General features: G+C 46.4%; 1 protein-coding gene across 6 annotated transcripts; it reads left to right on the top strand.

Annotated features, from left to right (window-relative positions):
• Positions 1-67,230: 67,230 nt before the first annotated feature.
• Positions 67,231-222,529, top strand: CCDC85A (coiled-coil domain containing 85A). Of its 6 annotated transcripts, XM_083432686.1 has the most exons (5): positions 67,231-68,966; positions 80,959-81,892; positions 184,578-184,654; positions 207,593-207,703; positions 221,802-222,529. In XM_083432686.1, exons 1-5 carry the CDS (start codon positions 68,694-68,696, stop codon positions 221,889-221,891), a joined length of 1,485 nt encoding a protein of 494 aa, XP_083288812.1. In that variant the 5' UTR covers positions 67,231-68,693; the 3' UTR covers positions 221,892-222,529. The 6 variants fall into 6 exon arrangements, with proteins under 6 accessions (XP_083288812.1, XP_083288815.1, XP_083288816.1 ...); XM_083432689.1 differs by lacking the exons at positions 184,578-184,654; positions 207,593-207,703 and adding an exon at positions 101,529-101,608 and having other exon boundaries at positions 67,233-68,966; XM_083432690.1 differs by lacking the exons at positions 207,593-207,703; positions 221,802-222,529 and adding an exon at positions 101,529-101,608 and having other exon boundaries at positions 67,233-68,966; positions 184,578-184,637.
• The last annotated feature ends 45,025 nt before the right edge of the window (positions 222,530-267,554 follow it).

Here is a 267,554-nt window from a genome sequence, read left to right as displayed (position 1 = left end):
AAGATACACACATACACTATACGTTTGGGCTCGCACACACAGATGCACGCCAGCGTACGTACGTAACGCAAGATTCTGTTAATTCTACACCACCACCCTGGGCAAACAAACTCCCAACTCTGAAAAAATGGACAATTTGCACCACACACGTTTTTGAGAACGAAAGGAAACAATCAGCTTCAGGTATGAGCATGGCGGGATCAATCAGTCATCCCCCCCCCCTTCCAAAATGCAAAAGGTTAAAGAACACAATTTGGGTGCGATTGCAAGTCAGAAGCCTGAAATGTTTCAGCTGGGAAGCAAGAACTCAGTGGGGAGAGTTTAAACTTTGGGTTGTAATTAGACGTTCGCAGTGGCCGTGGCGCTGCCACTGAAAGCAGCAGGTCGGAGTCAGTCTTCTCATCTACAGCGTTTCTGAAATTCATCACGTGGCAGCATGTCGCCTCGCTGCGAGTTGCTCGGCCGGCAGCAACATTTGGAAGGTGGGGGAACTTTCCGCCTGACAAGGCCACGTTCTGAACTCAGTCTCACCGGTGGTTCTGAGTGGGAAAGAGGAAAGTGGCAGAACCATGAAAGGCTCAGCCCCTGAACTCTTTTGTCAAATGATCCCAGGCAGCAAATCTTGGCTCATGGGACAGCTGTGGTCAGATGGAGCCCCCATTGAACTCGACAAAGGGCTGTTTCTAGATATTATTGTGTGCAGATTCAGGAACCTCGGGTGGAATGCCTTGATTATGGGTAGGAAAACTAAGGCCCGGGGGCCGGATGCGGCCCAATCGCCTTCTAAATCTGGCTCGCGCACGGTCCAGGAATCAGCATGTTTTTACATGAGTAGAATGTGTCCTTTTATTTAAAATGCATCTCTGGGTTATTTGTGGGGCCTGGCTGGTGTTTTTACATGAGTAGAATGTGTGCTTTTATTAAAAATGCCTCTCTGGGTTATTTGTGGGGCATAGGAATTTGTTCACCCCCCCCCCAATATAGTCCAGCCCCCCACAAGGTCTGAGGGAAGGTGGACCGGCCCCCTGCTGAAAAAGTTTGCGGACCCCTGACCTTGATCTTCTGTTTTCTTCCATTTATATGCACAGACACTGCGCCCCTGACCTTCCCCGAGTGGTTACGAAAGATGGACACAGCAACTTAGATTGGACCAAATAAGGCCACAACTTTATTGACGTCAGATGTAAGGTTTTTGTCAGAGGCACTGGGCAACCACTAACTTCCAACCTGCCTGCCAGAAGTGACGCCAGGTGTCAACACCTGAGCATCTGGATGAAAGCAGCTGCTCCCGGATCCCTCTAAAGGGATACCCTACCTTTGGAGGGGCAGGCAAAGGCCACAACCTCCCCGCCAAGGCATACACAATGCCTATACCGACACTCGAGCCTAATTAGGCTCGCCGACTCAGGTGAAATTCCTTGATCTTTCCCTTCATCAGAAGATCACACAGAATTCTGCTTGGGCTGCGTTATCTATGACCTGTCTTGCCGTGTGAGGGGCCGTAGCTTGATGGTTGGAGTGCAGAAGGTCCTGGGTTCAATCCTAGCATCTTTAGTTAGTCCAGAGATGGGGGAACCTCAGCTTTGGGGGCCTACCAGGTTCCCCTGTTAGTATTTCATGCCTCCGATGCTGCAGTTGTGGTTGGTGTAAATCGCATGCCTGTCTGAGAAGAGTGTGGGAAACGGAAGACAGTCTTATCTCTTCCGCTGTATGTGCTTTGTAATGTACTTTCCCTTTTACTTGTGCCTGTTGTTCTCTCGGAGCTGGAGAGAATGTACGCCATTATGCTTTTGTCTGTACATAGTGTGTAAATAAATAGTAGATTAGCTCTGCGATGTCTCACGCTTCTTGCTGCATTATGCCAGAAGCTTAGTGTGCATATACCAGTTGGTATATGTGGCTAGAAGCGCACTAGAAGAGAAGGGAGATGCACCCCCAGGGCATTTTCCAACACCCTCTACTTGTGGGATTCCCCCCCAAGTCGCACCCCTGACACAGCCCTGCTCTGCACTCTCCCTGAGTGTTTTTGCCTGAAAAGACGCTTCGGGTTAAATCTTTTCAGGTTGCGTCCCGCGGTGACCTGGAAGAAAGGGTTACTTCCGAGTTTCGCCGCTCATGCATGTGCAGATGCTCAAAATGATGTCACGCGCATGCGCAGAAGTGGCAAATCGCGACCCGCACACACGGGTTGCGATCAATCGTGACCCGCAGACGCGCAGACACGGGTTGCGTTCTGCTCATGTTTCGAACGGGGCTCTGGAACAGATCCTGTTCACAACCAGAGGTACCACTGTACTGCCGTTCATCATAAGATCTCAGGGCGGTTCGCAGAATAAAATGCAAAGTAAAAACACAAGTAAACAATTAAAACAAAACAACAAAACAATAACCTCTCCCCTTCTCACAGACACATTTATAAGGCTGTAGAATATTAATCTGCCAAAGGTCTGGCTAAAGAGGAAAGTTCTCGCCTGGCGCCTAAAATATATATAATGAAGGCACCGGGTGAACCTCCCCTTTTGCATGCAAAGCTGATGCTCTACTCACTGAGCTGCACAGCCATTCCCTGGCATACATCATAGACATGCTGGGGACGAGCTTGTACTTCCTTCGGTAATGCTCCATGCTTTGGGGTGGCAGGTAAGCTCTCTCTCCCTTTCAGAACTATCATGAAGGTCATACCCCATTCAATTGTCATAAAACTGCACAGTAACTCAAATCAAGGGCATGCTTTTCTCCTTGTACCAGCAGTTTATAACTATTTGGTATTTTGTGTGTGTGTGTCACAAGTTGTGTAGTACAGGAGGACAGCTCCAGCATCCCCCCCCCAAGCAGGATCAATGATGTCATCTTCCAGAGCAATGGGATAATTCGTGAGTCCTCCTTGCTCTGGCAAACAAATGAGGTAATAATGAGGTTTACGGGTTTGCTTGTTATAGATTACCAGCGGAAGCCAGAGAAGAAGGAAAATAATTATCTAGAAGTTGGGTACGTCTTTTTCTTTCCTTTGATGGGGTTGCAACTTCATGCCTGCAGTTAAAATTGTAACACTTCTCTGCAAGGTGGTGTGGATTTCTAATTGAAAGCTAAATGTCAACCGGATGTAGATCTTCCGTTAAAGCTCCATGTGATTTGAAAGTTGAAGCTACGCTGTCAGAAGCACCACAGAGTTCAGTGGAGAGTAGATGTATAGGATTGCACTCAGGCTCATCTGAATAAATTGAGTATAATTGCTCTTTGGGGTGTGCCTGCACTTTTGTACTCTCCATGGGGTCATTGCAAAAGCCTTTCCTTGTGTGCATGGGGTTCCAGGTACTAATGAGGTCCTGCATTTCAAATATAAAGTACTACTAGTATAGGAGAAAAGCAGAGACATCACCTTGCCAACTTGCCATCACCTTGTCCATATAGTTAAAGCTATGGTTTTCCCAGTAGTCATGTACGGAAGTGAGAGCTGGACCATAAAGAAGGCTGATTGCCGAAGAATTGATGCTTTTGAATTATGGTGCTGGAGGAGACTCTTGAGAGTCCCATGAACTGCAAGAACAACAAACATGTCCATTCTTAAGGAAATCAGCCCTGAGTGCTCACTGGAAGGACAGATCGTGAAGCTGAGGCTCCAATACTTTGGCCACCTCATGAGAAGAGAAGACTCCCTGGAAAAGACCCTGATGTTGGGAAAGATGGAGGGCACAAGGAGAAGAGGAAGACAGAGGACAAGATGGTTGGATAGTGTTCTCAAAGCTACCAGCATAAGTTTGACCAAACTGCGGGAGGCAGTGGAAGACAGAAGTGCCTGGCGTGCCCTGGTCCATGGGGTCACGAAGAGTCAGACACGACTGAACGACTAAACAACAACAAAAGTATAGGAGAGTCTGAATTTCCTGAATTTGCTTCTTAAAGTGCTTCTGGAGGACCTCTTTTTTCCAGCATTCATCTGTACGTGTTTGGAACAAATTTGCAGGGACGGAAATGATACAATGTCCTGCTTATTGAGCCTTTATTCTGACTGGTTTGCTGGGAGGTTATATGACGTTGGATCAAGCAGTCCGTATCTCACACTTTTGAGTGCATCCCCCCTCACTTTCCTCACTGCAAACACAATCTGATTCAGCCCCCCCCCCGAAGTGGGCCTGTTGGGCAAGAGCACGAAATCCACTTTAATTGTGCAAACTGAATGTGCCAGTGTGCGAATGAATCTCATTGGTAGAGTAGTGACAATCTGGAAGTAGCTTTTAGCTTATGGAAGATTGCACATGTGAAAATGGGCAGCCAAGAAGTAGCCAATCACCTGCCCAATTTTCACCAATGTTATGAAAACATTTATGGGAGGTGCTGTAGCTTTTCATATAGAAGTGGCAAAGAAGTGTCTTAAATGCACAGCATGGATGTGACCTGTGTTTTATGGCAAACCAAGTTCAGTCTTCCTGACAATAGTATAGCACTCTGAACTACAACATCATACAGTCATACTTCAAGTTGAATGTGTTTCAGGTTGAGCTCGTTCGAGCTGTGCTACGCGGCAACCCGGAAGTAACGGAGCGTGTTACTTCCGGGTTTCGTTGCTCTTGCATGCGCAGATGCTCAAAATGACATCACACGTATGCGCAGAAGCAGCGAAACGCGACCTGCGCATGCGCAGACGTGCCGTCGCGTCTTGCGTTCCGTTCGGGATGCGAACGGGGCTCCGGAACAGATCCTGTTCACATCCCGAGGTACCATTGTACTAGGGACTCAGCTACATTAGTTAAAAAAAGGAAACAAAACATTATAAATGTGTTATAACACTGTGACACTAGATGGCTCTGTAGAGCTGAAATCGGAACCCTATGAAACTTTCCATTGTGAGCTTTAAAAATGGTTTTTTCCAGAGCATTTCCAGAGCGTTTTTTTATAGCTGTGTAGATGCAGCCTTGGTGGGAGGGTCACTGTCAAACTATCCAGCTCTCATGTACCTTCTGCGATGTTGCATTCACATCAGAGGGAATAGCATACCCTCCAACATTTCTCTGATGAAAATAGGGATGGTCCATTCAACAGCAACAACAGCAGCAGCAGCAATTTTATTATTTATACCCCACCCATCTGACTGGGTTGTCCCAGCAAATCTGGGTGTCTTCCCACATGTATAAAAACATAATAAAACATTAAACATTTTTTAAAAAACTTCCTTATACAGTGGTACCTCGGGTTACATATGCTTCAGATTACAGACTCCATTAACCCAGAAATAGTACCTTGGGTTAAGAACTTTGCTTCAGGATGAGAACAGAAATCGTTCTCTGGCGGCGCGGCAGCAGCAGGAGGCCCCATTAGCTAAAGTGGTGCTTTAGGTTAAGAACAGTTTCAGGTTAAGAACGGACCTCCGGAATGAATTAAGTACATAACCAGAGGTACCACTGTACAGGGCTGCCTGCAGATGTCTTCTAAAGGTGGCATAGTCACTTATTTCCTTGTCTTGGGGGTCACATAACTCCATACCCACCAACATTTCTCTGATGAAAATAGGGATGTCCTAAAGAAAGGCGGGACATTCTGGGATCAAATCAGAAACCAGGACAGCTTCTGTAAATCCAGGACACTTGGAAGGTTTGGAATAGCTGCCTCTTCTCTTATATCCATTTCAGCCATTCAAAGAAGGAAAGAAATAATAATAAAAAAGTACCATGTCACAGCACATGTTGGCATGCTCCTCCATCTCCAAAATTTGCTGCACATGGAAATCTAGCAAGTCAGGGAGGAGACTTCCAGAGCTGTCTTCTGCCTGATGTGCAGGAAGGCAATTTGTGTCACAAAGTATACACCCAGCCCACAGTCTAGGACTGTCTGGAGAACCCAGCGGCCTCCATGAATGCAGAACTTAGTCATCCCTGCGCTTTGCCATATTGGCTGGCATCTGTCAAACGTCTTGATCCGAAGCACGCATAAAACAACCGCAACTTGCACCGATTCTGCTGAGCTGAGAGCAGGATCCTAGAGATCTAAATATAGTGGGAGGAGGTGGGGGCAGGGAGATGGCTGAAGGGGAGTTCATAGCTGTGGCAGAGTGACCTCTGCAAGGCCGTCAAGGTTAGAGAGAGCTTCGGTGATGAGCTTAGTAAGCAGTTGTCACAAAGACATCTGGGACGTCTCTAACCAAAGCGCAGAATTTCCCCTAGACTTTGGGGGGAGGAATGACTTTGCCGCTGTTGATGTCTTCTGAAGCAATTGCTCTCGCTTCAGCTCACTCCCTTTGCAAACTCCTGTGCTTTCTCAAAGATGCAAACTCTCCCTTCATCGAGATCATCTCTAGAATCTGTTTTGCATGTTCTGCCTTTGAGCTGCAGTCGGCATTAGAGAGGGTGCCAGACGGGGCCTTCTCGGTCGTAGCATCCATTTTCTGGAACCGTCCTCAGTAAGAGAGAAGGCTGACCTGTCTGTATATAATATTTGATACCAACAATGACCATAAGGGGAATGAAGAGTAGGCCCACAATGTTGCCCCTGCCTCGTAGGTAATGCTCTCCGCTGGTGACTGAGTCTCACTTTTGGGTGTAGAGACAGAGTAGTAGTCGTTTTGCAGACAACCTACACATGCAAAAGTCGAAGGGGGAGCCTGCAAAGCACATGGCATTGCAATTATTATTATTATTATTATTATTATTATTAATACCACGCCCATCTGGCAGAGTCTCCCCAGCCACTCTGGGCAGCTTCCAACAAAATATTAAAATACTGTAATACATCAAACATTAAAAGCTTCCCTAAACAGGGCTGCCTTCAGATGTCTTCTAAAAGTCTGGTAGCTGTTGTTCTCTTGGACATCTGGTGAGAGGGCGTTCCACAGAGCGGGCGCCACTACCGAGAAGGCCCTCTGCCTGGTTCCCTGTAACTTGGCTTCTCGCAGTGAGGGAACCGCCAGAAGGCCCTCGGCGCTGGACCTCAGTGTCTGGGTAGAATGATGGGGGTGGAGACGCTCCTTCAGGTATACTGGACTGAGGCCCTTTAGGGCTTTAAAGGTCAGCACCAACACTTTGAATTGTGCTCGGAAACGTACTGGGAGCCAATGTAGGTCTTTCAAGACCGGTGTTATGTGGTCTCGGTGGCCGCTCCCAGTCACCAGTCTAGCTGCCACATTCTGGATTAATTGTAGTTTCTGGGTCATCTCCAAAGGTAGCCCCACGCAGAGCGCATTGCAGTAGTCCAAGCGGGAGATAACCAGAGCATGCACCACTCTGGTGAGACAGTCCACGGGCAGGTAGGGTCTCAGCCTATATACCAGATGGAGCTGGTAAACAGCTGCCCTGGACACAGAATTGACCTGCGCCTCCATGGACAGCTGTGAGTCCAAAATGACTCCCAGGCTGCACACCTGGTCCTTCAGGGGCACAGTTACCCCATTCAGGACCAGGGAGTCCTGCCTTGTTGCTTCAGTGGCTCCCGTGAGATCTTGGGATGGCCTGTTTGGGCCACCCCCAGAGATGCAATGCCCAAGAACGCAGGTGGGGAAGACCAGCGAGCTGCAATATCCATGGCAGAATGTTTTTTGCTCCAGGGTCTCAGCCTGCGTACCAGATGGAGCTGGTAAACAGCCGCCCTGCACACAGAATTGACCTGTGCCTACATGGATAGCAAGAATGGGCCCAGTGGCATTATCCTGCTGTCTGCTTCTCTATACATAACATATCCTCCAAGTGCCCTGTTTTAAGCAGGACATCATGGGTCACAGAAATCTATTCCAGCTTCTCCTTGGATCCCAGAATGTCCTGGTTTTTGTTCCAGCGCTCTGGCACGTGCCTTCTGATCCAATACCCAATACCCTGCCGAGAATTGTCAGAGCGTCTGGCCGGAAGGTGCATGTCCCTCCTAATGCCCCAATTTTGGAGATGAAAATATTAGAGGGTATGCACATAGGATCTATGCAAGGAGAATGACTGAAGACTGCTGAAGCAGATGAAGAAACCAAGCTAGAGATTTCAAGCATGCACTCAGCAAAGAATGGTCCAGGATGCAATCTGCTGATTGGAAGTAAATTGGAATAAATTGGAACACTGTAAAGGCAAACTCACTGCACTCTGACATTTATCCTGGCTGCAAAAGGAATCTAAACTTGGGTTTACCATGCAAAGAGCCGGTAATGGCAGGAGGGGGAAAGATTTATAGGGGAACACTAGAAGCTGCCTTAGTCTGAGCCAGACCATTGGCCCCACTTCCTCCGCAATGTCTACAACAGGGTTTCCCAGACTTGGATCCCCAGCTGCTTTTGGATTACAGTTCCCATCATCCCTGACCACTGGTCCTGCAAGCAGGGGATGATGGGAGTTGTAGTCCAGCAACAGCTGTAGACCCAAGTTTGGGAAACCCTGACTGGCAAAGGCTCTCCATAATTTCAATGCTACCTGGAGTCTGAAGCTGGGACGTTCTGCACGCAGAGCAGATTCTCCATTGCTGAGCTACGGAGATGTGGAGACAGGGAGGGGAGGCACTTAGACCTTTCCACACCCACTATTTCCCCCCTAAAGGTCTTTTCCTCCCATCACTAACTGTTAGAATTCCTGCTCCATGATTGCAGTCATGGGATTGTTGTCTATCACATGACGGTATATGTTTTGACTCCACAGAGTGCGAAATGACGGAGACAGGGTGTTTGTGTTACTGTGTTCCGTGAAGTGGGACTATTGTCCTTTGTCCTTTCTCTTTGCTGTCTGATGCTAAAGAGAGAGGGAGCCATGTTGCAGTGGTCCGTGTGTGTTTATATGTAAATAAAGTAGATTAGCCAAAATGCTGAGTTGCTGAGGTCTGTTACGCAACTGTGAAGACTCTGCACATCCTTAAGTGTGCCGATGTCTGTTGGCATTGGTTGCTGTGATGTTCGGGCTGAAGAAAGCTTTTGAAGCTCCCGAATGATCGACCAGGAGGGAGAGAACATGCCAGTTGGGCATGTGTCTCTACCAGGGTCCTACACGAGTGTAGGCTGAGCTCCTGACACTAACTTCCCCCGGGATACTTCTTAGAAGGATGGAAAGAACAGGTCTCAGGGTAATGAGCCAGGGAAGGATTAATTTACCTAATCTCAATCCCACTTTGCAACTGCTTTGCAAAAATTAGGAGAGTTGGAATCATGTGTTTGCTGGTGCCTGCAACATTCTTCCCATTGTGATGTTAGCAGCAAAATAAGTTGTTTTGCATTCTGTCCTGAAAGTCTTAAAAGGGCCATTGGAGTCAATACTTGTGCTGAAAGGGAGGAGGTTATTTTACTTGAATTGATCACTTAGCAACCAGGATCTCTACCTACGGAGGGTGCTGGTCCATGGGTTACCAAGGAACTGTGACAATTGCTAAACAGCTGCCCTGCTAATCTACATAGCCTTTAACCCCGGTCAGCTGAACGATGGGCTGATGACAGCCAACGAACAATGAAAACACACCCTAATATTTTATTTAAGAGCTCAGGGATGCCACAGCTGCAGGGATGATACAACCAGCCAGATTGAACTGTTTCAACTCAAGTGGTTTTGCTTTCAAGAAGAGGAAGAAAAAGCCTGGTTCTTCGCACAGCCGGAGAAGGTTGTGATAAATCACACATGAGTTGTTCCAAAACATCTTTGAATTCTCTCCCCCCCCCCCGCCCCCCAGTTTCTGCCCTCCTCTCCGCTTTTGCATGGCCTGATTAAATACAATCTATCAAAAAGCGTCTTAGCTCATGGCTGCGTTTTAAAACAGGGGTGCAAAGTGTCCATCTGTAAAAGCGCAGATCACTTGTAAGAAGGCAATTACGGATGTAGAGGAATACGTGAAATCTGCCCTTTTGAAGCCTATAACGTTTCGCAATCCCTCCCCTCTTTGCATTTACTGTCTGTCTCAGGAAAAACAACGACAATTGAAAGCGAAGCAGGAAAGGTGGCACAGAAGAGAAAAGAAATTAGCCTGGGTGATAAAAGAGTATACTAAGGAGGAGAAATTTGGGTGAAAGGAAGTGGAGGGAAAGGACAGTGGGATATATTACACTGTGGACCAATTCCCCAAGGGCGACGGAAGAGTCGCAACAGCTGCATTCATTTAAAATGGTGCAAGGCAAGAGCGGAGGCAATAAACAACAAATGTGTGCTGGTGTTTTGTGATGATGCAGGCGAAAAAAGGAGTGGGCACCTTATGCAAAGAGGGGGAAATAATAATAATAATAATTTTTATTTATATATATTTATACCCTGCCCTCCCCAGCCCAGGCTCAGGGTGGCTAACAAGCAATAATAAAAACAAGTTGAATGAATACAACTTTAAAACAAGATTAAAATGCAACATTAAAATACTGAAATATTAAAATATTAAAATGCAGCCTCATCACAGGAGGAGGAAGGAACAAGAAAAAAGAAAAAAGAAAGAGGGGGAGGGAATCAAATTGGCTCCAAGCCAAAGGCCAGGTGGAACAACTCTGTCTTACAGGCCCTGCGGAAAGAAATCAGATCCTGCAGGGCCCTGGTCTCATGAGGCAGAGCGTTCCACCAGGCCGGAGCCAGTGTTGAAAAGGCCCTGGATCTGGTTGAAGCTAATCTAACTTCCTTAGGGCCTGGGACCACTAGGGTGTTGCTGTTTATGGACCTTGAGGCTCTCCGTGGGGCATACCGGGAGAGGCGGTCCTGTAGGTACTAGGGTCCTAGGCTGTGAAGGGCTTTAAAGGTCAAAACCAGCACCTTAAATCTGACCCTGTACTCCACCGGGAGCCAGTGCAGCTTGAAAAGCACTGGGTGAATATGCTCCCATGGCAGAGACCCCGTGAGGAGCCTCGCTGCAACATTCTGCACCCTCTGGAGTTTCTGGGACAGCTTCAAGGGCAGCCCTGCGTAGAGCGAATTACAGTAGTCAAGCCTGAAGGTGACCGTCGCATGCATCACTGTGGCCAGGTCGGGGATGAGAAGAATGAGAGAATTAGCAAAAAACAAGACTCCTAAGATAAGAAGAGGAATTCAGCAGAGGGGGGAAAAGATGATGATAATAGTGTACATCTATGCACCTGTCTTATCTAAAAATCACAGAGCAGTTTACAGAAAGAGACCATAGAATACCACAGTACCTAAGCAATACTTTGGATATGGAATCTTCAGGTTATGACCATGGCAAACCCGGAAGTGTATACTTCTGGGTTTCACCGCGCGTGCATGCGCAGAAGTGCTCAATCGCACCGCATGCGTGCGCAGAAGCGTGCCTCTACTTACGTTATTTTCAGGGTGCGAACAGACTCCTGGAACTAATTATGTTCGTATCCGGAGGGTCCACTGTAATATCAGTTGACATTGTGTATTCAGACTTTCAAAAGGCTTTTGATGAAGTCTCTCATCAAATGCTCCTGAGTCAGCTTATCAGTGATTGGATAAGAAGAGAGGTCATGTTGTTGACCAGGAACTGGCTAAGAAACCAGACTAAATGGCCCAGTTGGTAGAGCATGAGACTGTTAATCTCGGGGTTGTGGGTTCAAGCATGCTGGGTGCTCCTCAACTCCTCAACTCTATGATCTCACAATGGATTGCTTGACTGATTATTTAATATCTATATCACTCAGTATATTAGAATCATAGAATCATAGAGTTGGAAGAGACCACAAGGGCCATCGAGTCCAACCCCCTGCCAAGCAGGAAACACCATCAGAGCACTCCTGACATATGGTTGTCAAGCCTCTGCTTAAAGACCTCCAAAGAAGGAGACTCCACCACACTCCTTGGCAGCAAATTCCACTGTCGAACAGCTCTAACTGTCAGGAAGTTCTTCCTAATGTTTAGGTGGAATCTTCTTTCTTGTAGTTTGGATCCATTGCTCCGTGTCCGCTTCTCTGGAGCAGCAGAAAACAACCTTTCTCCCTCCTCTATGTGACATCCTTTTATATATTTGAACATGGCTATCATATCACCCCTTAACCTCCTCTTCTCCAGGCTAAACATGCCCAGCTCCCTTAGCCGTTCCTCATAAGGCATCGTTTCCAGGCCTTTGACCATTTTGGTTGCCCTCCTCTGGACACGTTCCAGTTTGTCAGTGTCCTTCTTGAACTGTGGTGCCCAGAACTGGACACAGTACTCCAGGTGAGGTCTGACCAGAGCAGAATACAGTGGCACTATTACTTCCCTTGATCTAGATGCTATACTCCTATTGATGCAGCCCAGAATTGCATTGGCTTTTTTAGCTGCCGCGTCACACTGTTGGCTCAAGTCAAGTTGGTGGTCAACCAAGACTCCTAGATCCTTTTCACATGTACTGCTCTCAAGCCAGGTGTCACCCATCTCCAAGCGGTGTGCAGAAACTGAAGCAACAACACACAACTTTCTAACAAATGTTAGAAAAATACAGAGTACCTATAAAAATGTTAGGTTAAAACAAAGTTACTAATATATGTAAATCAATAGCAATTCATTTTCCTTCTGACACACCCTCCTTCTCACCTAGGGTTCAAACAAACTCTCAGCTCACCCACAAAAGTCTCACAACAAGAGGAGGTCCTGGAAAGAGCGGACATCTCCCTAGACTCTCACTCTTGTTGTTGTTTAGTCATTTAGTCGTGTCCGACTCTTTGTGCGAATAAAGTTTTATCTCTCCTATGACTTCCAGCCACTGGCATTCCGAAGCACAGCCATCATAGCTAGTTGCCATCAATAGTCCTCTCTTCCATGAATTTGTCCGGTCCTCTTCTTCTTCTTGTTGTTTAGTAGTTAAGTCGTGTCCGACTCTTTGTGACCCCATGGACCAGAGCACACCAGGCCCTCCTGTCTTCCACTGCCTTCCGCAGTTTGGTCAGACTCATGCTGGTAGCTTTGAGAACACTGTCCAACCATCTCATCCTCTGTCGTCCCCTTCTCCTTGTGCCCTCCATCTTTCCCAACATCAGGGTCTTTTCCAGGGAGTCTTCTCTTCTCATGAGGTGGCCAAAGTATTGGAGCCTCAGCTTCACGATCTGTCCTTCCGGTGTTGATTTCCTTCAGAATGGATAGGTTTGATCTTCTTGCAGTCCATGGGACTCTCAAGAGTCTCCTCCAGCACCGTAATTCAAAAGGATCAATTCTTTGGCGATCAGCCTTCTTTATGGTCCAGCTCTCACTTCCATACATCACTACTGGGAAAACCATATGGATTATTTGAAGAGCAACTGTAATCAACAAATTACGCTAGTAGGACTACAAGAAGTTTTGTAAGGGAAAATATATGAAACACTGCAAAGTACAGAAAGAATCTTATAAGATTTTAATGTAATAGTGGAAGTAAGAAATGTATATTAAGTGAATAGATTGGAAAATTTTCAGATGTGACGGATGGAAGTAAAAAAAATGGTATAAGATATGAAAGTACGTTTAACTACTGTTGAAAATGATATGTCAGAAAATTAATAAAAAATTATATTAAAAAGCAACAACAGGGCATTGAAAGTCTCGAAACACTTTAGGTTTTCATCTGTGTTTGTGCACAAACCTTATTCTAGTCTCACGTCTTATATTCTTAGGCTCTCCACCCTGAGAACTGTGGAACTGCCTTGCATTCAATAAACGATACTTTGGGCAAGAAAGCAAAATTCGACGGAAAGCAAAAAATTGCGCTGCTGCTAATATTAGCCCCTCCGCAGCCTGACAGCTGGTATTCTGACAGCACGTTTTGCTGCAAATGGGTGTTGACTTTTTTTGTTTTGTTTGAAAAGCTCTCAAGTGTTCAGCTGCCATCATGCAGTGACATTTATTTGAGTCTCAAGGTAATAACCACAGAAGCACCCTATATAGATTCTCTCCAGATGACCTTATATTCTCTCTGGAGCCAACCTTTATTATTGGTGGTATTCTTTGAGCTGTTTCAGTATCACGTGGAAAGGTGTTTTTTTTAAAAGGCATTTTATCAAAAGGTGATTTTTTTTGTGGCTGTGGCCCGGGAATATCTGGAAAAATGGATATTGTGGAATAGTTTTCTTGCATTTTAAGAGTGTATGAATGTAGGCATCAACAAGGCCTTCTTAATTTCAGTGCCAAACCTATGTATCAACTGTAGGAACATGGGGAGGAATTCAGTTCCGTTCACCTTTTAATGCAAATCTAGCTAATTCATGCTGCCCAAAATAATGTGCAAATTGAAAGGAAGCTTTTGAAATCCACACTTCTATTGAATTTTGGGCTGCAGTTCTCCAGCCAAATCACGTGTCCCCCAAATGTGTAAATTACAGGAGGCTGCACATAGAAATGTATATATTAGCTGAAAGAACATTAGAAAATATATGGGGAAATAGAATGACCGCGCCCCACATAAAACGGGGGATGCCCTTTGCGTGGACGCGCGCAGCCCCTGGATCTAGAGCGGCTCCATCAGCATAGGCTTGGCTCCGCCTTCCCCCAGGTGGGATACCTGGAGGTCTCCGCCTACCTCAGCCAGTTGCCCAATCCCGCCTGGGGGAAGCGTTGCCAAGGAGACCAGGCCAGGTGGGGGAGGGACTACCTGCCCACACAACAGAGGGAGGATCTTACCTGGGAATCCTCAGTTGGCCCCAGAGCTTCTCCCACCCTATCCACTCTCAGTTAAGTCTTATTTTGCAGGTTAACTTTTCTTACAGGTATGCGGGCGCTGCTACGTCAAGGTTGCTGTTGAAGGGCCGGAAAGGAATTCCCTTGCATTGGCAAGTTTTGCCTTTCCCGTAGCAAAATGTCACAACTTTGGCGGTATCGGGCCTTGGGCGGAATCCTTTAGTCTATCTTCCTCTTTGCAGTGGCGATACCAGGGTTCCCCGTTAAAAGGGTTTCTGAGAGGAGGCTTTGGCCGTACGCCGAGAGGTCGTCATTGCTCTCCCCTGCGACGGTGGCGTAACGGGGGCGGCTATCTCTGCTTGAACATATGTTCTCCAGAGCCAGCCCATCCCCCCCCCCAGGATAATCCTGATGTTCCCTAGGTCCCCGGCTGCGGAATGGGGAGGGATAACGCCCAATGCCTGAGCCAAGGTCTACCCACATCTGAAATATAATAAAGTTGTGGCCAATTTAATCCCTTAGCACATTGTCTTGAGTCGTTATTCCACATGACGGGGGGGCCGCCCGGGGTCTGGGGGACTCCGCCTGTCCACGCAATGTAATGTATTAGGCAAAATTGCGCACAAAAAAATGTATAGGGAAAAATGATCAATAAAATACCAATGAATTCTCTTGAGGACTTAAAAAAATAGATGTAGAAATGAATTTAAGATTGGAAAAATAAGAAACAGAGAGAGAAATAATAAACAGAGGTGTTTATTATGCATTTCAGTTTGTAAACAGATGGACATTTGGTGCCAGGCTATGTTTATTGCATATCATTCTATTTATTCTTTAAGAGAATACACTAATCAATAATGTCAAAATGCTTCCAGGTGGATGTTTATTGTGGGATAGGTGCTGCTGATTTGTCTTTTTTCCGCAAAGCGTGTTCTGTTTCATAGAGAGCACGTGTTGCGGTGGGGTCTGACAGGCCACCCCTCTGTTGCTGGGTGGGTTAGTATGGATGACCATCGGCAGTGATTGGGCGGTTGGGTTACTGGGCAAATTTTGGTGTTGCCATTTACCTCCCTGCCGCAGTGGTACCTATTTATCTACTTGCACTGGTGTGCTTTCAAACTGCCAGGTTGGCAGGAGCTGGGACAGAGCAACGGGAGCTCACTCCGTTGCAGGGATTTGAACCGCTGACCTTCTGATCGGCAAGCCCAAGAGGCTCAGTGGTTTAGACCACAGCGCCACCCCCTTCCTTGAGCATACCCAATGCATCTTTCTTTGGGCCATGAGATGTATACCATATGCCAGGGACAGCTAAATTCCAGATGCTGCTGCACTACAACTCCTATCATCCTTGACTGTTGACCATGTTGGATGGGACTGATGGGAAATGGAGTTGAACGATATCTGGACACCCACAGATTCACCATCCTGTCTGAACACTAAAATAACATGGAATATTTTCCTTGAATTGTTCACAGTGCCTGCCCCCCGGCCCCCTGTTTATAACAAAGAGAGCAACCTCAACCCAAGAGAAAACATGAAACCAATCCCTTCACTTCATATTAAGTTTGCAGGTATTGGTAATTAAAACTTTGTGACTCTTTATGCTCATCTTTGCACGGAATACGCTTTATGTGGGCCACATGTTCCTTTGCAAGCCCCCCCCCCCAGGTTTTTCCACTCTTTCTTTTTTAAAAAAATAATTTTTATTAATTTACAACAAAACAAAATAAAACATACATTAGTTTCACATTCTATTTTTTCCAAATCTTTCTTTTTGGACTTCCTTCAGCTTTTCCGTAAATCTTTCGTAGTCATTATTAAATTACGCATTTCCTTTTTTTAAATATTGTCATTATTTAAATCTTTTTTCCTCTGTTTCCTTTTAACAATATCTCTCACATTTTCACAGTGCTCTTTTAAAACCTTCTAGCGTTATTTGACCTTCACTTATGCTCTCCAGATATTCGACAAATTTTCCCCAGTCTTCTGTAAACTTTTGGTCTCTTAAATATCTAATCTTTCCAGTCATCTTATCCAATTCAGCATAGTCTAACAACTTTGATCTCCAGTCTTCTATTGTCGGTATTTCCTGTTGTTTCCATTTTTGTGCCAGTAGCACCCTTGCGGCCGTCACTGCATATTTTTCCACTCCTGATATTTTAACTCCTCCATTGTACAGCTTGGTGGAAGTAATTATTGTTCTGGGTGTCAGCCTGGATGAAAGCAACAGCCTTCACTCCTTTGATACGAAGGCTTCGTTTCCATGTCCCTATTCAAATCTTATCCTCCATACTTATTAGGCATTGTTCAATTGATCTCCAAGCTTGGCTCTTTATGAAACTATTAAGGATCTTTGGAAAAAGATATCACTCTGGTTACAGTGACAAATTAAGCAGGGAAACTAAATAAGGAAATGAAACTAGTGGTGCTTTATGGGAGATCTACCAAGTGCAGCAAGAAAACAGGCAAAAAAAGAGATGTTGAACACAGTATAATGTTGGAAGATTTGGAAAGGTTATGGAAGAAAGGGGTTAAGTTTACTGCATGTACTGTATTAAAAGAAAACATCATGAAAATGATGTATAGATGGTACTTAACCCCAGTAAAATTGGCAAAGATTTACCACGTGAATGATAATATATGTTGGAAATGTAGAGAAAAAGAAGGTACCTTTTTTCATATGTGGTGGATGTGTCCCAAGGTGAAAGACTTCTGGGAAAAGATTTATAATGAATTGAAAAAAATGTTGAAAAATACATTTACTAAGAAACCAGAGGCCTTTCTACTTGGAATAATAAGAACTGAATTGCCCAAAAATGATGTTAGACAATTTTTGTATGCCACCACAGTGGCAAGACTGCTGTTAGCCGAAAATTGGAAAAGAAAATCCAGCGGTGGAAGAATGGCAGATGAAGATGTTGGACTTTTTGGAGCTAGCCGACCTGACTGGAAGAATCCACGACCAGAAAGAAGAGGAATATCAAGAAGATCGGAAGAAATTTAAGGATTATTTAACTAAATATTGTAATATAAATAATTAGAAGTCACTTGAAAGTACCAAACAGGCCTAGGATTAAAATAAGATTCAATTGTAAGTAAGTCAGATTTAGAATATTAAGAAAAGAGAAGAAGATAGTTAATTGTTGGAAATAATTTTAGTCGAAGAATGATACTGGAGAGCTGTGATATCCAGATACAATGAAATTCAAAAGGGAGGGATTTGAGGAAGTCAATCAACAATGTAAGATAAATTGGGTTTTTCAAGTGATCTGTGTTTAAATTTTTTGTTTTTCTTTTAGTCTGTGTGTTTTCTTTTTGTCTGTTTTCTTTTCTTTTTTCTATGTAGTATTTGTTATAATTGTGAAAAACTTAATAAATTTTTTGGGGGGGGAAAGGCAAAAAAAGGGGGGGGGCTCCATGCAACTTAGTTAATATGCTTTGGCAATTGAAGAAGGTCCTCAATATTTATTAAGTTATTAGATTTCTTACCCACACTTTGCCATAAGGTCCCAAGCCGGGTTACAACAACAAGGCCAGCAGTCTTACCTGGCTGAATATGTGTTATTTCAGCTGTTTTCAATCAATGGCGATAAGTTCCTGGAGCGATTCCCTTTTGATAAGTGGACTTAACTGCCTTGATTTAATTCTGGCCAAATTTCCGCTGAAGCCGCGTCTTTAATTTTATATAGGTACAGAAAGCAGCATATTACCCTCACCATCTGCTCCCTGGCTTTGGGTTTTTGTTCCCCGAGTTCGACTTGAAACAAATTACTGGGAAATAAAGGATCAAATCCCTGGAATGAGTCGGCACCCCTGCCGTCTTAATCCATAGGAACAGGCTGGATCTTTCTGCCCTTACCAACTTTGATTAGTTTGCAGCGTAATTAAAGAAATTACGAAGGAAGTCTTCTGCTCCGACGTGATTAACCGAACCACAATTCAGACTACTTCCTTCTTCGTAAGAATCACCCTGACATAACAGTTTGCATTGATTAATAAAGGAGACAAAAGAAAGACTTTAAGGAGGGGGCACATCAGCGCTTTTGTGATTCATGACCAACCGCCTGAGTTTTATCTCCTCCTCTGTCAGGTCGTATGTCGTGCGTAATCATTTATAGCTGATGTCTGTTCTTTAATTAAACAAAGCAAACGGGATTTATGTAAACCCATTTTTTTGGGAGGGGGTGTGTGGAGAGAAACGGACGACCAAGAGAAAGGGATCTCACCAACTTTTTCTTGCTTTTGCAAAGTGGTCGTAGCGTTTCACATCAATGCTGTTTGTTTGTCAGGTTTGCACCCAGCAAATCACCCAGGGATTTCAAGATAACTTACATTGGGGGCAAGGAGAGGGAGCGGTGTGGGGAAGGTGAACAGGCCAGCCCTACTATTAGGCAAAGTAAGGTGGTTGCCTCAGGCAGCAGATTTTGGGTATCCTAAAAGGGCAGAAATATAATTCATTAGTTGATTGGTTACCTTTGTGCTTTTTCCTGCCAGGGAAGGGGAGAGCAGCTTGTGGGTTTTTCTGTTCCTAGTGCCAAAATGATTTGACAGATACTAAGCACTTTGACTTGTGTGGAGGGGATGTGCAAATCTGTCCATTTGGTTTCTCATTTTTCCAGTCTCAAGTTCAGATACTCAGGGTGGACCCACTGAAATTAGTTGGCCTAAGTGTAAAGGTAAAGGGACCCCTGACCATTAGGTCCAGTCGTGGCCAACTCTGGGGTTGCGGCGCTCATCTTGGGGAGCCGGCGTACAGCTTCTGGGTCATGTGGCCAGCATGACTAAGCCGCTTCTGGTCGACCAGAGCAGCGCACGGAAACGCTGTTTACCTTCCCGCCAGAGCGGTACCTATTTATCTACTTGCACTTTGACGTGCTTTCGAACTGCTAGGTTGGCAGGAGCAGGGACCGAGCAACGGGAGCTCACCCCATCGCGGGGATTCGAACTGCCGACCTTCTGATCGGCAAGTCCTAGGCTCTGTGGTTTAATCCCCAGTGCCACCCGCGTCCCTTGGGGCCTAAGTGAGTCATGTCCATTTAACTCCCGTGAGTTAACTCTGAGTAAGGTTAGCATTGGATACAACCGTTAGGCAGCGGTGAAGACTTTAAATCTGAACAGGTGCACAGTGTGTACACATTGTAGGATCTTCCAGAAGTTATGCTGGATGCATCAGGATGAGTTGGGGACAGCCTATGTGACCTTTCCACCCCACTATATGCATTCAGGGTAACGTTTCTTCACATCTGTACAGTCCAGATGCGGAAGGTGGGTGCAAGAGGGAGCTTACAACAAGTTGCAATAGAACAGATTCACGTGAACAGATGCTTCACTTTTATGAAACGGCACCTGCTTTTAGCTCTTTTGAATTCTGCTGTTCTCCCAGTGGAGGATTAGTTTTTTTAATAATAGTAATAATAATAATAATAATAATAATAATAATAATAATAATAATAAAAATAATAATAAAATTTATTTATATCCCACCCTCCCCAGCCGAAGCCGGGCTCAGGGCGGCTAACAACAATCAAATAATCAAACAATCAAAAAATCCAACATTCTAAAAACATTTCATTATAAAAATTAATTAAAATCAAATTAATGGCAACCGTTAAGCAAAATTCTGTGCAGGTTGCCAGAGGAGGGAGTCAGGCTGGGCCCTGACCAAAGGCCTGGTGGAACAACTCTGTCTTGCAGGCCTTGTGGAAAGATGTCAGGTCCCGCAATGGCCCTGGTCTCTTGTGACAGAGCGTTCCACCAGGTTGGAGCCGCAGCCGAGAAAGCCCTGGCTCTAGTTGAGGCCAGCCTAACCTCTCTGTGGCCTGGGACCTTCAGGATGTTACCGTAGGTACGAGGGTCCTAGGCCGTATAGGGCTTTAAAGGTTAAAACCAGCACCTTAAACCTGATCCTGTACTCCACCAGGAGCCAGTGCAGCTGGTATAGTACCGGATGATCGGATGTGTTAGAAATTATTTATTGTAATTGTTAAAGAGTGAATTTCTGAATAATAATAATAATAAGAATAAGAATAAGAATAAAAAATTTATTTATACCCCACCCATCTGGCTGGGCTTCACCGGCCACCCTGGGCAGCTTCCAACAAAATATTAAAATACAGTAATCCATCAACCATTAAAAGCTTCCCTAAACAGGGCTGCCTGTTTAATTTAATTTAACTTTAATTTTTAGATGCTGATACTATTATTCAATACTATTCTAATGATTGTTGAATGTTACTTTTTTGATGTAGGTTGCTAATTTTAAAGTTAGGTTTTGTTATCACATTTTTGTATAGCGTTAGATTGTTATAAGGTGTACATTCTTTGTTTCTTCAGCCTGGAAACTGCCTTGAGTATTGCAAGATAGAAAGATGGTATACAAATTAAAAAAGTGATGATGGTGATGTCTAACAGAAGCAGCTCAAAACTTCTGGTTGTTGGGAAAAGTCAAGTCCAAGCAGGCTCCAGGGCTGAAGGGGTGCAATGATGCTCCCCTCTGGTGGGTCTGACTGGGCTTACAGAAGTGGTGACAACAGCAGAATTTGTGTCAATGGGTGCAGGGGTGTAGCTTGGGTCCTGTGTAGCTTGGTAGCCAGTGTGGTGTAGTGGTTAAGAGCGGTAGTCTCGTAATCTGGGGAACCGGGTTCGCGTCTCCGCTCCTCCACATGCAGCTGCTGGGTGACCTTGGGCCAGTCACACTTCTTTGAAGTCTCTCAGCCCCACTCACCTCACAGAGTGTTTGTTGTGGGGGAGGAAGGGAAAGGAGAATGTTAGCCGCTTTGAGACTCCTTAAAGGGAGTGAAAGGCGGGATATCAAATCCAAACTCTTCTTCTTCTTCTTCTTCTTCTTCTTCTTCTTCTTCTTCTTCTTCTTCCTGTGTGCCATGGTTCCCAGGCGCACAATTTTTGAGGGGGCCCTTAAAAGAAGAGAGAGAGAGAGAGATTTTATATGCATATGGAGGGACAGAATAATAACCCCCAGGCTAGACTGGCTAATGTTGCGGTGCCATCTTTTGCGAGAGGGATATAAATGCTAGGAGATTAAGATGATCCCTTTTAAGTACCAGAGATTACAGGGAAACCATTGTGGGCAGAGATGATCCCGCATCTGTCTCCTGCAGAATTTCTAAGTCTTCCTCAGAGGCACAGGATGTTGGAGATGCTCGGAAGCAGAGTACCTAATCCGATCTGACACCTGATGATGGCAAAATTCAACAAGGCTGGCCATAACGGCAAGCAGCAGAACTGTATGGTTATTGCGTTGAAAGGTATCAGGAGCAGTTCCATTGCAGCCTTCCAGCACAAAAGAAGGACTGTCTATCCACTAGCACCTCACAAGTGTGGTGGGGCAAAATCCAGACAAAATGGATGTGATATAGGTTGGGGTATTTGAAGGGGGTGTTGAGAAGAGCTGATCCATATTACACATTTAAAGCATGTGACTTCTCCCAGAGAATCATGGGAATGTAGTCTGTTCAGGGAATTATGGTTTTGTGGGGGTTAAACTACAGTTCCCAGGATTCTTTGGGGGAAAGGTACGTGCTTTAAAGATGTGCTTAATGTTCTTCAGTAAGAGGAAGAACAAGCAAGTGGTAGGTCTGCTGCGGGGGGAAGACGAGAAATGCTATTGGGTGACAGAGAAAAAGTGGAACTATTCAACACCTAGAATCATAGAATCATAGAATCATAGAGTTGGAAGAGACCACAAGGGCCATCGAGTCCAACCCCCTGCCAAGCAGGAAACACCATCAGAGCACTCCTGACATATGGTTGTCAAGCCTCTGCTTAAAGACCTCCAAAGAAGGAGACTCCACCACACTCCTTGGCAGCAAATTCCACTGTCGAACAGCTCTTACTGTCAGGAAGTTCTTCCTAATGTTTAGGTGGAATCTTCTTTCTTGTAGTTTGGATCCATTGCTCCGTGTCCGCTTCTCTGGAGCAGCAGAAAACAACCTTTCTCCCTCCTCTATGTGACATCCTTTTATATATTTGAACATGGCTATCATATCACCCCTTAACCTCCTCTTCTCCAGGCTAAACATGCCCAGCTCCCTTAGCCGTTCCTCATAAGGCATCGTTTCCAGGCCTTTGACCATTTGGGTTGCCCTCCTCTGGACACCCTCTGTTTTCACTCAAAAGGAAAGTGATGCCCAACTTGGTGATAACAGAATAAATTATGTAAGGAGGGAGCTGCAGCCCAAGATAGGAAAAGAGGTAGTAAGGGAACGCCTAGCTACATTAAACGAATTCAAACCTCCAGGGCCTGACAAGCTGCATCCAAGGGTACTAAATGTTAGGATCGTCCTACTCGTGTGTGGAACTGTGGGTTAAACCACAGAGCCTAGGACTTGCCGATCAGAAGGTCGGCGGTTCAAATCCCTGCGACAGGGCGAGCTCCCGTTGCTCGGTCCCTGCTCCTGCCAACCTAGCAGTTTGAAAGCACATCAAAGTGCAAGTAGATAAATAGGTACCGCTCCGGCGGGAAGGTAAACGGCATTTCTGTGTGCTGCTCTGGTTTGCCAGAAGCGGCTTAGTCATGCTGGCCACATGACCCGGAAGCTGTACGCCAGCTCACTCAGCCAATAAAGCGAGACGAGCGCCACAACCCCAGAGACGGTCACGACTGGACCTAATGGTCAGGGGGTCCCTTTACCTTTACCTTTATTTGCGTGTAGGACCCTGGCAGAGACACAAGCCCGGCTGGCATGTTCTCTCCCTCCTGGTCAGTTGTTCTGGAGGGAGCTGATCACAGTGACTGATACCAAAAGGCCTTAGCATGATTTGGGATCCAAGAGGGTATTTGCAGTTCGCGTAACAGACTCAATCGCTCAGCATTTTGGCTAATTTCCTTTTATTTACATATAATACACTCGGAGCATTCTGACTTAGCTCCTTCTTCTTTCTCATCAGACAGCAAAGAAAAAGGACAAAAGACAATAGTCCCACATCACAGAACACAGTAACATAAACACCCTGTCTCCGTCACTTCCCACACTGTGGAATGAAAACAAACACCGTCATGTGATAGACAACAATCTCATGACTGCAAGCACGGCCAAGAATCCTAACACTAAAGCGGCCTGTGGATGTAATTTCAGAGCCTTTGTCTATTATCTTTGAGAGTTCTTGGAGAACAGGTGAGATCCCTACAGACTGGAGGTGGGCAAATGTTGTCCCCATCTTCAAAAAGGGGGAAAAGGAAGAACCAGGTAACTACCGATGAGCTTGACATCAACACCAGGGAAGGTCCTAGAACAGATTATTCAGCAGTTGGTCTGTGAGCATTTAGAAGAAGATGCTATGATTACTAAGACCCAACATGGGTTTATTAAAAAAAAGTCATGCCAGACCAATCTGATTTCTTTTTTTTGAAGGAATTACAAATTTGGTGGATCAAGGAAATGCTGTGGACACAGTGTATCTTGATTTCAGTAAAGCTTTTGACAAAGTCTCCCATGATATTCTCGCGAGGAAGCTGGTAAAATGTGGATTGAACAAGGTAACTGTTAGGTGAGTTTGTAGCTGGTTGACTGGTTGAACCCAAAGAGTACTCATTTAATGGTTCCTCATGATCCTGGAAAAAAGTGACAAGTAGGGTGCCTCAGGGTTCTGTCCTAGGCCCGTTGTTGTTCAACGCCTTTATAAATGACTTGGATGAAGGAATTGAAGGGCTGCTCATCTAATTTGCAGATGACACCAATGCCGCAGAAGACAGAATCAGAATTCAAAATGACCTTAACAGATCAGAGAACTGGGCGTAAGCTAACAAAGTGAATTTCAATAGGGACAAATGCAAGGTTCTGCACTTAGGCAGCAAGACCCAGATGCACAAATATAGGATGGGGGACACCTGGATTACTAGCAGCACATGTGAAAAGGATCTAGGGGTCTTGGTGGACCACAAGCTTAACATGAGCCAACAGTGTGATGCAGCAGCAAAAAAGGCTAATGCTATTCTAGGCTGCATCAACAGAAGTCTAGTGTCCAGATCAAGGGAAGTAATAGCGCCACTCTGTTCTGCCTTGGTCAGACCACACCTGGAATACTGTGTCCAATTCTGGGCACCACAATTTAAGAAGGATGTTGACAAGCTGGAACGTGTGCAGAGGAGGGCAACCAAGATGATCACGGGTCTGGAAATTAAGCCTTATGAGGGGCACTTGAAGGAGCTGGGTATGTTTAGCCTGGAAAAGAGGAGACTGAGAGGAGATATGATAACGGTCTTCAAATATCTCAAGGACTGTCACATGGAAGAGGGACTATGCTTGTTTTCTCCTGCTCTGGAGGGTAGGACTCGAACCAATGACTTCAAGTCGCAAGAAAGGAGATTCCGACTAATCATCTGGAAAAACTTTAGAGCTGTTCAACAGTGGAACGGTCTCCCTTGGGAGGTGGTGGACTATCCTTCCTTGTAGGTTTTTTAACAGAAGTTGGATGGCCATCTGTCATGGATGCTTTAGCTGAGATTCCTGAATTGCAGGGGGTTGGACTAGATGACCTGTGGGTCCCTTCCAACTCTCAGATTCTATGATTATTATTTTTAAATGTTTAAATTTTATTTTTTACCAACAACCAAAACACAAACAGTGAAACCTCCCCAGGCAACTGATACATTGGGTATACATAATCGATAATAACATATTCAAATCAACCATATGTACAATTTTATATACGTTCACACTCCTCCATCCACAAGGTTTATTTAACTTTAAACGTTTTAATTGCCCCAAAATGTTCAAACCTACCCAAATAATTCAATAACTTCTCAAACCAATCCTCCTCTTTCTCACTGACTTTAAACCCTTTCATTCTGTGTATCTCCACAGTTAGATATTCTAAAATTATAACATTATTCAGTTTTCTCCTCCATTGGTTCACCCCTAACTCTTCTGCATTTTTCCAAATACTTGCTATAACCTGTCTGGCTGCAGTTACCATCAATTTTACCCATTTACATTCCTCTTTTCTTTTTAACTCGGTGCTATTCAGACTAATAAGAACTATGATTCTATGGTGTGAATGTGACTGAAATGTTGGAAGTGTGGATACAACTCAGCTTGTGATTGGTTTTTCATGGGTTACGAAACATAGAGTCAGGGACCTCCAGACTCCTAGACTATCCCTGCGTCTTTAATCAAATTATGCAGAAATGAGAGCTAAATACATGCTATATTCCATTAGCTTTCTGGAAGCTGCTTGTGAATCGTGAGAAAGCTCAAATATAATGTGGAAATTAACCTTCATGGAAACGTCAGGGAAATGGAATAAACTACCTTTTGGTTCCATAATTTCTAGGCACAGGTCAGAGAGCTTTTTCTTTCCTCCCACTGTTTTTCTGGGAAAACCCAGTGTTTACTGCAGAATTGGAACAAACGTCAAACTGCAGGAAACCCAGTCGATGTTTGTTCTGATTCAGTAATAGACTGCAGGTTTTTCTGTGCCTAGAAATCATGGAACAAACCAAAATGTGGACCAGCCGTTTGTCTTCATTTTGGCCGGGGCTGAGGGGATAAGCAGAGGCTTCACAAATGAGGGCTGGTTCTGAGTTTAGCTTCGAAGGAGGAGAGCGAGGGAGCGACTACCCTACATAGGTGTTATGGGGGGGGGCACGTTCCAAACATCTGGGGCAGCGAGCCTCACAAACTCTGCCTACTGAGGCAGCAGCACCGAAACCTCTCCATGTAGCATCCTTCAAGCTTGATGAAAGACCCAGGCCAAAGGCCACCAGAGGTCAAAGGCCAATGGAAATGAAACGTATGCATAGAATCTCCCAGCTCTTCTCCTCCGTGTCACAAAGACAAATGGGGTTTTAAAACATCTGCCCCCACCCCCAATTCCAAACGAAGTGGCGTTTTCTTCTTTTTCTTTTTGCTGGGTGCGGGGTGCAAACAGGGAGAAGAATCTTCCTGGCTTCCTGTTTGTTTGTTAATGAGCTGAAGGTGGTTTCAAACCATCCCTGAGCAGCAATCCAGAAGTTTTTTTTTGGGGGGGGGATGGGTTGCCTCCAAAATTGTGAAAATGGAAGGGGAAGAGAGAAATGGAGGGGATTCCAAATGGGAAGTGAAGTATACTCAGAGTCGAGTGTGGAGTTCATGCTGTTTATTCAGGTCATAGTAGTGAGGAGGAATGGAAGTTCCCCTGAAATGTCTGCTTTATATACATTATTTACACAATGGGCCCCACGTGATTGGCTAATTCCGGGATTCTCCTGTAGGCCAATTAGGTTGTGGATTCACTTCCACCTGGAGTTGGATTGGGTGGCTCCTGCGGACCAATCAGACTGCTGCATTCCTGATCCTATTGTTCTAGGACCAATCAGACTGCTGCATTCTGAATCCTATTGTTCCAGGACCAATCAGACTGCTGCATTCTGAATCCTATTGTTCTAGGACCAATCAGACTGCTGCATTTGGAATCCTATTGTTCTAGGACCAATCAGACTGCTGCATTTGGAATCCTATTGTTCTAGGACCAATCAGACTGCTGCATTCGGAATCCTATTGTTCTAGGACCAATCAGACTGCTGCATTCTGAAGCCTATTGTTCTAAGACCAATCAGACTGCTGCATTCTGAATCCTATTGTTCTAAGACCAATCAGACTGCTGCATTCTGAATCCTATTGTTCTAGGACGAATCAGACTGCTGCATTCTGAATCCTATTGTTCTAGGACCAATCAGACTGCTGCATCCTGAATCCTATTGTTCTAGGACCAATCAGACTGCTGCAATTTGGATCCCATTCAACTCAGTGCATAACAGGAAGAGAGGGCTTTTTGAGTTTCTTTTAAAGCTAAACCCTCTCACCGAAAAGACTGTTTGGTTCACCATAGCAATGAAATATTTTATATTGGGATTTATTAGGAAACAATTGAAAACACAGCAGTGTACTTTGGGGAGCAGCTATTCCTTATGAACCACCCCATTCGCATAGGCCTTTTGGAAAGACTTGGTTTCCTGTGCATGAAATCAAACTCACCAAGAAGGGACTTTTTAGTAGAGGCACCTACCACGTGGTACAGTCTCCCATGAAAGCTTTGTGGGTCTCGTGTTGACAGTCACCAGCCAGAAGGTCAAAGCTTCTTCTTATTTTTGATTAGCCAAAGTCTTTTCAAAGTGATGATTTGTAGGGATGTGTATAGATGCTAGGAAAAGATATATTTATTAAATATTATCCTTTTTTGCTCAGCAGTGTGCATCCATTTGCAGCTGAAAAGGGAAGCTTAGACAGGCTAGTTTTAGCCTTTTAGTTTAAGGCATCCAGGATACTTTAAGGAAGACTGGATTCTCCTGGCATTTCCCTGGTACTTCAGTTACTTGTTGTTTAGTCATTTTTAGTTGTGTCCGACTAAAGATCAGGAGAAAAGAACTAGATAAAATAGCGGTCAGCTGCAAAGGTGATTCAGACATTTAAGCAGGCACATTCTATCTGAGAACCCCCTGCTATTCGTATGCAACAAATAATTTCTAGGAGATGTGACCATGGTTTATTGTATTTGCAGTGCCTGATGTTTTTATTGTTTTTGTTGTTTTTCATTTTGTTTCCTTTGTGAATGATGCCATGGCCTTTGGCTAGTGCAATAAAGTTTATGATGATGACGACTAAACATCAGGAAGAACTTTCTGATGGTAAGAGCTGTTTGACAGTGGAATGGACTCCCATGTGAGGTGGTGGACTCTCAATCATTGGAGGTTTTTCAACAGAGGTTGGGTGACCATCTGTAAGGGATGCTTTAGTTGAGATTCCTGCGTTGTAGGAGGGTGGAGTTGATGATCCTCCGGATCCCTTCCAACTCTACAATTCTATGATCTATTAGCAGACTGAAGAGATACAAAACGGAAGACAAAAAGATAGTGCCACACCCCATAGTCGAATTTGACTGGACTTAACTGTCCAGGGGTCCTTTACCTTTAGAAGAAGAAGAAGAGTTTGGATTTGATATCCCGCCTTTCACTCCCCTTAAGGAGTCTCAAAGCGGCTCACAATCTCCTTTTCCCTTCCTCCCCCACAACAAACACTCTGTGAGGTGAGTGGGGCTGAGAGACTTCAGAGAAGTGTGACTGGCCCAAGGTCACCCAGCAGCTGCATGTGGAGGAGCAGAGACGCGAACCCGGTTCCCCAGATTACAAGACTACCGCTCTCAACCACTACACCACACTGGCTCTCAACCACTGGCTCTTTACCTTTACCTATAATAATTTGCCTATGCTAGTTTGTACATAGAGATGCAAATTCAGAAATAACTAATACAGCCATACCTTGGATCCCAAACGCCTTGCGAGTCGAACGTTTTGGCTCCTGAACGGTGCAACCCCAGAAGTGATTGTTCCAGTTTGCGAACATTCTTTGGAACCCAAATGTCCAATGTGGCTTCCGTGGCTTCTGATTGGCTGCAGGAGCTTCCTGCAGCCAATCGGAAGCTGCATCTTGGTTTCCAAACATTTTGGAAGTCGAATGGACTTCCAGAACGGATTCCGTTTGACTTCTGAGGTACCACTGTATTACTTAAGCAGAAATGCATCTCACCCTAGTGGGGAAGGCTGTGATCGGATGAGCTGTGTGCCTTGCTCCTTCTGCTATCCAGATGGGTAACCACTGATGGTTCTTTATCTTTCAACTGGACTCGGACTGCACAGCCCTCCAGCAGAGGACTTCTTCAAGAAGCAGCTTTCACCAACTTAGTGCCCACCAGATTTTGTTGGACCACAACTCTCGTCATTCCCAGCCAGCTGTGCTGGAAGATGCCGATAGGAGTTTCCAGCCCAACAGCATTAATGTTTAGATGGCCATGATAAATATATCCTGTCCAAAGAGCAAAGTACTTGCTGGAAGTACTCCACCCTCATATCCATCTGCGGAGCACATTTGTAGCATGAGGGCAAGATGTAAATACTGGAAGTAAGCTTGGTCTTAGGACAGGAGATACTTACTGTGGGCGTTTAAATTTTTGTGTCCCAGTGATCAGCAAATTCATGGATAGTGGTGATGATGCTAGATGAGGGACAATGTGAGCGAAGTGAAACAGCTTGTAGCAGATGAGTCTAATGGATGCTGGAAGGGGCCATCAATACATCCGAAACAAATGTCACTTGGTCTAAGATTAATGACCAGGGTGAGGCTTGTGAGAGTCTCATTAGAACTCTTCCTCAGTCCAGACTTTGTCCTCCTTTGTAATGGCCTCGTGGCCTCATTGTTAAGGGCGATAGCTGCAAGATGTGCTGAAATTTGGAAAGATCATATCGACCTTGAATGATGGAGGCGATGGATTTTAACTCTGGTCGCATTTTCTATGGCACGGCATCTTGGAAAATCGTCATCACGTCCCTGCAAGCTGGGATGTAAGTATATAAGCCAAGAGTGGGAGCCTCAATGCAGCACCTCATGTCTCTGTTTGGGATCCTAAGGATTCCTCCAGGCCACAAACTCCTGAAGTTACACCCTTTTCGCGTTTGATCAGCTTGCATTTGCCTTCACATTGTGGCAACGCCTCTTGCTTGCTTCACTGGGGAACAGAAATAGCTATATATCTCTGCATCTGTACTTAAAGGTAAAGGGACCCGTGACCATTAGGTCCAGTCGTGGCCGACTCTGGGGTTGCGGCGCTCATCTTGCTTTACTGGCTGAGGGAGCCAGCGTACAGCTTCCAGGTCATGTGGCCATCATGACTAAGCCGCTTCTGGTGAACCAGAGCAGCGCACAGAAACGCCATTTACCTTCCCACTGGAGTGGTACCTATTTATCTACTTGCACTTTGACGTGCTTTTGAACTGCTAGGTTGGCAGGAGCAGGGACCGAGCAACGGGAGCTCACCTCGTCACGGGGATTCGAACTGCCGACCTTCTGATCGGCAAGTCCTAGGCTCTGTGGTTTAACCCGCAGCGCCACCCGCGTCCCAGCATCTGTACTTATGTGTGTGCAAACTTCTGCTTTTTGCATGTCTGGAATGTAGCCTGTTGTAGAAATATGAGAGTTGCATTCATTGTTTTGCCCATTCTTCCACCTGCCCATACCCATTTTTGTTCCTGGTGTTGCTCCTGATTAACAGTTGGTGGGAATTGCAAGCAGGGCTGGTGCTGCTGAACTCTGTTCCAGCTTCTTGGGCACTCTGCGTATGTTCACAGGCCGTCTCTCCTTTCGCCAGCCTGCAGGCTGCGTGCCTAGTGTGAGCTTCACGTTTTTCAAGGAGGCGGTCCTAGCTCCCCCAGTGATGTTAGCAACTCGCTACACCAGGTCCAAGCCCCCTCCTGGCTCATGTGTGGGCCTTCAACAGGTGCCCGTGCAAGTTACGCTGTCAAGCCAGCCCTGCAAAAGGGGTTTTTAATTTCAGTGAATCTGCAGAGTGCCAAAGTGCTTATTCAGCAGCACAAAAGCAGGAACGGATCTATTATCCCCTGTCAAACAGAATTGCGTGCTGGAAAAGTTCAAGCTCAATTAATTGCATCTCTAAGTCTCTGGAACTAAATGGCTCGGCAGCCTCTAAAGGAGTTCCACACACGCTTGTCTCGTAGCTCGAAAGCAATTAATGGCGCTCTTGCTAAGGAAAAAGTCTGGGGCAGAAAATCTCCAGGCCATGCGCTATAGGACATCTTAAGGAAACTGTCTGAGCAAGAAGACTAAAAAGGTAAGGTAAAGGACCAAAGGCGACTATGGGGTGCGGCGCTCATCTTGCTTTTCAGGCTGAGGTGGCTGGCATTTGTCCACAGACAGCTTTCCGGGTCATGTGCTCAGCATGACTAAACCGCTTCTGGTGCAATGGGACACCATGACGGAAACCAGAGTGCACGGAAACACTATCTACCTTCCCGCCACAGTGGTACCTATTTATCTACTTGCACTGGTGTGCTTTCGAACTGCTAGGTTAGCAGGAGCTGGGACAGAGCAACGGGAGCTCACCCCATTGTGGGGATTCAAACCACTGACCTTCTGATTGGCAAGAGACTCAGTGGTTTAGACCACAGCATCACCTGTGTCCTATGGCAAGAAGACTATACTTTAGACCAGTGGTGGGGACATTTTGCAGCCCGAGTGCTGTATTCTCTCCTGGGCAATTTCCAGAGGGCCACACACTGAACCAGCTTTCATACAGGAGACTAGTTTCTCTCTGTATATTTTCACCCACCCCTCTTGATTTTCCATCCAGGCAAAAAGGAGACATGATCAGAACTCAAGGTGGTGTACACGGTTCTCTCTCCCCCCAATTAATCCCCATAATAACCCTGTGGGGTAGGTTAGGCTGAGAGGTGGGGGCTGGCCCCAGGTCATTCCGGGATCTTCATGGTTGAGCAGCAGTGCTTTTTTTTTTTTCTAGAAGGGGAGGTGCCTGAGGGCCTGAAGGCTTGCTCAGCTGAGGGGATGCTTCTTCCCTGCACCTCAGCTCTGTGGGTCACGGAAGTCATCCTGCCACTCTGGGCAGCTCCCAACAGAAAGTTAAAAATGCGATAAAACATGAAACATTAAAAACTTCCCTAAACAGGGCTGCCTTCAGATGTCTTCTAAAAATCAGATACCGTAGTTGTTTATTTCCTTGACATCTAATGGGAGGGCATTCCACAGGGTGGGTGCCACTACCAAGAAGGCCCTCTGCCTGCTTCCCTGTAACCTCACTTCTTGTAGTGAGGAAACCGCCAGAAGGCCCTCGGAGCTGGACCTCAGTGTCCGGGCTGAACAATGGGGGTGGAGACACTCCTTCAGGCTGAGGCCATTTAGGACTTTAAAGGTCAGCACCAACACTCTAAATTGTGCTCGGAAACATCTTGGGAGACAATGTAGGTCTTTCAGGACCTATATGGTCTCGGCGGCCACTCCCAGTCACTAGCCTACAGTAGCTGTCACATTCTGGATTAATTGTAGTTTCCGGGCCACCTTCAAAGGTAGCCTCACCAAGAGCACATTGCAGTACAGTGGTACCTCAGGTTAAGTACTTAATTTGTTCCGGAGGTCCATTCTTAACCTGAAACTGTTCTTAACTTGAAGCACCACTTTAGCTAATGGGGCCTCCTGCTGCCGCCGTACCGCCGGAGCACGATTTCTGTTCTCATCCTGAAGCAAAGTTCTTAACCTGAAGCACTATTTCTAGGTTAGTGGAGTCTGTAACCTGAAGCGTGTGTAACCTGAAGCTAAAATATGTAACCTGAGGTACCACTGTAGTCCAAGTGGGAGATAACTAGAGCATGCACCCTCTGGCGAGCCAGTCTGCTCCTCCGGTTTGCAAGGATACCCTCTCAGGAGCCCATAGAGGATGTCTCCCCTCTGGGGAGGGCCTCTTCATCAGGTGGATTTGCAGTGGTCCAGCATGCTCCAGCTAAAACAAAACAAAAAAACCCCAAAACCCCACCCTGCCAAAATGGGATTTGGACCGTGGTCTCCAGGGTCCCAGTCTGACACTCTAACCACTGCACCACATTGGGTCTCAACGCCACATGCCAGCCAGGTGAAAACAGTCATGGAGGGTGCAAAGGTGGTTTGGTGAGAGGTGTGGCCTGGACAGATGTGGATGTGGTTGAACAGGGTGATGGTGGCCTGGGGACAGTCCCATGGGCCAGATAGAGAGGGCTGGGGGAGCACATTTGACCCATGGCTCTGCAGTTCCCTGCCTTTATTCTCACCAGTTCCACAACTAACTGGGCACTTAGCAGTTGTGGGAAAACTGGCCCATGCCATCTTCCCACCACATGCCAAGATGTGCCTGTGGGACCCTGCCACTTTGTGACGGATTCAGCTTTTGTCGTGAAGGGAGCTGCAGCCGGGCAAATAGACCATTCCCTGTCGGTAGATGCAATTGCTTTTTGTCGGTACAGCTTCCACTCGTGGGGCGGAATCATCAGGATACCAGGTGTGCTTTAGTCTATGTCAATCTGTTGCGAAGACCCAGGTGCTAAGAGACTTTGGGAGACAGTGGGAGACAGAGGAGCTTTGAAATGGTACTGGGAAATGTAGGGGTTGTTGTTGTTTAGTTGTTTAGTCTTGTCCAACTCTTTGTGACCCCATGGACCAGAGCATGCCAGGCACTCCTGTCTTCCACTGCCTCCTGCAGTTTGGTCAAATTCATGCTGGTAGCTTCAAGAACACTGTCCAACCATCTCGTCCTCTGTCGTCCCCTTCTCCTTGTGCCCTCCATCTTTCCCAACTTCAGGGTCTTTTCCAGGGATTCTTCTCTTCTCATGAGGTGGCCAAAGTATTGGAGTCTCAGCTTTAGGATCTGTCCTTCCAGTGAGCACTCAGGGCTGATTTCCTTCAGAATGGATCGGTTTGATCTTCTTGCAGTCCATGGGACTCTCAAGAGTCTCCTCCAGCACCAGAATTCAAAAGCATCAATTCTTCGACGATCAGCCTTCTTTATGTAGGGGAGCTTTGATAATATCATAAATTGCCCAGCATGTTTTGGCTGAATCCTTCATCAGGGGCACAAGAATTCTCTTTATTGAGTTATTCTAGGTAGGAAACATCTGGCCAGATGAGTTTCAGGACTTGTCTTTATGTAGATCTAGTGCTCAGGAACATTATTGAGGTTGTAAACTTGCATCTGTGCTCAGTTTCCAGGTGGGGTCTTGCATGACTAAAGACATATCTATCTGTCATATCTATCTACAGTCATACCTCAGGTTACAGATGCTTCAGGTTGTGGTTTTTTGGGTTAAAAAGGTAAAGGTAAAGGGACCCCTGACCATTAGGTCCAGTCGTGACTGACTCTGGGGTTGTGGCGCTCATTTCACTTTATTGGCCGAGGGAGCCGGTGTACAGCTTCCGGGTCATGTGGCCAGCATGACTAAGCCGCTTCTGGTGAACCAGAGCAGTGCATGGAAACGCCGTTTACCTTCCTGCTGGAGAGGTATCATTTATCTACTTGCACTTTGACATGCTTTCAAACTGCTAGGTTGGCAGGAGCAGGGACCGAGCAACGGGAGCTCACTCCGTTGCAGGGATTCGAACTGCCGACCTTCTGATTGGCAAGTCCTAGGCTCTGTGGTTTAACCCACAGCCCAAACCCGGAAGTACCAGAATGGGTTGAGCATGTGCAGAAGCGCTAAATCGCACTTTGCGCATGCGCAGAAGTGCTGAATCGCAACCTGGGCGTGTGTAGACATGCCACTGCGGGTTGCGGATGCTTCAGGTTGCGAACGTGCATCCCACATGGATCACGTTCGCAACCCGAGCATCCACTGTATCTATCTATCATCTATCTATCTATCTATCTATCTATCTATCATCATTATGATTAATTAAATTTATATATTGCCCTCCATCTGAAGATCACATTTCTTTCTTTCTTTCTTTCTTTCTTTCTTTCTTTCTTTCTTTCTTTCTTTCTTTCTCTCTCTCTCTCTCTCTCTCTCCCTCCCTCCATCTTGAAAGAGAGGACTATCAAAGGCTATTATAATCTGCCTCCACAGTTGATACTCACCGAGCCTTATGCTCGATCCTGGTCCATTTTGTAAGAGGGTTGGGAAAAAGTCAAGTCATGCAACAACGCATGTCAAAAAACTGGAAAAACAAGACCACCCCTATGAAAGGGATCGGAAGGGATGTGAGCGCATTTATGCCCTGTAAAGTTGTGATGGGGCGCCATCTGTTGGTCCTCACCAGCAATGTTTCAGCAGCAGCAACATTTGAGGGAGGAGGGGGCAAGGGTGGGAAGGAGGTGAATTAACCCAGGGCTAACCAATCCGGTCACCTCCAGACGTTGTGGACTATGATCATATTTGCAGCATACATTTAGAGCACTCCTATACCATTTCAACAGATGAAGCTTCCATTTGAGGTTTCCTGGGAAGTGTAGTTTGTTATGGGTGCTGTGGGGGGGGGGGCTGTTGTGCTGTGACAAATATACTACAGTTCTTTTTTTTAATAAAATATTTATTAAGATTTTCAGAACATTACAAAGAGGAAAAAAAATACAAAAATAAAAGACAATTAAAAACAATTCAATCATTCATAACTTATCTTGCATTTGCTTGTTTCCCGGACCTCCTCTCACCTCCCTTTTTTGTATTCCAGTTCAATTTATTTATTCAGCAAATCCTTTCCCTCTTTACTTTTATCCTTATCTTTGATCTTAATATATTGTAACTTTAAATTTTCTCCTGTTAACAATCCGTTTTTGCATATTCCTTCATAACATTATTACTAAAAACCACTTAACCTCAATCCAACATCATTCTAACATTCATTAATTTTGCAATATTTCTGTAAGTAGTCTTTAAACTTCTTCCAATCTTCTTCCACCAACTCTTCTTCCTGGTCTCGGATTCTGCCGGTCATTTCTGCCAATTCCATGTAGTCCATCACCTTCATCTGCCATTCTTCCAAGGTGGGTAGATCTTGTGTCTTCCAATACTTTGAAATAAGTATTCTTGCTGCTGTTGTGGCATACATAAAGAAAGTTCTATCCTTCTTTAACACCAAATGGCCGACCATGCCCAGGAGGAAGGCCTCTGTTTTCTTCAGAAAGGTATATTTAAACACCTTTTTCATTTCATTATATATCATCTCCCAGAAAGCCTTAATCCTTGGGCACGTCCACCAGAGGTGAAAGAATGTACCTTCAGTTTCTTTACATTTCCAACATTTATTATCGGGCAAATGATAGATTTTTGCAAGCTACAGTTCTCGGAATTATTTGGAGGGAAGCCATGACTCCACGCTGATGTGAGAGTGCTGTGGATATATGCCATGGATAATAATAGTAATAATAATTACTTTGGTTTCCCCAGCCACTCTGGGTGGCTCGCAACAGAATATTAAACACGATAAAACACGATAAAACATCAAAGATTAAAATCTTTCCCTCAACAGGGCTGCCTTCAGATGTCTTCTAAAAGTCTGGTAGTTGTTGTTCTCTTTGATATCTGGTGGGAGGGCGTTCCACAGGGAGGGTGCCACTACCGAGAAGGCCCTCTGCCTGGTTCCCTGTAACCTCACTTCTCACAGCAAGGGAACCACCAGGAGGCCTCCACTTCCTTTATTTATTTATTTAATTTCAATTGAAAATTTTATTTACAACATGACATAAACCCCCCGCCCCCCCCAATACAGAAATACAATAAGCATAGCATACAGCAATACAAATGACCAAATAAAAAACTTCCTTTATCCTGTATCTGACCTCCTTATTTACTTCTTATAAGCTGTTTCCTTTATGAATAATTATCAAGATTTTTCTAATTGTAACTTAAATATCCACAAAGTTTCCTGCAGACATTAATCGAAACAAGTCCAGGTATGTATTTTAGGGCACTGTTTTGTGAAGTACTCTCTGCATTTCCCCCATGCTTTTTGAATCTCTTGTCTATTGTGATCTCTAATGGCCTCTGTCAATCTAGGCAGTTCAATATACTCTAGCAGTTTGTCTTGCCATTCCTTTTTTGTTGGCACATTTTCTTTTTTCCAGTTTTTAGCAGTTAGGATCCTTGCTGCTCCTGAGGCATAGAGGAATATTTTCTGATCTTCTCTTGCTATACCTGTGTCCGTTATCCCTAGTAGAAAAGTTATACTTAATTTTTTTTTTAAGCTCATCATATACTATATTCCGGAAGCTTTTGATTTTTTCACAGGTCCACCAAACATGATTTCTTCACAGGTCCACCCAACATAAGTGTCCCCTCTGTTTTACCACACCTCCAGCACAGATTTGTTTTTGTCTTATACATTTTAGCTGTTTTGGTAGGTGTTAAGTACCATCTGGGATGCGGGTGGCGCTGTGGGTTAAACCACAGAGTCTAGGACTTGCCGATCAGAAGGTCGGCGGTTCGAATCCCCGCGATGGGGTGAGCTCCCGTTGCTCGGTCCCTGCTCCTGCCAACCTAGCAGTTCGAAAGCACGTCAAAGTGCAAGTAGATAAATAGGTACCGCTCCGACGAGAAGGTAAATGGCGTTTCCGTGCGCTGCTCTGGTTCACCAGAAGTGGCTTAGTCATGCTGGCCACATGACCCAGAAGCTGTATGCCGGCTCCCTCGGCCAATAAAGCGAGATGAGCGCCGCAACCCCAGAGTCGGTCACGACTGGACCTAATGGTCAGGGGTCCCTTTACCTTTACCTTTAAGTACCATCTATAAAACATCTCCACTTCCATCAGATCCAGGAGCAGAGCTGATGGTAGCAATGCCCGAGTGGGAAGGGACCCAGGGGTCATCTAGTCCAACCCCCTGCAATGCAGGAATCTCAGCTAAAAGCATCCGTGGCAGATGACCCTGGCATGAGGACATGGCTTCATGTGGCATCAATGAGGACATGAAGAGCATAGATCCATTTGAAGCTTTGCCCTCAGAATCTACATTTTATGCATGCAACGCTGGGAAGTATGCTAAGCAGAGGCCTGAATTATTGATCAGGAGGACAATAAAAACTCTGTTTTGAAGCAGAAATTATCCTCAAGAAGCCACACAAGAGCGATCACTCAAGAAGGGTGGAAAAGCGAAGCGAAAGGATACGGGCCTTTCGACGCCTGCTTCCTCCTTCATTATTTAGAGGTCCCTCATTGAACGCTCACTCTTATCTTGAGTAGGCTATCAAGGAACATGGAAATCCAATCCTTACAAGATGCTCACGCTGGGCTGCTGGCATCTGCTCATAGCAGAGGGCAAGGTAAAGCTGGGACATGACGTCCCAGCCCATAAATATTCAGGGGGAAAGCTACGGCACTTTGCATAAATTCTTCCCAAACAGGTGCGCCCGGCAGAAGGAGGAGAGCACCGCCCAGCTCCCAGCAGACTCGGCAAGCGTAAATAAAACAAATTATCCTTGGGGAGCCAGGAGGCAGGTGAGGCTTCTGAAACAGCGAGAAAAGAAGTTTTAGCCTAGCATTTGAGAAAGGAGACGTAGGCAGCCCACCGCAGGGATGGGTGAATCCATCATTTTTGATTTTTCCTTTCTTATTTTACCAGTCTTGTTCTCCACCCCCCCCATTCAGTTTTTCAGTTCTGCACATTTCCATGTCAGTTTGTGATTTCCCCCATAATAAAACAACAACAACAACAACAACAACAACTTATTATTTATACCCCGCTCATCTGGCTGGGCCTCCCCAGCCACTCTGGGCGGCTTCCAAAAAAATATCAAAATACTGTAATACATCAAACATTAAAAACTTCCCTAAACAGGGCTGCCTTCAGATGTCTTCTAAAAGTCTGGTAGTTGTTGTTCTCTTTGACATCTGGTGGGAGGGCGTTCCACAGGGCGGGTGCCACTACTGAGAAGGCCCCCTGCCTGGTTCACTGTAACTTGGCTTCTCGCAGTGAGGGAAGTGCCAGAAGGCCCTCGGCGCTGGACCTCAGTGTCCGGGCTGAATGATGGGGGTGGAGACGCTCCTTCAGATATACTGGACCATTTAGGGCTTTAAAGGTCAGCACCAACACTTTGAATTGTGCTTGGAAACGTACTGGGAGCCAATGTAGGTCTTTCAAGACCAGTGTTATATGGTCTTGGCGGCCGCTCCCAGTCACCAGTCTAGCTGCTGCATTCTGGATTAGTTGTAGTTTCCGGGTCACCTTCAAAGTTAGCCCCACATAGAGCACATTGCAGTAGTCCTAGCGGGAGATCACCAGAGCATGCACTACTCTGGCAAGACAGTCCGCGGGCAGCTAGGGTCTCAGCCTGCGTACCAGATGGAGCAATGACGACCTCTAGGCGTATGGCCAGAGCCTCCCCTCAAACCACCCCTTTAACGGGGAACCCTGGTATTGCCGCTGCAAAGAGGAGGGGGCGTGGGTCACCACTGCACGCCCCCCCCCATTCAGGGAAGATGGACTAAAGGATTCCGCCCAAGGCCTGATACCGCCAAAGTTGTGACGTTTTGCTACGGGAAAGGCAAACCTGCCAATGCAGGAGAATACCTTTCCGGCCCTTCAACGGTGACCTTGACGTAGCAGCGCCCGCGTACCTGTGGAGAAAAGGTTAACCTGCAAAAGAAGTCTTAACTGAGGGTGGGTAGGGTGGGAGAAGTTCTGGAGGCAACTGACGATTCCCAGGTAAGATCCTCCCCCTATTGTGTGGGCAGGTAATCCCTCTCCCTACCTGGCTTGATCACCTTGGCAACGCCTCCTCAGGCGGGATTGGGCAACTGACTGAGGTAGGCAGAGACCTCCAGGTATCCCACCTGGGGGGAGGCGAAGCCAAGCCTGTGCTAATGGCACCGCATAGGGTCCAAGGGGCTGTGCGTGACCATGCAAAGGGCGCCCCCCCATTTAATGTGGGGAGCGGTCATTATGGAACATGATGTCATAGGAGCGAGCCGATCAGTAATCACACAGTTCAAAGATGGAGTTAACTCTTTATTAGCAAAAGCACAATCTCCACAGGCTTTGCTGAGTGTCAGCCTAATGAGTAGATGTTATGTACTGAGTTGAATAGGATCCAAACTGCAGCAGTCTGATTGGTCCTAGAACAATAGGATCCAAAAGGCAGCAGTCTGATTGGTCCTAGAACAATGCAGCAGTATGATTGGTTGGCAGGAACCACCCAATCATGCTCCAGATAGAAGTGAATCCACAACCTGATTGGCTTACAGTAGAATTCCGGAATTAGCCAATCATGTGCAGCCCATTGTGTAAATAATGTATATAAGGCAGATACTTTGGGGGGACTTTCATTCATTCCTCCTCACCAGTATGAGCTGAATAAGAGCATGAAATCACTTTGCGACTCTGAGTATATTTCAGTAGACCAGTTCATTCCTGGTGGTCTTCCTCCACGAAAATCAGCTCCTGAGACTGAAAGTCCTCACCTCCTCACCAGGGCTTTCCCCGAGCAATTGAAGACTCACCTGCGTGTGGCCAATCCCCTCCACCTCCCCTTTAAGAGTATTCCATTAAAGGAATCCGGGGGTCATGGTTCCTGTCCGAAGCTTGGGTGGCAGCTAGGACCATGGCATGACCTTTCCAGTGACCCTGGGGGAGCTCTGAGTTGATGGTCCGTACTAGAATTGGATACCACCAGGAACTGTTTCGCATTCCATTAAAGAAGAAAGGTGGGCTAACCAACAATTTAACCAACAATTAAATAAACAAGGTGGATGAAAGCACCCTGGAACTGGGGATTTGAGAGGGGCAGAGGCTGCTGTTGCTTTCCTAGGGCTTTCGAGGCTTTAGTGGTCTAAGGAAGAGCTGTTTAGGAACAGCCAGGGTCCACCAGAAACAGATGATCAGGGTGCAATAGCGTGATTACATTACCCCAGGAAGAGCCACCAAATCAAGGTATGGTTGCTGATCTGCATTTGATGATTTTGCTGACTACTGAATCTGGCAACAAGCTTTGCCCATGTCTATTCTCTTCATATCTTTATCCTGTTTTCGAGAAGCTTGTTAAAAGATATTGGGGAAAAGAGTGATGGATGTTAATTATTTGGTCTTACGATATAGCAATATGCAAAACTGGGAACCTTTCCAGAGCGCCATAAAGGCTGATCTGACTTTTTTTTTAAAAGTTGCATCTGAAATATAGCAATGTAGCATATAATAATTGACCAGGATTCTGCTAAAAGTATTTCCCTGTGCTTAGACTGATAAGCATTAAGAGTCTTCATTTTTCATTCAAACCAGGCAACAAGTGCTTAGTGCGGTGCTAGGCAAGTCTTATCATCGGCCGACATGGGAACATTTTCAGGAAACTAGGATGGTTCTGAATTATGGGCTGGCAACTTCCACCATCCCATAATCAACCCATGCACCTGCGTCTCTCATCACTGTTCTTTTGAGATATTGTAACAGTAAGTAATCCAATAGTTTTATGTTCAAGCTCTCCATTTTTGTTAAATGAATTGTTTCTCCAATCTCCTCATATCACCATTGGAGACAACGGTTTGGTGACAGAGGGAGGTGTTGGCGTGATTAGGTGGGCGGTATGTTTATTACTTTCTTTCTATTTTTTTAAAATTTCAGCTATTTTTACGCCACTTAATCACTGAATGTGAGTGGGGCGGAGGAGCAGAGTGAAATCAGTTTGTATTGGACGGGTAGTGGGTACTGCAAGATTTGTGTTTACACAGCAAGGATATTGAGTCAGACATGAGACAGAATCTAGTTTGCGTTGGTGGGTGAGTGTTGCATATCATGAGTCTGGGTGTGTCTTGGCAAGGGAGAGGGTAAAAATTGAAGGAAGTCTTGAATCTTACTATGTTTTCAAAATGTGGTGCTATGCTTTTACTCGGGGGGATAGTATTTTTTTATTTCATATTATAGTTTTTTCTTGTTTCAGTGTGTGTGTGTGTGTGTGTGTGTGTGATTATATTTTTGCAAACTGCTCAGAAGCTGTTTATATACTGTTAAGCAGTATATAACCTACACAGCATCTTAAAAAGCAGAGACATCACCTTGCCAACAAAGGTTTGCATAGTTAAAGCTATGGTTTTCCCAGTAGTGATGTATGGAAGTGAGAGCTGGACCATAAAGAAGGCTGATCGCTGAAGAATTATGGTGCTGGAGGAGACTCTTGAGAGTCCCATGGTCTGCAAGAAGATCAAACTGATCCATTCTGAAGGAAATCAGCCCTGAGTGCTCACTGGAAGGACAGATCCTAAAGCTGAGGCTCCAATACTTTGGCTACCTCATGAGAAGAGAAGACTCCCTGGAAAAGACTCTGATGTTGGGAAAGATTGAGGGCACAAGGAGAAGGGGACAACAGAGGACGAGATGGCTGGACAGTGTTCTCAAAACTACCAACATGAGTTTGACCAAACTGCGGGAGGCAGTGGAAGACAGGAGTGCCTGGCGTGCTCTGGTCCATGGGGTCACGAAGAATCGGACACGACTAAACGACTAAACAACAACAACAAGAAGAGGACTGGACAAATTCATGGAAGAGAAGACTATTGAAGAATATATAAAAGGATGTCATATAGAGGAGGGAGAAAGGTTGTTTTCTGCTGCTCCAGAGAAGTGGACACGGAGCAATGGATCCAAACTACAAGAAAGAAGATTCCACCTAAACATTAGAAAGAACTTCCTGACAGTAAGAGCTGTTCGACAGTGGAATTTGCTGCCAAGGAGTGTGGTGGAGTCTCCTTCTTTGGAGGTCTTTAAGCAGAGGCATGACAACCATATGTCAGGAGTGCTCTGATGGTGGTTCCTGCTTGGCAGGGGGTTGGACTCAATGGCCCTTGTGGTCTATTCCAACTCTTCTATGATTCCATGATTCTATGATGGCAGCTAGCTATGATGGCTGTGCTCTGCCCTCGAGATCAGAGGCAGTAATGCTTCGAAATGCCAGTGGCTGGAAGCCATAGGAGAGATAAAACTTTATTTGCATTAGCCAATGGCCATAGCAACAGTAAAACATTACAGTATATGCAGAAAAGGAAATTTGATATAAAAGCACAATTTAAAGCCCTGAATCAGCAGTCAGTTAGTGGCCCGTATTCTGATTGCCCCTGCTATGAGCCTAGCAACCTTTGCTGTTATCTGCTCATTTTTATCTGATAGAAGAAAGGACATTGTGGCAGTGGTTGAGCACCCTGGGATGGTTAGTACGAGTGGGGTGATGATCTCATTCCTTAGGTCTTTGTAGAGAGTACAGGACAGGAGGATATGTGCCGATGTTTCGGTGCTACCATCTCCACAGGGGCAAAGACGTTTCTCAGGCAGGATCTTTTGGAATTGACCCTCAAGTACTGCAGATGGCAAAACATCCAGCCTTGCAAGTGTAAAAGCACGTCTGCATTTTGGGATAATAAGTTTGTGCAGATATGGGGCCAGGGAATCAAAATGGAAAGGTGGAAACTGGATACACCAAGGGCAGAATTTCCTTACGGTGGCCAGGTTGTTCTGATGCTCGGTATCTTTTAGACGTTGACCCATTAGACTGTTTGCTTTAGTGGGGCCCATAGTGAGTAGGTGTTGTGGGGATAGGCCACAAGAGTGAAGTTTTTGATAGACGGCTTTAAGCCAGAATGCTTAAATTAGATTGGGTCTGCGTTCCTTCCGGACAGGAGGAAGGAAGTCAAATGACACCGAAGGTTGGTTCAGAGAAAGAGTTCTTTATTTCTGCTCTCCGGAACAGCAGAAAGGCACTTGCGTGGTCAGTCCACAGCAAGTCCAAAGAAATGAGAAATTTCATGCAGTATATATATCCTCCAGGCACCCTCTCCTCCTTCCCCAGGAATCCAAGCACGTCAGCCGATACACGCAGGTTGACGTCACATATGTTCCTGCTCCGGTATTCTTAACCATAAAAGGGTATTCCTTCCTGTACTTCTGACCATAAAAGGGTATTCCTGTTCTTATATTCTTATCTTGGAGCAAGAGGTCACTAACTCCAAGAACACACTCTGGCGCTGTTCCCGGACTAGGTCTGTGCGTCTTTGTGGTCAGAATTTAAGATAAGGCCCAGAGTGTCATCCCTGTTCCACTTTGGAATGGACAAGGCCATCCATCATTACCAGCCTTCATGGACTGATAAGGGAGAGAGCTTTGAACACTTGTTTATACAGCTGGGTTTTGGCTCAAGAGCTCAAGTTAAAGCATTTTAGCTAAGGAAAAATAGGGATTCTGGTGCAGTTTCAAACTGCCTGCACAGTCAGTTTTGGGTTCCTTCAGCTGGAAGCCATAGCGGGAGAGAGTGTTCTTGTGCCCAGGTCCTTGCGAGCTTCCCTTGGGCATCTGGTTGGTCCCTGTGAGAACAGGAGAACCAGATGGGCCATTGGCCTGATCCAGCACACTCTTCTTATGTTCTTATGCTCCTGCACTGGCTATTTGGGGACAAGGGGAGGAACACTTTGCACTTGAGAGCAAACCACTTAACTAGCATCTGGTGTAGATGCCTTTTTGCATCACGGAGTTGTACGCTGGTTTGACATCAACTGATAGGAAGTGCCTACAGAGGGTGGTGAATACAGCACAAGACATTATGGGCTGTCCCGTGAATCCGCTGGATGAAATAGCAGAAGAACGTTGCCTCAGGAGAGTGAGGAAAGTTCTCAGGGATGATTCACACCCTGGCCGGCATTTTCTGGATCTCCTGTCCTCAGGCAGAAGATATAGAAGCATGATTAGTCGCACCAACAGGGTAAAGAACAGCTTCTATCCGTGGGCTGTTAGGCTGCTGTATGAAAAGATAACAACAGGGCAAATGACTTTCGGGTTTGGTGGGTGTGCATCAGTAAATGCCGGGAATTAAGACTAAGAGAGCTGAGTGGGGGGTGCTCGTGTAATCTCACTGTATACAAGTTGTACAAGTGACAATAAAGTATTTCAATTTCAATACAGTGGTACCTCTGGATATGAACGGGATCCGTTCTGGAGCCCCCGTTCGCATCCTGAAGTAAACGTAACATGTGACTGTACATCTGTGCGTGCGCGGGTTGCGTCCCACTGCTTCTGCGCATGCACATGATGTAATTTTGAGCGTCTGCGCATGCACGAGTGGTGAAACCTGGAAGTAACATACTCCATGGTGTAGTGGTTAAGAGCAGTGGACTCGTAATCTGGTGAACCGGGTTTGATTCCCCGCTCCTCCACATGCAGCTGCTGGGTGACCTTGGGCTAGTCACACTTCTTTGATGTCTCTCAGCCCCACTCACCTCACAGAGTGTTTGTTGTGGGGGAGGAAGGAAAAGGAGATTGTTAGCCACTTTGAGACTCCTTCGGGGAGTGATAAAGCGGGATATCAAATCCAAACTCTTCTTCCTCTTCTTCTTCTACTCCGTTACTTCCGGGTCACCATGGAGCGCAACCTGAAAATACTTAACTTGAAGCTACTTTAACTCGAGGTATGACTGTAAAGGGACGCGGCTGGCGCTGTGGGTAAAACCTCAGCGCCTAGGACTTGCCGATCGCATGGTCGGCGGTTCAAATCCCCGCGGCGGGGTGCGCTCCCGTCGTTCAGTCCCAGCGCCTGCCAACCTAGCAGTTCGAAAGCACCCCCGGGTGCAAGTAGATAAATAGGGACCGCTTACTAGCGGGAAGGTAAACGGCGTTTCCGTGTGCGGCTCTGGCTCGCCAGAGCAGCGATGTCACGCTAGCCACGTGACCCGGAAGTGTCTGCGGACAGCGCTGGCTCCCGGCCTATAGAGTGAGATGAGCGCACAACCCTAGAGTCTGGCAAGACTGGCCCGTACGGGCAGGGGTACCTTTACCTTTACCTATGACTGTAAAGCATCCCAAATTTGGGTCTTCAGCTGTTTCTGGACTACAACTCCCATCGTCCCTAGCTAGTAGGACAAGTGGTCAGGGATGATGGGGACTGTAGTCCAAAAACAGCTGAAGCCCCAAGTTCAGGGGAAGTGTTCTTCCTCTGCTGGTTAAATTTTCTCTGCTAGCCATTGAGCCTGCTCACAATGGCTCTTTCAGATCTTTGCTGCAGTGAAGCTGTTGTTACACCTGGAGCTGTCCGTGGTCCTGATCCTGAAGCCTTTGCCACAGCCTGTGGTAAGTAACCCATACCTGGCTCTTTGGATGCTCTGGTCAACTCATGCTTGCCTTATTGACTTGACCAATCCTGATTTGCTCTTTTTAACAGCAGTTCGTCTCCCCTCTGGTCCCCCACTTAAGGTCTGCCTGATTGCAGTGGGCTCTTGGCCCAGCAGGTATGGAACAGAATCCACCTAGTGAAATAGGCAATCAGAAAGGCCCCAAATGTCAATGTGCATTTTAACTGTAGCAAACAGAAAAGAAGGAAAAGATTGGGAATAGCTGATTGAGAAGCCGGAGCCCAAAAGAGAGGCTGGCTGAGTCACCCGTGCTAATGGTATGCTGAGTTCATGCCCTGATTTTTAAGCTCCTTTCCCCTATTAATTAGTTAATTCCCATAAAGAGCTTTGAGGATAGAATGCTAAGTCCTCATAGTGCTATCATTATCCACTGGGTTTAATTAGTCCTCTTTTACTGTAATTGGATTAAAGAGATGTGATCTTGGAGATAGCAGGGGTGGAGCAAATTCTGTTCTCTGCAGTGCAATGGAAAGAACCGACTCTGGTTGGTGCCCATGTGCAGAGCACAGAAGAAATCAGTGTGCGAGAAATGTGTGGAATGTGCCAGTGAAATTCCACTGAAATGAGGGTCATTGTCCTTCCCTTTGCATACAGGTAAGAGGGTGTGAAATGACCTCTAACCAGCTTTCCCTAAACTAGCGACCTCCACTGACTGTTGGCGATGCTGCATCTGGAGCTGTACAGTTCAAAAGTTCTGGAGGGCACCACATTGGGGAAGAGTGCCCTAAACTGAGAGAGAAAGGACACTGCTTTGATTAACCCTCCATCTGGAGATCCCAAACTTGGGTTTCTAAAACTAGGCTGTGGGACATAGATCGCCAGGAACTAATCTCAGCTGCGGAAAAAACATGCTCCCCTCTTTCTTTTCGACTCTCTTGGGCGCAGGAATTTAATCTTAATCATTTACAATTTTTGTTTAATCCGCAAGAAAGAAGGGCATTTTCGCTGGCTAGGTTCAATTCTAATCCTTCTAACCTTCTTTGGGGTAGGTTTGCATGTTTGGCAGAAGGAGATAGGATCTGCCCATGCAATGCCCACCTGGTGGAAACTCTAGCTCACATGGCCCTTAACTGTAAAATGTATGATGATCTCTGCCAACAATTTCTAGACCATCTATGTATTCCAACATGGAAACCAGAGACGGAGGTTATACGCTTCTTATTACAGGGGAGAGACCAGGAGCTCACCAAGACATTAGCTAAGTTCCTCTATTTGATTTTTTTGTTGCCGAAGTATGCTACTGGATCCTGCCCTTGCGGGAAACCCTCAGAGATTGCTCGCCTCTTCTGCCCTTTGGCAGGTGACTTGGGGTGGCAATGAGATTGCACTGGCCTATCTATTTTAAATGTATTATGAATGTTCTTGTGTGATGCCAATAAAGGTTGCTTGACTTGACGGGTTTCTAGCTGTTTTAGGACTACAGTTCCCATGGTCCCTGACCACTGGTCCTGCTAGCTAGGGATGATGGGAGTTGTAGTCACCAAAACAGCTGGAGATCCAAGTTTGGGAAACACTGATCTACAGGTATCTTCAACATACATATTGAGGTTGATTTCTTGGGCATGACTCAGGTCTTCGTCATGCCCTCCACGTCAACCATGAGTCTATTTATGAGAATCCTCACCTGATCACTTGCCATTTGGCATTGCACTGGTTCTTCCAGAAGCAACAGAGAGAAAATTTGCAGCACCAACCATCTTATCTGTTTCTGCTGTTGAGAAACAAAGCCTGTTGGTGCTGAAGGATTGATGGGATGGCAGAGGGCAGTGCTGAGAGAGAACTAAAAGTCGATTGTCAGCTAGTGGTGTAGTAGGGTTGCCATATTGCAAAAAGGAAAAACCAAGACTCCCTGATAGTTGTCAAGCTTTTTTAGACAAGCCCCAAAGTTGTTGAAGGGATGTGGGTGGCGCTGTGGGTCAAACCACAGAGTCTAGGGCTTGCTGATCAGAAGGTCGGCGGTTTGAATCCCCATGACGGGGTGAGCTCCTGTTGCTCGGTCCCAGCTCCTGCCCACCTAGCAGTTCAAAACACGTCAAAGTGCAAGTAGATAAATAGGTACCACTCTGGAGGGAAGGTAAATGGTGTTTCCATGTGGTGCTCTGGTTCGCCAGAAGCAGCTTAGTCATGCTGTACGTCGGCTCACTTGGCCAGTAAAGTGAGATGAGCGCTGCAACCACAGAGTCATCCATGACTGGACCTAACGGTCAGGGGTCCCTCTACCTTTACCTAAAGTTGGTGAGCTTTTAATTAACAAGAACTCCCCCCAAAAGTGATTTTTCCATTGAGCTGCCTAAGATCCAGGACAAAGCGCCACCCTAGGCTGTAGCAGCTGCCCTAACCTATAACCACTACAGTGACTCAGAGGCTTCTAGCCACATGGAGGCTGTTTTACGCTCCGGGGTGAAATGAGTCTTCCATGCATGGCTCACGGAAGCGAAGATGTCCTCTGAAATAGCACGGGTAAAGAATTCCATTTTGTAGCGATATTAGGGTTATATTATCCTCTCAGCTTCTGAAACCTCTGAGGCATGACCCCTACACATCTGAAAGGTTGAAACTTATGTATCCCAAGCCTCAGATTAGCAACTGCCATGTCAGCTTTGAAAACCAGACTTCTGGATAGGATCCGCTTTTTATTTCCCTTTTTGCTTCAGCGGCAGGAATTCCCGATCGGGAGGTCAGGCTTCACGTGCATTATTTATGATCGTCTGCTACAGACGCAGCAAATATTGGTGTGTCCCCCACCCACTTCTTATCTTCCTTGGCTCTCTGATGTTGAAACGGGTGTTTGCCACACACCAGCTCCTCAACAACTTTTTTTTTAAAAAAAAATTATTAAATGTTTAATAATTACAAAGAAGAAAAGGGGTAAAAAAGAAAGGAAAAAACAATAAAAATTTAACAAATTATACATCAAAACTAGAAAGAAAAAACAATACAGCAAAACAACAAGAAAAAGACTAAAACATTTAAAAACACATCCAAATTTCATTTCTTTATCTTTCATATGCTTGTTTCCTCGACTTCCTCACACCTCCCTTTTTTGTATTCTAGTTCAAATTAGCTGGTTCAGCAAATCTTTTCCCTCTTTCTCAATTTTTGTTCTATAATTTATCTTAACACAGTTTAACTTTAAATTTTCCACTTTAGCCCATTAACAATCAATTTTTATATAATTCTTAATAACACTTCTGCTAAAACCATATAACTTCATTCCAATATTCTTCTAACATTCATTAATTTTGCAATATTTCTGTATATATACTTTAAATTTTTTCCAATCTTCTTCCATTGGCTCTTCTCCCTGGTCTCGGATTCTGCCAGTCATTTCCGCCATTTCCATATAGTCCATCAGCTTCATCTGCCATTCTTCCCGGGTGGGTAGCTCTTGTGTCTTCCAATGCTTTGCGATGAGTATTCTTGCTGCTGAGTATTCTTGCTCAACAACTAGCCCTGGGCTATCAGACTCCAGATGTGAGCAGGAGAGGGCATTGTGGATTCCAAGATGCTGGCAATGCCTACTTTCTTCTCTTGCTAGCTTAGGGAAAAGAAGACTCATCTGAGGAAGGTGCTGGTAGTCCTAGAGACCTGTGGATCAAGGGCAGCTTGGGGGAAACTCTCTCGCTGGGGTTACATAAATGACAACTTAGGATCGAAGAAAAACTAAGATACAAGGAAAGGAAACCCAGGCCATGTTGCTGTCAGGGCTAGAGTCAGAGGGAGGTCAGCATGGAAGACTCAGGGCTCTGTTGTCAGTGAATTTAACTCTTTATTCAAGGAAATGTCATGCAATTCGTCAACACTTCCCAGTAGGTTTTGTCCCTTTAGAGCAGTTGCCAGGACTAAAGTGTTAGAATTGCTGCTCCGTGATTGCAGTCATGGGATTTTTGTCTATCACATGATAATATATGTTTTGACCCCACAGAGTGGGAAGTGACGGAGACGGGATGTTGGTGTTACTGTGTTCCGTGAAGTGGGACTATTGTCCTTTGTACTTTCTCTTTGCTGTCTGATGCTAGAGAGAGAGGGAGCCATGTTGCAGTGCTCCGTGTGTGTTTATATGTAAATAAAGTAGATTAGCCAAAATGCTGAGTTGCTGAGGTCTGTCACGCAAGTTGCAAAGACTCTGAGGATCCCTAAGTGTGCCGGTGTCGGTTGGCATCGGTCGCTGTGACATTTGGGCAGAAGAAAGCTTTTGAAGCTCCTGAACAATTGACCAGGAGTGAGAGAACATGCCAGTTGGGCATGTGTCTCTGCCAGGGTCCTACTCGAGTGTAGGGACATAAAGGTCCCTGTCATCCAGTCTTACTAAGGCTACTCCTCTCCTGGATGTTTCCAAGCAGTCTCAAACTGCCTCTGCCTGCCTCTGGCCCCTATGTTGCGTGGCGAGTTCCCGCCTCCCCCGGTGGAAATAAAGACACATGACACGATTATTAAAGTTAATGGGCTAAAATGACCACAACTTTATTGGTTACAGGAAATGAGCAGTATTGGCTTAGGCATTGGTCCTAACCATCCAACTGGCTTCAGCCTGAATGCTTGAAGTCCGGGAAGGATTAACCACCAGTAGGGGGAGTCCTGCTGATGCACATCAACTAGGAGCTCCCCCGGGGTCACCGCTTGGGGGCGTGCCTTGGGCTCTCACCTCCATAGGCTTTGGACAGTGCCACGCCCCCCAGAATCCTTTAACAGACTACCCTTCGATTTTGGGGGGAAGGTGATGGTGCTTCCTCCCCCCTCTCATCTGCATAACAATACCCCTTACCAATGCCTAACCGCCAATATCGGGGAAGTTGTGATGATTTGCTACGAGGTAGGCGAAAACCAAGTGGCTGGTGCCAATTTGCCAAGTGGAAAAAATTCCTACCAGGCCCCTTGACGGCGACCAACCGAAGTCCATGTCGGAAGGAAAAACCTAAAGGGTGGGAAACTGGAGCGGAGAAGCGGCCAAAGAGGGAGATCGCTGGCCACACCCCCTGAGCCAGCCAATTGGCTGGCCAAGTGATGACATGGCCGGGGACTCCCTCAATCACGTGGAGGCTGAGAACCAGTCCCCGCGCACGTGGAGGGGGGGGCGTGAAGCCCGCAACCCGACCTCCTCTCCAGCTCGGAAGTGGCTTTCTGCTCTCCTCATTATTCTGCACATTCTTGGAGACCAGTGGGGAGACTGTCTCGCCAGAGTGATACATGCTTTGGTTATCTCCCACTTGGACTACTGCAATGTGCTCTACATGGGGCTACCTTTGAAGGAAACTACAACTAATCCAAAATGCGGCAGCTAGAGAGGTCATTGGGAGTAGCCGCAAGGACCATATAACAGTGGTCCTAAAGGATCTTCATTGGCTCCCAGTACGTTTCAATAGGAGTATAGCATCTAGATCAAGGGCAGTAATAGTGCCACTGTATTCTGCTCTGGTCAGACCTCACCTGGAGTACTGTGTCCAGTTCTGGGAACCACAGTTCAAGAAGGACACTGACAAACTGGAACGTGTCCAGAGGAGGGCAACCAAAATGGTCAAAGGCCTGGAAACGATGCCTTATGAGGAACGGCTAAGGGAGCTGGGCATGTTTAGCCTGGAGAAGAGGAGGTTAAGGGGGGATATGATAGCCATGTTCAAATATATAAAAGGATGTCACATAGAGGAGGGAGAAAGGTTGTTTTCTGCTGCTCCAGAGAAGCGGACACGGAGCAATGGATCCAAACTACAAGAAAGAAGATTCCACCTAAACATTAGGAAGAACTTCCTGACAGTAAGAGCTGTTTGACAGTGGAATTTGCTGCCAAGGAGTGTGGTGGAGTCTCCTTCTTTGGAGGTCTTTAAGCAGAGGCTTGACAACCATATGTCAGGAGTGCTCTGGTGGTGTTTTCTGCTTGGCAGGGGGTTGGACTCGATGACCCTTGTGGTCTCTTCCAACTCTATGATTCTATGATTCTGAGCACAATTCAAAGTGTTGGTACTGACCTTTAAAACCCTAAATAGACTCAAACCAGTACAGTGGATGCTTGGGTTGCGAATGTGATCTGTGCGGGATGCACATTCACAACCTATACCTGTGCATGCACGGCTCGCGATTCGGCGTTTCTTTGCATGTGCAAAGCGCAATTTAGCGCTTCTGCGCATGTGCAACTGCCGAAACCTGGAAGTAACCTGTTCCAGTACTTCAGGGTTTCAGCTGTCCGTAACAAAACAAAAAAAACGCAACCTGAAGCGGCTGTAACCCGAGGTATGACTGTTTACTTGAAAGAGCGTCTCCATCCCCATCATTCAGCCCGGAAACTGAGATCCAGCTCCGAAGGCCTTCTGGTGGTTCCCTCACTGTGAGAAGTGAAGTTACTGGGAACCAGGCAGAGGGCCTTCTCAGCAGTGGCACCCGCCCTGTGGAACGCCCTCCTATCAGATGTGCAGGAGATAAAGAACTACACAACTTTTAGAAGACATCTGAAGGCAGCCCTGTATTGGGAAGTTGTTAATGTTTGACATTTTATTCTTTTTTATATTTTGCTGGAAGCTGCCCAGAGTGGCTGGGGAAACCCAGCCAGATGTGTGGGGTATAAATAATAAAATTATTATTATTATCATTGAACTATACAGCTTGAGGAACTTTCCTGAGTAGGCCATTGACATGAGAGGCTCGTCCAGCCCTCCCGTTCCCCACATTGCCCTGTTGTTCTGCTTGTACACATGCCAACTTGGGGGGATGGGAGAGGAGGGAAAGTATTTTGTCAAGGTGTGTCCTTGACTGTTCTTCCATTACTGTAACTCTTGAAACCAATCTTTCATGCACATGAAAGCTTATACCCAGAATAAACTTAGTTGGTCTCTAAGGTTCTACAGGATGCAGGTGGTGCTGTGGGTAAAACCTCAGCGCCTCCCGTCATTCGGTCCCAGCGCCTGCCAACCTAGCAGTTCGAAAGCACCCCCGGGTGCAAGTAGATAAATAGGGACCGCTTGCCAGCGGGAAGGTAAACGGCGTTCCGTGTGTTGCGCTGGCTCGCCAGATGCAGCTTGTCACGCTGGCCACGTGACCCGGAAGTGTCTGCGGACAGCGCTGGCTCCTGGCCTATAGAGTGAGATGAGTGCTCAACCCTAGAGTCTGGCAAGACTGGCCCATACGGGCAGGGGTACCTTTACCTTTAAGGTTCTACTGGACATTTTTTAAAGATATATTTCGACTGTGTTAGACCAACACGGCTACGTACCTGAATCTTGAAACCAATATAGGCTCAACCCTGATGTATAAAAAGCATCTCCATCACGGATTAAACATGCAAACTCCAGCAGTAAAATGTGGGGTCTTATTAGCTCTCCCCTTTCAGAGCTACAGCTCCCAGAATTCCCCGTGAAGTGGGATTGGTGAACCATTCTGGAAATTGTAGCTCTGGGAGTGGAACGGAGTCGCCTAACAACTCTCAGCACCCACAACAAACTTCAAGACTGTGTTTTGGTTCTTGTACTGTTTCAGAGGGATGCGGGTGGCGCTGTGGGTTAAACCACAGAGCCTAGGGCTTGCCGATCAGAAGGTCGGTGGTTCGAATCCCCGCGACGGGGTGACCTCCCGTTGCTCGGTCCCTGCTCCTGCCAACCTAGCAGTCCGAAAGCACGTCAAAGTGCACGTAGATAAATAGGTACTGCTCCGGCAGGAAGGTAAACGGCATTTCCGTGCACTGCTCTGGTTCGCCAGAGCAGTTAGTCATAATAATAATAATAATAATAATATGAATATTAATTTATTATTTATACCCCGCCCATCTGGCTGGGCTTCCCCAGCCACTCTGGGTGGCTTCCAACAAAGTATTAAAATACAGTGGTCTGTTAAACATTAAAAGCTTCCCTAAACAGGGCTGCCTTCAGATGTCTTCTAAAAGTCTGGTAGTTGCTTTTCTCTTTGACATCTGGTGGGAGGGCATTCCACAGGGCGGGTGCCACCACCGAGAAGGCTTGGTTCCCTGTTACTTGGCTTCTCATAGGGAACCGCCAGAAGGCCCTCAGCGCTGCACCTCAGTGTTATGTTATGTAGTGTTATGTAGTCCTGCTGGCCACATGACCCGGATGCTGTCTGCGGACAAACGCCAGCTCCCTCAGCCTATAGAGCGAGATGAGCGCTGCAACCCCAGTGTCGTCCATGGCTGGCCCTAACGGTCAGGGGTCCCTTTACCTTTACTGTTTCAGAAAGTGCTGGTTGTATAGGTCTCACTTCAAATGTGAACTGAATCACATTTCTTCCCCCATCCCTCCTGCAGGCCCAAAGTCCACCCTCTCCTTTTCTCTGCTCATTCTTGAGCTCTCGACGGTTCTCTAGAGAACTGTGTCTTGTCTTTGTCATTTCCCCTTCCAGAGCTTCCTGCCTTGAGAGAGGCACTTAGCTTAGCTTGCATCTCGTCTCATGTCTGTATCACTTCCACAGATTTACGGCTCAGATCAATGGCAGACCTGGATCCAAACTGAGCCTCTTTCCCTGTCCCTCTTTCCCCTCTAATCCCTCCCAAAGTGGATGATCCAAGGGACCCGTTGCCAAGGGATCTTCCCAGGAGAGAAAGAGCGATGCAAACTGTCAATGGCTTTCGCCGAAAGAGGCAGCGTCTCTCCACCGCTTTCTGAGCTGTGCCCTTCAGGTGAACCTCTCTCATCTGGAGTACTGCAGTTTTGGATGTGACGATAAGCAAGGGCATTAGCATTTCCTGGCTGGCATTTATTGGAAGGCAAAGTTTGCTTGCGGAGAGTCTCTGAGGAGAGGCAGCTTGGCTTCAGCTCTTTGCCAGCGAAAGACCTTGGAGCTGAAATGTTTACTGGCAAAGCGGAATATCCTTCCTGTCTCATTCTCAGTGGAACGCCTCCTGCAGTCTTGGTTGATGCTGGAAACTATCTGGTTAAGGCACTTGGAAAGAAGAAGAAGAAGAAGAAGAAGAAGAAGAGTTTGGATTTGATATCCCGCTTTATCACTACCCAAAGGAGTCTCAAAGTGGCTAACATTCTCATTTCCCTTCCTCTGCCACAACAAACACTCTGTGAGGTGAGTGAGGCTGAGAGACTTCAGTGTGACTGGCCCAAGGTCACCCAGCAGCTGCATGTGGAGGAGCAGGGACGCGAACCCGGTTCACCAGATTACGAGTCCACCGCTCTGAACCACTACACCACGCTGGCACAAGAGACAAGCCCCAAGCTGATTCACCATTTTCATTCCTTTAGCCTCCCTCACATGTGGCAATGGAGCAGAACGAGAGTGGAGAAGCATGACTATTGGGTCCTCCTCTTTGCAGAGAGACCCATTGTCCTCGTTGGACTGGTCATGTTGTGTGGATGCCTGATTATCATCTTCCAAAGCAGCTACTGTGGGCACCACAGTTCAAGAAGGACACTGACAAACTGGAACGTGTCCAGAGGAGGGCAACCAAAATGGTCAAAGGCCTGGAAACGATGCCTTATGAGGAACGGGTAAGGGAGCTGGGCATGTTTAGCCTGGAGAAGAGGAGATTAAGGGGTGATATGATAGCCATGTTCAAATATATAAAAGGATGTCACATAGAGGAGGGAGAAAGGTTGTTTTCTGCTGCTCCAGAGAAGCGGACACGGAGCAATGGATCCAAACTACAAGAAAGAAGATTCCACCTAAACATTAGGAAGAACTTCCTGACAGTAAGAGCTGTTCGACAGTGGAATTTGCTGCCAAGGAGTGTGGTGGAGTCTCCTTCTTTGGAGGTCTTTAAGCAGAGGCTTGACAACCATATGTCAGGAGTGGTCTGATGGTGGTTCCTGCTTGGCAGGGGGTTGGACTCGATGGCCCTTGTGATCTCTTCCAACTCTATGATTCTATGATTCTATGATACTCTATTCCAAACTTAAAAATGGAAAGTGTAATGCTGGTGGTCAACAAGAGAGGTTTAAAGACTGTCTCAAGGCAGATCTAAAAAAATGTGGTATAAACACCAACAATTGGGAAACACTGGCCTGCGAGCGCTCCAATTGGAGAACAGCCTTTACCAAAGGTGTCATGGGCTTTGAAGACACTCAAACTCAGGACGCAAGGGAGAAACGTGCTAAGAGGAAGGCATGCTTGGCAAACCCTCACCATGATCAACTCCTGCCCGGAAACCTATGTCACCACTGTGGAAGGACGTGTGGATCCAGAATTAGCCTCCACAGTCATTTATGGACTCACTTTTAAAACCATGTTTATGGAAGACAATCTGACTTGGCTATGAAGGATCGCCAAAGAAGAAGATACAATGCCAAAATTTGGTGCCCCCACCTCTCACCTTCCATTCTACAGGCCTTCAAGCAGAGGACTGCCTCCTGCAAAGCAGGGCACGTGGACACCCTGCAGAGAAACAACATGCTGCCCCAAGACCCCAGCATAGATGGAAATGGCGGGGCATGTATAAATGACAGCTATCATTGTCGTACATTGCGTTTTAAGTGAGCGCCACAGTGGGTTTCCCTTGAATTGCATCAGCTCGTTTTCTGTTTAATTCATGTTCTGCAGAAACAAGGCCAAAACGGAGTGATCAGATTTCCAGAGGGATAAATGGACGTCCACCAATTCCAGAGACCCAGAGGAAAGAGGAAAATGATGGATGGTACTCTGGTGAAACCAGGCCAGTGTGAGCCACCAGCCTTGCAGAAATTTTGTCAAACCTTTCAGGGCAAAATGTACACTGCAATTATCCATTTTAGTAGGAAAACGCCACTTTCCAGAACTGTTGTCTAATTTGTATTTAAAAACCAAGTGTATGTGTTTGTGTGCTGTTAATCTGAAGGGAGTGGAGAGACGTTGCTTTAATTTACTTATTATTATTTATTTTTTTGCAAAGTGAAGATAGCTTAGAAATATCCCCTTGTGTTCTTTTCCGGAGCGGTCGCTATTTTAGCACTTGCAGGCAGTGCTTTTCTTTTCTCCTAAAAAAAATGTTTAGGGGTACTCTCATTTTCCTACACATATTGAAATAGTGCTCATCAATGAGGCCAAACTTAGATTTACAAAATGTTTAGGGGTACAGTCATACCTTGGGTTACAGATGCTTCAGGTTGTGTTTTTTCGGGTTGCAGACTGCCGAAACCTGGAAGTATCGGAACGGGTTACTTCTGGGTTTTGGCGGTCGTGCACACGTAGAAGTGCTAAATCGCGCTTTGCGCATGCGCAGAAGACCAAATCGCAATCCGTGCGTGCAGGATGCACGTTCGCAACCCGAGTGTCCGCTGTATGCGTATCTCTGCGTCCCCGTCCCCCCGGAAAAAACTACTGCTTGCAGGTGTCTAGAGGCTGTGTGGATCCAACTCTGTGTCTCCTTCAGAGCCAGCCCGCCAATGACACTGTTGACGCTGTTGCCTCAGGTGGCAGATCTAGAATAAAATAATAATAATAATAATAATAATAATAATAATAATAATAATAATAATAAATTACTTATACCCCACCCATCTGACTGGGTTGCCCCAGCCACTCAGAGTGGCTTCCAACATATTAAAAACACAGCAAAACATTAAAAACTTCCCAATACAGTGGTACCTCAGGTTACAGACGCTTCAGGTTACAGACTCCGCTAACCCAGAAATATTACCTCGTGTTAAGAACTTTGCTTCTGGATGAGAACAGAAATTGTCTGGCGGCAGCAGGAGGCCCCATTAGCTAAAGTGGTGTCTCAGGCTAAGAACAGTTTCAGGTTAAGAACAGACCTCCAGAAGAAATTAAGTTCTTAACCCAAGGTACCACTGTACAGGGCTGCCTTCAAAAATGGCTTCCTCTGCCACTGCTGTCCACCTCCTCCTTCGAGCCTGCCCAGAACAATGGCCACTTCCTCCATGCCCAACCAATCCTTTTGCCATGACCTCTTCTGAGCCCGCCCTCTGGTGGAGGCACTTGGGGGTGCTGTGGGGTAAGGAGGGGTTTTGAGTTGTGGGGAGGCAGGTGAGGGGGTGGGCAAGGTACAAATGGAAGGAGTTTGGCCAGGTGTGGGGATGGGCAGCAAGGAAGGCCGAGTGAGCCCAGGTGGTTGTCTTTGAGTCTATATAGCAAGATATTTGTATCAAAATGGCACCTCATCTTTTAACAGCGGCTCGTTTGTTAATTTCAGCAAACTGCCAGAAAGCAAGAAGCCTCCGCGGTAGAGGAATGGATAGTGAAACTTTGGGGTGTTGTATTGACAAAGATGGGGAGAGTTAGAGAGGGTAGGACAAAAAGCAATCTGTTCATAGAGGAGCGGACTGTATTTGGTATGCCCCGCAGAGGACCTTAAGGTCCACAAATGACAACATTTTGGAGCTCCCAGGTCGCAAGGTGGTTAGATTGGTCTCAACTAGGGCCAGGGCCTTTTCAGTACTGGCCCCGACTTGGTGGAACGCTCTGTCACAAGAGACTAGGGCCCTGCGGGACTTGACATCTTTCCACAGGGCCTGCAAGGCAGAGCTGTTCCGCCTGGCCTTTGGTTTGGACTCAGTCTGACCCTTATGTTTCCCTCCCCTTATGGTTTTCATCTACAGGCTACTTTTAAAATGGGGCTGCATTTTAAATTTCATTTTAACCTGTATTTTAATTTCCCCCCCCCATTATGTTTTTATTGTAATTTTACCAGTGTTAGCTGCCCTGAGCCTGGCTCTGGCTGGGGAGGGTGGGGTGTAAATTATTATTATTATTATTATTATTGTTATTGTTATTGTTATTGTTATTATTATGTTATTTTTCATGTACTGAAGTAACAAAGGATAAGAAAACAGACAACCTTTTCTTATACTGGGTGTATCCCAATATGTATCCATTTCTTTATTTTATGTATTATTTTGTTTGGGATTTGAGAGCTGTATATCTGCGATGCTTTAATAAAGGAAAACACGGCGAAAGAAGGAGAAAAAAATATTGGTATTTTGGGTAGGCTGTGCAAAAGAACAGCAGGAGCGATTCATTATTTCCTCTCTCTCTCTCTCTCTCTCTGCCTTTGAATGGCAGGTTTGTTTACTTTGGTGATCACAGAAGTATGGGGGGTGGGGGGGGAGAACCCTCAGCACCACAACCACCAGCAGAAATCAAACCTTTAAGCTCAGAATGTAAGCATTTATTCTGGAAATCGATGTATTCATTTCAGGAGACTGCTCCTCCTTGTCTTAATCAATGAGAGTTCAGGCCCAGGTAAATGCCCCATTTTGGAGAAACAGTATGAGGGACTCGAGAGAGCAGTCTGGATCCTGCTGGAAGGAAAGGGAGAGGCAAGACGTTAACAATTTTACGACCTCTTCATGATCAGGGTGGATATTCGCGTATAGAGAGAAGTGTGAAATCGGGTTATTTTTGTATTGCATTACGACTTAGGGCGGCCTTCTATCTATTACTCGAAGTACATCAATACTAAGCTGCTTAAAAACTCACTGTTGCTGAGCTTCAAGTCATACAGCAATTTCTTTTCAGTTCCTTGGTGAGATCTTGGGCACTTTGGAATATAAGAACATAGGAAATTGCCTCACTTCGTTGAGTTCAGTATTGTCCACACTGATTGGCAGCTGCTCTTCAGGCATTCTGGCAGAAGAAATTCGCAGCCCAACCTTAAGATACCAAAGACCTAGGCTGGGATCTTCGGTGTGGAAAAGAGGTGTTCACAGGGTTCAAGGACTTTGTGGGTAGTTGTAAGGGTTGCAAGCACAAAATTCGGGGGTGGGGGAGAGACATTCAATTGCACAAACAGAAACCCTACCTATGATGCAATGTTCGCCTTTAGTGCTCTGCTACCTTGACAGATCAGAAGGTCGGCGGTTCGAATCCCCACGACGGGGTGAACTCCCCTTGCTCGGTCCCAGCTCCTGCCAACCTAGCAGTTCGAAAGCATGTCAAAGTGCAAGTAGATAAATAGGTACCGCTCCGGCGTGCCCTGCTCTGGTTCGCCAGAAGCAGCTTAGTCATGCTGGCCACATGACCCGGAAGCTGTATACTGGCTCCCTCGGCCAATAAAGCGAGATGAGCACTGCAACCTCAGAGTCGTCCGCGACTGGACCTAGTGGTCAGGGGTCCCTTTACCTTTACCTTGACTACAGCCCAAAACCTATTGCAAACGACTTGCATATCTGATTTAGTTCCACCTTCTACCAGAGAGCCAGTGTGGTGTAGTGGTTAAGACTGGTAGACTCGTAATCTGGGGAACCGGATTCGATTCCCCGCTCCTCCACATGCAGCTGCTGGGTGACCTTGGGCCAGTCACACTTCTCTGAAGTCTCTCAGCCCCACTCACCTCACAGAGTGTTTGTTGTGGGGGAGGAAGGGAAAGGAGATTGTTAGTCACTTTGAGATTCCTTCGGGTAGTGATAAAGCGGGATATCAAATCCAAACTCTTCTTCTACCTACCCCTTGAGTAACTTATTATGTCAAAGAAGAAGAAGAGGAGGAGATTAAGGATGACAACTTGGAAAAAGAAATCATAATTATTATTTTTGCTGATGATCGCCTGATTTTTCAATAGCTCATCAAAAAGATGCAAGGCAAAAAAGGTAGCAAACTGTGATAGCTATTAAGTTGTTTGAAAAAGCATCAACAGAGCCAGGAAGGGAGGAATTTACTGGCAATACACATTTCCCAGTTTTTCCCCCTGTTTTTTTTTTTTTACCGGCAGTCAATAAATTTGCTGGCAATTGGCAAGTCACTTTTTGATGGTGTTATTGAGGAGGTACCAGCAATCAGAGCCAAAACGAGTAACTTGCCCCAAATTTGCAAGTCTAATGCTGCCATTGGAGATGATACTAAAATATGATTCCCTCCCCGCTTTCCCAAACCCTTGATTGCTTCCGTTCCCTTCATTTTCATCTTGGTTTGCAACTGATAAAGTGTGACTTTGCAAATCTCAGCGGAATATCTTGGGAACAAAAGTGGATAATGACACAAACATGTATTATTTATAATATGCCGAGGTTGTAGATATTTAAATAGAAAGGGGGTGGTGGTGATGGAATCAGCTTGCCAAAAATCACGAGCAATAAAAGAAGTCCCAAATGAAGCCAAGAAAGAATCATAAATGAGAAGAAAATTAGACTCTCTTTGGACAGGAAGGCTCAGAAAATGTTACAAAATTGTGAGCTGAGATGAAATTCACACAGGATTATCAACCTCATATATCCAACATGCTTAAGTCTAATTAATGCATGAAGGTGTTAAGACCATAGAGTAAGGTGTCCTGCTAGACTTAGCTATGTCACCCCCTTCACCTTGGGAGAAAGGGGGAACAAGACTTTGTTCTTCTGTTCAACCATGTGAACCCTACCAGCAAGGAGGTCTAAGCTGGATGCTCCAAGCTCAGACCGTGTGGCTTAACCAAGCCATCCTTGTGTTTCTATACAAAGTTTTGAAACATTTACCACTTTGGAACCTAAGTTTTACTGGCTGTATTTTCTTGCTGCTGTATGGGAAAGCACATGAATCTGACCTTTGAAGAGTTTGTAAGTAAACCATTTTTAATTTACCAAACATGTGGTCTCTTTCTATGCAAAGGGGAACTTTGGAAGCTACTTAGATGGGGGTATTTTAAAGGTCTAATAGTCTTTATTTCCACACTTTACTTTGCTGCATTTTTTGCGATTTAAAATTTCTGCTGGGGTTCTCTCACCATAGAATACTTATCACCCAGCAGAAAAACAAGAAAAGTGTAATTCCTCAATTTTTTCTTGCTGTTGCTCTGGGTTAAATAGGTTAAGTACCTACGGGACCGCCTCTCCTGGTATGTCCCATGGAGGACCTTACGGTCTTCAAACAAAAACATCTTGGAGGTCCCGGGCCACAGGGAGGTTAGGCTGGCCTCAACCAGAGCCAGGGCTTTTTCGGCTGTGGCTCCAATCTGGTGGAACGTTCTGTCCCAAGAGACTAGGGCCCTGAAGAACTTGACATCGTTCCGCAGGGCCTGCAAGACAGAGCTGTTCCACCAGGCCTTTGGCCAGGGCACAGCCTGACCCCCTCCTTTGGTAATCCTCATAGAACTCTAGCCCAATGGTTGCCATTAATTTGATTTTGAATTGATTTTAGAATGAATTGATTTAAGAATGCTGTGTTACTTTTATTGTTGTTAGCTGCTCTGAGCCCGGCTTTGGCTGGGGAGGGCAGGATATTAATTAAATAATAATAATAATAATAATAATAATAATAATAATAATAATTGTTAAGTTGGTTTCTGAAACACTGAAAGTCCCTACAAAACCTGCTTCCTCCATCACAAGAAGTCCTCCTTTGGTTTGCTTTTGAATCCATCAAGAGACAGTTGTCTACCTATAGCTTCACCTTGCCTAAGATGCCTACTTTCTTGACAAAGATTCCATGGCCGATGCCGGCTTCCACCAATCTCAGCATGTTTTTGGACTACAACCCCCATGATCCTCAAGCTCCAGCATGACCAGTGCTTAAGGACGATGGGAGTTGTAGTCCAACATCTGGCTCACATCACATTGTCTATCTTGGCTTGTTATCCTTTATATAAAATTTTAGCGACTGTACAGGACTAAGGCACATGCTATTGAATAAGTAGAGATTTCATTTCACCTGATGTAGCTTTCCCCACTTCTTCAAAATAACACACACCCACCCCAGCCAAAATCCTATTCTAAACAAGTACTAGGGGAAAACTACAGTGCAGTATAATGGTTTGGGTGCTGGACTATGACCTTGGTGACCAGGGCTCAAATTTCCACTCAGTCACTGTTAGAATTCCTGCTCCGTGATTGCAGTCATGGGATTGTTGTCTATCACATGACGGTATATGTTTTGACTCTACAGAGTGGGAAGTGACGGAGACAGAATGTTTGTGTTACTGTGTTCCGTGAAGTGGGACTATTGTCCTTTGTCCTTTCTCTTTGCTGTCTGATGCTAGAGAGAGAGGGAGCCATGTTGCAGTGCTCCATATGTGTTTATATGTAAATGAAGTAGATTAGCCAAAATGCTGAGTTGCTGAGGTCTGTCATGCACATGATGCGCAAACTCTGCGGATCCCTAAGTGTGCCGGTGTTGGTTGGCATCAGTCGCTGTGATGTTCGGGCAGAAGAAAGCCTTTGAAGCTCCTGAACGAAAGACCAGGAGGGAGAGAACATGCCAGTTGGGCATGTGTCTCTGCCAGAGTCCTACTCGAGTGTAGGCAGAACTCCTGACAGTCACATGGAGATGAAGCTCACTGGGTGACCGTAGGCCACCCACAGTGTCTCAGAGGGTTGTTGTGGGGATAAAACTGGGAGGAAGAGAACGGGGAAAGGTGGGGTGGAAATGCAATAAAAATAAATATTCCGCCTTGGCCAGACCACATCTGGAATACCGTGTCCAGTTCTGGGCACCGTAATTTAAGGGGGATGTTGACAAGCTGGAAGGAGGCCAACCAAGAAGAAGAAGAAGAAGAAGAGTTTGGATTTGATATCCCGCATTTCACTCCCCTTCAGGAGTCTCAAAGCGGCTAACATTCTCCTTTCCCTTCCTCCCCCACAACAAACACTCTGTGAGGTGAGTGGGGCTGAGAGACTTCAAGGAAGTGTGACTGGCCCAAGGTCGCCCAGCAGCTGCATGTGGAGGAGCGGAGACGCGAACCCGGTTCCCCAGATTACGAGACTACCGCTCTCAACCACTACACCACACTGGCTCTCCAAGATGATCAAAGGTCTGGAAACCAAGCCTTATGAGGAACAGTGGAGGGAACTGGGTATGTTTAGCCAGGAAAAGAAGAGAGAGAGAGAGAGAGAGAGAGGAGATGAGAGCCATCTTCAAATATCTTAAGGACTGTCACATGGAAGAGGAAGCAAGCTTGCTTTCTCCTGTTTTGGAGGGTAGGACTCGAACCAGTGGCTTCAAGTTGCAAGGAAGGAGATTCCGACTAAACATTCAGAAAAACGTTCTGACAGTAAGAGCTGTTTGACAGTGGAACAGACTCCCACAAGAGGTGATGGACTCTCCTTCCTTGGAGGTTTTTTAATTTGGATGGCCATCTGCCATGGATGCTTTAGCTGTCAAGGATGGAGCAATCTTGTTTTCTCCTGCTCCTCTTAATAGATTGAAATTTGGGGGAACAAAAAGATAGAGAAAGAAACAACAACAGACATCTGAAACAATGTACAGTGGTACCTTGGTTTTCAACCGTTCTGGAGGTCCAGAGGTAAACCAAAACAGGTTGTAACCCAAGGCGTGCTTTTACCAATGGGGCCTCCAATTTTATTTGTCCATAATCCAAAAAAAGAAAAGAAAAAGAAAAAAAGGGTTGTAATCCAAAAAAAGATTGCAAACCAGGACACGCAGTTCCAGGTTTGAAGTGTTTGTAATCCACAATGTAAGCAAACCAAGGCATATGCAAACCAAGCTGCCACTGTACTACAAAAACACACAGCTACTTATAAAAATGTTCCATTAATACAACGTTACTAATATACAGTCATACCTCATGTTACATTTGCTTCATGTTACATTTTTTCAGGTTGCGTCCCGCGGCGACCCGGAAGTACTGGAAAGGGTTACTTCCGGGTTTCGCCGCTTGTGCATGCGCAGAAGTGCCAAATCACGCTTCGCGGATGCGCACAAGCGCCAAATCGCGCTGTGCACCTGCGCAGATATGGCACTTCAGGTTGCAGGCTTTTCATGTTGCGAATGGGCCTCTGGAACAGATCCCGTTCGCAACCAGAGGTACCACCGTATAGAAATCAGTATCACACCCTATCTCTCAGCCTCCAGTTTCTCTTTTTTTAAAAAAAATATAATTTTTATTCAGTTTACAAATAAGACAAATTAATACAATTCAAACAATTTATAAAACCATTCTCTCATTTTTTTACTTCCCTCAACTTGGCTGGTACTCCTTCCCTTCTCAATTTTCCACACATTTCTTGGTTCATATCTACTTCTTAAATTAAATCTGCTTTCAATCCATAATTTTAACTTTCATTTTTACAAAGCTTCTCTGAACGTTACAAGCATTGTTTTTCACTTAAATTATGCATATATTCTGAGAATTTTTCCCATTCTTCAATAAATCTCTGATCTCGTCGATTCCTAATTCTTCCTGTCATTCTATCCAGTTCTGCAAAGTCCATCATTTTCACAGCCTCCAGTTTCTCAACATGGCTCCAATCAAGCTCTCAGCTCACCAACAAAAGCCTTACAGCAAGATACTGGAAACAGTGGGTGTCTCCCCAGTCTTCCACTCTAAAATTGCTTTTTATGGGCACTCCCTCAGGCTGCCCAGAGCTGTACCCCATACAGCTGCACACCCAGTTCCAAGGGCAGAAGTGGAGTTTCCCAGGTGGTCCAGAGGATGGGGCAAGGCTTGGACAGCCACCTGCCAAGGACTCTTCAGTTGTGATTCCTGCTGTGCAGGGGGTTGGAATAGATGATCCTTGCGGGTACCCCTTCCAATCCTAGTATCCTATTAGGATTGCCACCTTTGTTCTGGCAAAATACAGAACAGGGCAGGACTGTTATGGGTGTGACCCCCCCCCCAATCTGGCGCTGAAGTGACTTCAAAGCAATCCGTTGCCATCTATTGCAGCCTAAGAGGGTGGCCCCTGGGGAATTTGTCACACATAAACATGACTTTGTAAATCTGTCTGTGCTTGGCGTTGTTGTTGTTTAGTCGTTTAGTCGTGTCCGACTCTTCGTGACCCCATGGACCAGAGCACGCCAGGCGCTCCTGTCTTCCACTGCCTCCCCCAGTTTGGTCAAACTCATGCTGGTAGATTCGAGAACACTGTCCAACCATCTCGTCCTCTGTCATCCCCTTCTCCTTGTGCCCTCCATCTTTCCCAACATCAGGGTCTTTTCCAGGGAGTCTTCTCTTCTCATGAGGTGGCCAAAGTATTGGAGCCTCAGCTTCAGGATCTGTCTTTCCAGTGAGCACTCAGGGCTGATTTCCTTAAGAATGGATATGTTTGATCTTCTTGCAGTCCATGGGACTCTCAAGAGTCTCCTCCCGCACCATAATTCAAAAGCATCAATTCTTCGGCGATCAGCCTTCTCTATGGTCCAGCTCTCACTTCCATACATCACTACGGGGAAAACCATAGCTTTAACTATATGGACTTTTGTTGGCAAGGTTGGCAAGGACCTTTGTCCGCTTCGTGGATCACTGCCTTGTCGTGGCGAAGGGGCTTGAATAACTCAGAGGAGCTATGAGCTATGCCGTGCAGGGCCACCCAAGATGGGTCAGGTCATAGTGGAGAGTTTTGACCACACGTGCTCCACCTGGAGCAGGAACTGGCAAGCCACTCCAGTATCCCTGCCATGGACAAAGACAACAGGTGCTTGGCTTGTCCAGAGCTTAAATGCATGACCTTTCACACAGCCTTCCACATGCCTGCATTTCAAGAGGATCCCTAACTTGGCACAGAGAGGGGGAGAGAGATTGGGGGGGGGAGATTTGTCCCCCTAAATCGGGGAAATAAATTAAAATACTTAACCACCTGACCTACAGATAAGTACTGTATTGGCCCGAATATAAGACGCACCCGCAAATAAGCCACACCTTTAAAATTCAGGGTGGCAGTTCTGGAAGGTGGGTGTGCAGTTCCGAATATAAGCACACTTTAACTTTTCACAGTCAGAATTTGGAAAAAAGAGGGTGGGTTATATTCGGGCCAATACGGTAGGTTAGGGATGCGGGTGGCTCTGTGGGTTAAGCCACAGAGCCTAGGGCTTGCCGATCAGAAGGTCGGGGTTTGAATCCCTGCGACGGGGTGAGCTCCCGTCAGTGGCGTAGCGTGGGGGGTGCAGGGGGGGCCGGCCGCACCGGGCGCAACATCTGGGGGTTAGGGTTAGGGGGCGCAAATCCACGGGTTAGGGGGCGCAAATTACTTGCCTTGCCCCGGGTGCTGACAACCCACGCTACACCGCTGGCTCCCGTTGCTCGGTCCCTGCTCCTGCCAACCTAGCAGTTCGAAAGCATGTCCAAGTTCAAGTAGATAAATAGGTACCGCTCTGGCGGGAAGGTAAATGGCATTTCCGTGCGCTGCTCTGGTTTGCCAGAAGCGGCTTAGTCATGCTGTACGCCGGCTCCTTCGGCCAATAAAGCGAGATGAGTGCCGCAATCCCAGAGTTGTCCATGACTGGACCTAACGGTCAGGGGTCCCTTTACGGTAGGTTCTGCTCCCCCCCCCATCCTGGCTATGCCCATGGAGAGACAGTATCTGAAATAAAGCTGTAACAATACAGGAGGTAGCATTTTACATTGAAATACGGGGCAATCCTGTATTATGAAGGATAGGTGTCAAGCCCTAAATTCTGTAATTCGATGATTCAATTCTAGACGCGGCGCCTGTGGGCCAAGCCCGCGAGGTGGCGCCTGCGAGCCGCGCCTCCCTCTCTCTCGCCCCCCCAGCCCCCCCCCAGCATCGCACGTGGTCCACCACCTCCCAGCTGAAAAGCCTCGCGCCGCCTCACTTTCGCTCTCACTCTCACTCTCGCCCGGCCAACGTGGACCGCGCCGCGGGCGCAGCGCCTGCCCAGGGCGCCGGACCAGACCCTCCCGTGCCCAATGCGCGCTCTGGGCATCCTGTGGCTCCGAGAGCGCCGCTCGGAGCGCCCGCAGGGAGCCGGTTGCGCGGGCTGAAGCGGGGCGAGGCCCGGCTGCCCGGGACGGAGGAGGAGGAAGAGGAGGAGGAGGAGGAGGAGGATGGCTGCCAGGGACGAGCCTAGTTGAGAAGCGGGCAGCGCCCTTTCTTGAGCGGCAACGGAGGAAGGAGAGGGCGGATCGGTGCCCCCGCGCACGGATTCTCCCGGAGCAACGTGGGGCGGGGTCCGGTTCTCTCTCGGATCTGTGCCTCTTCCCCGCTTCTCCAGCCCCCGGTCTCCAAAGCTGCGTTGCCCAGACTGGGGAGTGGGGCGCAAAACTGCCCTTGGTCCGCATCCTCACGTACAAAAGACTCGCGTGTCGCCTTCCCGCGCTTGCTGCGTCCGGAGAGGGCGCGTGGGCGTGTTGCAGGATTTAACAGAAAGGCGAGCTCTAGCTGGAAAGCAAGGGAAACTCCTCGAGTCCTGTCCGGGGCGATCTGGCAAAGGGACTCGGATCGTGCCACTCCCGGATCCTTGTTTCCGAGGGAGGTCTCGCGCCGGAGCCGATGCGGAGCAAGCCCTGAGTTTCGCGGCGCAGAAGGAAGCGAGGAGACACACTCTCTGCGCCTCCTTTGGGAAAACAGGCTGGGAGGCGCTGGGTGAGCGACCCTTCTCTGCCCGACGGCTTAAAGGATCCTTTTGGGCGGCTCCACTTTGTTTGCAAAGAGCCGGACTTGGGAGGGGCGCGTGGACTCGCCCCACTCGTGATCGCGCCGCGTGGCTCGCAAGTTCGTAGGCGCGGGGGGCACTGTGAAACTCCTTAGCGCGCACGGGTATATATATGTGTGTGTATGTGTATTTTTCCTGTTGAATTTGGAAGATCCACTAAACTCTGAGGCTGAAGCTGTGCGGGAACAACCCAGCTCCTTGTTACAACCCCCCCAGGCACACACACAACAAAGATTTTGCTGTTTTACGGCTCCCTCCGCCCGGGTACTGTTCTAAGCGCAGACTCAACAACCGGATCGGAGGATTGAAGATTCCTTATCTTCTCCCTGTCTCCCCCCACCTCTAAAATAATTTGCAAGGATGTCTTTTTACCACCGAGGGAGCGCCTCCTTCCTTCTGAGCAAGCCACAATAGCTTGGGGGAAAGCACCCCCCCCCCTTCACTTTGCTCTTTACTGCATTCCGAAGTCACTCCGATTTCTCGGAGAGGGACAGTCCCGACTGACTTAAAGGCGTTGTTTTCGAGATCTGGGGCTTGAGGGTCTTGGTGGAATACGGAGTGCAACGACATTCCCCCCCCTCCCCATCCTAGCCAGGCGATCCCGGAGCCACTTGGGCCGCCGGCACCATGTCTAAGGTGGCGACTCCGTCCGGATCCGCACCTGGAGCCGGGGCGTCGGCGTCGTCGGCGCCCGGCTCGGAAAGTTGCGCGGCGGGTGTGGCCGAAGACCTCTCCAAGGTGTCGGACGAGGAGCTGCTGAAGTGGACCAAAGAGGAGCTGATCCGGAGCCTGCGCAAGGCGGAGTCGGAGAAGATGAGCGCCATGCTGGACCACAGCAATCTCATCCGCGAGGTCAACCGGCGCCTGCAGCTTCACCTGGGCGAGATCCGGGGACTCAAGGTACACACACCTGGGAGAGAGGGATGGAGAGGGGAGGCCAGGGAGGGAGTAGTCTAATTTCTGCCGGGTGTCAGAGAGGCAGGATGCTACTGAATTCCCAGCTCTAGGAATCACAGCTGGGGAGAGAGATCTGGTTGGCCACTGGGAGAATATCCTGGATGCAGTTCCCTCCAAGAATTTTTAAAAATGTAGGAGCTAGCCGACCTGACTGGAAGAGTCCGTGACCAGAAGGAGGAGGATTATCAGGAAGAATGGACGAAATTTAAAGAATATTTAGTTAAATATGTTAAGTTCAATTAACTGGAAAAGCTTGCAAATACCAGGCAGGCCTAGGATTTAAATATGTAATGTGATGAATTAATCTGTTTAATGCTGAACTGGAAAGAAAGGAAGAGGTTAAGTGATTAAGTTAATTTTATAAGAATGTTGGTTTTGGAAAACCGTTAAAATGATATACACTGAAATTCAAACGGGGATACGAGGAAGTCACTTAACAATGTTACTAAGTTTGGTTTCAATACGGTTGAGATTTATGTTTGTTTATTTGTTTGTTTATTGATTTTTTGGAAAATCAATAATTTTTTTTCAAAAAAAAAAAAGAGAATTTTTAAAAATGTCTTTAGGTGGAGAATCCAATTGGCATCCATCTCTCTCACTTGCTTCCCACTGGGAAGTTCTTCTGTTGAATTACTGAACAACTGCTGGGAGACTTTCCACCTGGGAGATTCATCTGTCTCCCATTCTGTCGTCTCCAAAATCTGCCAGCTGAGATTGGTTTGCCTCATGGTAGTGTTGTCTTTGCCTCTTTGCCGTGAAAACAATGTTTCCTTGGCCTTAGATACCAGCCGTCCCTCTCCAAAAAGAAACAAACAGTTATTGCTTTGATTTGCTAGGACTCACAGAATCATAGCGTTGGAAGGGACCCTGAGGGTCATCTAGTCCAACCCCGTGCAATTCAGGAATCCTGCCCACAAGCTGTCCCTGGGTGGGCTTGAACCACCAACCTTCTGCTTAACAGCCAGGCACGCTGACCCATTGCGCCACAGAGGTGCCTCAGTCCCAGAGCATGTGGAGTAAGGTTAAATGTGTAACCTTTGAGCATGTGCAGAGTGCGGTCGGCACTGAATGATGGGTTAGGGACAGCTTAAGGTCACCAAAGTGAGGTTCGTGGCTGAAGTAGGGATTTGAACGCTGGTCACCCAGGTCCTAGTCCATGACTCTAACCACTATGCAACACTGCCTCCCAATGCATGTTGGAGAATGTCCCTTGGAGAATGTTCAAAGGTCAAGAGGTGATGGTCTAGTGCATTGGGGGCAGTGACCGCCTGCATATGTCTCCTTCCCTAATATCTTGAATGCAAATCGACCTAATGGACGCCTCATTTCTTCTTCCCCTTCTCCTACCCCCAAAGGCGCCATGTCTTCCAGCCATTGTGGAAGATGCGTCTTCCTGGCCATCTTCTGGCCTTCAAAAACTGATTTTGGAATATCCCCTGTAAATGTGTTGCACATAGATTATGATTTTGGGGAGTTATGGATGGGCTTGGACACTGTCTCCATTTAACAGATCCTTTCCTCCCTGCCTGGAAAGTCTATCAGATGTCCAGTTGGTTCCTGGTTAAATTGGAAAGAGACTCTGTGAGTAGAGTCAGGGGGTATGCTGAGTCTTTTGATATTATTGCTTCATGGGTCGGACCCACAGCCTTGAGCCCCTGGGAGAATAAGGAGAGCCCTGCTGGCTCAGACTGGAGGTTATAGATCAGGCTTCCTCAACCTCAGCCCTCCAGATGTTTTGAGACTATTATTATTATTATTATTATTATTATTATTATTATTTATACCCCGCCCATCTGGCTGGGTTTCCCCAGCCAGTTTGAGCGGCTTCCAACACAATATTAAAATACAGTGATACTTCAAACATTAAGAGCTTCCCTAAACAGGGAACAGACTACAATTCCCATCATCCCTGACCACTGGTCCTGCTAGCTAGGGATCATGGGAGTTGTAGTCCAGAAACACCTGGAGGGCTGAGGTTGAGGAAGCCTGTTATAGATCATAGAATCCTAGAGTTGGAAGGATCCTGAGGGTCATCTAGTCCAACCCCCTGCAATGCAGGAATATGCAGCTGTCCCATATCAGGATCGAACCTGCAACCTTGGTGTTATCAGCAGCATGCTCTAAATGAGCTATCCAGGTCCATTTTCTCCCACATCCTGTTTCCTAAAACAGCCAACCAAATGTCTCTGGGCCACCTGCAGGCAGGGCATGAAGGCAGTAGCCCTGTTCTGGTGTTGCTCCGCAGCAAACCAATGTATACTGCCTCTGAACTTAGAGGCTCTGTTGAGCTGTCCTATGCAGCAGGAGCAAACTCATTTTCAGAGTGCTAATCCCTTCCTAGCCAAATCAGCATTATCCATGCACAAGAGAGAGGGGTTGGCAGGCCTGGGGTGACCCCAGGGTTTGCAGAATAGCCCCTCTAAAAAAAAAAACTTAGGTGGGAAATCTGTTTTAGGAACCGCCTCATTGGACTGAGTGTGCCCACTGAATGCTGCAGGAGATAGGAAGTGGAATGGAGTATCTTGCAAAAGGGCACGGCTGGCTGCTTGGAGCACTGAATGGGAGTGTTCCACGCTGCACCATTTTGTTGCCGGTCCCACTTATCATGACTAACCGTTACTTTATTGCCTGAGCAAGGGCATTACTATTAGGAACTTTTTTTTTCCATCTGGGGAGAAAATCCACTTTGGAATCCATTATCGGAATCCTTAATGCACAGTGGATTTTTTTTTGCAGGAGATGATGTCTGAGTAGGAGAGTGGACCTTGTGTCTGCTTAAGGAGCTTCTGCCTGCAAGAATTTCTCCACTGTGGAATTTGCATTGATCTTCTTTTTTCATAATTAAAACGTGTGTCCTCCTTTGCCTATTCCACCCTGGAGGAGAGATGATCTATTGGAATGGGGTGTTCGTTGGCTGGCACAGGGGAGCTGGGAGCATGAGGGGCACTTGGAAAGACTGATAATGGACGGCAGAAAAATATTAGCACCAAACCAGGGAAATCTGTGGCAATTGGGAATGTTGCTCTGGTTTCGACTATTGCTTACTACCATGCCCTTCCTCTAAGAAACTTCTCTGTCTGCCCCTTGTGTCAATCTCTGACATTTCCGGTCCAAAAAATGTCGGGGGGGGGGGGGGGACTCCTAGCCTGGCATTCTGAAGAGCCAATGGCCTGAGTCTGTATAGAGCATCTTTCTACTTTTACGTGGTCCAGGTTAGATGCATGGGACTAGACCTGCTTAGCCCCAGCAGCTGAAACGAGGCAGTTCAGTGTGGTGGTTCGATTCAGGTGTCAGGCAGAGCTGGGAATCCCAAATTTGAAGCCTGCTTCATCTGTGAAGCTCATGGGGTTAACTCGGGCCAGTCATTTTCTGGGTTGTTGTGAGGCTAAAGGAGGGGATTTTGTGTGTGTGTGTGGAGAGCTATATGATGTCTCAATCTTTTGGGGGAAAGGGTTGAATTGAATTTTTTTATTACAATCACAGACCAGTTCTGGCTCACTTTCAATATCAGGAAAATCATAAAACACAACAGGAATACGTTGAATTGCAATTGGGTATAACAGAGACAATTCAGATATAGCGGCAGTTAAAAATCTTGATCACTAAAATATAACCTAAAATTGTCATTTAAAACCTTGATCATTTTGATAGTACAACATGTTCCCTACGGTTTATGGCAGTCGCACAGAATTTGGCCACCCTTAGCGTGATCTCTAGATCACGCTCCTCTACCAGGAGTTTTAGACGTTGAAGTTTGGACCAATTTGGAGGGGGAAAAGGATTAATAAATGTGATGGTGATGATGATGACGATGACAACAAGTACCTCTTATTTCTGCACTGTTTGAGCAACATCCAGCCACCTGTGGTCCTCTGCAGTTTATGTTCCCTCAATACTTCCTTTCCATCCTATGCTGTTTAAGTCATGATTGAGTGGCGATAGCTCAGTCGGTAGAGCATAAGACTCTTAATCTAATGGTCGTGGGTTTGAGCCCTACTCTGGGCAAACAATTCCTGTATTGAAGAGGGTTGGACTAGTTGACCCTCAGGTTCCCTTCCAACTCTACAATTCTACGATAGCCCTTAAAAGGTAAAGGGAGCCCTGACCATTAGGTCCAGTCGTGACCGACTCTGGGGTTGCGGCCCTCATCTTGCTTTATTGGCTGAGGGAGCCGGCGTACAGCTTCTGGGTCATGTGGCCAGCTTAACTAAGCCACTTCTGGCGAACCAGAGCAGCGCACGGAAACGCCGTTTACCATCCCGCCGGAGTGGTACCTATTTATCTACTTGCACTTTGACGTGCTTTCGAACTGCTAGGTGGGCAGGAGCAGGGACCGAGCAACAGGAGCTCACCCCCGTTGCGGGGATTCGAACCGCCGACCTTCTGATCGGCAAGTCCTAGGCCCTGTGGTTTAACCCACAGCACCACAATTGCCCTAGGGACGTGGGCACAATTGCTTTAGGGACGTGGGTGGCGCTGTGGGTAAAAGCCTCAGCGCCTAGGGCTTGCCGATCGAAAGGTCGGCGGTTCGAATCCCCGCGGCGGGGTGCGCTCCCGTTGTTCGGTCCCAGCGCCTGCCAACCTAGCAGTTTGAAAGCACTCCCGGGTGCAAGTAGATAAATAGGGACTGCTTACTGGCGGGAAGGTAAATGGCGTTTCCGTGTGCGGCTCTGGCTCGCTAGAGCAGCAATGTCACGCTGGCCACGTGACCCGGAAGTGTCTCCGGACAGCGCTGGCCCCCGGCCTCTTGAGTGAGATGGGCGCACAACCCTAGAGTCGGACACGACTGGCCCCTACGGGCAGGGGTACCTTTACCTTTACCTTACCACAATTGCCCTTACATCCCACCTTTTCCTCCAGGGAGATCCAAGGTGCCGTACATGGTTTTCTCCCATCTCATTTAAATGCCACAACATCCCTGCGAGGTAGGTTTGCCTGAGAGGCAGTGCCTGTCCCAAGGTCACCCATTGAGCTTCATGGCTGAGTGGGGATTTGAACTCTGCTCTTAACAGCACCTGCGTAAATCTAGGAAAGGAACTGTGGTCCGCAAAGAGTCAGCTTCTCCCCATTTAAATAGTTCCTCCCCAGGGTCGGGGGTTCGAGCCCCATGTTGGGTAAAAGATTCCTGCTTTGCAGGGCGTTGGAATAGATGACCCTTGTGGCCCCTCCCAGCTCTCGTTCTTTGATTCCCATGTTGGTGGTTGTGAAAGAGACGCTTACACACCACCAGCTTTTTGTAAAGCTCCCCTGTGTGATCACCTGGAGAGAATTCTTGTACGTTCTAGGCGATCAGGAGAGCACACGCCCAACTTGGATGTGTAGACTTTAAGACATGGGTAGGCAAACTAAGGCCCGGGGGCCAGATCCGGCCCAATTGCCTTCTAAATCTGGCCTGCGGACGGTCCGGGAATCTGCGTGTTTTTACATGAGTAGAATGTGTCCTTTTATTTAAAACGCATCTCTGGGTTATTTGTGGGGCATAGGAATTTGTTCATTCCCCCCCCCCCAATAGTCCGGCCCCCCACATGGTCTGAGGGACAGTGGACTGGCCCCCTGCTGAAAAAGTTTGCTGACCCTGCTTTAAGAAGACTTTGCAAAAAGAAAAGAAAAAGTTTGTTGCTTGCCTCATTGGCTTTTTGTTGTTGTTGTTGTTTAGTCGTTTAGTCTGTCTGACTCTTCGTGACCCCATGGACCAGAGCACACAAGGCCCTCCTGTCTTCCACTGCCTCCAGCAGTTTGGTCAAACTCATGCTGGGAGCTTCGAGAACACTGTCCAACCATCTCGTCCTCTGTCGTCCCCTTCTCCTTGTGCCCTCCATCTTTCCCAACATCAGGGTCTTTTCCAGGGAGTCTTCTCTTCTCATGAGGTGGCCAAAGTACTGGCGCCTCAGCTTCAGGATCTGTCCTTCCAGTGAGCACTCAGGGCTGATTTCCTCCAGAATGGAGAGGTTTGATCTTCTTGCAGTTCATGGGACTCTGAAGAGTCTCCTCCAGCACCAGAATTCAAAAGCATCAATTCTTCGGCGATCAGCCTTCTTTATGGTCCAGCTCTCACTTCCATACATCACTACTGTGAAAACCATAGCTTTAACTATACGGACCTTTGTTGGCAAGGTGATATCTCTGCTTTTTAAGATGCTGTCTAGGTTTGTCATTGCTTTTCTCCCATTGGCTTTTAGTGTGCCACAACTCACATCCTTTAACGGGCTTTTACAAGATTGCAAGATTTTTGTCCTGATCTCCCCGCCATAGCCCTCTGAAGCATGTCCAGTGGTATCCCTTCCTTGTTGCTACTTGCCTAGTCCTATCCAGCTTCACACCACATCTGTTTATGCTAGTTCCTTCTGGTGGGTTGTGCAAGTGCGGCAAAAGAAAGGAAGAAAAGTCATTTTGATTGCTTTGCAAATGGTTAGTGTATTGCTGAGTTAATGGGCTGTATGGATTATTATTTATGGTGCTGGAGGAGACTATTGAGGGTCCCATGGACTGCAAGAATATCCAACCTATCCATTCTGAAGGAAATCAGCCCTGAGTGCTCACTGGAAGGACAGATCCTGAAGCTGAGGTTCCAATACTTTGGCCACCTCATGAGAAGAGAAGACTCCCTGGAAAAGACCGTGAAGTTGGGAAAGATGGAGGACACAAGGTGAAGGGGACGACAGAGGACAAGATGGTTGGACAGTGTTCTCGAAGCTACCAGCATGAGTTTGACCAAACTGCGGGAGGCAGTGGAAGATAGGAGTCCCTGGGGTGCTCTGGTCCATGGGGTCACGAAGGGTCGGACACGACTAAACTACTAAACAACAACAACAACAAATGGATTATTATGTGTGCTGTACCCTAATGCAGTCCCCGCTTGCCAAGAGAGGCAGAGGAGAAGAAACCGTGGAAAGTAAGGTGGAAAAAAAATATATCTTCACCCTCCTCCCTCCCCCAAAAAGCTCTTTCCGGGTGGTTATATTTAGTGACATCCCCGGCTGACTATTGATCCAGCCGGCGGAGGAGGGATATAAAACTTTGAAATGATGCACTCAATTGACCTGGCGACAAGCAGGGCAGCTGGGAAGAGGAAGGGCGAACAAGGAACGGCTACTGAGCTTTGCACTTGGGTCATTTCAGGAGACCGAGGAAGCTGCCTGATACCAAGTCAGGCGAATGGCCCATCTGAGCTCAGGAGTGCCTACACTGGTTGGCAGCAGCTCTCCAGAGTTTCAGGACTAGGGGGACCTTCCTAGTCCTTTCTGGAGATACCCTGATATTGAACCTCTGATGCTCTGCATGCAAGATGCTCCTCTGTAGGCTATTTTTTTTCACCTGTAAAGGGGGAAATTTGGAGAATCTCTTGGAGTGAAAAAAGCAGCTTGCAGAGGGCAATTTTGAACGGGAAAATTTCCGAAGGGTTAAGTAGTCCATCTTCTGGATCACAGTAGGGGAGGTAAATGTTACATTCCCCCCTCCACACTGGTATTCCTTCTTTTCATAAGGTATTTCCATACAGGGATGGAGGGCATCTCTGTAGCTTTTAATTCATTACAGCTGCCGTCTTCTGGCGTAGGGTTGCTTCCAGGGGACATTCAAAACATAGCATGAAGGACTTCACTGGACCCAACCTTTCCAAAGGCCAGTGCAGGAGTTTCCTTGGTGTCCACAAATTGCAATCTTCTTCTTAGGGACGTGGGTGGCGCTGTGGGTTAAACCACAGAGCCTAGGACTTGCTGATCAGAAGGTCAATGGTTCGAATCCCTGCGACGGGGTGAGTTCCCGTTGCTCGGTCCCTGCTCCTGCCAACCTAGAAGTTTGAAAGCACATCAGAGTGCAAGTAGATAAATAGGTAGCGCTCCAGTGGGAAGGTAAACGGCGTTTCCGTGCGCTGCTCTGGTTCGCCAGAAGCGGCTTAGTCATGCTGGCCACATGACCCGGACGCTGTACGCCAGCTCCCTCGGCCAGTAAAGCAAGATGAGTGCCGCAACCCCAGAGTCGGTCATGACTGGACCTAATGGTCAGGAGTCCCTTTACCTTTACCTGATGTGCTCCTGATTTTTATTAGCTTTCCTCCTGTTGATGCCATTTTAAAACACCTTCACACTAAAGGCTAAGGCAGGGGTCGGCAATTATTTTTAGCCGCGGGCCGGTCCACTGTCCCTCAGGCCTTGGTGGCGAGCTGGAGAAGCAGCACCGGGGGGCAGGAAGCTGGAAGAAGAGGCAAGGGGGGCAAGCAGTCCTGACCCCCAGCCCCAGCGCTTACCTTCCCTGGGGCTGCCACCACCAGCACCACTGCTGTTTCTTGTGGGAAGGCAGAGCAAGCTCGTCCGCTTCGCTCTCTGGCCCACAGGAGCACCAGGGCGGCGGTTGGGGGGGGGGGGAAGATGAGCGGCGCAAAAGGGCTGGCTCCGGAGAGGGGCTGCTTAAAATGGTGCTCAGCCAGCTCAGCCCAGTCCCCTTCCTCCTCTAGGCAGGGTGAGGAGAAGATAGGAGGAGGGAGGGAGGAGGCGCCACCGTTGTGTGTGTGACGGAGAGCGGGGGAAAATGGAATGGCGCCGGGGGAAAAATGGCGCAGCCCGAACGAACAGAATCTTCACGCCAATCCACATACAGTCCGCTGGCTGGATCCTGAAGGCAATTGGGCCTGATCTGACCCTCAGACCTTAGTTTGCTGACCCCTGGGCTAAGGCATATTTATTTTTTAATTTTTTATTAATTTTCAACGTATCATTTTCAACAATAATTAAACATACAGTGGTACCTCGGGTTAAGTACTTAATTTGTTCTGGAGGTCTGTTCTTAACCTGAAACCGTTCTTAACCTGAAGCACCACTTTAGCTAATGGGGCCTCCTGCTGCTGCCGTGTCACCGGAGCACAATTTCTGTTCTCATCCTGAATGAAAGTTCTTAACCTGAGGTACTATTTCTGAGATAACGGAGTCTGTAACCTGAAGCGTATGTAACCTGAAGCGTGTGTAACCTGAGGTACCACTGTACTTTAACTTCTTATACAATTATTTTTACTTCCATCAATCACATCTGAAAATTTTCCAATCTAATTACTTAATTTACATTTCTTATTTTCATTATTACATTTAAATCTCATATCTAATACCTCTCTTCTTTGCAATATTTCATATATTTCTCCTTACAAAACCTCTTGTTGATTACAATTGCTCTTCAAATAGTTCGTATATTTCTTCCAATCTTCTGTAAATCTCTGGTCCTGCAGGTTTCGAATCCTTCCTGTCTTTTTATCCAATTCTGCGTAGTCCATTAATTTTATCTGCCGTTCTTCTTTCTTTGGTATTTCTTCTTGCTTCCATTTCTGAGCCAACAATACTCTTGCCGCTGTGGGCTAAGGCATATTTAACATCACTAACACCAAAGTTCAGTCCCCGTAATTGGACACTGCATATTCCTATATTGCAGGAGATTGGAGTAGATGTACCTCAGAGTCCCTTTGAAGGAATGGGTTTCTGTGCAGTCAGTTTAAAACTGACTCGAACCCTGTCCCCCTCTGCGTTGCTCCCGGACGGGAGGGAAGGAAGTCAAATGACACCAAGGGTTGGTTCCAACAAAAGAGTTTATTCTGCTCTCCGGATAGCAGAAGGCACTTGCGTGGTCAGTCCAGGCGCCCTCTCCCCCTTCCCCAGAAATCCAACCACGTCAGCCTACGTACGCAGGTTGACATCACATATGTTCCTGCTCTGGTATTCTTAACCATAAAAGGGTCTTCCTTCCTGTACTTCTGACCATAAAAGTATCTTCCTGTTCCTACTCTTATCTTGGAGCAAGAGGTCATCATCTCCGAGAACACACTCTGGCGCTGTTCCCAGTCTGGGTCTGTGCGTTTTTGTGGTCAGGACGTAAGATAAGGCACAGACGTGTCTTCTCTGTTCTACTGGTACAGTCAAGGCTTTGCTTGCCGTCACAAACTGATAAAGGAGAGGGCTCTGAGCATTTGTTTATACAGCTGAGCCTTTTGGCTCAAGAGCTCAAGTTGATGCATTTTAGAAATGCTAAGAAGAAAAGGGGGGGGGGTCGAGTCAGTTTTAAACTGACTGCACAGAAACCCATTTCTTCACCTTCTGTGATTCTGCTTTTGCCGCAAGTCTTGGCCGCATTGCCGTGCAGACAGGAACTGTATTCTAACCCCACTTTTCTGGGAGTAAGCTTAATTGAATTCAATAGGGATTAGAGATGAGAGCTAATTTTGTGCTGAAAGTCATGCTCCCAGCTCCCTGTAGTCCACCGATTTCAATAGATCTACTTTTGAGTATAACTTGGTGGGATACTACGAAGTTAAGCCAGGCTCTCTTGTACAGTAGTTACAAATTCTGCTTGGTTTTTTTCATCCTCACTGAAAGGTTTTGATAGAAGAGGGGGGAAAAGAGGGATTAGCTTCAATTCCTACCTTTGGCTCATATTGTTCTTTCTCCTAGAGAAAAAAGGTGGGTAGCATAAGATTTATTTAACACTGTAGCTGGAAGACAGGCTAAATCTGTTCCTCTACCCATTTTACAAGGAAGACAGAAAAGCTTCATAGATTTTTCTTCCTAAGGGTGGACTGTTGAGTTAAGCTCACGTTTTATCACCCACTGATTATTCTTCCTGGAATTCTTTCTACAAAAGGATAGTCACTGGTATTATTTTTTTTATAAACCTTGACTGTACTGAGTTTGTGTTGGCCCGAAATATATTTCTGCAATAAAGGCCAGCTGTCTGTAACTTGAGAGGAACCGTAAAGATGGACTATCTTGACTTTTTTGTTTGTTTGTTTCGAAGATGCAGTAGAACCTCCTCTGAAGTGATTCTCTCACACTGGTGGCCCATTTTGCACTTTCAAGTTATGTACGCTTCAGGTTACAGACTCCGCTAACCCAGAAATAATACCTCGAGTTAAGAACTTTGCTTCAGGATGAGAACAGAAATTGTGCTCTGGCAGCGCGGTGGCAGTGGGAGGCCCCATTAGCTAAAGTGGTGATTCAGGTTAAGAACAGTTTCAGGTTAAGAATGGCCCTCCGGAACAAATTAAGTTCTTAACCTGAGGTACCACTATATTGGGAAATGTCTAATGATAAAACAAATGTCTCATATTTTACCATTTTTATGTGTTGTAAGCCGCCCAGAGTGGCTGGGGAAACCCAGCCAGATGGGCGGGTAATGAATATTATTATTATAAATATTATGATGATGATGAAGGTGTTGGGATACTGCCAGGGAGACAAAGTCCATCTTGACCTCCATGTCGTCTCCGGACGTCCATTGATCTCCCGTAGACACGCAGTATCAGCAATTAGCGACACGAGCTCTAGAAATAGCTTCCCACATTCTAGAGCTCTTGCACACTCTATCAGCAGAGTTCACACAGCAAAAGATGCACCCAGGAGAGCATTATTTAGAGGTTTATACAGCGTTGATCAGAACAAAGAAAAACCATGACTGCCTGCTTGAGAGAGTTCCGGCAGTGAGAGAGACGAAAGGCAAAGACACAACAGAAACATCCTGTGAAAACAGGAAATACGCAGGCTGTGACACAAACATCCTGCTCCCTTTTAAGGTGGAACGGAAATATCCTAACAGAAGGTGCATCTGCATCAGCATGGCCTGATGTCTTCATCTGCCCCAGTTGCAACTAAACATGTCTCTCCTGTATCAGTCAGTCTCTACAGCCACAGCAGGGCTGTAATTCTCCAACCGTTTGACTTCACCCCTGAAGGCACACTCTTCCACTGTCTCCTGAGACAGATGGATGCCAACAGCAGGGTGTTGGACTAGATGATCCTTGGGGTCCCTTCCATTTCTGTGATTCTGTGTGGGAGGGAATGGCAGGTGGAAGAGTTTGTAATATTCCTCTGTTTAGCTTCAGCTTGTTTCCCGTGAGACACGGATGTTGATCTTCCCCTTGCTAACCTATTGTTTTCTCTCTTTGCTCCTCTCTCTTTTGAAGGACATCAACCAGAAACTTCAGGAGGACAACCAGGAGCTGCGAGACCTTTGCTGCTTCTTGGACGACGACCGGCAGAAAGGCAAGAAGGTTTCCCGTGAGTGGCAGAGGCTCGGCCGGTACAGCGCGGGCGTCATGCACAAGGAGGTGTCCCTGTATCTGCAGAAGCTGAAGGAGCTGGAAGTTCGGCAGGAGGAGGTGGTGAAGGAGAACCTGGAGCTGAAGGAGCTCTGCGTCCTGCTGGACGAGGAGAAGGGCGGTGTTGCCGGTTGCCGAAACTCAATCGACAGCCAGGCCAGCCTCTGCCAGCTCAACGCCACGAGCGCCTTCATCAGGGACGTTGGAGACGGCAGCAGCACCTCCAGCACCGGCAGCACGGACAGCCCCGACCACCACAAGCACCACCCGAACTCGAGTCCCGAGCACCTCCAGAAGGCGAGGAGCGAGGGGAGCCCCGAGCATCAGAAACACCGCAGCGCCAGTCCCGAACACCTCCACAAACCCCGCGGCTCTGGCAGCCCCGATCACCAGAAGCACCTGAAAGGACCCAGCCCGGAGCATCACAAGACTCTCGGGAAGGGGTCTGTGGAGCAGCAGAAGCACAGCTGCAGCAGTCCGGAAACGCTGCCGAAGCACTTGCTGAGTGGCAGCCCAGAACACTTTCAGAAACACAGGCCTGGCGGCAGCCCGGAACACCAGAAGCACAGCGCTGGCGGCGGCAGCCCCGAACTTCTCCACAAACACGCTCTGAGCGGGAGCTCTGAGCACCTCCCGAAAGCGAGGGGGACCAGCCCCGAACATCTCAAGCAGCACTATGGCGGAAGCCCGGACCACCTCAAGCACTTGGGGGGCAGCAGCAGCAGAGAAGGCACCTTAAGGAGGCCAGTGACGGATGACCTCTCTCCCCATCACCGAGGCCTCTACAATGGGATGAACGGTGAGTCCATGTTATTTTATCTTATTGCAATGGTGATGTCGAAGGGGTCATCCTTCCTCTTTGCGTGTGTGCAAATTACGGAAGCGTCGAGGTGGGGGAAGGTGCCCATTTCTGTACGTACGTGATGGGAGGCTTCTTGCGCAGCGCGAAGCAGGAACTGCGCAGCCAAGGCTGCAGTCACCCCTGGTGATGATTCAGTGGCTAAGTACGGGCGAAGTTGATGGATGCCTTGCCGTAACAGGCTGCACAACAGTTGTATCTCCTGGGCTTTTGCGCAAAAGCATCTCGCCTGTACAAAGAGGCATTGAAATATGGGATTCCTCTAGGCTGGAGCTAATGTACTGTGAGCACGGCCTGAGTGCACGTAGGCTCGATACGGAACGGAGAGAATAGGCTGGATGGGGAGAAACCTTCTTTTCATAAGGGTGGCGCCTGGGGATGGAGGGCATCTGTGTAGCTTTTAATTCATTACAGCTGCTGTCTTCTGGCATAGGGTTGCTTCCAGGGGACATTCAAAACATAGCATCACTGAACCCGGCCTTTCCAAAGGCCAGTGCAGGAGTTTCCTTGGTGTCCACAAATTGCAATCTTCTTTGGAGTTTGTGGGTGGCGCTGTGAGTTAAACCACAGAGCCTAGGACTTGCTGATCAGAAGGTCGGCTGTTCAAATCCCCGCGACGGGGTGAGCTCCCGTTGCTCTGTCCCAGCTCCTGCCAACCTAGCAGTTCCAAAGCACGCCAGAGTGCAAGTAGATAAATAGGAACCGCTCTGGCGGGAAGGTAAACGGCGTTTCCGTGCGCTGCTCTGGTTCACCAGAACTGGCTTAGTCATGCTGGCCACATGACCCGGAAGCTGTATGCTGGCTCCCTCGGCCAATAAATCGAGATGAGCACCGCAACCCCACAGTCGGCCACGACTGGACCTAATGTTCAGCGGTCTCTTTACCTCTTTACTTGGAGTTTGCTTGGCCTTTTCCACTGATGAGCGAATCACCCCTCATTGGCTTTCCTCGTGCTGCCATATCTTACCCAGTGAAAGAAGGATTTTAGAGCAGGAGGTAGACAATGCATTGCTGTCCAGGTGTTGTTGGACTCCCAACCCCCGCCAGTCAGCATGGTCAGTAGTCAGGAATAGGCATGGATGGGTCTGTTAATTTTGATTCTCCATCTATTTCTCTCTCTTTTTCTGATCTTCAATTCAGTTCTACACATTTTTGAAGCAATTTGTATGTTGCTTTTAAAGTCTGAATGAAAATCCACCAGCATCTAAGTGTGAACTTCTCTTAATACAGACATTGATGTATGCAATTTTGACCAATGTATGTAATTATTTTTTTTTGCAAACAAGAACAATGCTTTTTTGTATGTTAATTTCACAAATATAGTCAATTTGATCCACACACCCCCTCTAATATTTGCACTTTTGTAAACTTTTTGTAAACAGGGACGCCGGTGGCACTGTGGTCTAAACTGCAGAGCCTAGGGCTTACCGATCAGAAGGTCGGCAGTTCGAATCCCCGCGACGGGGTGAGCTCCTGTTGCATGGTCCCTGCTCCTGCCAACCTAGCAGTTTGAAAACATGTCGAAGTGCAAGTAGATAAATAGGTACAGCTCCGGTGGGAAGGTAAACGGTGTTTCTGTACGCTGCTCTGGTTCACCAGAAGCGGCTTAGTCATTCTTCCCACATGATCTGGAAGCTGTCTGCAGACAAACGCCGGCTCCCTCGGCCTATAGAGCGAGATGAGCACGCAACCCCAGAGTCGTCCGTGACTGGATCTAATGGTCAGGGGTACGTTTACCTTTACCTTCAAACATTGGTTGGAGAATTGCATTACGAACTTCAGAGAAGTGTGAATATCAAAGGATAGCTGTGTTTCAGCTCTAAGTGTTTTAGAAAGGGCAAATTAAGTAGGTTTTCCTGTAACGGTGAACTGAATCGAATTTCTCCCCCACCCCTGGTCAGAAATGATGAGAGCTGTCATCTAGCACCACCTAGAGGGCACCACGTTGGGTATCTCTGCCATTAGAAGCATGGAATTCTCAAACTGAACCACAATTCTGAATCCCAAAACAGCCCATGCATCGTAGCTTTGCCTTCTTAAAGGGAACACTTGAACAGTCTTGCAGTCTTTGTCCTCCGCTTCAGGTTACCTGCTTGGCGAATGTTTACTCACTTCATCTTAATTGCTTTTTCCTGGGATTCTCTGCAAAGAAACAAAAGCGGATTCCTTTGACATTTAGCTCTTCCGATGCAGTTTGTGACAGTAGGCTGACATTTTAACAGATGTTTCTGGGATGCGCGTCTATTCTCAGTTGACGGAGAAGCGGATCAGGCTCCCAGCTGCTATGCTGTGCAAGGATTTTAAGCCCGAATCATTTCCTAAGGGTACAGTTGGCGTTCACCTCTTGCCGATTATTTATCAGGATAGTGATCTAGTAACTTATAGGCTCTGGGGTACATCTGAGGAAGGATCTTGATGTTGTCGTGATGGTTCCACCAGGGTAAAAAAAGGAGATTGGTGGTAGCAGCCTAGGAATCTGTCTTCGTAGATTTGGGATCTTGCTGGGAACCTACAAATCTTAAAATTTTGGAGGGCGGGAGTGTGGCATGCCATGCATAGCTAACCTCTGGAATTCGCTGCTGCAGGATTCAGTGGTGGCCACCTTACTTGGATGGCTTTAAAAGAGGACTAGACAAATTCATGGAGGTCATGTTTCTTTTCTACAGTTGTAGGCAGTGATGCTTCTGAATTCTAGTTGTTGGAATCCACAAGAAGGAAGAGCGGTGTTTTGTTTGGGTTCTGTTTGCAGCATTCCCGCAGGCCACTGGTTGCCACTGTGAGAACAGCATTCACAATACAATACAATACGATAATCTTTATTGTCATTGTCCCATACAGAACAACAAAATTGAAAAATCTACATAAGACATTCAAAACCCAACAAGCCTGCCATCCCAGCTATCCCAACCTGGTTAGCCCCCTAAAAACTCTGATATCCCATTTTTAAATACAATATACTCCCATACAGACTCCTTACAATGAATTTAAAACCAAAATCACATTGGGGTAGAAACTGTTTCCCAGGCAGCTAGTCCTGGTCTTTATAACCCTGTACCTTCTTCTGGAAGGCAGAAGCTGAAAGAGATCATTTCCGGGGTGTGCACTATCCTGCGCTATCTCTGCAGCTTTCTTATGGCACCTGGAAGCGTAGATTTGATTCAAGGTGGGAAGAGTGCACCCATTTATTCTCTCTGCAGTCTTTACAACCCTGGACAGCATTGTTTTTTCCCCTGGCCATGCAGCTCCCAAACCACACACAGAGACCATAAGTTAATACATTCTCTACAGTACAATGGTAAAATGCCATCAACAGGTCCTTTGAGAGATTGTTTTTCCGGAGGATTTATTAATATTATTCATTAAATTTGTATACCGCCGTATACCTGCAGGTCTCAGGGCGGTTCACAAGATAAAATTACTATACCTTGGTTTACGAACTTAAGTCGTTCTGGAAGTCCGTTCTTAAACCGAAACCGTTCTTAAACTGAGGGGTGCTTTCCCTAATGAGGCCTCCCACCGCCGGTGCCCTTCCAACGTTCGGATTCCGTTCTTAGACCGAGGTAAAGTTCTCAAACCGGGACACTATTTCTGGTTTTGTGGAGTTTGCAAACTGAATCGTTCTAAAACAGGACTGTTCTTAAACCGAGGTACCACTGTATACACTGCTTTCCCCCATAAAAATAATGTTTAGGGGTACTCTCATTTTCCTACTCATATTAAAATACTGCCCCTCAATGGGGCCAAACTTAGGTTCATAAAATGTTTAGGAATATGTGTCCCCCCAGAAAAAAGGACTCACTCTCCCTCAAATATATTTCTGCCCCTGTTCCTCTACCTGTTCCTAATATTATTCTGAAGTTTGCTGAAATGGAGGGAGCGGAAAACTGCTTGTCAATAAGAACTGCCATGTAAAACCAATGTGTATTACTAATGACATCTCAGGCAGAAAAGCTCCTGTTTTACATTGTACAGCAAGGTGAAGTCTTACATAATGAGGAAAAGAAGCTTAATAAAAATGATGAAGAAGTTGTTTAAGTATTTCTCAAATCCTGAAAGACAAATCCCCATGCCCTATCGCAATCACCTTTTGCAGGCTGAATGGAATGTTACCATTTATAAAATGAAAACCAGAAAGGAGGAGTGTAAAACACAGAGCAAATTAGGAAGAAAAATACTTACTGCCAGGGTTTTGGACAGTTCGGTTCTGTAATTGTTCAGAACAATGGTAACAAAATCTTGCTGAGGTACATAGGGACGCGGGTGGTGCTGTGGTCTAAACCACTGAGCCTCTTGGACTAGCCGATCAGAAGGTCGGAGGTTGGAATCCCCACAATGGAATGAGCTCCTGTTGCTCTGTCCAAGCTCCTGCCAACCTAGCAGTTTGAAAGCATACCAGTGCAAGTAGATAAATAGGTACCACTGCGGCAGGAAGGTAAATGGCATTTCCGTGTGCTCTGGCTTCCGTCACGGTGTTCTCTAGTACCAGAAGCGGTTTAGTCATGCTGGCCACATGACCCAGAAAGCTATCTGTGGACAAACGCCAGCTCCCTCGGCCTGAAAGTGAGATGAGCGCCGCAACCCCCTATTTGCTTTTGACTGGACTTGACCATCCAGGGGTCCTTTACCTTTACCAACATAGGCATAGCCGCCATGAAGGTCAACTTTTCTCACATGGACTGAATCCACAGCATCACAGAAAGGAACCTTATAAAAGACTTCTTTATAAATGGACTTCATGACGCGGAGCGTAAATTAATAATGCAGGGTTTTAAAGAATAAAAGCTTTACTGAGTTAAAATAAACTTCTTCATAAACAACATGGTTCCAAACAGTTTGACTGAGATTACATACTGACTCTTACTGAAATCTTACGGAGAGCACAAAAGAGAAACTGGCTGCTAAGTCACATGTCAGAGTGACTCAACAGTTAGCATTTAGGCCTGAACAACTTCAGTAGGCCCAAATGATTGTGCAGTCCCAGCACTTCCCAGCCTGCTTTGCTGCTTCTGCTCTCATGTGTCTTTGTCACATGATACTTCATGGACCATTGGCCGGATCCTGCAGGCTCTTCTTATATTCAAGTCAGTCCTTTGGGTCTATCCTGCACTGTAAAGTCTACGCATTTTCTGCGTGCCAAACAGATGCTCTGCTGATGAGCTTTGAGTTCACAGTGGGATTCCTGAAGGCAGACTTAGTTACAGATATACAGTGGTACCTCGGGTTACATACGCTTCAGGTTACAGACTCCGCTAACCCAGAAATATTACCTCGGGTTAAGAACTTTGCTTCAGGATGAGAACAGAAATTGTGTTCCGGTGGCGCTGCGGCAGCAGGAGGCCCCATTAGTTAAAGTGGTACCTCAGGTTAAGAACAGTTTCAGGTTAAGAACGGACCTCCAGAACGAATTAAGTACTTAACCCGAGGTAAATGTGGATCTATCCCATATGGGGATAAGCTCAGTGTCCTCTGTTGGCTGAAAGCCAACAGGGCATTTCTAGCTAAAAAGCTGCTCCAATGATGGAGGAAGTCAAAGAGAGAGTGTGCTGCGTGCCTTGTCCTTGTCTTGCCTTGTCCTTTTGTTACCTGAACAGGTAAGGTCACGGAGGAAGTCAAAGAGAGAGTGGGCTGTGTGGCTTGTCCTTTTGTTACCTGAACAGGTAAGGTCACGGCCACCTCTAGTCACATGCAAAGGAAGGATGTTCCAGCCAGGAGGAAACAGGAAGTTTTCGACTGGCTGGACCAAACATTCCCCCGCATGTCCACTCTAGGATAACAAGGAATGTTGCACTTGACTGCTTCTTATGTATCACATCCCACGCCTTGTCTGTTCCTCCTCCCAAGCTGTAACACATAGTAATGAACATGCCTGGCGTGACCTTATTCTTGTTGGTGTTCAGTTCCCCCTTCCTCCCTCTGCATTTATCTTGGAAAAGAGGAGGGACGATAGACACCTTCAAATATCTAAAGCAGGGGTCAGCAAGGTTTACCACGCCTGGGCTGGTTCGCGCTGGGGAAGCGAATCTCCACACCGTGTTGTTCTGGTTTAGCGCAGCATGTGGGAACTCGCCGAGCGGGCAGCTTGGTTCGGGGGTGGCTCATGGGCTGGTTAAATGACCCCCGTGGGCTGTTTGTGGCCCATGGGCCTTAGGTTGCCTATCCCTGATCTAAAGGGGAAGAGGGAACAAGCTTGTTTTGTCCTGCTCCGGCGGGTTGGACCTGAACCAATGGCTTCAAGTTACACAAAAGGAGATTCCGACCAAACATAAGGAAAAACCTTCTAACAGTAGGATCTGTTTGACAGTGGCAGTGTCTCCCTTGGGTGGCTGTGGACTCTCCTTCCTTGGAGGTTTTTAAGCAGAGGTTGGGCTGCCATCTGCCCTGGATTATTTGAGATTCCTGCATTGAAGGGGGTTGGAATAGATGACGCTTGGTGTTAAGTTGTGAGTGAACATATCAGATGACACAGTGATTCTTCAAAACAGCTCTTGTTTATTCAGAGGCCAGAACAGAACTGAACTGAAGGGTTCAGCCAGCCTGCTAATATAGAGTTCCACTACAACGCTACAGTAGCAACTTTCTGTAACTAGCCAATCACTGAATGTCACTTTCAATCCCCTATTTGCATATGTGGACCTGAGTGAAAACTATCTACAGTATCCCCCTGCTGGCCCAGGGTGAGAACTACAGTACATAACACCTGGTTTCAGTCTTTCCCCAGGCGGCTGTGTGGGATGTAGAAAGACATGATGTGCTCAATCCATATCACTTGCTTCCATTATTGGTGTAGGGCCAATGTGGTGTAGTGGTTAAGAGCGGTAGACTCATAATCTGGTGAACCAGGTTCGCTTCCCCGCTCCTCCACATGCAGCTGCTGGGTGACCTTGGGCCAGTCACACTTCTCTGAAGTCTCTCAGCCTCACTTACCTCACAGTGTGTTTGTTGTGGGGGAGGAAGGGAAAGGAGAATGTTAGTGGCTTTGAGACTCCTTAGGGTAGTGATAAAGCGGGATATCAAATCCAAACTCCTCCTCCTCTTCTAATTCTCTTCTCCAAAAAAACCATTATGTGGGTCTCTCTACTCTGGGATGATCCACAAAAACCAGGCGGGATGCTTCAGTACAGCTTAACAGGTATGAATTATTAGACCGTGTGTGCTCCCAAGGCATTCTTCAATAGTTTTATTCCAAACGTCTAATTTTATAACTCCTTTGTTTGACTGAGAACGTGGCTCCCTTTCCTTCCCATTTCTTTCTCCTTTTTGTTTTTGCATTTATGGGGAATATCAAAGGCTGTCGACTGCAACTTCTTGCTCCCCCTTGAGGTTCTTAATGAGCAAAAGCAAAAGTGCTGACTCTCTCTCTCTCTCTCTGGCACTGTAATGTTGGAGGTGTGATAGATCGGGAACGAGACGAGACCTTCAGAGCTCCGGCATTCATTTAAAAAGGGTAGCAGGGAGAAGAAAGGGAAATAAATGTGTGTGTTAAATGAGAGAGCTCCTAACGATTGGGAAGACCGGTTGCTGAACTTTCCATCCTTGGAGGTTTTTTTTTTTAAAAAAAATTATGTGATTTTCCAAAATGGACAAATGAAAAGAAAGAAAAAGAAAGAAAATAAACTTCCATCGAAAGATCATACAAATTCCACATATCGAGATTAATCTGAATCTCCTGACTCCCAGAGAGCCTGTGTGGTGTGGTGGTTAAGCGCGGTAGTCTCGTAATCTGGTGAACCGGGTTCGATTCCCTGCTCCTACACATGCAGCTGCTGGGTGACCTTGGGCCAGTCACACTTCTCTGAAGTCTCTCAGCCCCACTCACCTCACAGAGTGTTTGTTGTGGGGGAGGAAGGGAAAGGAGATTGTTAGCCGCTTTGAGACTCCTTAAAGGGAGTGAAAGGCGGGATATCAAATCCAAACTCTTCTTCTTCTCCCCCCCCATCCCATCCATGGGTCCGCCTAATTATATTTTCAACTGCATATCAATACTTCTCCAATTTTTCATCTTCCTAAATTATCTGTACTATTACATTGCAAGTGTATTTAGAATCCTGCTAATGCTTTGACCCGTTTGCAATGATTTTGTATATACATTATAAACATTTCCCTTTTTAATTTTTTTTAATTGTCTTCTTGGTTCCTGAGTTTCCCAGTTGATTTAGCCATTTCGGCAGAGTCCATCAACTTGATTTGCCATCCTTGGAGGTTTTTAAGCAGAGGTTGGACGGCCATCTGTCATGGATGCTTTAGCTGAGATTCCTGGCATTGGAGGGGGTTGGACTAGATGACCCTCAGGGTCCCTTCCAACTCTACAATTCTGTGATTCTATGAATACATGCTCTCCTGGACAGCAGGGTGCGGGAACTACAAGGGAATACAAGTGAGGTCTGCAACTAATTGTTGCAGTGCACCACCCCTCCTAAAAGGAGTCCATCTGTTCAGGGCTGCAGTCAGCTGTTCCCTCCGAGGGGGGCACTCACCTGTGCCCACAGACACCCACCCCACCTTTGTTTCACTTCTTGCAGCGAGAAGTTCCCTGTAACCTCACTTCTTGCAGCAAGGGAACCACCAGAAGGCCCACAGTGCTGGATCTCAGTGTCCGGGCTGGATGATGGGGGTGGAGACGCTCCTTCAAGTATACTGGACCGAGGCCGTTTAGGGCTTTAAAGGTCAGCACCAACACTTTGAATTGTGCTTGGCAACGTACTGGGAGCCAATGAAGATCTTCCAGGACCGGTGTTATATGGTCTCAGCGGCTGACCCCAGCCACCAGTCTAGCTGCCGCATTCTGGATTAGTTGTAGTTTCTGGGTCACCTTCAAAGGTAGCCCCATGTAGAGTGCATTGCAGTAGTCCAAACGAGAGATAAGCGGAGCATGCACCACTCTGGTGAGACAGTCCGCGGGCAGGTAGGGTCTCAGCCTGCGTACCAGATGGAGCTGGTAGACAGCTGCCCTGGATACAGAATTGACCTGCGCATCCATGGACAACTGTGAGTCCAAAATGACTCCCAGGCTGTACACCTGGTCCTTCAGGGGCACAGTTACCCCATTCAGGACCAGGGAGTCCTCCACACCAGCCTGCCCCCTGTCCCCTGAGACCAGTACTTCTGTCTTGATAAGACATAAGAACACAGGAGCCGTCTGGTCAAGCGTCCCGTTCTCACAGAGGAGCTCCAAGCTGAATACAATTCACATCATTACAGCAGGCTAACAATTCAAGGCTTGATCTGTAGTTAAACGTCTTGTAGTTGGATTTGTGATCTTGCCAGGGAACGTAGCCAACTGACTTAAATGGAGCAAAGCCCACTTAATAGACTGTATCCTTCGCTTTTAAAATAGGAAGCTGTTTTCTGGTGGGGTGGTTTGCCAGACACGGAGCACTCTGAGAAGACGAAATAGAGTGTTTCCCCTTGCAGTTAGCGATCTGTCACCACGCAGCCTCGGAATTTCTACTGAAAAAGCAGGTTTTCCAAGAACACTTGAGATTGCCAAAGGCTGCACAGTGCTCTTGTGAGAAGCCACATTTGCAGCACTTGAGCACGTTAAAAGGCAAAGTATATGTTTTCTGGGGGGGGGGGGGGGGGTTGGCCATCTGCAAAGATAGAAAAGAAAATAGAGAATAGCTTGTTCTCGTTGTCCTTGGGCCTTACTGGCATTTTTGACGCTCAGTGTCCTGATGATAGAACAGTAACCTTGTTTTCAGTGGGACTTCCATGTACATGTGCTTAGAATTGCAGTAGCCTGGTTGCCTTATGGCAGGGGTTGCCAGCACAGTACGCTCCTTAGGATGTGGATTACGCTTCCTGTCATTACTAACCATTGGCCATGCTGGCTGGTCCTCATGGGAATCGGAGTCCTGCAAATTCTGGAAGGCACCGCCAGTGTGGTGTAGTGGTTAAGAGCAGTGGACTCGTAATCTGGTGAACCGGGTTCGCTTCCCCGCTCTTCCACATGCAGCTGCTGGGTGACCTTGGGCCAGTCACTTCTCTGAAGTCTCTCAGCCCCACTCACCTCACAGAGTGTTTGTTGTGGGGGAGGAAGGGAAAGGAGAATGTTAGCCGCTTTGAGACTCCTGAAAGGGAGTGAAAGGCAGGATATCAAATCCAAACTCTTCTTCTTCTCTTCTTGGCTGTCTCAGCCATAATAATAATAACAAAAATAACTAACTAAATAAATAAATAAATAACTACATTTTTATTTATACCCCGCCCTCCCCGGCCAAGACCGGGCTCAGGACGGCTAACACCCAATATAAATACTGTAAAAACATTAAAAACAAAACAAAAAAACCAAACAGACAATGGATTAACATATAAGTTAGAATACAGTTTAACATGCAGCTTAAATTGCAGCCTCATTTTAGTGGTAGCCCATAGATCAAAGCCATAAGGGGAGAAAACGTCAAATATTCACCGGGGCCAACTATCCATGCTGGTCGTACATGGGCCAGCAAAAAGAGCCGAGGGGAAATTTATACACAAATCCCATCTAAGGGGTTCCATTTAATTAAAAAAAAATGGGGGGGGGGGAATTAGGCTGAGTCCAGCCCAAAGGCCAGGCGGAACAGCTCCGTCTTGAAGGCCCTGCAGAAAGATGTCAAATCCTGCAGGGTCCTGATCTCCTGCAGTAGGGCGTTCCACCAGGCCGGGGCCAGAGCTGAAAAGGCTCTGGCTCTAGTTGACAGCTTAATAGTCTAGTAAAGAGTGTTTGGCAGTGTTAGAAACTCAGATCTATAAACTAGGTGCCAAATGGCTCCCTCAACCAAGTTGTCAAAATGGAACGTCTTTAGAATTCTATCCGCTGTATTTCGTCTTCACAACTAGAGTGAATTTCTGGAACCAAAATGCTTTTTCTGTGCAGGAGCAGTCACTATTAAGAAAAACAGTTTGGAAGAGGCCAATATGTATGTATTTCTTCCTTAAGTTCTCAAAGCTCTTAACATAGCCCACTGTTGTCATCTGAACTAGCTCAATGTTCAAAGTCCATGAATTGGCTCCCAGTATGTTTCCAAGCACAAATCAAAATGGTGGTGCTGACATTTAAAGCCCTAAATGGCCTCGGTCCTGTATACCTGAAGGAGCGTCTCCACCCACATCATTCGACATGGACACTGAGGTCCAGTGCCAAAGGCCTTCTGGCTGTTCCCTCGCTGCGTGAAGTGAGGTTACAGAGAACCAGGCAGAGGGCCTTCTCGGTAGTGGCGCCTGCCCCGTGGAACGCCCTCCCACCAGATGTCAAGGCAATAAGCAACTATTTTATTTTTAAAAGACAACTTAAGGCAGCCCTGTTTAGGGAAGTTTCTAATGTTTGCTGCTGTATTGTTTTTAATATTCACTTGGAAGCTGCCCAAAGTAGCTGGGGAAAGCCAGCCAGTTGGGCGGGTATAAATAATAAATTATTACTATTATATTGACTGGGAGTGGCTGCCGAGACCATATAACACCGGTCTTGAATGACCTGCATTGGCTCCCAGTACGTTTCCGAGCACAATTCAAAGTGTTGGTGCTGACCTTTAAAGCCCTAAACGGCCTCGGTCCAGTATATCTGAAGGAGCGTCTCCACCCCCATCGTTCTGCCCGGACACTGAGGTCCAGCTCCGAGGGCCTTCTGGCGGTTCCCTCACTGCAAGAGGCCAAGTTACAGGGAACCAGGCAGAGGGCCTTCTCGGTAGTGGCGCCCACCCTGTGGAACGCCCCCCCCATCAGATGTCAAAGAGATAAACAACTACCTGACATTCAGAAGACATCTGAAGGCAGCCCTGTTCAGGGAAGTTTTTAATATGTGACATTTTAGTGTATTTTTCATCTTTGTTGGAAGCCACCCAGAGTGGCTGGGGAAACCCAGCCAGATGGGCGGGGTGCAAATAAATTATTATTATTATTATTATTATTATTATTATTATTATTATTATAACTGAGAATCAATCACAGTCAGTCCATCTTTAAAAAATAAGATTTTAGAGCCATCTTGCCCCAAAATGGCAACTAGACATAACGTTGGTTTAAGGAGCCATTTGGAGCTTAGCTTATATATCTGAGTTTCTAACACTGACCTGGAGATGTTGGGGATTGTACCTCCAATCTTTTTTAGCCCTTGACTTAGAAGAGACAGTCTACGTGGCTCCTCCTTATGCCTGCTCTGTACGTCCCCAGTTTCTCCTGTTTCTGAGCACCCTCTCCTGTGGCAGCTTTCCTGAGCAGCTGGACTTTACAGCTGGCTTGACAGCCAGGAAATGTTGCCTGCACATTCCGGCCTTGCCTGCACCGCCATCTGTTCCTTGGCATTCAAACCTGCCGGTTAACCTTGTTGTATCTGGTTCAGGAAGCACCAAATCAGTCCCGAGAACATTGCAAACGAATTGAGAGCTTGGCATCTGAAAGCCAAGGCAACCAAAGCCAGATTGGGCAAAGACCTTGAGCGCCATCCCGTGATATATGAAAGCGCTGGATTTCCCAGAGGCCCAGAAAAACTCATCACACATTTTTTGTTTTTTAAAGCCAGTGGAATCAAAGTATTCTCAGACTTGCTTGCTTCTTCAGACCCATCAGCATGGTGGACAAACCATACCTCCTCCTCCTTCTTGTAGCCGAGTAAGATTGTCTTCCAAAACAGGGTTTTACCAGTGAGTCCATAAGTGACTGTGGAGGCCAATTTTGGATCCATACGCCCTTCCACACTGGGGACATAGGTTTCAGCACTGGAGTTGATCATGGTGAGGGTTTGCCAAGCGTGCCTTCCTCTTAGCACGTTTCTCCCTTGTGTCCTGAGTTCGGACGTCTTCAAAGCCCACGACACCATTGGTAAAGGCTGTTCTCCAACTGGAGCGCCAGTGCTTCCCAGTTGTCGGTGTTTATACTACATTTTTTTAGATTTCCCTTGAGAGAGTCTTTAAACCTCTTTTGTTGACCACCAGCATTATGCTTTCCATTTTTAAGTTCGGAATAGAGTAGATTTCTTTGGAATGCAATGATCAGGCATCCGCACAACATGACCAGTCCAACGATGACCAGTCCAATGTATAGGGCACCATTGAAGTTTGAGACCCCAAGGTATGCCAACGTATAGAACTGGAAACAAGAATTTGTCACTTGATTTCTGCCCCCCCATACATATTTTTTTGTTTGTAAGCAGTTTTGGATGGGGTTTGCCTGGAAAAGCAGATGGGGGTTATCTCCACTGTCTTGTGGGTTATCTTTGGGGGAAGAAACAGCTAAGGAGTAAACCCTACACAAATTGGAGTTGGGTGCACAAACTCAATGGGGTTGAGGTCTCTCAGTCATCCAGTGTCTGCTGGGATGGGGCTCAGGACCCCCTGAAAAGCTTGAGGGGGCAGAGGAGTCCTGGTGGGATGTTGCCTCGGGCTGCGTTACATCAAGAGACGCCAGTGCGAATGTTGCGTCAGGTAGAGGCAAGGCTGGTCTCTGCTCCCTTGGAATACAGTGGTACCTCGGGTTAAGTACTTAATTCATTCCGGAGGTCCGTTCATAACCTGAAACTGTACTTAACCTGAAGCACCACTTTAGCTAATGGGGCCTCCCGCTGCCGCCACACGGTTTCTGTTCTCATCCTGAAGCAAAGTTCTTAACCCGAGGTACTATTTCTGAGTTAGCAGAATCTGTAACCTGAAGCGTATGTAACCCGAGGTACCAGTGTATCAGCACCTGCAATTCCTAATAAAGAAGCCTCTGGTTTTTTTTAAAAAAATAAAAGTTATATTAAACATTTTTTTTCCAGTTCATTATATATATATATATATATATATATATATATATCACTGCTCTTTTTTCTCAACATGCTGGAGACTCACTCATGCTGTATGTCAGTGTGGTGTAGTGGTTAAGAGCAGTAGTCTCGTAATCTGGTGAACCGGGTTCGCTTCCCTGCTCCTCTGCATGCAGCTGCTGGGTGACCTTGGGCTAGTCATACTTCTCTGAAGTCTCTCAGCCCCACTCACCTCACAGAGTGTTTGTTGTGGGGGAGGAAGGGAAAGGAGATTGTGAGCCGGTTTGAGACTCCTTCGGGTAGTGATAAAGCGGGATATCAAATCCAAACTCCTCTTCTTCTTCATGTCTGATTCTGCCTGGCTAGAAATCTGCTTCTTCCTTGCCTTGGTGGTGGGTAGACAGAGAGAGATGAAATGAACATTCATAGGTCCACCCACTTTTCCCACTGACCTCACCCGCCCCTGGTACACAGCTCTCAAAAGGAAACAGATGCCCTCACCTCTGTCACAACTGATGGTTGTTTGATCCAGAAAGACCTTTCTACTCAAAGCCTTTTCTCGAGGTCTGGCTGGACTCGGGGAGCAAGGCGCTCGGCTCGTATAACTCAGCTCTTTTTAAATAGCATACTGGCTTTCTCTTCGGTACAGTTAATGAAGTATAAAGCACGAGGTTGGCAGGGTTTTCTTGGAAATATAGCTGCGATTAGGGAGCCTGAGTGAGCAACACTGATTTTAATGCATAACTACATTAGTGTAATTCTTGGCAACCGCCGCTTACTTAACCTCTTCATTCCTTTAGGATTTATAAGGCACATTAATCACGGGCCTTCGCCTCCTCCTCTGTGCATAGACTGTAGGTTATTATTTAAGCTTTCCAACCGAAGAAATTGGAACGTTTTAGAACAGGGCTTCCCTGAAAGTGACAGGGATGAGGTGTTAGTAAAATTGCCCGTTTGTTTTTACTGCTCCTCTGCCTTTGATGGTGGCCTGATGCTTAAATGTGAACCTTTTCTAAAAGAAAATATGGACGGGATCCCTTGTCTCATGTACTTAATCCAGCCTTCACTGGGACCCAATAGCTTTTCTCTCTGTATAAGCGGTAGTTAAATCACAAAGTTTCCGATTAACCATAGTTTCTGCTTTGTCCAAACCAGGAAACAATGGTGATCAGATTTGGAACAAGCCAGGATATTAAACCAACTTCCAAGCTGTTGGGTTGAATGTCCTGGTTTGCTCCAAAGCTGGTAATTATAGTTCCCTGGTTCAGATGAAATGTGAATTGTGGTTAATTAATTAGAGGTTTTTGGGTTTAATTGCTGCTCACAGCAATGGGAGGAGTGAAGGGGCTGCATTCATGCCCATGCTTTGGCTTAATTAGTAAAGATATGATTGCCAGAACATGTCCTGGATGTGAATAAGATTATACAAGTGCACAATATTTTGCTCCAGAAGCATATTACCATGTTATGTTCAGCTGAACCCTTTTTGCTCCACGTTACAGCTCACAAAATATCCCTTTTGTGAGTTTGAAGTAGAATGCCCCTGTGCACAGCTCCAATTGGCTGGTATCCATGACATCAAACACCCACCTCCCCTGCATTGCAGGAGCAGTTTTACGACCCTCAAATAAGCATTGTTTTTACTGCAGTTTCAGTGCAATCAAGATCTCGGTGGATATGCAATTGTTAGAGAAAGGAAAGGTCTGACAGCATGGGAGAGAGTCGGTTTCATTGGCTTGTATTTCTTCCACTTACATTGTAATGTTGGGAGGAGGATGGTGAAAATTCTGCTGTAATAATAATAATAATAATAATAATAATAATAATAATTTATTATTTATACCCCGCCCATCTGGGTTTCCCCAGCCCCTCTGGGCGGCTTCCAAAAAAACACTAAAATACAATAACCTATTAAACATTAAACGCTTCCCTAAACAGGGCTGCCTTTAGATGTCTTCTAAAAGTTTGGTAGTTATTTTTCTCTTTGACATCTGGTGGGAGGGCTTTCCACAGGGCGGGTGCCACTACCGAGAAGGCCCTCTGCCTGGTTCCTTGTAACTTGGCTTCTCGCAGCGAGGGAACTGCCAGAAGGCCCTCAGCGCTGGACCTCAGTGTTTGGGCAGAACGATGGAGGTGGAGATGCTCCTTCAGGTGTACTGGACCAAGGCCGTTTAGGGCTTTATAGGTCAGCACCAACACTTTGAATTGTGCTCGGAAACGTACTGGGAGCCAGTGTAGGTCTTTCAAGACGCTCCCAGTCACCAGTCTAGCTGCCGCATTCTGTGGCTCCTTTATATATAATCATGCAATAATAAAGCGTTAATTATCCAAAATGCTTATATTTAGGTTTGCTCTCTCTCCCCCCCCCCCCATCTACTGTAGTGATTCAGTTTCTGGCTGGTAAGGGGATTAGGGAGAGTTAGTCCCAAACTGGACAGGGGAGATGCTGGGGATTGAACTTGAGACATTCTGCATTCAAAGCAGATGCTCTATCGCTGAGCTACGGCCCTTTCCCATCAGTGCTGCCCAACAGGGAAGATGAAGGAACTGACTGGCCAATAGGACGTGAGCACCACGAAAGTACCGGCTGTGCTTTCTCTCACCGCAGCAGAAGAACATGCTGTACAGATGGTTATTCTGCTATTTCATTGCACTCAAGGGTCCCAAAGCACATCTCTCTTTAGAGATTGGCAATAAAATGTTGCAGGCCCAGCTCTGGGTTGATTTTACCTATTGGTTTTAGAGAGAGGAAGCATTGCTTTAATTACTGCTCAAAGCTGAATTCAGCTCCTCTTCTGCCACCTCCAAATATGATCCCTTTTTTATTATGACAACAAGAGAGGCATTATGTTCAATTAGTCGGCTCGAAATAAACATTGACCAGGTGGTATTTGAATGGAAGTCTCTGTTGAAAAAGCATCAGATTGAATGCACCAGCTTTTTCCATGCTTGTGCTAAGGATTGGGCAAATTTGTTTGTTTGTTTTGGGTTTATGTCCCCTCCATTTGTCACAAGATCCCAGCAATAAACAAATGAAAACATGTTTTTAAAATGGCAGCGTAGAACATATCAACAGCTTGCTAGTTCAGAAAACAACAGCTGACCCACTAAGTTGAAAATGCTTGTAAGTTTTTAGCTGATACCTAAACCTGACTATCTTCTTGACTCATTTCACTCTGGGTTGAAAATTGGGTGATAATTGGCCTCAGCTGCCTTGGTGGCTGAAGTTCTTTGGGCAGTGGTTCTCAAACATTTTTCTTCGGACTGCACTTTTAGAATAAATGTTTGCCCATGCTACACCAAATTTTCATTGGAGAACTAAAGGAAAGAACTCCAAGCCATGTTTTTTTTCTTTACTTTTAAAAACAAAACAAAACACAGAGGACAACTACTTTATAATATGATCACGGGGCATCCAGAAAGTATAAAACAATGCAGCTACGTAAGAACATGTATCATCCCCAAAATAGAATTACAAATGAGCCTCTTACGTATGTACATTAAGTATATATACAAAATCATTGAGATGTTTATGCTTGCTTTTGCCAGGTAATCTCATTTATATTAGGTCTAATCCACAACTTAACACAAACAAACTCTCGTCTCCTCACCAGCACAAATAAGCCTTTCTCTTTTTCTGAACGTTCATATTTGTCAGAACTGAAAATCCCTCTTCACAGTATGTCATGGAGAACTGCAGAACAACAGCCAATGTTCTTGAAGAGAGGCATAGATATTGTTTCTGGTGGTATATTCCTACTGCACTGAAATGCTCAAATGTTTCTTTGATTGTCCTCAAACCTCCTTGCCATACTTGCCACCCTCTCCTGCCTCACCTGCTTGACATGCCACACCTTTTGAGAACCGCTGTCTTTGAGTCTGAGGAAGTGTGACCCTGTTGATTCTCCTAGATATCTCAGTTGACCATGGTGTCTGCCTAGATCAGTGGTGGCCAGACTTGGCCCTCCAGATGTTTTGGGACTACAACTCCCATCACCCCTAGCTAACAGGACTGGTGTTCAGGGATGATGGGAATTGTAGTCCCAAAACAGCTGGAGGGCCAGGTTTGGCCACCACTGGCCCTAGCTTGTCTTTGTGAGTTGTGGCTTGGAGACACCATGGCATTACTCCTACTTGGCTCCAGAGGGTGTGTGCCCTGACCCCTGTGGGGTGCCCTAGGGGCAGGCCTTTGTCCCCAATGCTATTTAATTAACATCTCTATAAAATCATGGGGGCGGGGTCCTTAGGAGATTTTGGGGCAAGGCGTCACCAGTATGCTGATGATGGCCACCTCTGTTACTTGGTGTCATCTAAATCATGAGAGGCCATGTACGTGCCTGAATGCTACTACTGTGACAGAATCCTAACAAACCTCTTTGGATGGCTGATTCTCAGGTCTAGGAACTGTCTACCTGTCCTGGATGGAAAGGCATTCTTTCTGAAGGAGCAGCTGCATCTTTTCGGGATGCTCCTTAGTCCATCTCCATCCCTAATGGCTCAGGTGATTGTAGTCACCTTTGTTGTTGTTTAGTCGTGTCCGACTCTTCGTGACCCCATGGACCAGAGCATGCCAGGCACTCCTGTCTTCCACTGCTTCCCGCAGTTTGGTCAAACTCATGCTGGTAGCTTCGAGAACACTATCCAACCATCTTGTCCTCTGTCGTCCCCTTCTCCTTGCGCCCTCCATCTTTCCCAACATCAGGGTCTTTTCCAGGGAGTCTCCTCTTCTCAGGAGGTGGCCAAAGTATTGGAGCCTCAGCTTCAGGATCTGTCCTTCCAGTGAGCACTCAGGGCTGGTTTCCTTCAGAATGGAGAGGTTTGATCTTCTTGCAGTCCATGGGACTCTGAAGCGTCTCCTCTAGCACTGTAGTCACCTTGGAGGGCTCATCACAAATTCAGGGCATCCATTGTGACTCTCCTTGGACTGGGAGAGCCTTGCTATAGTAGTTGCACCCAATTTGGCAGATGTGCACTGGCTGCCTGTTAGCTCCTGAGTCACGTTCAAGTTTTCGGTGATGACATTTAAAGCCCTAAACAACTTGGGACCAGGAGACCCAGGAGACTCCTTCCCCCCGTGCAAACCAAGACAATTTTTTGAAATTCTCTGAGGAGACCCTGCTGTTCATTCCGCAAATGTTACTTGTTGACAACATGGGCACATGTCTTCTTAGTGATAGCTCCCACCCTCTGGAATGCCCGCCTTTGGGGAATTCATGAGGTGGCGTCAGTCATGACCTTTAAACACCTCTTAAAAGCTTTCCTAGACCTCAGCTATTTAATTCTCTGTTTTGAACTTTGCTCAGCTGTCTCCGCAATACTTTATGCAGTTCTATTCTGGTTCTATCCAGTTTTTCGGAAGTTTTATAGACTTACCTTGTTTGCATTTCTATTGTTTTTATGGAAATCATTTAGGGATTTTTTTACAAAGTAGTATAGGGTTTTAACAAATAAGCAAGCTAACAAATAACTTCCAGAGAGGCTGCATTTCAAATCCAGAGTGCTTTTGTGATACCTGTGACCTATATCTTCCTCTGCATTTTTGACCTTCACACATTCTTCATTTGTGCTATTAGTTTCTCAGTTCATGTGGGGTGTTCGTGACCAGGGTGGTGAACAACTGGGTTCAGAAGGTCGCTGGGTGACTTTGGGCCAGTCAGTATTTCTCACTCTCTCTCTCTATATGTATATGGTGCTTCAGGTTAAGAACAGTTTCAGGTTAAGTACGGACCTCTGGAACGAATTAAGTACTTAACCCGAGTACCACTGTATATTGTACGCATCCTTGTAAAGTCAAATGCAACATCAAAGCATAGCGTTTTAAAGTATAGCATTCCAATGCGGTTTTTTGTTCCTAACCAGATCGCCTGCCACCAAGACCAAAGGCTCTGCAGTCTTAACTTAAACGGAGGAAGGTGAACGGAATCGGTGCCTCTCACCAGGTACAGGTTCTTAGCATCTTTTACTCTCTGTGGTGGGACTTTGGCGAGAGAGGAGACGAGAGCGCTGCTGCGGGAAATGTTGGCAGCCTCCACCCCCCACCCCCCGTTGCTTGTAGCAGAAGCAAACACTGGACACAGTGGAGATTGTTGGATAAAACCTGGCAGACTCTCAGCTTTGGGTGGCTGCCCTCTTTTCTCTGCTGCCAAGAGACATGCCTTCCATTTTAGAAACAAACTGGCAAAATAAATCCTGTTTCAGGCCCGCTCAGAGGGCTGGAGGCTCCGGGAAAAGATAGATAGCTGTATTTTGAAACTTGTTGCTATTTTGGAACCATTGTGACAAGCTGTTTTCGGATTGTTGGCGCTTCTAATTTATGAGTTCTGGCTGCATCCCTACCTCCCATTCTGGATCCCTGTGGCATGACAAGATTATCAGCGCTGCCGATTGGACATCTCTGCCCAGTGGATCGATCAACTCATGTTTTGGCGTCAGTAGTGTGATGGTGAGTTGGACCAGGATTCAACCGCCCGCCCCCAGGAAGCTTATGGGGAGCAGAGGGCAGTGCCATAGCTTGTGGGGGCACAGAGGTTGTTGTCCCATATAGGGATCTGTTGGACTTTATAGGGAATAAACCCAGACTGAAACCAATGGAAGATATAAGGAGCCAAGTTACGGATTGGTTACAATACCACCAGCTACACGAGATGTTAAAATTAGATTTAAAAAATGGGTTCTTACGATGCGCTACGATAATCTTTATTGTCATTGTCCCATACAGAACAACGAAATTGAAAAAAATCTACATCAGACATTCAAAACCAACAAGCCTGCTATCCCAGCCTGTTTAGCCCCCTAAAAACTCTGATACCCCAAAATTAAATACAATATACTCCCATAGAGACTACCTTACACTGCGTTTAAAACCAAAATCGCATTTGGATAGAAACTGTTTCTCAGGCGGCTAATCCTAGTCTTAATAACCCTGTACCTTCCAGATGGCAGAAGCTGAAAGAGATCATTTCCGGGGTGTGTACTATTCTGTGCTATCTCTGCAGCTTTGTTATAGCACCTGGAAACAGAGATTTGATCCAAGGTGGGAAGAGTGTACCCAATTATTCTCTCCGCAGTCTTTACTTCTTGGACCAAACCTCACTATTTGAAAGAGAATTATTGCAGAATACGGATAAACAATGGTCTAAAATGTATAATTTTTTGCTAGAATGAGAAACAAAAGATGAGCTAGTCAGCTACTCCGGTGACACACTGGACAATAGATATAGGACACAACATAGACTTAAATGTCTGGGAGAAATTTTGGAAAAATGATTTGAAATTTGCAGCGTGTTACACGTTGAAAGAGAATTCTATGAAAATGATTCACAGATGGTACTTAACTCAGAGTATGTTGGCTAAGATATATAGAACAGAATCAGATATGTGTTGAAAATGTAGAGGAATGGAGGGAACATTTTTTCATATGTGGTGGACATGTAAAAAGGTAAAAAACAAACAAACAGGGAGACGATCTGCAATGAGTTGAAAAAAATATTTAGAATAACCTTCCCCCAAAGACCGGAGTCGTTCCTGTTGGGAATAGTTCAGGCAGAAATTCCTGGGTGTCCAGAAAATGTATTTATGTCTGCAACAATGGCAGCTCGAATTTCGTTAGCACAAAACTGGAAAGTGACGGAGGTCCCAGGAAAGGAGGATTGGCAATTTAAGACGTTAGATTATGCAGAACTAGCAGGTTTAACACATAGAATAAGAGAGCAAGAAGAACATGTATTCAAAGCAGGGTGGAAAATATTTATTGAGTATATGGAAAATAACCGTATGCAGCTGAAAACTCTGGCAGTATTAAGATCAAAACCTCAACAGAGTAATTCATATTTGAGTGATGTAAGTGTGGAGAACTGATTAAAATGGTTAAAGTAAAAAAAATGCAGGAATGATAAGCAAAATGAACCATGGGAGGAGAAGGATGGAAGTCACTGGACATATAAAACTATGTAAAATGTTTAGTTTGAGATGTAAAATCGAAAATTCGATAAAAATTATTTATATGTATAAAAAAAAGAGGTTGTTGTCCTGGGTGCAAAATTGTTAGGGGCGCAAAATTTCAACAACCCGTGCTTCCTCAGTACAGCTGTATGCTTCCATTGCTGGGCTCTGTTGAAAACGACTTCTCCATATGAACCAGGAAGTGACATCTGCAGACAACAGAACAACTCTTCTTTTCTGTGGATATGGACACTGAATGTGCATCCACACTCTGCCTGTTTTCCTCCATCCGCACGGGCCTGGGCACTAGCAACCTGTGCTACACCACTGGTGGTGGGCTTGGTAGAACTTCGGTGCCCTGGCAGGGATCCCCATCAAGGATTTCTGCACTGGGCAGATGAGACCTTGAGCCAGCCTTCTAAATTTTCACAATGGCAGCGTGGCATCACTCTGGGCCACTGCGAGCAATTCAAATGGGCAGCTCTCAGTGGAGCAGGTGTGAATCTGCAATCTTATACACCAGTGACAGGGAACCTGTTTTTGTCCAGATGTTGCTTGGCTCCCACTTCAGATCTTCTCTGACCATTGGTCATGCCGGCTGGGGGATGATGGAGATGGGAGTCCAGCAATAGCCGTGGTTCCTCATCCCTACGCCATAAAGAGTGTTCTCCCTCATGGAGAGCACGTGTTGGGGTGGGGGCCGACGAGACACCTCACTGTTGCTAGGCAAAAGGTTTGGCCATTCTTTTAAGCAGGGGCGGGCTGTTACTGGGGAAATTTATATGTTGCCATTTATTGATTGACAGCCCTATTTGTTAAATACAATGCACGCAGCGGCGAACTTCCTCTTTTCGCTGCGTGCTTCGGATCACCCGCCCTCCCTTCCCTAATGTTAGGTTGTTTGCTTGACCTTGCTATGCCTGTCATGGGATGGTCTGCCGTTGGGGCAGGGGCCCGGTAGGAATTTTGTCCATTTGGCTGATTGGCTGGTGCCATTTGGTTTTTTGCCTACTGCGTAGCAAATCGTCACAACTTGTAAGGTTGCGGTTAGGCATTGGTTTGGGAATTGGTTGGTGGAGGGGTATGGATTTGGCTGTGCCTGCCCCTCCAAAATGCTGCTGCTGCTGCTTCAAGGGTTTTCCGTTAAAGGAACCCAGGGGCTCCCCATGCTTTTGTCCGAAACCCCCTGGAAAGGGGCTAGGGCCACACAAGTCCCTGGGAGCATTCTGGGGAGAGGTGAGGCATGGTTCCCAGTCCCGTCTCTCTCCCCAGGTGACTTACCCTTGCTGACTTTGCGGGGGGTGCGAATGTCAGAGCTGTCCCCGTGTGGGGTCAGTTAGTGCTACCAATCATAGAATCATAGAATCATAGAATCATAGAGTTGGAAGAGACCACAAGGGCCATCGAGTCCAACCCCCTGCCAAGCAGGAAACACCATCAGAGCACTCCTGACATATGGTTGTCAAGCCTCTGCTTAAAGACCTCCAAAGAAGGAGACTCCACCACACTCCTTGGCAGCAAATTCCACTGTCAAACAGCTCTTACTGTCAGGAAGTTCTTCCTAATGTTTAGGTGGAATCTTCTTTCTTGTAGTTTGGATCCATTGCTCCGTGTCCGCTTCTCTGGAGCAGCAGAAAACAACCTTTCTCCCTCCTCTATGTGACATCCTTTTATATGTTTGAACATGGCTATCATATCACCCCTTAACCTCCTCTTCTCCAGGCTAAACATGCCCAGCTCCCTTAGCCGTTCCTCATAAGGCATCGTTTCCAGGCCTTTGACCATTTTGGTTGCCCTCCTCTGGACACGTTCCAGTTTGTCAGTGTCCTTCTTGAACTGTGGTGCCCAGAACTGGACACAGTACTCCAAGTGAGGTCTGACCAGAGCAGAATACAGTGGCACTATTACTTCCCTTGCTTTAGATGCTATACTCCTATTGATGCAGCCCAGAATGCCTAAGCAACCACTCACATTGCTGTAATTTTAATAAAGTTGTGGCCAAAATTATGCCAAAAACCTTAAACAAAAATTAAGTGTCATTGTGTTTTTATTTGGGTTGTCTTGGGGACCTCGAGGCGCAAATGCCAGTGACCTCCAGGAGGAGAGATGCATAAGATTGCACTGAGAGTACCTGAGCAGCGTAACAAAAGCGCAGCATCCTCCTCAAATCTAAAAATAGATCAAAATGCCTGGGTGAATATAACAGGGCTTTGACAAAGAATGCAGCGCCTGACAAGTCTCCCTGAGGAGCAGGTTCCGCCTTCTGAGGAGCAGGCAGTGCCATCGAAAAGGCTCTTTCTTGCTTTCGCTCTGCCCCTTTTCGTAAATTAAAAGGAATATTCTTAAAGGACCGTCTTCCTTCGCACACCAGCTCCTCAATATGGGCTAGGACAATAGAGGCTGGCCCGTTATTTCTTTAATTAAATAATAACAACCTGCACTGAGGCGTTTCCTGCAAAGTTTGGGAAAATGGGAGGCAGGGATTTGCAGGATGCTTTGTTCTTCGTGATGTGTGTGTGTGATTTCTGGTGTCTCTCCAATGTCACCAGGGGAATGCTGGCTTTTTATTCAGAACTCCTCGAAACAGCTGTGCCTCCGCTGTTTCTGGAGAGGCACAATAGCTTCGGAAGTTGTGCCATCTTCACGGCGTATGCACCAGTTTCTTCTCTCCCAACCGTTTCCGCTGGTTAAATTCGCTTGGCAGGCTTTTGGGGTGCTGTGAAACAGAGAACATGGCGGTTAGACTGCTTGCGTGGGCAAACTACTACCACTAATAATAATAATAATAATAATAATAATAATAATAATAATAATAATTTTTTTTATTTATACCCTGCCCTTCCCGGTTTAAAAACAGGTCTCAGGGCAGCTAACAACAAATTTAAAACACTTAATTATAAAAGCAGCATAAAAATACAGTATAAAAACATGAATAACAATAAAATTCAAAAATCAATTAAATAATCCCCAGGGCTAGCTGGCTGAATTGGTCCTACTTGGGCCAGCAAGGAGGCCAGGGGAGAATTAGCTATGGGATCCCAGAGTGGGTAATCTTCATAGAAGGGGAGGGGGAGGGAAGAGAAGGGAAATAAAAGATCAGGCTGAATTCAAATTAAAGGCCAGGCGGAATAGCTCTGTCTTACAGGCCCGACGGAAGGAGGTTAAATCCTGAAGGGCCCTGGTCTCATGGGGCAGAGCACTCCACCAGGTCGGAGCCATCACTGAAAAGGCCCTGACCCTGGTGGAGGATAGTCTGACTTCCTTAGGGCCCAGGGTCTTTAAACTATGCATGATAACATCTTGTCTATGGGATCTGCACTGAGTGCCAATCTGCTTACCTTCTGTAGCTTCAGACCAGGTTACTGGGGGTGGGGTGGGATTCCCTCCTAAAGTCCCTATAATATCAGAAACCTGCTCCCACAGCAGTTCAGAAGATGGCTTTCAGTGGGGCTGCCCTTGTTTTGTGGAACAGCATCCCTATTAAGAAGAGACGTTTTTGTTCCAATGAGGTTTTTTAAAATAGTTGGGTGATTTTTTAAAATTTAATTTCTAGGTCTCTGACTTGGGTGTTTATTTGTGTTGCTTTTCAAACCCTTTTGTTGTTGTTGTGTGCTTGTAAATTGCCTTGAGACTTGACGTGAAAGGTGATTAATTCATAATAATAAAAGTTACGAACTCTGCATAGACAAAAGCTGGGTGAAGCCTGCCTCTGTGAAAAAGCTATTACAGTGGTACCCCGAGTTAAGTACTTAATTCGTTCTGGAGGTCCGTTCTTAACGTGAAACTGTTCTTAACATGAAGCACCACTTTAGCTAACGGGGCCTCCTGCTGCCGCCACGCCACAGGAGCACGATTTCTGTTCTCATCCTGAAGAAATAGTTCTTAACTATTTCTGGGTTAGCGGAGTCTGTAACCTGAAGCGTATGTAACCTGAAGCGTATGTAACCCGAGGTACCACTGTACATTGCTGTGGGTGCATTTCTAATGCCTGAAGTAACAAGGATCCTGAATATATTTTATATTGCAATTTTATGTTTCGACCACCCTGAGACCTGCAGGTGTAGGGTGGTATACAAATGATGATGATGATGATAGTAACAACACATATTGAGGGTCTGCAGCTGTCTAGGTGAATTTCATCGCAACCAAGCTGCTATGTACTGAGCTTGAATCCTAGAACAATAGGCAGGTAGGATCCTAGAAGGCCGCAACCTGATTGGTCTGCAGGAGCAGCCCAATCAGGCACCAGGAGGAAGTGAATCAGCAACCTGATTGGACTGTTCCTGCAGGCCAATCAGGCTCCAGGACGGGAGTTGAATCAGCCAATCACACGGGACCCATTGTGTAAATGATGTATATATAGCCAGAGGTTTTGCTGGAAAGCACTTACTCACTGTTTACCATGAGCTGAAATAAAGAGCATTAAATCAACACTCAACTCCGAGTATATTTCACAAGCACCCGATCCTGAGAGCTTGCAGTCGTGTCTTCTAATCGCATGCTTGCAACAAGAGCTGTGCTAGAATGTCAGCATGCTTCTCGGGCTGCTCAATGAAAGGCAGGTTTTGGATGGCTTCACCTGCTTGGCTTTTCGCTGTTTTGTGCTGTGATGATCTTCAGCGGTGGAAGCACAAATGCAAAAGCAGAGGACGCTGGGAAAAGTTAGCCAGGTGGCATTTGCTGCTTCTGAAAAGGCTGTTCCGCATGTTACACAGCAACCAATAAGACTTTGCAGAGTCCTCGCTACGCTGGAAGCCCCAACCAATCCTGAATTGTATTTTCAAATACAGTGGTACCCCGCAAGACGAATGCCTTGGAAGACGAAAAACTCGCAAGACGAAAGGGTTTTTCGTTTTCTGAGGTGCTTCGCAAGACGGCTTTTCCTAAGGGCTTGCTTCACTAGACGAAATGGCCCTGCCTCTCGTGTCATGGCGACGGTCACTGCACGCACGCTCGCTTCCCCGCTCCTCCGGCTCCCTCCCACCTTCCGGCTGACGGCCGACCTTCCAGCTGCCTGGCGCCGCTGCCCACCCCCCTCGCGCGCTCCCCTCAGAGAGCCGTTGCCACCAGCAGCCAGCGTTGCAGCCGGAGTCGCGCTCCTGAGCCCCGCCGCCCTCCAGCAGCCGCGTCGCGCGGTGGCCACAACGCACGGGTGAGTCTGAGGTACCGGCTGCGGCAGCTGCCCTGCTTCTCCCCCCCCCCGCTGTTGTTAGTGTTTAAATGCAGTGGTGCTTCGCAAGACGAAAAAACTCGCACAACGAAAAAACTCGCGGAATGAATTAATTTCATCTTGCGAGGCACCACTGTACCTTTCTGTTACATTCACACACAGCACTGTTTTACGACAGCCTCCCCCAGCTTAATGCTCTTCAGCTGCTGCTGGGCTACACTCCCCCCCCCTTGCTGGCTGGGGGTGAGGGGAGTTGGAAGTCCAAAACATCTGGCGGGTTGGGAAAGGGTGGTTTAGGTCTGTAATTCGTAAATCGGTCCTTGCGTGGCGAGTTCCCACCTCCCCCCATGGAAATAAAGACACGAGACACCAGAATTTGAGGTTAATGGGTCAAATTAGGCCACAACTTTATTGATTACAGGAATTGAGTGGTATTGGCTTAGGCATTGGTCCTATCAGCTAACCGGCTTCAGCCTGCTTGGTTGAAGACCGGCAAGGGTTAACCACCAGTAGGGGGAGTCCTGCTGATGCACATCAACTAGGAGCTCCCCCGGGGTCACCGATCGGGGGCGTGCTGTGGGCCCACACCTCCATAGGCTTAGGACGAGGCCACACCCTCCGGAATCCTTTACCGGACTACCCTTCGATATGGGGGAAGGTGATGGCGGTTCCTCCCCCCACCCTTTCCATCTGCATAACAATACCCCTACCAATGCCTAACCGCCAATCGAGCCAAGCTTGCCGCCAATACCCTCAAATTTGTAACCAATCCGTAATCCCTGACGCAATGTCATTCAGCCAAATGTCATTTCCAGCACCTGACAGATGCACGCCGTCATCTCTGTAGAGGGCCTCCTTGGCAAACTGGATATCAGGGTGGTCCGGGACCCGACCCCCCAGCGCCGCCACTCTACGCGCCACAGCATGTTCCAGGATCTTTCTGGCTCTATTTAATGCGATTGGGCAGCGACAATCCCTCCAAACCCGCCTCTCCAAAGGTGACGACCACAGTATGGTAATTCTGGGATAAGAGGCAAACAGTTCAGCTGGAGTGCGGCGAGGAAAGAGGGCGGTCCTCCGCCGCGCCAGCCCTAAATAAGGCAGGCCACGCCCCCCGTGCCAGCCGATTGGCTGGCCGGGGGAATGACACATCCAAGGATTCCCTTGTTATCACGGGGGCTGTGCGCCAGCCCCCGCGAGCGTGGGGAGGGGCATGAAGCCCGCAACCCCACCTCCTCTCCAGTTCGGAAGTGGCTTTGGCCTAGTATCAAGCCTGGCTTCCTGGTTCCGTGATGTTCCTGGGAGATGCTGGGCAGGCATTCACCCCATCTGTATTTGTGATATTCCATAATTTTGATGCATTGCTCAAGCTCCTTAAGAGGCTGGACAGGATGAGACAATGCAAGATAAACAAACCTCCTCTAATTCCTTTTCAAGACGGTCTTTTGTAATGCACCGAGAGCCAACGAAGATGTACAAAATACATTCTGCACGCAAATCGTTTGGGAAGCTCCAAAAGCTTTAGGAACAAAAGATAATGTTTCTGTCATCTCTGCCTTTGTTGCATTTCCACTTGTGTTTAAGGCTTTCTAAATACGTGCACATCTGGCAAAAGGAACCGAGCGGAAATCCCTTAGTATGTATATTGGTCATCAGACTAATCGCATTTAAAGGTCCGCTGGGCATCAGCAGAGGGCCAGAAGGCTGCCCCCCTGACACCATTATGAATTCCATGACCAAAGCCGCAATCCAAACAGCTTCTTTCTCATCCAGAAGAAGCAGCTGGAACAAGCCCAGTTTTTAAAGTGTTAACTTTCTCCCGCCGCACCTGAACTTTTATTGCGTCTCGGGCCTTGCACTCTAGGAGAGAAGGTGAAGATGGCAGAGGAAGCATTTTCTACAAGGGAAAATATTCGTTTCGGCTTACATTTTAACGCAAGCTTAATCTAATTCGCTCTTTCCAAAACAGAACAAAATCCAAAACGCACCTAGCCTTCAAAATCCACGCTCCTCTGGATTTTGCCATGCAGCTGTCTGTGTGCAAGAGAAAACGTGCAGAGAACTGTGTACATTAAGCAAAAAGCTTTCATGAAATGCACACGTAAGAGAAAATAACATGCAGAAATGCCTTCTAATAGGGAAAAACTGCTTGCGGTGAGGTAGATAAAGGGCAAAGGAACCCCTGACCATTAGGTCCAGTCGTGGCCGACTCTGGGGTTGCGACTCTCATCTCGCTTTATTGGCTGAGGGAGCCGGCGTACAGCTTCCGGGTCATGTGGCCAGCATGACTAAGCCGCTTCTGGCGAACCAGAGCAACGCATGGAAACACCGTTTACCTTCCCGCCGGAGTGGTACCTCTTTATCTACTTGCACTTTGACGTGCTTTTGAACTGCTGGGTTGGCAGGAGCAGGGACCGAGCAACGGGAGCTCACCCCATCGCGGGGATTCGAACCGCCGACCTTCTGATCGGCAGGCCCTGGGCTCTGTGGTTTAACCCACAGCGCCACCCACATCCCAGGTGAGGTAGATATAAGGCAACAATTTAATCCTAAAATGTCCGTGTTGGGAAAAATGAGCCCTAAAATGCTGCTGTGAATGTTTCTCAGGGGTTTTTTCCCATTTAAAAACTTGCAGAGGGCTGCAGCAGTGTGGTGAACTGAACATAAGATTGGTGGAAAATGAGAAAGCAAGAGAAGCTGAGATAGGGATGGGCACATCTGTCAATCTCTGGACTGTGGCACGGGGCTGTTTGAGCATGTCCATTGATCATGCACTGCAAAAGCATCTCTCTTCCCCGCCTCGGAACTCTGGTGTGTGGTTCCTTCTCGTGTCATCTCACTTCTCCCCGCATTTCCCTCCTGATAGCCCATACAAAACTGTGGGCGGAGTATTCCAACAGAGGATTCACCAAGGTGAAGATGCTTTGTGCAGGTGGAGATCGCCAGAGGACTTTCCTGGAATATCGTCCTGGATATCGTCAAAGGGATGTGCCAGGACGAAGATGCTTTTGAGGATAGCCACAACAATTTTGGGGGGGCCTGTGTGACGTTAACATATGAGAGTGCTGGAGGTGAAATAGTTAAACAGGTTACCCAATCAGAACCCAGGGGGTGGAGTCAGAGGGACTATAAAACCAGCTCTGGGAGGGGCGAAGGGAGGAGTTCGTTGGGAGTTGGGTGGTTGGTTGTGTAGGGCCATAGCAAACCCCCCAAAGGCCTTTCTTAGGAGAGATCCGTCAGGAGAACAAGACTGGCATTGATGGAACAGGCTCAAATGTTTATTATTCAAGGTTGTAAAGAGATAAGCAGACTCAGGAATGCACATTGCTGTGGTGTGGTGAGGCTGGTGAGGCCGTTGCAGGGAGGAAGGGAGGGCAAGCCCATGTAAGGACATAGGAAGTTGCTATAACTTTCGATTTCCCAGAATTCAGGTGGTTTTACAAGAAATCAGGTGGTATTGTATTCTGCAAATGTATAAAAAGGGGGCGCACCCTAACTGGGGTGTGCAGATTGCAAACTTATTGCTCTGTACCTTTGTCCTGCATATGCAAATAAATCCTGTTAAATCCTGCAAGGTTGGTTGCCACTTCGTGTGAATCTGTGCTCCGAGGACCCAATAGCAGATATGGAAATTGTCCAACAGTTGGAGTGGGAGCGAATTGCGATAGAGTCTGTGGTAGGTTGAGTTAGTGTAGTGAAAAAAGCTGAGCCAGGAACAGATAGGCGCTAGGAAGACAAGTAAATATCGGAGAGGTGGTTTAGTGAGTGAGAGCAGGTAGCGGAAGTTATAGGTCTGGATAGGCACCCCATGATTGTAATTGACCGATACCATTTATGAAACCACACGCTAGTTAAACTGCAATAAATAAACAGAAGTTTATGTTCCACTTTAACCCTGACTGGACTCAGTATTGTCCCAGGTAGGGCCTGGGTGGTGGCAGCGAGAAATCAAGTGGTGGCACAGGGATCAATAGATGGTGAAACGTCCGGGGACCCTGTGTGATCACCACAGTGGGCCCCTCCTTGAAAATATTGCCCCCCAGCCCCCTAGATGGTACCCCTGCTCACCTAGGAGTAGGTGAGAAACATGGGACTGATGAACCTGCCTTTCCCCAAATTGTAAGTAGCGTTTGCACCCCCATCGTTCTACGCGGACACTGAGGTCCAGCGCTGAGGGCCTTCTGGCGGTTCCCTCGCTGCGAGAAGCCAAGTTACAGGGAACCAGGCAGAAGGCCTTCTCAGTAGTGGCACCCTCCCTGTGGAACGCCCTCCCACCAGATGTCAAAGAGAACAACTACTACCAGACTTTTAGAAGACACCTGAAGGCAGCCCTGTTTAGGGAAGCTTTTAATGCTTAATAAACTATTGCATTTTAATATTTTGTTGGAAGCAGCCCAGAGTGGCTGGGGAAACCCAGCCAGATGGGCATGGTAGAAATTAATAATAATAATAATAATAATAATAATAATAATAATAATAATAATTGTAAGTGTTCTTTTGACAAGAGTTAATTCCTCACTCTGGACATTCCTGGCTGGTTTGTTCATTCAGGAAACGTCAGACTTTCTTTTTAAGGCCTGCTGGGTACATTGAAATCAACAGGAGTTAAAAAACGAAGCCTTTTGCCTGAATTGCACCCTGTCTCAGGCTCTGACTCACCCTGGATGTCAGAATGATTATAGGAGTTGGGCTACAGAGTAATGAATCCTAAGCCCACTTACTTACTAGGAGGTGAGCTCCATTAAAATCAGCATGACACGCTTCCGAGTTAAGCGAGCTGAAGGTCTGGGGGAAAGATACCTTGGTTTTGAAACCTCAAATGAAGCTAATGCCCTTTTAACAGGATTATCTCTATGAAGGAGACTGTGCGGTTGAAAAGTGCAAAATAAAGTAAAATGGTTGGAAGTGATTATATGCTGCGATCATGTTTGGAAAAAGAGTAAAATAAAATAAAATCCTCTTGTTGGTGACCTATTTTTCTTGGTAGACCAAACCAGCTCTTCTGTTTATAGCACTATGGAAAATAAAAATAGCTGTGGAAAATGAAGACAGGGTAGCTAGGTTGACAGCAGAGAATGTACGCCCATCATGTGATCTTATGATCTTATAGAATCATAGAATCATAGGATCATAGAGTCCATCCCCCTGCCAAGCAGGAAACACCATCAGAGCACTCCTGACATATGGTTGTCAAGCCTCTGCTTAAAGACCTCCAAAGAAGGAGATTCCACCACACTCCTTGGCAGCAAATTCCACTGTCGAACAGCTCTTACTGTTAGGAAGTTCTTCCTAATGTTTAGGTGGAATCTCCTTTCTTGTAGTTTGGATCCATTGCTCCGTGTCCGCTTCTCTGGAGCAGCAGAAAACAACCTTTCTCCCTCCTCTATATGACATCCTTTTTATGACAAGGTTATGGCAATATCTGATTGGCGCATGGCACAAATGTAGGTGGAGCCAGTAAGAATTAGGGATGGGTGCCAAGTTGGGTGAAAGGTTACCGCACTGCAGGGGGTTGGACCTGTTGGGATACTGCCAGGGGGACAAAGGCCATCATGCCCCCACGTCGTCTCTGGACGATCCATCGATCTCCCGTAGAAACGCAGTATCAGTCAATTAGCGACACAAGCCTCAGAAACAGCTGTCCACCTTCCAAGGACTCGTGCACGCCCTTTCGCAGAGTTCGCACAATGAAAGATGCACCCAGGAGAGCATTACAGTGGTGCCCCGCAAGACGAATGCCTCAGAAGACGAAAAACCCGCTAGACGAAAGGGTTTTTCGTTTTCTGAGGTGCTTCGCAAGACAGATTTTTCAAAGGGCTTGCTTCGCTAGACGAAACAGCCCTGCCTCTCCTGTCATGGCGACGGTCACTGCACGCACGCACGCTCTCTTCCCTGCTCCTCCGGCTCCCTCCCACCTTCCTGCTGACGGCTCCTCCGGCTCCCTCCCACCTTCCGGCTGACCTTCCGACCTTCCGGCTGCCTCGCGCCGCTGCCCACCCCCCTCGCGCGCTCCCCTCAGGAGCCGTTGCCGCCAGCAGCCAGCGTTGCAGCCGGAGTTGCGCTCCTGAGCCCCGCCGCCCTCCAGCAGCCGCGTCGCGCGGTGTCCACAAGGTGTGGGTGAGTCCAAGGACCGGCTGCGGCAGCTGCCCTGCTTCTCCCCACCCCTCCCCACCGTGGTGCTTCGCAAGACGAAAAAACTCGCTCTACAAAAAAACTCGCAGAACGAATTAATTTCATCTTGCGAGGCACCACTGTATTTACAACTTTATTCAGCGTTGGTCAGAACAAAGGAAAAACATGACTGCCTGCCTGCGTGTCGAGGCACAGAGAGAAAAACAACAACAGCTATATACAAAAACAGAAACTTCCTGTGAGCCGGAAGTATGCAGGCTGTGACACAACAACCTGCTCCCTTTTTAAGGTGGAACGGAAATATCCTAACATCACCTACAATTCTGTGTTTCTATTTTATGATTCTATGCCCATTTGGGTTTCTTCTTAATTTTTCCAATATTTAAGTTCAGTTCTCCACAATTGCACATTAAGTTTGTGATTTTAATTCACAAAAATCCTTAAGAAAATTCAACAGCATTTCAGTCCGAACTTCTCCCAGTGTACAAACTTTGTATCCAATTTCTTGTGTAAAATATCTTTCTTTTTTTTGGGGGGGGGCAAGGTACTATTTCCTGATATGCATAGTGTATGTTATTTTCACTAAGTTATACATTAAATGCCACTTGTGAATGCATTCCTGTGCACATTACTTGAGTGGAGAACTGCATTGCAAAATTTTGAGAAGCGCAAATTTTGGCTGTGTTCACACCGAGGTTCACGCATCCCTACCATTGAGCTAAAAAAAGGTTACCTACTCTACCTTTATAGTCCAGTAGGCAACAACATAGGGAAGGTGAAAAGAGGCAAAGTGAGGCTATTCCCCCCTCTGCGACATGCTTCATAATAATAATAATAATAGTAATAATAATAATAATAATAATAATAATACAGTGGTGCCTCGCAAGACGAAATTAATCCGTTCCGCGAATCTCTTCGTCTAGCGGTTTTTTCATCTTGCGAAGCAACCCTATTAGCGGCTTAGCGCTATTAGCGCTATTAGCGGTTTAGCGGCTATTAGTGGCTATTAAAGGCTTAAGGGGTTAGCGGATTAGCTGCTAAAAGGCTATTAGCATCTTAGCGCCTTAGAAAAAGGGGGTGGGGAGCGAAAAAACCCCTCAAGAATCGCAAGTCATTTTCGTCTTGCGAAGCAAGCCCATAGAGAAATTCGTCCTGCGAAGCACCTCTGAAAACGGAAAACCCTTTCGTCTAGCGGGTTTTCCGTCTTGCGAGGCATTCGTCTTGCGGGGCACCACTGTAATACATTCATTATTTCTACCCCGCCCATCTGACTGGGTTTCCCCAGCCACTCTAGGCGGCTTCCAACAAAATATTAAAATATAATACTCCTTCAGATATTAAAAGCTTCCTACACAGGACTGCCTTCAGATGTCTTCTAAAAGTCTGGTAGTTGTTTTTCTCTTTGACATCTGACGGAAGGGCGTTCCACAGAGCGGGCGCCACTACCGAGAAGGCCCTCTGCCTGGTTCCCCGTAACTCGGCTTCTCGCAGTGAGGGAACCTCCAGAAGGCCCTCAGAGCTGGACCTCAGCTGAGCGATGGGGCTGGAGACACTCCTTCAGTTATACTGGACTGAGGCATGTTTCACTCTGCTTTTCTCCTTGCATGGGACCCAGCTGATCCCTATTCTGTCTCATTTTGGATACAGAGCATCATCATTCTGGTAGGCGCTGTTCTCATCCATATGGATGTGTGATCCTACCCAACAACCACACATAGGTTTCTAGAAACTTAAAGCCATGTGCTGCCATCTCACAGGCGTTCTGGCTTCTATGTGTCCTTTTGTTGCTTGCACCTGTGTATGAATGACCCTGGGAGGATTGATTTAGCTCAGGGATAGCCCAGGGATGGGGAATTCAGTGGGTTCGTGATATATTGCCGGACTACAACTCCCATCATCCCTGTCTGAGTTTGATGGGAACCTGAATAAATCTGGAACTGCTTTTAGATAGCACCGCGCACATCTATAGATGTATCTTTCCGTCATTGTTTCTTTCAGAGCAGCTGAGATTTCTAAATTCGTTGAGTGTGGGTTTTACAAACTCTGGGAATCTCAAGGTTTGCTAGATGAGCGGCTTTTGGGATAAGCTTTTGTTAAATTTTATCTTGCAGACTTGGTGCCTTGCATATCAAAAGGTAGAAACAGACGGCAGGCTGTCAATATCTTTGGATGAACAGCTTTGCCAAGAAGGATTTCTGTTCTCCCGTTTCTTTACTTAAAAAGGGAGGCCGCATGACAATCTTACTTGATTTATCGATAGTGGGGTGTCAGTGAAAATAAGAATCTTTCTTGACCTACGAGTTTCAAACTGTGCCATGATTCTACGGAAAGTTGAACAATCTGTTGCCAGAAATGATAAGCTCCTCAGAGGACCCGGTCAATAGTTGCTGTTGTTTAGTCGTTTTGTCGTGTCCAACTCTTCGTGACCCCATGGACCAGAGTACACCAGCCACTCCTGTCTTCCTCTGCCTCCCGCAGTTTGGTCAAACTCATGCTGGCAGCTTCGAGAACACTATCCAACCATCTCTGTCGTCCCCTTCTCCTTGTGCCCTCCATATTTCCCAACATCAGGGTCTTTTCCAGGGAGTCTTCTCTTCTCATGAGGTGGCCAAAGTATTGGAGCCTCAGCTTCACGATCTGTCCTTCCAGTGAGCACTCAGGGCTGATTTCCTTCAGAATGGAGAGGTTTGATCTTCTTGCAGTCCATGGGACTCTCAAGAGTCTCCTCCAGCCCCATAATTCAAAAGCATCAATTCTTCAGCCTTCTTTATGGTCCAGCTCTCACTTCCATACATCACTACTGGGAAAACCATAGCTTTTACTATACGGACAGTTTTCTTGGCAGGCATACTGGAGTGGCTTGCCTGTTCCTCCTCCAGGTGGATCACGTTTGGTCAAAACTCTCCACTATGACCTGTCTATCTTGGGTGCCATGCTCGGCATAGTTCATAGCTTCTCTGAGTTATTCAAACCCCTTCGCCATGGCAAGGCAGTGATCCATGAAGGGGCCGGTCAATAGTAGAATTGCTTTATATCCTACCACAACTTCCTTTTTATTTTTTATTTTTTTATACTTTATTTATTGAGTTTTCCCAAACAAATTGTGCACCATATAAGTTCAAAGAAAGAAAGAACACAATACTAAATACACAAATTACCAATGAGTACCAAAAGAAACTAAAATAAACCAAATAAACCAAATAAATACCTTAAGTTACTTCCCTTCATCTCGGTTCAGGTTGTATATCCGTCCTACCTTTCCGCGGTCTCTATTTTCACTCTTTTTCTCTACACAGATTTTATATCTCACTACTGTAATTTTGATATTACCCAGGTTTGTTTCTGTATATGTTATGAATTTATTCCAATCATCAATAAATTTTTTACTTTTTTGATGCCTGATTTTTTGTGTCATCTTAGCTAGTTCTATATATTCAAACAATTTGATTTGCCATTCTTTAACCGTTGGTATGTTGGGCGTTTTCCAATTCTGCGCTTACAATATTCTGGCAGCTACCGTTGAATATAGAAACATCGTTTTATCTTCTTTTTTAATTTCCTCACCGACCATACTTTACAGGAAAGCCTCAGGTTTCTTGGGAAAAGTATATTTTAAGATCTTTTTTAGCTCCTCATAGATAAGTCCCCAAAACCTTTTTACTTCTTCGCATGTCCACCACATATGGTAGAAATCACCCTCTTTTGTCTTACATTTCCAGCATTTCTTATCCCCGGTCTTACACATTTTTTCCAATTTAACGGGAGTGATCCTACCACAACTTCCAGCTTCCAAGGATTCCTTTTCTTGTTAAGACAAATGTAATAAATCCACATAAAAATGTGGATTCCATTTTGTGACGTCATCCTTTGAGACAGTCTTTAGCCTTCCCTGGATATGGAAGGGGCAGCCAGCTTTGGAACAGCTCAAGTAATGTCGTCTTTCTGCTTGAGGAGTCAGCAAGCATCCAGGTGGAAGCGTCGGGGAAAAAGCCTTAAATAAGAGACTGGGAGAGACCAACCAGGCATACAAAAACAGCTTTGCGAGTCTTCAGTCTGGAGATGATAGTTAAATCTGTGAGAAGTGGAGGGGGAGGGAGAAGTTTCTGAAGGGCAAGCCAGAGATGGGGCAAGGACACCGGGATGAGAGAAAGGAGAGGGGTGCTGTCAGATGGTACTCAGACGGAAAGAGACGGAAGGAATTAAGGAATTCAAAAGGCAACTATTACTCCTGCCCAAAACACGTGGGGCTGCTTTATTCAAACCACAGATTCAGTCATAAAACTGTTCTTGGACAGTGAATTCTTCAGCAAGGTTCTTGAGCAGGTGGTCCCAGACCAGATCCAGGTGTTCTTGGGGGAAAACGGATCTTCTAGATCCATTTCAGTAGGCCCAGATTCGGCTCAGAAACTGCTTTGGTCACCCTCTACGGATGACCTGTTGAGAGAGAGAATTGGAAATGTGTCCTTGTTAATTTCCCCCAACCTCTTAGCATCTTTTGATACCATCAGAGGTCAAGGAAATAAGCAACTATTCTACTTTTGAAAGACATCTGAAGGCAGTCCTTGTTTAGGGAAGGTTTTTTTATGTTTAATGCTATATTGTGTTTTTAATATTCGATTGGGAGCCGCCCAGAGTGGCTGGGGAAACCCAGCCAGATGGGCGGGGTATAAATCATCATCATCATCATCAAAAGTATCCTTCTGGAGCGGCTGTCTGAGTTAGGGGTGGATGGCACCACTTTGCGGTGGTTCTAGTCCGACTTGGTCATTTCCAGAGGGTGATATTTGGGGAGTGCTGTTCCAGTGGCGTAGTGTGGGGGGTGCAGGGGGGCCCAGCCGCACCGGGTGCAACATCTGGGGGTGGGGGCACGCTCGCACTCGCAGCTCTCTGCCCCTACCTGGCTCACTCACTCTCTCTCACTGCAGTGCTGGCTGTGCAAATCCGATCCGAGCCGCCGGGTCACCGCCCACTATGGAGGGGAGGGTGCCAGGCGTGCGGTGTGGTGCGGAGAGAGAGCGAGGGACTATCTGGGGGGGAGGGACAGTGCAGCCGGGGGGCGGGGCGCAAATTACTTGCCTTGCCCCGGGTGCTGACAACCCATGCTACGCCACTGTGCTGTTCAGCCCCATGGCACCTTTCATGTGGGGTTTCTCGGGTAGCACCAGCTAGAGGTTTATGTTCTAAATTGTTGCAACCTGCCCTGGAATGTTACGGTGAAGGGCAGGTAATAAAAATAAATAAATAAATAAATAAATCATTAATTAATAATAATAATAATAAATTTTATTTATATCCCACCCTCCCCAGCCGAAGCTGGGCTCAGGGCGGCTAACAACAATAAAACAGTACAAAAGTACAGCACAAACAACACTCTAAAATCATTCATTATAAAATTAATTAATTCAAGCCACTGGCAACCATTGGGCCAGAGCTGCGCAAAGATTGCCGAGGGAGGGAGTCAGGCTGTGCCCTGGCCAAAGACCTGGTGGAACAGCTCTGTCTTGCAGGCCCTGCGGAAAGATGTCAAGTCCCGCTTTGGGGTCCTGCTGGACAGAAATGGGAGTCACGAATACTTTACAGAAATAATAATCACAACAATCACAATGATTATGAATGTGCTCTTCATAGACTTTTCTTGCAAGCTTAGCACCGGTAGTCTTTTAAAGCTTAGAATTGCGGGTATATCTTAAGAGCCTGACCGGTGGATTGGTTCTATTAATAACTGGCTGACTTAAAAGGAAAAAGAAAATGCAAGATGCACTAAGTGATCTGCTTCCTTTGGAAGCTATTGATCCTCGTGTCACTGAGAAGGAATATGTGGGCTAAGTAGCAATTGCATCCTGGAGCCCAGTTATTCTTGGTGCCAAGGAACACGGTCTGCAGAAGCATGGTGGTAGGAAGCTAAGTTAGCCGCCTCTGAGATCAGCGATGTTTCTGTTGCAGGGGGGGAAAGGTTATAAAAAAACTTGAGTGTAAGGTTGCTCAGGAACACTTAACATTCAGATGCACAGCTGCATTTCTTTCTAACTCTGCCCCTGAAGGACCAGGTGCGCAGCCTGGGAGTCATTTTGGACTCACAGCTGTCCATGGAGGCGCAGGTTAATTCTGTGTCCAGGGCAGCTGTCTACCAGCTCCATCTGGTACGCAAGCTAAGACCCTACCTGCCCGCAGACTGTCTCGCCAGAGTGGTGCATGCTCTGGTTATCTCCCGCTTGTACTGCTGCAATGCGCTCTACGTGGGGCCACCTTTGAAGGTGACCCGGAAACTGCAATTAATCCAGAATGCGGCAGCTAGAGTGGTGACTGGGACTGGCCGCTGGGACCACATCACACCGGTCCTGAGAGATCTGCATTGGCTCCCAGTACGTTTCTGTGCACAATTCAAAGTGTTGGTGCTGACCTTTAAAGCCCTAAACGGCCTCGGTCCTGTATACCTGAAGGAACGTCTCCACCCCCATCGTACTGCCCAGACACCGAGATCCAGCGCCGAGGGCCTTCTGGCGGTTCCCTCATTACGAGAAGTGAGGTTGCAGGGAACCAGACAGAGGGCCTTCTCGGTAGTGGAGCCCACCCTCTGGAACACTCTCCCTTCAGATGTGAAGGAAATAAGCAGCTATCCTAGTCTGTGAGCACCTAGAAAGGAATGCTGTGATCACCAATAGTCAGCATGGATTTCTGAAAAATAAGTCATGTCAGACTAACCTGATCTCGTTTTTTGACAGAATTACAAGCCTGGTAGATGAAGGGAACACAGTGGATGTAGCCTACCTTGATTTCAGCAAGGCATTTGGCAAGGTGCCCCATGATATTCTTGTAAAGAAGCTGGTAAAATGCGGTCTTGACTATGCTACCACTCAGTGGATTTGTAACTGGCTGACTGACCGAACCCAAAAGGTGCTCATCAATGGTTCCTCTTCATCCTGGAGAAGAGTGACTAGTGGGGTGCCACAGGGTTCTGTCTTCGGCCCGGTCTTATTCAACATCTTTATCAATGACTTGGATGATGGACTCAAGGGCATCCTGATCAAATTTGCAGATGACACCAAACTGGGAGGGGTGGCTAACACCCCAGAGGACAGGATCACACTTCAAAACGACCTTGACAGATTAGAGAACTGGGCCAAAACAAACACGATGAATTTTAACAGGGAGAAATGTAAAGTATTGCAATGAGAGGCACAAATACAAGATGGGTGACACCTGGCTTGAGAGCAGTACATGTGAAAAGGATCTAGGAGTCTTGGTTGACCACAAACCTGACATGAGCCAACAGTGTGACGTGGCAGCTAAAAAACCCAATGCAATTCTGGGCTGCATCAATAGGAGTATAGCATCTAGATCAAGGGAAGTAATAGTGCCACTGTATTCTGCTCTGGTCAGACCTCACCTGAAGTACTGTGTCCAGTTCTGGGCACCACAGTTCAAGAAGGACACTGACAAACTGGAACGTGTCCAGAGGAGGGCAACCAAAATGGTCAAAGGCCTGGAAACGATGCCTTATGAGGAACAGCTAAGGGAGCTGGGCATGTTTAGCCTGGAGAAGAGGAGGTTAAGGGGTGATATGATAGCCATGTTCAAATATATAAAAGGATGTCACATAGAGGAGGGAGAAAGGTTGTTTTCTGCTGCTCCAGAGAAGCGGACACGGAGCAATGGATCCAAACTACAAGAAAGAAGATTCCACCTAAACATTAGGAAGAACTTCCTGACAGTAAGAGCTGTTTGACAGTGGAATTTGCTGCCAAGGAGTGTGGTGGAGTCTCCTTCTTTGGAGGTCTTTAAGCAGAGGCTTGACAACCATATGTCAGGAGTGCTCTGATTGGACACGATGGCCCTTGTGGTCTCTTCCAACTCTATGATTCTATGATCTTTAAAAGACATCTGAAGGCAGCCCTGTTCAGGGAAGTTTTTAATATTTAGTGCTGCACTGTTTTTAACATTTGATTGGGAGCTGCCCAGAGTGGCTGGGGAAACTCAGCCAGATGGGTGGGGTATAAATAAAAATTATCATCATCATCATCATTATTATTATTATTATTATTATTATTATTTATTTATTTATTTATTTGCAAAGTGATATGGCTGAATTCCCTGAATGGGGAGCCTGTGGCTCTTCAGATACTGTTGGACTCCAACTCCCATCTGCCCTGGCAGTGTGGCACAGTGGTCAGGCATGATGGGAGTTGTAGTCCAGAGCCACAGGTTCCTATCACTGCCATCATGAGGAACTGTGTGGCCTTTGCGTCAAGATTTGGCTGAAAGTGTTGAGAAGATGTTTTAGTATGGGCTGTCGTTGATTTATACGTGTTGTTACAATGAGTTTTCAAGGATCTGGAAAGTTGCTTTTCTGTTTGATGTGCGTTTGGACAGCTCTCAAGATACAGCAAGCAAATTCTGCATTGTGGTTCCTGAGATTATGGGGCAGGTTTTTGTCTTAGGTGTGGATACACTGGGACACCATTTTGAATCAAGATAGCGGACCGAACTTTTCAAAACTGCCGTGATTTTAACTACGGATTCACACTTGGGGGGGGGGATTTCTTGGGATTCCTGAGCACCTCTAGGTTTGAGGCTGCTTGTTATTTGTGACTTAATATGATGCAAGCCAGGGATGCGGGTGGCGCTGTGGGTTAAACCACAGAGCCTAGGACTTGCCGATCAGAAGGTCGGTGGTTCGAATCCCCATGACGGGGTGAGCTCCCGTTGCTTGGTCCCTGCTCCTGCCAACCTAGCAGTTCGAAAGTACGTCAAAGTGCAAGTAGATAAATAGGTACTGCTCCAGTGGAAAGATAAAAGGCGTTTCCATGCGCTGCTCTGGTTCGCCAGAAGTGGCTTAGTCATGCTGGCCACATGACCCAAAAGCTGTACGCTGGTTCCCTTGGCCAATAAAGTGAGATGAGCACCATAACCCCAGAGTCTGCCACGACTGGACCTAATGGTCAGGGGTCCCTTTACCCTTTACTTTTATGATGCAAGCCACTTTGGGAGGGTAACCCCTGAAAAGTAAGAGATGCACATTGAAATCAATCCGAAGAGCAACATTTGAATATAACCAGTGTCACACAGCCTTGGAACAAAGCGAAGTTGCAGGGAACCAGGCTGAGGGCCTTCTGGGTAGTGGCACCCTCCCATCAGATTTCAAAGAAATAAAACAACTATCGGACGTTGAGAAGACATCTGAAGGCATCCCTGTTTAGGGAAGTTTTTAATGACTGATGTTTTAATGTATTTTTAATCTTTTGTTGGATTGATTGATTGATTGGAACAACGGAGGCATTTGAGACCTGGCACGGATGCAATGCATCAGCCAAATTCTTCATGCAAGATTCTGACTTAACATTAGGAAGAACATTTCAATGGTAAGACATATTTGAGGGTGAAATGGACTGCACTCGAAGGTGGTGGGCTCTCCTTCATAATTTATTATTTATACCCCACCCATCTGGCTGGGTCCCCCCCTCCGATTCTATGATCCCGTGAGTTGAGAAATTGCATCCCTGCTCTGATGTTGAGTGTCAAAAAAAACCCTTTTCCTGCTCCCACCCTGGAGAAATAACCATAGCTGCATGCATTAAACCCAATATGTCAAAATTTGTTTAGCATAACAGCAAGTTAAACAGGCTTGTGACCCCTTTGACCTTATTAGCAAGAGGATTAATGTCATTGGTTGTGGGTGGGTGGGTGGGGGGGGGAGAGATGTTCCTTGCAAAGTAATCAGGAACAAGCTGTTCCCACCGGCCGGCTGTGTGATTAAAAATAAAAAATACATATATTAATTTTTAGAGCCTGCATTCTGGATAGAAGATGCTTTTCAGATTCTGAAACTTTTTTAACAGCATCCTATCGAACCGTTATTAATAATTAACAGCTCATTCATCATGCATGATTCTGATTATTTTGCTCCGCCGTTCTGAGGGTTTGACCTTTTTGTGTCCTTTCTGCACAACTGGATTGCGACTCCCCCCTCCTTGTTAAAAAAAGAAAAGTAGAAACATCTTTGCGACCCGTTCCTTCTGTGCAGTTCCAATCGCTTTTGTTTCTGTCATCAAATGCCGGCGTTGATTTATTTTATTTAATTTTATTTAAAAAAGGAAAAAAGGAAATTAGCTTTATCAATGGCTGCCGGTAAATGTTGCCGGCGTGCTGGCTTCAGGTATCTGCAGCTTGAAAAGGTCAGGGTGTCTATTTACTGGTACATTCAGAAATATCTAATTTTAAAGAGGAAGATTCGGCTCTCTTGCGCATTAATCAAAGCCCTGTGAAGAGCAGGCAATGTTGAAAATGCTTTGCAAGTGGAAGATCTCGCTCTTAGATGGAAAAAAAAATATCAAAATTGGCTGAGCTTTTAGCAGGGTTCTTGCAATAACAAAAAGAAGTCCAAGGAAGTGTGTCGGTTGTAAGCCAGAACTTTGGCTTTTTACCTCTTCAAGTTGTACCTTGGATCTCAAACGCCTTGGCTCCCAAACAAATCAGCTCCTGAACGATCGAAGCCCGGAAGTGAGTATTCCGGTTTTCGAACGATTTTCAGAAGCCGAATGTCCAGCGCGGCTTCCGTGGCTTCCGATTGGCTGCAGGAGCTTCCTGCAGCCAATCGGAAGCCTGCTTTGGTTTCTGAACATTTTGAAAGTCGAACGGACTTCCGGAACGGATTCCATTCGACTTCCAAGGTACGACTGTACAGCGTTGCTAAGGAACTTAGTATTATACTGAGTCAGATCACTGGTCCATTTAACTCTGTGTTGCTCTCAGAGTTACAGAGAATCGGCTTGTCTTGGGTTAAACCTAAGACCAGTGTTCGAAATTCCCCAGGTGCCGGGCACATTTTGCAACTACCTGGAGATTTCTGGATGCCAAGATGGCGGCCACAAGTTTAAAAACCTCTGCCTTAGTCCAGAGTTAATACCATTTACATTTCCACTGTGTGTGCTTCTCTGTCTTGCATACTGGGACAATTGAATTGTTGTTAGAGCAAGCTACTGCCAAGCAATGTAGATCACAGAACTGTAGCGCTGGAAAGGGACCCAAGACTCATTTCGTCCAACCCCAGTAATTAGACATTCTGCTGTGGTGACTTTAAGACTTAAGGTGCTATTTGAAGGATGAAAGATACTGTTCCTGGCAAACCAGAACTCATTGGCTGAAAGAATAGTTTAAAATGCTTTTGAGAGTGTTTTTGGTATGGATGTCTTTGTGGCCCTGGGGCTTCACTGAGACGAACGGTTGGGGTATCAATTGAATTAGTAGCCATCAGTGGTATCAGGCAGCTTCCTATGTTCATAGACCGTATTTTTCGCTCTATAAGACGCACCAGACCACAAGACGCACCTAGTTTTTGGAGGAGGAAAACAAGAAAAAAATATCCTGAATTTCAGAAGCCAGAACAGCAAGAGGGATCTCTGCGCAGTGAAAGCAGCAATCCCTCTTGCTGTTCTGGCTTCTGGGATAGCTGCGCAGCCTGCATTCGCTCCATAAGACGCACACACATTTCCCCTTACTTTTTAGGAGGGAAAAAGTGAGTCTTGTGGAGCAAAAAATACAGTAATTTGTATGCTTATGAATAGATATACAGTCATACCTCAAGTTACGTTTGCTTCATGATACCTTTTTTCAGGTTACGTCCCGCTGCGACCCGGAAGTACTGGAAAGGGTTACTTCCGGGTTTTGCCTCTCGCGCATGTGCAGATGTACAAAATGACATCGCGCGCATGCGCAGAAGCGGCAAATCGCAACCTGCGTGTGCGCAGATGCGCCGCTGAAGTTGTGTTCTATTCATGTTGCAAACATGCCTCCGGAATGGATCCCGTTCACAACCAGAGGTACCACTGTATTCATATATTTTTTTAAAAAAATAAAAAACCACACCCTCACAATTTATGACTCTGTGAGTTCCTTATACCTCCTCAGAATGCTCACTCATGCTTGAGGAAGGAAAGGAGCATGGACTCTAATGTCTGAGAGATGTTTCCCTTATAAATACCCTGATGTCCTTGTGTACATGGGAATGGTCTTCCCCAAAAGTGGATTCCTACTGAGATCATGCCTGCTCTTCCACTTAAAATTCGGGAGATTCCTGCTGAAACGGAACTGCAATGCCTACAGCTTGCAAACCACCCACATGCTAATATGCCCTGGCCTTAAGCTGCTTAATGCAGTTATGAACGAGAGATTCCAATATTAATTAAAAAGGAAAAGGAATCCGTGCAAAATCTCTTGGGAAAGACATTCGGTGACCTCACCTCAGTCCCCCCTTGGGCAAAATTTGTAACCTCGGATGAAATTACTGTGGGCTTTTGGCTTGGTGAGGGACGTGGGTGGCGCTGTGGGTTAAACCACAGAGCCTAGGACGTGCCAATCAGAAGGTCGGCGGTTCGAATCCCCGCGACGGGGTGAGCTCCCATTTCTCAGTCCCTGCTCCTGCCAACCTAGCAGTTCAAAAGCATGTCAAAGGGCAAGTAGATAAATAGGTACCGCTCCGGCGGGAAGGTAAACGGCGTTTCCATGCGCTGCTCTGGTTCGCCAGAAGCGGCTTAGTCATGCTGGCCACATGACCCGGAAGCGGTATGCCGGCTCCCTTGGCCAATAATGCAAGATGAGCGCTGCAACTCCAGAGTCGGCCACGACTGGACCTAATGGTCAGGGGTCCCTTTACCTTTACTTTGGCTTGGTGAAGCTAGAACCAGGCTCATATGAACCTGATTTGCGAATCTGAATTCAGGCAGCTCAGCACCTCATTTATCTTGGCTTGCCTGCTTGTGCGGGAAGACAGGAGGTGAGTAGGCACTTGTTCATCATAGATACTGAACCAAGTTTTGACGTGAGTGACAGTGTGTCTCTGTTTATCCCTTCAATCCAATCAACACACAAACACATACAGACATACAGTACATTAAAAAAAATCATCATCTCAATTAATCTTTAAAAAATTCAGTGTACATTTCTGTAATTTGCACATTTTTTTAGAGCAGTGTTCCCCAAAGTAATGCGTTTTTGGATGTTTCCGCTAATGAGTACATTGTTTTTTACGCACACTGCTGGTTGTGCTATAATTTTGGCATTTTATTCTCGCATATCATTTTTATTCTTGTTGTGTTCTGCCAAATAAATGTAGCCCTCTCCATATCTGCCCATCTCCTGGAGAAATCCTGTCTGCCTGAAATCCCGGTGTGGTTGCTATTGCAAAGGATCCTGGCAAAGCAAGAAGAGAAAATGCCAGCTGTTCGAAATAAAACATATTCCGGATCCATTGCATTTTAGAACAACCCATTCCACGGGACACGTTTCTAACGGCAGTTCTTACCAAATGCATGGGATACGGATTAAAAAACCCACTTACGAGGTATGAATTGTTCCAAAGTGTGTCAGGAAGAAGTTGAAATAAACTTCATTTCAAGCAGCTGGAGTTTGTCGCCCCTTTTCTTTTTTCCTCCATTTCGCTTTTGGCCTACCTTTGTTACATTCCTGGTTTTGTGCCTGGCTTTCTGCAAAGGATTCCTGGCCATATTCTACAGACTGTGGCCAGTTCACACAGACATTGGCCAAGCCTGTTTGGCTGCCACTGTTGAATTGTAGAACAAATCCAACACTTTCCTGCAGCTATAAATTGCAGGGAAAGACGTAATGGTGGGAAAGCCGGCTTTATTTACTTAATCAATTTAACTACACTTTAATGACGCCTAAGAACCGAAATTGTCTGAATGGTTTATAACAAGGCCATTGTTATGTATTCAGTGGTCTGGGTTTGCCTGAGCTTGAGTCTGGACTAAGGATTCTGAGCTCCTGATTGGATACATGATGTCCAATCACAGAACATTTCAGGATTTGGGCCTCTGCCATTGGCCCTTGAACTCTGAGTTGTGATTTGCAGCTTGGAAGTTTAGGCAGCCAGTCACATTGGGAGTGGGAGTGGCCCAGGCTTTCAGAAATATATATAAGCAGGAATATATATATAAGCTGCCCCTGTTTCCCAGCTATGTAGTCCACTAAAGGTTCTTACTGTTATTGCTGTGCCTTGCCTCGTGGGAATCCACCTATACCTCAGCCATGAAGCACAATGGGACTCAAAATGGCGTCCCGCAGCCAATCGGAAGCCGCGCTGGATGTTCGGCTTCTGAAAATTGTTCAAAAACACTCACTTCTGGGTTTCGATCGTTTGGGAGCCGATTTGTTCAGGAGTCAAGGTGTTCGGCTCCCAAGGTATGACTGTATGCTGTTGTCCTGTCTGGTTATTTACTCCCAGGGAGCTGTGAGCTCATGGGGCCTTGGCGCACAACTGGGGTGCCACCACTGAAAAGGTCCTTCCATCTAGATTCCCCCACTTCCGTTCATTTGGCAGGGGTGTCTGGGTAGGTAGGGCCGTCAAGTTTAATACCATCACATTGAACTGGGGCCAGAAACAGCCTTTCAGCAAAGCTGGATGACTATTTACCCATCTTCCCATTGCTTGCTGAATTGGCAAGGGGCTTCCAGGATTGACTACAACACAATTCAAAAATTGCAGCTTCGTAGAGCAAAACCCAACTGGCCTGAGAGCCCTCTGGGGCTTGGTGCCATATTCCAACCATGGCGTCCTCTAGTAAGCTATCCCTGGTAGAAAAACTGTTGGGCTTTCTTCGCCAACCAAGTTTGCGCAGCGACTAGGGCGATGGAATAAAAACTTGCCCGCAACATCTTCGCTTCTCTTTATTTTAAGTAATAATCAAACAGCTGCAACTCACCACTCCACGCCAGCCAGTACTGTACAAAGCATTTGGCCAACTTAAATACAGTTTTCAAAATACAGTGGTGCCTCGCAAGACGAAAAGAATCTGTTCCGGGAGTCTTTTCGTCTTGCGGTTTTTTCGTCTTGCGAAGCAAGCCCATTGACGGAGTAGCGCTATTAGCGCTATTGGCTAAAAAAGGGCTAAAAACGGCTTTGGGGGGGGGATTAGCGGTTTTGCTGCTAAAATGCTTTTAGCAGCTTAGCGATTCAGAATAAGGGGTTTTGGAGCAAAAAAAAAAAATTCGATTTTTTGGGGTCATTTTTCGTCTTGCGAAGCAAGCCCATAGGGAAATTCGTCTTGCGAAGCGCCTCTGCAGACGGAAAACCCTTTCGTCTTGCGGGTTTTCCGTCTTGCAAGGCATTCGTCTTGCGGGGCACCACTGTAATCAATTAACCCATCACATCGGTGCATTCGGTGCCGCAGGTAAACTCCCCTCTGCTATTTAGTTAAATTGTGAAGATGCTACAGGTGTGTTGAATTGTTACGAGCTCACAGATGTGCTGCCATACAGGTTATAATTACAAACACACACCTCTGAGTTGCACCATTGACCACATCAATATCAAGAAAACCCAACAAAAACAAGTATACCGGGATGGGTGCCTTCTCGTGCCCTTGCCCTTTAAGCTGCGGTTCTTACCAAATGAATGTTGCAAGAGAGGTTTTGGCCCTGCTCCAACCTTTTAGGGACTCAGCAATGCAGGTCGACTCTCGGTGGGGTACATAAGAATACGTTTGAGCAGAGCATCCAGATGGCTGGCACGCCGTCATTGTTTTCTGGGCATTGTATAGCTGCTTAAAAGCTTAGGAGAGAGTGCAGCTAAGCATAATCAGAACGAGCCATCAGGCTGAAGACAACAATGCACATTTTGCTTGCGTCCAAAATAGCTTTGCAGATACGTATTACTTACGGTTCCCTTTGCAGGACGTGCAAGTTGCATCAGGAGCCTGCTCATGCAAGGAATTCAAAGACGGTGTAATTAGAGGAAAAATAAAGCCAGAAGCTGGGGCACATTTCTTGTGACACACTCCCCATTACAGTGGCAGAGGCAAATGGTTTTATGAAGAACTTCCTGACAGTAAGAGCTGTTCGACAGTGGAATTTGCTGCCAAGGAGTGTGGTGGAGTCTCCTTCTTTGGAGGTCTTTAAGCAGAGGCTTGACAACCATATGTCAGGAGTGCTCTGATGGTGTTTCCTGCTTGGCAGGGGGTTGGACTCGATGGCCCTTGTGGTCTCTTCCAACTCTATGATTCTATGATTCTATTCTATGATTCTACGGCTGGCTAGTTCCTATGCACACCCATGCACCCTTCTCTATTCCCCATCAAGGCAAGCGAGAACCATTATCAGAATTCAAGGACACACTTAATCCAGGGGAAAACATCCAAGGAAGGTGCAATGCAGAGCTGCTGAGGGGAGTGGCTAGGGAGGGCCTGGGGCAACCCAGTCAAATGAGAGGCAAGTAGGTAAGTAAGTAAAAGACGCCTGCTCCTTGGGAGAAAAGCAATGGCAAACCTGAGCAGTTACTCTGAAACAGGGTCTGGTCAACAGAGGCAGGTTAAGACTGTGGGTGGCCATCCCCAAATCCAGACAGAGGTCGATCTGTTTGGCGGGGGGCCCTCAATATTGGGGGAGGCTTGGCCCTCTGCCCACAAATATATTTCTGCAAATTTTTATTTATAATTTTTATTTATTACAAAAAATTCAAGCAGTAAAAAATTCATTGTTACATGTTAAACCTTGACTCCCCTTCCCCTCTTTCTGTGGTTCCTTAAATTTACAGTGGTACCTCAGGTTATATACTCTTCAGGTTACATACGCTTCAGGTTACAGACTCTGCTAACCCAAAAAGAGTACCTCAGGTTAAGAACTTTGCTTCAGGATGAGAACAGAAATCGTGCAGCAGCGGCGCAGTGGCAGCGGGAGGCCCCATTAGCTAAAGTGGTACCTCAGGTTAAGAACAGTTTCAGGTTAAGAATGGACCTCCAGAATGAATTAAGTTCCTAACCCGAGGTACCACTCTTTTCCCCCTGCATTTTCCAATTAAATCTCTTTATAATATTTCATACAAGTTTTAGCAACTTCACAGTTTTACAATAATCTTGCTAATGTCTCGATTTGTTCACAATTTATTTGTAAATATTCAGTAAAAGATTTCCATTCCCCGTTAAAGAGTTTGTTGTCTTGATTTCTTATTATTCTGGGTAAGATTTGCCATTTCTGCGTAGTCCGTTAATTTCTGTAGCCATTCTTGTCTCGTCGGGACTTCCTCTTCTTTCCATCTTTGGCCAAAGGGAGATGCTGAGGATCAATGCTGCCAACTTCTGCATGAAAAGCAGATGCTTTGCCCCTCCCCTGAAATTATTAGATATGATAAAGCACCAGGAAACAGAGGTCTTGATTCACCTGATTTTTACTGCCTGTGGCTAAGAAATTAGGAGGCACTTTTACAGTCTTTTAATGAGCGTTTGATTGTGCTGGTTTCACGGGGACTTTTAAAGCGCCGTTTACCTGCTTCTTTGGTATCTGGCGGGCTGGGAATTGGAATATAAATAGATGTAACAATTCAGGAGAGGGAGGTATCGAAAGGCAAGAAGAGCACACTGACGCCTGAGAACCCCCACTCTGCTTTCCCTTAGCTAACCTTTGCAAGCAAGTGAAATTTTATCCGAAATGAGAAGCACACGCAGCAATTCACCCACTGTTCAAAAGCTGCCTTTGTGCAATGATACAGCCAGAAGTGGATAGGACAGGTGCAAGATGCAGTTTCATGCTCCCTAATTTGAGGGCTCTCTGGCTTCTAACATCTGTCCATCCCCCCTTGAATCGGCAGAGCAGTTTGATACAGTTCACATTTATAAGTGAAGCTACAGACAACAGGCATACCCAGTAGTGATGTATGGAAGTGAGAGCTGGACCATAAAGAAGGCTGATCGCCAAAGAATTGATGCTTTTGAATTATGGTGCTGGAGGAGACTCTCGAGAGTCCCATGGACTGCAAGAAGATCAAACCTATCCATTTGGAAGGAAATCAGCCCTGAGTGCTCACTGGAAGGACAGATCCTGAAGCTGAGGCTCCAATACTTTGGCCACCTCATGAGAAGAGAAGACTCCCTGGAAAAGACCCTGATGTTGGGAAAGATGGAGGGCACAAGGAGAAGGGGACAACAGAGGACGAGATGGTTGGACAGTGTTCTCGAAGCTACCAGCATGAGTTTGACCAAACTGCGGAAGGCAGTGGAAGACAGGAGTGCCTGGCGTGCTCTGGTCCATGGGGTCACGAAGAGTCGGACACGACTAAACAACTAAACAACAACAACAACATAATTCAAAAGCATCAATTCTTCGGTAATCGGCCTTCTTTATGGTCCAGCTCTCACTTCCATACATCACTACTGGGAAAACCATAGCTGTAACTATATGGACCTTTGTTGGCAAGGCGATGTCTAGAATCATGAAATTGTAGAGTTGGAAGGGACCACGAGGGTCATCTAGTCCAACCCAGTGCAATGTAGGAATCTTTTGTCCAACATGACCCTGAGATTGCATGCTCTACCAACTGAGGAATCATTGATTCCAGTCACCGAATGTGTGTTTTCAGTTTTAATTATTTTAAAGTGCTGAATTCAACATCATGGCACGTGAGGTCCAGGGTGGACTAATTTCCCCATCCTCAGTGGGTCATCAAAAATGCCGGTGGAGCAATCCTTGGCTGGCTGGTTGTTGATGCAACTTGTTCCGTTTGTTTGGAGCTGCTGTTTGTGCCTGTTTGTGCATGTGTTCCAGAAATATCCACCCACGTTAGCAGATTTGCATGAAGGGAAGAAAGCTAACGTCGACAGCAGAATTTGAAAATAATGAATGCTCCTCATTAGTGACTGTGTTCCAATATTTCAGCCCCTAAAACAAACGCGGGGCTGTTCCAGCCAAGATCTGAAAAGCAATTTGTTACAGTTCGGAAAACAGATGTACTCATTTTTATAAAGATTATCAAGAGACAAACTCTATAATCTTTTGGGAGCAGGAGGATGTTGATCTTTCTTAAATAGTTAATATTACATTGTGGGAGGGGACTAGATGGGCCGTTGGCCTCATCCAGCAGGCTCTTCTTATGTTTAGAGAAGATTAAAGAAGCCCAGTGCTTGGAAAAGTCATCTCAAAATATCCTCCCATCGGCAAAGCAAGCCAGTCCCACTGGATTTATATTCCTCCCCAGGGCACCATGTATGCTTCATGCAAATACTGATTAAAAGATCATTTGGGGGAACATCCTCCTCCACCCCCATCACTTTTTTTCTTCCTGATTTCTGATGAACAAAACAGATAGCTTTGGGATGAGCCAAATAAATTAAAAATGGAGAAACTGAAAGATGAAGGCAGCGGAATATCGAGACGGGATCTGGATGTCCATGACATCTAGTGTTATGACAGAGGGGAAAAGCTTTTCTCTATCTACTTTCTTCACAGCCTCCACACACAATGGACTCAAGGTCACCATTCCTGGTCCGTCACTGTACTTCAGACCCTGAGAGCCTATGTCTGAAATTAAGATTAACTGTACAGTGGGTTCCAACTTTAGTTAGCATGGTGTAGAGGTGGGACTGTCATTTTGGAAACCAAGTCTGAAAGTGCCCTTAGGCGTAAGGAGATTATTTCCCCAGTTCCGAGAGAAATGGTGGCTTTTGAGATCCTGTTGGACTCCAACTTCCATACTCCCATCAGCCCCAGTCAGAATAATAATAATAATAATAATAATAATAATAATAATAATAATAATTTATTTATACCCCACCCATCTAGCTGGGTTTCTCCAGCCACTCTGGGCAGCTCCCAACAGAAAGTTTAAAATGTGATAAAACATGAAACATTAAAAACTTCCCTAAACAGTGCTGCCTTCAGATGTCTTCTAAAAGCCAGATAGTTGTTTATTTCCTTGACAGCTGATGGAAGGACATTCCACAAGGCGGGTGGCACTACCAAGAAGGCCCTCTGCCTGCTTCCCTGTATCTTCCCTGTATCTGGGAAATAGGGATTGTGCAAACATCTGGTGGACAGTGATGTCACCAGGCCATGCGCCATGCCAAGTGATTCGGCAAATGGCAATCTGCATCGCCCAGCTGCCGGCAATTGGCAAATTGACCTTCAGGTATACTGGGCTGAGGCCATTTAGGGTTTAAAGGTCAGCACCAACACTTTGAATTGTGCTTGGAAACGTACTGGGAGCCAATGTAGGTCTTTCAGGACCGGTGTTATGTGGTCTTGGCAGCCACACCCAGTCACCAGTCTAGCTGCTGCATTCTGGATTAGTTGTAGTTTCTGCGTCACCTTCAAAGGTAGCCCCAAGTAGAGTGCATTGCAGTAGTCCAAGCAGGAGATAACTAGAGCATGCACCACTCTGATGAGACAGTCTGTGGGCAGATAGGGTCTCTTCCTGCGTACCAGATGGAGCTGGTAAACAGCTGCCCTGGACACAGAACTGACCTGCGCCTCCATGGATAGCTGTGAGCCCAAAATGACTCCCAGACTGCACACCTGGTCCTTCAGGGGCACACTTACCCCATTCAGGACCAGGGAGCCTCACATACCTGCCTGCCCCCTAGTCCCCCAAAACGGTACTTCTGTCTTGTCAGGATTCAACCTCAATCCGTTAGCCGCAATGGCTAGTGATCAGGGATGATGGGCATTGTAGTCCCCCAGCAATTAAACCCCAGGTGGCAGATATTTCACATTATAAGTTAACTCATCCCCTATACACAGATCCAAGGAGCCGCTTTCTGAAACCCGTGCTTGTATAAGATAGCAGCTCTCTCCAACTGAGATCACAAGAGCACTCTCCCCTCCAGCAACCTGTATTCAACATTACTGCCCGAGATTGCAGAGCAGTGGCGTAGCGTGGGGGGTGCAGGGGGGGCCGGCCGCACCGGGCGCAACATCTGGGGGGTAGGGTTAGGGGGCACAAATCCACGGGTTAGGGAGCACAAATCCACGGGTTAGGGGGCGCAAATCCACGGGTTAGGGGGTGCAAATTACTTGCCTTGCCCCGGGTGCTGACAACCCACGCTACGCCACTGTTGCAGAGACAGGGCATAGTCACCATGGCTCATAGCCATTTCTAGTCTTACCCCTGTGTTCACATTCAACAGAACCCCACATCTGTGCAGTGTCAAAATTGCCAGGATTGCAGCCCTTAACTGCTATCTGCAGCTGTGGGAAGTTTTCTCTCAGTTGAAATAGTTACAGCAATGCCCCCTTCTCCTCTTCCCACTTTAAATCGAAAGGCGCGTGGATTCGAGGGTGGTTTTGATTTATTTTTAAGCTCGGAGGAGAAAATCTGCAGCAATGCAGAGCTGCAGTCGGTTGAATAAAAGATTCAGCTCCAATTGCCATGATAAAGCGCTGCTTCATGCATGAAATGGATGGGCCCAGCTTCACAGTTTCAAGATGCCTCATCAGCTGTGTGGGTGCAGAGAAGTAGAACTAACTCGCAGGAGACATCGGTGAGCTCAGAGGTGGACAGGGGGGCGGCTGTGAAGTGGCTGTGCCGCAGATGTTTTAAGCCCAAGAGGCTCAGTTGTTTAGGCCACAGTGCCACCTGCGTGTAAACAATACAGGTTTTTAGTTTAGATATGCCATAGGGGCACAAGGAGAGAAGAAATCTCTAACTACAAAACTTGGAAGTGTTCTTAAACCATAGAACCAGTCTCCCCTCCCTCACCCAGTATAGCAGACAGCAAAATAGTATTTTATTGTTCATGGATCGATGGGATCTTTCATTGATTGCCCATGAGCGAGAAGCAAACCAGGCTTGCTTGAGATGCCCCGTCTCATTCTCATTTTCCTCTTCTTTGGTTTTGCTCCATCAAGTCCTATTTGTCTTTGGCCTCTCATGCTTTGCATCTGCCTTGCCAGTTTGACGAACAGCTGTGTGTGTTTTCTCAACCCGCCCTGGGCAGCCTGGTCTTCATCCTTGACAAAGTTGAGAAAAAATCTCACGAGCGTCGGTTGTCCTGGAAACGGCGATGCTTGCAAAAAGGAGCTCGCTGCAAAATCGTGGCAGTGTCTCTCATTCTTCGGATGCCTGACTTCTCCATTTCATCGCAGTCAGTTGAAGATGTGGAAGTTCTGAACTAACGACTCCATCGGTACCAGTTGCCGGAAGCCACAGGAAGGGAGTGTTCTTGGGTTCTGTGCTCGGATCCTGTTCCCCAGAGCCATCTGGCTGGCACTGTGAAAAGAAGAAGAAGAAGAAGAAGAAGAAGAGGAGGAGGAGGAGGAGTTTGGATTTGATATCCCGCTTTATCACTACCCGAAGGAGTCTCAAAGTGGCTAACATTCTCCGTTCCCTTCCTCCCCCACAACAAACACTCTGTGAGGTGAGTGGGGCTGAGAGACTTCAGAGAAGTGTAACTGGCCCAAGGTCACCCAGCAGCTGCATGTGGAGGAGTGGGGAAGCGAACCTGGTTCACCAGATTACAAGACTACCGCTCTTAACCACCAAGGATGCTGCACTAGATGGGCCACGGGTATGATCCAGCAGGCTGTTCTTATGTTCTTATCTGCACAGTATGTTTGAAGCAGTACCGTACCACTTTAAACAGTCTTGGCTTGCCTTCCCCTGAAGAATTCTGGGAAGTGTAGTCTGTTAAAGGAGCTGAGAGTTGTTGGGAGAACCCTGTTCCTCTCAATGAGTTACAATTCCCAGAGTTCCCTGCAAAGACTGATTGTTAAGCGATTCTGGAAATTGTAGCTCTTTGAGAAGAGTAGATGTCTCCTTATAACTCTTAAGCTCCTTTAACTGACTACAGTTCCCAGGATTCTTTGGGGCAGAAACTGTAACTGTTTCAAATAGTATGATAGTGCAGGTGGCGCCACTCTCTGGTGGTGAGCAGAAGCAAAAACTGGGTGGAGCGACGCATATGAGTTTTCCTTTCGTACGGCTGGCTAGTTCCTATGCACACCCATGCACCCTTCTCTATTCCCCATCAAGGCAAGCAAGAGCCATTATCAGAATTCAAGGACACACTTAATCCAGGGGAAAACATCCAAGGAAGGTACAATGCAGAGCTGCTGAAGGGAGTGGCTAGGGAGGGCCTGGGGCAACCCAATCAAATGAGAGGCAAGTAAGTAAAAGACGCTTGCTTCTTGGGAGAAAAGCAATGGCAAACCAAGACAGCATCTTAAAGCAGAGACATCACCTTGCCAACAAAGGTCCGTATAGTTAAAGCTATGGCTTCCCCAGTAGTGATGTATGGAAGTGAGAGCTGGACCATAAAGAAGGCTGACTGCTAAAGAATTGATGCTTTTGAATTATGGTGCTGGACGAGAGTCTTGAGAGTCCCATGAACTGCAAGAAGATCAAATCTATCCATTCTTAAGGAAATCAGCCCTGAGTGCTCACTGGAAGGACAGATCGTGAAGCTGAGGCTCCAATACTTTGGCCACCTCATGAGAAGAGAAGACTCCCTGGAAAAGACCCTGGTGGTGGGAAAGATTGAAGGCACAAGGAGAAGCAGAGGACGAGATGGTTGGGCAGTGTTCTTGAAGCTACTAACATGAGTTTGACCAAACTGTGGGAGGCCGTGGGAGACAGGAGTGCCTGGCGTGCTCTGGTCCATGGGGTTACGAAGAGTCGGACACGACTAAACAACAACAAAGGTGACTATAATCACCTGAGCCATTAGGGATGGAGATGGATGTGCCATTTGGGATGGACATTGTTATAGAAGTGACCAACATGAATTTGACAAAACTCCAGGAGGCAGTGGAAGACAGGAGTGCCTGGTGTGCTCTCGTCCATGGGGTCATGAAGAGTGAGACACAACTAAATAACAACAAGTAAGTAAGTAAGTAAGTAAGTGAATGGGAGTGTAGCTCAGGAAGAGTCCTGAGGGCCAGATGGAGGGGCTTGCAAGGGATGCGTTAGGCTCCTGGACTTGAGAGTCTCCCCACCCTCACAGGAGATGAAGACCAATGCTATGTAGGATCGTTTATATCTATCTATTTGTGCATGTGTTATTCTCAACACTTTCTTCCCCAAGTCTGCTCCACTTCTCTTTTCTTCCTTTTGGACTTCTTTGATTTCTTTATTGTAATATATGCAATCATATAATCAATGATCACTGAGTATCACGTGCTTTGTTATATCACATTTGAGGTAGGTTCAACAAATAGTCTGTTTTAAAAGAGAGGGAATTGCTCATTCAGTTCACTGGTAGTATTTTCCAGGGGCGGTCAGTTGGCTTTCAGCTCCCATCTCTCACATTTTTGTACAAGATTATGCTTTATCTACACAATTTTGCAAAGCATTTGCAAGGCATCCCCAATACAAAGCGCTTTTGTATGTTACTTCCACTAACAGAGGCATTTTTGAAGCACACTCTTCCCTAATATAGACTTCGTCTTTTTAACACATTGCATTTAGAAGGATTGACCTGAGGTGGTGTCTTCCAGATGTTACTGGACTCCAACTCCCATCAGCCCCAGCCAGCACAGCCAGTGGTCAGGGATGATGGAAGTTGTAGTATCTGGAGTGACACCCGGAAGACACCATGTGGGCAACCCTTTCAGCAGTCCTGCAAGAAGGTACTGCAGCTGATTCATTGCTTCCGCGTTGCGAGATCATTTCAGAAAGCTGAAAGCTGACCCCAGAAACTGACATCTACTCACATGCCTGTATCTCGGTGTCTGAATTGCTGAAAGCTGTGGTCTGTCATCTTGATAAATGGTTGTTATTCCTAGAAAAACAGACAATAGGACGAGGCGAGTCTAGAGTCTGCCAGTTCATGTTCCCGATAAAATATAGGGTAGCCTGGCTGGCAGCAGGAAAGCAAGATGATGATGTCTGGGATAGCTCTGTCAGCAGAGCAATGAGACTCTTAACCTTAGGGTCGTGGGTTCAAGCCCCGAGTTGGGGAAAAAAGATTCCTGCTTTGCATGATGTTGGACTAGATGACCCTTTTTGTCCCTTCCAACTCTATGATTCTCTGTTTCTATAGGTAAAGGGACCCCTGACAATTAGGTCCAGTTGTGACTGACTCTGGGGTTGTGGCGCTCATCTCGCTTTATTGGCCGAGGGAGCCGGTGTACAGCTTCCAGGTCATGCGGCCAGCATGACTAAGCCGCTTCTGGCAAATCAGAGCAGCGCACGGAAACGCCGTTTACCTTCCCACTGAAGCGGTACCTATTTATGTACTTGCACTTTGATGTACTTTTGAACTGCTCAATTGGCAGGAGCAGGGAAAGAGCAATGGGAGCTCACCCCGTCGCGGGGATTCGAACCGCCGACGCTCCGATCGGCAAGTCCTAGGCTCAGTGGTTTAACCCACAGCGCCACCCACATCTGATTCTATAAGAAGCTACTAATAGGGAGTCACTGTGGGAGCCCACGCAACTCAGAAGGGAGGTGAAAACTGGGGTTCTCCAGACATTGTCCAGCAACAGATCCCATCACCCCTGGCTATTTTCTGGGGCTGGTTGTGGTTGGAGACCTGCAATATCTGAAATGCCCCAGCGTCCCGATCCCTGGTCTATACTTGATAGTCAGGATCAATCCACACAACAATAGGGCTGGGCGATATATTGATATATTATCCAAAACCAGTTTGAAGTCAATGTCGTAGTTTCTGACCTGGCACGATCATGATGTGTATGTTTGTTTGTGTGTGCTATGCAAAAATCACAATGCAGGAAAAAACGTGAAGCCAGCCAATGCTGCTCTCGATTTCTGCTCTGTTAACTCTGCCAGTTCAGCTCTCCCCTGCCTTCTGCAGGGGGGAAAGACATGAAGCCAGCCTTTACATAAAGGTAAAGGTAAAGGGACCCCTGAATGTTAAGTCTACTTGCGGACGACTCTGGGGTTGTGGCACTCATCTCACTTTACTGGCCGAGGGAGCCGGCGTACAGCTTCCGGGTCATGTGGCCAGCATGACTAAGCCGCTTCTGGTGAACCAGAACAGTGCACAGAAACTGCATTTACCTTCCCACCGGAGTGGTACCTATTTATCTACTTGCACTTTGATGTGCTTTCGAATTGCTAGGTTGGCAGGAGCAGGGACCGAGCAACGGGAGCTCACCCCGTCGCGGGGATTCGAACCGCCGACCTTCTGGTCGGCAAGCCCTAGGCTCTGTGGTTTAGACCACAGCGCCACCTGCGCCCCTTAGCCTCTACATAGTTCCATCCTTATTTCAGACATCATGATATATCAGTATATCGTGATGCTGGAAACCCAGCCCTAAACAGCAACAGTAACAACAAAATTGTACTGCGTGCTCCTCTGAAAATTCTTACAAGCTTCAGCTTCATCTTTTCATGTGATGCAGTTTCTCAGCACTCTATATTGTATGCCTTGGTTTCTTTGAGAAGCCTGATTAGCGATGTTGCAGGGGTGCTTTTTAAGCTTTGTGTGAGCACTAATTGGTACCCTGGACTTGTACTAAAAATAGATTGAAGTTTGAAACCAATCTAATATAGTGCAGCCAACACTGTGAGTCAATTCAGAACTCCTGGGGGAATAAAACAGATTTTTCCTAGAGTTCCCTCAAAACTCTTGTAATCGGTAAGCCCTTTACGAACCAGCTGAGCCGTCTGAAGTTCACCCATCGCTGCTTCTGGTCTGTCACTTTCCTTGCAGACAACTTGTTTGACCTTGGCTTTGCCCCAAGAGTAAAAAAAACCTAACAAACCAGACTTCCAAATGCCTTGGCTTTCAGCTGGCAAATTTACATTCACTGTAATGGGAGGCATAAACTTGTCTTTCGCTTTTTGATGTTGGCAAACTCGAAGTGTCTAACCTGTTAAGGACTCGACTGTGATGTGTGATGTGTTGTGATGGGGGTGAAGCAATTTCGGCGCCGTTAGCAGAAGCCCGGAAGAGTGCGAGCTGCCATTTCCCTCGCCTCCTTCAGTTTGCGTTTCAGAACCAGCCTTGGCTTTCGCTCTTCTGCAGGTAGACTTTTATGTGTGACTTTTTAATAAGGATACGATATAAAAAAATCCCTGCATCGTGGCCTGATCTCCGCAGAGAAATGTCATTGGCTTAGATATATTCAAGCATTATAGCACCTAAGTCTGCTTGATGCAATGCAGTGGGCCTTTTGATCTCCCCCCCCCCCTTCTGCGCCAGAAGGAATGATTAAATAAAAGGGCAATGTGTTCCCTAAGTAGTGTTTTGATTTGCAGCGTGTTGCTAAGAAGGGTCACCTCTTTGCTTAGCCTTGGGCAGAAATAACGTTTTGTTTTTCTCCTGATCAGTTAACGCTGCCCAAACCAGGGAAAGCAAAATTACTTTTGCACCTTTCGCTTTGTCTCATGGGAACCTGCAGCCTCAGTCCTACTGCGGCGGTAGAAGTTCTTATAGACTGTAGCACCGCTTGTGTTTTGCAAGTATATAATCCTAGGTACATGGAATCTGTAAACTGGAGAGCAATGCTTGAGTGGGAAGGAACTAACTAACCATTTTGCTAGCACAGCTGTCACCAACTTGGTGTCCTCCAGATAGGAAGACTTGGGCTAATTTGGAGGGCACCAGGTTGTTAAAGACTGTGCTAAGAGATAAAAAAAGCATATGTGAAAGTTTGTGTCTGGGCACAACTCAGAGGGTAGGTTTTAACCTTTCAGGTCCTTAATGGTGTGGGGTCAGGTTTCCTGCATTCATATTTAGAGGCCCTTTGGGTGTTCCTGCAATGTGATATTTGCTGGGTGGTTACTGCAGAGAGAGCCTTTTTGGTGGTGACACCCTGGCTGTGGAATGCCCTCTCCAAAGAGTTTCATGGGATCCCTCTTTAGTAGTCTTTTTGGTGGCAGGTTAAGACTTTTTATATTGTTGGTTGAAAATTTACTTTTTTTAATCTATAAAAACATTTTATAAATATTTCTGTAAATGAATATATTACAATCACGCTATTCTTATAGAACTTACTATATTTCCCAGTTTCACTTTGTTATAAGCTTGAGAGTGGGTGGTATTCAACTACTGTGTCCCATCAGTGCAAAATTTCCTCTTGTACTTGGGATCAGGATGAAGAGACAGTGGATGAAGTTTGGCAGAATTTTATTTTTTTAAAAAAATATTTATTTAGAGAAGTATTGTAAATTAATGACTGTTAGGAAAATCTTGGAATGAAACTATTAGGCCTTAGTAGAAATGTTATAAGGAGTTATGTACAAATAATTTTTTTAATGCTAAGGTTTTTTCTTTTTAGGGTAAGATAAGGTTAAAATAAATTAAGATAATTAAAGGATAGAATATAGTGAAAGATGGAAAGGATTTGCTGAGATAATTAATAATTAGAATACAAAAGAGGGAGGTGTGAGGAGGTCAAGGAAGACCTCCAAGATAAGAATATGGAATTATTGGATTTGTTTTTAAATTTATTCTTTTTGTTTTTGATGTTGGTGTATTGTATTCTCTCTTTTTTATTGATTTGTATTGTTAATTCTGCTTTTTCGCTTTTCTTGTTTTTCTTTCTTTCTTTTCTCTTGTAGCTCTAAATTCCCAATAATTTTTTTTTTTTAAATTCCTCTTGGACTAAAGAGGTCTCCCATCTTTCATACCTTTCATACCATTCTCGTATCTTCTCTAGAGGGTTAGGGAACCCCTATAGCAGAGTTACAGGTAGGTAGCCATGTTGGTCTGCCGTTGTTGATACAAAATAATTTTTTTTCCTTCCAGTAGCACCTTAGAGACCAACTAAGTTTGTTATTGGTATGAGCTTTCATGTGCATGTGAAATGTATCTTTGAATTCACTATTATTATTCTCCGCTGTGCTTTCCCCTTTTTAATGATGCATTATACTGTATATTATGGCTCATATGGCCATTGTTCTGTTGTTGTTGTGGGCTGACCAGATGCCCTGATTATCGAGTGGCAAATAAATACTGTTAATACACAAACTGCTACCTCTTGGAAGTGCGGCTGTTAAACAGCTCGTTGAAGGAAGTTGCTGTGGAGGAGATTCTAGGTCACAAGCAAACTTCACTTCTGGAAAGTGTAAATTTAGAAACTCATTAAATGGTGTCCTTGTGGGGTAGACATAGTTAAAACATCTTTAGGCGCTTGGAGAGGGGGTAGACTTTTGTTTGATGTGAGAGCGAAATCATGGGCCATGGCAGAAATCTGGGGGTTTGGGGAAAAGTCCCTGTGAACTACAAAGGGTCTTGTTTCCACTGGATCGTCCTTTCCCTCCAAATTTCTTAATTTTCAAGCAGATGAGGATCATGGTTATAGAGTTGGAAGTGACCACGGGGGTCCTCTAGACCAGTGTTCCCCAACCTTGGGCCTCCAGCTGTTTTTGGACTACAATTCCCATCATCCTTGACCACTGGTCTTGCTAGCGAGGGATGATGGGAGTTGTAGTCCAAAAACAGCTGGAGGCCCAAGGTTGGGGAACACTGCTCTAGACCAACCCCCTGCAATGCAGGAATCTTTGCACATTGTGGGGCTCAAACTCACAACCCTGAGATTAAGAGCTACCAACTGAGCTAAGTTGCCCTTTCTTGTACTTACCGTATTTTTCGCTCCATAAGACACACCTTTTTCCTCCTAAAAAGGAAAGGGAAATGTCTGTGCGTCTTACGGAGTGAATGTGTGGTCGATCGCTGGCCCCCTTTCTGGCTCCGCCCCCTTGCCCAGGCCTCCATTGCGGAATGTTCTGCAGGCGGAGGCTGTTTGTTTCCCCAGAGACATGTGACTGGCTGACTAGATTATCTGTCTGGAAAGAAGCTGTAGAACTGTGAGTTGAAACCCCCCAAAACAGGATTGTTTTCCCTTTGCAAACTAAGCTCAACAACTTTGAGCTGATCCTCAAAAAAGGGGCTTTTCCCCTTTGCAAAAGAAGCTGCACAACTGTGAGCTGACCCCCCCCCCCCAAACGGGGCTTTCCTCCTCTAAAAACTAGGTGCGTTTTATGGTCAGGTGCGTCTTATGGAGTGAAAAATACTAAAATAGGGCTTTGTGGTGGTCATAAAGCACTGGGGAAGTATCTGGTATGTTTGAAGGGTAGCAGTTTTGAAAAGGTCCGGTTAAAAACTTGTCACATTGCTTGGCCAAAGGTCAGCCAGTGTGGTGTAGTGGTTAAGAGCGGTGTACTCGTAATCTGGTGAACTGGGTTCGATTCCCTGCTCCTCCACATGCAGCTGCTGGGTGACCTTGGGCCAGTCACACTTCTCTGTAGTCTCTCAGCCTCACTCACCTCACAGGGTGTTTGTTGTGGGGGAGGAAGGGAAAAGGAGATTGTGAGCCACTTTGAGACTCCTTAAGGGGAGTGAAAGGCGGGGTATCAAGTCCAAACTCCTCCTCCTCCTCTTCCTCCTCCTCTTCTTCCTCTTCCTCAGAGCAGTATCATGAGGTGCCACAGGCAGACAGGGGAAGAATCTAGCCATCCCCCCTTCTCTTATTTCCAGCTTTCCTCTTGCATCAGTCTCGCTCCCCCTGCTCTCCAATTCCTTCCCCTTTGCGCAAGGCTCTTCGGTGTGATATTCTGAGCCAATGCGACTCTACGGAATCTTCGCAGACACGTCAAGAGGAAAGTGACAGCAACACAATCGGATAAGCTGCGTCTTCGAAGGAAGCAGAAGCTTGGTTTGGTGTTGCAAAAACATAGGGTGGTGGTGGGAGACGAGGATCAGCCTGCAGTATGGAAGAAGTGGTTTGCTGAGGAGCAGATGCAACCCTGGATGACATGGATGTTCTTTCAAATAACGGCATCTGCATTTAGTTTAGCACGACACCAGAAATCCTGTTCGATTTGCCGTGGCCCGAGGCAAAGCGTTGTGTTAATTTCTCTTCCGAATTATCGTTAGCTTTTCATTCTCATTAAATGGGGAACATATATGTATCCATTCATTTATGTTTGCTGTGTTTCATACAGTTGTTATGTTACTTGGCTCAGGGTGTGAGTTAGTCTGGTGTAGTGGTTAAGAGATGTGGACTCGTAATCTGGTGAACCGGGTTCGATTCCCCGCTCCTCCACATGCAGCTGCTGGGTGACCTTGGGCTAGTCATACTTCTCTGAAGTCTCTCAGCCTCACTCACCTCACAGAGTGTTTGTTGTGGGGGAGGAAGGAAAAGGAGAATGTTAGCCGCTTTGAGACTCCTTCGGGTAGTGATAAAGCGGGATATCAAATCCAAACTCTTTTTCTCTTCTTCTTTTGTCACTCCTGGTCCAATGAATGAGATAGATTCTCTAAAACGAGTTTTTCATCCTCATGCTTCACAATGGCTTTCCCCCCAAATCCTCTTTGACATTACACTGCGTGTCATTCAGTCTGAGGGGTTATTGAGTGAATCTATCTATTTCCAGTCCAACTTACTTTCACGTGGGCTTTTCCATGGGCCCATCCTGTATTAATCCACTTCCCCCCCTTCAAAATATGCATGAAAATCCACATATTATAACAGTACGTTTTTCATGTTTCATAATTTCATAGTTAGGTAATTCAGTTCACATTTAAAGGCGAGCCTAACTCGCACTTTCTGAAAAAATAGTGAACTGAAACACAGCCGCACTTCAAAATGTACACTCCAAATCTTGCAGTGCAGTTCTCGAGCCAATATATAAATCCATTATCTAGGTTAAAGTGTGCATAAAAATGTATCTATTAGTTAGGCATAATAAAATATATTAGGGAAAATTGCTTTGTAAATATGTATGTATTGGGCAGAATTGCATATAAATATGCTTACATTAGGAGAAATTTGCACTAAAATGCTGGTGAATTTTCAGTAGGTCTTTAATCCACTCCCCACCCCCAAATGAAGCAGAAATGTGGAGAAGTGAACTTAAAGATGAGAGGAACAGCAATTGTCCATTCCTTCTCACAGTATTTTGAACCCGAATCTATTCATCCTTGCCATGAAACAGCTGAAGCTTTTAATCACAGATTGAAATCTCGCTTAGCTGAACAAAGAAATAAGAGTGTGGTTTGGGACATGATGCTCCGAACGGCATTTGAACCCCTCTTGCATTTTGAGAGTCACGTGTGAGAGTGCTGTTAATGCGAGAGAAGAATCATGAAGAAAATGCAAAATTACATCCCAGTTTGCTTGTGTGCACTCTTACCCAGCTGTATCAGGTCCATTGGCCATTAAGGTGGCCAACTAACTTTTTCCTCAGAGGCTGGAAGACAACAGCTCATGAGGGCACAATTCTTGTGGAGACAGGAAAGAGAGCGAGAGAAAAGAAATTGGTGAAGGAAGAAGGAGTTGACAGATTGCATGGGCAGACTTCAGACTTGCAGAAATCTACTTTATTTTTCAAGTGGAACCCAGAGGTATGCCAGCTTGAGCCAGGGTGCAGACCAGTGGCTCAGCCAGCCAAATATTTGCTAAGAATTAAAGAATAGGGTCCCTCTGAGCACATGCTAGGAAATTTGTGGTCGGTACCAAATCCAAGCTCACGGATCCATAGGAACCAACTCCTAGTGGCTGAAGGGTCTTTGAGCCCCCCAATAAAATATTAGAGGGGACTGGGGCTCCCCAAAGTTGATGGGCATTGCCATTCAAATGGTGTGCCTGCACCCCACCATGTGATTAATTATGTGGGGTTTACTTGCCCTTCCCAATATTTTTTTCCAAGGTGAAACCCCTGCACAGATCCATTAAAAAGTCTGCTCCATGTTTTCTGTTAAGTGTTCTTTCCCACCATTTTTTTCTGGAGGGAAAGCTTTTTCTGCTGTTACTGCTGTAGTTAACACAACTTGGAGTTGGAAACTCTTTTCTGGTCTGCTTAAAATTGCCCAGAGATCTACAGCAGATCCCGATTTACCGCTGCTGTTCTTTCTCATTTGAAGAAAAACAACATTTCCCTTCCCATTTGTATCCAGAACAGTGAGGTGTTTTGTCTTTCTGGGCGGGAGGTACTTTGGTTGTCCTGTTCCTGGTCAAAGGTCAACGAGTAATTGAAGCTCGCACGGCTCGGTTGCTGAAATTACTATCATTGCCTCCATTAAACCTGGATTGTCCCCAGTACAGATTGTTGCAATAGGAGGTGGCAACGTTGGGATTATAGAAACGGAGTGCCGAAAAGAAGAAGAAAACGGTTGTTTTTTTTTTTTTGGGGGGGGGGGGAGAATCTTTGCATTATAAGACCTGTTCCAATTGTTGTTGTTGTTTAGTCGTTTAGTCGTGTCCGACTCTTCGTGACCCCATGGACCAGAGCATGCCAGGCACTCCTGTCTTCCACTGCCACCTGCAGTTTGGTCAAACTTATGCTGGTAGCTTCGAGAACACTGTCCAACCATCTCGTCCTCTGTCGTCCCCTTCTCCTTGTGCCCTCCATCTTTCCCAACAACAGGGTCTTTTCCAGAGAGTCTTCTCTTCTCATGAGGTGGCCAAAGTATTGGAGTCTCAGCTTCACAATCTGTCCTTCCAGTGAGCACTCAAGGCTGATTTCCTTCAGAATGGATAGGTTTGATCTTCTTGCAGTCCATGGGACTCTCAAGAGTCTCCTCCAGCACCAGAATTCAAAAGCATCAATTCTTCGGCGATCAGCCTTCTTTATGGTCCAGCTCTCACTTCCATACATCACTACTGGGAAAACCATAGCTTTAACTATTCGGACCTTTGTTGGCAAGTTGATGCCTCTGCTTTTTAAGATGCTGTCTAGGTTTGTCATTGAGAAACAGAGTACCAAAAAGAAGAAGAAAATGGTTGTGTGTGTGTGTTTTGTGGGGAGAATCTTTGGATTACAAGACCTGTTCCAAAGGTTGTTGCAATTGTGGGAAGCCTTGCCTCTCTATATTGGTTGAGCATAACTAGAATTCCCTGCCTATCTAGTCCGGCTTCCTGCTCTCACAGTGGCCAACTAAGATGCCTCTGGGAAGCCTATAAGCAGGACACAAGTCCCATAGCACTCTCGCTGCCCACGTTCCCCAGAAAGCTGTTTCCAATTTCGGATGTAACAGAACCATATAACTGGTCACCTCGAAGCCAAATGTTGCTCATGCCTTAATGTACATGACTCATACTCTCCAAGTGTCCCATTTTAACCAGGACATCACTGGCTCCCAGTATGGTTCCGAGAACAATTCAAAGTGTTGGTGCAGACCTTTAAAGCCCTAAACAGCATCGGTCCTGTATACCTGAAGGAGCGTCTCCACCCCCATCGTTCTGCCTGGACACTGAGGTCCAGTGCCAAGGGCCTTCTGGCGGTTCCCTCATTGCGAGAAGTGAGGTTACAGGGAACCAGACAGAGGGCCTTCTCAGTAGTGGCACCTGCCCTGTGGAACACCCTCCTACCAGATGTCAAAGAGAAAAACAGCTATCAGACTTTTAGAAGACATCTGAAGGCAGCCCTGTTTAGGGAAGCTTTTAATGTTTAATAGGTTATTGTATTTTAATATTTTGTTGGAAGCCACCCGGAGTGTTATATGGTGTTGGCGGCCGCTCCCAGTCACCAGTCTAGCTGCCGCATTCTGGATTAGTTGTAGTTTCCGGGTCACCTTCAAAGGTAGCCCCACATAGAGCACATTGCAGTGGTCCAAGGAAGAGATAACTAGAGCATGCACCACTCTGGCGAGACAGTCCGCGGGCAGGTAGGGTCATTATAATGAACTAGATGACCCTTGTGTTCCCTTCCAATGCTACAATTCTGTGATTCTGCGACTCACCAGGGCCAGTTTGCATCACTTTAATTCACTCCTGTTTGCCTAGAAAATGATGATTAGAAAACGTAGTGTGCTGCAGTGGGGGATGCCATTACGGTGAGGCCAAATCACATCCCCTGCCTTAGAGGCTGGGCCACCCACTCTCTCTCTTTTTCTTTTTTCTTTTGTATTTTTTTTTAAAATATAATTTTTATTCCATTTACAATTAAAACAAATTAATACAATTCGTACAATTTTTACATTCGTTCTCTTTTTTTTTTACTTCCCTCAACTTGGCTGGTACTCCTTCCCTTCTTACTTTCTTACACATTTCTAAGATCTCACCTAATTTTTATAAATTAATTCTTGTTTCACTCAAATTCTGACCTTTCTTTTTTACAAAGCTTCATTAATGGTTACAATTGTTATTTGTTTTTCACTTAGATTATGCATATATTCTGAAAACTTTTCCCATTCTTCAATAAATCTCTGGTCTCGTCGATTTCGAATTCTTCCTGTCATTCTATCAATTTCTGCAAAGTCCATCATCTTCATTCTCCATTCTTCCAGTGTAGGTAACTCTTCTTGCTTCCATTTCTGAGCTATCAGGATTCTCGCTGCTGTCACTGCATATAAGAATAATTTCCTATCTTTCTTGTTGGGCCACCCACTCTCATTGAGTAGGAACTCGGGCGAAGAAGGAGCACATCTCTCTGCATGTATTGCATTGTGCTCCCCGCTTGACAGATCCTTGCAATATATTAGCATCCACTCTCCGTTCCAGTTTTCACGCTAGCAAATGCTAAAGAGGAATGACAATATTAATACTAGAGGCATTTGATTGACAGTGCTCCTGTTGACAAGGAATTTGCTGGAATAAAGACAATACGTGGAAACTTCACTTAGGATTTTAAAGCACAAATTGGATGTTAAAACGTCACTCACGGAAGCCCATCATTCAAAAGCTGGTTTGGGATTTTTTGTTTTGTTTTGTTTCTCTTTAGATTGATTGCCCTCTTAATCTTTACAGTCATCACAATAACATTTTCATCTTTTGAACATTTACATGGGAACATTTCCTCTATGTGAGTCCCCCACCCCTACCCCAAAACACAAAAATTTAGTTTGTATTGAATTGGCAAACACATCCGAGAGTGTATTGCTTTTTTGACAGCAAATCATCACGTCCGAATAAAAGGTCATGCTTGTTTATCGAGCAGTTGTGCAAACATTCAAAGGGGATGGAGACACAACTGCCCGCTACTCTTGGAAATCGCTTCTGGGAAATTTATATTCTAGACTAGAGAGATGGAATTCTGTGATCAGCAAATGCAAATTTGGGAACTGATTATTATTATTTTGAAAATTTGCAACGACTGTATAGAGGCAGAGGACTACAAACTGCAACCCATAAGGATGGGGATGAATTGTAGGGAAAAGAAACCCTGAATACTTAAAAGGCTTCACTTAGGGATCTGCAGAGTTTGCGCATCATGCGTGACAGACCTCAGCAACTCAGCATGTTGGCTAATCTACTTTATTTACATATTTACACATGGAGTGCTGCAACATGGCTCCCTCTCTTTCTAGCATCAGACAGCAAAGAGAGAATGAACAAAGGACAATTGTCACGGAACACAGTAACACAAACATCCTGTCTCCGTCACTTCCCACTCTGTGGAGTCAAAACATATACCATCATGTGATAGACAAAAATCCCATGACTGCAATCATAGATCAGGAATTCTAACACTAACCACTACCTCATGAGAAGAGAAGACTCCCTGGAAAAGACCCTGATGCTGGGAAAGATGGAGGGCACAAGGAGAAGGGGGCGACAGAGGACGAGATGGTTGGACAGTGTTCTCGGAGCTACCATCATGAGTTTGACCAAACTGCGGGAGGCAGGGGAAGACAGGAGTGCCTGGCGTGCTCTGGTCTATAGGGTCACAAAGGGCTCCTGAAGGTAGGAGTCTATCAACTGATGAAGATGATCATCCAAATGTCATAGACCAAATGGAGCAAACAGCACGCAGACCTGGTGGTGGGAGGAAAAAATCCTTAAATAAGAGACACGGGGGAATGATTAATGGACTTCAATGTCTGTACACTAATGCGCAAAGCATGGGAAATAAACAAGATGAGCTTGAGCTCTTGGTACAGCAAACTAAATATGACATAATAGGCATCACTGAAACCTGGTGGGATAAGTCCCACGATTGGAATGTAATAATGGAGGGATACAATCTATTTCAGAGAAACAGACCAGACAAGAAAGGAGGAGGAGTGGCATTATATGTCAGGGATGTGTATACCTGTGAAGAGATCCAAGATTTAGAACCTCAAAGCCAAAGTGAGAGCATTTGGGTCAAAATTAAGGGAGAGAAGAATAACAGTGACCTCATTGTGGGAGTTTACTATAGATCCCCAAGCCAAACGGAGGACATAGATGATGCCTTCCTGGAACAGATGGCCAAGCATGCAAAAGGAAGGGAGATAGTAGTAATGGGGAACTTCAATTACCCGGATATTTGTTGGATGTCAAACTCAGCCAAGAGCATAAGGTCAAACAGATTCCTCACTGGCCTTGCAGACAACTTCATTGTCCAGAAAGTGGGAGAAGCAACAAGAAGAACAGCCATTTTAGATCTGGTCCTAACCAATGCTGATGACATGGTTAGTGGGGTAGAAGTGGAAGGATCATTAGGCGCGAGTGATCATGCTCTTCTGAAGTTTACTATACAGCGGAAAGGAGCAGCCAAGCATACTAGGACTCAATTTCTTGACTTTAAGAAAGCCGACTTCATAAAACTTAGGGAAGTGCTGGGTGAGATCCCATGGACAGTAATACTAAAAGGAAAGGGAGTTCATGATGGCTGGGAGTTTGTTAAGAGGGAGATAGTAAAAGCACAACTTCAGGCAATACCAATGAGACGGAAACATGGAAGGTGCCTAAAGAAGCCAGGGTGGCTATCTAAAGAACTTCTAACTGAGTTAAGATTAAAAAAGGATGTGTACAAAAAATGGAAAAGGGGGGAAACCACCAAAGAGGAATTCAAACAAATAGCCAGCACATGTAGACACAAAGTCAGAAAAGCTAAGGCACAGAACGAACTCAGGCTTGCTAGAGAGGTTAAAAGCAACAAAAAAGGCTTTTATGGGTATGTTCATAGCAAAAGGAAGAACAAAGAAACAGTGGGGTCACTCAGAGGAGAAGATGGAGAAATGCAAACAGGGGACACAGAAAGGGCTGAACTCCTCAATGCCTTCTTTGCCTCAGTCTTCTCCGATAAAGAAAACAATGCCCGACCTGAAGAATTTGGAGCAAATGATTCAGCAGAGAAAACACAGCCCAGAATAACTAAGGAGATAGTACAAGAATATTTGGCTAGTTTAGATGTATTCAAGTCTCCAGGGCCAGATGAACTGCATCCAAGAGTATTAAAAGAACTGGCAGATGTGATCTCAGAACCACTGGCAGTCATCTTTGAGAATTCCTGGAGAACAGGCGAAGTCCCGGCAGACTGGAGGAGGGCAAATGTTGTCCCTATTTTCAAAAGGGGGGAAAGAGAGGACCCAAATAATTACCGCCCAGTCAGTCTGACATCAATACCAGGGAAGATTCTGGAGCAGATCATTAAGCAAACAGTCTGTGAACACCTAGAAAGGAATGCTGTGATCACCAATAGTCAGCATGGATTTCTGAAAAATAAGTCATGTCAGACTAACCTGATCTCTTTTTATGACAGAATTACAAGCCTGGTAGATGAAGGGAACGCAGTGGATGTAGCCTACCTTGATTTCAGCAAGGCATTTGACAAGGTGCCCCATGATATTCTTGTAAAGAAGCTGGTAAAATGCGGTCTTGACTATGCTACCACTCAGTGGATTTGTAACTGGCTGACTGACCGGACCCAAAGGGTGCTCATCAATGGTTCCTCTTCATCCTGGAGAAGAGTGACTAGTGGGGTGCCACAGGGTTCTGTCTTGGGCCCGGTCTTATTCAACATCTTTATCAACGACTTGGAGGATGGACTGAAGGGCATCCTGATCAAATTTGCAGATGACACCAAACTGGGAGGGGTGGCTAACACCCCAGAGGACAGGATCACACTTCAAAATGACCTTGACAGATTAGAGAACTGGGCCAAAACAAACAAGATGAACTTTAACAGGGAGAAATGTAAAGTATTGCACTTGGGCAAAAAAAATGAGAGGCACAAATACAAGATGGGTGACACCTGGCTTGAGAGCAGTACATGTGAAAAGGATCTAGGAGTCTTGGTTGACCACAAGCTTGACATGAGCCAACAGTGTGACGCGGCAGCTAAAAAAGCCAATGCAATTCTGGGCTGCATCAATAGGAGTATAGCATCTAGATCAAGGGAAGTAATAGTGCCACTATATTCTGCTCTGGTCAGACCTCACCTGGAGTACTGTGTCCAGTTCTGGGCACCACAGTTCAAGAAGGACACTGACGAACTGGAATGTGTCCAGAGGAGCGCAACCAAAATGGTCAAAGGCCTGGAAATGATGCCTTATGAGGAATGGCTAAGGGAGCTGGGCATGTTTAGCCTGGAGAAGAGGAGGGTAAGGGGTGATATGATAGCCATGTTCAAATATATAAAAGGATGTCACATAGAGGAGGGAGAAAGGTTGTTTTCTGCTGCTCCAGAGAAGTGGACACAGAGCAATGGATCCAAACTACAAGAAAGAAGATTCCACCTAAACATTAGGAAGAACTTCCTGACAATAAGAGCTGTTCGACAGTGGAATTTGCTGCCAAGGAGTGTGGCGGAGTCTCCTTCTTTGGAGGTCTTTAAGCAGAGGCTTGACAACCATATGTCAGGAGTGGTCTGATGGTGTTTCCTGCTTGGCAGGGGGTTGGACTCGATGACCCTTGTGGTCTCTTCCAACTCTATGATTCTATGAAAGAGTCGGACACGACTAAACAACAACAACAACAAAACTAGAGTAGTTAATAATGAGCAAGAGATATTCTTTATCTATGTATCATGGCTTGTATTGAAAAACTTTTTTCTTGGAGTTACGAATCTTTTTGTTTCCTCACCCCTGTCCCGTTACCAGCCCAGCGGTGCAACCCGATTCTTTCCTCTTCCAAGTTGTCAGATTCTCAATTTAATACAGGCCTGGTTTATAGAGCTTTTAAACCGGTTATAAAGATCTGAAGAACTGACATTTTGAGCAAGCGCTGCCTTTTTTTATAGGCTGTGAACAAAAGGGCTAGAACAAATGCTCCGAAAGATGTATTGTGAAGGGGATCTTACAGTTGAGAAAACATGACATTCAGCAAAGCAAGGCTTTTGTCGAGGGGAAAAAAGAAATCACTGGTAATTTCCTCCTGGGATGATAAATGTAAGTGAAGGTTTACAAGGGCTTTTACCAATTGTAGGAAAGTCTACTTACCCTCCCCCCCTTTAGAGAGAAATAATATGCTTTGGAGAGTCTTCCAATATGCTTTTGAGGGGACATGGAGGGCTGGAGAGGACAGAAGAGGGAGAGAGCCAGTGTGGTGTAGTGGTTAAGAGTGGTAGACTCGTAATCTGGTGAACCGGGTTCGATTCCCCGCTCCTCCACATGCAGCTGCTTGGGTGACCTTGGGCTAGTCACACTTCTCTGAAGTCTCTCAGCCTCACTCACTTCACAGAGTGTTTGTTGTGGGGGAGGAAGGGAAAGGAGAATGTTAGCCGCTTTGAGACTCCTTAGGGTAGTGATAAAGCGGGATATCAAATCCAAACTCTTCTTCATTTGCATGCATGGAAATCCTTTCCACCAGCAGAGCTGCAGGTTAGGTATGGTGTGGTGCTTACTCTCCCACATCCCTTGAGAAGTCTCAGGGTTTTTTTAGATAATTTATTACGGTCAAAGACCAGCTCGCATAACACAATAAAAACAGCGTTCATAAAGATAAAATATACAATCAGAGCAGATTGCAGCAATAGCGCATGAGTTAAAATCGAGATATATACAGACACCCGTACAACTGAGATTTGGGCTACCATAGACATTGACTCTGAGGCACCCCAAAGGGCGACTTCAGCTTTTCCCTAGTAAGCTATTTGATTCTAGAGGATGATCTGTGCCTACATACCTGGGCGCAGAACCTGGCTACCAGCCAGGCTGTCTTGTGATCTTTGCCTAAGAGGAGAGAATTAAGTTTAGACTTGCCTGAAAGATCGGCAAGCCTCTTCAGCAAAGGTGCTACTGGTGTCTTTACAAATCTCAACATAAAAAGGACATCTAATATATATATATATATTTGGGGCTTCCTATTTCCCCTAATGGGACGCTGGTGGCGTTGTGGGTTAAACCACAGAGCCTAGGACTTGCCGATCAGAAGGTCAGCGGTTTAAATCCCTGTGATGGGGTGAGCTCCCATTGCTCGGTCCCTGCTCCTGCCACCTAGCAGTTTGAAAGCACGTCAGAGTGCAAGTAGATAAATAGGTACCGCTCCAGCGGGAAGGTAAACGACATTTCCGTGCGCTGGTCTGGTTCACCAGAAGCAGCTTAGTCATGCTGGCCACATGACCCAAAAGCTGTACGCCGGCTCCCTCAGCCGATAAAGCAAGATGAGCACTGCAACCCCAGAGTCGGCCACGACTGGACCTAATGGTCAGGGGTCCCTTTACCTTTACCTTATTTCCCCTAATGGGCAGGCGCAAAGTCTCTGTGCATACAGGACTCTTCTATAGGAGCCTCCCAGAACCGGTGAGGGCAAGGCTGAGCTTCTAGCAAGAGTGAAAGCCCTTCTTGTGATTCTGGATGCGGCTACATATCTCCCGTTTTCTATGATTTTATAATCGGGGACCCTTGTACAGTCCTGCTAAGTCTCAGTTGATATTAAACCAATGTGATGCATCAGCTGGAATAGAGGGTTTCCTTATGGCCTGGTCGCCTCAACCTGTGCCGCCACCGCACCTGCCAAGGAAACGGAAGAATATATTCATGTATGCGACAACAGCGGCAAGAGTTTTAATAGCACAAAGATGGAAGAATGAAGAAATCCCGACAAAAGAGCAGGGGCAAGGGAAACTGATGGATTATGTGGAACTGGCGAAACTAACGCATAAATTATGTGACAGGGACAACTGTGATTTTAAAGAAGAATGGGAACCTTTTACAAAGTACTTAAAGAAACAACAAAATGAACTGATCTCTTTGGCAGGTTTTGAATAAACAGACACAAACTTATTATTGGTAACATATAGACAGATAAATTGGGATGCGGGTGGCCTAGGACTTGCCAGTCAGAAGGTTGGCGGTTTGAATCCCCGCGACGGGGTGAGCTCCCGTTGCCCAGTCCCTGCTCCTGCCAACCCAGCAGTTCGAAAGCACGTCAAAGTGCAGGTAGATAAATAGGTACCACTCCAGTGGGAAGATAAACGGTGTTTCTGTGCGCTGCTCTGGTTCGCCAGAAGCGGCTTAGTCATGTTGGCCACATGGCCCGAAAGCTGTATGCCGGCTCCCTCGGCCTATAGAGTGAGATGAGCGCGCAACCCCAGAGTCGGTCACGACTGGACCTAATGGTCAGGGATCCCTTTACCTTTACCTAGACAGATAAATTAAGGATCATTACAATTTGGGAACATGCCGAGAGTAACATGTGTTTAAAAACCAGAGAGAGGAGCTGAGGGAAGTCCAGTAAGGGGTGGAAGGAAAATTTATGGGGAGGTGGGGAATGAGATTGATATGTTTTTGACAAGTTGTTATGCTGAAATGTTTAATAATAAAAAATATATTTTTAAAAACCCTGTGCCGCCACCGTCACTCAAGACAAGCAGCATCTATTGCTCACCCCCAAGCTTGATGGCAGTGGCACTGATGGGGGACGTCATCGGATCGAATCAGAAGCTGAGATGGCATTCATAATTCCGGGACTGTCTCTGGAAAATAGGGACGCTCGGAGCTTATGATTTCATCCTCTCCAGTGTGCCAGTAAAAATGGAAGGAAAATACCATCCGATGTCTGGTTTGGTGATGGCATGGGCCAGGGCCTTTGTCTGCAAAGGGTGAACTCTTCATGTTGCACAGAGCAATGTTCAGCCCCCAAAGCACGGAAGCCCCCTGGTGTTAAACGGAATAAGCACCACGGATAGAACATTTCCCAGAATCCTCTGCCTCACCAAGGGGTTCCATGGTGGACAGTATGATTCCTCAGCGGGGGAAACAGTTGCTTGAAGTAGAAACTTTAAAAATTTAAACACCAGTGCTTTAAATAAATGAGATTTGGGTGGTATTGGTGCTGGAACAGATCAGGGAAGAAATTGATGTCTAAACCTATAATTAATAATTGGCAACAGTGAACAGGAGCCATTTACTCAAGAGCCTGCCAGCAATATGGACACTGAAGAATAATGAGAGAATCTTGGCTCTTGGAAGATGCTAATTAGGTTACATCTATGCTGTGTCAGATTTTCTTCTTATTTTTTTTTTTTAATGGCTTGACCTATTTCAGAGAGAACAGAATGAGTCAGGGCAAATCTTATCCCTCTGGGCAAACAGCTAGAAATGTGGGTAAAAAAAAGAGAGAGAAGGAAAAAAACACACCACACAAATATTTGCACTTGTTCTGAATGCAGGATAAAATACAATATGGAGCAGCGGAGGCAGGTTGGCTGGTTGCCATTGGGGCTGGTGGAGCTGAAGATGTGGAGACCAGAGCCTGGCAGAGCCAACTAACTCCAATTTTGTCCCTATCTCCCTCTCTGATTTCTAGAATTGGAAGGGACCCCGAGGGTCATCTAGTCCAACCCCTGCAATGCAGGAATCTCACCTAACACATCCATGACAGGTGGTTATCCAACCTCTGCTTAAAAACCTTCAACAAAGGAGAGTCCACAACCTCCTGAGAGACAGTCTCCTCTTTTCCAGGCTAAACACACTCAGCTCTTTCAACCCTTCTTTAGAAGGCTTGGTTTCCAAGACCCTTGATCGTCTTGGGTACCCTTCTCAGCGTATATCCCATCTTGTCAATATCTTCCTTAAATTGTGGTGCCCAGAATTGGACACAGTACTCCAGGTGTGATCTGACCAAGGCAGAATAGAGCAAGGCTGGTACTTCCCTTGATCAGACACTAGACTTGTGTTGATGCAGCCTAGAATAGTGTTAGCTTCCCCCCCTTTTTTTGCTGCATCATGTGGTTGACTCATGTCAAACTTCACCAGCCACTCTGGGCGGCTTCCAACAAATACTGTAGTCTGTTAAACATTAAAAGCTTCCCTAAACAGGGCTGCCTTCAGATGTCTTCTAAAAGTCTGGTAGTTGTTGTTCTCTTTGACATCTGGTGGGAGGGCTTTCCACAGGGCGGGCGCCACTACCGAGAAGGCCCTCTGCCTGGTTCCCTGTAACTTGGCTTCTCACAGTGAGGGAATCGCCAGAAGGCTCTCAGCGCTGGACCTCAGTGTCCATGTAGAATGATGGGGGTGGGGAAGGGATTAAGGAGAAATCCCTGCATAAATCCAGAGTCCCTAAGACATCACCTTGCCAACAAAGGTCCGTATAGTAAAAGCTATGGTTTTCCCAGTAGTGATGTATGGAAGTGAGAGCTGGATCATAAAGAAGGCTGATCGCCGAAGAATTGATGCTTTAGAATTATGGTGCTGGAGGAGACTCTTGAGAGTCCCATGGACTGCAAGAAGAACAAACCTATCCATTCTGAAGGAAATCAGCCCTGAGTGCTCACTGGAAGGACAGATCCTGAAGCTGAGGCTCCAGTACTTCAGCCACCTCATGCGAAGAGAAGACTCCCTGGAAAAGACCCTGATGTTGGGAAAGATGGAGGGCACAAGGAGAAGGGGACAACAGAGGACGAGATGGTTGGATAGTGTTCTCGAAGCTACCAGCATGAGTTTGACTAAACTGCCGGAGGCAGTGGAAGACAGGAGTGCCTGGTGTGCTCTGGTCCATGGGGTCACGAAGAGTCGGACACGACTAAGCGACTAAACAACAACAAAGACAGTTGGATGGTGACTTGTATACTTCCTTCTGGCAACTCCTGGTGCCAAGCATATTGCTGTTCTTTCCTTTGGACCACATCAGCCAGGCCAAGGGGGAGGTCTTGTTGTCTGGGTGGCCCAGGACTTCCATACACACTGCCCAGGCTTGCACCCCGGAGAGGTCACAGTTTGACTTCACTCCCAGAGATGCACTCCATTGTCTCCCGAGACAGACAGATGCCAGCAACAATTAAGGTGAATAGGTGAAGCAATTTAGCTTGCCGGTGCAAGAGCAGGAGGAAAAGGGCAGATTGCAAAAGGTCTGTTTCTAGGTAATAGGGATAGGATTTTGTCTTTGCCAAAGAAAGAATAGGCAGGTATGAATAATGGAATAGGCTGAAACTGCATATTTAATGCAATATATTACTTTCCTTCCAAGGATATTGGAAACACCTTAGGTACGAGCCGACCAATGCTAAGTCCTTTTAGGTCTCATTGATTTTATTGGAAGATGGGCTGTGCAGTCCTATATTCACAAACATGGTGTAATGCTTAGAGTGTCGGATTGGGACACATGGCAGCAAAGGAGTCACACTTCCTTGTGACTCCTCAAAGCTTCGCCAGAGTTGTTTCATATGGGCTGGAGATGGATTATCCTTAGATTGGTAGGGTGGACCTCTGGAAGAAAGATGTAGAGGATTGCAGTGCTAAACCACCAAAGCTGTTATGTCTGGATGGGCTGTGCCTATGATATATATATTGTTGTTGTTTAGTCGTTTAGTCGTGTCCAACTCTTCGTGACCCAATGGACCAGAGCACGCCAGGCACTCCTGTCTTCCTCTGCCTCCCACAGTTTGGTCAAACTCATTCTGGTACCTTCAAGAACACTGTCCAACCATCTTGTCCCCTGTCTTCCCCTTCTCCTTGTGCCCTCCATCTTTCCCAGCATCAGGGTCTTTTCCAGGAAGTCTTCTCTTCTCATGAGGTGGCCAAAGTATTGGAGCCTCAGTTTCAGGATCTGTCCTTCCAGTGAGCACTCAGGGCTGATTTCCTTCAGAATGGATAGGTTTGATCTTCTTGCAGACTCTCAAGAGTCTCCTCCAGCACCATAATTCTAAAGCATCAATACTTCGGCAATCAGCCTTCTTTATGGTCCAGCTCTCGCTTCCATACATCACTACTGGGAAAACCATAGCTTTAACTATACAGGCCTTTGTTGGCAAGGTGATGTCTCTGCTTTTTAAGATGCTGTCTAATATATATGTGCAATTGTTTCATTTTTAAAAATCAAGTTGTCCTATAACCCAGTCCCAGGTCCTTGTATTGCAGCTGGTTAGAGTCTTGAATGAACTAATAAATTCTAACAGCAGGAACTTGGCTTGTGTTATGCTCACCTTACCTGCTCCCATCCCTCTGCTGGCATTCTCCACCCTCCATTTCCAAGAAGGTACCTGGAGTTTGTGCAGCAGGCAATTATTCTCTCTTTCTCTCCTCCTGCACCCCTGCAGGCTCCTTTCGTGCAAGCAAACATCTCCATTGGGGGATATCCAGCCACATTAAATTAATTTTTACATCATGTCAGGGAAAGCCGTGCAAAATGGAACTAACCAACCAGAGAATCCATCAATAAACACCTTGGCTGAGTTCCACTCTCGCTTTCCCCCCTTCTTCTAAAGAGGAGTTCGGAAGCCTCCAGGGCTACTACAGGTCCTGCTGGTAAAACCGCACCTGTGAATGATGCTCTCTGCAAAAGTACAGAAGAGAAGCTCCCCCGCCCCCCCAGCTGCACAGTCGTAAATGATCACTTGCTGCCCAAGATGGGAACCCCAAGCAGAGAGGTGCTCATCTGATATGTGTGGCTAAATGCAGCCCAGCCACCACTGACAGCCATGTGCTTGCCCTCCTCTAACCAGGACCATTTTTGTGCTGTCTGGCAATCAGGATGCTGAACCACGTGTTAGAAACTCGGATATTTTTCACGCCATAAAACGCACCTGACCATAAGACGCACCTAGTTTTTAGAGGAGGAAAACAAGAAAACAATATTCTGAATCAAATGTTGTACTAAACTATTTAATAAACAACCGGTATACAGTGGTAGCTCGGGTTAAGAACTTAATTCATTCTGGAGGTCCGTTCTTAACCTGAAACTGTTCTTAACCTGAGGTACCACTTTAGCTAATGGGGGCTCCCGCTGCCGCTGCACCGCCGCCGCACGATTTCTGTTCTCATCCTGAAGCAAAGTTCTTAACCTGAGGTACTATTTCTGGGTTAGCGGAGTCTTTAACCTGAAGCGTCTGTAACCTGAAGAACCACTGTATCACAATAAAATTTCAACCATGTAAAGTGAACAGCAGTCAACAGTGGCATTAAGAACCATCATCACTGTCATTAACAAATGAAGAGAGACTTTAAGGTTCGAGTACTCTTCTAGTCTTCTGTGAACCCCAAGACCTCATCAGTGCTAGAGTCAGAATTTATGAAGCTCAGTTGCTCACAATCGCTGACATCACTTTCTTCGCTATCTTCATATAAGATACCATCATTGTTTCCATCCAAAGCATTGCTAATGCCACATTCTTTGAATGTCTGGATGATTTCCTCCTTCACCGAGTGCCATGATGTTTTCACCCATTCACAAACTTGAGTGATAGTGGGCCTCTTCATTTGTCCAATAGGTATCCCTCCCCCCCATATCCATTGGAAGGGTTCAAACTATTATCCTCAGCCACAGGCATAGCGTCCTTAGTTTCCACCGAATCTCTTTTGTTCCAGTAGTTTTTAATGGAGTACAGAAGTTTGAGTCTCCCATCAGCTTTTCCCCGCATCCCTACACTAGGCCTCTGACTGTGCCCGTTCAGACAAGGCCTGGGCTTGTTAGGCACTAATATTTTTGTGTGTGTGTGTACATGTGTGTGCGTCTGTGTGTATCTGCGATCCGCGAGCAGACAGCCAGGAGGGAGGGAGACAGGCAGGGAGACAGCTAGGGAGGATCGGGCAGCTGCCTCACCTCTGAGGCGACATTGGAGCCGGAGCAAGAAGATGAGGAGGAGACGCCAGGATAGGAGCCATGTAAACACCTCTTGCTCTGCTTGCTTTACAGCAAGGCGGCAGGAGCATAGCTGTCAACTTTCAGATTTGAAACTAAGGGAAGAGCAGCCTCAAAAATAAGGGATCAGCAGCCTCATCTATCCCGGGGACAGTCTACGGGATATCTAACAACCCAGGATAGCAGCGGGAAACCGCGCTGGAATAAGGGAATTTCACGGGGAAAAGGGACGGTTGACAGCTATGGGCAGGAGGGGCGGACAGGAGCCATGGCAAGGAAAGCAAAGCGAGAACCGCGCAGAGCGTGTAAGCGGCTCTCGCTTTGCTTGCTTTATAGCGAATCAGGAGGAGGGCATGGCTCCCGTCCGTTCCTCCTCTCGGCCCACTGTAAAGCAAGCAAAGCGAGAGCCGTGCAAAGTGTATAAGCGGCTCTCACTTTGCTTGCTTTACAGCGAGCGACGGACAGGAGCCATGGCTCCAGCGACAGAGGCATCCCTCCGCTCGCGACTGCAGCAGCAGCCGAGGGATCCCGCTGCCATCCAGTGCATTTGCTCCATAAGACGCTCAGACATTCCCCCCTACTTTTTAGGAGGAAAAAAGTGCGTCTTATGGAGCGAACAATACTGTAAGCTAGGCGACAAATGGCTCCTTAAAGCAAGGTTGCAGTCACCAAAATGGAATATCTAGTTGCCATTTTGGGGCAAGATGGCTCTAAAGTCCTATTAAATGTTCTCAAAACTTTCCAAAATATCTAAGTTGAACTACAGTGGTGCCTCGCAAGACGAAATTAATTCGTTCCGCGAGTTTTTCATTGTGCGAGTTTTTTCGTCTTGCAAAGCACCATTGCATTTAAACACTAACAACGGCGGGGAGGGGCGGGGAGAAGCAGGACAGCTGCCGCAGCCGGTACCTCAGACTCACCTGCGCGTTGTGGCCACCGCGTGACGCGGCTGCTGGAGGGCGGCAGGGCTCAGGAGCACGACTCCAGGGAGAGAGAGGCGCTGGCGGCAATGGCTCTCTGAGGGGAGTGCGCGAGGGGGGTGGGCAGTGGCGCGAGGCAGCCGGAAGGTCAGCTGGAAGGTCGGAGGGAGCCGGAGGAGCCGTCAGCAGGAAGGTAGGAGGGAGCCGGAGGAGAGGGGAAGCGAGCGTGCGTGCGTGCAGTGACCGTCACCATGACACGAGAGGCAGGGCCGTTTCGTCTAGCGAAGCAATCCCATAGGGAAATCCGTCTTGCGAAGCACCTCAGAAAACGAAAAACCCTTTCGTCTTGCGAGTTTTTCATCTTCCGACGCATTCGTCTTGTGGGGTACCACTGTAATTGAATGTTCCTATGGGATTTTCTTTCTTTCTTTCTTTCTTTCTTTCTTTCTTTCTTTCTTTCTTTCTTTCTTTCGCCAGTGCTGTGGACAATAGATGTGGTGTCTGTTTTATGCTTGATCACATGACGTAAGGACAGTGGGGTGTCTTATGAGGGACTTGTTTGGAGCCCCATATACATTTTCCCCTCTCCACACATTCTAACCACAGTCCTGGACCCCTCCTTCCAAAAACACCCCACCCTTTCCAAAGTCATTTGCATTATAAAAGAAGCCTCCATTGGTACCAATGGGAGCTTTGTTTGAAAGGTGAATAGCAGCCTGTGTAAAAATATTTCTTACAATACAGAGTGCTGTTAGGGCATAATCGTGAAATGTATTGGGACCATAATTTCAATGTGACAGTAAAACTGAAGTTGTAAGTTCATCTTGGCAGCTTGTAAAAAGAGTATTTTAAATAGCAATTTTGTAATAGGCCCTGGTGCTGCAGCCCTCATGTAGGAGTTGGCCTTTATTGGAATAAAACAGAGTAATTAAAGAGGTAGTATTGAAGAACTACTATTGCAAAAAGCGCTTGGAGAATCGAAATCAAAGTTCTGGTCTATAACAAGGAAACCAAAATGGATATTATATACATTTTCAAAGGGTTTCTCCCCTCTTTTAAAAAGAAAATCCATTTGCTTTGATGCAAATAAGTGACTATTATGTCATTTGTCATGATTGTAAAATGGTTGTAGAATATGATATACTAAATCAATTTATTCTTTTTCCTGAGGGAAATTATAGATAATCTTTTGCTTTGGGTGGGTTGGGACATGAGCGATCTCTTGAGTTGTGGGGGAGGTGAGCTGTCTTATTGCTGTTTACTTTGCATAATATTTTGTTTCAAAGCAATTAGGAAAAAGCTCTATGATTTTTTTTATAGTGAAGATCTGTCTTAGGACTCAGCTATCCAACTGCAAATCAAACTTTTTAAATGTGTTGTAAAGTGCAATATACAAATGGGACACTAGATGGCAACAGTGAGCTATGCCAAATTCAATGTATTTTTCAAAATGTTTTTAAAAAAGCATTTTCACAGCGTTTTTTAAATACATGTGTAGATTGCACCTTAGCTTCATTAAGAAATAAATAACAATAAATTGCAATGAGGAAATCTGACAATTTTACTTTCTCACAGTCTTAAGTTCAGTTCTTTACATTTCTGCATCAGTTTGCAATTTTTTTTTAATCCTCAGGAAAATTATTCAGTACTTTTGTAAGACTTTTCCCTGATATGCAAATATCTGCATGCAATTTTACCTTAAGGCGCACATGTTTTGCAGGCTGTTTCCACTAATATAATGCTTTTTTGTGTGTGCTGCTTTTACTGATATATGCATTTCATTGCACGGTTTACTGGACTTGATGTACTTTTGTTTGGCTGGGTAATTGCATTGCAAAATTTGTAGAAGAGGGAATTTTGAAGGGTGACTGTGTTTCATCTTTAAATGCGTTCTCCTTAAAAAAAAAATACCCATCCCTAATATCAAATAACATTAAAATGCCCTATAAAAACCACAGTTTAAAACCCAAATATATGCTGACTGCTTGCAACGTATTTCTTTTTACCTATTACTTTCTGTTGTTTATTCCTGAATTTTATTTTGGCTGCCTATCAGCATATAGCTCTTCTAAGCAGCTCTTTCCCCAAGCATATCTACATCTACATTCCTTTCTGCGGGAGCCGATTTTGTTTTCATTTGCAGTTTTAAATTGAGGTCAAGTTTCTCAGTCTCCTTTCTTAGAAATCAAAGGGAGCTTATTCCTCAATCCCTTTCTAGCCAAGCAGCATAGGAGGTAACGACTGAAAGCTGTTAGGGGGCTCAGCCCGGGATATGCCCTTTGCTTTCAGCCTTAATGTACATGTGGCAGCAGCTGCCTTTTTCAAAAAAAGAAAGAGGTTTTCTGTTATTTATATGTTTAATACATATTTTTATGCTGCCTTTCAGCCAAAGGGTAAAAAGAAAAATAGAAAAGGTTTCCCAGGACAATGTACAACAATAAAATACAAACCAGCAATAAAATCAATAATAAAGCAAAATAGAATCAAGTTGTACTAAAACCCAACTGCAGTAAAACAGTTCTAAAATTTAAAACTTAAAAGTGCCTGAGAAAACAAAAAGGTTCCTTGGCTGGTGCAGTATGGGCTGAAGCTGAGCCTTTGTGGGTATGAAGTTCCGTAAATTGAACACCAACACTGAAAAGGCCCTTCCCCTAGTTGTTGTTTAGTCATTTAGTCGTGTCCGACTCTTCGGGACCCCATGGACCAGAGCACGCCAGGCACTCCTGTCTTCCACTGCCTCCTGCAGTTTGGTCAAACACATGTTGGTAGCTTCGAGAACACTGTCCAACCATCTCGTCCTCTGTCGTCCCCTTCTCCTTGTGCCCTCCATCTTTCCCAACATCAGGGTCTTTTCCAGGGAGTCTTCTCATGAGGTGGCCAAAGTATTGGAGCCTCAGCTTCAGGATCTGTCCTTCCAGTGAGCACTCAGGGCTGATTTCCTTCAGAATGGAGAGGTTTGATCTTCTTGCAGTCCATGGGACTCTCAAGAGTCTCCTCCAGCACCAGAATTCAAAAGCATCAATTCTTCAGCCTTTTTTATGGTCCAGCTCTCACTTTCATACATCACTACTGTTACCCTAGTTAAAAAGGTAAAGGTACCCCTGCCCGTACGGGCCAGTCTTGACAGACTCTAGGGTTGTGCGCCCATCTCACTTAAGAGGCCAGGGGCCAGCGCTGTCCGGAGACACTTCCGGGTCACGTGGCCAGCATGACAAAGCCGCATCTGGCGAGCCAGAGCCGCACACGGAAACGCCGTTTACCTTCCCACCAGTAAGCAGTCCCTATTTATCTACTTGCACCCGGAGGAGCTTTCGAACTGCTAGGTTGGCAGGTGCTGGGACCGAACGATGGGAGCGCACCCCGCCGCGGGGATTTGAACCGCCGACCTTTCGATCGGCAAGCCCTAGGCGCTGAGGCTTTTACCCACAGTGCCACCCGCGTCCCCGTTACCCTAGTTAGAATCATAGAATTGTAGAGTTGGAAGGAACCTCTAGTTCAACCCCCAATCTCAGCGAAAGCATCCATGACAGACGGCCATCTAACCTCTGCTTAAAAACCTCCAAGGAAGAAGAGTCCACAACCTCCAGAGCGAAGCCATTCCACTGTTGAACAGCTCTTACTGTCAAAAGGTTTTTCCTGATTAGTTTGAATCTTCTTTCTTGTACCTTGAATCCTTTGGTTCAAGTCCTACCCTCCAGAGCAGGAGAAAACCAGCTTGTTCCAGCTCCCGTTGCTCAATCCCAGCTCCTGCCCACCTAGCAGTTCGAAAGCACGCCAAAAAGTGCAAGTAGATAAATAGGTACCACTTCGGAGGGAAGTCAAGCAGCATTTCCATGCACTGCTCTGGTTTCGGTGTTCTGTTGCGCCAGAAGTGGCTTAGTCATGCTGGCTACATGACCCAGAAAAACTGTCCCTCGGCCTGTAAAACGAGATGAGGACTGCAACCCCAGAGTCATCTGCAACTGGACTTAACTGTCAGGGGTCCTTTACCTTTTCCTTTATCATATCTCCTCTCAATCTCCTCTTTTCCAGGCTAAACATACCCAGTTCCTTCAAACGCTCCTCATAAGGCTTCGTTTCCAGGCCCTTGGTCATCTTGCTTGCCCTCTTCTGCACACCTTCCAGCTTCTTAGATTGTGGTGCCCAGGAGGGATGGGGAGAAATTTATTTCACATTTATTTCACAAGTTCACATTTAAAGGTGAACTTTGCTAACTTGCGCTTTCCAAAACATTATGCAAATAGAAACACAGCTGTCCTTTGAAATTTGTACCTCTCCGAATTTTGCGATGCAGTTTCCTCTAGCGAAGTGATGTGTACAAAAATGCACAGGCTAGCGTAATGTGTGCATTTAAAGTGAAAATAAGGTACCAAAGATGCATGAAGTCAGAGAACGTTGCTTTGCAGAAATGTATACATTAGGGGAAACTGCATGCAAAGGGGTGCATTAGGAGAATTTTGCACTAAAATGCTGACGATGAGGACTTTAACAAAAAGTGGCCTAGGCCCCTTCCACTTCCAATCTTCTTCTCATAGTCTGTTCCGTCCTTCATCCACCACTATGTACAGTGGTACCTCGGGTTACATACGCTTCATGTTGCAGACTCCGCTAACCCAGAAATAGTACTTTGGGTTAAGAACTTTGCTTCAGGATGAGAACAGAAATCGTGCAGCGGCAGCAGGAGGCCCCATTAGCTAAAGTGGTGTTTCAGGTTAAGAACAGTTTCAGGTTAAGAACGGACCTCCGGAACGAATTAAGTACTTAACCTGAGGTACCACTGTACTGACAATACAATTCATTCAATGTTTAATGAGCCAATATTTCTCTGAATAGAGTTTTCTGAGAAAAATACTGTTGGATAATTTCATTCCCTCTGTGTGTGTCTGCCCTCCCCTCCCCAGAATATTTGGTGAAATCTACAAATTGCTTGGAGAATTATTGGAGGCCCTTTTAGCAAATCCTTCTAAAGATGAACTAGTTGAAGCCTGCCCCCAGTCTTTCCTAACTCTCCCAGCTTTGACCAATCTCTCCTCATAGCACAGGAGTAACCTCCCACTTTATACTTGGTTAACCTGTTCCATATAACCTCTCAGGTGATTTTTCTTTTAAAGTGTAGTGCTCCCAGAGATTTGGAATAGGAAACTTGCCCTGAGTTGAGAAATGATTTAACAGCTGTGTCCTGAATTTCCACGGGCTATGAATTCAAGTGGGTCTCATGATACATCCATTACATCTGAGAGAGAAGGCAGATAAACATTGGCAGTAAATAACTAAAAGAGCCATTTAATTGGAGACATCCAATACCTTGGCGCAGAACAATCGTTTGTCAGGTTTGGCTGCTGAGAAATATGGAGTGTCCTTTTGGAAATCTGTGCGCACGTTACAACAGTGATCGCCATGGAGGCTGGAGATTTCGGAATTAAACTTGGGACGCGTGATTTCTGGGTTACAGAGTTCTAGAACAATGACACAGACATATTAACTAGTAAAACCTTGTTCTCACTTTTTAATTCACTGAACGAGTGCAGCGAGGAAGATGAGGAGCCTGCCTACTGGTCATGGCACCTGCCCTCTGCACTTTTAGCTGAAATTTGGGACAATTAGCTACTCAACTGTTAAGCATGAAGGATCCATGCTCACAATCACCCCAGACAGTTCTGTACATGTGAAGCCCATTCTTTGGCTCCCCAAAGAATTATGGGAACTATAGTTTGAGAATTATGAGGAGACTCCTACTTTCCTCTCAGAGTTACACTTCCTCTAAAGGGAGATTGGTTAGGAAACTACTCTGGGGATGGTAGCACTTTGAGGGAAATAGGGGTCCCGTGATAACTCTCAGCATCCTTAAAAAGCAGAGCTCCCAGAATTCTTAGAGGGAAGCCATGGCTGTTTCTAGTGCTATGATACTGCTCTAAATACATGGTGTGAACGTGACCTATATTAGGATTTTAATCACAACACTGATTAAATAACTGGACCTTCTACCTTTGTGGCTTTTGTCCCTTATATTCAGTACTATTTTTCTAGAAAAAGAGGTGGCTGGAAAAAAAGGCCCTGCTTTGTTGGGATACTGCCAGGGAGACAAAGTCCATCATAACTCCACGTCGTCTCCGGACGTCCATCGATCTCCTGTAGACACGCAGTATCAGCAATTAGTGACATGAGCTCCAGAAATAGCTTGCCACATTCCAGAGCTCTTGCACACTCTATCAGCAGATATGCACAGCGAAAGTTGCAGACAGGAGAGCATTATTTAGAAGTTTATTTCAGCATTGATCAGAACAAAGAAAAACATGACTGCCTGCTTGAGAGTTCCGGCAGAGAGAGAGAAACGAAAGCAAAGACACAACATAAACATGCTGTGAAACAGGAAATATGCAGGCTGTGACACAAACATCCTGCTCCCTTTTAAGGTGGAACGGAAATATCCTAACATGCTTATGGTAAAGTAGCTGTGTTGACAAGGGTGTGTAAGAGAGACACTGGGAAAAAGCGAGTTTTAGTCTTTCTGTGTTCCATTTTCCCAGTCTAAATTACTACGCTGCTACTGCTAATGGTCCCCACAGGGGTGAAAAACTAGCTGCTGTCATCAGCAACACTCGCAAAATGTATGAAGGCATAAAGAAAGCCTTTGGACCAGTAGTAAGGAAAACTGCAGCGCCAAAAACCTTGTTGGGAAAGATTAGCACAGACCACAGCATGCAGATGAAGTGATGGGCAGAGAATTATCAGGAACTGTACTTGCAGGCAAACATGGTCTCTGACACAGCCGTCAACAGTATCTAGCAAGGCTGGGTGATATAGCAATATATCATCCAAAGTTGATTTAAAGTCCATATTGTGATAATTGGTTTCATACTTCTTGACCTGACAATATATTGTGTGTGTGTGCTTGTGTGTGTGCACGCTACACAAAAATCACAATGCGGGAAAAAACCATGAAACCAATCAATGCCTCTACATAGCTCCATCCTTATTTCAGACATTGTGATATATCAGAATATCAAAGTGTTTAACTGGTGACATATGATGTTGTTGAAAACCAGATATTGCCCAGCCCTACTGTTCACCTCTGGAATGCGGGTGGTGCTGTGGTCTAAACCACAGAGCCTAGGGCTTGCCGATCAGAAGGTCAGCAGTTCGAATCCCCACAGCGGGGTGAGCTCCTGTTGCTCAGTCCCTGCTCCTGCCAACCTAGCAGTTCAAAAGCATGTCAAACTGCAAGTAGATAAATAGGTACCGCTCCGGCGGGAAGGTAAATGCCGTTTTCGTGTGCTGCTATGGTTTCGCCAGAAGTGGCTTAGTTATGCTGGCCACATGACCCAGAAGCTATATGCCGGCTCCCTCAGCCAGTAAAGCAAGATGAGCGCGCAACCCCAGAGTCGTCCACGACTGGACCTAACGGTCAGGGGTACCTTTACCTTTACCTTACTGTTCACCTCTACATAGCTCCATCCTTATTTCAGACTTCATGATATATTGGTATATTGTGATGTCGCCCAACCCTAGTATCCAGACTCTGCCTCTCTTGGGAGAGCTGGATGTCCCTTGCTCTCTTCATGAGCTGAAGAATGCCATCAACTCCCAGGCATGTGGTAAAATCCCAGAACAGGATGAAATCTGAGCAGAATTCCCGAAAGCTGTCTCTAGTTCCTCCCTCAAGGTGGACCGCCATGGCCTTCTCTCTCAGTGTTGGCAGCAAGGATCAGTGCCACAATATATGTGCGGCTCCGGCACTGTGACCCTCTACAAGAACAAAGCTGACCGCCATGACTGTAGCAACTACAGTGGAATCTCACCGTCAAGAACTGTGGGGGAAGCCCTCACCTGTGAAGTTCTCAACAGATTACAGTCGCTCGCTGAAAGGGTCCATCCCAAATCACAATTTGACTTTAGAGCTCAGAGGTCAACAGACGACGTGATTCTCTCACTGAACCAGATGCAAGAGGAGCCCCTCATATATCACCTTCACAAACCGGACAAAGGCCTTTGACCTCGCTAGCTGAAAAGGACTCTTCACATAGCTCACCTAAGCTTCACAAGATGATTCCATGAGAACATGTCCAGTAGGATGGCTCATTCTTGGCCTCCTTCCCTACAAAGAGTGGTGTGAAACAGGGCTGCCCCAACTCTCTGGGGCATGTTCTTCTCCTGGTTACTCTCATTGGCCTTCAGCTCGATTGAAGACAGTGTGTGCCTCCATTCAAGGAGTGGCAGGAGTCTGTTCAACGTGGCACGTCTGTGCACCAAGACAAAAGTGCAGCAGGTCCTTATCTGAGAAACGTCATTTGCAGATGACACAGCCTTGACAGCGCACTCTGAAAAAAGCTCTTCTGAGACACATCAACTGTTCATTAATTTCAATTAGTGTACTCTGGGCACAGCTTAGTTGGAGACAGCCCTCTGTTTGGATCCAGTGGGGTGCCATTTTCAGTCAAGATGGCTGACCGAGCCTCTCATAACCATTGATTTCAAAACAGCAATGATCCTTCGGTTTCTTGGAATTTCCTAGCAATGCTGCTAGAAACATTTTTTTTAAAAAGAGAACAAAATACTTCAAAAAAGTCGGACTCATCTATATATGAGGGAAAGCATTAAACACCTCCTGGCTCTTTGCCACATCTCTGATAGAAATCAGATCACTTTGTCTCTACTTTAAAATAGTCAGGAAATCTGATCACGGATCTGTTTTTGCCCCTTGGCTCTCTCTCTTTATCTTTAAATTTAAACATGGAAAGGACCCATTGGATGCAATTTTTGGCTATCTTTGACAAATTGGCCATTAAAATCCTATTAATGTGGTAGATAGCAATAGGGGTGGCGGTGGCAGGGGGGCATTATTCTTGGTGCAAGTCAGACGCCAGCCTGCCTTCCGTTCCTCGGTGTGGATTCAGCAGAGAAATACATAAAAACCTTCTTGATGTAGGAAGGAGTCGCTCTCAAGTACCCTCTTTTTCCATTCCTTCCCTAATAGTAGCAATTACTGAGCACTGAGTCTCGGAGACAGCTGAGACTCGTACACTTTACTCCTTGGCGCGATGCCAACGTCTGAAGAAAATTACAAGTCTCTCCCTCCCCCCCCAAAAAAAAGCTTTCTGTAGCATAAACAAAACTAAATGAGGCACATCAACAACACCACAAAAAAGAGCGATCGGGCAGGAAGGGTGCTCAAATTGCCGCTGCTTACTTTGGTCAAAGACTAGATCGGTATTGATAGTCCAAGATTCCAAGTCACAGATTAGATACCTTTGGATCTCTGGATACTGTTGGACTCCAACTCCTATGAGCCCCCAGCCAGCATCACTAATGGTCAGGGGTGATGGGACTTAGAGTAGAACAATGCCTGGGTGTCTGCCAGGTTCCCCACACCAGTCCTAAGGAATGCCTAGAGCAGTTTCCCAAACTTCTGGACTACTGCAATGTGCTCTACGTGGGGCTACCTTTAAAGGTGACCCGGAAACTACAACTAATCAGAATTCGGCAGCTAGACTGGTGGCTAGGAGCAGCCGCTGAGACCACATAACACTGGTCCTGAAAGACCTATATTGGCTCCGAGTATGTTTCCAAGCACAATTCAAAGTGTGGTGCTGATCCTTAAAGCCCGAAACAGCCTTGGCTCTATATACCTGAAGAATCGTCTCCATCCCCGTCATTCACCCCGGACACTGAGGTTACAGGGAACCAGGCAGAGGGCCTTCTCGGTAGTGACGCCCACCCTGTGGAACGCCCTCCCATCAGATGTCAAAGAAATAAACAACTACCTGACATTTAGAAGACATCTGAAAGCAGCCCTGTTCAGGGAAGTGTTTAACGTGTGACATTTTAATATATTTTTAATCTTCGTTGGAAGCCGCCCAGAGTGGCTGAGGAAACCCAGCCAGATGGGTGGGGTACAAATAATAAATTATTATTATTATTATTATTAGGCCCTTCCTGAGACAGGAACACAGTCAGGGCTTCCAGAATGTCATCATTTTCAGGTGGGATTCAGTCAAATACAAGAAGGTCTTGCGCAGGGGTCAGCAAGGTTTACCTTGCCCAGGCCAGTTCACTCCAGCAGAGATCTCTTTGTGGGCCGGATTGTGTGTGTGTGTGAGCGCCCGTGCCCGTGCTTCCTGGCATCTGCATCTGCGCAGATGCAATTTCCGGCGCTGCGAAAGTGAGTCCCCGTGCCACGTTGCGCTGGTTTAGCGCAGCGCGCGGGGACTCGCCAAGCGGGCTGCTCGGTTTGTGCGCGGCTTGAGAGGCCAGTTAAACAACCCCCATGGGCCGCTTGTGGCTCATGGGCCTTAGGTTGCCTACCCCTGGTCTTGCCCAACAAACCATTTCTCCACTCCCTGAGATCTGAATTTTTTTGTGATAAGACAGGAAAATGTACTGGAAAGTGTGGAGAAGCACTGGCATTAAAAGGGATCCCTGGCCATTAGGTCCAGTAGTGACTGACTCTGGGGTTGTGGCGCTCATCTCGCTTTATTGGCCAAGGGAGCCAGCGTGCAGCTTCCGGGTCATGTGGCCAGCATGACTAAGCCGCTTCTGGCGAACCACAGCAGCGCATGGAAACACCGTTTACCTTCCCGCCGGAGCAATACCTATTTATCTACTTGCATTTGGATGTGCATTCGAACTGCTAGGTTGGCAGGAGCAGGGACCGAGCAATGGGAGCTCACCCTGTCGTGGGGATTCGAACCGCCGACCTTCTGATCGGCAAGTCCTAGGCTCTCTGGTTTAACCCACAGCGCCACCCGCGTCCCTTACATTGACATTAACACAGCCCAATCTAACTTCCCCCACAAACAAATCAGAATGAATGCTCAAAAAACAGATTGCCTAGAAGCAACTCCAGGAAAAGAGAATCAACTCAGTTTTTCAGCATGGAATTCCATTCTTCAAACACCCAAAGGGAGTGCTCCTTCCCTGGGCCTCACCCATAGGAGTACCTGGGGTGTCACCCTGATACACTTTGCCCCCCTTGCCCTAACCTACCCCACAGGGGAAAATAAAAGAAGCTATGTAAGTCTCTGTACTCCTTTCTCAGAAGGGCAAAACAATAGCTATAAGAAGTGCTATTTAACTCTAAGAATGGGTGCATGAGTTTGCTTTCTTCCTCTTCCCTCCCCATGCCTTTTCCCCTTCGTTTCACGTCTTTTAGACTGTATGCCTGGGGGCAAGGACTTTTTTTCTCTTGTATCCGGCTCTTATATAATTCACTCAGGAAGCGCTTTCAGCCGCAGGTATGTACCACCTGCTTCCCAAACCCTACCCCCCAAAATGCAAAAAGGAGCCCAATTATTCCAGAGGAGGAGGAAGGATGCCCATGAATTGCAGGCACTTTAGAGCGCTGTGGGAAGCCTCAAAAGGTTATCCAGTTCACTCCAAAAACATGACCAATTACGTTCTTAAAGCAGCTTTATTCCTCTGCCAACTTTCTGTGGTAATTTGCTGAAAGACAAGCAGGGCTGAAAGCATTTATCGATTCATCAGTGTGCTTAATCAATTAATTCTTTAATCAAGAGATTTACAGATTTGGAATCTGGGTCTTTAATGAGGTTTTAATTTGATCAAATGCCTGGTCCCCAGTATTCCCTGAGGGGCTGGCTTGGGGCCTATTCTGTGGGAGCAAAGGTGACGGGCAGAGAGACCGTGCCATAGCTTGCTGCTAGGCAACCGACTCGCTCGCCAGTTCACTTCCATCTTGGTCTCATGCAAGCGGCACAAATTTTATCTGGAGGAGGAAAGTGGGAGGGTGCGAGCGTGCCTCTCTTTCTTCGTCTCGTTCGGAGGCGAGCTCACTTTGGTTTTGGAGAGAGGACCAGACCCATCCTGCTCTGGTGTGTCAGCAAAGACAAGCCTGTTACAGCCTCTAGAAGCCATTTTTGTTTCACTTTTTGAACTAATAGCCTAGTTCGGAGGCAGCCAATGTGGTGCCATCATAACTAGCAGCCACTGATAGCATTATTATTATGACATGCCTTTATATCACACCTTTTTCTCCAAGAACTTCAAGGGGACATGTATGGGTCTCCCCACTCATTTAACCCCCCAAACAACCCAGTGGGATAGGTTAGGCTGAGACGTAATAATACAGTGGTACCTCGGGTTAAGAACTTAATTCGTTCTGGAGGTCCGTTCTTAATCTGAAACTGTTCTTAACCTGAGGTACCACTTTAGCTAATGGGGCCTCCCGCCACTGCCGCACAATTTCTGTTCTCATCCTGAAGCAAAGTTCTTAACCTGAGGTACTATTTCTGGGTTAGTGGAGTCTGTAACCTGAAGCTTCTGTAACCCGAGCTACCACTGTAACAACAACAACAACAATTTATTACTTATTACTTAACAACAGTTTTTTTACTTATACCCCACCCATCTATATGGGTTTCCCTAGCCACTCTGGGTGGCTCACAACAGAATATTAAAAACATGATAAAACATCAAACATTAAAAACTTCCCTAATCAGGGCTGCCATCAGGTGTCTTCTAAACCTCAGATAGTTGTTTATTTCCTTGACATCTGATGGGAGGGTGTTCCACAGGGCGGGCGCCACTACCGAGAAGGCCCTCTGCCTGGTTCCCTGTAACCTCACTTCTCACAGTGAGGGAACCGCCAAAAGGCCCTTGAAGCTGGACCTCAGCATCCGGGCAGAACAATGGGGGTGGAGACGCTCCTTCAGGTATACTGGGCCGTGGCCGTTTAGTTAGTGGCTTGTCACCACTCTTTGTCCTCGACTACTCTCCTGGCTCGAAGCATGTGCTTGGCTCCTAGATGCTCCTTGCTGGTTCTCCGTCACCTTAAATAGCTCAGCGCCTCATGCAGATGCTTCCAAGCATCTGGCTATCCCATCTGGTTCCTGCTCACCTTAGCTTCACTACGATGCTCCATCACTGCTACGGAACCAAGTCAAACCTAATTTGATTGGCTGCTTTTGCAAGAGTTGTGCAGGCTCTACAGGCCTCCATTCATCTAGAGGCAGAAAGGGAGCCAGAAAAAGGAGAGAAAGGGCTGGAAGAATATGTGTGTGAGAGAGAGGAGAGAGGAGAGGAGAGGAGAGGGATAGCACAATATGTATGCATGATTTCGTAGTGGTTTGCCTCCTCCTTCACTCCAGTCACTCAAATGGATTCAGCACAGGTGTTAGAGAATTGGACAATTCACAATATCTTTAGCCCATGGCTCAGTCTGTGAATCAGAGGTTAGAATGGAAAAAAACGAGCATTTGCCCTGGGCAGAAACCACGTGCCTTGCAGGAAAATGTTCAGCAAAGTTGTTTTGTTATTTATTTTATGGTCATTGTCTTTGGCTCTGGATTTCTAAACGATTTTGTAGCTGAAATGTAGAAATTCAATGCCAAGAACGGCAAATGTCTTCAAATGTTGTACCATTAGCTGCCAAGAAATATTTCAGACTGAGAGGAGGGTGAATGTGATCATTCCTCTTTATTAGTTAACTCTGCCTTGTATAAAAGTTGGTGTGCTGGACAAGGGCTAGGGTTTAAATTTAAGTTTAAATTTTCCCTAGTTTAAATTTTCAGTAGGGATGGTTTTTAATAATAATAATAATAATAATAATAATAATAATAATAATAATGGTTTGTATTTTAATGGGAAGTTTCCTAATTGGCACTAAACAGTGTGCAAAGCAAAAGTCATATTTACTTCGGAATTCACACTTCTCGGAATTTTGCAAGGCAGCTTTCCAGCCCCACGTATGTGTACAAATTTTTTTTTCTTAGGGGAGAGAGAGAGCTCATCAAAAAAATCAGCATTAAAATAGCATTATATATACACACAGCTTTATTGCGGCCCATTGACCGCATTATATAATATGTGCATTTAAAAGTGTGGGAGCTGGTAGCTTGGTTTCCCACAATGCAGTGCTCCAGTGGGTGGCATTGTGGGAAATGTAGATGGAGGCTCCCACATGCTGTGACTGGCATCACTACCAGGGTAAAATCTGAGTTGCCCCATCCAGAGGATTCTTTGCCACAACCCTCTCACACCTTGAGCTGTCCTGAACGGCAACGTGGAGACAAAGTTTCCCAATTGAGCCCTGCTTAGGGCTAAAAAAGGAGGTGGAGAAAAAGGCTGACTCCTTCCATAAGAACCCAGGATTAAAAATACCTAATTACATAGTGATGTATAATTACTGGCAGTGTCTGCAAAGTGTGCGCGCTCAGAGGAGTAAACTGCACCTGTTGGCTGGGGTATAAAAATAACTGTTTTGACTAGAAAAGAGATAAATCTGGATGGAAGGGGAGGATGTAATTCAGAATGTAATTTGGTTAGCAAAGGATAAAGCTTACAAGTGCTAAGGCTTCATTTAGCAATCATCAGAGGCACATACTTGGCTCTGAGTTCCAGTGAATTAACAACAGCGCTACACACACACACACACACACACACACACACACAGAACGTTTTGTTCCAGAAAGAAATGAGCAAACCAAATGGTCACAGACTTGTAATTACTGAGGAGAGAGAAATAAGCTGGTTAAGATGTGGCAAAGGTAAAAGCGGGCTGTTGAGTACATTTTGGGAGGAGGGGGAGGGAAGAAATGTGATTGGAAAAACGTTTTAAGCCCCGCTGGTTCACCAGAGGCAAACTGCTTTAAAAATGCTTCCTTATTTGCTATGAATTTGCACCTTCGCAGCACTTCAACTTCTGCAAAGGGCTTTCTCTTCTACTATACCCATTCTACAGACAGGAATTTGAGGCTGAGAGATCCTGGGTAGCCCAAGTGACCACAGACCTCCCACATCACATGTGGCTTGGCCCTCAGTATGGGAGGGGGTCATCACAGCTGGCTGCAAGATGTCTGTACAAAACCCAGTTCAAACACAGACTCAATACCTGGCTTTGAGAGAGCCAGTGTGGTGAAGTGGTTAAGAGCGGTAGTCTCATAATCTGGGGAACCGGGTTCGCGTCTCCGCTTCTCCACATGCAGCTGCTGGGTGACCTTGGGCCAGTCACACTTCTTTGAAGTCTCGCAGCCCCACTCACCTCACAGAGTGTTTGTTGTGCGGGAGGAAGGGAAAGGAGAATGTTAGCCGCTTTGAGACTCCTGAAGGGGAGTGAAAGGTGGGATATCAAATCCAAACTCCTCCTCCTCTTCTTCTTCTTCTTCTTCTTCTTCTTCTTCTTCTTCTTCTTCTTCTTTGCGATATCCGTTCTTTCATTTCTCCCAAATAACTTCTCAAGGGCTGAAATGGCTCCATTATGATTCCAAGGTTGCATTGCTCCTATATCTTTCCCTTCTTATGTATTTTCTTCCTCTTATATGTTGTCCTATGCACTCCCAGGCATTATGAAGATCAGGGATAGGGGAGAAATCTGATTCAATTTGCATTTAAGGGGAAGCCTACCTATTTTGCACTTCCCAGAACAATATGAGAGCCAAAACACGGATTCTCAGAATTTTGCAGTGCTGTTCTCCAGCAGAATAAGTGTTCCAAAATGTGTCTATTGGGTGAGAGTGTGGCTAAAAATGCACAGGTTAGTGAAAATGATGGGCATGAAAGCAGGAATGACACTGTTATGTACTGAGTTGAATAGGATCCAAAATGCAGCAGTCTGATTGGTCCTAGAACAATAGGATCCAAAATGCAGCAGTCTGATTGGTCCTAGAACAATAGGATTCAGAATGCAGCAGTCTGATTGGTCCTAGAACAATAGGATTCAGAATGCAGCAGTCTGATTTGTCCTAGAACAATGCAGCAGTATGATTGGTCTGCAGGAGCCACCCAATCCGGCTCCAGATGGAAGTGAATCCACAACCTGATTGGCCTACAGGAGAATTCCGGAATTAGCCAATCACGTGCAGCCCATTGTATAAATAATGTAGATAAAGCAGATACTTTGAGGGGACTTTCATTCCTCCTCACCACTATGAGCTGAATAAAGAGCATGAAATCCACTCGACTCTGAGTGTATTTCAGACACATATGGGAATTCTATTGGCAGTGAGTTGCACTGGGCAAGTTACCACACCAAAGGCTCAGTCTCCAAAAAGGCTGACTGAAATCAGGCCTGTGGAGGACCACTCACGTGGCCCCATCAGGAGATCAAGGTGGAGCATGAGGAATAAGGTGGTCCTGCTGGTATTTTGGGCTCAAGTTGTTTAGGGCTTTTTGAATGAACATGAGATCCTTGAACCTTTCGCAGAAGCAAGCTGACTACCAGCACTCCTCTTCCCCAAAAGAAGTAACATGTTGCTAGTTAGTACCGTATTTTTCGCCCTATAAGACGCACTTTTCCGCCTCCAAAAATGAAGCGGAAATCTGGGTGCGTCCTATGGGGCGAATGCAGGCTTTCGCTGAAGCGTGGAGAGCGAGAGCGGTCGGTGCGCACCAACCCCTCTCGCTCTCCAGGCTTCAGGAAGACATCCGCAGCCTAGGCAGCCCTGCGGGAGGTCCCGCAGGGATGTCTAGGCTGCGGATAGCAGCCTGCTTCCCGGAGCGTCGGGCGCCCTGAAAGCAGAGCGCCCGGCGCTTGGGGAACACATCCGCACCCTAGGCAGCCCTGCGGGAGGTCCCCGCAGGGCTCCCCACGCTGCGGATAGCAGCCTGCCGCCCGGCGGGTGGGGCGCCCTGAAGCAGAGCGCCCCTCGCGCCGGGCAGACACCCGCAGCGTGGGGAGCCCTCCAGGAGTTCCCTGCAGCGCTCCCCACGCTGCGGATAGCAGCCTGCAGCCCGGCGGGCGGGGCGCCCTGAAGCAGAGCGCCCCTCGCGCCGGGCATACATCTGCAGCATGGGGAACGCTGCAGGAGTTCCCCGCAGCGCTCCCCACGCTGCAGATAGCAGCCTGCTGCCTGGCGCGAGGGGCGCTCTGCTTCAGGGCGCCCCTCGCGCCAGGCAGACACCCGCAGCATGGGGAACGCTGCAGGAGTTCCCCGCAGCGCTCCCCACGCTGCAGATAGCAGCCTGCTGCCTGGCGCGAGGGGCGCTCTGCTTCAGGGCGCCCCTCGCGCCAGGCAGACACCCGCAGCATGGGGAACGCTGCAGGAATTCCCCGCAGCGCTCCCCACGCTGCAGATAGCAGCCTGCTGCCTGGCGCGAGGGGCGCTCTGCTTCAGGGCGCCCCTCGTGCCAGGCAGACACCCGCAGCATGGGGAACGCTGCAGGAGTTCCCCGCAGCGCTCCCCACGCTGCAGATAGCAGCCTGCTGCCTGGCGCGAGGGGCGCTCTGCTTCAGGGCGCCCCTCGTGCCAGGCAGACACCCGCAGCATGGGGAACGCTGCAGGAGTTCCCCGCAGCGCTCCCCACGCTGCAGATAGCAGCCTGCTGCCTGGCGCGAGGGGCGCTCTGCTTCAGGGCGCCCCTCACGCCAGGCAGACACCCGCAGCATGGGGAACGCTGCAGGAGTTCCCCGCAGCGCTCCCCACGCTGCAGATAGCAGCCTGCTGCCTGGCGCGAGGGGCGCTCTGCTTCAGGGCGCCCCTCGCGCCAGGCAGACACCCGCAGCATGGGGAACGCTGCAGGAGTTCCCCGCAGCGCTCCCCACGCTGCAGATAGCAGCCTGCTGCCTGGCGCGAGGGGCGCTCTGCTTCAGGGCGCCCCTCACGCCAGGCAGACATTGGCCAGCCCCACAAGCTCGGGGGACAGCAGGGAGGCGCAGCGCCGCCACCCCGCTGTTCCTCGACCTGGTTGGGTTTCCCGGACCTGCTTTTGGGGGGAAAATAAAGGAAATTTTTTTTCCCTTTATTTCCCCCCAAAAAAACTAGGTGCGTCCTATGGGACGGAGCGTCCTATGGGACGAAAAATACGGTAGTTTTTTCTAACATCACACAGCCATTTGCAAAAGGGCTTTGCAATACGTAGCCGCGTCACGAGGACAAGCCATCGACAACAGCAGTTTTTAGTTTCAACCATTAGTTTAAAACCAACAGCAGTTTAAGAAAACAAAACAAAACACCAGTCACACACAGCACATTTACCTGGGACAAAAACAACTTCGGCGTTCTCTTAAAAGCTAGCGGTAATGAGGCCCTATGAACTTTGGGGCATTCCAAAGGCACTAAAAAGGTTTGGTCCTCAGTATCCACCCATCTTGGGATGCGGGTGGCCCTGTGGGTTAAACCACAGAGCCTAGGACTTGCCGATCAGAAGGTCGGCGGTTCGAATCCCCACGACGGGGTGAGCTCCCATTGCTCAGTCCCTGCTCCTGCCAACCTAGCAGTTCGAAAGCACATCAAAGTGCAAGTAGATAAATAGGTACCACTCCGGTGGGAAGGTAAATGGCGTTTCCGTGCGCTGCTCTGGTTTGCCAGAAGTGGCTTAGTCATGCCGGCCACATGACCCGGAAGTTGTACGCCGGCTCCCTTGGCCAATAAAGTGAGATGAGGACCACAACCCCAGAGTTGGTCACGACTGGACCTAATGGTCAGGGTCCCTTTACCTTTACTTTTTTATCCACCCATCTTAACAGCATGTATTTGGTATCACCTCTCTCGCTGGAGAAGGGCCATAGCTCAGTGTTACAGCATCTGCTCAGCTTCAGTCCCCAACATCTTCAGGTAGGGCTGGAAGAGACTCCTGCCTGAAACCTTGCTTCCAATACAGTGTTGACAATACTGCAGGTGGTCCAAACAGTGGTCTGACTTGATAGAAGATCTATGTTCCCTTGTCTTGAGTCAGCACCATTGTGGGCAACCACAGCGGCGGCCAATTAGCACATATTGGAGAACTTTGCTACTATTGCTGCCGCCACCCGTACTCTTCTAGGAAGCCCATTCACCTGCCTCTCTCCACATCTGGTGGTAAAAAGAGGAGCGTGGCGTGACTCTCCACCTGTATGGAGGACACCAGGAACCTGGAGTTGGCCCTGGGTACAGGTACCCGATGTGCACCTGGTTCCCAAGCTGTCAGCCCACCTGTATGTGCTGAAAGAGTGGATTTTCTTCTGTGAAAACTTGATGATGGTGCGCTGATTTCCCTGAGTTGTCCTAGGCTCACTCATCGCTTGCTGTGACGCCTCTTAGCGCATCAGAGTGCATGAAACCTCAGCTCACCTCTTTCCCTGCTGTCCCACAGCCCTATTTTTAGCCTGTTTACCGCACACTGTATATTAATCACTTCTGACAAACCACAATAGTTTTGCCATCTCGGTCTTTCGCAATTCACACGCAGTCCCGGTGCGTGCGCATATTGAAATCTCCGGCGAGCTGCAGAATGGGAAGGAGCGAAACCTCGCATGCTGCCATTCATTTTTATTTCATAGGTTGCCTGGCAGGTGAGGTGATCTGGATATAATAGAGCTGCCACCTCAGCAGCAAAAACAAGTCTGCCAACTCCTGTTGAGCTCACGGCTTTGCTGTAGCCACATGCCTGCTCTTAAATCCAACAATTGCCCTAGGGAAGGTGTAGTACATCTGTTTGGCATGTAGAAGGTCTCCAGTTCAGTCCCCAGCATCTCCAGGTAGGCCTGGGGAAGACTGCTGCCTGAAGTCCTCAGGAGTTGCTGCCAGTCAGTGTGGGGAATATTGACTTAGATGAACCTTTACGGCAGCTGACTATATTCCTGTGAAACATATATTTCGATTCCATATTTTAAAGATGTTGTTATCATCATCAATGTTAACTTGAAAAGGCAGTTTACAGAGCTTAAAAAAACCACCTGCAGAGACATGAACAGCAGTGTAAAATGGTAGGTTTTATGTATTTATTTTTAAATAAAACCCAAACCCATCAATTTCACTAATGTGAAATTGCAGGAACAGATACATAAATAAATAGCTCAGGAGATGTTCGGGAATTATCCACAAGGGCTAACGCAGGCCGCTTATCCTACAGAGTTATCCTTCAAAATGTTTCCAGAATTAAAGTCCTGATATTAAATAACTGCACTATATGGAGACCGCTACAGCAACTTGTTGTTGTTGTTTAGTTGTTTAGTCGTGTCCGACTCTTCGTGACCCCCTGGACCAGAGCACGCCAGGCACTCCTGTCTTCCACTGCCTCCCGCAGTTTGGTCAAACTCATGCTGGTAGTTTCGAGAACACTGTCCAACCATCTCGTCCTCTGTCATCCCCTTCTCCTTGTGCCCTCCATCTTTCCCAACATCAGGGTCTTTTCCAGGGAGTCTTCTCTTCTCATGAGGTGGCCAAAGTACTGGAGCCTCAGCTTCAGGATCTGTCCTTCCAGTGAGCACTCAGGGGCACTCAGGAGCACTCAGAAACTTGGGGAGACCCAAATTCTCAATCTGCCCATTCTCCCCCAACTTCAGCAATGCCCACTAATAGCAAAGCTGGGCTTTGAAAGAACTGAGGCTGTCCAAGGTGTTGCCTCTAGAGAACTGAAGAACTCAGAATTGTTTTCTGTTAAGGGACAGCAGCGGAGGATTTAACCCCCCCCCCAAAAAAAAACCCTAGCAAGTTTTATTTAAGATTTTAAAAAATCCTACATTGCTTTGCTTTAATTACAGAAAAGCTGCTCTTTGCAACCCTGCAGGCTGCATTCTAGACAGCCTCACGTTGGGAGGCCAGCAAAGCCTTTTGGAGGACAAAAACAAACATCAGAAAGAAAGACCCGTATGAAGCTGTACATATTTCAGAAAATGAGTAACTAAGAATTTGATGCACCCTATAATGAATGAATGTGTGCGTGTGTGTGCTGTGGCAGTTCATAACATAAAATGCCTTACTCAGCTGTCTCTTAATTATTTTAAGGTAAGAAAGAGACATCAATTTCTTCTCCCTTCCCCATGAAGTATTATTGGGGGAAAGTGTATCCCTTTTACTTTCTGCACAAAAACAACCCCTGGACCAATTTATCTGCAATTTGGCAGGCTTAATCTATATGCGAGAGGCTCCTGTGCCTGTAAATTTCAGCCACTCTGGCCAAAGCTGGAGAAGGTCTAGCTATTTTTAATTCCCCATTACAGTGAATGGGAGAATAGATTCACTTCTCCTTTTACACAGAATGGCTCAGAATCTGAAACACAGCTCAAAGCAGAGAGTTCACAGGGTGATTCAGAAACAGATTGGATGTGTGGTTTTTTAAAGACACATATGCAAAGTGGATCTGGGAGCATGTGTGTCCCTCTAGTTTTTAGCATGGACACCTCATGCCTCTGGATCACCCGGGGCGAGAAATGTGATTTCCAAACTCGGCCTTGAGACCAGTAGTTTAGATCCTGTATAGACAGAGGGGGGAAATGAGTCGACGATACCAAAACTTTGAAGGCTTAGATAGCTTCTAGCTGCAGCCGACACTTGGAAATACAAATCCAGAGAGCGCGACAGAACAGAATTCTTCTACCATATATTTTAGAGTAATTACATAGCTACTGCTAAGAAGACACCCAGTCAGAAATCACCTGTCGGTGACTAATTCTGATTTCGGGTGTGCCAAAGTAGACATGTGTGTATAATCAGAGTTCTTTTCTTTTGTCTTTTTTAATTTTAGAATCAACCTTGTCCTATGTTAGGCAGCTGGAAGCAAGAGTAAGACAGCTGGAGGAGGAAAATCGCATGCTGCCCCAGGTGGGTGATTTCCTATTGCTAGGTACGCTAGCTCAGGTCCCTAGCTAGAATATTGGCACAGGCTCCTTTTGTTGGTGTTTGACCCCATCACGCAGAGTATCAAAGCCTTGATTGAGCAGTTGAGCTTGAATGAATCTGAATGCGTTTCATGAGACAGTTAGCCAATTTACTTGTCACCAGGGTTCGCTGGGGTCAGCATCCCAAGCTGGGATCAGGGCCTCCAAGTTCATCAAGGAGGAAGCCTTGAGGTTGATGAGGAGCCGGAGGTAGATGCTGTAGCCAAAGCAGACCAAAAAGGTCTTAAGTGATAGGTTCAGGGTGGAAAGAAGCATCTGAGAAGGATCTCAGGTTGTAGGTCCTAGGGCTGATACTTGATAGAACTAGGTGGCACTGTGGGGTCCCTGGGTCACCTGACCAGTGCTGAGTCAGGTGGTATGGCTTGCAGTATAGCTGACACCTTGTCTCTGGGTAACCCAGTACGGTCCACAGGGAAGAAGGAACTCGCGCCCAATTGGTAGGAGTCCTGATTTAAAAGCTCATGTTGGATGATGGTTTTCTGTAATAGTGAACTCAGGTGTGGTGAAGGGTGCCGGCAGAATTGGAGCCAACATGACAGGTCTTAAGCAAGACCCTTCCTTCTGCTGCAACAGAGCTACCCCCCTGGAAATGGATTGCACAGGAGACCTCCCATTGAGCCACAGTGCATAGTTGCATTATGGACTTTGCCACCACCATATGTAGCGATGCCACCAAACTCACAGAGGATGAGGTCATGGATGCTGGTCATGGAGGTCGCAACAGACTTCTGCGATGGAGCTCTCCCTTCCTCTCTGCTTTCCCGCAGTACCTCATGCTTCCTCAAGATCCGCTTCAGAGAACTGGAGAACCTCCTGGATCAGATTTGGAGAGTCTGCCCAGAGGGGAAGGGGAAGTCCCATCGCTCGAGTGGAACTCCATGCATTCTGTGTGGGACACAAGCCATGATAGTATCAGAGGCTCTGGAGGCAGTTTCTGGAGAACAACAGTGAGGGAGGATTGTCTTCAAGTTCTGCTGGTGGACTTCCATAGGCACCTTGTTGACCACTGTGAGAACAGGAGTCTGTTCTGGATGATCCTTTAGTTCAATCCAGCAGGCTTCTTCTTATGCTTTCACTGTCCCTTCCGTAATAACCCTTCCAGTTGTTTAGTGCAATGACTCATTCCTGTCTACCCTTTGGTACCCCTCTGATCACATCTGTGAAGAATGGACCTCCTTCCTTTGTAAAAGTGGACTTAGCAGCATGGTGCTTGGTTCCTCTGTGGGCGATTTCTCCCACGCTGGTATAAGGGAATGACTGAAGCCTTTCTACCCACGTGGTTAACAACCAGATGATGTGGGCAGCAGCAGGGCCACTGCTGCATGCAGATGACTTCACACATTCCCTTACTTGTGTGAGATCCACCGCCAAGAGAACAGCAAGTAAATATGCCAGGGGTGTTTGTCTGTCATATTCTTGAGGCGGTTGTGAAATGGTGGCAGCGGTAGTCCTTTTGAAGTGCAGCTTTCGGCACTTTGTGAGCTGAGCTAGGCTTGGTTTTAAGCACACATCCTCTCTTTCAAGAAAGCCGAAACCTCCCGTTCCAGCAATCAAATGCACTCACAACCTTTTGTTTTAATTTCTCATTAATGAACACCGTCAAGCACATGCGCTTGGGGTGTTTCAGATTAAATGCTTTCTCACGCTTTATCTTTGCCTTCCCCAAGTGTTGCTACTTTGCTAGCAAAATCTCACTGGAGGCTCAAACCTGTGTTGTGGAATGAATTTTTGATTAAAAGAAGTCTAAAGTTACAAACGGCCGGCTTCAAGCGTTCATGGATTGGTCGGTCTTCTTTTCCGTCTTCTTTCTAATCATATTCTATGAAGAGCTTTCGATGTTGGAGGATGTCTTCCAAAGCCCCATTGCAGTAATCCAAATGTCAGTTGTCACGGCACAAATAATTAACACGGTTCTGGAGCTTTCACTTCTAAGCGTTTTCAGGTGGGATTGGAGGGTGGGAAAAAGTGGAAGAAGAAACTCAAAATTTCCAGGAACAGATTGAAGTTAAAAAACCTGATCCAAAACACCCACCCACCTCACTCACACACAAAAACAAAGATCACCACAGCCAATCACAAGCAAACAACCACACCCTAGGCCAACCCCAACCTCTCTCACCACCAAAGGAACACAAGTGAACAACACAAACAACGCTGACCCCAAACTCTACATACATTAAACATAATAGAAACACCGCCACCCGACCCCACCCCCATCCATTTTCCCTCTTTCCACCCCCCCTTTTCTTTTTTCTTTTCTTCTCCCCCTAATGCCTCAACAAATGAAATGGATTTGTAAAAATGTTACATGGAAAAACAACAACAAGGCATTACACTTAACTTCTGTAAAACAAGAAAACCCTTAATAAAAATTTAAAACAACAACAACAACAAAAAACCAATCAGAGGCAGTAAATGTGGGAATGGTAGTGTTCCCTATATGGCCTAGGACCCTCGTACCTACGGGACCGCCACTCCTGGTATGCCCCAAGGTGGACCTTATGATCTGCAAATAAGAACAGCTTGGGGATCCGGGGCCTCAGGGAGATTATCTTGACCTCGACCAGGGCCAGGGCCTTTTCGGCTTTGGCCCCAGCCTGGTGGAACGCTCTGCCACAAGAAATCAAGGCCCTGCAGGATTTGACATCTTTCTGCAGGGCCTGCAAGACGGAGTTGTTCTGCCAGGCCGTTGGTCAGGGCTCAGCCTGACTCCCCTTCTCTTTTTGTATAAGAACTGGCATGAAAGAGGCCTCCCAGCATTCTCACAGGCCCAATAAGAGCAGCGTAAACAGTTGGGCCTGATGAGCATTTACTGTGCCCAACCCTAATCCTGCAGAAAGCCTTCTAATTAGATTTTAATTTGATCCTGACTTGTATTTGGGAGGTCATTTAATTATTGTTTGATTTTATACCATTGTTATATATTAGATGTTAGCCGTCCTGAGCCCAGTTTCGGCGGGGAGGGCAGGATACAAATAAATTATTATTATTATTATTATTATTATTATTATTAAAAGCACTAAACTTCTTTTTAGAGGAAATTTCCTGACCCCTAAAGTTATTTGTACACCGCCACTCTGGGCGGCTTCCACAGAAACCAAAAATACAGTAAAATCACACATTAAAAACTTCCCTGAACAGGGCTGCCTTCAGATGTCTTCTGAATGTCAGGTAGTTGTTTATCGCTTTGACATCTGATGGGAGGGCGTTCCACAGTGCGGGCGCCACTACCGAGAAGGCCCTCTGCCTGGTTCCCTGTAGCTTTGCTTCTCGCAGCGAGGGAACCGCCAGAAGGCCCTCGGAGCTGGACCTCAGCGTCTGGGCAGAATGATGAGAGTGGAGACGCTCCTTCAGGTATACTGGGCAGAGGCTGTTTAGGGCTTTAAAGGTCAACACCATCACTTTGAATTGTGCTCGGAAACATATCCCCAAGCCTGCAAAACAAAAGGATGTAAAACGAGGAACATTCCTTCTGATGCAGCTTACTGTTCACTTTAAGCTAAAAAGTTCATACCAAGGTTATGCAGACCCAGGCTAGAAACATATGAGGAATGAGCTGTGACTGAACTAAGCCCACCTGTCCAGTTGAACATGCGAGAATCTTGGCAAGGAAGCTAGATAACCTCACATGCTAGCTCAGGGTCAGGCCAGTGTCACCCACGAAAGCTGTAAAGCTGTCAACTAGGGAAGTATGTTATCTCTTGGAAAAGGATCTAAGAGGAATGATGGAAGCCATGCCAAAAAATTGGCATCGTATACTTGCAGCATGTGCATCTTGTGTCATAAATCATATCAGAACGGTTGTTTTAATTGCTCCTATGTCATAGATGACAAATTTTTGACCAATTGGGGCTTCCCACATCATATGTGGCTTGTCTTTTGACCAATAAGAAATTTCCGTGTCTTCTCTGTGAAGGAGGAGGGAGAATGACTACAGGCTATAAAAGCCTGGGCCAAGTTGTATACTGGGCCTCAGTCCGCCTGGACTGGGGACCATAACTTAAGTTATGAAATAAAGGTGATTTCCCTCGAACTCTTATTTGTCTGTTGTTTATCAGAATATCCTTGCTTACTTCGTTATTACAGTGGTACCTCTGGTTACGTACTTAATTTGTTCCGGAGGTCCGTTCTTAACCTGAAATTGTTCTTAACCTGAAGCACCACTTTAGCTAACGGGGCCTCACGCTGCTGCCACGCTGCTGCGCGATCTCTGTTCTCATCCTGAAGCAAAGTTCTTAACCCGAGGTACTATTTCTGGGTTAGCGGAGTCTGTAACCTGAAGCATATGTAACCCGAGGTACCACTGTATTATATCATTTTTTAAAAAATGCCTACTCCAAAGCTCTTATCTTACTACACTATGGATTATATAGCTATATTTGAAATTTCATGCGTATCAGTTAATATCTTGACCCTGCTCCTCTGAAAAGCATTGGGTGTTCAGTAGGGCAATTCATTTTTTTAAAATTTTTTAAAAATGCCTGCTCCAAATGTCTGATCTTACTACACTAGGGATTATATAGCTACAGCTGAAATTTCATGCATATCAGTTCATATCTTGACCCTCCTCCATGAGAATAGCAGTTTACTTGGCCGTTTTCCTATGTCATGAAGGCTGAAATTTCAATTCAGTGGAGCAGGGTCACGATATTAACTGATATGCATGAAATTTCAGGTATAGCTATATAATCCCTAGTGTAGTAAGATGCCTTTGAAGCAGGCATTTTTTTAAAAAAAGTTTTTTATGCACCGCCCTACTCCCCACTGCATTGCCTCTCTTCCTCTCCTTCCCACTAAGTGGAAGCATCCTTCGGGAGAGCAGATGAAGTGCTGCTGCACACCTTGCTGTCCTCTGCTGTGTGCAATGCATCGGTTGAAAAGGTGCTGTGCATTATTTCAGATGCATTGCTGGGGAAAAGATGATGCCACTCCTCCCAGACCACACTCTTGACAAAGATTGATGTTCCTGGGTAGCAGCTCCTGAAGTACCTACTGCTAAATCCAACAGGATTATTATTATTATTATTATTATTATTATTATTATTATTAATTTATTTAATTTATTTATTTATTCTTATTCATACCCCGCCCATCTGGCTGGGCTTCCCCAGCCACTCTGGGCAGCTTCCAACAAAATATTAAAATACAGTAATGCATCAAACATTAAAAGCTTCCCTAAACAGGGCTGCCTTCAGATGTCTTCTAAAAGTCTGGTACAGTGGTACCTCGGGTTACATACACTTCAGGTTACATACGCTTCAGGTTACACACTCTGCTAACCCAGAAATAGTACCTTGGGTTAAGAACTTTGCTTCTGGATGAGAACAGAAATTGCGTGGTAGCGGTAGCGGGAGGCCCCTCTAGCTAAAGTGGTACCTCAGGTTAAGAACAGTTTCAGGTTAAGAACAGACCTCCAGAACGTATTAAGTTCTTAACCTGAGGTACCACTGTAGTTGTTTTTCTCTTTGACATCTAGTGGGAGGGTGTTCCACAGGGCGGGTGCCACTACCGAGAAGGCCCTTTGCCTGGTTCCCTGTAACTTGGCTTCTCACAGTGAGGGAACTACCAGCAGGACCTCAGCACTGGACCCCAGTGTCCGAGCAGAACGATGGGGGTGGAGACGCTCCTTCAGATATACTGGAAGAGTCAGCAGTCTCTGTTTGAACTTGTATTGAAGGCTTTTCTCGAATGGCGTTGCAGGAAGTGTGAGTGATGGGCCTGAACTGCCAGCACTCAGGCATCAAAGATGGGCCCTGCTGGGGCCATGGCAGCTGCCAGTGGATGCTGGGTGTTGGTGCCAGCCCTGGTCACAGCCTGCACCATACATGGGGTGGGAAAAAGTGTGGGCAAGCTGCCCCAGTTGGAGCTTTCTTCTGAATGTGTGAACCAGCACGAAGTATCACAGCGTTTAGTGATTTTGTAGGTTTTCCATTTGGCCAGGCGGCGAGTTAACGAATGCTGCTGCTCCCAGTTGGCCTGAGACTGGACAGGATCCAAGCTGCTTCTATGACCGTAGATGGCAGTTTTGGAGCAAGGAAGCAGACTCTGCCCAAGAATCGCAGCAGGCTGCTGGATCCTTGTCCCACAGATCATGTCAAAAATGAATTGGCTGGCTGCACAAAGGCATGTGTGTATCATCACTTTATGGCAGCGCTCACCCAAGCGCAAAGCTGTGCGAGCCGGCTGGGTGGAAATATAGTTTGGAAGACCTGGAAATAAAGTACAACCTACGTTCAGAGAAGCTAGAAATGTGCTTTGCAGGAGCTGCGCACAAAGGGCGTCCTGAAAATGTCATGCATGACATAAAGCAGTTTCTCTGGAATCATCAGAGGCCTGGTACCAATTTTCTGTTTTGGTGCATAGCTGTCAACTTACAGATTTGAAAATAAGGGATCAGCAGCCAAAATAAGGGTTTTTTGGGCACAGGTATGTTCAACTTGTGGACGCGGGTGGCGCTGTGGGTAAAACCTCAGCGCCTAGGACTTGCCGATCTCATGGTCGGCGGTTCGAATCCCCAGGGCGGGGTGAGCTCCCGTCGTTCGGTCCCAGCTCCTGCCCACCTAGCAGTTTGAAAGCAACCTTAAGTGCAAGTAGATAAATAGGTACCGCTTTATAGCGGCAAGGTAAACGGCGTTTCCGTGTGTTGCTCTGGTGCCGGTTCGCCAGAGCAGCTTCGTCATGCTGGCCACGTGACCCGGAAGTGTCTGCGGACAGCGCTGGCTCCCGGCCTCTAGAGTGAGATGAGCGCACAACCCTAGAGTCTGTCAAGACTGGCCCATACGGGCAGGAGTACCTTTACCTTTACCTTATGTTCAACTTCTGAGCCCCTCCAAGCCAAAGGCAGAAAGCCCAGCCAGCAGCCAAACGAAGCCTCAAGCGGTGGTTCCCACAGCGCAGCAACCCGGCAAAGGGGATGCAGCAAGGAAAACCACCGTCACCTCTTGCCTGGGAAGCGCTGAGCAAAGGCGAGTCCCCAGGCAACGCAGCTGATTTGATCGGCACAAGGCATGCAAGCTCCCCCCCCCCAAGTCGTTCTTACACTCCTTATTGGGTGAGCAATGCAGCCAAGCAACACAGTTGGAGCCTCCCTCCTCCCTGGCCGGCAGGGAGGGAGGGAGAGGAGCTGCTTCCTTTGAAACCCGGGAAATTTAAGGGAGATCATCAATAAGGGACAGCAGCGGGACACTGCGCTGGGATAAGGGGCTTTCCCGACAAATAAGGGATGGTTGACAGCTTTGTTTTGGTGTGGTAATCACAGGTTGATTCCTGCGCTTTTTGTGCCTGTATAAAAAGTTCCTAGTGGTCACATGGGAAAAAAAGATGCTGATTTGATAGCACACAGTATGGAACATTCCTAAACATTCTAGTTGCTGATGGGACACAGCTGTCGGGATGTTTGCAGTTTTGTTTCTGTGAGGAAAGAGAAAGTTGGCAGTTTTGACTCATAGTAAAGCCTCACCTGTGCCCTAGGGACAGGAGTAGCTATGTGGGATTGGACTGGGAGTAAGATCAAGTTGTAAGAAGTTGGAACATTAGGGGAGAGGGAACCTAGAAACAGAAGGTACAGCCGCAAAACAAGGGCCACTGTGTTTATGTGTGTTTATATACAGGCAGTGGACGATTTGTGGGGGGATTACATTCCAGATCCACCTGCGCATCGCTGGGGCTAATTCTAGACTAATAGACTAATATTGAAAAAAACAGAAACTGGGGGGATACCTGAGGAATTAATGTTTTCTATTCTCTGGTCCAGCTGGAAGGGATGTTGCTAATAAAGATGGACAAATTTGCCAATTCTCAAATTGTCGTTTTTGATTTATTATTATATTTTTAACCTAATCAGTTATCAAAATTTGTAAATGTTTTAGTGCGCATTTGTTTGAAATACACAATTTTGTATGCATTCCCCCCCCCCCATATATTCATAGTATTGTGAGCAGTTTCCCCTAATATAATGGGTGGTATTCAGTGCCAGTTCTACTCAGGGAGACCCTTTGAAGTTAATGGACTTGATGAACATGAACTTAGGTTCATTAATTTCTATGAGTCTACTTTGAGTAGGACTTAGTTGACTACAGCCCAATATAATATGCAAGCTATTTTAACTAATATATGTGTTTTAATGCACACTTCCCCCTAATATGCATGTTTTCCTATACCCTTTTTCTTGTTGGAAAACTGCACAATTTGGAGCAAAGTGTATTGTTAATTTGGTTGGTTCACGATCAAATGTGAACTGAATCTAATATCTCCTCCATTGCTAGTTATCAGTGCAGCAAGAGATTGACTTTTTCTGTTAAACTGGCTCTATTTCTTCTAATAGACAAAACCAGAAGCCTGCTAATGGCATTCTTAAAATAATAACAATAATAATAATCTGGTAATGTAATTTGCCTTAAAGTGTCACCTTTTAATAGAACAATACGGCAGCAAAAGCTATTGCCAGGACAACACTATCTGAACAAAACAGATGGATTCCACCTTTGTTGCCAGAAGTGTACAAGCAAATGTACAAGAGCTGGAGAAATTGAATCTTCAACTTCCATGGCAACGCGGCAGAAGTCGGACAAAGAATGCGCTTATGCAGAGGTTAGGCAATGAATCAGAAAAGGAAATATCTTTGTGGATGATATTTGCAGTGGTGGTGTCAAAGACGGCGGAAATATACTTCATAATTACTTCTGAGCAGGGCGAGTTATTGCACATCCCACTTCTTTTCCCGTTATTGGTTTTGGTATATAAATAGGCTTCTTGGACACAGCCGGCCCTGTCATTAGGCAGAGTGAGGAAGCTGCCTCTGGTGGCAGATGCTGGAGGGTGGGAAGTAGAGGTGAGGTGTTGTGTATGCTGTGTGTGGCCTGCCCTGTACACCCAACCCCAACCGAGCCTTCTGCAAAGAAGGGTGTTGGCCCAACGGCAGTGTTGAAGTAGAATCTTGGCTGTCAGTCTGGTCAATTTATGTCCATGGAACGGGAGTGGGTGCCATCTTGTATTCCGCCTCAGGCAACAAAATGTCTTGGGTTGGCTCTGTTCTTGATGGGGCCCAGAAAACAGAAATATGCAAGCAAAGATAGCAGAGTCTTCCACTGGGTTGCTGCTTCAGAGCCTAATCAACCCCACAGTATGGAAGGAAGGCTATTTGTGATGGAAGAAACATAGATGCTTTGAATCTAGCTGACACTGTCTGGCAGCGTCTCTTTGGGGTTTCAGGTGAGGCATTCCCAGTCCTACCTGGAGATGCTGGGATGGAACCAGGGACCTTTGACATGCGATGAAGGTGCTCTATGAATGAGTGGGCGCCCTTCCCCAAATTTTGATGCAGTCCTTGTAAGTTGGGCAGTTGGGAATGGGTGCTCTTGTCAATGGAGAACAGCCTCACTCTTCCAAACAGCCCTCTGCGTCCCAGAGGTATGCAGGAGCTGAGATGGACGGAGGGGTGGTGGAGACAGAGAACAGCAGCCTGCAGCGTTGAAACTGCTCTGACATACGTGCCTCCCACTCCCTTTGCCCCCAGCTCTTTGTACCGTGCAACATTATTTAACACAGTTGCACCCTTCTGTCTAGCAGGTCAGTTAGTTTTGATGGATGAAACATTGATTAAAAATCTGGCCAGCAAGTTCTGTCTGCCTTTCTCTTTGGTCAAGAGACTGGTTGTTAGTTCAGATTTCTCCTCTCCCTCCTTTACACCTCCCTAGCTGATTTCCTACAGTCGTCTTCTTCTTCTTTTGGTTTTGATTCAACCGTTCTGAGAGTTATATTTTTTAAGAATAAAGCGCCAGCTGCCCTTTCTTAAACCTGGAGAACCAAGGTGCAAGATAGCATTGCTAACTCTCCCGCGAACTTCGTTTTGTCTTTCAACACCTCCAGCGCTTCCCATTTATCTCCTGTGCTTTTTCGTTCCATTAGTTTATCACCTTGGATTTCACCCTCTGCTTCCCTTTGACTTCACTTCAGCCTCTCCATATATTTACCGCTCCCCCCTCTGCCTCAGCCTGGATTGTTAAATCTTCCCCCCTAGCTAGACTTTTGACTCGAAGCCCATGCCAGCCTTTTCTATCACACATATTTATTTAGAACATCTATACCCCACGACAGCCCTGAAACCACTGGTTGAGAGAATGTTTTAAACTGTTTTTGGAATATGTATATATCATTGATGTGTTTGCTATGCTGGGCTCCTTCGGGAGGAAAGGTGGGATATAAATACAGTGGTACCTTGGGTTACATACGCTTCAGGTTACATACGCTTCGGGTTACAGACTCCGCTAAGCCAGAAATATTACCTCGGGTTAAGAACTTTGCTTCAGGATGAGAACAGAAATCGTGCATCGGTGGCGCGGCGGCAGCAGGAGGCCCCGTTAGCTAAAGTGGTACCTCAGGTTAAGAACAGTTTCAGGTTAAGAACGGACCTCTGGAACGAATTAAGTTCTTAATCCGAGGTACCACTGTATAATGAATAAAATAAATAATAACATAGAAGTTACCCCACACAGGGAAGCTGGTGGCAAATTTCCACAGTTTATGCATTTCTAAAACACTTAAGGTAGAATTCAGTGTCTGCTGTGATGAGCGCACCGTGTACACAAGCGTTTAAGCTTACCAGATGGAAAGATCCCCTATCTCCCCTTGAAATGGACACCTGAGGGTCATCTAGTCCAACCCCCTGCAATGCAGGAATCTCAGCTAAAGCATCCATGACAGATGGCCACCCAATCTCTGCTTTCAAACCTTCAGTGAAGGAGAGTCCAGAACCTCCCGAAGGAGTCCATTCCACTGTCAAACAGCTCTTATTGTCAAAAGGTTCTTCCTGATGTTTAGTTAGAATCTGCTTTAGTGTAACTTGGAACCATTGGTTTGAGTCTTACCCTGTGGAGCAGGAGAAAACAAGCTTTCATGTGACATCCCTTGAGATATTTGAAGATGGCCTCTCAGTCTCCTCTTTTCCAGGCTAAACGTACCCAGCACTGTCAACCGCTCCTCATAAGGCTTGGCTTCCAGCCCCTTGATCATCATGCTTGCTATCCTCTACACAGGTTCCAGCTTGTCAATTGTAGTGCCCAGAATTGGACACAGTATTCCAGGTGTGGTTTGACCAAGTCAGAATAGAGTGGTTCTATTACTTCCCTTGGGACGCGGGTGGCGCTGTGGTGTAAAGCACAAAGCCTAGGGCTTGCCGATCGGAAGGTCGGCGGTTCGAATCCCCATGACGGGGTGAGCTCCCGTTGCTCGGTCCCTGTTCCTGCCCACCTAGCAGTTCGAAAGCACGTCAAAGTGCAAGTAGATAAATAGGTACCACTCCGGCGGGAAGGTAAACGGCGTTTCCGTGCGCTGCTCTGGTTCACCAGAAGCGGCTTTGTTATGCTGGTCATAGAATCATAGAGTTGGAATAGACCACAAGGGCCATCGAGTCCAACCCCCTGCCAAGCAGGAAACACCATCAGAGCACTCCTGACATATGCCACATGACCCGGAAGCTGTACGCCGGCTCCCTCGGCCAATAAAGCGAGATGAGCGCTTCAACCCCAGAGTTGGCCACAACTAGACCTAATGGCCAGTGGTCCCTTTACCTATTACTTCCCTTGATTGGGACACTGGACTTCTGTTGCTGCAGCCTAGAATAGCATCAGCTTTTTTTGCTGGTGAATCCATTCTTTGACTCATGTTAAGCTTATTGTCTACTAAGACCCCTATATCCTTTTCACATGTCGTACTGGCAAGCCAGGTGTCCCCCATCCTATATTTGTGCATCTGGTTCTTTCTGCCTAAATGTAGAACCTGACATTTGTCCCTATTGAAATTCATTTTGTTAGTTTGTGCCCAGTTCTCCATGCTATTCTTGCGGGGTCTTGAGACCCCTCAGCAGCTATATGGGAAAAATGCTGGGGTATTTCTACTTATTACCCTGTAGTTATGACCTGTCAGGGACGTGGGTGGCGCTGTGGGTTAAAGCCTCAGCGCCTAGGGCTTGCTGATCGAAAGGTTGGCGGTTCGAATCCCCGCGGCGGGGTGCGCTCCCGTTGCTCGGTCCCAGCGCCTGCCAACCTAGCAGTTCGAAAGCACTCTCGGGTGCAAGTAGATAAATAGGGACCGCTTACTAGCAGGAAGGTAAACGGCGTTTCCGTGTGCGGCTCTGGCTCGCCAGAGCAGCGATGTCACGCTGGCCACGTGACCCGGAAGTGTCTTCGGACAGCGCTGGCCCCCGGCCTCTTTGAGTGAGATGGGCGCACAACCCTAGAGTCTGTCAAGACTGGCCCATACGGGCAGGGGTACCTTTACCTTTACCTAGTTATGACCCTAGATTGGTTCTTTGGGCAACCTACATGCTTGCCAGTGCAGTATGTTTTCTTCCCTTCCAGAGCCAACTTAAGAATAGAAAGAAGGTTCTTGTTTTCGGGTTTCTTCTTCAAAAAAGATCTTTGTTACAATGCCAGTGACAAGGCCAATCTATAATGCAAATAAATACAGTATTTCTTTGTTGGAAGTCTCCATGCTCCCATTGTGTTAACTGTGTGTGCAAGTTGCAGACAGATAAGGATCGATTAATCCCCACACAGCTTCATTGTGGTGGCAGTCAAATCATTAGAAAACCTCCTCTCTCTTTTACCAAGAACTCACAAGTTCATCATTTAACCGGAAAGCTCCACTTAGAAACTGATTGAATGGTTATTCCTGCAAGATGGCAGCTCGCCTGCACTGCTTGGGTGATGGCCAGACTATTCAGGCATCTCATGGTCCCAAATGTGGACTGACCCTTATTCCAGCAAGGCTGGGGATTTATAGCTGGGTAGGGCTGTGGACCAGGGTTGGTAGCCACCATCCTGTTTCATGGGGGATATTCAGACATTGCTGAACTACAACTCCCAATATCCCTGGCCATTGGCCATGCTGCCTATATATTAGGAGAAATTCACACTAAAATGTTAGTAAATCTTTATGATGATGATTATTTCTGTGTGTGGGGGGGGGGATGTGGAGAACTGAATTTACAACTGGAAATATGCAGAACCGAGAGAAGCCAAACTTTATAAATTCATCTACTCCAAAGCTTGAGTGTTTCGGTATCATCCTCCTGTCACACAGCCAGTTTCTCTATTGATTAGTGTCAGCTGGTGCAACCTTGGGTGACCTCTGTGCACAAATAATTGAGACGTGACATGGCTGGATCACTTGCTCTGCTCTCCAGTGTCGCCTAATCATAAACAAGTAAATAAAACTGCCTTGGAAAGTGGTGGGCTCTCATTCACGGGATGTTTTTAAGCAGAGGTTAGATGGCCAGCTGTCAGGGAGTCTTTAGCTGTGATTCCTGCATTTTGAGGGTTTGTGCTTGTTGAAGTAAGAATACCGAAATTGCAGCTGAGATGCTCAAATCATATATATGACTGACATAAGGTCACCAGGTATCCCCGTTTCCCGGGGGCAGTCCCTGGATTTACAAATCAGTCCCCATACAAAATCCATTGAAGTTGAAAAGTGTCCCCAGATTCATTGAAAAAAATCTGGTGGTGATAATAATAACAACAACAACAACAACAACAACAACAACAACAACAACAATAATAATTTATTATTTATACCCCACCCATCTGGCTGGGTTTCCCCAGCCACTCTGGTAACCTTAGACTGCCACCCTTCTTTGGAAATTAAACCAGTGTCCAGACTTTAACATTCAAAAACTTTACTTGCAGAAACTTATAGATGAATTAAAACATGATATTTACAGTCATGTGCTTCTCCAAGCATGGGCTTACAGCCTCTTCTTTCAGCTTCCAAACAACTGCATTTCCCTCTCTTTCCAGAGCTCAGCACTCAAGCCTTCTGTATCTCAGTTAGGCCATGCCTTGCAGCTCCTACAAGGGATTTCCACTTTCCCCTTCTCCCGCAGCTTTGCTTTCTTTCTTTCAAGCAAAGAAGAAGCACTCCAACACTCTATTCAACTTAGCAGTGTTCACAGTGGAGTCTAAAACACAGTCATCTTGCTTCAGAAAAAAATGGAGTCTCTCCTCCACCAGATAACCTCCCAAGTGACCAATGTTATCTAGTGACATGAGAACTACTAGAGACCTCTCTAGAATTCAGTTGCCAACCAATCAAATTTAAACACGTAGTAATGCATACATGACCCGGAAGCTGTACACCGGCTCCCTCGGCCAATAAAGCGAGATGAGCGCCGCAACTCCAGAGTCGGTCACGACTGGACCTAATGGCCAGGGGTCCCTTTACCTTTACCTAATGCATACAAGCATTTCCAATTTCAGTGACTTAAATCACTATACTTAACAGAGCTGGATGATTCTTGGGGTCCCTTCCAACTCTGCAATTTTATGATTCTTTGAAAGCACATTTAATATTAACGGTGCTTTACAGAGCAGCAACCAGAACACTGATCTCTGCCCAAAGCAGCTGCAAATCTATTATACAATCTGTTATACAACACAGCGTACTTGTGGCCATACTAGTTACAGATCTCTCTCTCTGTCTTTTTATGTTTGCTCTAGTCAAATTAATACAGTTTCTTCCTCTGTGCCCTTTGTTTGCTGAGGTTTTTGGAAACCTGATCTCGGGCATCTAGTTTGTTTTGGCCCAGATAAAGGTTAAGTTACCAGGGGGCTGGTGGCGCAGGGAAGAAAAGGACGTCCTCTGGCATCAAAAGAGGGGCTGAGCTGCACTGCCAGCCTGCCCAGCAGGAAACAATATGCCATCTTGGCTGACCATTCTTGTTGTTGAGATTGCAGATCCCGCTTAGGAGCAGAAGTAGCCTTTCCCCACCAATGCCGTCCTACTGTGCCAAATGAGTGATTGCTTCAGGATACAACAGAACTATGTCTGTTGGGGAGATTCCTATAGAGTCCTGAAGTGCCTGTCCTCAAGATACTGATGTACTGCTCTTCTTCTCTCTCTCCCCCATCATGTTCTTGGCTGTTCTTGCACGTCACTAGGAAATTGCTGGGGGAGACGGCAGCCAGCCAGGCTTTCTCTGATAGAAGATAGATGACAAATGGGAGACAACTTCCAAGACTGGGCAAATACATAGGTTTCTCCACTTGTGCCAATTCTAATTGAGGAGAGAGGGAGAGAGAGAGAGGGAGGGAGGGAGGGAGGGAGGGAGGGAGGGAGAAGGCATCTTTTCGCTTTATTTTTCACTCAGCAGCGCTGCAAGCAAAGTCAGCCCTCATCCCCGCTAAACAACAAATCACAATTCGCTCTTCTTCTAAAGGAAAATATGGCACAAACGATCCAATCGGGTCATTTGCAAAGAGTGAGACATAAGTAATTATTGTGATAGTCATGTATTATTTTGCCATATTTTATCATGTGCACCGCCTTCATGTTGTATGTGAGTGGGCGGTAGAGAAATGCTTTTATAAATAAAACAAGCTAATGAAGTGAAGACTCCAGTGAGCTCATATCATCCTTCCATGGAGCAGTCTGCCTGCTGCATCTAAGCATGCTTTATCACTCTGGAATATTGCATTCAGCCTAGTGCAAAGGAGCAGCAGAATTGGGAGGAGGGTGCCCATTTTTGTCTCTAGATGTCACAGGAGTGTGCCAGTCAGTAAACACAGAGTCATTAGCAAAAACACAATCACAAACAGACTTGGCTGAATGTCAGGCCTAATGAGCAGAGCACCTCATTCCCAGGGGTCGTCTTCCACGAAAATTGGCTGCTGAAACTGAAAGTCCCCACCTCCTCACTAGGGTTTTTCCCAAGCAACCAGAGACTGTGTCTGCATATCAGACAGCCTCTCCTCCACCCTCTTCATGCCTCGTCTGGTTCTCAGAGACAAGAGGAAAGGGGAGTGTGTCGCAGCAAGAGGGGGAGACACCCATGCCACTAGATGATGACTCACTGTCCTAATATGGTCTCCTTCCTGTCTTTAGGCATATTCACAGGGATGTCTTGTGCTGTTGTTGTTGTTGTTTAGTCGTTTAGTCGTGTCTGACTCTTTGTGACCCCATGGACCAAAGCACGCCAGGCACTCTTGTCTTCCACTGTCTCCTGCAATTTGGTCAAACTCATGCTGTTAGCTTCGAGAACACTGTTAACCGTCTCGTCCTCTGTCGTCCCCTTCTCCTTGTGCCCTCCATCTTTCCCAACATCGGGGTCTTTTCCAGGGAGTCTTCTCTTCTCATGAGGTGGCCAAAGTATTGGAGCCTCAGCTTCAGGATCTGTCCTTCCAGTGAGCATTCAGGGCTGATTTCCTTCAGAATGGATAGGTTTGATCTTCTTGCAATCCATGGGACTCTCAAGAGTCTCCTCCAGCACCATAATTCAAAAGCATCAATTCTTCAGCGATCAGCCTTCTTTATGGTCCAGCTCTCACTTCCATACATCACTACTGGGAAAACCATCACTTTAACTATACAGACCTTTGTTGGCAAGGTGATGTCTCTGCTTTTTAAGATGCTGTCTAGGTTTGTCATTGCTTTCCTCCCAAGAAGCAGGCGTCTTTTAATTTCGTGACTGCTGTCACCATCTGCAGTGATCATGGAGCCCAAGAAAGTAAAATCTCTCACTGCCTCCATTTCTTCCCCTTCTATTGGCCAGGAGGTCATGGGACCAGTCTTGTGCTGAGAGATGCATTAGTCCAGCTCTTTTGGGGGCAAGCTACTCTGCTTTACTTACTTATTTACTTACTCATTACATTCATATCCTGCCTTTCTTTCATTTCATGTTTGCAGCAGCTCATGCTCAGCCGAGAGAGAAAGAGGGGGGGGGGACTCTGCCCCAAAATCACCACAGGAGCTTCATAGTGATTTGAACCTGGGTTTCCCAAATCCCAGTCCAACACTTTAAACCTAGCCTTCCCTAATCTGGTGTCATCAAGACGTTTTGTTAGACTACACTTCCCATTGTCCCAGACCATTGGCCATGCTGTCTAGGGCTGATGGGAATTGTAGTCAGAAAACCTGGAAGATCCCAGGTTGGGAAAGAATGCTGTAGCTTTACCACACTGACTTTTCCTCTCGCACACTCTGAAATGAAACCATTTAGGGTAGACGGGTGCAGTGGCGAACCTTGGGGGGTCTCAAAATTCAGCGGCGCCCTGTGCAATGCCAAAACTCGCCTCTGAGTTTCCGTTCTACCTCACAGTTCTGGTGGCTCCTGCAGTGCCCCAAAGGCTCTGCACCCAGTGTGACCGAACCGGTTGTGTACCTCTGAATCTGCCTCTGTTGGGTGGAGCTGTGAGCCTGCAGTTTTCAAAGTCTCCAGTTTAAAATTGTGCCTGAGCTGTCAGAAAACGTGCCTATGAAACTTAGCATGCTGAGGCAGACCATTGATTCATAATGTCCAGTACTGTTTAATCCAGCTCTCGAGTCAGCGAAGGGTATTCCCCTTTTGCTGCCAGTTGAAGATCATTTCATCAGGAGAGGCCAGGGATTGAGCCAGATCTTCCTCATCCAAACCAATGTGTGCTACCACTGAACCATCCCCTCTTCGAAAGTCTGAGGAAGCATTCCTCTGGTACAAAACTTTAGGTCTCCCCCTGCCCTGCTAAACACACACACACACACACACACACATACACACACACACACACAAGTCTGATCTTTTTCAGGGTCAGCCTTAGGGAAATGCATCTGATTTCCTAGAGTGCTATTATAACGGAGTTGTCGTTAAACATTTTCCTGTCAGGATTTCCCTCAGGGAGATTTTCTGCTTCCAATTTCCTCTTCACTTAAAAAAATTGGCTTCAGGTCGCTTGGCGGTGACAGGAATTAGATGTGTTTATAATACAACGGAGAATTGCTTTACATTGTTATTGATTTGGCCTGTCTCTGCTGTCAGCTTTGGGGAGGAAGGGGGAAGTTCTGTATTCTTTGGCCTCCTCCCTCAGTTAACGTCTTCTGTAAGAGCATAACGGTAGCCATTTTGGGCCGCACCAAGAAGCCATGTAAATCCATCAGTTTTCACTTGAGCAGAGAAATTGTTTTCAAAATGTGTCCCAGACTCATGACATCCTCAAGAGTAGCTGTCAACGGCCACCACGTCCTAGAATGGCCCTCTGGTGGTATTGTAAGCTGTGGGGATCAGGCCCAACCACTTCAACCTCTGATTTTGTGTCTTCACCTAGCGGCAAATGGCTATAAGCCACCTGCCAAGTTAAATGCTCCAGAGGAAATTGTGGGAGAAATCCCAATGCCTATCGCAGGACTTTGTTTTTTTTAGCAGAACTTTCATGCACAAAAACCTGCTTTCTCGAAGCATTTGTTTTTGCAGCAGGCTAATATATATGCTGGGATGCAGATGGCGCTGTGGGTAAAACCACAGAGCCTAGGACTTGCTGATCAGAAGGTCGGCGGTTCGAATCCCTGCGACGGGGTGAGCTCCCGTTGCTCGGTCCCTGCTCCTGTCAACCTAGCAGTTCGAAAGCACGTCAAAGTGCAAGTAGATAAATAAGTACCGCTCTGGCGGGAAGGTAAATGGCATTTCCGTGCGCTGCTCTTAGTCATGCTGGCCACATGACCCGGAAGCTCCCTCGGCCAGTAAAGTGCGATGAGCGCCGCAACCCCAGAGTCTGCCATGACTAGACCTAATGGTCAGAGGTCCCTTTACCTTTTTAATATATATGCTGGTAATGGGGAACAACGTATCTGTTGTTGCTATTGTGAAACGGTCAGCAGTGAGAAAACATTGCCAATCAATTGCAAATCATCCAGAGGTTGATTAGGAGATCTCTGTCCTAGGAATAAATGCCCTAGAGTCCTCTGCTGTTGTGCGGCAGACACACACATGTTGCTTAGCAGGCACGTCAGTCTGGAAATTGTCCCCTGAAGACAGAAAGTTTGCCTTTAGGAAATATTGCTAAAAATAGTAGCTCTAATAAGCACTATTATTAACTTAGCCTAGAGGATACAATGGCATAAAAGCAAGTTGCTAAGACCTTAAGGTCTACATCTGAAAGAAAATCTTGCAGACTTTTTTAAAGAAAGAGATGGGGCTGTTTGGGGAGGGGGGGGCATCTCCAGCCACCACCAGAATCAGGATATCCAAGCACAGGGGTGGACCAAAGATTGTACCAAAGAAAGTAGCAGGGATTGACTAGCAAAGGCTGCCACTTAACAGTGAAATAATTTTTTATATCTCAGGATCAGCTTGCTCATTCACAGCAAAGAAACCATAGTTTACAGACCCTCCAAGTGTCCCCATTTTGGGGGACAGTCTAGGGTTTACAGAAGCCATCCTGGTTTCTGATTGGATCCTGGAATGTCCCGCTTTTCCTTAGGACGTCCCTATTTTCATTGGAGAAATGATGGAGGGTATGGAGTTATGCAACCCCTTAGCCAAGGAGATAAGTAACTATACCACCTTTAGAAGACATCTAAATAATAATAACAATATATAATAATTTTTTATTTATACCCCGCCCATCTGGCTGGTTTTCCCCAGCCGCTCTGGGCAGCTTCCAACTGAATATTAAAAACAACACAGCATCAGACATTAAAAACTTCCCTAAACAGGGTGGCCTTCAGTTGTCTTTTAAAAGTAAAATGGTTGTTTATTGCCTTGACATCTGCTGGGAGGGCGTTCCACAGGACAGGTGCCACTACCGAGAAGGCCCTCTGTCTGGTTCCCTGTAACCTCACTTCTCTCAGCAAGGGAACCGCCAGAAGGTCCTTGGCGCTGGACCTCAGTGTCTGGGCTGGAAGATGGGGGTGGAGACGCTCCTTCAGATATACTGGACCGAGGCCGTTTAGGGCGTTAAAGGTCAGCACCAACACTTTGAATTGTGCTCGGAAACGTATTGGGAGCCAATGAAGATCTTTCAGGATAATGTTTTATCACGTTTTAATGCATGTTGGAAACCACCCAGAGTGACTGGGGCAACCCAGTCAAATGAGTGGGATATAAATTTAAAAAATATTACTACCTTGGATCCTGAACACCTTGCTACTCAAACGTTTTGGCTTCCAAACTCCACAAACCCGGGAGTGTTCCTGTTTGCGAACGTTCTTTGGAAGCGGAACATCCAATATGGCTTCCGATTGAGTGCAGGAAGCTCCTGCAGCCAATCGGAAACCGCGTCTTGGTTGTCAAATGTTTTCGGAAGTTGAACAATCAAGGCACGGCTGTACAACTACTAATATGGAGGAACAGGACGTTCCTGTTTTCATTGGAGAAATGTTCGGGGATATGAGTTTATTAAATCATGTGCAAACCAGCCCAAAATAATTGCGCATAGGGCTGCGGTCTTAATTAAGCTTTGACTTAGAAATTGAGCATTTGTTGCCCGTTCTTGTTCCTTTTCTTTCTCCTAGCAGCAACCCACCTCTGGTGGAAGGAGGAAGTTGATTTGCCTCAAACTAAAGTGCTTTCGTCTGAAATGCATGCTGGGGCCTGAAATTCTTTGGCTATTTTAAAATGTGATGTGGGGGGGAAAGGGGGACTTTGCAGGTAGAATGACTCACACAAGGAATGTATTATTTGTTCTGGCTTTTGTGGCATGAAAAGAAATATGTATATAAAAAATACATATTACATTGTGCTGGAATGAGATGAATGTTCCGCTGCCAGGGGGATTAGCAAATAAGGAGGAAAGAAAGAAAGAAACAGTGTAGGAAAAGAAAAAGGGGAAGTCTTAGCGCAGGAGTGGGCAGCCTTCAAAGATCTTCATCTTTTTTCCTAGCACCCCAAGAGGTACCAAACAGAGGCAGGTGCAGAAGAAATGGTGTGAAAGAACAAAATGCCTCTGAGCACATTCTGAGGCTAGGAATTTGTTTTCAGTACCAGAATTGAACTGAGCTCCTACGGTCCTTTCCCACAATGTTTCACACTCCTGTTTAGTGTTCTTCATTTCAGCAACCTAATTTAAGGGGGGAAGAGTTGGTTTGCTGTTGTGATTGTAAGGAGCCAGGAACCTTTGCTGATCTACTGCAAATCACCCACCGATCTAACTTCTGCCCATCCCTGCCTCAGAGATTCCTCTGCCAAAGCCATTGTACAGTGGTGCCTCGCAAGACGAAAAGAATCCGTTCCGCGAGTCTCTTCGTCTTGCGGTTTTTTTCGTCTTGCGAAGCAAGCCCATTAGCGGCTTAGCGGATCAGCGCTATTAGCGGCTTAGCGGGCTTAGCAGATCAGCTGATAAGCGGCTTAGCGGATCAGCTGTTAAGCGGCTTAGCGGCTTGGGAAAAAGGGGGGGGGGAGGAAAAAAAACCCGCAGGAACTCGCAAGACATTTTCGTCTTGTGAAGCAAGCCCATAGCAAATTCTTTTTGCGAAGCACCTCCAAAACGGAATACCCTTTCGTCTAGCGGGTTTTCCGTCTTGCGAGCCATTCGTCTTGCGGGGCACCACTGTATATTATTTGACTTCTTCCCTGTTAACACGGATGTATGTTCCTTTGCAAAAATGTGTATATTTGGCCAAAAAAAAAAAAAATCATACAAATGTGTATATAAGGAAAAATTCGCACTAAAATGCTGATTAATTTTCATGAGGATTTAAAAAAAATATTCCTCCCCCCCCCCACTTCCCTGCTCCCCCCTCCCCCCCAAAAAAAAACCTCATGTGGAAATGTGGAGATCTGAATTCAGGATTGGGGAAAAAGAGAAACTGAGGGAAATTGAAACATACAGATTCTCCCACTCCTTGTTGGGCCACCACTTGCAGTCTGAAACTGTAAACGAAGCATAGCCTTACCATCTCAGTGAGAACTAAGTTGAATAGGCCATTTTAAAACACATTCTAATGCACGCACTCCACTTAATGTTCAACAAGCACTGGCCCTTGTGCACACTGGTATTTGCACACTGGCCTGGCTGTTTCAAAGGTCGCAGAACGCTGGGATTAAAATGCTAGCCTTGTAGGAGCCACTGCATGGGCACAAATATGCTTTCCAATGTTATGTCCACCATGTTGGGCTCCTGAACCATTTTTGATGGCCTCTTTGTGACGGCCATCACATTTAACTTGGTCTTAAACCTCATTCTTCAGAAGTTGGAATGTCTCTGAATATTCCGTCACAACAATACAAACACAACACGTAGGTTAATAGTTAGTAGAGAATATATAATAGAATAATGATAACGTCCAAATTGTAGGAATAAGCCGATCAAAGTTCATATGTACAATATAACAGAGTGGTAGCGAGGACCGTCAAGCCGTGTGTTCAAAACAGATGTCTAAGGACAGTCTCACAACAGTCTTTCAAAGGAAGACGTCTCAAAAGTTTCAAAAGTAAAGTCTCTCAATAGTCTTTCAAAAGTTTCGACGGAAGACCTCTCAAAAGCCTCAAAAGGACAGTGTCTCTGGAATGATACTACTGTTTTGTAATAGTCTTCATCAGCTGGAAATAAGATACAAGGCATACAGCTGATGAATGATAACTGTAAAAAATCACATTTAACTTGGTCTTAAATCTCATTCTTCAGAAGTTAGAATGTCTCTCAATATTCCGTGGCAATAAGACAGTTTAGTCAGTAGCTGCTTGGGCAAAATTTCATTTAACTTGAAAGCGGCAAACGGCTGTTTTTATTGTGTTATGTTATGTGAGCTGGTTTTTGACCGTAATAAATTACAATTACAGTAAGACATGTTAATTGCAATGAGTTTGATTTCAGTGGGACGTAAAACATGATTTAGCTATCTCTAGATTCGGACAGGAGATTTTTGCTCCCTTTGCTTGTCATCATCTCGATATGACTGAGAATCTTACAGGAACTTACAGAGAGAGTTGGTTGCCCTGGGACAGCCTAGCATCCCAAGGGCGCAATTACAAGGTGGTTGAATTAAACATGTACTCAGAGTATGTACATGCCCAATGGGCTTTGCAGTGAGGAGCTAGAGGTGGTTGGGGAAACTGTTCATCTTGATGAGCGTGGTGCACATTCCGCTATTAAATAGTTTTTGGTTTTCTACAAAGGGTCCCATTAGGATGCCAACAAGGGCAGATGGGAATGTCTGCTCTCCGAGCGTCAATGACCAGGCCTCCTCACCTTCTCAGCAGCCTGAAGCGGTGGTTAATGGCCTCAAGGTAACACGCCTTGCTGTGTTTGGCATGTAGGTGCCAAATCTCCCATCTGTATGTTCTGTGACCATCCGTGATCCATTGCACCAAAGCATCAGCGTTTCTCAGAGGGAAGATACGATACGCCACAAATGCTGCTTCCATCTCCCCACATGTTCCTCTGCCCGTCTCACCCATCATCTACCACTTGTCTCTACTTGGGCTGTCAGCTGGTGAGACTTCTCCTTTAGCAGGGGTGAGAAACCTGTGTGGCCCTCCAGATGTTGTGATCAGGGATGATAGGAGTTGTGGTCTTGCAACATCTGTAGGGCCACCTTTGACCAGCAGAATGGAATTAGCTACATTTTCAGAAGTCCTGTGAGACCTGCCTAACTCTCCATCAGAGCACTCTGTGGACTTCTTCCTGGCCCCTTTCACACAATCGTGTTTTAGTTGTGGATGGTGTGGTCCTCCTAGCTAAGAACATACAAAACTTATCTGCTGGATTGGACCAAAGGTCCATCTAGTCCAAACTTGGGTCTCCAACTGTTTTCAGGCTACATCCCATCATCCCTTATCACTGGTCTTGCTAGCTAGGGATGATGGGAGTTGTAGTCTGGAAACAGCTGGAGACCTAAGTTTGGGAAACACTGATCTAGTTCTGACATTCCATTTCCAGTAGTAACTGTGAGCATTCAGATCCCTCTGAGACACAATCAGGGCATTAAATAACAAGACTTCCTGAGCTGTCTACCCCCATCATCTGATAATAATATGAGTGTTTCTGAACATGGAAGTCCTGTTAAGCAGTTGTGGTGAAGAGTCACAGATAGGCCCATCCACCATGGATTTCTCTAACTTTTTATTTTTAAAAGCCATTTAACTTGAAACCATCACCATATCTTGTGGCAGTGAAATCCATAAGTTAATTATGTGTTTTGTGTGAATTAGTACTTCCTTTTGCCTGCCTTGAATCTTATACGAGTCTTTGGGTGACCTCAAGATCTGCTGTCATGAGACCAGAGGGGGGGGGGGAATGTTTTGATGCTGTTCACAATTTCATTGACTTACAACTTGTTCTTTGCCCTTTCTGGTGGAAAAAGTGCCCAAATTCCACGAGAATTTTGATTCTCTCTTTGTGCTGCGACAAGTAGTTGCATCTCAATAGGTGCCCCATTTTGGAAAGGTTGTTGTCCACCATGAGGAGTGGTGGGACCCAGGGAATGAGAGGGACATCTGCCCGGCTCTCAGTTTGGAACATCCTCCTCCACAAAATGCAATTGGCTACTATTATGCATTATGGGCAGGTGGCGCTGTGGGTTAAACCACAGAGCCTAGGACTTGCCGATCAGAAGGTCGGCGGTTCGAATCCCCACGACGGGGTGAGCTCCCGTTGCTCAGTCCCTCCTCCTGCCAACCTAGCAGTTCAAAAGCACATCAAAGTGCAAGTAGATAAATAGGTACCGCTCCGGCGGGAAGGTAAACTGCGTTTCCGTGCGCTGCTCTGGTTCGCCAGAAGCGGCTTAGTCATGCTGGCCACATGACCCGGAAGTTGTACGCTGGCTCCCTCAGCCAATAAAGCAAGATGGGCGCTGCAACCCCAGAGTCGGTCACGACTGGACCTAATGGTCAGGGGTCCCTTTACCTTTACCTATGCATTATGGATGGGGATGGGGGTTTTGCAGGAAATTGTCCCTTTGGGTGCAGCTTTAGAGCTTCACCATTTGCATTCTCTGAAAAAGACAAGGAACATTTCCAGGTAGCAAAGACTTTCTCCAGTATTTTCCATGCAACTGAGAAAAAAATAGGTTAATATTTTATGATTTGATAAAATATTTATGAATTTAATAATGGGGGAAAAGAGAAAATCTAAAGCATGCATTACGCACACAGGCACCGTGTCATGGGTTCCTAAACTTTTTGTTTCCATTTCCCAAAATCCCCCACACTCATTCTGCCCTGCCATGTGCCTTTGGCAGACTCAAGTTACACAGAGAGGCTGCCTGCACCCACGAAGCAGCACTTAGCACCTGGCTGGGATGCGAGTGGTGCTGTGGTCTAAACCACAGAGCCTAGGGCTTGCCGATCAGAAGGTCGGTGGTTCGAATCCCCGCAACAGGGTGAGCTCCTGTTGCTCAGTCCCTGCTCCTGCCAACCTAGCAGTTTGAAAGCACATCAAAGTGCAAGTAGATAAATAGGTACCACTCTGGCGGGAAGGTAAACAGCGTTTCCACATGCTGCTCTGGTTTAGTTTAGAAGTGGCTTAGTCATGCTGGCCACATGACCCGGAAGCTGTCTGCGGACAAAAACCAGCTCCCTCGGCCAGTAAAGCGAGATGAGCGCCGCAATCCCAGAGTTGGCCACGACTCGACCTAATGGTCAGGGGTCCCTTTACCTTTACCGAAGCCAGGGAAATATCTGGAAAAGGTGTGAACTTGAGATCTCTTCCCTTTTCCCTTGCCAGACAAGAGGGTAGCACCCCTTTTAGGTCCATTAGGTCCAGTCGTGGCCGACTCTGGGATTGCAGCACTCATCTCACTTTACTGGCCGAGCGAGCCGGCGTACAGCTTCCGGGTCATGTGGCCAGCATGACTAAGCCGCTTCTGGTGAACCAGAGCAGTGCACGGAAATGCCGTTTACCTTCCCACCGGAGTGGTACCTATTTATCTACTTGCACTTTGACGTGCTTTTGAACTGCTAGGTTGGCAGGAGCAGGGACCGAGCAACGGGAGCTCACCCCATGGCGGGGATTTGAACCGCCAACCTTCTGATCGGCAAGTCCTAGGCTCTGTGGTTTAACCCACAGCCCCATCCGCTTCCTTTGTGTAGTTAGATAGGATTCCTTAAAGCAACAGGACTTGGGAGTTCAGAATGGCTCAGTCAGTAGAGCGCAAGACTCTTAATCTCAGGTTCAAGCCCCACATTGAGCAAAAGATTCCTGCATTGCACAGGGTTGGGCTAGGTGACCCTGGATGACTAGAAGGAGTATCATTGTGGACTGCCTGCCCGCCCACTCCAACTCGTAAGAAATCGCCTTATTGGTCAAATTGAACTCATTATTACCTGTATTGGCTGGCAGCTGCTCTCTAGGTTTTCAGTCTTTGCCAGCCCTCCCTGGAGATGGCGGGGATTGAACCCAAGACTTTCTGCTTGGAAAGCAGATGCTGTACCTCTGAGCTGCAGCCCTTCCACACAGAAGGCAGGCAGGGTTCTTTGCCTGTGCCAAGCATACTGCACACTTTCACCTAATCTCACCCGACTCACTTTCACCTATCCTGCAGCTCCGATAAGGATTGGTCTTCAATCCTGCCTACAGACTGTCTTGCCAGAGTGGTGCATGCTCTGGTTATCTCCCTCTTGGACTACTGCAACGCGCTCTACGTGGGGCTACCTTTGAAGGTGACCCGGAAACTGCAATTAACCCAGAATGTGGCAGCTAGACTGGTGACTGGGGGCGATCGCCGAGACCACGTAACACCAGTCTTGAAAGATCTACATTGGCTCCCAGTATGTTTCCGAGCACAATTCAAAGTGTTGGTGCTGACCTTTAAAGCCCTAACGGCCTTGGTCCAGGAAACCTGAAGGAGCGTCTCCACCCCCATCGTTCTATCCGGACACTGAGGTCCGGTGCTGAGGGCCTTCTGGCACTTCCCTCACTGCGAGAAGCCAAGTTACAGTGAACCAGGCAGGGGGCCTTCTCGGTAGTGGCACCCGCCCTGTGGAACGCCCTCCCATCAGATGTCAAAGAGAAAACAACATCCGGACTTTTAGAAGACATCTGAAGGCAGCCCTGTTTAGGGAAGCTTTTAATGTTTGATGCATTACTGTATTTTTATATTTTGTTGGAAGCCGCCCAGAGTGTCTTGGGAGGCCCGGTCAGATGGGCGGGGTATAGATAATAAATTATTATTATTAAATTATTATTCATTTCACTGTAGGCTTCAGCTCATGCACTTTCAAGGATAACACCATTGGTTGGAAGCGTATGGGCCTGGGAGAGCAGGGTTCGAATCCCCACTCCACCATGGAGATCACTGGGTTTGACCTTGGGCCAGTCTGACCTACCTCATAAGGTTGTTGTTAGGATTAAATGGGGAAGTGAATGACCAGGTACCCCACCTCAGAGAAAAAAGGTGGGTTAATAATAATAATAATAATAATAATAATAATAATAATAATTTATTATTTATACCCCGCCCATCTGGCTGGGTTTCCCCAGCCACTCTGGGCAGCTTCCAAAAGAATATTAAAATACTGTGATACATCAAACATTAAAAGCTTCCCTAAACAGGGCTGCCTTCAGATATCTTCTAAAAGTCTGGTAGTTGTTGTTCTCTTTGACATCTGGTGGGAGGGCGTTCCACAGGGAGGGTGCCACTACCGAGAAGGCCCTCTGCCTGGTTCCCTGTAACTTGGCTTCTCGCAGTGAGGGATCCACCAGAAGGCTCTTGGTGCTGGACCTCAGTGTCCGGGTAGAATGATGGGGGTGGAGACGCTCCTTCAGGTTTCCTGGACCGAGGCCGTTTAGGGCTTTAAAGGTCAACACCAACACTTTGAATTGTGCTTGGAAACATACTGGGAGCCAATGAAGATCTTTCAGGACCGGTGTTATATGGTCTCGGCGGCTGCTCCCAGTCACCACTCTGGCTGCTGCATTCTGGATTAGAATTTGGGTTATAATTTGCAACAACCAAATACATAATAAACAAGCACACCCATGGAGAAGCCTTGCGAAAATTACCTTTCCTTCTAAAAGGAAGGAAGAGAGCACTATCTGAGATTTTGCATGGTTGAAGCACTCATACAGAGCACCTGGTTCACCCAATGTGTAGCTGCAGACAGAGACTCTCTCCAGCTCCCCAGAGAATCTGGGGCTCGGATTCTTGCATCCTGGGTCAATGGTTATATGCTCAATTTCTTTTCTGAACTGGCCCCATTATACATTCATTATAAGGGCTCCCTGCGTAGCTTTAACCTGCAAGGTCACATTAACGTTCTTGATTGCAGAGGGAAAGCAAGCTTTGTTTTCATGCGGAAAATTTACATTTTCGTTCCCCGCCCCCATTAAGGCACCCAATTCTTGGTTATGGATAAAGGCTATGAGCTTAGTGGGTGGGTGTCCAGGGAAAAAGAGTTACAGCCCAAGAAATTTACAGTGCAAGCTTTAATGTCCCTCATTTTGTATTCTCTCTTCGAAGCTCGAAATCATATTCAGAGAAATGTTATGAATTTTTTAAATTGCTGACAATATGCCTTGGAAGTATTTTAACATGCAAATGAAACCAATTATCCTTTGATTCTCCTGTACGGTGGAATTTATTGACTTTACGTGAATGTGAGCCTTGCGCTGCTGAGGTCAGCTAAGATTGTTGTAAATTCACCTTGCATGGAAGGAAGTCTGGAGCAGAAGGAACGTAGCAGGAGTAAGAACCGTCTGGTACTTTCGTCTCCATTTAGACATTTGTGACAGAAGCGTCACAGTTCAGCGTGACCCCGAGTACTTTTTGATATATCCGTCTGTCAACCGGGATGTGTAGCCGGTCCATAATTTAAGACCACAGCTTAAGAATGTAGAAAACCAAAATGCTTCAAAATACCAATATTATAGGACAGTTATGTACCCAAAAATATTTGTTGTCTGCTTCTTTTATCTCAGAAGGGACGCAGGTGGCGCTGTGGGTTAAACCACAGAGCCTAGGACTTGCCGATCAGAAGGTCGGCGGTTCGAATCCCTGCGACGGGGTGAGCTCCTGTTGCTCGGTCCCTGCTCCTGCCAACCTAGCAATTCAAAAGCACGTCAAAGTGCAAGTAGATAAATAGGTAACGCTCTGGTGGAAAGGTAAACGGCATTTCCATGCGCTGCTCTGGTTCGCCAGAAGCAGCTTAGTCATGCTGGCCACATGACCCGGAAGCTGTACGCCAGCTCCCTCAGCCAATAAAGCGAAATGAGCGCCGCAACCCCAGAGTCGTCCGCGATTGCACCTAATGATCAGGGGTCACTTTACTTTTACCTTACTTTTATCTCACTGCCAGATAGCTGCATTAAAAGCCTGGTTTACAGTGGTACCTCGGGTTAAGTACTTAATTCGTTCTGGAGGTCCGTTCTTAACCTGAAACTGTTCTTAACCTGAAGCACCTCTTTAGCTAATGGGGCCTCCTGCTGCCGCCGCGATGCCAGAGCACGATTTCTGTTCTCATCCTGAAGCAAAGTTCTTAACCTGAGGTACTATTTTTGGGTTAGTGAAGCCTGTAATCTGAAGCGTCTGTAACCTGAAGCGTATGTAACCCGAGGTACCACTGTACATGAGTCGACCTCGGTTAGGGGAATCTGAAAACGGAGCAATGGATCCAAACTACAAGAAAGAAGATTCCACCTAAACATTAGGAAGATCTTCCTGACAGTAAGAGCTGTTCGACAGTGGAATTTGCTGCCAAGGAGTGTGGTGGAGTCTCCTTCTTTGGAGGTCTTTAAGCAGAGGCTTGACAACCATATGTCAGGAGTGCTCTGATGGTGTTTCCTGCTTGGCAGGGGGTTGGACTCGATGGCCCTTGTGGTCTCTTCCAACTCTATGATTCTATGATCAGGCTGAGTGCCGAGAAGAAAGGTCCCTCACAGGTGTGCAGAGTTGGGCCCAACATTTTTTTGGGGGGGCTGTTGTAGGTGCATGATGTCACATGCGTTATGCCCCTCCCCCAGTCTGCATGGGCATCCTTTTGAGGATCGCCTTTCTGGGAAGGTGCTCTGGCAATCATGGCGGGGAGCACAGAGGGTGAAAATCACTCTCCACACCTCCCACTGGGAGGACGAGCACTCACCCCGGGGCGATGAGGGATGGTGGCCCCCTCAGTATTGGGGGGGCTCAGTCGCCCGCCTGGAAATATTGAGGGGGCTGAAAGCCCCTTCCGCCCCCTATAGCTGACGCCCCTGCTCCCTCCCACTTTCGATAATCTCCCCCAATGCAGAGCTCCTTGGATCAAAACATTTTGGGACTCACTTTGCGTTGTGGAATGCGGGTGGGAAAGGAACACATAATAGGAGGCTTGTCATCCACAGGCTAATGCATCTTTTGGCAGAAAATATTGGTGTCTCTGCATCGTGCATTGAAGTTGTACGGCAATAGTTAATTGCTTGGAAGTGCCGTTTCTCGGACGTCTGACCATGGAAGCAATTTTAGGATCTAAGTACAATCATTGCCATGCACGCAGGTACTGGGGAAGTTGGTAGAAACCGATGTAATTTTCTCATCGCAGCAGCTGCTGCCCTTCAATCTGCAAACTCAGTTTTTATTCCGTGTGTCCCTTCATATCAGCTAGAGGTCATTATTTCCCCTGGAAATAAAGGCAATTGAAAATGTCAGCTCTCACTTCCTTGCCGCATCAACATTATCTGCTGGGTAAATATTTTCTGTTGCTCATTGAGCAGAAAACGGATTGTTGGGAGATGCACTTAGATAATGAGCACTTTTTGAAAAGACAGTCAGCTAAGCATGGATACCCTAGCAACAAAATGTGAGGTTTGCCGCTTGCTATTTTTATGGATGAGTGCGAGAAAGGCAGCCTTTTATTTCTGCCAAAAAATGGAAAAGAGGGACATGAAATAGCACAGAATCTCAGCAAATATACCTGTTGCACAGAAAAGGAGGATGCTTGGAAACCTTGTTCTTCGATGTTCTGTCAATAAGGGCAAAACCCCATGGATTTTATTACTAGTGGCAATAAATGTTCCTTTGCCTTTAATGTCCATATTGCCACATGGGCAGTCATCAGTGTACAAGTACAGGTAGCAATGTACTTGGCCACAGTGATCCATGCGACGGTCACCTCCAGGCTTGACTACTGTAATTCGCTCTATGCGGGGCTGCCCTTGAAGCTGTTCCAGAAACTCCAGCGGGTGCAGAATGCAGCAGCGAGGCTCCTCACGGGGTCCCTGCCATGGGAGCATATTCACCCAGTGCTTTTCCAGCTGCACTGGCTCCCGGTGGAGTACAGGGTCAGATTTAAGGTGCTGATTTTGACCTTTAAAGCCCTTCACGGCCTAGGACCCTCGTACCTACAGGACCGCCGCTCCCGGTATGCCCCATGGAGGACCTTAAGGTCCATAAACACTCTAGAGGTCCCAGGCCCTAAGGAAATTAGATTAGCTTCAACCAGAGCCAGGGCCTTTTCAACACTGGCTCCGGCCTGGTGGAACGCTCTGCCTCATGAGACCAGGGCCCTGCAGGATCTGATTTCTTTCCGCAGGGCCTGTAAGACAGAGTTGTTCCGCCTGGCCTTTGGCTTGGAGCCAATTTGATTCCCTCCCCCTCTTTCTTTTTCTTTTTCCTTTTTCCTCCTGTGATGAGGCTGCATTTTAATATTTTAATGTTTCAATATTTTAATGTTGTATTTTAATCTTGTTTATAAGTTGTATTCATTCAATTTGTTTTTATTATTGCTTGTTAGCCGCCCTGAGCCTGGCCTTGGCTGGGGAGGGTGGGGTATAAATAAAAATTATTATTATTATTATTATTATTCCTCCTCCTCCTCCTCTCTACCACCACCTACACAAACATGGGTGGTCACCAGTGGAGAACATGGATCGCATCATTTTCCAGAGCTGCTGTTGTGCCACATTTACTTGAATGCAATGCACACCTTTTTTGGCCAAATCACATCGTGAAAATTAGGGTGCGCATTAGATTTGATGGCATATTTACATTCGCCAGCAAGAACCTTTTTGGTTTCAAGGTTTTGAAAATCGAGGTGCGCATTAGATTCGCGTATGGTCCATTTAGTAATAGGTCTGGGTAAGATGTTTTGCAGATAGTCTGTGCAGATCGGCAATCCTCCCCATTATTTTTTAAATTGTAGGTGTGACTGAGAAGGATAAGCAGTCACAGGTTGGTTTTCCTTCGGTGTGCTAGCTGGTTATTCGGATGTTCTGATACCTCACAGCCCATCTGGCAAACAGACTTTCTATGCCTGGTGAACATCAAAAATGAGTTGATCAGATCTAGGAAGCTTTTATTGGTTCTGTTGCATGTCAGAACACTAATGTTGACATGATAATACAGGTGGGTCTCTGCCTATTACACACAATACAGTGGTGCCTCGCAAGATGAAATTAATTCGTTCTGTGAGTTTTTTCGTCTTGTGAATTTTTCGTCTTGCGAAGCACGGTTTCCCATAGGAAATGCATTGACGGTTTCCCATAGGAATGCATTGACGGTTTTAAGAAAAAGGCGCAAGACGTTTTTGTCTTGCGAAGCAAGCCCATAGGGAAATTCGTCTTGCGAAGCAACTCAAAAAACAAAAAACTCTTTCGTCTTGCGAGTTTTTCATCTTGCGAGGCATTCGTCTTGCGAGGTACCACTGTACAAGAGAAAGGTTGGGAGCAGGCTAATTCTGGTCAATGCAAGTCAAATGGTTATATGGGAAGAATGGTCACTGAATCTAAGAACCGCTTGTCCACAGCCAAGCTGATGAAGAAGTCACCTGAAAAATTAGCCTTCATGCTAAAATAATAATCTGTGGCAGCTTCTTCTTTCTTGGTATTGTTAAAATAATTATTTAATGAATGTGTATGCTGCTATGGTGAAAAACAAAACAAAACTTGAAAGCTCACTAAACGTTTTCCAAGCACATTTCATTTAGCTAAGCCTAACTAGACATGTAATTTTATTACGCATTTTATCCGTGTTTTGATAATTCCATTAGGTCTGCTGGTTTTCAAAATCTTATCGATTCTATTTGTATTTTCTTATGGCACTTACGTAAACCGCTTGGAGGGGATCGTTTGAATCATAGAATCATAGAATCATAGAATCATAGAGTTGGAAGAGACCACAAGGGTCATCGAGTCCAACCCCCTGCCAAGCAGGAAACACCATCAGAGCACTCCTGACATATGGTTGTCAAGCCTCTGCTTAAAGACCTCCAAAGAAGGAGACTCCACCACACTCCTTGGCAGCAAATTCCACTGTCGAACAGCTCTTACTGTCAGGAAGTTCTTCCTAATGTTTAGGTGGAATCTTCTTTCTTGTAGTTTGTATCCATTGCTCCGTGTCCGCTTCTCTGGAGCAGCAGAAAACAACCTTTCTCCCTCCTCTATGTGACATCCCTTCATATATTTGAACATGGCTATCATATCACCCCTTAACCTCCTCTTCTCCAGGCTAAACATGCCCAGCTCCCTTAGCCGATCCTCATAAGGCATTGTTTCCAGGCCTTTGACCATTTTGGTTGCCCTCCTCTGTACACGTTCTAGTTTGTCAGTGTCCTTCTTGAACTGTGGTGCCCAGAACTGGACACAGTACTCCAGGTGAGGTCTGACCAGAGCAGAATACAGTGGCACTATAACTTCCCTTGATCTAGATGCTATACTCCTATTGATGCAGCCCAGAATTGCATTGGCTTTTTTAGCTGCCGCGTCACACTGTTGGCTCATGTTAAGTTTGTGGTCAACCAAGACTCCTAGATCCTTTTCACATGTACTGCTCTCAAGCCAGGTGTCACCCATCTTGTATTTGTGCCTCTCATTTTTTTTGCCCAAGTGCAATACTTTACATTTCTCCCTGTTAAAATTCATCTTGTTTGTTTTGGCCCAGTTCTCTAATCTGTCAAGGTCGTTTTGAAGTGTGATCCTGTCTTCTGGGGTGTTAGCCACCCCTCCCAGTTTGGTGTCATCTGCAAATTTGATCAGGATGCCCTTGAGTCCATCATCCAAGTCGTTGATAAAGATGTTGAATAAGACCGGGCCCAAGACAGAACCCTGTGGCACCCCACTAGTCACTCTTCTCCAGGATGAAGAGGAACCATTGATGAGCACCCTTTGGGTCCGGTCAGTCAGCCAGTTACAAATCCACTGAGTGGTAGCATAGTCAAGACCGCATTTTACCAGCTTCTTTACAAGAATATCATGGGGCACCTTGTCAAATGCCTTGCTGAAATCAAGGTAGACTACATCCACTGCGTTTCCTTCATCTACCAGGCTTGTAATTCTGTCAAAAAATGAGATCAGGTTAGTCTGACATGACTTATTTTTCAGAAATCCATGCTGACTATTGGTGATCACAGCATTCCTTTCTAGGTGCTCACAGATTGTTTGCTTAATGATCTGCTCCAGAATCTTCCCTGGTATTGATGTTAGACTGACTGGGCGGTAATTATTTGGGTCCTCTCTTTTCCCCTTTTTGAAAATAGGGACAACATTTGCCCTCCTCCAGTCTGCCGGGACTTCGCCTGTTCTCCAGGAATTCTCAAAGATGATTGCCAGTGGTTCTGAGATCACATCTGCCAGTTCTTTTAATACTCTTGGATGCAGTTCATCTGGCCCTGGAGACTTGAATACATCTAAACTAGCCAAGTATTCTTGTACTATCTCCTTAGTTATTTTGGGCTGTGTTTCCTCTGCTGAATCATTTCCTCCAAATTCTTCAGGTCGGGCATTGTTTTCTTTATCGGAGAAGACTGAGGCAAAGAAGGCATTGAGGAGTTCAGCCCTTTCTGTGTCCCCTGTTTGCATTTCACCATCTTCTCCTCTGAGTGACCCCACTGTTTCTTTGTTCTTCCTTTTGCTACGAACATACCCATAGAAGCCTTTTTTGTTGCTTTTAACCTCTCTAGCAAGCCTGAGTTCATTCTGTGCTTTAGCTTTTCTGACTTTGTGTCTACACGTGCTGGCTATTTGTTTGAATTCCTCTTTGGTGGTTTCCCCCCTTTTCCATTTTTTGTACACATCCTTTTTTAATCTTAACTCAGTTAAAAGTTCTTTAGATAGCCACCCTGGCTTCTTTAGGCACCTTCCATGTTTCCGTCTCATTGGTATTGCCTGAAGTTGTGCTTTTACTATCTCCCTCTTAACAAACTCCCAGCCATCATGAACTCCCTTTCCTTTTAGTATTACTGTCCATGGGATCTCACCTAGCACTTCCCTAAGTTTTATGAAGTCGGCTTTCTTAAAGTCAAGAAATTGAGTCCTAGTATGCTTGGCTGCTCCTTTCCGTTGTATAGTAAACTTCAGAAGAGCATGATCACTTGTGCCTAATGATCCTTCCACTTCTACCCCATTAACCAGGTCATCGACATTGGTTAGGACCAGATCTAAAATGGCTGTTCCTCTTGTTGCTTCTCCCACTTTCTGGACAATGAAGTTGTCTGCAAGGCCAGTGAGGAATCTGTTTGACCTTATGCTCTTGGCTGAGTTTGACCTCCAACAAATATCTGGGTAATTGAAGTCCCCCATTACTACTATCTCCCTTCCTTTTGCATGCTTGGCCATCTGTTCCAGGAAGGCATCATCTATGTCCTCCGTTTGGCTTGGGGATCTATAGTAAACTCCCATAATGAGGTCACTATTATTCTTCTCTCCCTTAATTTTGACCCAAATGTTTGATTAAGCGGGATAATAGAATCAGAGAATTGTAGGGTTGGAAGGGAATACAATAATCCCTTTGTCCGGTTCTTTCTGCCCTCCTAATTCTAATGTTCTTCGAAGCACTCATCAGGTGACAAGGCATCAGTGTGGTATTTGTTGTTGTTTAGTTGTTTAGTCGTGTCCGACTCTTTGTGACCCCATGGACCAGAGCACGCCAGGCACTCCTGTCTTCCACTGCCTCCCGCAGTTTGGTCAAACTCATGCTGGTAGCTTCGAGAACACTGTCCAACCATCTCGTCCTCTGTCGTCCCCTTCTCCTTGTGCCCTCCATCTTTCCCAACATCAGGGTCTTTTCCAGGGAGTCTTCTCTTCTCATGAGGTGGCCAAAGTCTTGGAGCCTCAGCTTCACGATCTGTCCTTCCAGTGAGCACTCAGGGCTGATTTCCTTCAGAATGGAGAGGTTTGATCTTCTTGCAGTCCATGGGACTCTCAAGAGTCTCCTCCAGCACCATAATTCAAAAGCATCAGTTCTTCGGCGATCAGCCTTCTTTATGATCCAGCTCTCACTTCTGTACATCACTACTGGGAAATATTCCTAAAATATCATATACCAGTTGATGGGGGCGAAGCTATTCCTAACATGCCAATCTTGTGTCACATAGGTATAGCTGTTGTGGCTATGCAAATTTTTGGGTAACCTTTGGTGACCTCCTGATGGCAGCCAAAACATATGAGCTAGCTCTTAGTTATTTGAGTTAGTCAACACTTTCTCTATTAAAAAAACAACAACACAGTATGATGACTTTACAGAATGGCATGGTTCACATGTCAAACTAAGCCAAGCCATGTTTTACTGGGACCAGAGGAATGTCCTGGCTCCCAGAGTGATGCTTCTTTCACCCCAGTCCTTTTTATAGCACAGTGTGGTGTGGCAATTAAACCAAGGTTTGGCTTAGCATGTCACGGTTAATGTAGCCAACCAGGACCATGGTTAATGTAGCCAGGCTTCATCCTATTGTTAACAACCATGGTTAAGGAAGAGAGTATTGGCAAAACCTATTGGCTCTTCGCAACTTTCTGATTAGTTGCATGACCTTAGCCAGACCTAGCAGAGTACACGCAGAATCCACGGAAGCAATTGGCGACTTGGCTGCGGACAGGATAGACGAAGCAGGAACCAGGAACTTGTAGATAGGTGTTTATTATATACAGTGGACTATTTACAGGAACAGAACACGGATCTTTTGCTAGCTCTCTCTGACACGACTCACAACTCCGACACTGACACACAGAACTCTGAACCTCTGAACTCCTGACCTAACACATTCCAGTTAGTGGGCCATTAATTATCACTCCCTTGAAAGAGCTTGACCAATCAGGGAGCTGTCTTCATGTCTCTGTTATCACCAGGCAGACTTACTCCTTCAGATTGCCTTCTGGCTGTCTGCCAAACCTTAATTGACTCTGTGTGAGTAGCTGCATGTACACAGTTTCCCAACAGAGAGCCCTTGACCACAATTTCCAGTTTGGACAGCACACTAAGTCAAATGTTGATGCTGCAATTTGGTAAAAGGGTCAGGAAGGAGCAAAGTGGATGTGTTCTTCTCTTCAGGAACCATCATGTCTGTACCGATCCAGTGAGCCATGGTTTTGTTTACCAAGATGTGCAAAGAAGACTAGTAAGCATCTGTTTAGAATGTGTAGGGTTGTGTGACTAACCTCTGGTTTCTGGCGAAATCTACTGACATGCTTTTCTCTTTCTGTTTTCAGGTTGTGTGGAGGAAACTTGGAGATGCTGTCGGCTCGTGTCCTGGAATTAGGCAACACTTGTCTGGAAACCAGTACAAAGGGCCTATGTGAATGGATATTTTTTTAAGGAACAAAGGAACCATTTCAGCTACTGTTGGATTTAATCTTGTCAAAGCAGCCTCTTTCCTAACAAGGAGACAACTCCATTCATCACCTCTGGAATCTGGATTGCTCTGCCCCCTCCCTCCGTTCCTGCAAGGACTTTGGCAAAAAGTATCCAGATCTCATCACACTCAATATATATTCTGACTAATCCAACTCTGCTTCTGCCATGAGCATTTACAGTGTATACGCCCTGGAGGTACCAGCTGATAATTCCGAAGGCTGTTAAAATCTGCCGCTGGAGGAGAACCCACATGGAGGAAATGCTTAATGTGTTGGCATTCCTGTGACGTTTCCCCAGGAGATTTTCACCAGATTGGAAAGATACCTACAAACTGTGCCTTTAGGCCACCCCAGTTTGGACAGTTAGGTTCTCCTGGTAGCTCTACACCAGGGTGTGTTTAAAAAAAAAAAGTTAGTTAATATGGTGCTTAGGCAGATTGCAGCTGAAACACTGTCCTTTGTAGAGTAATTGCATTCTGAGGTGCTAAATATAAGACCTTCAAGTCTCCTAAACAGCCAGTAGTGTAGCAAAGAAAACAACAGCACTAAAACTGAGCCCCCCCCCCCACCCAAAACAAAAAGAATTCATTTGTTTTCATTCGTTTTGGCAAATGTCTTCCGAAGAGGTGGCATTTCTCCTCTCGAGAGAAGGCATTCCTCTCTTAAGCTTGAAGGCCAATGCTGAGGCAACCCCAGGAATGGAGCAGCGATAAGTCTGTCTTGTAAAGAGCGGGAGTTCCCTCTCTGAGAGACCAGATAGATCAAGGAGCTGAGCTGATGGGTGGGCAGTCCCCCAGCAAAGGTCAGGAGCCTAGTTGCTAGATGGCAGTAGTGCGATATTAGGGAGTCTGATTTGGGATCAGGTATGTTCTGTGTTTTACCAGGGACAAGCCGAAGAGGCAGTCCAAAAAAGTGGGAGAGGGTTGTGCAAGAGAGGCCCGTTGGAGGAAGAGAGATGAAGCAAAGGCAATGGAGGACTTTTAGAGTTTTGGCTTCCAGAAGTTCGCCAGGGTAGAACAGAAGCTGGCAAGGGGATGTAGAATTCTGCTGAATTCACTTGCTAGGCCAGTGGTTCTCAACCTGTGTGTCCCCAGATGTTGTTGGACTACAACTCCCATCATCCCTGAGCTCTGGCCTTGCTAGCTAGGGGTGATGGGAGTTGTAGTTCAACAACATCTGGGGACCCACAGGTTGAGAAAGGCTGTGCTAGGCTTTTCACACTGGCCAGATGCTTTTCCAGATCCTCTTCATGAGGATTGTACATACCTGCTCATACATTATACAGAACATTCAAGTTAATTTCATGGATGCTGTTTAGATGTCCAGAAAATTAACCTTGATTCTAGATCAGGCTTCCCCAAACTTGGGTCTCCAGCTGTTTTTGGACTACAGTTCCCATCATCCCTGACCACTGGTCTTGCTAGCTAGGGAAGATGGGAATTGTAGACCAAAAACAGCTGGAGACCCAAGTTTGGGAAACCCTGTTCTGGATTACAACTTGGGGGGGAAGTCGTTGGAGCATTATGACAATCATTCCATCAGGCAAGCATTTCAGTTTGGGAGACAGAATGTTCCCCTTTTCCTGCTCTAGTGCACTGTTTGAGGGGTTCTCCTTACCCACCCCCCAGAGCCAACTTGAGGGGTGCACGGGGAGTAGAGGGGGGGAAGCCCCATTGCATTTATGGAAGTCATGGTGCTGCTTTCTGCTAGTGTTGGATCTGGCCCTTAAGACCCTGGCACATATTGATGATTCTGCACCAGAGCCTGGGGTCAGGCAGTGGCGTAGCATGGGGGGTGCAGGGGGGGGGGCCGGCCGCACCGGGCGCAACATCTGGGGGTTAGGGTTGGGGGCGCAAATCCACGGGTTAGGGGGCACAAATCCACGGGTTAGGGGGCGCAAATTACTTGCCTTGCCCCGGGTGCTGACAACCCACGCTACGCCACTGGGGTCAGGGACTCTATGGGGCTCTCCCTGCCTCCTCTCTGCTTGCATTACCAAGGGGAGGAAAGAAGGGAGGACTAAATTTGTGTCCTGAAGATCTTATAAAGTGTTTTAAGGCACTGAATGCTCTTTTGAATGCTCGGTGTCTTTAGGGCAAGTAGACATCAGTGGTGCTGAAGTGGCCAGCTCCCCAGGATGTAGGGGAAGCAGCCAGTACTTCTGGGAAATTGCATGTTGCTCTTGCTGCTTTTGATGAGTAATGTGAGTGGCCAAAGGGAGTGGAGAGGACCCAGTTTGAGGTCTCCAGGGCATAAGCTTAATCAGAGCTCTTATTCCAGCAGAAATGGGGTGCATCCTGGGAAGTCGAACCCCATGGAATGATGCACCCTGAGAAGTTCAGCTTCCACAGTGGCCAGCTGTTCTGAAGGCACCAGGTGTGCATGGAAGCATCTGAGGTCCAATATCCTGGTTCGACCCTCTGGCAACTTAGCTGGATGTGTGTGGTGTGCGTGCGCACATGATTTACAACCCATCAGTTCCAGCAGGTTTTGGGCTTTCAGGCCTGGAACCCTCTAAAAGGCCTGATTCCTATTAACTTGAGGCTAGCTCCTAGATAGTTTGGACCCATGCAGTGCAGACAACCAAAAACAGAGAGTGCGGGCTGAACTGCATGGCTGTGTTCCAGGTCGCACAATGCTCTAGAAGGCCTGGGACAGGTTAGTTGGCTCCCGCATGTGGAGTGAACAAATTCCTCCCCTCCCCTAGTCCTGACTCCTTATTATGACATAGTAAGTATGCTCCCATGTAGATGACATCACAGCTGTTAGCTTTAGAATGCTGCCTGGGTTTCCCCAGCCACCTTGACTCCCAACATATGAACCCATTTTTCTGTGCCACGTAGAAGCTGTCTACAACACCTAAATAACAATTGTCCGTGCTGGGTGTTCCTGGTTTCCTGGTGCTGTCTTCTGCTGTGCTATTGCAGAGCCCTGAGTTGAGTTGTGACGTCAGAGAGCACAACGAACCAAGCCTCAAACCTGTTGAAAAACACACGCCTTCCCAAACGCTTCTTTACTCGTCCCGTCCGTGGGCTTTAGAATTAAATATTTGAAGCCTCCACTCTGCCAAATCCTGCCGGGGGTCCTTTCTGAGTACTGAGTGACTTCCTTCGTCCATTTCCTTGACCACACAAATATTTTGCTTCACAGGAGTCTATAAGAGCTTATCAAGGTAGCGCTATATTTATGAGAAGAAGAAGAGAAGAAGAAAGCTTTTGTTGCAGATGGTCGCATCTTTTCAAAGCAAACGTTGAATATTCTCAAAAGCATGTCCTTCCTTCATCCAAGGTTTTAAACTCTTGTCCGTTGTGCCTGAGTTTTTGGACCTGGGTGGACTTACGTTGACATTTCTCTCTCTCTCCCCCCCCATTTTCCCACTCCCCTCCATATGCCATTAGATTGTGTGTATTCAGCTCTGATAGCTATTTTGTGTATATCTCAAAATGCAGCAACAGTTTCTCGTATGAATGTGCAACAGGCTTGTGAATAGATGCTGTTGCTTCGACTTTCTAACCATAGCTGAGTATTTAAAGCAAAAAAGCAAAACAAAACAAAACCAAGGCAAACATAGGAATGCAACAGTTCCCAAGTTTTTGGGTTCCCCTCCCCCTTGATTAATGAGATTGGGTTCCCCAAGCTTATATCCTCCCCTCCTTTCCCCCTGCCAAATGGGCTTTGTTACATGTTGTGTTATTGATCTGTGGGTCGTGGAATGTGGCGGCGCTGTGTCGGTACAACGTTTTCGCCCTATACATGGTAGCGCAAGCGTAAATTTACTACCCACTTTCTAGAAGGAAGAAGAAGAGAAGAAAAAGAAGAAAATCACAAAGGGGTTGATTTGTTTCAGTGGCTCGGTCGCTTTGCTAATTTTTTCCTCCCCCCCCCCCTTTTTAACGACGTCATGCTAATGAAAACCACCACTTTGGCTATTTAAATTGTTGTATTCCTATAATCGTGCGAGGAACAAACGGCGAAAAGAAAAGAAACCCTCAAAAGAAATTGTGCTTGCAGTCAAAGGCTGGGTCCAAAGAGCTGTTTTTGAGTTTGCCCAGGGAGGTTGTCTGACTATTTTTCATTGAAGAGCTGACCTTCCTAATCCCCTATTGCAAACTGCTTTGGAAAAAGCCCTTTGGCTGTAGAAGTAGCTTGCTGCTGGGACAGGCAGAGGTGCTGTTCGAGGAAGAAAAGTCCGAAACCTCAAACCCCCACAATCCCATGAGAGTTTGGATCCGGTTTTGTGGTTCTTTGGATCCCAGCCACGCCCTGCGGCCGCTAATTTGAGTGATGCTGGTCTTTTGCCACGACGTGTATGTAAATTTTGATACTGTATTAAAGCTATTTTTTTACAATTCACCATATAATGGGGGTGCCAGGCATTGTGTGTTCCATCTTAGCAACGGTAATAAATTATTTAATCTCACGCTCATTCGCTTGCTTGATTTTGGCGCTGGACTCAGCCTAAGGTGGGTTGTGGAAAAAACAAAAACTCCACTTTTATTTATTTTTAAATTAAAAGTGTTATCTGTTTGATTATTTATTTGGAGTGTGTGTATCATACCCTCCGGCCCAGGAAACTCGCCAAGTGGCCGAGAATGATGGCAAGCATCATCAGTCAACTCACTGACACTGCCAACGTCTGTGTGGACACCCAACTGTTGCTTGCCCTTTCATTCCTCTATCAATTTTCACTTAAAAGCCTTCAAGCCATTACTGTAACTTTATTAAACTTGCACACCACTTCCCCCCTCTTTTGTTAAAGCCCCAAAGCTACCGTATTTTTCGCTCTATAAGATGCACCAGACCATAAGACGCACCTAGTTTTTGGAGGAGGAAAACAAGAAAAAAAATATTCTGAATCCCAGAAGCCAGAACAGCAAGAGGGATCACTGCACATCAAAAACAGAAATCCCTCTTGCTGTTCTGGCTTCTGGGATAGCTGCGCAGCCTGCATTCGCTCCATAAGACGCACACACATTTTCCCTTACTTTTTAGGAGGGAAAAAGTGGTCTTATAGAGCAAAAAATACGGTATTTGCAACCAAGTAAAAGGGAGGACCTACGGAAAGGTCCCACTGTTCGTTGCTTCCAAAGTGGCTTGTCCTGGTCCCCAGGGCTCGGCTCAGCCAAACAAAAGAGGATGCCCGTGTCTTTATGGAAACCAACCTCACACCCTTCTGAGACAGGGCTTCAAACGATGTTCTTGACAACAAAGAGATTCTTCTTTGCAGTTCACAACAAAAGCTGAAAGCCACATGCTGACCTTGCAGCCAGCGTTAGCTCTGCCCCATCCAGGGGCCTTGAGGAGAGTTTGCAGAAGCACTTGGGGAGCCCGGCAAGGACTGACGGGCTCTTCTCTCTCCCATCCCTCAGCTGAAGAGAATTACATCAGTGGCACAGAGACGTTACCATGGGAACAAGGCTTTGAGTCCTGCTTCCAAAAAAAATATAATAAAATTAAATTAAAAAGGGGGGCCAGGACTATAAATATAATAGCAGGTTCCTTTGTTACTGGAAAAAGAAGCAACAACAACGAAAGCTACCCACAGGAAAAAGAAGCACAAAGAAGTAACCGGCAAAATTAATGAGGTATTAGATCTTGGATATGTGGTCCCACCCACACCAAACACAATATACGTATCACATTTCTAAAAATGTGAAAAGGAGTACATATATATAAATATAGTCAGGCAGTAAAAACCCACACAAAGGACGAGGTTTGGCACCGTTCTGGGTTGCAGATACTCTGCTGCAACTGTTTCCGGTGATACTCAAAGCGGCTCCCTGCCTCATTTGCTGCTCCTCAAAGATTTGCCCTCGCTTGCTGTTTCGAGAGCTGATAGGCAGGTCCCCTCCCCACTGCAACAAATCAATTGCTTTCAGGAGGGGTGGGGTTTTTTTTTGCATAACTGCCTCTTCCAGTGGAGTTACATTAACAGCATTTCAGGCATGGTCATTTCTTTCTTGTAGTTTGGATCCATTGCTCCGTGTCCGCTTCTCTGGAGCAGCAGAAAACAACCTTTCTCCCTCCTCTATGTGACATCCTTTTATATATTTGAACATGGCTCTTTCCCCCTGCAATTCCTGCAGTGCACATGTACAAGGATGCTGGGCTTGTGTGCTGGTTTGGTCTGGGTCTAAAAAGGTAAAGGGGACCCCTGGCCATTAGCTCCAGTCATGACTGACTCTGGGGTTGCTGCGCTCATCTCGCATTATTGGCCGGGGGAGCCGGCATACAGCTTCCGGGTCATGTGGCCAGCATGACTAAGCCACTTCTGGTAAACCAGAGCAGTGCACAGAAACACTATTTACCTTCCCGCCGGAGCGGTACCTATTTTTCTGCTTGCACTTTGACGTGCTTTCGAACTGCTAGGTTGGCAGGAGCAGGGACTGAGCAACGGGAGCTCACCCTGTCGCGGGGATTCAAACCGCCGACCTTCTGATCGGCAAGTCCTAGGCTCTGTGGTTTAACCCACAGTGCCAGGTCTGGGTCTAGTAGTCAATAAAATACATGGGGGGGGGCAGGCGAACCCCTCCCCACATAATCTCAAGATACAATGCTCACACACCATTTGAATGGCAATGCCCATCAACTTTTTTTTTGGGGGGGGGGAGGAAGCCCCCTCAAATATTTTATTGGGATGGTGAAGGGACCTTGGCCCCTAGGAGTTGGTTTCTATGCAAGCAGCTCTCTTCACCCACCCCATATTTTGTTATGTTTGAGGAAAACCATGACAGTTTGAAGTGGTATAATATGACAGTGGTATCTCGGGTTAAGAACTTAATTCATTCCGGAGGTCCATTCTTAACCTGAAACTGTTCTTAACCTGAAGCACCACTTTAGCTAATGGGGCCTCCTGCTGCCGCCGCGCCGCCGGAGCATAATGTCTGTTCTCATCCTGAAGCAGAGTTCTTAACCCGAGGAACTATTTCTGGGTTAGCGGAGTCTGTAACCTGAAGCCTCTGTAACCTGAAGCGTCTGTAACCCGAGGTACCACAGCACTTTGAATACTACTTTAAATATGTACAGTGCAGAAGGGGCCTGTGTTGGTTGTTTTCAGCATATACAGGACCAAGAACCCCAGGTTTGCTGCCAAATGTTTATTTCTGCTGTCTAAAGGCTGGGGATAGTCAAAGGTATCCCATACAAAATGGGCAATGTTTTTTTTTTCTTTAAATGATATTTATTAAATGTTTAATAGTTACAAAAAGAAAAGGAAAAAAGAGAAAAAGAAACAATGAAAGTTTAACACACAATACATCAAAAAAAGGAAAAGAAAAAACAATACCACAAAACAACAAGAAAAAAATTAAAACATTTAAAAAAACATCCAATTTTCATTTCATTATCTTTCATTTGCTTGTTTCCTCGACTTCCTCGTGCCTCCCTTTTTCGTATTCTAGTTCAAATTAGCTAGTTCAACAAATCCTTTCCCTCTTTCCCAATTTTTGTTCTATAATTTATCCTAACACAGTTTAACTTTAAATTTTCCACTTTAGCGCATTAACAATTAATATTCATATAATTCTTAGTAACACTTCTGCTAAAACCATATAACTTCATTCCAATATTCTTCTAACATTCATTAATGTTGCAATATTTCTGTAAATATACTTTAAATTTTTTCCAATCTTCTTCCATCGACTCTTCTCCCTGGTCTCAGACAAAATGGGCAATGTTTTATATACATGGGAACAGGAGGCAAACTATTGCCCGTTTCACACAGCCTTCCCTAACCTGAATCCCTTGACCACTGTCCACAGTCACTGGGGCTGATGGGAGTGCGAGTCTGAAACATCTTGAAGGCTGCAGAACAAGCTGCCCAGAGTAAGCGGTGACATGTTTATAAAACGATGCATGACATATTGCAGATATTAATGTTGCGCAGCATGAAGCAATAGCATGCGTAATAGCTTGGCTCCTTTTGGAGAAAATTTTTTCCAGACCCACAAGTATTATTCAAAGTTTTACTAACCAGAACTTCATCAAAAACAGGTACAAAGTAATCAATGATGCATCCAGAAAGTTGTATAGAGCATTTGAACATTCAAGCATAGGTTCTTCTTCTTATATAACTTAACTCCAAACAGGTCTAGATTCAAAATTCTCCTCAAGATGGAGATTTGCAATCAAATACCACAATCACGTGGTCTAAGGTTAAACACTCATGTGAGAGCTAGCAGAGAACACCAGCAGTTAATGATCAACTCAGCTAGAACTCAGAGAAAGCTTCAGTAGGCTTCCATGGAAATTGCCAGTGTTCAACCCTTTCAGCAATATACATACAAGCATTCTCCAATTCAGTGTGCATTCAAACAATTCTACTTAACATGAAGAAAGTGGACAAAGAAAAGTCTTTGCCTGTCTCTTATAATGCTAGAAGTTGTGGACATTCATTGAAGCTGAATACTGGAAGATTCAGGATAGATAAAAGAGAGTACTTCACACAGCACATAGTCACTCCCAATGGAAACCAGAGGAGGAGAATGCCGTCTTGTGCTCAAGTCCTGCTTGGAGGGTTCCCACAGGCATCTGATTGGCCATTGTGGAAGCAGGACCAGATCACCGGATCCATCAAGCTCCTCTTATGTTCACGTAATTAACCACTTTTGAAGGTGGGTGTCAGGCTTCAGAGGATCCAATCCTCCAACCCCGCATGGAAGTTTGCCAGGAATGGATAAGACAAGGAAGTTCTTACCAATGCTTTTTATTCAATATTCACAGAGAGAGAGCCAGCTCAGCCCAGCGGTTCCATCGACCAACACATTGCTTGGATCCCCCAATTGCTTCCAGCGGTTTGAGACCTGTGGGCGCTGCCTGGCTTTTTAAAACAAACAAACAAACAAACAAACAAACAAACAAACAAACAAACAAACAATATTCACAGAGAGAGACTTAGAAATGCAGCCTCCTGGAGTAATGGTGTTGCTCCCAGTGAAACCCCACCCTCTCTTTCTCTCCCATTATGTGTCATCCCTATGGTGGCTGATCTGTGCCTTCTGCCTCAGAGCTCTCTGCTCTCCTACTTTCAATGCCCGCCAGGTTCTGGGAGAAGGGCGGGTCTGGAATGCTTTCTAAAGACACTGAATCCATTAGCTGTTGCTTCCCTGGTGCTTCCTCCTCCTCCTCCTCCTCCTCCTCCTCCTCCTCCTCTCCCATTATTTCCCAGCTTTCCTCCCTCATCTTCCTCTGAGCTGTAACCTCCCTCAAACCCCTGTTGTAATTCTGAACTGTCTTCTTATTCTCTGGAAGGGTCAGGCTGGGGAGGCGGTCTCCACCATTCCTCCTCTGCCCTGTCCCTGACAAGGGGACCCTTCCCTCCCTTATGGAATGGAGATACGAAACAAATCGAAACAAAACTGGTAGTGGAGCAAAACACCGTCGCCTATCATTTAATTTCATACGGCCCCAGAAATGGTTAGCTGCTGCGAATTAGGTTTCTGAAAACATGTTCATCTTAAATGTCTAGCTAAAAGATTTAAAAGGAAATGTGTGTGTGTGTGTACACACACATATGAAAGATGAATTATTCATCTCATTCTCGGCAGATCACATTAATTAATTTTAAAGGAAAACAAAACAGGCAGCATGCTGTGTCTTTGGGGCTGATCTCGTGGCGAGACGAGGACGAGGATACGTTTAGCCTTAAGACAAGCGTTAGATGATGGGAAGGATGTGTTGACAGATGGCAAACATTTAAAAGAACAGCAGAGAGAGAGCGAGAAAGAGAGACATTTCACGTTCGTACAGCACTTTCTCAAATTGTACCAAAGCTTTCCCCATGCATTAAGAAAGTAAGAAGAGATGGCTGAATCAGGTCAAAGGCCCATCTAGTCCAGTATCATGTTCTCATAGCGGCCAGACAAATCCCTATAGGAAACTTGCAAGGAGGACCTCAGAACGAGAGCCCTCTCTTGTGGAGCAAACATTGGGGGGGGGGAGAGATCAGCAGGAAGGTAGGTCTGTCAGAAAGGGCGGGATCCAGTCTCACCATCCTATGAGATTCTTCTTCTTTTCTTCTTTGCTGATCACTCATAGCCGAGTAAGATTGTCTTCCATAAACACGGTTTTAACAATAAGTCCGTAAGTGACTGTGAAGGCCAATTCTGGATCCAGACATCCTTCCACAGTGGGGACATAGGTTTCCGGGTGGGAGTTGATCACGGTGAGGGTTTGCCAAGCGTGCCTTCTTCTTAGCACGTTTCTCCCTTTCGTCCTGAGTTTCGTCCTTCTTGAAAGTCCATGGCACCTTTGGTAAAGGCTGTTTTCCAACTGGAGCGCTTGCAGGCCAGTGTTTCCCAGTTGTCAGTGTTTATACTACATTTTTTAAAGATTTGCCTTGAGACACTCTTTAAACCTCTTTTGTTGACCACCAGCATTATGCTTTCCATTTTTAAGTTCGGAATAGAGTAGTTGCTTTGGAAGACGATCATCAGGCATCCACACAACATGACCAGTCCAACGATGCTGATGTTGAAGAATCATTGCTTCAACACTGGTGATGTTTGCTTCTTCCAGTACACTGATATTAGTTCGCCTGTCTTCCCAAGTGATGTGCAACATTTTTCAGAGACACCGTTGATGGAATCTTTTGAGGAGTTGGAGATGGCGTTTATAAGCGGTCCATGTTTCACAAGCATATAGTAAGGTTGATAGTACAATAGCTTTGTAAACAAGCATTTTGGTTTCCCTGCGAATGTCCCGGTCCTCAAACTCTGTACTTGATTCGGGAGAAAGCCGCACTCGCAGAGCTCAGGCGATGCTGCATACGGGCTCATTTAAGAGGGTATGTTCATTGTAGGAGAGGTTGAGCGAGTATAGACAGGGACTGAGCAGGAAAATGTCTCTCAGGCATTGCGGATTTTTGAGGGGGTATTTACTGATTTTGTGGGGGAGCACTGAAGGAGATACTAGTGGGCATACTGGCAGCCATGGGCACCTTGTTGGCAACCCCTGGCTTGCAAAGGTATAGACATGACTCACATGGAAGATGTCAAGGGAAAAAGGAATGCAAGCAAATTCTGGTAGTTTCACTTGAGAAACAGTTGTGTGGAACAAAGCAGTGATGCAATCTATATGGAGAGATAGAGAGAGAGAGAGAGAGAGAGAGAGAGAGAGAGATGATGATGATGATGATACATTTTTATCTCACCTTTTCTCCAATGAGCTCAAGATGGCATGCAAGGTTCACTCTCCTTTATTCTACAACAGCCCTGTGAAGTAGGATAAGCTGTATGGGAAAAGTCAAAATTGCTGGAGGAAGTGGTATTTGAGCTCATGTCTTCCTATTCACGCGGGTGGCGCTGTGGGTAAAAGCCTCAGCACCTAGGGCTTGCCGATCGAAAGGTCGGTGGTTTGAATCCCCGCGGCGGGGTGCGCTCCCGTTGTTCGGTCCCAGCGCCTGCCAACCTAGCAGTTTGAAAGCACCCCCGGGTGCAAGTAGATAAATAGGGACCGCTTACTAGCGGGAAGGTAAACGGCGTTTCCGTGTGCAGCTCTGGCTCGCCAGAGCAGCGATGTCACGCTGGCCACGTGACCCGGAAGTGTCTCCGGACAGCGCTGGCCCCTGGCCTCTTAAGTGAGATGGGCGCACAACCCTAGAGTCTGTCAAGACTGGCCCGTACGGGCAGGGGTACCTTTACCTTTACCTTTACCTTCCTATTCATAGAATCATAGAATAGGATCATAGAATCATAGAGTTGGAAGAGACCACAAGGGTCATCGAGTCCAACCCCCTGCCAAGCAGGAAACACCATCAGAGCACTGCTGACATATGGTTGTCAAGCCCCTGCTTAAAGACCTCCAAAGAAGGAGACTCCACCACACTCCTTGGCAGCAAATTCCACTGTCGAACAGCTCTTACTGTCAGGAAGTTCTTCCTAATGTTTAGGTGGAATCTTCTTTCTTGTAGTTTGGATCCATTGCTCCGTGTCCGCTTCTCTGGAGCAGCAGAAAACAACCTTTCTCCCTCCTCTATATGACATCCTTTTATATATTTGAACATGGCTATCATATCCCCCCTTAACCTCCTCTTCTCCAGGCTAAACATGCCCAGCTCCCTTAGCCGTTCCTCATAAGGCATCGTATTCAAGGTCAGGCACTCAAACCACTACACCACACGGCCTCTCTAACGACTTGGACACACTTCTCCTGCGTCCTCTCTTGACGCCTGCCAGCTTTGATTGGCAGTTGATGATGGTGCCACTCCGACAAAACCCTCCCCACACCTTCCAGCCATGACTGCTTACATGAGGCATAAGCGTTAGGCTCATGTTTAATTAGAAATCACATCTCGGCCCTTTGGCAATTGCTTGCGTGCCGTATCAAACCACACCGATCCGATTACTGAAATCATTCAGCTGGGATCACAGCTCTATCATTGTAGCCCCAGATTGATGAAAACCCCTGCAAGGAAAAGGACCTTTGCACTGTGTCCCAGTCAACCCAAAAGCCTCCAAATGAAATGCATGACTGAAAGCAGCTGAGGGGGCCTCTGGGCCATCACTGACCTCTGGAATTCGCCCCCCTTGCAAGTGACTCAGCTTGCCTGAATTACCGGCGCAGGCTTGCGAAGGGAGAGTTGTAACTCCAGCAATAATCTTCCCCATCCCATTAATGCATGGGTAGGCAAACTAAGGCCCGGGGGCTGGATTCGGCCCAATCGCCTTCTAAATCCATCCCGCGGGTGGTCCAGGAATCAGCTTGTTTTTACATAAGTAGAATGTGTCCTTTTATTTAAAATGCATCTCTGGGTTATTTGTGGGGCCTGCCTGGTGTTTTTACATGAGTGGAATGTGTGCTTTTAATTAAAATGCATCTCTGGGTTATTTGTGGGGCATAGGAATTCTTTCAAAAAAATATAGTCTGGCCCCTCACAAGGTCTGAGGGACAGTGGACCGGCCCCCTGCTGAAAAAGTTTGTTGACCCCTGCTTTAATGCATCAACTCATACATGTGTCAAAACAGCGACTCCAGGGGCAAGGCCCAGGGTCATCACTGGCCTTAATGGCTGTGCAGAAGAATCGCTGTTCCTTTTGCAATCTTCACAGATTGCACAGATTGCCATCAATTTGATTTGAATTAATTTTATAATGAAATGATTTTAGAATGTTGCAATATTTTATTGTTGTTAGCCGCCCTGAGCCCGGCTTTGGCTGGGGAGGGCAGGATATAAATACAATTTATTATTATTATTATTATTATTATTATTATTATTACTACTACTACTACTACTGGAAACTACAGGAAGGGAGAGTGCTCTTGTGTTTGAATCCTGATTGAGGGTTCCTACAGGCATCTAGTTGGCCCTTGTGAGAACTGGATACAGGACTAGATGGACCACTGGTCTGATCTAGCAGGCTCTTCTCATATTCTTAAAAGCTGATATAAGTGGGACTTATCTAAGGATTATTCGGCCATCAGGAAGAAGCATCTGTCTCAACCCCCTTTTGAATAAATTTGATGAAATAAATAAATCCTGCTGATATTCATGATGTTCCTCTGAAAGCCAGAAAAGCAAGCAGCTTGATCAGTTTGCTTGAAAAAGCTGGCTGGTTGTTTTTCATTTTTTTGCAGAAAGTCTCCTGAGTTTTGGCCATGATCGTTTTCTGGAGATCAAAGGCAAACCTCTATCTTGCACTGGACCACAATAATCTGAATAGTCTAGGAAAAGTTGGCCCACTGCCTGAATGCTATCAGGAGCCATCTCTGTTTCCTATTGTTAGGTCTCTCCTGAAGATGAATAGGTATTAGGCCTAAGAAAAGTCAGAGCCGTGTTCGCAAGGATTGTCTTCGGGGATCGTTACATGAAAAAGAGAAAGAAAAACCTGCTCAGAAGTCTGGAACTGATGTTCCAATGGGATTTTAAGCTTTGAATCGCTGTTCAGAGGATAAATTTACCAGTGGCATTTAGTTGTGAAAACCGAATAGATCTTCCAGGTCCAGGAGCACAATTTTATCATTATTATTTGGTTTGACTTCATCCCCAGAGGTGCACTCCCTTATCTCGAGACAGTGCAATATGATGACAACGACAACAAACCCTTCACCAGTGTGATAGGAATTTTGAAGTCTTAGATATATGTTAAATGTTCATAGAATCATAGAATCATAGAGTTGGAAGAGACCACAAGGGCCATCGAGTCCAACCCCCTGCCAAGCAGGAAACACCATCAGAGCACTCCTGACATATGGTTGTCAAGCCTCTGCTTAAAGACCTCCAAAGAAGGAGACTCCACCACACTCCCTGGCAGCAAATTCCACTGTCGAACAGCTCAGGAGAAGGAGGGTTTTCCAGGACAGGATGAGAAGCTGATTTTTACATATGATTTTATTTTGGAGTTTTCTGGTTATTTTGGAGTTGTCTGTTGTAAAGAATGTATATTATGTGAATAAAATAAAATGGCAAAAACAAAAACAAAAAACAAAACAAAAGCTCCACCAACATACAGAAGATCCTGACAGTTGTTTGCTAAAACCGTAGAACCAAAACATTGAATAAAGCTGACATTATTAAACAGAGAGGGGAAAAAAGATGGACCGGGGACATTGCTGTTGGGATACTGCCAGGGAGACAAAGTCCATCATGACTCCATGTCGTCTCCGGACGTCCATCGATCTCCCGTAGACACGCAGTATCAGCAATTAGCAACACGAGCTCCAGAAATAGCTTGCCATATTCCAGAGCCGTGCACGCTCCATCAGCATATAATGCACACAGCGAAAGATGCACTCAGGAGAGCATATTTACAACTTTATTCAGCGTTGGTCAGAACAAAGAGAAAACATGACTGCCTGCTTCAGTGCCTCCGGCACAGAGACAGAAACGAAAGCATAGACACAACAGAAACATCCTGTGAAACAGGAAATACGCAGGCTGTAACACAAACATCCTGCTCCCTTTTAAGGTGGAACGGAAATATCCTAACATCTGCTGTGGTTGTTGTTTTCCACTTGTTGTTGTTGTTGTTTAGTCGTTCAGTCATGTCCGACTCTTCGTGACCCCATGGACCAGAGCACGCCAGGCACTCCTGTCTTCCACTGCCACCCGCAGTTTGGTCAGGTTCATGTTTGTAGCTTCGAGAACACTGTCTAACCATCTCATCCTCTGTCGTCCCCTTCTCCTTGTGCCCTCCATCTTTCCCAACATCAGGGTCTTTTCCAGTGAGTCTTCTCTTCTCATGAGGTGGCCAAAGTATTGGAGCCTCAGCTTCACGATCTGTCCTTCCAGTGAGCACTCAGGGCTGATTTCCTTAAGAATGGATGTGTTTGATCTTCTTGCAGTCCGTGGGACTCTCAAGAGTCTCCTCCAGCACCATAATTCAAAAGCGTCAATTCTTCGGCGATCAGCCTTCTTTATGGTCCAGCTCTCACTTCCATACATCACTACTGGGAAAACCATAGCTTTTAATATACGGACCTTTGTTGGCAAGGTGATGTCTCTACTTTTTAAAATGCTATCTAGGTTTGCCATTGCTATCCTCCCAAGAAGCAGGCGTCTCTTAATTTCGTGGCTGCTGTCACCATCTGCAGTGATCATGGAGCCCAAGAAAGTAAAATCTCTCACTGCCTCCATTTCCTCCCCTTCTATTTGCCAGGAGGTGATGGGACCAGTGGCCATGATCTTCGTTTTTTTGATGTTGAGCTTCAGACCATATTTTGTGCTCTCCTCTTTCACCCTCAATAAAAGGTTTTTTAATTCCTCCTCACTTTCTGCCATCAAGGTTGTGTCATCTGCATATCTGAGGTTGTTGATATTTCTTCCAGCAATCTTAATTCCGGCTAGGGATTCATCCAGCCCAGCCTTTCGCATGATGAATTCTGCATATAAGTTAAATAAGCAGGGAGACAAAATACAGCCTTGTCGTACTCCTTTCCCAATTTTGAACCAATCAGTTGTTCCATATCCAGTTCTAACTGTAGCTTCTTGTCCCACATAGAGATTTCTCAGGAGACAGATGAGGTGATCAGGCACTCCCATTTCTTTAAGAACTTGCCATAGTTTGCTGTGATCGACACAGTCAAAGGCTTTTGCATAGTCAATGAAGCAGAAGTAGATGTCTTTCTGGAACTCTCTAGCTTTCTCCATAATCCAGCGCATGTTTGCAATTTGGTCTCTGGTTCCCCTGCCTCTTCTAAATCCAGCTTGCACTTCTGGGAGTTCTCGGTCCACATACTGCTTGAGCCTTCCTTGAAGAATTTTAAGCATAACCTTGCTAGCGTGTGAAATGAGTGCAATTGTGCGGTAGTTGGAGCATTCTTTAGCACTGCCCTTCTTTGGGATTGGGATGTAGACTGACCTTCTCCAATCTTCTGGCCACTGCTGAGTTTTCCAAACTTGCTGGCATATTGAGTGTAGCACCTTCACAGCATCATCTTTTAAAATTTTAAATAGTTCAGCTGGAATACCATCACTTCCACTGGCCTTGTTATTTGCAATGCTTTCTAAGGCCCATTTGACTTCACTCTCCAGGATGTCTGGCTCAAGGTCAGCAACCACACTACCTGGGGTGTACGAGACATCCATATCTTTCTGGTATAGTTCCTCTGTGTATTCTTGCCACCTCTTCTTGATGTCTTCTGCTTCTGTTAGGTCCTTACCACTTTTGTCCTTTATTATGGTAATCTTTGAACGAAATGTTCCTTTCATATCTCCAATTTTCTTGAACAGATCTCTGGTTCTTCCCATTCTGTTGTTTTCCTCTATTTCTTTGCATTGCTCATTTAAGAAGGCCTTCTTGTCTCTCCTTGCTATTTTTTGGAATTCTGCATTCAATTTCCTGTATCTTTCTCTATCTCCCTCGCATTTTGCTTGCCTTCTCTCCCCCGCTATTTGTAAGGCCTCATTGGACAGCCACTTTGCTTTCTTGCATTTCCTTTTCATTGGGATGGTTTTCGTTGCTGCCTCCTGTATAATGTTTCGAGCCTCCATCCATAGTTCTTCAGGCACTCTGTCCAGCAATTCTAAATCCTTAAACCTGTTCCTCACTTCCAATGTGTATTCATAAGGGATTTGGTTTAGATTGTATCTTACCGGCCCAGTGGTTTTTCCTACTTTCTTCAGTTTAAGCTTGAATTTTGCTATAAGAAGCTGATGATCTGAGCCACAGTCAGCTCCAGGTCTTGTTTTTGCTGACTGTATAGAGCTTCTCCATCTTTGGCTGCAGAGAATATAATCAATCTGATTTCGATGCTGCCCATCTGGTGATGTCCATGTGTAGAGTCGTCTCTTGTGTTGTTGGAAAAGAGTGTTTGTGATGACCAGCTTGTTCTCTTGACAGAACTCTATTAGCCTTTGCCCTGCTTCGTTTTGAATTCCAAGACCAAATTTGCCAGTTGTTCCTTTTATCTCTTGATTCCCGACTTTAGCATTCCAATCCCCTATAATGAGAAGAACATCCTTCTTTGGTGTCACTTCTATAAGGTGTTGCAAGTCTTCATAGAATTGGTCAATTTCAGTTTCTTCAGCACCAGTAGTTGGTGCATAAACTTGGATTACTGTGATGTTAAAAGGTCTGCCTTGGATTCGTATCAAGATCATTCTATCATTTTTGAGATTGCATCCCAGTACAGCTTTCGCCACTCTTTTGTTGACTATGAGGGCCACTCCATTTCTTTTACGGGTTTCTTGCCCACAGTAGTAGATATGATGGTCATCCGAACTGAATTCGCCCATTCCCGTCCATTTTAGTTCACTGATGCCCAGGATGTCAATTTTTAATCTTGCCATCTCATTTTTGACCACATCCAACTTACCCAGGTTCATGGTTCTTACATTCCAGGTTCCTATGCAATATTTTTCTTTACAGCATTGGACTTTCCTTTCGCTTCCATGCATATCCGCAACTGAGCGTCCTTTCGGCTTTGGCCCAGCCGCTTCATCAGCTCTGGATCTACTTGTACTTGTCCTCCGCTCTTCCCCAGTAGCATGTTGGACGCCTTCCGACCTGAGGGGCTCATCTTCCAGCGTCATATCTTTTATATGCCTGTTGTCTTTGTCCATGGAGTTTTCTTGGCAGGGATACTGGAGTGGCTTGCCGGTTCCTGCTCCAGGTGGATCACGTTTGGTCCAAACTCTCCACTATGACCTGTTCATCTTGGGTGCCCTGCTCGGCATAGTTCATAGCTTCTCTGAGTTCTTCAAGCCCCTTCGCCACGGCAAGGCAGTGATCCATGAAGGAGTGTTTTCCACTAATAAAGAGCTAATTGCCTTCCATGCCTTCCGTGTGTGCCTGCCCTGTAGATGACCTGGCTTGTTGACAGCTCCTTGACACAACGGTCTTGCCCCAAGTCAACACACCCCACAGCGACAAAGACTCTACTTCGCACCCTCCTTGAGTGTTTTTGCCAGGCTGAAATGTGTCCTCAAGCTCTGAAAATTCCTCGTGGTTGCCTTGAAGAAAGATACAGTGGAACCTCTGTTTGCAAACAGGATCCGTTCCAGAGGCCCGTTCACAACATGAAAGGAATGCAACCCACAGTGGCGCATCTGCAGACGCGCGGGTTGTGATTCGCCGCTTCTGCGCACGTGTGTGACGTCATTTTGCGCGAGTGGCGAAACCCAGAAGTAACCCTTTCTGGTACTTTCGGGTCGCCGCGGGACGCAACTTGAAAAAATGTAACATGAAGCAAATATAACAGGAAGTACCACTGTAGAGAGGAATGTGTGAGTCTGTATAGAAACCAGTGTACTGTGCAAAGGCGAAAATTTACATCCATTGCTTTTCCCATTTTCGCCTCTGGTCCCACCCACCCCTGACATGTGGTCTCTGGAATCTTTCCCAGAAGAGAATCAGTATGAAAAATTGCTGCCCAATTTTGGCGGTCGGAGCTTTTCTCATCCCTGCATGATAAACTACTGTTCATGCCAAAATCCCCCTTTTCACAGTGCAGGATACCTGCTTTCCTGTTAATCCTGTTGCCCCAGAACTGGATTGAGCATAGTAACCTGATCTGGCCAGACTCCAACTCCCATCAGCTTCATTCAGCAAGGCCAAGGACCGGGGATTATGGGAACTGTAGTCTAACATCTGGACGAATGCAGACTCTTCACCCTTGCAGAAGCCTTCTGCCCCAGGCATGCTGTGTAAAACTTGCGTCTCGAAATGAGAGCCGTGTCAGTCGTATGATTAATCACACATTACGGATCATACCATACAAAATTAACTGTGAGCCTTCAGCCAGCATGAAAGGTCAGGGAAGAATATTGACTGCCTATCATTTTAAAGAGATGTGTTCTAAATCATATTTAGTGAATCGGAGTCCTCAGACATTTTCACTCATTACAGAAACAAGCTAGGCAGCCAGGTCCATAAATCAGAGAAATTGCAAGATGGAAACATAATTAGTCTAATTATCCCAGGCAGTCCATTATGGATGGGGGGAAACTGTAAGGCTGGCTGCTGAACCCTTTGCCTGAGAGCACATAAATACGTTTTCTAAATGGTTCCTGTATAAACTGTACATTATCCATGTTTTCTGTTTTATTACATCTTTCCCCCCTCAGATATGTTTTGACAAGGAAAAAATAACCATAGATTTGCATTAGAAGAGAGGCAATAAGCATCAAAGTAATGCTTGTAGAACGCAAATCTAAGGGGAAATCAGAAGAATCTCACTATTTTCCCGCTATAAGAAAGACTGTGTTTCTTTTTCAGAGGTTGCTTTTATCCCATTTCTGTCGAATCTGACCAAAATTGCACAGATCGCTCCCTGTCGCTGACACATTTGTCATGCATACAATTCAGACCTCATCAAGCGATAGAAAGTACCAGAGGAGTGAGGCTTTCTGAAAGCCAACTACTACTGGCCTTGATAACAGGTAAGCCCAACTGGCTTGCTGTGGGCTAGCACTACTTTGACCACCTGGAGAGTCCCATGGACTGCAAGAAGATCAAACCTATCCATTCTGAAGGAAAAAGTGCCTGGCGTGCTCTGGTCCATGGGGACACAAAGAGTCGGACACGACTAAACGACTAAACAACAACAAGCAGTAAGTTTGAGTCCATGCCCCAAAATTTGCTACCTGTGTGCAAGATCTGAGGACTTGTCCTACAGGGACGTCATCAATCCCCATGTGACTCGATCAGGGATCAGGAGATCAGCTGATCTACAGGAACCTCATGGGACACATCCATAAGACCAGCTGACCTACAAGAATGTCATGCCTTGTCTTCTCCCCAGTACAATTAAAATACATTTTCTAACAAATGCAGTACACTTTGTACAATATTGATAGTCTACGAGAGTATGAATGCATTTTCTTATGACTATAAGATAATAAAACACCTGTGGGGAATGTTAGACCCTTCAGATGTTGTTGAACTACAGTTCCCATCAGTTCAGGCCATGCTGCGCATGCGCGACCCCTTCTGGTACTTCTGGGTTACGGCGGTCCGCAACCCGAAAATACGCAACCTGAAGTGGCTGTAACCCGAGGTATGACTGTATTATTATTAATGTATTAAATTTGTTAGTCACTTTATCTTGCCCAGGGCAACCCAAAGCGGCTTACAGGGTAGGTCCCAGAATCCTTTGCAACATGAAGGACTCAATGTCATGCCTACAGTTGCTCCTCAGCAAAGGAACCACAGTGAAAATGCTCTCCTGACAGTGGAACATTTGAAAACTACGCACATTATATAACACCAATGGATCACCTGTTTAGGAGCCGAAGACAAATAAGTTTTAGAAACATTACACACGTAGTGGCCCTCTGCTCATAAATTGCCGCTAACTAACTAGAATGTATGCCCGCCTTGACAGGTAATTAGATGGTAAATATGCCCAATGAAGACAGTACGTGAAATGTTGGTATATATAAGGCCTGCGATTTGCATTTGGAGCTGACATTCCGGGTGAGTAATAGCTGGCAATGGCGATTATTGCTCCTATTTCAGATTCAAATCTAGGGAACCCTGACTGTCCTCCAGGTCTACAAATTACACCTGCAATGCACAGCTCATTCGACTGCCTTGGTCAGGACCGGCATACAAAACGAGATGTTAAAATCTCAAGCCAGGCTGTCAGGGCAGGTTCAGCTGAGGGCACACTTTAGCCGGGGGAAACTTTTCAGGGAAGTATTGAACAACTGAAGCTGCGATCCTGTACGCATTTAACTGGGAGTGGGCTCCATCCTACACCACAGTCTCCCACAGCCCTGGGTCCTTTAGGTATTTTGGATCACAACTCTCATCAGATGCGAGCCATAGTCAAAAATATATGGAGAGTACCTTATTTCTTAGTAGATGGGTTTAGTATTATGCAATATAGAATCAGGTAATTGTAGAGTTGGAAGGGACCTCAGAGGTCATCTAATCCAACCCCTTGCAATGCAGGAATCTCAGCTAAAGCATCCATGACAGATGGCCATCCAACCTCTACTTTGAAACCTTCAAGGAAGGAGAGTCCACAACCTCCTGAGGAAGACTGTTCCACCATCAAACAGCTCTTACTGCCAGAAAGTTCTTCCTGATGTTGAATTGGAATCTCCTTTCAGTAACTTGAAGCCACTGGTTCGAGTCCTACCCTCCAGAGCAGGAGAAAACAAGCTTGCACCATCTTCCATGTGACAGCCCTTGAGATATTTAAAGATGGCTAAACCTAGACAGCATCTTCAAAAGCAGAGACATCACCTTGCCAACAAAGGTCCGTATAGTTGAACCTATGGTTTTCCCAGTAGTGATGTATGGAAGTGAGAGCTGGACCATAAAGAAGGCTGATCGCCGAAGAATTGATGCTTTTGAATTCTGGTGCCTGAGGAGACTCTTGAGAGTCCCATGGACTGCAAGAAGATCAAACCTATCCATTCTGAAGGAAAACAGCCATGAGTGCTCACTGGAAGGACAGATCCTGAAGCTGAGGCTCCAACACTTTGGCCACCTCATGAGAAGAGAAGACTCCCTGGAAAATACCTTGATGTTGGGAAGGGGACGACAGATGTTGGAGAAGGGGACGACAGAGGATGAGATGGTTGGACAGTGTTCTCGAAGCTACCAGCATGAGTTTGACCAAACTGCAGGAGGCAGTGGAAGACAGGAGTGCCTGCTGTGCTCTGGTCCATGGGGTCATTAAGAGTTGGACACGACTAAACAACCAAACAACAACAACAACATATCTTCTCTCAGTCTCCTCTTTTCCAGGCTAAACATACCCAGATCCTTCGACCATTCCTCATAAGGCTTGGTTTTCAGATCCTCGATCATCTTGCTTGCCCTGTTCTGCACACATGTTTACTCCAATATACCTGTGGGTACTGAATGCACAAAGGGGCCAGTGGGAACATGTTGGGCTAGCCCCACCTCCACCACCACCCTCACATAGGCAGGCTACATGGCCCATGTAGCATGTGACCGGCCCTACTGTTAGGCAGAGTGAAGCAGCCACCTTAGGTGGCAGGTGCTGGGAGGCAGGAGGCAGCGATGAGAGCTGGGTAGAACAGAGGTGTGTGTGTGTGTTAGATTCCCTTATCTCCACCTGCTAGGCTAGCCTGCTGCCTTCAGATGCAGACTATCAAGTTCTGAAGTCAGAGAGACAAAGGATGAGCTAGTAAAATCCTCAATGATACATTGGGCCATAGATATTGGCCATAATATAGACATGGATGCATAGGAATGATTGTGGAATGTGGATATAAAATTTACAGCACGTTATGGTCTAAGAGAAAAGTATATGTGGTGGTCTTTTAGTAAGGTTAAAGCTTACTGGGAAAATATATATAATGAATTGAAAAGGATGTTTAAAATAACGTTTGTAAAAAACAACAACCCAGAAGCTTTTCTTTTGGGAATTATAGGGACAGATCTATTCTAAACTGGATAGAAAGAATGATACTCGCCCCAAAATGGAAAGAAGCAGAAGTCCCAGCAAAGGAAGAATGGATATACAAACTTACGGGATATGCAGAAATGGTGAAACTTACCAGAAGAATAAGAAATCAAGATAACAAACTTTTCATAAAAGAATGGAAATGATTTCTTGAAAATTGACCGATAAATTGTAAACAGATCATAACATTGGCAGGATTATTGTAATAACCTGCAGTTTTATAAGAGTAGATATTTAAAGTGGATAAATAAATGAGCAAATTAAGTTAACTTGGATATGTAGACGATATTAAAAATAAATTTAAGGAACCGCAGAAAGGGGAAAGTAAGTCAAGTTTTGAAATGTTTAAATGATTGTAAAATTAGTGAAATTTATAAATTTGAAAGGGACACAGGTGGTGCTGTGGGTTAAACCACAGAGCCTAGGACTTGCCGAACAGAAGGTCGGTGGTTTGAATCCCCACGACGGGGTGAGCTTCCATTGCTTGGTTCCTGCTCCTGCCAACCTAGCAGTTCGAAAGCACGTCAAAGTGCAAGTAGATAAATAGGTACCGCTCTGGCGGGAAGGTTAATGGCATTTCCGTGCGCTGCTCTGGTTCTCCAGAAGTGGCTTGGTCATGCTGGCCACATGACCCGGAAGCTGTATGCCAGTTCCCTCAGCCAATAAAGCAAGATGAGCACCGCAACCCCAGAGTCAGTCACGGCTGGACCTAATGGTCAGGGGTCCCTTTACCTTTACCTATAAATTTGAAAAGCATTTTTTTTTTTAATTAAAAAAGTGCTGAAGTAAGAATCACCTAGTTCTCACAGTGACCAACCAGATTCCTAGGGGAAGCTCACAAAGAGGATTTGAGTGCAAGAGCATCCTCCTGGTGACGGGTATTCAGAAGACCACAGCCACCATGACTAGTAGTCATTGATAGTCCTCTCTTCCATGAGTTTGTCTAATCCTTTATTAAAGCCATCAGTGTTGGTGGCCATCACTGCTTCCTGTGGCAAGGAGTTCCACAGTTTAACAATGTGCTGCTCTTTTGCCTGTCCTTAATCGTCCAACATCCAGCTTCCTGGGATACCCATGATTTCTAGTGTTACAGTAGAGGGAGACCAACTTTTCCCTATCCGCTTTCTCTATAACTTGCATAATTTTATAGACTTCTATCACATCACCTTTTCCTCACCTTTTCTCTCGACTAAAAGGTGCCAAAATCTGCAACGCTTCCTCACAGGGAACTTGACCCATCCCCTTGATCATGTCGGCTGCCCTTTTCTGAACCATCAAAAGTGGATTTTTTAAAAAAGGAAATCCACCTAGGAGAAGAGAACGCCAATTCCTCCTGCGGGGTTTTTCACATTGGCGCAACCTTTTCAACGCTGTGATTCTTCCTTCCTCTTCACCTTCCATCCCCTCTTGTTCATTCCTGGCTGGGTTTCCTCTCTCTCATTAAGCCGGGCTGTTGATTACAGGGGGTAAGAGTCGGTTTTGCAGAAATGTGCCCAAGCAAGCAGTTATTCCCCTCCTTTTGACCTTCAGCTTTTCCTTCTCTTCTGCTGCGACACGCAGTTTAGTTTTTCAAGGGAGAAGACGCCTCTCGCCATGTGTGAGAAATAATGGTGTTTTGCTGATGCAAAAAACGAGAGCAAGAAAATCTGAGGGTGGAAAACCGATCTTTTTCTCCTTCCTCTGCAGCTGCGAGGGACAGTTAAACACGGCAGGTTCACTGACGGAGACTCTTGCTTTGCAGTGCAAGCTAAGACACAGGAAGGGACCACCTGGCAGGGCAAAATTCTCTTGTAAGATTTCTGAGAGCAGATGAGTGGTCTCCTACTTTCTCCTTTCAAGGGAGGGATCGGGGGGGGGGGGTTCGTTCAGTTCCTGCTGTCGCAGGAAACCCCCCCATCAATCATTCAGTTTGTACAAACTTCACACACACACACACACACACACCACATACTCTATGCTTCTGTTGTAAATTCATAGAAAATCAACCATACATCGGGTTTCCACTGTTCCACTTTTATTTTACTCCATGAAGGAAGGACTACAAAATGGGGAATGTTTGATACAGGGCAGCCATAATCCCTTCAGCATACCAGCACATACACAGGAGCCCTGCCCAGTTGCTATGCCAACCCTGATGGTCCCAGACAGAAGACAATCAAGATCACAAAGAACTTGCATATGGGAGTGGATTCAGCATGGACAGGAACAAAGGACAATAATCAGCTCTTCCCTATGGGGGCAGGAAACTGCAAACTCCCCTCTGTCACCTAGAAAGTACTCATGGGGAGGGGGAAAGGGGGAACCAGCCAGGTGACAGGACACTCAGGTTACCACCACAACCCCTCCCTCAACCCCTCCTTTCTGTGTTGTATGTATGATGTTTCTGGGGGTGGTCTTGATCTACAGGGTGGCAATTTCAAAAGTCTTTATAAGACCTTGCACACCATTTTCCTGGGTCCTTCCTCTCTCCTGCAAGTGAGGGGAGCACCCTGTTGCAACAGTTCAATAAAGGCCAAGCCTACAGGCTGCTGTTTTGCTCCAAGTTATCCTGGTTGGTGTCTTTGTTTTTGTCCAAGGGAGCCCTCGGATTTTTCCATTAACACTGCTTAAAGACGAATCTCCCAAATCTGCCCTTGCAGAAGCAATCTGTGAACCAGAATACAACAGAAGTACACTCCTCTGAATTTTGCAGTGCAGTAATCATAGAATCATAGAATGGTAGAGTTGGAAGGGACCCTGAGGATCATCTACTCCAGGCATAGGCAAACTCGGCCCTCCAGATGTTTTGGGGACTACAACTCCCATCACCCCTAGCTAACAGGACCAGTGGTCAGGGATGATGGGAATTGTAGTCTCAAAACATCTGGAGGGCTGAGTTTGTTTATTCATTGTATACATACGATTCAGTATCATCTGATCTGTCTACTGCAATTATGAAGTTTGCAGATGACACCACCATAATGAGTTTAATAACAAGTGGAGACGAATCAGTGTATAGAGGGGAGGTCAAAAAAATATGTACATGGTGCCTAGGGAACAACTTGCACCTTAATATCAGCAAGACAAAGGAGATGGTGTTGGACTTTTGGAGGAAGAGAGGAGAACTAGCTCTGCTGTACATCAGGGAGGGCTGTGTGGAGAGAGTCTCTTCCTTTAAATTCCTAGGAGTTTATCTCAGTGAAGACCTTACTTGGAAAATCAATACAACCCAGGTGGTTAAGAAAGCCCAACGGAGACTCCATCTCCTCAGAGTATTGCGAAAGAACGATGTCAATCAACATTTGATGATCTCCTTCTACCGGTCAACAATAGAAAGTGTCCTTTCATACTGCATCACGGTGTGGTACGCTGGTTTGACATCATCTGATGGGAAGTGCCTACAGAGGGTGGTGAATACAGCACAAGATATTATGGGCTGTCCCATGAATCTGCTGGATGACATTGTGGAAGAACGTTGCCTCAGGAGAGTGAGGAAAATTCTCAGGGATGATTCACACCCTGGCCGGCACTTTCTGGATCTCCTGCCCTCAGGCGGAAGATATAGAAGCATGATTAGTCGCACCAACAGGGTAAAGAACAGCTTCTATCCGTGGGCTGTTAGGCTGCTGAATGATAATATAACAACAGGGCAACTGACTTTTGGGTTGCATGGGTGTGCGTCAGTAAACGAGAGCTGAGCGGGAGTTCCCATGTAATCTCACTGTATACAAGTTGTACAAGTGACAATAAAGTATAAAGTGTAAAGTAAAGTGTAAGTATAAAACATCTGGAAGGCCAAGTTTGCCTATGCCTGATCTAGTCCAACTCCTTTCAATGCAACAACTGTCCCAAATGAAGACTCAACCTTGGAATTATCAGCACCATGCTCTAACCAACTGAGCTATCCATGTATACAACAAATGCATATAGCAGGTCCTATGCACATACAAATGCATATATTCATGATTTGTTCATCATATATTATGACTTTTGCCGTAATGGTGATGTTTAACTTATTTTTTAGTTGCTGCCTTGTCAGTAGTGTCTCACAGTAATGCGGGTGGCGCTGTGGTCTAAACCACTGAGCCTCTTGGGCTTGCCGATCAGAAGGTCAGCGGTTTGAATCCCTGAGGCAGGGTGAGCTCCCGTTGCTCTGTCCCAGCTCCTGCCAACCTTGCAGTTTGAAGCATGCCAGTGCAAGTAGATAAATAGGTTCCACTGTGGTGTGAAGGTAAATGGTGTTTCCATATGCTCTGGTTTCTGTCATGGTGTTCTGTTGCTCCAGAAGTGGTTTAGTCATGCTGACCACATGGCCCGGAAAACTGTCTGTGGACAAACACCAGCTCCCTCGGCCTGATGAACGCCACAACCCCATAGTCACCTTTGACTGGACTTAACCGTCCAGGGGTCTTTTACCATAGGTTCTAACTGTTTTGTTGATGATTTGTCAATCATTTCATATGATTTATGCTGTGTTCTGTTCTGTTACTGTTATGAAGAAGAAGAAGAAGAAGAAGGAGGAGGAGAAGAAGAAGAAGAAGAAGAAGAAGAAGAAGAAGAAGAAGAAGGAGAAGGAGAAGGAGAAGGAGAAGGAGGAGGAGGAGAAGAAGAAGAAGAAGAAGAAGAAGAAGAAGAAGAAGAAGAAGAAGAAGAAGAAGAAGAAGGAAGAGGAGGAGGAGGAGGAGGAGGAGGAGAAGAAGAAGAAGAAGAAGAAGAGGAGGAGGAGGAGGAGGAGGAGGAGGAGGAGGAGGAGTTTGGATTTGATATCCCGCCTTTCACTCCCTTTAAGGTGTCTCAAAGCGGCTAACATTCTCCTTTCCCTTCCTCCCCCACAACAAACGCTCTGTGAGGTGAGTGAGGCTGAGAGACTTCAGAGAAGTGTGACTAGCCCAAGGTCACCCAGCAACTGCATGTGGAGGAGCGGGGAGTGAACCTGGTTCACCAGATTACGAGTCCACTGCTCTTAACCACTACACCACGCTGGCTGGCCTTTGGCTGAGAAATGTCACAAGTTTTTAGCTGGACCTTTTCATAACTACTACCCTTCAAACATACTTCCCCAGTACTTTATGACCACCACAGAACCATATTTTACCAACTAAGTACAAGAGTGAGGTGAGTGAGGCTGAGAGACTTCAGAGAAGTGTGACTAGCTCAAGGTCACCCAGCAGCTGCATGTGGAGGAGCGGGGAATCGAACCCGGTTCACCAGATTACAAGTCTACCGCTCTTAACCACTATATCACACTTATTGTTTGTAAGCCACTTTGGGATTCATCTGAATATAAACCAGTGTACAAAAACAATGAATCAAATCAATTCACTCTCTGCCTCCTGGTGAGGAACACTGATCCCTGATGCACTCCCTCTGACCATGGGGCATACTTTGGGGCTCACATAACATGAGGAGCATCTCTCCATTACCCCATGTGAACTCCACAAGCAATCTAGACCACACCCCAACCTCTCCTGTGGCTACACATAGCAGCGAAAGAAAAGGATTGGCTGGCAAGCTGTCACTCAGGGTATATCCCCGCCTCCATTTACTGACAAGCTTCCAAGGAACACCAGGGTTCCTCAGCAGACAGTTTGAAAGCCACTTCAGGCATGCTGGGAGGCAGAGCGAAGCAATCTGTGTGACTCTCGAGTCATTATTTATTTTCATCGAAATTTCTGCTGCGAGGCACCCCATCATCAGTGTGGCTTACAGACAGTGATTAAGACATAGGAGCAATAAAATAAAATAGCATAAAAAAATTAAAGTTTAACAACCACTCAGTCATAACAACATTTCTTACAATAAATATTACAAGAGGGAGAGAGGGGACGGGAGTTTGGTCTCTGCAGAAGACATGGTGGAAAAGATAGATGAGATCATAAGGCCAAAGGCACATCGAGACCACTCTAGTCTATGGATGGGGCAGAAATTTGATTCAGTTTGCATTTGAAGCCAAATTTATTGGTTTCACACTTTCCCAAACAACAGGAGAAAGCTGTACTTTGAAATTTGCGCTTCTCTGAATTTTGCGGTGCAGTTTTCCAACCATGGTTCACAAAACTGCATATAAATGTGCTCAAAAAAGAGCAAAACAAAATATGAAAATGTATTGTTTTCATGGAAATTGCTTGCAAAAATGTCACATTAATAAAAAAATATGTTTATTGGGATAAAAGCACACTAAAATGTTGAAGAATTTTTGTGAGAGGTTTTGTTTTTTTTAAAAAATATAAATAATAGAAACTCACTGCAAAAATATGGAGACCTGAATTTAAGATTGGAAAAATGAGAAGCTGATAGAACCAAAACTGACAGAGTCTTCTAAGTCCATTCCTCTGCAAAGCCCACAAGCAGGACTCCTGCTCTTCTTGTCTGTTGTTGTTGTTTAGTCGTTTAGTTGTGTCTGATTCTTCATGAACCCATGGACCAGAGCATGCCAGGCACTCCTGTCTTCCACTGCCTCCCCCAGTTTGGTCAAACTCATGCTGGTAGCTTCGAGAACACTGTCCAACCATCTCGTCCTCTCTCGTCCCCCCTCCATCTTTCTCAACATCAGGGTCTTTTCCAGGGAGTCTTCTCTTCTCATGAGGTGGCCAAAGTATTGGAGCCTCGGCTTCAGAATCTGTCCTTCCAGTGAGCACTCAGGGCTGATTTCCTTCAGAATGGAGAGGTTTGTTCTTCTTGCAGTCCATGGGACTCTCAAGAGTCTCCTCCAGCACCAGAATTCAAAAGCATCAATTCTTCGGCGATCAGCCTTCTTTATGGTCCAGCTCTCACTTCCATACATCACTACTGGGAAAACCATAGCTTTAACTATACGGACCTTTATTGGCAAGGTGATGTCTCTGCTTTTTAAGATGCCGTCTAGGTTTGTCATTGCTTTTCTCCCAAGAAGCAGGTGTCTTTTAATTTCGTGGCTGCTGTCACCATCTGCAGTGATCACGGAGCCCAAGAAAGTAAAATCTCTCACTGCCTCCATTTCTTCCCCTTCTATTTGCCAGGAGAATTCAGAGGTATCTGATCTTGGAGATAGCATGTGAGAGAGCCAGCATAGTGTGGTGGTTAGAGAGTTGGACCTGTGTTTTCCTGAACATATGAATTGTCCAAGTGTGGATTGGGGCCAGGGTTCACATGCAAGACTCACCCTCTAGGGTCCTCATGTGAGTCCTACTCCTCATCAACCATGACCTTCCCTGTGCTTCTACATACATTCACTTGAATGTGAGAAGATCCCTCTGAGCTGTTTGAAAACCTTGCTTCTCCAATCGTACAACAGCATTATTTACATTCAAGTGCATCCATGCAGAAACCCTGTGCAGACCTTCTCCTCTCAGGACAAGGAAGAGTGGAGGACTAAGGGTGCATGTGTGATACACACAAAGAAGTTGAGTTGCAGGTCTTGGCGGAATGGCTCACTGGTGGAGCACCTGCCTTGCAGTCAGAAGATCCTGTGTTCAATCCCTGGTGTCTCCAGGCAGGGCTGAGAGAGACGTCCTGTCTGAAATCCTAGAGAGTCACTAGGCAGGGCTGAGAGAGACGTCCTGTCTGAAATCCTAGAGAGTCGCTACCAATCAGTGTTGAGAACACTGATCCAGATAGACCAATGGTCTGACTCAATATTAGGGGGCTTCCTCTTTTCCTTGCCATGTGTGCCCATGCTTTGAACATCTGCACATCTTGGGGCGGGATTCCGAGTGCAGAAATTGGGAATTCAGTCTTGAGCAAGATGTTTCTGCACATGCTAATTGTTCTAAAGGGAGAAATATTTTGGACAAAGAAAAGAGAGAAAATGCAAAGGTGGTGGTGGGGAGATTATGATGTACTTGGATGGAAGATCTGTTGAATTTACAGCGGTCTGACAGGCACCAGATGGAGTGAGCAAGGAGGCTTGTGTCTCTGAAACAAAGGCTGAGAAGGCTGGTGCGGGAGCTGACAGTTAGACCCAGAGAAAAATACAGTGCGGCAAGGTTACTTGGTAACCAGGGGGAACTGGGGAACTGTTTTGGAAGAGACTTCGCAAAATGCATGCAGAGATCCAGAGGGGTTTTGGCAGCTGCTTACATGGAGTCTGAAATATACTCGGAGTTGTGTGTGGATTTCATGCTCTTTATTCAGCTCATGGTAGTGACGAATGAAAATTCCCCCAGAATGTCTGCTTTATATACATTATTTACACAATGGGCCGCACGTGATTGGCTAATTCCGGGATTCTCCTGTAGGCCAATCTGGTTGCGGATTTACTTCCACCTGGAGCTGGATTGGGTGGCTCCTGTGAACCAATCATACTGCTGCATTGTTCTAGGACCAATCAGACTGCTGCATTCTGAATCCTATCATTCTAGGACCAATCAGACTGCTGCATTCTGGATCCTATTGTTCTAGGACCAATCAGACTGCTGCCTTTTGGATCCTATTCAACTCAGTACATAACAGAGTCGAACACATGCAACATTTCCCAATGTAACTGTGGTTAGAACCAGGGTTTGGGAGCTAGCTGGTCATCAAAACTAGCTACTGATGTCACACAAGCTCACACTGTGCGCTTGAGAGCCAGGAGTGTCGTGCTAAAACCTGAGAGACTGGGGGTTCAAATTCCCACTTGGCCTTGAAGTGCACTGGGTGATGTTGGACCAGCCGCTGCTCAATGCACCTCACGGGGTTGTTCTGTGGTTTAAATAAGGTGGTAAAGGTAAAGATATAGGTACCCCTGACCGTTAGGTCCAGTTGCGGATGACTCTGGGGTTGCAGCGCTCCTCTCACTTTATTGGCCAAGGGAGCCGGTGTACAGCTTCCGGGTCATGTGGCCAGCATGACTAAGCCGCTTCTGGCGAACCAGAGCAGCACATGAAAACACCGTTTACCTTCCCGCCGGAGCGGTACCTATTTATCTACTTGCACTTTGACGTGCTTTTGAACTGCTAGGTGGGCAGGAGCAGGGACCGAGCAACAGGAGCTCACCCCATCATGGGGATTCGAACCGCTGACCTTCTGATCGGCAAGCTGTGGTTTAGACCACAGCGCCACCCGCATCTGGCAAAATAAGGAGGTATAGATCACATTAAACACCTTGGAGAGAACCGATGGGCTAAAATGCAATAAATAAATATTCATCCCATCCAACCGATTTAATAAGCAGATAACTTAATTTAGATTTATTGATTAGAAATCCATTTTAAAATTACATTTTTATCCCAATTTATTTCAGTTTCTGCTCTACAACAACCCAGGTACCAGTTGTGAGTTCTGCAGTGTGTCCTGCAGTGCTTGGGTTGACAGGTCCCAAGGGAGGAGGAGCAGGAGAAAGAAGAAGAAGAGGAGGAGGGGTTGATTGTTGGGAATGAAGGTTGGAAGAAGGAGGTTCTCCACATTGTGCCTTGACTTTGGCCACTTGGGGAGCAGGGAGGCTGGACTCCTTTCTCTGACCTTGGAGAGCCTTAGTGGAGGCTGGTGATGCCGCTCAGGAGGCAGCAATGATCGATCAGAAGCATGAAGAGCTAGGTGCAATATCATCCCCTAGAAGCAGGTGTGGCCTCCACAGATGGGAGCAGACTCACCTGCCCTGGAGGAGCAAGCATTTACACCCCAAACACACTTGCAAAGTGAATGTTGGAAGATTCAGGAAAGATAAAAGGAAGCACTTTTATGAAACTTACTCTCAGAGGAGGCCGTGATGCCTGCTAACTTGGATGGCTTTAAAAGAGGATTCATGGAGGAGAAGGCTACCAATGGCTCCTAGCTGTGATGGCTATGCTCTGCCTCCATAGTTGGAAGATGTAAGAGCCAGTGTGGTGTAGTGGTTAAGAGCGGCGGACTCGTAATCTGGGGAACCGGGTTCGCGTCTCCGCTCCTCCACATGCAGCTGCTGGGTGACCTTGGGCTAGTCACACTTCTCTGAAGTCTTTCAGCCTCACCCACCTCACAGAGTGTTTGTTGTGGGGGAGGAAGGGAAAGGAGAATGTTAGCCACTTTGAGACTCCTTAGGGTAGTGATAAAGCGGGATATCAAATCCAAACTCTTCTTCTTCTTCTGAATACCAGCTGCTGGAAACCGCAGGAGAGCAGAGGGCTCTTGTGCTTAGATCCTGCTCCCTGGTTTCCCACAGGCATCTGGGAGGCCACCGTGAGAATAGGATGCTGGACTAGATGGGCCATTGACCTGACCCAGCAGGCTCTTCCTGTCATCAGCGAGAGCCTCAAATGTCATCTTTAAAAGCTTGGCTGGTGGGCTGTGGAAACTGTTGGGACAGCTTCATTGTTTCCTTCCAGTTCTGATCATCTTGCCTCATTCTTGAACACCTAAATCAGGCCTCCTGAGCTCTGTGTCTGTTACCAAGTCTATACCGTTACTAGATCTCTTTCTTACTTACATATTAGCGAGCCTCTGTCTGCATGTGCTGGGTGCGAGACAGGACAGTACCAATCACAGAGCTAATTGTTCTCTGCTGCCACCCTGATCCCAGTGGCTTCTGGGTGACTGGATTTTTATTTTTATGTGAGGATCCACAGTGCAGAAAGCCCCCACCCGCTCACTTCTTCTACCCTCTTGTCTTAGAAGGTGACACTAAATTGTCAGCAAAATTGCACTCCCGCAGTTCCACGGTAATAGAAAAGAAACTGCTGTGTTTTGCATGCCACATTCAGGACATGCCTCTTTCTCCCTCTGGTTTCCTGCCATGCAACCAGTTGAAATGTTTTCCCCCTGCCTCTTTTGTTTGCTGAAAGCAGGGTTTTCGCTTCGACAGCTTGAGATCTCTTTTAAGGGGAAGGGCTCGGAAGCTGGAGTTTTGATCTGGGACCGGATGAGTTCTCGTCTCTCCTTATCCTGTAGCTGTGATCTGTTTATTCTGCGTATCATTTCCAGCCTGTCAGAGAAATGCCATTGATGCGGCTGACAATCTCAACACAAAATGTTCAGCCATCTGATGCGCTCCCTGCCAGCTGTACTGGCAAACTCGGCATGTTTCAAATGCTGCCATCCGGAGCAGGCGGCGGGGGGGGGGGAGTGGCATGGCGGTGGCATAATGATTAGAAAGCTGCAGGGATATTCTGCAATCCCAGTTGAGTAGCAGAGCATCTGTTCCACATGCAGAAGGTCCCGGGTCGAATCCTTGGCCTTTCCGGCTAGGGTTTGGGGAGACTGGAGAGCCACTCCTAGCCAGTGTAGACAATACTGAGCTACATGGACCAATGTTCTGACTTTGTGTAAGACAGCTCTGTTGGATTTCAAGCCTTTATCAGGAGAAACTGGCAACTCTCCCAGGCACCCGGCTTGATCTCCTGTTGACCTCCCGGTCTGCTTTCCCGGCAGGATCCAGGCAGAGGTCGCGATAGGCGATCCTTCTCAGCGTGAGAAGAACACACCCCTCTTTCCTGCCCCCCCCCCGGCAGGGGAAAGAGATAGACAGAAACGTATTTACATGGCTTTATTTCTGTCTTTGCAGTGTTACAAGAAACATGTCTGCTATCTTCAAACTCCAGCAGACGACTGAACAAACACTTCCTGTGCAGCTCATATTACACTCTGAGCTAATTCCGGTGCTGTCTGTTTCCCACAGACACTCCCAACATCATGTGACGTTTCCAAGCAATCAGCTTGCAGCAGCATTGCTTCTATATTGTAACAAGCTCATCCTAATATGTTATGTTTAGCCTGGAGGCATGTTTAGCCTAGAGAAGAGGAGGTTAAGGGGTGATATGATAGCCATGTTCAAATATATAAAAGGATGTCATATAGAGGAGGGAGAAAGGTTGTTTTCTGCTGCTCCAGAGAAGCGGACACGGAGCAATGGATCCAAACTACAAGAAAGAAGATTCCACCTAAACATTAGGAAGAACTTCCTGACAGTAAGAGCTGTTTGACAGTGGAATTTGCTGCCAAGGAGTGTGGTGGAGTCTCCTTCTTTGGAGGTCTTTAAGCAGAGGCTTGACAACCATATGTCAGGAGTGCTCTGATGGTGTTTCCTGCTTGGCGGGGGGTTGGACTTGATGGCCCTTGTGGTCTCTTCCAACTCTATGATTCTATGAATAGATTGCTGGTGACGAGAAGACGAAGATTCAAACATTCCTAGCGATTCTCCTTGAGTTGCCTCAAGAGGGGTGTTCACACACTATGTTCAACAAAGCCACTTCCGACCTTGGGAGGAGGTGGTGTTGTGGGCATCACACCCCAACACGCGCGGGGAGGCTGGCTCCCAGCCCCGCATGATCTGGGAAATCCTTGGCCACATTATCCCCTGAGCCAGCCAAGCGGCTGGCCCAGGGGGTGTGGCTTGCCTCATTTAAGGCAAGCGCGGCCGGGAATCTCCCTCTTTGGCCGCTCAGCTTTTTAGGTTTCCCACCCGCCCGCCCACCCTTCTAGGTTTCCTTTCTGACTTTTCTATGGACCTCGGTTGGTCGCCGTTAAGGGGCCTGGTAGGAATTTTTTCCACTTGGCAAATTGGCACCCGCCATTTGGTTTTCGCCTACCTCGGAGCAAATCGACACAACTTTCTCAGCTTTGGCGGTTAGGCATTGGTATTGTTATGTAGATGTGTTAGGGGGGAGGAGCGCCATCACCCTCCCCCAAATATTGAAGGGTAGTCCGGTAAAGTATTCTGGGGGGTGTTGCCTCATCCGAAGCCTATGGAGGTCAGGGCCTAAAGCGCGCCCACGAGCGATGACCCTGGGGGAGTCCCTAGTTGATGTGCATCAGCAGGGCTCCCCCTGCTGGTGTTAACCCTTCCTGGTCTTCAAGCAATCAGGCTGAAGCCAGATAGTCAATAGGACCAATGCCTAAGCCAATACCCCTCATCACCTGTAACCAATAAAGTTGTGGTCTAATTTTGGCCAATTAACCTAAATTACTGGGTCCTGTGTCTTTATTTCTACTGGTGGGAGGTGGGATCTCGCCACGCAAGTGTGTAATCTGTGAAGCTGTGTATGCAGATAGCGGGGTTTTGTCAAGGAGCTGTCAGGCAAGAGCAGGTCATCCACAGGGCAGGAAGAACACGAGGGGCGAAATGCAATAAGCTTTTATTCGCAGGAAGTAACAACACAGCAGGCTCAACTCATTGCAGCTTGAGATGTTGCTGAAACTGAGCACAGGCCCTGCCTCTCCCCCTCTAGTCTCTCACTCTGGATCCCTCCCAAGCAGACGAATGCTGTGTCGAGGGGCCTGTCTGGCTCATTACTCAGTAACGTACAGGATTCTCCTTGAGCCGGGTGCCAGAAGGGGTGGAGAGCCAGCAGGACTGGGACTGTCCTCTGCTGTGTAGCAAGGGCAAGCTCTGACTCTTCTCTGAGTCTACACTCACACCGTGACCCTCACCCTCTAGTTCTGTCCTGGAAGGGCCTCCTTCTTCTGATTCCCCCCCCCCCTTGATAGCGCAAACCTCCTGCTTCTAGCACCTCCCAGCTCACCCCTTCCATAAGCTGCTCTCCAGTGTCCCACCACCACAATCCAGGGTCTAAGTCGTCTTCTGTGCCATCCCTGGGGGCTCTAGGGCAGCTGGTACCCACCACTCTTCTTCACCCAACCAGTCCTTGACAGGTGTACAGTTATTCACATGTAGCATTCATGTAGCGGGTGGTGCTGTGGGTTAAACCACAGAGCCTAGGGCTTGCTGATCAGAAGGTCAGCGGTTCAAATCCTCACAACGGGGTGAGCTCCTGTTGCTTGGTCCCTGCTCCTGCCAACCTAGCAGTTCGAAAGCACGTCAAAGTGCAAGTAGATAAATAGGTACCACTCCAGCGGGAAGGTAAACAGCATTTCCATGCACTGCTCTGGTTCGCCAGAAGCGGCTTAGTCATGCTGGCCACATGACCCGGAAGGTGTACACCGGCTCCCTTGCCAATAAAGCGAGATGAGCTCTGCGATCCCAGAGTCGGCCACGACTGAACCTAATGGTCAGGAGTCCCTTTACCTTTTAACATTCAGCAAGTGCACAGCCTGTGCATCTGTGTGCAAAATACTTGAAATCAGCAAGTGCACACACTTTAACACAAACACTTGTTGGGACAGATTGTACCTATGTTCACTGTAACATGAGAACAAGCCTTGTAAACAATGTCAAGCTGTGCTTGGGAAACTCAGCTCAGATACATGAACAGTTGGGCTTGGCTAATATGAACTATATCCCCCCCCCCCCCCAGGGAATATAGCTCACTTTCTCCCCCTCCCATCCTGAGTTCCAATATCAGACACTGCACTGTACTCTTTATCAATACCCCCCTGATACTTGTGAATCCCTGAGCTCTCATCTGCTGCGTCCTCATTTACTAGCAGTGGCATCAAGGAGGTCTGTCTGTAATGCCGCCATTGATCCCTGGCACCTGGGATGCTGAAATGAGAGTGTCCTACATACCAGAGACCCCAGAGGATGCCTTTTTCAGGGCATCCCATGTCCCTGTTGAGTAACTCAGTTGCCCTGGAAACCTGCATCTCTCAGATCAGCTCTAACACAATGTGTTTTATTGGGTCAGTTGACACAGTCATTGTGCCTACAGCAATGAAGCAAAGAGAACTCAAGCGATGTTCCTGCATGGGCGAACAGAGACTTAAGGATGCAATAATCCAACCCTGAGAGACCAAGGGGATATGTGTGTGAACTGGGCTCAAGTACGGAGTCACCTAGTGGTCAGCGTCTCCACCCCCATTGTTCAGCCCGGACACTAAGGTCCAGCTCCGAGGGCCTTCAGGCAGTTCCATCCCTGCGAGAAGTGAGGTTACAGGGAACCTGGCAGAGGGCCTTCTTGGTGGTGGCCCCCGCCCTGTGGAACGCCCTCCCATCAGATGTCAAAGGAAAAAAACAACTATATGACATTTAGAAGGCATCTGAAGGCAGCCCTGTTTAGGGAAGTTTTTAATGTTTGATGTTTTATTGTGTTTTTAATATTCTGTTGGGAGCCGCCCAGAGTGGCTGGGGAAAGCCAGCCAGATGGGTGGGGTACAAATAATAAATTGTTGTTGTTGTGTTGTTGTTGTTGTTGTTGTTGTTGTTGTTACAAGGATGTGTCAGCTGGCCATCGGTTCTACCATCTCAGGCCTCCACAATGACCTGCCAAGGATGAGGATGAATGCAAAAAGTAGGAAGAGGTAGAAAGTGCTTTCAACAAGCAGGTGACTTGTGTTTCTCACTGCTCCTTTTTTCTTCCCTACCTTTCAGTTAAAGCATAATAAGGTCCAATAGCATGGAGAGAGAGAAGCTACGTGTTGTTCAAGAAACCTCCTTCGTTCAATCCCATCCTCTGCCCCCTCAGCAAAGAGAAGCCTGTCTCTTTACCTATCTCATAGTGACTGTCCTTGAGTTGTCTCTAAACGGCTACTCACACACTACGTTCAACAAGTGTTTAATCTCTGGAGCTGTGCATACAAATAGCGCATTGTACTATAGTGGGAGAGAGGGCTGAATCAGTCCATCCATATGCTAGAGAAATTTTGCTGCCCCGGGGGTTGGGAGAGAAAAAACACTACCAACATCTCTCAATTCCAATAGAGCTGTGGGCAGATCTGCTGGCTTTTGCTTTAAATATATTTTTATTAAGTTTTACATAACAAATTTAATTTCAAACACATCATTCACCTCTTCATTTAGGATTCTCCAAATCCTTTGACCTTCCTCCGCCCTTTCATGGTTACCATTATCAATCTTTTATCCATCTGCTTATCTTATTTTCTCTAATTTGTTAAAAGAATAATAATCCAGTTTTTTGTACATTGCAAGCATTATTCAAATCCTGCCAAAGTTTTTAGTTGTTTACAGTGTTCTCTTAAATGCATTATAAATTGTTTCCCATTCCTTCTTAAAATTCTTCTCTTTTTGGTTTCTGATTTTCCCAATCAATTCCGCCATTTCGGCAAAATCCATCAGCCATTCATCTCTGTTTGGGACTTAGTCTTCTTTCCATGTCTGGGCCAATAGTATCTTCGCTGCTGCTGTCGTGTACATGAATAGTCATTTCTGCTCCTCAGATATGCTGTTTCTCACCGCAACAAGCACATCCAGCTTTACTGAGACGTTGAAATAAATGACGGATGACATTGTTTCCATCTGGTCCATAAAGAAGGGGTGAGGGCCTGAGGAAACTTCTCAAGGCCACTGTCATTGGTGGGCAGAGTCAGGGGCAGAGTCAGGGGCCAGAGGAAACGTAAGCCAAAATATGTATTTATGTATGTATTGCCTTGCTTTTTTCTCCAGGCTGCTCAAGGTGGTATAAATGGTTTTCCTCCTCCCATTTTAATCGCACAAACAACCCTGTGAGGTAGGTTAGGCTGCGAGACAGCAACTGCCCCAAGGTCACCTATTGATCTTTGTGGCCTGAGTGGTCTCTACCAGGTCCTAGTCCAACCACTCTAACCAATATACCACATTGCCTCTCATTTGTTCTGCTAAGCATGGTCTTTGCCAGCCATTTGCTCCTCTGAATTAGTTTTTCCGGAGCTGAATTCCAAGATTTCCACCTGCGCTCTTTAAATGAGAGAGCGGCCCTGTGTTTATGCATTGCTTGGCTGTCGTTATTTTCTAATCCTGCTCTGTCCCCAAAGGCTCAGGCTCTCTGGGGTGCCTGTCAAATCTCGAAGCCTCTGGCAGCGAGACAAGAACACAAAGTGCGGCTTTCTTGGGGAGTGACCAGTTATATATAAACAGCTCTCCCAATCGATAGTTAATGGCTTATTGAATTGAATCAAACAGTATCCCAATGTGTATTTTAAGAAGGCAGCGACCTTGGGTTGCATCTCCTCCTTGGCTGATGTTATCTGCTGTGTCAGTGGCTCTCACATCAGATCAATAGCCGACGTTCTCCTTCAAGGGCTGTTGTTATTTAGAAAGGTGATATTGCAAAATATGACAAGACCCTCCTAGCAGATGACTCGACACTTCCGACGTTGTGCCGAGGAGGTGGGGGGGATGAGATGAGCCACTCTGATGGGTGAGAAAAAAAGACTTTCCAGGAAGTAATTTTGGACTTTGGCTCAGCAGGTTATAACACTTTGCTATAAGGACGCTGGTGGCGCTGTGGGTTAAACCACTGAGCCTAGGACTTGCCAATCAGAAGGTCAGCGGTTCGAATCCCCATGATGGGGCGAGCTGCCATTGCTTGGTCCCTGCTCCTGCCAACCTAGCAGTTCAAAAGCACGTCAAAGTGCAAGTAGATAAATAGGTACCACTCTGGCAGGAAGGTAAACGGCGTTTCCGTGCGCTGCTCTGGTTCGCCAGCTCCCTTGGCCAATAAAACGAGATGAGCGCCGCAACCCCAGAGTCGGCCACGACTGGACCTAATCGTCAGGGGTCCCTTTATCTTTACCTATAAGGACTCACCAAACAAACATGCCACACCACGCCATGCCACATGTGAGGTAGTTAGGCTGAGGGACAGTGACTGGCCCAAGGTCACCCACTGAGCTTCAAGGCTGAGTGGAGATTTGATCCCTGGTCTCTCAGGTCCTAGTTTGATGCTCTAACCCAAGGTTTCCCAAACTTAGGTCTTCAGCTGTTTTGGGACTACAATTCCCATCACCCCTGTCTTGCTAGCGAGGAATGATGGGAGTGACATTGCTGACATCGCTGGGGCCTGCCCCCATGACATCACCAAGGGCTTCCCCTAGGGCTCAGAAGGTTTGGGCCCTGAAATTTCAGGGTCTGGGATGCTCTTGAAACAGGGGTCTTGAAACTGACCAGAGTCAAATGATGGGAGCGTCTCCACCTCCATCGTTCTGCCCGGACACTGAGGTCCAGTGCTGAGGGCCTTCTGGCGGTTCCCTCACTGCAAGAGGCCAAGTTACAGGGAACCAGGCAGAGGGCCTTCTCGGTAGTGGCGCCCGCCCTGTGGAACGCCCTCCCATCAGATGTCAAAGCGATAAACAACTACCTGACATTCAGAAGACATCTGAAGGCAGCCCTGTTCAGGGAAGTTTTTAATGTGTGACATTTTAGTGTATTTTTCATCTTTGTTGGAAGCTGCCCAGAGTGGCTGGGGAAACCCATCCAGATGGGCGGGGTACAAATAATAAATTATTATTATTATTATTATGGGACCCTTACGTGTGTTTAGTATTGAAGGAAGAATAGCAAAATCGCAGCTAAGAAGCTCACATATATATATATGACTGACGCACTCCTTTGGAAATTAAACCAATGTCCCATTTAAACACATAGTAAAGCATACAAGCATTTACAATTTCAGTGAATTAAATCACTATATAGTGGTACCTGGGGCTAAGGACTTCATTCGTTCTGGAGGTCTGTTCTTAACCTGAAACTGTTCTTAACCTGAGGTACCACTTTAGCTAATGGGGCCTCCCGCCACCGCCACACGATTTCTGTTCTCATCCTGAAGAAAGTTCTTAACCCGAGGTACTATTTCTGGGTTAGTGGAGTCTGTAACCTGAAGCATCTGTAATCCGAGGTACCACTGTACTTAACATCTAGCAGGAAAATTCCTACTCCGTGCCAAAGTCAGAGGCTTCTATATCTACCTAGCACACATCTTGTTCCAACCAGGCAAACAAGAACCACCGTCACCATTTAAGGGCACATTTCAGCCAGGCAAAAAGCACCTGAAGCAGGGGTAGGGAAGGGCCAGTGAAAGGACGTGGTCTGGGAAGATGGGTGTGGCCTGAGAGAGTCCTGAGGGCCAGATACTAGAGACCTGGAGGGCAACTGCTGAGTAGTTGCCTTTCTGTACATTCCTTTCTCGCCACCCTGGCACCACCCCGGAATGTTCAGTTCACATCGTGTCCTGACCTTCTTATCTATCTGTATACATCCTCTCCTTATCACCCTGGAATGTTAAGTGCACATTGAGTTCCTGACCGTGCCTACCTCTCTGTATGTTCTCTGAGTCTCACTATATCAATCACTATAGATTGTTTACTAAGGAAGTCTCCATGCCTGTCTAACTCTGTGTTCCTTTTACCTATTGATGATTATTGTCTTATACGTAACCCCTGTAACCCTTGTATATGCATTCATGTTAACCAATCAGCAGCAAGCACCATACGAGGCAATGCTGTAATATTCAATAAAAGGGACTCCCCGACACATGCTCGGGAGATGCCTCCCAGATGACACCTGCTACTCGTCTGTCGTTTATTTCAACCCAACAGGCAACATCTCAGACCAGGGCCCGAGGTTCCTCCCCACTGGTAAAAAGAGCTTCTTGGTGGATGCAGACTTCAGCTGGCAACAACTCTTCACAGCCCTCTCTTCTAACACAGCATGTGAGTGTCATGTACTGCTATGGACTAAGGGCTAATGCAATTAAAGTTATTCTACTCGACCTAACTCTCATGAGAAGAGATCTAAACTTGGTGCATCCAGTTTACACCTCATGGACCTAACCGCTACACCAGGCTCCAGTTAGGAGTATCTCTTAAAGATTCCCCTCGTTTTCCATATTCTTTGAGTTTGCATTGTTATTCCTCCCTTCTGCAAAGCTTGGATCCATCTTCGCCGGTTGCCATAGCAACTCTCTCAGGCACAAGAACAAGCAAAGGCTACACAGATTGGCGCAAGAAACTTAGTCAGTTGGGGGTTTCGTAGGTACCTGAGCCTGTGAAAAGTCCCACTGTTTCCAGAACATCTATATCTGATGGGTAGGATACTTGACCTTTTTTGCTGTACCTTGATCACCATATACTGATGTCTTCATCCACAGTAAGGCTGTGTATAGACTAGCACACAGAGAAGAGGAACCACAGCCCGACTCCTCTGAGGAGCCATAAGTCTTTCAGTGTTTTTCTTTGCCAAGATAGTTAAGGCAATCCTGGCTTCATCTGCACAATGCATTTCAAGTTGTATTGTGCCTCTTTAAACAGTTGTGACTTCTCCCAAAGAACCCTGGGAGCTGTAGATTGTAGGAAGATCCCAACAGAGATTTCATTTCCTTAAGGTCTTGCGAAAAATCAATGTTAGACGGCAACTGATGATTTCCTTCTAGCGGTCCATGATAGAAAGTGTTCTCTCATACTGTACAGTGGTAAAAGGTAAAGGTAAAGGTACCCCTGCCCGTACGGGCCAGTCTTGCCAGAATCTAGGGTTGTGCACTCATCTCACTCTATAGGCCGGGAGCCAGCGCTGTCCGCAGACACTTCCGGGTCACGTGGCCAGCGTGACAAGCTGTATCTGGCAAGCCAGTGCAGCACACGGAACGCCGTTTACCTTCCCGCTGGTAAGCGGTCCCTATTTATCTACTTGCACCCGGGAGTGCTTTCGAACTGCTTGGTTGGCAGGCGCTGGGACCGAACGACGGGAGTGCACCCCGCCGCGGGGATTCGAACCGCCGACCATGCGATCGGCAAGGCCTAGGCGCTGAGGTTTTACCCACAGTGCCACCTGCGTCCCTATACTGTACAGTGGTACCTCGGGTTAAAGATGCTTCAGGTTACAGACTCCGCTAAGCCACAAATAGTACCTCGGGTTAAGAACTTTGTTTCAGGATGAAAACAGAAATCGCGCGGCAGCGGGAGGCCCCATTAGCTAAAGTGGTACCTCAGGTTAAGAACGGTTTCAGGTTAAGAACAGACCTCCAGAATGAATTAAGTTCTTAACCCGAGGTACCACTGTATTACCGTGTGGTATGCTGGATTGACAGCCATGGACAGAGTGTCCCCAAGGGCAGGAGATATAGAAGCATGATAAGCTGTGGGCCATGAGGAAGGGCCGAATGGAAGTTGAATGAAACATTGCAGCTGACATTCGGGGTTGGTGGTCATACGACAGCACACAGAGTGTAACAAGGACTGAGAGATTGTGAGGGGCTCATTTAATCTCACTGTAAACAAGTGGTACAGTGACAATAAAGTATTTCTGTTCTCTTCCCCTCACTGAGCTACACTCCTCAGAGTTCCTTGGGAAGAGGGACTGACTCTGCAAATGTGACCCTCCAAGCCATTCTGTCAGGCCATGCCCCCACTGGTCCTGCTTTATGTTTCCCCCCAGGACTGGAATGTGCCCTTCGACTCTGACAATACCTCTTCCTCATGTGAATGCAAGCAGAAGAAGGCTGTGTGGATGTAGAAAACAGCCTACTGAACAAAGGTAAAATTTGCATGGTCACTCCACCCACGTTTGCCACTCGCTGGACCCGCCACTGGCATGTGGCCCTCAGAAGGCTGCCCAGAATGGACTGTGGCTCTCAGGCTGCAAGAAGGTCCAGCATATCTGTTTTCAGTTTGAAATGGTGCTATAGCTAACTGTGGACAGCTCCCTTCAAACCATCCTCTCTCAAGCAAGGAAAGTACTGCTCATTGTGACTTCCGTTGAACCCAGAAACCCAGAACCCATTGTCAAAATGAGTGAGCAGCACTGAGAAGAATTTGACGAGAACTCTTGCTTTGTGCCTGTAGTAGCTATCAGAAGTGCTGGCTGCTACAGTCACCCTCAGGCTTCCTTCCTTCCTTTAACCAAGTGGAGCCTCAGCCATAGGCTGGACCAGGACAAAATGTTCAAGTTCCTTCAAAAGCCTGCAGGTTGTGTGACTTTATAATTCTAAAGCAGTGGCTGAATTTCTGCAAAGTAAAAAAATCTTACAATCATAGAACTGTAGATTTGGAATAGACCCCAAGGGTCAACCACCTGAAACGGAGGAATCACAGCTAAAGAATCCCCAACAGATGGCCACCCATACTTAAAAGCTTAAACTCAACAACCTCCAATGAAGGAGAGGCTACCATGTCCTGAGGGAGCCACTGTTGAACAGCTCTTACCATCAGAAAGCTCTTCCTAATGTTTAATCAGAATTTAATTCAAATTACAAGAATCAGTTGGTTGGGGTCCTAACATCTGGAGCAGGAGAAAACAAGTTTGCTCCATTTTCCATGTGACAACCCTTTAGATATTTGAAGATGTTAATCATATCATTGTTCAGCCTCTTCTTTTCCAGGCTAAACATACCTAGCTCCCTCAAGTGTTCCACCCTTCACTATCTTGGTCACCTTCCTCTGCAACCAAGCATATGTCTACCGAGAGCTGCTTGTTAAATCTTTTTCCTGAAGCACTGTTACTGGTTATTGTTTGCCCTAAGCATAATCACTTCCAAACGTTGGAGGGGCATCTCCATCCATGGAGATGTGTTAATCACTGCAGACAGATCTTTCTCTCTCTTTAATCCAATGTAGAACAGTGGGAGGGACAAAGAAACAAATGGAATGATTAAACTCAGAGTGCAACTGGGTGTTTCCAATATAACTTTTATTAGTAAGTTCTTAATGTTTCTGATAGCAGAAATCCCAGCAGGCTACGCTCATAATATCCACTGTGATGAATGCAAATGACAAAAGACACTGGTGCAGATAATAAACTTGGAAGCTAATGAGCTGGTTGCCTAAAATACACTATGCATAATGAAGATCTTATACTTACTTGACATTTGTTTACTCTGAATTCCCATGTCAATATTCTCAATTTGTATTCAGTTGTATTAAAACTCAGTTGACTTTGGCGAATAATTCCATTGTTTGTGATTTGTTTTTTTTTTTTTTAATTAATTTTTTATTGATAGGCCAATCACATCACATTGTTCAAATCACATTAATTCCAAATTATACAGCCAAATTTTAAAATTTTTGGGGGGTACCCATATATCAAGCTCAGCACGAGTCCAAAATTCCGGATGACTCCAGACGTCACTTATTTGCTGCTTTTATTAAACAGTTCCATCCAGTTCACTTCGGATAGATCTTTATTACCTTCTTTCTCTTCTTGTTGTTATCATTTATTCCTTTCTTTGCGATCTCTGATGGTTTTCACAAACAGATTGAAGATTTAGCGTCTCTGTGTGGGTATGCTCTGCCGAACTCATATTATTCAGGAGCGACCTCTGTTAGTCTTCGGTCG

The sequence above is a fragment of the Podarcis tiliguerta genome, assembly GCF_965153285.1.
Source record: "Podarcis tiliguerta genome assembly, chromosome: 3".
Lineage (NCBI taxonomy): Eukaryota > Metazoa > Chordata > Lepidosauria > Squamata > Lacertidae > Podarcis > Podarcis tiliguerta.
Note: the sequence above shows the minus strand (reverse complement) of the source record. Positions and strands in the feature narration are given on the sequence as shown.

Excerpts from the sequence above, each read along its gene's own strand:
- CCDC85A (XM_083432686.1), top strand. The coding sequence starts at position 68,694 with ATGTCTAAGGTGGCGACTCCGTCCGGATCCGCACCTGGAGCCGGGGCG. Across the intron at positions 68,967-80,958 it reads GCGAGATCCGGGGACTCAAG|GACATCAACCAGAAACTTCA; the intron begins GTACACACACCT and ends TCTCTTTTGAAG. Across the intron at positions 81,893-184,577 it reads CCTCTACAATGGGATGAACG|AATCAACCTTGTCCTATGTT; the intron begins GTGAGTCCATGT and ends TTTTAATTTTAG.